Here is a 288358-nt window from a genome sequence, read left to right on the forward strand (position 1 = left end):
GATCATCGCATTCTTCCTATTTGTATTAAAGGGCAGAACGTCAAGGACACTTATCAATTTGTCTATTCTTGATAGCGTTCCTTCTGTTGACGACAGCACCAAACTCGATGTGACCCAATGTATTAAGGACGCTAGATCCTCCTTTGCGATTTTGTGTAAAATCTGGAAGAGCAAACATTTTATCTTCAAATTTAGATTGCTTTGGTCCAGTGTTGTATCTGCCCTGTTATGTGGGAGTAGAACATGGAACGTGGCTGCCACTGTTACTTGAAGGCTCCAGGTCTTTGCTAACAACTGTCTATAACGTTCATCAGGTTACTCAGGCCAAACGTAATCTCCATCGAAAACTTCTTGGTTCGAGATTGTAGCTGGCCCATAGCCAGCCTGGATATGAAGCAACGGCAAATGCTCTTCACAACCACCTAAGCAAAGTTATCATTGATACGGTCACAAACATACTTGACCCCAGGCGCAAAAAATTGGAAGGGCTGGTTCGACGATGAATATAAGCTAACAACAGAACGGAAGAATGCTATATATCGGGCAAAGCTGCACTCTCAACGCAAGCGTGGGCAGATAATACCACGAACTTTGTCGAGCGGAGAAACGACAGACATAGACAGAAAAAGGAAGCCCGCCAGAACCGATACCAAGCCCGGAAGTTTTACAAGTCAGCAGAATGGAACCTTATAAACCTTGATGCTCACCCTATCGAAACAAAGAGGGAGATCTGATTTTCAACCATTTGAACTTATTGACGAGATGGATTGAGTATTTTGATGAACAGCTCAACAAGCAAAATATCGGCGAGTCGGAGGTCCTGCCGACTGAAGATTACGGATGAATGTTGCCACCAAAAAGCATGGAAGAAACAGTCCGAGCAATCCATCGCCTAGAAAATTATAAGTCGCCAGGAAGCGATGGAATTCTTTAAATATGGAGGCGACTAATTACACCATGCGATTTATCAATTTATGCTCAATGATGTGGGACAGCGAATCAATACTTGACGACCCGCAAAGAGGCATTATCTGTCCCCTACATAATAAGGGAAAGGTATCACGCTGCTCAACACTATATGTAAGATATTCTCCGTTATCTTGCTCAGTCGAAAAGCCCCATACACTCAAAACATCATCGACCCTTACCAAAGAGGCTTTACCCCAGGCAAATCAGCAACCGATCAGATGTTTTCTCTGAGTGATGTTGGAATATGGGCATCGATTGCGCCATCTTTTCATCGAATTCAAGGCCGCCTATGATAGCGTAACCGGGGTAAAACTGTATACAGCCGTCAGAGGATTCGGTATCCTGACCATATTGATAAGACTGACCAAGCTGACCGGCTGGTCGGTTTAAGACAAAAAGATGTCCTATAGTGAATCCTTTTTAAGCACCGGCGGCGATCAAAGGGTAGTATAGGTCCCAGGGCGAAACGTGTACTGGTACCCACGATGGAGCATAAAACCTGGGAAACGCCTGCTGAACCAACACCAACAACTGTACTACCAAACCCTATCTACACCTCAACGTGGTGATCGCTGGGAATTCTTTCTTTATGAAAAACTGCAGACGGCAAAGGATGAACGCGAGTCTCCTGCGCCTAAAAACGGGTCAAAATGTACCAACTATTCCTGTCCCAATATAAGACTTATGTAACAGCGTTGCAAGAGATGCGATGAACAGCAACCGATTTCCTGGAGAAGAGCCGGTACACCATATATTATAGCAGCTATCCAGTAAACCATGTGCTGGGAGAAGGTTTCTTAGTTAGCCAAAAAATGAAACCTGTTGTTATCGGCTTTGAAAATATAAGTGAAAGGCTATGCACTCTGCGTTTGCGAGGCAAGTTTAGAAATATAAGAGAAGGATACCTTCTACGAGGCAGTTTTTGAGCGGACTCTCGAAGCCTGTCCCAAGTATGATATTAAAATCATACTTGGAGATTTAAACCGTCATCATGGTCTCCTGGTTGTTGGAAGTACTTGGTTTGCGCGGAGAGCGGTCCACAAACATACATGGGCCTCTCCAAACGCGACCACTTTAAACCAAATTGACCACTTGCTGATTGAACGCCGCCACCTATCAGCCTTGATAAATGTCACAACACATAAAAGGGCCAAAATAGACTCGGATCACTATCTTGTTGGAGGGTGATCCGAGCTCGAATAACACCACCTAGAATCCCCTTTGACAAACAAGTGAGAGTGAATACTCAAGCCATCCACAACACAGCCCCCCACAACACCAATAACAGGGAAATGGATGCCGCCATAACCGCAGTTAATAGAGATCCTGGAGATGAAGCATCAACAAATGATCTTCACAACCACCTGAAGAAAACGTTATCATTGATAAGGCCACAAAGATACTCGTACTTGGCCCCAGCCGCAAGAAAAGTTGGAACGGCTGGTTTGACGATGAATGTAAGTTAGCTACGGAACGGAAGAATTCTGTATACCGAGTAATGTTGCATGCTCAAAGAACGCGAGCACGCACGGAGACTTATAACGAACTCCATCGAACGGAGAAACGACTTCACAGACGGAAAAAGGAAGCCTGGGAGAACCAACAGGCCTGTGAACCCGAAAAGTACAGGGAGCAACCGCACCAGGCGCGCAAGTCTTACCAACAAGTCAGCAAGATGAAACCTTATACACGTCTATGCTCATCCTGCCGAGAATCTGATTTCCGACTGAATGAGCATATTGGAGCGATGGGTTGAGTATTTTGATGAGCTACTGCACAACCAGAACATCGGCGAGTTTGAGGTCTCGCCAACTGGAGACGACGGAGAAATACTGCCACTACCAAATATAGGAGAAACAGTTCGTACAATTCATCGGCTTAAAAATCATAAGTCGCCAGGAGCCGATGGAATTACAGCCGAATTGGTTAAATATGGAAGCGACCAATTACACCAAGTGGTTCATCAACTTGTGCTCAAGGTATGAGACAACGAATCAATGCCTGACGACTGGCAGCATACATAAAAAGGGAGATACGTCACAGTGCAGCAAAGCAGCAGGTTCACTCTCGAGACCATTTAACATCAACAACGGTCTACGACAAGGGGATTCCCTATTATGCGTCCTCTTTAACCTGGGCCTCGAGAAAGTGATCCGTGATGCTGCTCTTTAAGTCCACCAAACTACTGGCCTATGCTGACGATATCGACATCATGGGAAGAACGACTCGAGACGTACAGACTGCCTTCATTCAGATCGAGCAGGCGGCAATTTGTGCGAGATATTGGGCTGGACATCAATGAAGGCAAGACAAAATATATGGTGGCAACGTTAGCGAGGAAAATCAACCAGTCAACATCATCAAACCGCACTAATCAAACGGAAAGAATAAAGATAGGAGAATACAACTTTGAGACCCTTGATAACTTCTCCTATCTAGGGTCGAAAAGCACAACCGAAAACAGCTATGAAGATGAAATCCGCGCACGGTTGTTGGCAGCCAACAGAGCCTATTTCAGCTTACAAAAACTGTTCCGCTCGAAATGTCTCACCATAGAGTCAAAGTTCGTACTGCACAAGACAATGATCTTGTCAGTCCTCATGAATTCCTCGGAGACTTGGGTTCTTAGCAAGAAGAATTGCGAACTCTTGGCCGCGTTCGAGAGAAGAATCCTCCGAAGAATTTTTGGCCCCCTATATGAGGATGGATGATTCCTTAGCCTACACAACGACGAAATCTATGAGCGATACCATGACCATCAGGTTGTGGATAAAATCCGGCTAAATAGGTTACGGTGCGCGGGTCTCTTAAACCGTATGGATGAGGATTTTTTTTTTTTTTTGGAGTAGGGTAGGTGAATGCGTTTACGCACAGAGTGTTGGACTCCCGCAAAAGCACGCTGGCGGACCCGTTTGACACATTACTTCGGGCTAGCCCTCCCGCTCTCCCGGCTTTGGGAGCCTTCAAGTCAGGGAATTCCTTTCACCAACGGGAGGGGAGGGGAGGAAGGGAGTTGTTAGTTCAGGGAACCCCTTACCGTCCGATCCCTCTGCCGGTCGAGTTCAATCTTCTTCGTAGTAAGAAGAGCCCGAACATAATGCGCAATACGATTCCAGCTGCCAGCGCTCTTCAGCATCTCTCTGACAATGTTGTCTGGAGAGAGCTCCCCTCTGTCTGCATAAAGCTGCTGGCGGAGGCCATCCCACCTCTCGCAAGAGAAAAAGGTGTGCTCAGCGTCATCCGGCACTCTATTGCAGAACACACAATCAGGAGATCGCGCCTTCCCAACCCTGTGCAGGTAAGACTGAAAACCTCCATGCCCACTTAGAAGTTGGGTAAGGAAGTAATCAATCTCACCGTGCTTTCTGTTCAACCATGGGTCTACTTTGTCGATGAGCCGCGCAGTCCACTTGCCCCTTGGCTCATTTTGCCAAGAAACTTGCCACTCGTTAAGGGTGCGTTGACGTTCTTCACAGGCAACCACTTCTCTTAAGTTTTCGCCCTTACGGCGATAGATAGCTTTGCGCTCCTTGGCAAGGAGGGCAACGGGGATCACTCCCGCAATCACCATCACAGCCGGTTCGGAGACAGTGCGATAAGCAGACGCCACTCGCAAAGCTCCCCGCCTCTGCACTTGAGCTAGGCGTTTACGATGCACCTCCTTGTCAAGGGCATCAGCCCATACCTCCGCACCATAGAGAAGGACGGACTGCGTTGCTCCCATGAGGAGACGTCTCCTAGTTGATATAGGGCCGCCCACATTCGCCATTAGCCGACTCAAGGCCGCGACTCCTGTTGCAGCCCTGTCCGCGGCTGCTTTGATTTGCTCGAAGAAGCTCATCTTCGAGTCGAGCATTAAACCAAGGTATTTAACCGCTGGTTTTGACTCTATAGTCAACTCGCCGATCGATATGGGACGCAAGGTCGGGATTCTCTTTCTGGTCAGAATGACTACTTCGGTTTTCTCCAGCGCAAGGTTGAAACCGTGAGCAGTCATCCATCCGCTTACCCGTCGCATCAATATGCCAAGTCTGCTTTGCGCCTGTTCAACAGTGCGTCCGGCAACAAGTGCCGCAACGTCGTCTGCATAACCGACCAGGCGCGACTCTTCAGGCATATCGAGTCTCAGCAGACTATCGTAGGAAGCGTTCCAGAGGTCCGGCCCTAGGATGGATCCCTGCGCTACTCCCGACGTGATTTCCATCCTCCTCTGGCCCTCTAGCGTCTCATAGAACAGGGAGCGGTCTTTCAGATAATCCTTCAATATCCGCAAGAGATAGCTTGGCACGTGAAAGGAGTTCTCTAGTGTGCCCAGCATATCTGTCCATCTTACGGAATTGAAGGCATTTCTGACGTCAAGCGTTATGAGGAGCACTATCCGTCGAGATCGGCGGCTGTGCGCCCCGGCTCGATTAAACGCATCTACGACCTCCATAACAGCATCCACTGTAGATTTCCCTGTTCTAAATCCGAACTGCCTTGCGGATAAGTCCCCGGCAGCACGGATCGCTTCAGCGAGTCTACCCCTGATGAGCTTCTCGAGCACTTTTCCGGCCGTGTCAAGCATACACAGCGGTCGGTATGCAGACGGGAGCTCCGGATCTCCTTTACCCTTACGGATTAACGCGAGTCTGGCCACTTTCCAGCGAGAAGGAAAAATGCCCTCCTTCAAGCACGCGTTGAACGCTTCGAGCAGCAATTCTGGCCGTTGGCGGAACACCAGTTTGTAAACTTCCGCCGGGATGCCATCAGGGCCTGGCGCCTTCCTGTTTTTCATAGTGAGAACCGCTTCTTCGAGTTCTCCCATTGTGAAAAGGGGGCAATCCACGAGGCTTTCCGCGCTGTTTACATCAACCCGTACAGGGTGTCTGGGGAACAATGCCCGCACAATGCGGTCCATCTGGTCGGTGCTCAGTATGCAGGGCTTCCGCAGAGCCCCGATTTTCCGAGTGACAAGCTTATAGCCAAGTCCCCACGGGTCATCATTCACCTCATTAACAAGATTTTGCCAGCCGCGAGCTTTGCTTTTATTTATGGCGCTGCGGAGTCTCCTTTTTGCTGATCTATATTGTGCCTTTATGGCACATGCCTCCTCGTTGGCGTACAAACGTTGTGCCAAACGGCGGAGCTTATGATACTCCTTCCGTAGGTCGGCAATTTCCGCCGTCCACCAGTACATAGAAGGCTTGTCGCGCCTGGGGCCCCTCCGGGGCATGGAAGCCTCACACGTCGCCGTTATCAGATTCATCACTGAATTTACGACGGTGTCAGCTGCGACACCACCACCCCCCGGAGTGCCCCCCAGTGCGGCCCTACCTGTTCCAAGAGCTTCGACGAACCTTCCGATGTTCACCTTCGCGACATTCCACACGCAGGGGGAACGTCGTGTTGGTGCTCGCCGGCAAGTAGCGTCAAACACTTCGAACGCAATGTACTGATCACTTGCCGAGAAGTCTTCTAGGACTCGCCACCCGTCCACCGATGATGCCAGAGATTCCGACGCAAAAGTTATGTCGGGAATGCTTCCTTCACAACCTGAGCGCCGAAACGTTGGCGTGGATCCGGTGTTTAAAATTACGAGCCCGGTTCTCGCGGCCATTTCCAGAATCCGTTTCCCTCTGGAGTCTGATTGAGGCATGCCCCATTCAAGAGCCCTGGCATTAAAATCACCGCCAACCAGGATTCGTCCCTCCGTGCTTGAAACGGCGTCCTCCAGAGCATCAAGCCGGCGTTGAAAGTCCGGAATCGACTCATTCGGCGTCAGGTAAACGCTAAAAAACGTTATCCCTAAACACCGGATCCAGGCAAATCCGTCTCCCCGGCCTTCGGCAAGAACTCGAAGTCGAACGTCGTCCCGAACCCAGATGGCAGCGGTGCCCGATAAGTCCAGATACCATGAGGACGGGTCCTTGTTTCGGTATTGCTCGCTAATCAGCACTAGATCAGCATTTACTTCCGCAGCGAACTGTGCTAGCAGCTGGTGAGCGGTTGCACTCCGGTGCATGTTAATTTGCAAAATGCGGATCATGGCGTTCGCACCCTAGCCCTCTCCAATTCCGCCCTGAAGATCGGACACCGTCCCGAGCCCGCAGTGTGTGCGACGCTTTCGTCAGACGCACCACGATCCCTGCAGAGAACACAACTCTCGCTTTCCTTGCAAGTCTTCGCTTGATGACCCGCTTGGCCGCATCTCCGGCATGCTGTCCTCCTATCCGGACCCTTGCAAGCTGCTGACGTGTGTCCATAGTCCAGACACCTGTAGCACTTGGTGGGGACTATCCGCATTCGTACCCTGCATACTACCCATCCGATTTTGATTCTCCCGCTGTTAAGGAGTTTCCTCGCATATTGCTCGGGGACATCCACCACGGCAAGTTTTTGGCCTCGAGCATTTACAGAGATAATAGCTACCCGGGCATTGGTTACCTCTGGACATTCACGCTTTAGCGCCTCCTCTACTTCGACCTTTTCTGTGAGGCAGTCAAGATCCCGTATTTCCAGAGAGCACATGGGTTCTAGGCTGGAAACAAGGGCCTTCTCCCCCAATAGCCCCTTGACCGCTTCGCAGAACGTGCTCTTGTTGGTCGTCTTTGGGCCCAGTTCGACGAGAACTCCACCACTCCTCGTTTTCCGTATCGAAGACACCTCTGCTCCGTTCTCCTCGGGTTTCATCCTGTAGCGGATTTCACTAAGGACGTCCGCAAATGTCTTGCCTTCCGTCGGCTTAATGAGCAGAGCCGACGGTCTAGTCCTTCTTCGTTTCGTCGTTTTTTCCGCTACTGGCTTTGGGTTGGCAGCCTCCTTGTTTTTGGACAGACGTGTCTCTGGCGCTGGAGTCCGTTGTTTCTTTTTATCCTTTTTCGCCTTTTTTTTTTGGGCCTTGGAGACTACTTCGATAAAGTCTCCTTCAGGCACGTCGTCCTCTTTCCGCTTTTTCCCCTGTTCACTTTGCAGCGGGCTATCTGCGGTCCGTTTGACGCAAGCAGCATTCTCAGCGGGGAGTGCGACTGTTTCTGCTCTACAATCGTCTTCCGCTGCTCTCCACGTGCGTCTATAAAAGGAAACGCGGTCCAGTAGTTCCTCCAGTTCCATCAGCCCGTTTTTGACGCCTTTGCTGACGTTTCTCTGAAGGAACGTTGCCGACCGCATACGCTTCACCACTGCTGCGCACTTTCGGATGAGCCTTTCCTCTTCGGCTCTAGCGAGGACAGTCGAATGCATTTCCACTCGATTTGTGCCCAAATCCATCTGCTCAGGACTAGCGTTTCTCACTGAGCTTACTTCCAGGACAGGGGCACTGCAAGGTAGTGGAGTTGCCATCCCCGCACGGTCAGTCGCACCACTTGATGAGGCTTCCTCTTTATTTGGGCGCCCCAGTGTCTCATCGGGTATATCAGCCCTCGTTGCCTCTTTCACTGGTCGCTGCGGTGAGCGACGCATCTTTGTGCTCCGCCCAAACGCACCCAGCTCTTCCTCCTTGTCTGTTGTTTCGTCTTTTTTTTTTATAATTGTCAGAACATTCTCCATGAAAAAGTTACCAGCGCATCGTGTGCAAGGGAGCGGGCCGCAATAGTCAAGAACGGGTATACCCTCGGGGACACAGCCCCTACCCCAGTTCCCTGAGGCCTGACCTACGCTTAGCTGATCCCGGAATTCACGGACGGATCAGCGCTCGCTCGGGGCAACGCGGTCTACTAACACCGGTTCAATGCACACTTCCCGACCAGGGTCCCGAAGGGGCTGGCTCCTGATACACGTCGCAACTACCACCTTGGCAGAGCTACGCTCACATCACCCCGTCGACGCCGACAGAGAGTTGTCGACGGCTCCGGAGACTCCCAGTGTGTCCCGACGTGTACCGGTCATTCGCGAACTCTTGGCCGCGTTCGAGAGAAGAATCCTCCGAAGAATTTTTGGCCCCCTATATGAGGATGGACGATTCCTTAGCCTACACAACGACGAAATCTATGAGCGATACCATGACCATCAGGTTGTGGATAAAATCCGGCTAAATAGGTTACGGTGCGCGGGTCTCTTAAACCGTATGGATGAGGATGATCCAGCCCGGAAAGTCTATAAGGGCAATATCTATAGTAGAAAAAGAAGAGACAGACCCTGCCTGAGATGGAGCAATGGCGTAGGTGAGGACGCCAGACAGCTTTTAGGGATATCGAATTGGTGGACCTTGGCGCAAAACCGGGATGTCTGGAGTTCCTTATTAAGGCAGTCCTAGACCCGGTTGTTACGCCGTTGATGATGATGCTTTGTAATTCTTTATCGCCAATCATGTGTACGGTGAAGCTTCCGCAATACATTTGCAAGTCGGGGCATTTGGAAATTGCAGTATTTAGACCAAAACAATTTAATGAGAATTATCCGAGAGGTCAACGTTCGAAATAAACATTAGCATCAACGACATGAGATTCCGAAAATACATAAATAGAGCACAGGAAACCCCCTGACTTCTATTAATTTCTACAATCGTGTGGGGCGGGAGCTCCGCTGCTCACTAAACGAAATCGCAAATCCGTCCATTGCCCCTCTTTCTTAGCACAAGGAGGACAAGATACAAAACATTCCTCTCTAGAACCGAACTGTCTCCCATTCATGTTCCGAATCCTTGCCTCCACGACGTAGTAATTTCAACGTTATCCATTTTCTTTCCTCTTTGAAACCAATAAAAGATCAGATTACGATTATACACTTTCAATTGCCCATTATTTCAGTTGGGCCGTTCAAATGCAATGCTCCCGCTCTTATCAGTAATGCTAAATAATCCGAATAGCCATAGAAAGGTGTGATAACGCCATGCGTGCTCCATGATTCACCGCTTTCTAAAGTAAACACTCAGCGCGCCATAAAGATTCATTATTGAAATGGCAGTTTTGTGACCCTGATTAGCAACTAATTTACCACACTCACCGATGATGTTTTTCTGGGGGGCAGGAGGGATGATTCGGCCGCATCTCAGGTATTTGCTCACCAGGATGTCGTGCAGTCCTAAGAAGTCACTGAAGCGGCGAGTGGTCGTGAACTGCCTTTTCGAATACTTGGAGTTGTTGGTATTTGTCGTTACCCTAGCGAATGACATAAATATTTGATGAATGCCAGCACATTAGCAATGAATCACAACCAACTCACTTGTACGCGACGTAGGACCCAATTCCTTCGCCGATTTTTTGTGGATCGGAAACGTTGATTTCCATGTATTGTCCGTTGGTGGTTTCGTCTGTTGCGATATCTTCCATGACCGGTTGCAAGGGCTCCTGTGGTTTGTTGGGCGGAAATGAATGAAATTGAATAAATGTCCAGGAGATGTACGTTCACTTCGGAATGCAGGGAAAAAGTCGACCAGATTTCCATCCTAAACGTTTTCAACTGGCACCCGCTCCATTGTTATTTAATTAACGAAACAATCGTTCATAATCACATTGAAAATGGTCGTCAATTAGACGAGAACCTATGCTGGCTCTTATCAGGAAAGTGGCGGCGAAAACGCCCATTTTCAGATTTTGTTGGGAACCGCCGGAAACTTAGGGTAGGAAACTGATCAATGCGTGGTTTTCCATTACCGCTATGTGAGCAGTGATTGTAACGTTACTTTTTGTGCTAGCAATTCCCCGAAATTGCCAACACTCCGGTTTCTGTCTGATAAATATTTACCTGCACGGCTGATTCAAAAATGTCATTCTCCTCCTCGACGGCCGTTATATCGACATTATCAAACAATGGAGGTTGTTCTTGTTGTTCCGTTTGCTCCATTGTAGTCGTTATTTACGAGGAAATTGTATGCAACTATTTACAAAGAAATTGCAATCACAAGTCACTACGAAAGTGGCGAGTTGTCACCGCTTTGGGATCTAGACTTTTGACAGTTTTTCGATTCTTCTTTCTCTTCTGGAATCTATTGCTGATTCTTCTTTTGTGTGTCATTCTTATTTAAGGTATCTTGTTCTTTCCTTACTGTAATAAGTGTAATTTTTTCTCTGTAGTTCATAAAAGATAGGTAGCTGAATTTGAAGATTAAAGTATTTAATAACGAGTAATTATCAGCTTAAACAATTTATAGACGATCTTAAATGGAATTTCACCTAAGACGTGCGGGTATGTCTAGTTAACCGTATCGAGGATCTCCATTGGACTCTACAATTAACTGTAACTGTAATGATAATAGTGAATATTCTAAGGAATGGAAAGCAAAAATAATGAAAGTCACGGGAATTTCGACCGAAACTCCTGAAACAGAAGACAAAATTTAGAACGAAATGGTCAACCACTACAACTACAGTTTTAGAGGTCTAGTACCGATTTCTAAAACAAAAAATGACATAATTGATTTTTTTCTCGTTTATTTTTTTATTGCAGAACCTTTTGCAACTTTTTTATTATAATAATTGACTCTTCAAAATTAAAATTTTTTTTTGCATTTTTTTATTCTTTACATAATTCTGTAGATGGCATTTAAGTGCAGCCGTCGTAAATTACATCGCCACATGGCGCAGAGATATTCTCAGAGTTGGCAATTCTAAAACAGAAAATCCAATCCATGGGCGAGGCCTACAGAGTGGTAATGAAAAGGCTGCGGAGATCACTCCAGGTGATCTGTCCGCGCCTCCTAAAAGATTATTACCACTGAGTGTGGTGAGGAAACAGTCACCACGAAAATAGGGAAAGGCAAATGGTTGTCCAGCTTAATGAGGGCATAATACCTCCAGTAACTGTGGAGGAGCTGCGGGAAATATGTGGTAGGGTCGGTGACAACAAGGCCCCCAGTTGGGTTGGTATCCCCAATCGAGCTTTAAAACTGACAGCGAAGACCAGGCCCGACCCCCAATTTGGTTTCCGACCTGCCCGCTCTACGGTGGACGCAATTAACATGGTAGTTAACCAAGCAAAAGGTGCACTGATTTCTGGCTGTGCGTGTTGGCGCTGGTTGTCAAAAACGCATTCAACTCGGCCAACCGGAAAGAATTAAAGAGTATTGGCTGACATAGGTGTCCCCGGATACTTAGCGAATTTGGTGGAAAATTACCTCTCAGAGAGGACTCTCTGGTACGGGACGGATGAGCGCCCCAAAGAGTGCATTGTCACAGCCGGAGTACCACAGGGATCGGTACTTGGTCCCCTGGTGTGGAATATGATGTATAATGGGGTGCTTGCTTTTCTCGTCTCAAAGGAGACTACAATTGTCGGGTTTGGTGATGACCTAGCTGTGGTTGTTGCAGTAAAACAACGAGAAGATGTGGAGGTCTATGCGAAGGAAACAGTGAGAGCGGTAAAGTCCTGGCTAGAAAGGGCCGGATTGACCTTGGTGGACGCAAAAACGGAAGCGGTCTTAATAACGAACCGCAGGAAAAATAACACTGTGAAAGTGGAGGTCGGTGGATATACACTCGCATTAAAGCCGGCTATCAAATACCTGGGGGTAATAATTGACACCAGACAGACCCTAGCAGAAACCTCAATCACTGGTAGGATATTAGAATAGCCAACCTTTCATTAACTTGCCACCTACTTAGACGAGCAACCTAAGTAGGTCCAATCAGGAAGATAAAAGCAACCTTGTAGCCTTGAAACCTTGAAAGCTTCAAACTAACTACTTAACGAAGCAAGAGTGAATGTTTTCAAGAACTTTGTTCAAAACTAGGTACTAATCGTGGTTTATGGAACTACTCAGAGGCCGTAGATTATGTAACTTAATTACCTGCAGAAATTTACTGAAATGTTGGCTAACTCTAGATATCTCTACTGTGATTTTAATCCCCATAGCAACCTAAGAAAGTCTATTTTGGGGGTAAAGGTTCTGATAAGGCACTAGCGACGACTCTGAGGGTGTCTCCCAAAGATTTGTACAGAACCAAACATGTCACCTAATTCGGGGGAAGCCACGGTAATTAATTATACTGATGGCAAAACACTGGTTGTGGTAGAAATCACCCCTGGTATGTTCAATTACACTGATACAAAGCAATTAGCGTAGACAACAGTGGATAAAATAGTTATCGTTCCGATGCTTGTAGTTCTTCTAAATAAAAATAAAACTAGGTAGCTTTCTCCTACTACAATATATTCTAATAGTTAGTAAACACGTATTTCGAGAGCTATTTACTCTCTTCCTCATTAGCTGCCTCTACCTTAGCTTAAGTATTGAGGAAGAGAGGATGCGGAGGATGCTTGTTGCGAGGAGGGTTGGGATGCAATCAACTCCATTATGTCATCTATCCAAGAGAAACAGATAAGCTGAGGAAACCAGCGTGGGTTACGAGCGGCGTTAACGAAAAGATGGAGACGTAGCTAGAGTAAGCCCTCTACCTAATTATAATTTCACGTGGTGATACGTGGGGATACATTTTCGACCTCGCCTAAATTCGCTAAATTGCATGCACGAAAGGAGTGTGCCATGAAATGAAACCAGTAGTTGTCGGATGACGCAAGATCCGGGTTGTATGCATGCTCTGTGTAGAAGAAGATTCGTCTGGTTATATGCGGTTTTCCGTTGTCCTGGTACAAAATTTGGTATTTCCGATTGATCAAAGGGGAATATTTTCCACTAACTGCTGCATAGATTCGGTCACAATTCGGCGAATAAAGCCATCGTCACGTCTTTTGCCATGCATTTATCAATGCGATTTTTTTCTTGAGGCATTCTTTGCAGCATTTTCTGACCTATTCAAAAGCATGAAAATACCGGATAATTGATGATTTAGGAATATTGTGGTCATTGAAAATTTTGCAACCGCAGATTAATCATTTGGCTTCAATCATGATGCGCAAGGCTCTTGCATTTATGACATTTAGTCGACCCGAATATGGCCAATTTTCAACACCACCTTCTTCGTTCTTAAATATTCGGCAGCGATATTGCTTCCACATATTCTTTGGGCCACATCGGTTGCTTGGAAATCTTTATTTTAGCGAATGCCCAGGAGTGTTGGAATTTTAATTGTTCGCAGTTACTTTTGGGAGGAAATAATCAAATAATGAATACCCAAATTCAGGGAAGCTAAATAAATCACGGAGGAGCGGTAAACATGCTACAAAATACTTTGAAGGAACGTTCGAAGTTGAAGCAGAAAAATAAAAAATAAAACTTTTCATTCACCCCAATATGTGTCGCCCTCATGGAGGCTTTACGGCCTCTTTCGGACCTAAGCATTAAAAATGCACTGCATCTAAATGTCTCGATCCTTCGATATATTAAATACCATCAACCTTTCCTTGTATATCCCACTGGTCATTGTCTTTGGGATTTTCCGTCAAATATTTGATTGGATTTATAAAATACCGTTGACATCTACAAGGAGCTTCCGTAAGAGGAGCGCTAATGGTAGATTGAGTAAAAGTGGCGCCAGTTCATCACCCTGTTTAAGTCCATTCTCTGTTTCGCACCCGCTCATCAAGTTTTTGTTTATCTTGACTTGATATAATTATTCTATATGTCCCGGCTATACTGTGGTATGCTTACTTAAAATCTATCATTATTTGTTGGATGTCAATATTGAAATTCCCAGCCCTTCTCCAGATCTCGTTTGACCGTAAAATGATGGTCGATGGTTGATTGTAGCCGGAATCCTCCACAATCGCAATATTAATAATAGTGGTTGGCGCAGCAATCCAACATAACATGGACCTCGAAATGTGTAGAATGGTCACCATTGTACTCATTCACAGCTGAGGCGACTGGTATCTGACATCCGGTCACAATGCAAACCTCTCCGATACCAGTAGTGAGATTTAAGTCATAACTTTCCACTGCGACAACCTAGCGCTCTAGCCATTAACCCATTCAGACAATATAATTCTCCAACAGTGGGAAAATGGATATCGACGTCTTGTATATATTTTTCAGTCAATGTTACAAGTTATGAAATCCTCATTTTGTTGATTCTCCTAGTAGTTCCTGACCCAGCAGTGATCAGTGTGCTTGTTCTAATAGAATTGGACAACGTAGTCATTGGAATCCCAGTAAGGCTGGCATCAAGACCGTGATTTCAATGGGGTTTCATTACACAATTTTTACTCGATGACAAATTTTAATAGCATCGAGGCAACGTTTTACTTTGCTCATTAAATCTACCTTAAAAAATATTTTACTGTAAGAGGTGAAATTACTTTGATACAGCCACTGTACAGTTACACCGCCATGCAATTAATCTAAAATCCATACATTACCATAACGTTCCAATGCGGACTAATACGTTTCGTTACGTTGCATCCCGTTCATCTCGATTCTTAGAAAAACGGGCAAACAAAGAAATTGCGTTGGAGTACGCTCTTCGTCTCCATCTGCTTCCCCTGCGATTCTGATAAGAAAGAAGTTCACGCTCCAGCGAAGAAAAGATACAAAGCCAACACGCGCAAAAGCGGTAAAAGATCGTCATTCCATCAGCGGCTCAGACAATGGAATCACTGAGCCAAAGACGGAACGAAAGGCAAAGCGAGAGACGCGATAACAAGGAGAGACGACCAGGTGTCCGTGATTAATGCGGCGTAGTGTACGCTATCAGCACAGGTAAATCTCCTCGCGCAGGTAGCGAGTTCACGGGCTCAAGATGCGAGGAGCGGCGAAGAAAAAGAACAAAACGCGACGGAGCGGGGCGAGACGAAGGCAGCGAGATCATAGATAAGAAAACGACGACGACTGACAAGACAAGAGGTGGAAAGAAGCGAAGCATCGCTCCTGGAGCGACGGGGGAGGGCCGCGGCGGGTGCGAGAAAAAACAAAGAAGTTGGGCAAGCTTGGCGTTCCTCAACGTCTCGTCTGAATCCATTCCATTTGCTCGAATGACTCACCAGAAAATCTCAGCCGTAAAACGACAACGGCATACAATTATACAGGCACAGGCGTACCCAGTAATTTCCCAACACTTTCCAGCGAAATGATAAGCGGAATCGATTGGAATTTGATATTTGTGATGTGGATGTGATTGCATAAATTTATCAGTCGCGATTTAGAAATTTCTAAATGACGTAAACCGGGGGCTGTTCTTCGAAATACTATGAAGCCATTGATGCCTTCTTGAGAAGTGGCTGAGCAAATACAACGTTGGATATGTGAAGTACTTCAGAGATTAGATTTTCACTCCGGTTTCTTAGCATTTCATCAAATTGCATGTATGACCCGCGAATTCAGAATTTTTTCGTGCCATGGGCTGTCAAGTGATTGATGGGGTACACATGGGCACACACATATGCCTCAATTTAAAGTTAGAGCTAAGAAGATGCTTCCGAGGTAGAACTTTAAACTCTGACGAATCATCGAATAACGTCATCAGCAAGGGTAGCAAAAAATCCTAGAAGAAGAGATACTTTTGTATACGGAACATATATCCTTGGAATTCTCGGTTAGAAGTCAGAATTGCAATGGTCACACATTAAGCAGGAGGCACATTTCCATCGCTGATTGCGACTTGGAGTGAAGTCACTATTCCAAGATACCGATGGGTTATTTGGACATGGTTCTACACGGCCCGGAAGGGATGTAGACTTCTGGGGAAATCCTAAGTGGAACTGAAGCACATTGTCCCATATCGGCAAGGATGAGGCTTAAGAGTGGTTGATAGCAACCATATAATACGTTGAAGGTGGGAAGCATTGAATGTAGCAACTGAAAAAAGTTTGGGGTAATTGTATCTCCATAATAGATTCCCCACGTTAGTTTCACCTGTCCAATTACAATATCCAATATATAAGGCTGATGTAACAGCGTTGCAAGAGAAGCGATGGACACGGACCGGTTTCCTGGAGAAGAGCCGCAACACCATATATTATAGTGATCAGCCAGTAAACCATGTGCTCGGAGTAGGTTTCTTAGTCAGCCAAAAAATGAAACCTGCTGTTATCGGCTTTGAAAACATAAGCGAACGGCTATGCACTCTGCGCTTGCGAGACAAGTTTAGAAATATAAGCCTCATAAACGTTCACGCCCCTACAGAGGAGACTGCCGAGTCGGAGAAGGATACATTCTACGAGGCAGTTGAGCGGGGCCTCGAACCCTGTCCTAATTATGATTTCAAAATCAAACTTGGAGATTTCAACAATCAAGTAGGGACAGAGCCCGTACTCAGGCGATACGTCGGCTCCCATAGCTTACATAGGGATACAATGATAACGGACTGCGGATTATTGAGTTAGGAAGTACCTGGTTTACGCGGAAAGCGGTTCACAAACATACGTGGGCTTCTCCAGACGGGACTACTTTCAACCAAATTGACTACGTGCTGATTGAACGCCGCTACCTCTCAGCCTTGATGAATGTCAGAACATATAGGGAGGCCAATATAGACTCGGACCACTATCTCGTTGGCATGATGCTCTGAGCTCGAATTACCACACCACCTACAATCCTCTCTGACAATCAGGTGCGGGTGAATACTGAAGCCATCCACAACACAGGCCTCCACGACATCTATAAGAAGGAAATGGATGCCGCAATAACCGCAGTCAACAGAGGTCCTGGATATGAAGCATCAACAAATGATATATCCACCTGAAGAACGTTGTCATTGATATGGCCACAAAGATACTTGGCTTCGGCCGCAAGAAAAGTCGGAACGGCTGGTTTGACGATGAATGTAAGCTAGCAACGGAACGGAAGAATGCCGCATACCGAGTAGAAGTAAATTCTTAAAGAACGCGAGATGGACTCCGTCGAGCGAAGAAGCGACTTCACAGACGGAAAAAGGAGGCCTGGGAGAACCAACAGGTCTGTGAACTCGAAAAGTACAGGGAGCAACCGCACCAGGCGTGCAAGTTTTACCAACAAGTCAGCAGGATGAAGCCTTATACACTACGATGCTCATCCCGCCGATACAGAGAGGGAAATCTGATTTCCGACAGAATAGGCATATTGGAGAGATGGGTTGAGTACTTTGATGAACTACTGAACAACCAGAACATCGGCGAGTTGGAGGTCCCGCGAACTGAAGACGTCGGACAAATACTGCCACCACCAAGTATAGGAGAAACAGTCCGTGCAATTTATCGGCTTAAAAATCATAAGTCGCCAGGACCCGATGGAATTACAGCCGAATTGGTTAAATATGGAGGCGACCAGTTACACGAAGTGGTTCATCAACTTGTGCTCAAGGTATGGGACAGCGAATCAATGCCTAACGATTGGCAACGAGGCATTATCTGTCTCATACATAAAAAAGGGAGATATCACACAGTGCAGCAATTATAGAGGTATCACGTTACTGAGTACCATTTATAAGATATTCTCCGCTATCTTGGTAGGCCGGATAGACCCATACGCCCAAAACATCATTGGCCCATACCAAAGAGGCTTCACTCCAGGCAAATCAGCAACAGATCAGATTTTCTCTGTGCAGCAAGCGATGGAAAACGATTGGAATATGGAAACCAGTTACACCATTTACTCATCAACTTTAAAGCCGCCTACGATAGCATAGCCAGGTAAAACTGTATACGGCCATGAGAGAATTCGGTATCCCAACGAAATTGATAAGACTGACCCTGACCAATGTGCAAGGCCAGATAAAAGCTGCAGGGTCACTCTCAAGACCATTCGACATCAACAATGGTTTACGACCAGGGATGCCCTATCATGTGTCCTCTTTAACCTGGCCCTCGAGAAAGTGATCCGTGATGCTGAGGTAAATGCAAGAGGTACGATTACAACTACTACAACTTTGAGATCTAGGTTCGAAAATCACAACCGATAACAGCTACGACGATGAAATCCGCACACAGTTATTGGCGGCCAACAGAGCCTATTTCAGCTTACAAAAACTGCTCCGCTCGAAATGCCTCATCATAGGATCAAAGCTCTTACTGTACAAGGCAATGATCTTGCCAGTCCTCATGTATTCCGCGGAGACTTAGCAAAAACAATTGCGAACTCTTGGTACTTAAAGTAGAGAAGTTAAAAAGACCAAGCAGTTCTGCGTCGTAATTTCAGCAAAGCCTAGGAATCGAAGGGCACGTTGAAAATGTCTGCGCTACGTGCGTTATAAGTCGCCGGACGGCAGGTGATGTCGTCAGTGGCGGAGCAGTCCATCAGACCCGAGCAAAGTTTAAAAAATGTGCATAGATCCAGATAGGAGAAAGAAGAAAGAAGTGGGTGAGGATTTTAGGGAGTAGCAAATAGAGTGACATTTTCTGACGTTTAGCGCTAAACCATTAGTCGAGCAGTAACGAACCAGAGTGTCCAGGTTAGATTGAAGGGAAACACAGTCAATAGGCGACGATATATCGGAAAACTGCTTAAGGTCGTCTGCATAGAGCAAACAGGGACAAGTAAGGAGGGGAGGAAGATCGTTAATAAAAAATAAAAATAACAAAGGATCCAGAATAGATCCCTATGGGACGCCAGAGACGCAGCAGGATCGGTTGGAAATGTAAGAGCCAAGCCTTTATGGTGGTATGGGAACGTTTAGAGACGAGAGTTTGGATAGAAGTATCTTGTAATTTACAGTGTCGAAGGCTTTAGCGAAGTCAGTGTAAATGGTATGCACTTCTTGCCGTGAATTTAAACATTTGGCAACAAAGTTGGTATAGTCAAGCAGGTTGGAGGCAGTGGACCTACGTTTAATGAATCCGTGTTGCTCTTTCACTATGTGTTGGCCAAAGTGGGCGGACATCATCATAAGACGGAGCATGAAGGGATTGGGAAAGTTGTGGATAAAATCCGGCTCAATAGGTTACGGTGGGCGGGTCACTTAATACATATGGATGAGGATGATCAGAATGGTCAGGTCAGAATGGATATGTTACGCTTGGGGCTCGAATCTCGCTCCAGCCATCGACAGACTTCCAATATCGCCAGTACTTCCGTTTGGAATACAATGGCGAAACTTGAGAGCCCCAGTAGCACCTGCACACGCGGTTCTTTGAATCCTATTAAGCTTCGTTCTATTGTATTTTTTCTTCAAACCTGCCACCATACAATAGAGTAGGATCGGACGCACTATAGCGATGTACATACAGAGAACCAGCTTCGACCGGAGACCACATTTCTTTGCAAAGGTTCTCTGGCAGGCATAGAAGGCTATACAGGCCTTCTAAACCCTCAGTTTTATGTTCAATCTCCAATTTAACTTTGGATCCAGGAATACACCCAGATACTTTACATTAAAGGAACGAACCAATCTTTGTTCATTCAGCAGGTGAATAGCATCAGTTGCGTTTTGGTTGGGTTTATGCTGAGTCTTGCGGACCACAGACACCACTTTCGCAACCCTCCTTCTATGATGTCGCTCGTAATGGACAGAAACATCCCTGATACTAATATCACCAAGTCATCGGCATGCGCCACCACCTTCACCCCGCTGCTGTCAAATGTACGTAAAATTTCATCCATTACTATTAACCAGAGCACCGGTGAGATGGCGTCACCCTGGGGCGTGCCTCTGTCCACAGCTCTGGTGAAGTGGTTGTCTCCCAGATCGGACTGGGTTATCCTGGTACTTAGCACGGATATAATCCAATGCGTGAGATTCCCCTCCAATCCAATACCGGCCAAGGCTTCCTTGATGGCATTGATACTAACGTTGTTAAAAACTCCCTCTATATCTAAAAAGGCAGCTAGGGTATACTGCTTGTACCGCAGCGACCGCTCAACCGTAACAATTACCTCGTGGAGGACTGTGGTACGTATCCTAAAGAGATGCAGCTCCGGCAAATCTCAACAAGCCACGGCACACCCCTTTCCTGCTGCTTCTCTAGCATGACTGCCATTATGCCATCTGGGCCTGAAGATTTATATGCGGAGAAGCTGTTTATAGCCCAGCCTAATCCTCAGTAATACCGATTTGATAGTCTCGCACAGCTGGGGTGGCCGCAAACCCTCCAAGCAAAGTTCTGACTCACAGTCCTCCTCGGGAAAGTGCGTTTGAACCAGCAGCTTCAAGGTTTCGCTGGAAGATTCTGTCCAGGAGCCTTCTGCCTTTTTAAGAAAGGATGGGCTCTTTTGTTCCTTGAACATCTTACTGAGCGTCGCGAATTCACTGGTGCTTTTGATGTTCTGACAATAGTCCAACAAGGACCGCCTCTTGGCGGTCCTGATAGCCGACTTGTACTTCTTCAAGCAGTCCTTGTATGGCTGCCAATATTTTTGCCTGTAGCAGATGTTGAAGATTTCTCTGGTCAGTTTCCTGAGGCTGGAGAGATCATCATTCCACCATGGTGGCAGTTTCTTTTTGCTGTACTTAGTAGGACACGAAACTTTAAAGGCGGTATCGAATGCCTTTTCCAGAACCCCGACTTTTGACTCCAGTTCGTCTGTCGTGTCAATCTTACCAATTTGCGCACCGGAGAGTTTGTTCTTAATTATTTGACCAAAATTCTCCAGTCAATCCTCCTGGGGTCTCTGAAGGGTTTGAAGACCTCTGCGGCGAGATCTAGACTAAAAAGTGTCCGACTAGAATCAGAGAAGGATCTCTGGTCAGCCACTCTCTAGTCCTCCACTCTAAGAATCCCATTATTAGTTATTAGGGTGATTTAAGGACCTCCTCCCAACCGTTACAATTCTCCGACCAGGGGAAATGGAAGGTTGGTGTACTGCCCCTGATACACACTGATAGGTTTGAAGTAATAATAAAATCAAAGAATGATTCACCTCTTTCGTTGATTTCCGAGCTGCCCCAAAGCGTATGCCTTGCATTGGCGTCGCAGCCTAACAGCAGGTTGGCTTTCTTTGTTGCTATGGTGTTCGTCAGATGTTCTAGTTCTTCTGGCGGAGCTGATCAATCGTGAGCCATATAAGCCGAGGAAATATATACGTTCTCTGCCCCCCGCCTGCTCAAGCTTGACCACGACTAGGTCGCAGGAACTCAGGTCCAAACACAGAAAAGCGTGCAGACTCTTCCTCGCGAGAATACATGCTCTAGGTCTATCGTGATCAGCGTCTCCTGTGTTGTGGAATAAATTAAAATATTTGCTTTAGAGCCCTTTGATGGTTCGGTCGCCTCCGACCCAAGGCTTCTGTATTAATGCGATGTCTTCCTCTAAGAGGAAGACAAGCAGATTAGCCGAGGCGCACTTCAGGTGTTGCAGATTTATCTGCGTTACCCTCAGCATGATCTACTTGCGTGGAGGATTTGTCAGTCCCCGTCGGACCGTCGATCGTCACCTCCTCCAACAGCTCGTTGGCGGCGTCGATTGGATTTAGGTCGTCGTCGGGTTTTGCAGAGCGGAACACTTTTACCTTTGCATTCCTGACTCCGAACCGCACTTTATAGTCGGCCTTTTTCAGTGCCTACAGGCACTTTTCGTTTATACGGAGTAGTAAAGTTTGGCTGTTTCTTCCTCCTTGATAACAACCGAGTCGTCCATGGGAATCCCGGGGTTTTGAAGGCGCAGGAATTGGACGAGCTTCTCCTTATCCATGCGGGTATTCGGCAACCAGATGCGAGGAACCGGTCTCCTAGAAGTTTCGTCATAAGGGATGACCTTGAGCTTTAGGCCTCTCCTGGCTGGAGGCCAGCAGCTCGTCCTCCGATGATGCGCCTGGCATCACCTCCTCTTCTTCTATCGTTGTTTTTTTGTTTTTTAAAAATTGAGTCCATGTCTTGGTCCCACGAGTAGTCCGGGAAGAATGTTCACCCTGGCAGGCCCGGCCACCTGGTAAGGGTCTTATTTGAAACTGAAGATCCCTAAGGTATTCAGAGTTCGCATACTAAAGACCAAGCTCCCCATTGGCCACGCAACCCTCGGCGTATGCTGTTCCACCTTGGCTTGGGGTCATATGAGCGCCTTCTCCGGTCCATCCCCCCGCCAAATCTACTTGCGCCTAACACATGACCAGCAGACAAGCAGATCAGCCGCCCTAGAAATGGTATCTCCCCTTCCTTTTCGATCTCCATGGTGAAATCGATGTTCCCGTGTCCCCGGTTGAGTTTCTCGAGGATTGTTCCTGCCTCTTCGCTTTTGATAATTGCTAATACATCATCCACGTATCTGATCCAGAATCTCGGGTGTGCCCTAGCTCCCTCGAGTTCATCAAGGCAATCTTTCATTCTCAACTCAATGTAACGGAATAAATCTCACCTAATCGTTATTTCCTGTCCTACAAGGCTAGATCCTTTGCGTCGAAAAGACTTCCATGCCATCAGAACCAATTTATCAGGAAAAATGCATAGTATTCACTTTTTATCATAAAACGAAGATTCGAAAATTCTCATTTTGTTGCCGGATGTAACTCGAAATCATCGGATCAAATCTAGTGCGAATCGTCGTCGTGGTCGCCGCCGTCGCCTCTGCCGCTCTGCGATTACACGATACACAGCGATTATATGGATTACGCCAGCGCTTTACTTTTTGGCATCGTTTTGGCGAACTCTGCCGCTCGTCTGGCGTTCCGCTCGCTGCTCGCTCCCATCCATTCCATTCAGCTTCGACCCGAGTTCAAATCCCAATAACAATTCACAGAAATTCGATTCGAATTTATCGCTCGCCGACGCGCCGCAACAGTTTGAGTTTGTTAATTGGGAGGAGTGAGTTTCACGTCCGCCCGCGTGTGAAATAGACGAGCGAATAGCACGCAAGCCCGTAGTCCTTATCAGTTTATCAATTATCTGCTGCTCGGCAGGATATTCGCGATTTAATTGCTCGGATCGCAAGTGTTGTTCTGCGGTGAGGAAGGCGCAGCTGGGAGTGGACGCGAGCGGGTCGCCGAGCGATCCTGTGCAGTGCAAAGTGCCCATCTGTCAACAAATTCGGTCTTTGTGTTGGGACAATTCCTTTTATGCACGCCGAGCTCGCATGCGATAGAACGTGTGATAACGAGGCCGATAAAGGCAGCCGAGCGACTCGAAACGGCGACGGCACCAATACCAATGCGTGCGCGAGAGGGGCGCATAAACAAAGTGCGAACAGGAGACGGAGAAGAATTAGCGCCAGATGTCCTACGGCGGCGGCAACAAAACAAAAACGAGTGCATAGAGCCCCCAGCGATTGCATATTGCATTGCAGCAGCGGCGACGGAGTGGCGAAGGCGCCCGAACTAGTCCGTCATCTGTGCTCCAATTGAATCCAATTAGAATCGGACCGACGGCTGCAGTTGCATTTGTGCATTATTTTCCCACAGTTCGGGTCGTCATCTGATTGCAGTGGAGCTGCGCGGCGGAGAGCGCCCTTCGGGTGGAAAACTATTCATTTCCCAACTGGTGCAATCAACTGAACACGGCCAGCGCGCCTCGCATGAATTTCGTTGATTTTCGCAATAGACGGAAGCGGACATTCCTCCGTGCGGGACTGTGAACTGTCGCAATTAATTCTGTTGCACGATATAAATCACATTAGATCGTGTTTTGCTGCAGTGCTCGACGGCGGAACGTTGTCGGACGCGCGTCGGTGTGCGATCTGAGTCGGTCGCGTAGCTTAACCTCATTTCAGCGTGCACGGCGCGCCTGTGTGAGTGCGTTGTGTCGGCGAATTTGTATACACGGATGCACTGCCAAAGAGGAATCTGAGGAGCGGAGACGGCGTGAGTCCGCCACCACCATACAGTGGAGTCCGGCAGTGTTCGGACACGTCCCTACTGCGACCAAAGAAAAAGGAGCTGAAAGGAAAAGCGGCGAAAGACTGACAAAACGATCGTCGGATAAGGCAGGAGAGCCGTGAGGCGAGAGCGGTCTGGGACTGACTCGAGAGCGTGAACGCGTCGTATCAGCAGGGAGGGGAGCATGTTGATAAGAGATCTTCAGGCAACAAGAGTAGCGAAACAAAGCGCAGGGGAAGCAGCGGCAGTGGCAGTCAGTCGCGATTTACGACGGAACCGAATGGAGTCGCCGCATTGTGCCTGTAGAATGCAATCGAGGGAATTTATCAGTTTCGGCCAATTCCAATCAGAATTCGAGGCGTCCTGAGTGAAGTACGTGTGCGACGGTGAATATGAAGTTTTGTTGAAATTAATCGCTCGCTTGGAAATCAGCCAATTAATCGCAGAGCGGAGAAGGATGTAACATGAAGTATGTGATTGTTTGTGATGGTGTTGGTGGTGTATTTTTTTTGTCTCGTGTTTCCCGTGTGAGCATCGTGCACATGTCGTCGGTGTGTGCGTAAGCATCCCCATTTGATAATAACTGTCATTGTACACATTTTGTGATTCCGTCCTGGTTTCGTGATAATTTTTGGTTGGTGATTTGTGTGCGGGTGGGCGACATTGAGTTGGATTTCGCCCGGACGGAGATGTGGAGTTTGTGTTCATTGATGCGAAGGAAGCGCGACCTGAAGAGTTTCCGATAGATTTTTGTATTGACACGAGATCCTTGGAGGAACACACACACACGTGCGTATTGTAACGTAAACAGTCGTCGCCATACGTAGCGAACATCTGTCGGGCAGCGCAACGCGTCGAGGCGCCGCCGTTATCATATCCTTGTTTTGTGTGGGAGTAATGTGCATTGGATCCTGTCATCGCTTGCGTTGTGTCGTCGTTGTGCACCTTGTCGTCCCCGTGTCCTTTGTTTTTGGCCAAGTGTGACGTCTGTTCCTGTGTCTCCTCATGTCCTTTATTTCTGTTCTGTGTTTTGTCTGTGTATGCGTGTAGAATTGTCAATTTTCATTTGTGGGACGTCACGGTGAACGTCAATGCTGTCACTTATGTCATTCGAGTCCTTTCGTTATCGTTATCACACCAACAGATTGTCCTTTCCGAGCAAGAAACCAAATAGTATTCTTTATGCATACTTTCACAGAGTATTGTGAGTTGTTCTGTTCCGTTCCCGGGTTGTTTATACGATTTTTTGTGTGCAGCTCGTTGTCCTACTTTTGTGTTCCTTCCACAATTTTGCAATTGCAAATCCTCCATCGGAAATATGTGTAATGTACCGGAAAAATTCCATAGAATCTGTCGTCTGTGCCTGAGTGTGGTGAGCGAGCGGGACCTGAGTAAATTGTCGATTTTTGCATCGCCCTCAGATTTCGCGGGAGCGGTCCGGGGCGGCGATGGGCTGGTCAAGGAGCAGCGGCTCCAGCGGGCCCCGCAGCGCAGTGACGAACTACAGAACCGGCCCGTCATCGTGTCATCATCTGGAGCAGCGGCATTGCAAAATGCTGATAGTAAGCGCGGCATGAACGCAGGTTCGAGTGCTAGCGCCAACGTAAACATCGGCCGAGGGAGCAGCGGTAGCGGCTCGAAAAGCGCTAACAGTGACGAATTTAGTTTTGGGAACGCTGCCAGCAACTTGATTAAGCTGCGGAGAAACCCGGCTCCGGCTTATCGTTATTCGCCAGCAGCAGCAGCGACCGGCAGCGATTACGAAAACGCTGAGGAGGATGATGATTCATCGCTGCCGTCGTCGGATAACATATCCGGTCGAATTTATTCATGCCTCTCGATCAAGGTAAGCAACAGAATTTATCATCGATTTGTTCGAGATTTCGTGTATTGGGTGGCAGGTCCCGGGGTGCATTGTGCACAGCCAATCCAGATTCAAAGCGGTGGACATTGCAGATAATCTAATTTCATAGCACTGCGTAGAGGTTGGGTTTTACTGAAATTCTACTTTTGATTCGGGGCTAGAGTGTTGCCGTTGTCGACTACTTACCAGTTTTTGTAGGAAATTTCTCGACCGATTTGGAATGCATTAACATTTTTATTGAATCAGAAATAGGAATTTGGCTGTCGCAAAATCTGCGAGAACTGATTGACTGGAGCTGCCTCTCTGAAACCTTCACATTCGAACTATTTTTCACCAACGATTAATTATTCAGAGTCTGTCCAAAACGTTATCTCATTCATTAGTCTTACTTGCTAATTGGTCTGGGCTACGTATGACCTCATGCAATACAACTCGCTGTAGAATGTTAAGTTCGAGGAGAGCTCAGATTTCTACACTGAGATGAGTTAGGTACAAATATCGTAAGTAAAAACAGACTAATTTTTACATTGTTCGCGAAATTAGATTTTTATTGTTCAGAAATGAATATTTCGCGGACCAGTTGTTCTCTTCCTTAGTCCTGGATCTGAAAACATATTGGAACGTCAAGCAAAGCGGCGGATGATAGCAGCACACAAGACATCGAAACTGACATATGGGATGCTCGATCTGCGCTCATCATATGATTTTGAGGGGTCCCATGTGTCATCCTTCGTTTCTTTTCGAAGCTTTGCTCGTCGCTATGATTGTGTCTTTGCTCGCCGTTCAACTCGTTTCACACATGCACGGTTCCATTCGGCAAACTGCTCATCTCACCCAAATGAAGACCGACAACTTTTAACAACTCATCATTAAAATCCACCCACTGTGAGGTCAAAACCTAAACTGAATCAAACGTGTGAAACCCGAGGAGCATTCGGTTCTATACGGTTTCACATTGTCAGCGGCGAACCAATAAGACAATAGCCGACCCTCGAAATTCCTTTGTCTTCTTTCCGCCCGCTAATGAATCTAGTCTGCCCTGTATCTCTTACTATTCCCTTCCCTTCCTAGGAGAAGGTAACTGTCCTAGTCGAGTACCTCATTGACAAGCTTGACGCCAGTGTCGGACCTGGATATGACAGTCTTCCTAACCTCTTTCTGCTGAAAACTGGTCAGTCCGTCTTCCTTTCCTTCTCCATTATTTTCAACAAAGGTCTCGAAAAGAACCATTTTCCTAGCTTATGCAAAGAGGCTTCCATCATCCCCATTTATCAAAGTGGTGACCACATTCTTGTTGAAAATTAACGACTCATTTCGCTCTCCTCGTCTTGTTCTAAAATTTTCAAAAGGTACCTTCTGTAGAAAAAGTGCCGGGAAAAGGGCAATTTAAAATAATCACTCAAAACGAATCGGTACCATTTTTAAGGTTTTGTGTAAACCAAAACCTCATTAAAATTGATTTACTGTCTGTCTGTCTGTCACATGTACTTTTCTCCAAAACGGCTAAACCGATCCGAACGAAATTTGGTGGACAGATGGGAACTATGAAATCCCACGCATACAACGAGTGACATAAATTAGTTAGGTGGAGTTTAAAGGAGTGCGTGTAGGTTACTAAATGAAAGATCTCGATTTGTATTTTCCGAAACTGACATCAGTTTTGGCGTGAATTGCAAAGTGCGTGAGTAAGGAGTCAAAATGTGCGCGCTTAAAGTGAGACGGGACTCATTTTCGGAAACTACCCAACCCGAAAATCCGAAAAAAATCAGGAAAGTGCGCTTAGATGAAATCAAGGTCTCAAAATATGTTCCATTCCGGTATCTACTTAAATAAACTTACTAATAATATAGAATTAGTATATTATCAATTTTTAGAAATTTACTCAAAAAGCCCCCTTGAATTCGTCCAAGGACTACCAAATTTCGCACCAACATAGAGGACCACATTGCGCATACACGTGTCATTTTATAGAAATCTAGCCATTAACGCCAAAGTTATAGCAGTTCAAACTTAGCAATTCATGCAGAGAGTTGCTAATTTTGCGTAGATTTTCACCTTTTTCCTCTCGTTAAGTTCCACCCATTGTTCCGTTAGCCAATCTTCGAGCTTCCAAATAGCCTCTTTGGTTGTTATGCTCGCTTTCCTCCAGGTCTTTATGTGCAGCAAGTTTCTTGACTAGCCCCATGCTATTCCTTCCTGAATACTTGCTGTGATAATTTCCGAGGATGTTGATTTCTTTCATAAGCCATTTTGCAATTTTATAGTCTAGAGAGTTGGTGTCCGCTATAATTTCTCCTGTCTCATTACCCTGTTTATCGATTTTTGGCTGGATCCTCATTCTCGGTAAACACGGGTTTGGCATCCTCAGGTCTGTAATGTTTCTTAGTGTTTTCCTACTTGAGCGTATTTTCTACCCTTTTTGTGGAGTCCGGAAGACGATTGCTTCTCAACTTGAAAATAAAATCCATTTTTAAAATTTTTTTCTAGGGCACTGTTGTATTCATTCTTATCCATTATTAAAACCGCGTTTTTTTTGTAGAAAACATCCTTTTCTCGTAATTTATTAACTATCGGGTCATATCGGTATGTTTTTTCGCTTGTTGTTCTCTCATCCAGAATGTCCCCCACTTCTTTACGAACCATTTCCTTTGATTCGGACTCTAAATGCCGAATGGCTCCTTCTACGTCGATGACAACGTCTCCAATTCGTGGCTTTGTATCGATTGCGAAATTGAGTCCGTTGTTGAGTAGAAAATTTAAATTTATATGTTTTTTTTAATCAATTCCCGGTACTTTTTGTACAGAAGGTATATCAGCGACAGGTTGTCCACCCAGTCTGCTCATCAACTTTGTCGCCTAATGTCTCAAGTTCACAGTGGGAAGTGCATACTGTCTACAATGACTTTGCAAAAGCCTTCGACAATGTAAATCACAAAATACTTCTGTCCAAACTCTCCTCTGTAAACGATCCCATATCACTTATTTCATGATTCCCTCTTATCTTTCCAACCAATCTTGCCGCGTTTCTTTTGATGGCTACGAATCCCGCTTCTCTCCCCCCTTTGGCGCCTCAACAGGATCTATTCTGGGTCCTTTATTATGTTTATTCTTTATCAACCACCTTCCCCTCTCCTACGTGCCCCTATTAGCTCTATACCTACGACCTTAAGCTATTTTCGGCTATATCGCCACCTATGAACTGTGTCTCCCTTCAATCAAATCTAGACTAGATCTAGACCTTTCTGGATTTATGCAGATTTTTGAAACTTTCTTTGGGTGTGATGGACTGCTCCGCTTCTAATGACATCACCTACGTCCTGCGCAACTTGCGACTCGAAATTTATTTCGATTCCCCAATTACTAGACTTTGTCGAATTTATAATGAACAACAGCTTGGTTGTTTAAAGTTCTCTTCTTTCTTTTCCTTCTTGCCTTTTCCTCTCTCTCTGAGGGCAATAACTAACTTGAGCTTACTCTGCTTATTGTTCGGTAATAATAAACAGTCGAATTGGTGGACTCGGCGCAAAACCGGGATGCCTGGAGTTCCTTACTAAGGCAGACCCAGACCGGATACCGGTTGTTGCTCCGCTGTTGATGAATTATAATAAATAAATATATATATATTCGGCACCAACAGAGAAAAAAGTCTGCTTTTGCTCAGCAAAACCAAGCTGAAGAAAACGACAAACAGAATAGTAGCATAAATATCGTAGTTATAACACCAATTTGAAAATAAAATTATGCAAATAGTGTAATTTGAACCTAATATCAACAGAAATTAGATTGAGAATGCCAAAAAGTCGACTTTCCTCCCACTTTCAAGCAACCTTGTTGGAATGGAACTAAAATAGATACAAAGCTGAAATTAGGCCAGAAGGTACAAAATAGTCGTAACAAGTAAGCGTACGTAGTGGTTATTCGAAATTATCGCCAGGGTTCTTCACACAAAGCTTCAGACACTTGGCCCCTCATCGACCACCTCACGCCAAATTGGAGTGCCGATGACGACAGGCGACTTCTTCAAGCTTATTCTCCAGAGAATAATCCAATGGATTTAAGACTGGGCTTCTGGAAGGCCAGTCAGCCGACGCTATGAAATCTGGCACATTCACCCATGGCCAATTTAGAATTTTCTTGGACTTGTGGGCTGGTGTATAATCCTGCTGAAGACAAAAATCATTACCCTCGAACAAGCTTTTATTCAGAGGCTGAACTACGGTCTCTAACATTTGTTCATACACCGTTGAGTTGATATCGACGCCGGTTTCACAAAAAAGGTCTGTCACGCCATCTCCACCACACCATCACTGAAGGAGGGTGGTGCCTCTTTTGAACGCGTGGTGCTGCCTGTCTCATAACATGGTCCTAGCCTAATAACCTGATCATACACCCAATCATTCTGGCGATTAAATTTTTCTTCGATAGAAAAGATTTTTTCACCCGTAAGAAGGATTTTATGACGCTCATTTTTTGCGAAGCGTTTCATCGGTTTTTTGCATTGCTGAAGACGGATTCCTTTTTTAGCCGTAAGTAAATGACTTTCACAGCGTCTGTAGGCCAGTGACTGGAAATCGTCGCATAAAATACAACTAATGGATCTTTAGGAGTGATTGCTTGTCAAAACTGCAATAACGCAAGGGTGTGGTAGGGAGGATTGGGGGATGTGAGGAGAAATGGTCGACCGTCACCCTCTCAGAGAAACGAGCAAGTACCGCACCGATGTAAACTCTTAACTATTGTTGATCTTTCTTTTGGTACCTCTTAACATGATGGGGACAACTACACGAAAAAATATGCACCGAATTGGTTCCACAGCGCTGATTAGCGAACGAAAGGACACACGAAGACTGTACTATTGGAAATAAGTGAAAATGTTTTTGTTTAATTTTAGTTATTGCCGATAATGAGCAAGGGATATTTTTGAGCACGACTCGAAGGTGAAGGGTCGCCCTGCCTGAGGAAGACAAAGCATGCATAATCTGAAATCGAAACGAAATCATATTCACTGCTTTCTTTGATATGGAAACTATTGCTCACCTATTGCAAATTTTTCAATTGAAAATTACCAAAAGGCTAAAACGGAGGTTTTTTGCGTTGCAGATGCGACATAAGGAATTATGATGATTTCACAAAACTCGCCTCCCCTACAGTCTTAATTTGGTTAATCCGATCTTATAAGGACGTTATGAAAACAAACCTTATCAAAATTGATTCACTGTTTGTCTGTCACATGAATTTTTCTCAGAAACTGTAGTACTTATTAACACAAAATTTGGTTGAAAGCATGTAATCGTGTACCCCTCTCCTCCGGCATCCAGTGAGTGTCATTGTTCTGCATTGAGAAGGTTTTTTACCAAATCCCAATCATGTGGGGTATCAAATTATCGATTAGTACTTTCAAAAGCAGGTTTCAGTTTTGACATGAGTTGTTAAGAGAGAGAGAGGGGGGGGGGATTAGAAAGTAGTCACTTATTTCAAGCGACCATTCTCAGAAACCAAACCAGAACTAGCGACTTTCAATTGAAAACGTGAAGGCTCATGTTACACCGGCTCTAAGAGACATTCGGTGAGAAAGCCATCCAAGAATGCCTTCTTTCTTCTTCTTCTTTTTCTTCAGCTTTTGTTCCGTTCCCAAGGGCGGTCGGCTCGTCGTGATCGGTTTCGCCATTTGGTTCTATCGAGGCTTTTAAATCCGCATCCAGCGTATCAAACCACCGTTGTTTCAGCCTGCCTTTTGGTCGTTTGCCCTCGACTACGATGTTCAGACCAATCTTGGCAAGTGAATTCTCGTTAACACGAATTGCGTGACCATACCATCGAAGACGCCTCTTTCGCAATTTTTCCACGATCGATGCAAATATGGACATATTGCTTCTAGAAGGGTCTAGCTGTAGGAGGGTGCTATTTCGAAGATTTTTGGCTAATTGTAGGAATATGAATAAATTAATGTTTATAGATTTGGTTTCCAAGTTTTATTAACAATATATTGTAATAAAAAAAACAATACAAGAGATTCTAAAAATTTACTCCTTTAGTAGAATTCTTGGAAATTAGAGTGCATGTTTGATGCACGTGTCAATTTCAATACTTCAATATACGCCGGATGCTTTCTCCATCAATATTTTCCGCATAGTTAAATATAGGGTGATTCAGCAATGCTTTATTGAAACAGAAAATACCTTTTTATCCATTTTCTTCAAGCTAACGAAAGTTGCTTTACTCAAAATGACCTATTCCACAAACCGACAGCTGTCAAATTTCTACACGTGTGTTTTCAAAATTAGGGTTAACTAAAAATCAAATGGTTTTAATACTAGTAGCGTTATCTGTATATTAGCCTACGAATGTAACTGTCATGTGCCTCCTCTTTACTCCTGTGTGCAATAGGTCACCCACGTAGACTAAATTGTTTTTTATCACACTTAATGCTGTGCAAGTGACAATCCTGGACCAGGACTAAAACTTAAACAAATATCTGTGACGAACAGGGTTTCGAACCTGGGGCAACTAGTTTGGGAGATGGTACTCAACAAACTTGCAATATAAGGAATTCCTGTGAAAGAGACGATAAACAGCAACTTATTCTGCAGAATTGATAGAACTAACCTTATAAGAGGTTGGGATTTATATACCCTTGATTTGGTTTTTACGAGAAGCAAATAATGGTTTGAGTGAGCTTCTAGCTGTCAACTTACAGCAGAGCATTTCAGTGAAGGTGTCAGCAAGTCCTTTTGGCCATTTAAACTGTAGTGACTATATCCTCCTTGGCAAACACTTTTGACCATTGGAAATAATTGCAAGAATTTCTGGACATTACGGGTCACTTTACCCAGGTAAGGTTTCGTCAGCCAGTTTCATCCCTATTATATCTGATACCTAATACAGTCTACGCAGATCTAGGAAGGGTTACTTTTTTCTAAGTTTTAAAGAGTAGACTTAGAAAAAGGACACATAGAAGAACTGAAGACCGTAAAGTAGAGTGGCTTTTGTAAATCTAGTCATCCAATAAACGTTTAGCTGTTGAACAATGCATAACAGTGCGGTGGTTAGTCAGTACAATGAGTGGGTTCTAATCACGTAGAGACTAGATTAACAAGTCGGAAGGCTATTTCACTGGAAGAATTAAGACTTTCTCATATGTAAGCGATTTTGGCTATCAACTTGAATTGGTGGGTTTTTGGTTATAGACAGGAATTGATCGTTTGGATATGTGCAGACTCTTCGTCAACATATAGCATTCGGATAGCATTCGAAGCTTAATGAGAGGTTCAGATTGCCGATTGAATATTCCTTTGTTTTCTGGTATCTGAGATCATTTTTAAACGGACAGTTCCGATTGCGATTGGAGATTATGGCTCAGTTCCAGGAATATCACAATTATCTGGTGGCACCATTGGATGTTCTCTTTGAAAAGGAATAGCAAACCAATTTTCTACCTGTGGCCCTGCTTCTTGGTGACTTGGCAGAGCTTACAGTTTCCTCATTCACATATATTTAGATAATTTTTGGGGATGTCAAATCACCTTTCAAAATGCAGGTCACATTGCATCCCTGTTTGGCGTATCAAATTGCATTCTTTCACGACATTCAGCTAATCTAACCTTCTTGGAAGAACCAAGTCAAACCGCACGGCAGCACTACCAGCAATTAAGTAATCACCACAGAAAAAAATACAACGCAATCGAAAAACAACAGCATTAGCAATAGAGTGATAAATACGGCTCTGCAATCTGTTTTTCATTTTGAGGCTTCTATTCTCATTGTGTCCATTTCTTTGTGTTTTACCCATTTTCCAACAGCCTGACGCATCTGCTTGATCGCTGCCGCTATCACATAATCGCGGCCCCAAGCGTATTTACGAAGAGCTCGCCTTACAAAAGGCAGCGACACCAGCAACGGCCGCACCAGCACAGTGTCCACGACACCTATGTGGAACGAGTGGACAGGTGATGAACTAGCCACGCTAAAATTATCACACACTCAATTGTGATTCTTCCTATAAATCTCATTAATTCAGAAAAATTTACAAGTCGCCGATATGACTAATAAATTTGAATGCATAATGGAATGAGTGTTTTGTTTGGTGTATTCCTTCCTTCCTGCCTGCCTGCCTGCCGCGAATCGTGAGGCGCGAGATAGCCGTTGTGAGTACTACGGGGGGCTCAGTGACTATGATATGGCCGGTCAGCGTCATCACGGGCAGCCAGGCTTTCGTGAATATGTATGATTAAGTTTTATGATTTTTTTTAAGTTTGATTTTGTCATCATGCTAATCAAGACTGTTAGGAATTTCCATAAAACAGAAAATAAATTGAGCGGGTGGGTTGTTTTGATTAGCAAGAGTTATTGGTGGTCAGTTGGAAACGGACCGTTTTCTTGGTGAATGGACTGGATGAATCTGGATTCGAGTGAATGTATTGTTTGTTATTCTTTTTTGTAGGCTAAATGCATTTTAATGTTTGTGTCTTCTCCCGTGTGCATATAAAGATGTTGTGAACATGCCCAATTGGATGTGAATGGCGCCAAGCTTTGATTATTATTAGAATTGTCATTTATTTTTTCTTAAGGCAGTTGGTTTCATTTGCTGTAGTATTTGTTTACAATTAGTTCCATGGTCGATGACAAAGTTTCTCCTGCGGTTATGAATACAGCTTGCAGGCTATTCCAATGGAGATGGCCTCAGATGATCCAAGCTGAATTGTGGTCACATACTCACTCATTGCAGCCAGAATTGATGCCAGACTATGCAGTTATTGGGAAACATTTCAATTTTGCATATTTCCTTCTCATTGTAATTTCGAAAAGAATAATAATCTGAATATACGCAATAACGCGAAAACCTCCAAGGAAGCGGTATCTACCAATAGAGAAACCAGAACTTCGAGAAAGTCGCTCTATGTATTTAAAAACAGATATCCAAAGGAATACTAGCCAAATCAATGAAATAAGTAGCTAAATGATATTAGCTAATAATGCTGCCCCGTAGCCGGTTCCAAGCCCGGTTGGGGATGGATAGCTTCAGTCTGAATGGTTGTACGCCACTGCATCATCTCAGCGGGTAGGTGAGAAAAGTGCAGGAACTTTGCAGTCTTTCAGATTACTCGCTGAGGAAGCTATCCCCATACTTGGCAATTAGGTATAAAATTCAAATCCATCTATGAGAAGAAGAAGAAATTTAAGGTCCGGGGAGGCGAGAGTCGTCTGACTTGGGTGACTGGGTCTGGTGACTGGTCTAGCTAGTCGTGGGACTTCGACGTCTAGGCGCCACAACCACCAGGAGCATACCTCCGCCTGCTGCAGCTGTTTCGCCACAATCTGTGGCGACCACTTCAGCAGGTTCGTGTAGGCAGCAGGTGAAATGGACTGAAGAAATGAACCTCTTCATCATCCACTCCTACTACGAAATAACGGCAGGGGAGGGTACAACATCTTACCGCCCGTTGTTGCACCATAGATTCGTCGAGCGTTTCTCGCAATTCGCGCGCGTGACTGTGCAGCGAGTCGCAGACCAGTACCGTTTTATTATTACTCGCAGCGACACAATCCCGGCCACCACCAGGGAAGGTGTCCGACTTGAGGTCTTCGGGGAAACTGGTGACCGAGAGTCGATGGAGGCAGAGGCGGTGGCATCAAGAACACCACGCCGCACTGCAGGCAACAGTTTCAGTACTCGCCGAAGCACTCTTCTCCACCGTCCAGCTGAGGTTCGGGACGAATTCCAAAGAGCGTGTATAGAATTCTCGGATATGGATCCTTTGCATAGACCTGGCATTCCCAGGCTCTATGCATCTCCAGCAACTCCGGGAACTCTATCTCAAATCAATGATGAGATTGCATCTCGACTGTGTACTGATATGTCGCTGCTGCAACTACAATCACTCGTGTATTGTGGTGCACTATCAGAAGATTCGCTTTGGTATTATTGGTTTGAGTGACCGAAGAAATCCACCATGGAAAATTCGTCTGGAACGTCGGCGATTAGCACTAGCAATGCCAGCAGACGGATTAGAAATAAAGTGCAGAGGGTTTATCGGAATTATCCATCCCCAGTGAGACACTCGTAGTTGAAATTCTGGATACACAAAAGCAGAAACTTTCTGTCATATGCAGTCGGTTATGACGGTATGGCGAAAGTCATTCCAGATGTGTCCAGAATGCAACATACGCGAGGAACCAGCGGAGCTTTTTCAGATTTTTCAACGAATCGCAACAGAGAGTCCAGACAATACATTTTTCGGTGACGGAAGCGAAAGAGTATTAGGCTGGACTTTGGGGGTTACCCGCCCAGCATGCTGAGTGCGCCTGGCATGAATATTGCGGATGTTACCGAAGAGGAAGTTCGACGAGCCATAAACAGCTGGTAGAACTGGAGGGGCCCAGGTCTGGATCGGGAGCAGAATTTCTGGTATAAGAAATTTACCTGCGTACACAGTCGGTTGGCACACAGTATAAATAAGGTCATGAGTCGGCAGAGGAATTTCCATCCTTCCTCACTGCGGGGATTACCTACCTTATCCCTAAGAAGGACACGGTGCAGGACCACGCAGACACAAGACCGATTACTTGCTTACCAACCCTCTATAAATTCATAACGTCCATTATTAGGGGAAGGGTCAACGCATACCTCGAGACCAACAACATTCTGTCCGAGGAGCAGAAGGGCTGCTGAGTTGGGTCAAGGGGTTGCAAAGAGCAACTCATTATCGACTCGGTAGTTGTAGGACAAGCAACTAGAGGCTAAAGAAACCTTTTTGGTAGCTATATCGATTATGCCAAGGCTTTTGATAGTGTTCTGCATATTTGGCTAATCGATATCCTACATGTATATCGCATTGATCCGAAACTAATAAAGTTTTTGGCGACAGTCATGGAAGAGTGGCATACCACCCTATCAGTGCGTACATCTGAGGGTGCTAATACCTGAGAGCCCATCCATATACGGAGGGGCATCTTCCAGGGGGATTCGTTGAGTCCCCTTTGGTTTTGTATGGCATTGAACTCCCCTTCGTGGCTACTGAATGAAGCTAGAGGGCATGGTTTTGCAAAAAAGTATGGCCTACATGCTAAGTGCGAACTGACACACTTGATGTACTTGGATGACATTAAGCTATATGCTGGTACTGACGACCATCTTAGAGGTCTGTTGCGAATAATAGACATGGTCAGCCGTGATATTCGGATGGGGTTTGGATTAGACAAGTGAATTCAAGCCATCCGCAAAGGTCATCACGAGCCGTATGCCGGACATAGTATTGGTGATCTCCACATCGAAGCTATGATCGAGACAGACTTCTACAAGTATCTAGGAATTCTGCAAGGAATCCATTCTAGAGTTGGTGATCTGAAGGATGCTCTGCTGTCCGAATTCCTGCTGGTGGTGAAATCGCATCTCTCGGGGAAGAATAAAATAAGCGCGTTGAATGCATTCGCTATCCCTCCACTGGCTTATGCATTCGGAATATTGCCGTGGACGATGACCGATCTGGAAAACGTCCAGCGGCGAATACGGACAACTATGTCCAAATTCCGAATGCATCATCCAAAGTCTGAGGTGGAGCGGATGAACCTGCTTCGTGACATCAGGGGTAGGGGCGCGCTTATTTTTATATCAAAGACTGGGCGAGTCACTTGCATGCCGGCTGTCTGTAAGGCAGACTGTGGGCTGACTCCACTTAACTTGAAGAATCGATCTTTCAATCTTCTGAGTGGGGTGAAGTCGGACCAAGAGCAGATCGATGAATGGAAATCGAAGGCAATGCACGATAAACACGTGAATTGTCTTTGGCAGACATTTGTCGATTTGCATTTGTCGAACAGATGGCTGTGTGCTGGGGAGCTCTTTGCTGAGACGGAAGGGTTCATGTGTGCCATTCAGGACTGCGTGGTCGCCACCCGAGCCTATAAAAACTCATCATGAAAGAACGGGTGGGAAACGATCTGTGCAGAATGTATGGGTCGGCGTTAGAGACGTTGGACCATCTCATTTCTGGCTGTACTGTTATGGCCCCGGTGCAATACATCACCAGACATAATGCTGTATGTAAGGTTATCCATCAAAACCTTGCATTCAAGCATGGGCTGATCACGGGAACATGTTCGGTTTACCGATATGAACCGCAAGCAATATTTGATAGTTCTGCTTACAGCATGTATTGGTTCTGGCAAGTTTGGACTGATCGCCATCCTGCACATAACAAGCCTGACGTACTGTTAGTTGACAAGACGGGTCGCTCCACGTATATTATTGATATTGCTATCCCCAATAATAGCAACAATGAATGGAAATACGTGGAGAAAAAGGTGAACTATGAGCCACAATCTCGGGAAACCAAAGAAAGTTGGCATCTTGGGCGGGTGGTTGTAGTTTCTATAATATTGTCAGCTACAGATATTGTATATAAATCCATCACTTCCCTTGATGTCCTGGGACTTTCACACGGTCTGGTTCAAACCATGCAGAAGTACGCCATTCTGCATACGTGCTCGATGTTGCGGGGAGTTCTCGACGGATTCTCCCATTAACCCACCACCACCAGCGCCCCTTTAGTTTTTAAGTAGGTAGGATCGTCCGAGCCTAAATGCTTCGTACTTAGTGCTAGTATTAGGTAAAATCCGGCATATCCCAAGATTGTGACAACTAAACACCCAAATTTAAGTGAGTAGTAGTCCTTAGTTAGTGTTATGTTATATTATGACAGTGAGGCAATGTTCTGAAGCAGCTCAGCTTCAATTGAAGCCACGATCATTGGGGCTAATAAAAGGCAATCTTTGACAACAAAAGATACCCTAAGCGCCTTCTAAAAGGGAAAATTGAATACTGATGATGCCTAGGAAATCCTCTAAAATTGAAAGGTGCAGACACCAAAGCAGACCGCCCTCCATATTTCATGCCAAATTTCTGTAAAAATGTCCTTCATTGATAACAATATTATTATTATCATTTTCCCTGACATCTTTTTTTGTTACGGTTCATAATTAAATACGGTCATCTATTGTTATTTTATGGTGTCGAAGATAGCTATGGAAGATATTTTATTTTTCTAACGCTCATAATAATATTTCAATAAAAAAAATATGTAAAATTGCGATAAAAGCAAAGGAAGAGTTGCTATAATTTTGCCAATAGACGACTTTAGTGACAATAATATAATAAATACACCACACTATCTTCGTTGCTAACATAATTCTTTTTTCATTCGAATTGTAAGTTTTTTTTCAATTAAAGTGCGTCAGTTTCCTCCTACGCTCTACGAATATGATCTTTGGGTTGTTTATTTATTTTTTGTTAAAGTTGAATTCTCTGAATAGTTTGATGCCAATTTTATAACTATAAAAAAGTTTGGCTACAGTTAGTACATATATGTGGGCGTTTAGTAATCTATGTCGACTATTCACGCTATGACGTTAGTAGCCTATCTATATGGCCTAGGATGTGATAACTTTGACTTGCTATATTTTTATTAATAATAGTACGATTTGCTCGAAACTTTCCAGCATTATGGGTTGTAGAATTCTTTACGTGGCTGTACAACTTGTATTCCTGAAAGGAAGGCAATTTTCCGGTCCATTGATGTTTGCTTATTGAGAGCCTGGCTCGTTTAAAGTGTTTAAAAGTTTCAAAGAAGATGGGACCTCACCCGCAGATGATCCCGTACAGGTCACCCAACAGTATCGACTGGCGATGATCATGTTGCCCAAATGAAATGTCTTGTGAATCCGAAATGTCGTCTAATCATTAAGGAAAGCAATGCAACACTTCATTTGGTTCATGGAGAAAAGTTAGAAGAGCTGAACAGCATCCTGAAAGCCGCATTCTGGAGGGGTGCCATTTAGGGGAAAAGTTTTGTGATTTTTAATTACTGAAGATTCATACTTATATGCATGTAAAGAAAGTCCTGGAATTATTTGATAATTATTTCTTTTCCGGAAATTTAATCCATAATATCGTTCATTGGAAAACAATTCTCCTATTTTTTAAGGATTGCGGGGTACTAAGTCCGCATCTATTTGATGTCGAATCGGACCAAATGGGGAGCAACTTACTCCCTCTTTTTTTTTGGTCCACGGAATCCTCGTTAAGGCTTAGCACCCAAACTTCAAAAATATTAGGCGAAGACGGCTTTACGGTTTCTTACCAGGGCAGAGACAAATTGTCAGACGCTGCTTCACCTTTGCCCTGAGAGCAGCGTTACCGAAGTGGCTCGCAGATGTTAAGTGTTCCTTTATATAATTCGCAGAACACGATATGACTGCGAATTTAATTTTCGCCTAATAATTCTCCCATTGATCTTATTGCATCATGAATTTTTCTGTGAATGCCACATTCTTCGCTTTATGCTTGTGAATTAATGGAGGCTTTTGTACATCTTTATCCCACTTGAAATATTCACCTTTGGATAACATTCATTTTCATATTTTTCATCATTTATTATCATATTGAGCCCAGTTTTAAAAAAAATGTGGGAACTACGCGATGAGACCGTTTCAATTTCTCCCCCATTTGAACACAAAGAAACGGCCTAATTTTGATAACAGGATGTTCTTCATTTCATTTTCAGCACTGCTTTTCACAACGTTTTAACACTCCTAATTATTTCATGTAAATTAGCTGCTGAGATCAATTACCGATTCCACTAACAAGCTTTGTCAATATTTCTCTCTCAAATTGTAGCAAGCATTTCGGTAGAAATCACGTTTTATTGAATAATTCTTGTATGCATGAGGACTTCTAGAACGGTTTTCATTTAGTTATATTTATCATTAAAGTGGGGCATCTTGTCGCTATAATTTAAAACCAGAAAGTAAAATAGTCAATGTGTGTTCAGGGTGTTTCTAGCGAAAAGATTACGGAATTAACTATTGATCAGGAAGAAAATAATGAATTCGCAAGTAGTGTCATTATAATGGACTAGTTTTAAGCCCCTAGAAAAGTGATCATCATTGATATTGTTTAGCCGGTGTACTGGGATGGGGGGAACACAAAACTTCATCCAAAAATGGGCATCGTTTAATCCTTAAGAATGTGATACGCTACTTGCTATATTGGTTATGTTGACATTAACTCTTTTGTGCTACATTATACGAAGTCTGCTTACTAAATTCATGAAGTCTGGACCACGATGGACGACTACTAGGTAATTAGTTGGATGGGACTTTGCTAGTCCTTAGTACTCAAAAGATTGGCGAGATAAGTAGACAGTATTTAATATACTTTTTTGTAGCGCTCTTTTTCTCGTCGACGATAGAAAATTCTCAGAAAATTCATGAAATGTCGATATCCGGTTGGTTGGTGAAAACAGACTACAAAAATGATACAAGACCAGGAAGTCGTTTACCTTCTGTGTAATTGGTGCAGTTGTTTGTGCTTTATAATCGGCGAATCACTGTTTAGTTGTTGATGAATTGAATCTAAGGGGGGCGTTCGCCCATAAGATTCTAATATAACGTTTGGGGTTGAGGAAAGCAAGTAAGGGTACAAATTGTTGCCGCAAGGCTAACTCCCATCCAAAAGTTGAAAGGAATGGAACGCTTCCATGACTGTCGAAATTCATTGGAAAGGGTCGTAACTGATGACGAGTACGAAATCAAAATTAAACAACAGCAAGCAAGGGTTCTTGGCATAAGGTGACCATGAATGAAAATGGCAGTAAACTAATCAAAATCAAGTTCAGGCAGATAGTTTTTATAGACATTTAAGGTCCAAGGACCGATAGTGAATACTGTCTTCTACGTCCAGTGCCTACGTCTTGTCTGATGCGGTGCAATGGCTTGTTTTACAATACTAACCGTTGGCACAACAATTCATATTGAATCAGGGCCTTGAAGTGTGTTAGAGCACTTCATTCAAGACCGTAACGGTACACTACAGCGCACTGTAGGAGGCAATGTGGTCAGCATTGCGTTCGTCCGAGATTATTACCCTGATTTGACTCAGGAATTCATTTGCAGCTGAATCGACTGGTATTCGACATCCAGTCACGATAACAAATTGACCTTCCGCTACTATTGCCCAGCGCTCTAATCACTTGAGTCATCCGGAGCAAAGACAATGGCTTGTATTGCTTTAATTTTAACTGGAATTAAATTCTAAATTTAACCTGTATCCCAACTCTAAAACATACTAACATTCTGAATTGGCGTGATTTTGGAGACAGGAGTGGAGTTCTGATGAAGTCTTTACGTAACACCACGTTTCTACCTTTTTTTGGGGTGGACTACTGACAAAACTAATGTGGACACTGAATGTGTTAAACGCTTAAACTTCGCATGCATCATGTGTTAACGATCAAGATAATGGGATGCTGCAGCGCGCTGCTCCTGTGGTTCAAAAATGTCATGAGGAAGCCGGCAAGAGGATGTTTTTTCATCAGTTTGCACGGAAAGGAACTTGCATATCCGGTCAGTATAAATTATGATGCCAAGACATCAAACAATGGGAAGATTCCTCGATAAATACGATCGTTAGATAAAAGTCGGGGATTTCGCCAGATATCGTATCGCCTAATTTATTTTGTGGGACGAAAGGGTTAAAGGACGGATTTCTTGCAAAGTCTAAGACTGATGTAGTATTATTTCTGACGCCTTTTAGAAGATGGGACATCGTTTTTCGGTAATTTTAGGCCCTTTTTATGCGATCACTGAAAAATCTGAAAAAGTATGCTCTTCCAGAAAAATGGTATCTACGCTTCAAAATATCCAACGTTACAATATTTACTCAAATAAAGTTAATTAATATGTTTACTATCACCACATTTTTCAAAAATTGGCCGGAAATTCCCCTTAAGTTTATCCTAGAAGTTTTGCTGTAATATTGAGCAAGTTTGGTGGAAATCGCGCTATTATTAATGAAGTTACAATGAATGAATAAAAGCTTCTGTGCAAATTTGTTGCAAATTTGAATAGGAATGAAGTGCATAAACATTACGAGTTATGTACAAATTACAAATGGAGCAAATACCAAACAAACACCCAAATATTCTTACAAAAAAAAACAGGGTTGATTTAGACTGGTGATTTATATCAGATGATTCTTTTAAAAAATCAAGATTTAAATCAAACTTGACATTTATAGTACTCAAAATCATGATACATAAAATAAAAGTACTTATTGGAAATCAAATATATATATAAATATATAATAATATTAATAATAATTACTTCGCCCATAATGCTTACCACTTATTCCCAATTTTGACCAACTTGTTGATCCCATTCTACTAAGAGTTATACGGTCTTGTGTCGAAGAAGGTGTTGGGCCAGTGTTTGATTGGACGGGGAGCACAAACGATGATGTAAGATCTGGAGAATATGGTATTATAGATGGCAAAAAGCCTTCCATTCGCGCTTTTGGAGTGCACCTTTGACCGTGCGTCACGATGCCTAGGGTTGTCATGTCTTGAGCTGAATTGCTTCATTTACGCGGTGCTGCTGGGTATTTTATAGCTCCTTGCTTCTGACAAAAGTGGGTGACAGACAGATTGGCATTGAACCGATTAAATCGATTAAACCGATTTGTTTTGCAAACAAGATTTTAAAAACACCGAAAAAAATTGGCCAATCCATATAGCAAACTACAAATGAATAAGAAAATCAACCAACAAGAAATATTTACTATAATATTTGAAAAGAAACACTAATTTTGGTGGAATCCCAGGAATAAGTATAACCGTTTTCCTTAGATATTTGTCGGGCGATTATTGGAGAATCCATGTTTTTTTTTTGGGGTGTGAAGCCAGCGTGCCAAATTCGGGACGGGACAAAAAGTTGATATTCAGAATCTTGAATAAAGCCACACTTTTATCGGTAGTCCGCGAGAGTAGTTCCGAAAATGCTCGCTCGCAGATGCCATAGTCCTTATTCATGATTTTATCAATCATTCCGCCTGGCAATTTTTCCATTCCGCTGTAAACGCATTGCAAACAACGTCAAATTAAATATTAGAAATGTAAACAATAGCAGAGGGTTGTCAGTTAAAAAAGTTGAAATCTACCATTCATCTCTAAATGAAGGTAAATATGCTATAAATGTAAGCAAATAAAAGAAATCATAATTTATTTGATTTGAAAAAAAAAATTAGAAAAATCTGTCAGAAACAAAAAAATTATGATTTTTACCAACCCTTTCCAGGGTGCATACAATCTTTCACAGCTGAAGGACAGCATCCGGTTTTGATGTCTTTAAATTTGGGAAGGAAGAATAATTCGGAGTTGCTTGAGGGTGCAATTTTTTACTTGGATTTGGAAGAAAAATATTTGCTTTCACCCGAAATGCAGCCCTTTTTAAGGCTTTGTGTATTTCTAAATTTTATCATTCAAACGCTGGAGTAAGTTTCCACAATATTTGCGGTTGAAAGTGTCAGTTTTGTGGACGTAACAAATAAAAATTGATCATGTCAATTCAATGGAAGTTGAAATTAGTCGGCTAAATAAAATCTTACAATTTCAACGAAAGGACAGGTGATAATCCTACGTGGTTATCATTAGCAGGTTTCCCTTCAAAATAATTCAAATCACACTAGCGAATCTGCATAGTCTGCCAGTTGTCCAGTATGATTTAAAATGCTTGAGATCAATTTATTAACATTATTAATGAGCTAGTGGGAAAATCTCTTGGATTACAGAAAATAGTACGAAATAAATGACGGTTATTCTCTTTGAATTTGCAATCCAAGCTACTTTTCGAATCAGTTCCACGAGATTTTATATTCTGGAGCATAATATGTTTTTAAGGTTTTTGAAGATTCGGATTCCTTTGCCCATTGTAAACTAACTAGAATTTCAAATGTGTTCAGTTCCTTTCTGATGATTAGGGCTTTGTTCCATCAGTAGATGGTCAAATGTTACGATAGGTTTCTCCTTCACAGACAGAAATCAGATGGCAGCGTAGTAGACGGCTTTGATTTCTAGAGAACCTTATATTTTTCTTCGATATTTGGATAACAACGGACTGAGAAATACCGTGTTGAAGCTTTCTTTTCTTGTATATTTGCGGTTAAAAACTTTAACTTTATCAAGTTAGATATTTATAGACGGAGGGTTATTGCGAACTCAATGACTTGTAGATGAAACTAGCACTTCTCTTGACAAATGACTTGGCCATTGCATCACTCAAGGTGTGGAGGAAACTGGTACTGGCTAGAGTAGTCATACCCTACAATTCGTACTGTTGCGAAGAGGAGTGATACTTCCTTTGCAATTGTCCAGCTCTAGATGGGCCAAGGTACGGACATTAGGTAAATTAGTGGCACCACAGCGATAATTCTCGGAACGACCACTGATACCTAGCTACCTACCTACCTAAATTTTCTCTGTGTCGACCTTGGGAGCTTTCTTGATGGCTAGGTTTAATTTATGCTTCAATTCTAGCAGGCTGTGTTTGACATCTTGTAGCAAACCAAGGACGAAGAGAAATTTTACAGCGAAGAAGGGAACAAATTGTTTCCAAAAAACGGTGTGTTTATTAAGTTGAAAAATCTAGCCTAGAACGGAAAAATTTTCAAATAGTTTTCATTTGGAAGACACATGTCTGTATGGTCTATTCCTATTGATTAGTTGTCAATGTTGGTATCATATGTTTGGGGTTTCCATTGACGGTTTCTGTTGAGCACGATTTCGCGGTTACAGGGAGTGAAGTAGGCTAATCAATTGGTTGATTGCAAAATTCATTTATGATTAGATGTATTGACAAACTTATTTGAAATTTTTAATCAGATCGCCTGTTATGACTAATTTAGATTATTAGCTATAATAGTCTCTGACATTGCTTCTTTCTGTTGCGATTCTCAGAACTTTTTGTGAATCCTAGGAAGGAAAATTTTCTAAGCCCAACTCAGCAGAGACTTCATGAAAGTAGGATTAATATTGCATTAAAAAATCGGTTTTATCAAAAAATATTTTTCAAAAATTTGTGACTTTTTATCTTCTGGGGGATGCATTGAATTGTGACAATGGTTGTTGTTTTATTCAGGTCTTGTATTAAGTGAATTTCGTATTAGTCTTGGTCTTCTGCTCTGTATTTGCCAAATAAATCCGGGAACGAAAAGGGGTGGGGCAGGGAGGATTTTGCATACACTGCAGGTACCCCTGAAATAAGCTTGGATTTTTATTTTCCAGATTGTTGGCTATATACAAGAACACTACAAAAAGATGGTCGATTGGAATGTTGTATGCTTATAGAATAAAATCACCCGTACACGTACAAATTTGTCGGTCCCCAGAGTTAATTTTCCTTAGTTTGCACTGCCGATATTTTGTACCAAATCGTCAGTTCCTTGACCATACGAATTACCGCGATTCTACTGTATAAGGTTTCGCTGAGCGCGGGGTAGTGCTAAAGGGTCCATTATTGGTTATTCGATTGCGATCGTAGCTCTCTTTGTGCTGACGTTAAGAAAGAGCAGCGTCTTAGACGTTGGGGAGAGACTAGAAGCTGTCTCGGTTCCGTATATTCCAAATTAGAGATTATAAGAACATACGTGGTAGAAACCTCATCCATGATGAGAGTCTTACTGGCTGACCTACAAACGGAGTTCCGTCTGTAGTTTCAATTTATGACACCTAATTTAGATCCTCGTTGTGAATTCAATGAAAAGACGCTAGAATGTTGAAATGAGATGCATCTTGAGTTGAGAACGTTTTTAAGGTTTTGTGCAAACACAAAACCTTATTAAAATCGGTTTACTGTCTGTCTGTTTGTCCGTCACACGCATTTTTCTTGGAGACGGTTGTAGCGGTTGACACCAAACTTGGTAGAAAGGTGGGAACTATAAATGCTCACGCATATAATGAGTTATCTCCTTTAACGTCGAATTTAAGGGGGGATGCCCATGCATTCAAAAGGGGGGTGTACATTTTTTTTTCATTAAATATAGTCATGTGGGGTATCAAATTAAAGGTCTTGGTTAGTACTTTTCGAGCCGGTCTTAGTTTTGACATTTGTTGAAAAGATGGGGAGTGCGGGGGGTTGAAAGTGGTCATTTTTTTAACGAACCCATTCTCAGAAACTACCCAACCGAAAAATCTGAAAAAAATCAACAGGCTGTCACTATATGGTGCCTAGGCTCCGAAACATCTTCCATACCCATATGCCTTCAAATAAAGTTAATAATAGTACATTTCTATAATTTTAGTAATTTGCAGTAAGTTCATCCTAGAATCATGAAATTTTGCAGCAATAGCAGCATAGATCATGATCCTACCAAATTTGGTGAAAATCGCACTATTACTAACAAAGTTATAATAGGTCAAAGCTATCGCTTCTGTGCAAATTCAAGACTTCCAATGTCAATATCACCTGAAAGTGGATATTTTCACATAATATACGCATATATTACGTGTTACATACTAATGGGACAAATTCACACTGAAATCCTTTTATAAAAGAAATACACAAAACCTTTCATACCTGAAGCGTCTAGCTTCCGGTTTCCCGACTTATTATTATTTGTGGTGGGGAGTAATCTGCCTAACTTGAAGGATCTGCAAGTAGTAGTTACAGTTCATTGGAAAGTAATAATCTTTTCTAAGCAGTTCCCAAAGGGGAGGTAAAGAACTAGTAATGCAGAAACCTAGACAATATCTGGTTTTAGGTCGATCATAGATAAAATTTCAAAGAGATTAAAGTCTAAACTGAACAGCAAGGCTATATACTATCAACAATATTTGTTGTTGGTGTGGTACTATATTTTATCTTAATCTTAATTGAAAGATACAGATGTGGAACAAAGATTGATATAGGAAGCGAAAATGGTTGGGGGTCGGTCATTTATTATAAATGGCTGACGGGTTTTTATTGCTTTGTCTTTGGAAACTAGTCACCTATACTCTATCGGAGTTGGAATTAGAAGAACAATGTATGGATCAGTTTAGGAGGATTGAAAGTTTGTGATAATATCGTGGATAGAAGTAATCTACATAACCAGGAATCGGTAGGTAATGCTGGTGCGCAGTGATAAATTATTCTAGAAACCTTCTAATACCCGAATTTTATCTCACGACCACCATTAACTGTATTTGTTTATATTTGTGTGATGATTTTGTGCTTCTTTTTTTTTAATATGTTTCAGCTATTAATTTTAATTTGTTGTGCCGATCTTATTCTTGTATCTAAATTGGTGATTTCCAGGAAAACACCTTTTTATGAATATACCTCCGGATGTTGTTTTTATGCGTTAGCTTCTCAGCAGTTTGCAGATAGCTGTATCTGAATGCGAAAGTTGATTTCATGATAGAAATTCGCGCTTTTCCATATATGCCCAACCCAATTTCAATGCTAATCCAGTGATTGCAGATCTACCTCCCAACTTTGTTTGTACAAAAAATGCTTTTAATATCTAAATTGGAATCAACCGTTGTTTTCGTTACTTCTCGGTGTTTTCAGGTCGAGGTTGATAATAAAAAAGGTGAACCTCCTGATTTTTGTAACAAATACAAATTAAAACGATATCTATATGAACATGATTGATAATCTGAGATTAAAGAAAGTTAATGAGCCTCAATTGTTGCTTTTTCCTCATATCATTTAGTATTTTTCCGGCTCGTCTCTGGATTTTTGCTGTATTCACCTGTGCACATCTGCGTTCAATAACTGCACACCGGAATGAGTTGTTTAGACAAAATAGACAATTCTTCACGATTAGTCAGTTAATTCATTATCTTAAATTCTGCAGTGGATATTATTTTGTATTGTTTGATTTTTAAATAGCATATTATGATATATTTTGAATTATGATGATTTTTGCATTTGAGAAAGTTTTACATAAATTGTAAGTAACCAGGAAGAAAAAAAAGTTCATTTTGAAACAAATTGAGATTTCACCGTTTTAATTTTGTGAAATCTTCTAGTGTGAGATGTGGTTTAATACGTTTAGTCGAATGAGGAAATACATAATTCGTTTTCGAATCATAAATGCAATGGATCCAACAATGCTGGTATCGATAAAATCAACTGCATTGCTTTTAAATCGCATTAAGTCCCCACCCAAGAGTCTTATGAATGAAGAAATGAATGAATCGTTATGATGATACGGTGCATGCATGATAACGAGGAAGCCGTAACTTGATGAATGGAAGGTATTGCAATTTAAAACAATTTGCATGTGTATTTGGTATGTTGGGTTTGAAGATGTAAAAACGTTCAGAGCTGCATAAAAACTATGAGCTGAACCGGAGTCGTGTTCGTCTTAATTTTGTTTAGTGTGAGAAACTGATTGCATTATCTTCAGATACAAGGCGGGGTAGGTATAAGTTGCGAAATTGACCTAAATAAAGTAGAAATAGAAAGTACAATTCCAGTTTATAGTTTTGAACTCGTGATGATTTTCTGATGGTGCTGGGCGTCGTTTTGGATTGTCGGCAAAAGCCACTAGGTAATCAGAGAGCCATAATTTACTATGATTAACGGACTCAGTATGGATCGCAAAAAAATGAGTGAAAAATGATATTTAATCTAAATTATTCAAATTATTGCCCGTCAACTAATACCGAATATGTATACCGACCTAATAACTTGAATATGTGAAATTTGAAACTCCCATTTAAAAATGGTTGAACACTTGGAGGAGGACTGTGCTTCCCCTTGACAGTTAAAGATTTATAAAAAAAGAAATAAAAACGTTGTTTGAGTAAAATGTTATCTGGAGAGAACTCCCCTATGTCTGCATAAAGCTGCTGATGAAAGCCGTCTGACCTCTTGCAAGAGAGGTCGTCGTCCGCCACTTCATTGCAGAACACACAATCAGGAGATCGCGCCTTCCTTCCTCATAACGCATTTCTGACATCAAGCGTTATGAGGGGCACTATCCGTGGATATCGGCTGTGTGCCTCGGCTCGGTTAACCGCATCTACAACCTTCATAACAGCATCCCCTGTAGATTTCCCTGTTCTGAACCCGAACTGCTTTGCGGATAAGTCCCCGGCAGCATGGATCGCTTCAGCGGGTCTACCCCTGATGAGCTTCTCGAGCACTTTTCCGGCCGTGTCAAGCACAGCGGTCGGTATGCAGACGGGAGCTCCGGGTCTCCTTTACCCTTACTGATCAACGCGAGTCTGGCCACTTTTCAGCGACAAGGAAAAATTCACTACTTCAAGCAAGCGTTGAATACTTCAAGCAGCAATTCTGAGCGTTGGTGGAACACCAGTTTGTAAACTTCCGCCGGGATGCCATTAAGGCCTGGCGCCTTCTTGTTTTTCATAATGAGAACCGCTTCTTCGAGTTCTCTCATTTTGAAAAGGGGGCAATCCTCGACGCTTTCCGCGCTATTTACATCAACCCGTACAGGGTCTCTGGGGAACAATCCCCGCACAATGCGGTCCATCTGGTGCGTGCCCAGTATGCAGGGCTTCCGCAGAGCCCCGATTTTCCGGATAATAAGTTTATAGCCAAGTCGCCACGGGTCCTCATTCACCTTTTTAACAAGGTTCTGCCAGCCACGAGCTTTGCTTTTATTTATAGCGCTGCGGAGTCTCCTTTTTGCTGATTATATTATGCTTTTATGTCATATTCCTGCTCGTTGGCGTGCAAACGTTGTGCCAAAGGGCGGAGCTTATGACAGTCCTTCCGTAGGTCGGAAATTTCTGCCGTCCACCAGTACATAGAAGGCTCGTCGCGCCTGGGGCCCCTCCGGGGCATGGAAGCCTCACACGCCGTCGTTATTAGGTTCATTACTGAATTTACGACGGTGTCAGCTGCGACACTACCACCCCCCGGAGTGCCCCCAGTGCGGCCCTACCTGTTCCAAGAGCTTGAACGAACTTCCCGATGTTCACCCTCGCGACATTCCACAGGCAGCGGGAGCGTCGCGTTGGTGCTCGCCGGCAAGTAGCGTCAACCACTTCAAACGCGATGTACTGATGATCACTTGCCGAGAAGTCTTCTAGGACTCACCACCAGTCCACCGATGAAGCCAGAGATTCCGACGCAAAAGTGTTGTCAGGAATGCTTCCTTCACAGCCTGGGCGCCGAAACGTTGGCGTGGATCCGGTGTTTAAAACTACAAGCCCGGTTCTCGCCGCCATTTCCAGAATCCGTTTCCCTCTGGAGTCTGCCTGAGGTGTGCCCCATTCAAGAGCCCTAGCATTAAAATTACCGCCAACCAGGATTCGACAGACAAACTCGTTCCCCCGGCCTTTGGCAAGAATACGAAGTCGAACGTCGTCCCGAACTCAGATGGCAGCCTTGCCCGGTAAGTCGAGATGCCATGAGGACGGGTCCTTCTTTCGGTATTGCTCGCTAATCAGCAGGTCAGCATGTGCTAGCAACTGGTGAGCGGTTGCACTCCGATGCATGCTAATTTGCATAGTGCGGATCATACCGTTCGCACCCTAACACTCTCCAATTCCGCCCTGAAGATCGGACACTGTCCCGGGCCCGTGTGTGACGCTCTCACTAGACGCGCCATGATCCCTGCAGAAAACGAAACTTTCACTTTCCTTGCAAGTCTTCGCTCGATGACCCACTTGGCCGCAAATCCAATATGCTGTCTTCCTGTCCGGACACTTGCAAGCTGCTGACGTGTGTCCATAGTCCAGACACCTATAGCACTTGGTGTGGTCTATCCGCATTCGCACCCTGCATACTACCCATCCGATTTCGATTCTCCAGTTGCTGAGAAGTTTCCTCGCATATTGGACTTTCACCACGGCGAGCTTTTCGCCTCGAGCATTTACCGAGGTGATATCTACCCGGGTATTGGTTACCTCTGAACATTCACGCTTTAGCGCCTCCTCTACTTCGACCTTTTCTGTGAGGCAGTCAAGATCCCGTATTTCTAGAGAGGCCATGGGCTCTAGGCTGGAAACAAGAGTCTTCTCTCCCAATAGCCCCTTGACCGCTTCGCAGAACGTACTCTTGTTAGTCGTCTTTGGGCCCAGTTCACTCCTCGTTTTTCGTATGGAAGACACCTCTGCTCCGTTGTCTTTGGGTTTCATCCTGTAGCGGATTTCACTAAGGACTTCCACAAATGTCTTGCCTTCCGTCGGCTTAATGAGCAGAGCCGTCGGTCAAGTCCTTCTTCGCTTCCTCGTCATTTCTGCTCTTGGCTTTTGGTTGCCAGCCTTCTTGTTTCTTTTTTCGCCTTCTTTTTTTGGGCCCTGGAAACTACTTCGATAAAGTCTCCTTCGGGCACGTCGTCCTCTTTCTGCTTTTTCCCCAGTCCGCTTTGCAGGGGGCTATCTGCGGTCCGTTTGACGCAAGCAGCATTCTCAGCGGGGAGTGCGGCTGTTTCTGCTCTCCAATCGCTACTCCATGTTCGCCTATAGAAGGAGATGTGGTCCAGTAGTTTTCCTCCAGTTCCATCATCCCGTTTTTGACACTTTTGCTGACGTTCCTCTGGAGGAACGTTACCGACCACATACGTTTCACCTTTCCTCTTCGGTTCTAGCCAGGACGGTCGACTGAACTTCGACTCGGTTTGTGTCCGAATCCATCTGCTCAGGACTAGTGATTATCGAGAATACAAGATAAATGAACAACCTTGTACGAATTTGAATTTTCGAAAAAAAAACTAGACTTGTGCAGCATCAGCAAAGTGAAATGGAGAAACTGACCTATCGGAATGAGCAGTTGGTTGAATATGATCCTTGCACCGGATCAACATTGTCTGATTGTTCGAGTCTATTTTCTAATTTCACTCTGCTTACTCCATAATTTTTCTCTTAGTATTATACGTCTTACCCAGATTCAGTGTTTTCCATATGCAGGTGTTCTATTTCATTCTTAACTTTCATTTTCAAAAAAGAAAAGCCGCTTATGATCGAATATTAAGTTGAATTTTGGTTAGCTATTCATGGTTGAATTAAAACATATAACTGTGCACTTTCATTTCTCTTTATCTAGAATTATTGTCTCTTGAAATCAATAATATCACGGAAGTTTATTTTCCTAACTTTGCAGCAACAGCTATCTTTTTTATTCTCGGGGAGAGAGTTTGATTCAACCAGGTGTTGCTCATGTTTCACCCTCTAGCCAAAGAATGAGAAAGCCAAAAGCAAAGAAAATTTGATGTTTTGATTAGAGTTATTATAAACTAAAGGATTTTTTTATAAGAATTTATTGCTATTTTTGAATATTTTGATAAATGCTATAAAATTATATGTAAATTTATTAGAAAACTCTGGATTAATATTAATTTGAGGCGTGTTCGATTATCTGTTTGTTTTATCCGACGGCAAAGTAGACTAATTTCGTACGTAAGAAGAGAAATTAAAAGTAAATCCTCTTCCTAGTTTGTGGAAAGTTTTCTTTCTATTTTCGACTTTTTTTACTCACTAAGTGGTTTTGTTTTGGTGTTCCCAATGCGGGTCTTTGTAAGATCTTACATTGAGAGATGCTCAAATTTTCAGTGTAGAATCATACACTGAGAAGGAATCAAACGGTTCCCAAAATACGGTATTGTGCTTGTGGCCTAAAACGGAAAAATCTTTTCCATTTTCAATTCAATTTTTAAATGTATCTCACATTTTGTATTCTCATGTGAGGTCCTGCGAGGTTTTGATTAGGCACAAACATTCCTTAAGGAAATAATAATCTTAAGTAAGTGAATAGGGAAATCACAAGGAAGAAGTGGCATTATCGATTAAAAAACACTCAGCATTTTCTTTTTCAAAATGCTGTTCGAATGCGTCCTTTTGCGTACGGTAACCAACTCGAATTTCCAACTCGTGTTCTGACGGCTGAATGACAAAAAAAGTAAACAAGCTATTGGGGTGCGGTTTTTTTTGTTATGTTCGTACATCTTTCTTTTTGAAATTTATGAATTAAACAATTTTTTTTTTAAATTGTGATCTTGAAGTGGCCTTAACTGCGCCGAGGTAAAAAAATGACACCCGATTTTTTGGCAGGTTCCTTGAGGTTGAGATGGACGAAACTGAAAAAAAGGATATTTCTATAATTGTTATATCCTTCGCTATGCGGGGACATGAGCTTTTTCAAAAAATTGAAAATTCTCAAAAATTTGGAGGTTAGAACCAAAAAGTTGTTTTTGCCACTTTTTTCAAGCAAAAAAGGGCTATTAAAACGGAAAAAAAAAAGTTTTCAAAAAAGCTCGTCCTCGCACACAGTGACACCTCTGCTGAACAATTAAAAATTTACAGGCATCCAATATTCAAAAAACTTTAGCCAGGCCGTTGCCAAATTTTTTGGAAAACACAGCTTTTGGGAAAACGCGTTTAAAGATAAACAATGAAATTAAACACGATTAGCAAAACTTACAATTCAATCAGCTAGCCCAGGTCTATAGAGCTCTCCTTCCTCTTCAACAAGTTCTCTGTTGGCTACTTGCTCCTCTCTCTGCTGGATTTTCGCGTTTTTAATTGCGTCACTGACCCTGCTCCTGCTCTGAGCGCTGTATACGCGCCTCGCCTGCTCGAGTTCCTCCGCTTGTAACCCCACCAAAACCTCCATAGTCTTCAGAATTAGTGAGTATCCCCCGTTGAAAATGATGACGGCAAAACAAATCGCAGTTTCGATCAAATAACGTCTGCTTACTCTGGGTTTTGCATCATATTGGGATAGAGAGCAGTGAAATAGCGAGGTGCGGGAACTATACTAGGCGAGCTTACCAGGAATGGAAGTCTAGAATATATTTATTGTATATGGGACCCATATGAACCAAAGCACTTATACGGCCATATGAATCTTACTAAGAAAAGTCCTAAGATCTTAGTATGAACACTCACAAGACACTGCAGGCTAACCTGTCACCTAGAGAAGCCGAGAATATTGTCTGCAAATTCTGCGCGGAAAACAGTGAAATTTTTTTACATACTCTGGGATAATATTTGGCAATTGCGCAAAGCAAGATCACACATCTGCCAGAATATAACTAGCTAAGCCAGCACCTATTTCTTGTTCTAGTGTAAATCCGCTCGATAATTTTTCTTATTGCCTAGATCAGGGTTGATTGATTTAAATCGATGATTTATATCAGACGATTTTTTTTTATAAAAATCATGATTTAAATCAATCTGGTTTTTCTCATATGTAAAATCATAATAAAAAATGTCAAATGCAAAATTTTTATTATTATTATTTTATTCATCTAAACAATTTTTTCAAGAGTTTTATTTGAAGAAAAGACAATAATTATAGCAACAAAATAATTAATAATATATTCGCCCTCAATAACCAGAAGTTTTTCGACTAATTTGTTGATCCCGTTCCGCCAAAAATGATGATGAAGAAATTTTTGGGCTAGGATTTAATTTGACAGGGGACAGAAAAGATTACGCGAGATCTGGAAAATTTGACGGACGGCAAAGAACCTTAATCCGGGGTCTTGGATTGCGTCTTGGACTCCTTTTGCAACATGAGGGCTAGAGTTGTTGTGAAGCAGTATGGTTTAACCATGTCGCTCTGTTCTTTTCAGTTGAATTGCTTTATTTACATGGTGAACCTGGGTAATTTATATCTCCTTGCTGACCACACTGTTTCTTTTGATCATCTCCCAATGCAGTATTCTCTTCTGGTACCATAAAATCTTTCTTCTTTGGGTGGAGGTCCTGCTTGACTCTCGGCGTTGGTGTTTCTCCTGAAGTCATTCATTCTTTTCGTTGTTCCTATCACGATTCGGTTTGTGTGTTTCCGGATGACGCAAGTGGTTAGAGCGCTGAGCTGTCGTAGCGGAAGGTAGCGCTTCACATCTCACCTGTGGCAGTGAGACTCGTTATCGTGACTGGATGTCGGATACCAATCGATTCAGCTGTGAGTAAGTACGAACAAGATGTTAAGAGGCAATTTGAAAGCATCTTTCTTCCTTTTTTCGTTGAGCTCGTGAAGCATCCATGTCTCAAATGTTTGTCAAATTTCATCGAATGAAGACGGTTCAGCACTGTACATGACTTCTGCTAATTTTTTCGTTAAATTCACCACTTGTTTGGTGACAGTCTTCCTGGTTTAACACAATCTTCGTCGAAATTCGAAGAGGAACACCAATTTTGCCGCCTTTTGTTATCCACCCTGTTCTGAACATTAAATTGGACCAGATCAAATGTAGAAAACTCTTCTGCTCCGCTGCGTCGGCTTGAGTATTACTAGTGGAATCAATACTAGTTGTATTAGAGAGTTGGCAGTTGATGAAGGTGGTGGATTTTAGCCATTTATCTTCTAATCAAGATAAATTTGCCATAAATATAAAAAAAATCATGATTTATTTGATTTTTTCTTTTTTAATCAAAAAATTTGTCAGAAACAAAAAAATCATGATTTTTTTCAACCCTGGCCTAGATGTTTTCTGCAGATGGGTTTTAAAGGAAAATTTTCAGGAAAAATGAATCAGTTTTCACTCTGATTGAATTGCAAATTTCAATTAGAATTATATTTCCTGATCCATCTGTTCCTGTTTTTCACCATATCAACAAGATTTTCTTGATCGGGGCAGCATTGTACATAGTATAGCCATAAGTTCTGTCAGTCGATGCGTATAGCGAGAAATGTTAGGCCGCCGAAACTGGTAACAATACGCACGAAGAGTATCTAACCACATCCCATTCCCGTGAAATTTCCAGGTTCCGAAGGTCAGTAGCGCGTGAACGACAACACGATGAAGCTCGGTAACTATGAAAAAAGAATCGCAATTATTGCGTTGCATCAACGTGAGAATACGCCGAAAAAGATTCATGGTCTGTTAAAAAAGCTGCCGGTAAACAAACGTTTTGGAGACATTAGCTCGATACTGCGAAACAGCTGATGTGGTTGACAGGCTGCGGGAGGGGTGCCCGCGCTCCGTACGTTGCCCGAATGTCGTACGTGCTGTGCGTGAGCATGTTCGTGGGCGTTTCAACTCGAAGTATCAGTCGTATTTTACGAGAAGATCTCGGTCTCAGTGCATACTGGCGGTGCGTTAGCCATATGTTAACGCCAAAACTGAAGGAAATACGGTGAACTCCGAATGCTGCTCTTCTGCAACGATTTCCCGGTAAATATCGCAAAATTGTATTTTCTGATGAAAAAATGTTTACCATCGCGGAAAAATTCAACCGACAAAATGAGCGAGTCCAACGTCGTCAACACCCGACTTCTATCATGGTATGGTGGGGCGTCTCATCACAGAGTAACTGATATTCATTTCTGTGAAGCCGGTGTCAAAACCAATGTGAGCGTGTACGAAAAGATGTTAGAGAATGTAGTCGAACCACTGAGTGAATCTCTATTCGTTGGAAAGCCGTGGTGCTTCCAGCAGGACTCGGCCCCCGCTCACAAAGTCAAGATAATTCAGTGGTGATTAGCGGCGCATGTTCCTGACTTCATAATCGTAGATGAATGGGCCTCAGGCACCCCTGATTCGAATCCTCTGAACTACTTACACCGAACTTACACAGATTTGGAGAGTTTGAAACCCAGCATCGTGCGTGCAGCTCGAGAAACGCCGCTTCATACCGTGCGTGAAGTGATCGATGCATGGTATCACAGACTTCGGGCCTGTATAGCTGCTAGCGGCTGCCATTTTGAATATTTTTTCTTTCGTTTGAAAGCTCTATATTTCCCTTTTCTAATTTCGATTGATTTCATTTATTACTTCTTGAAAAATAAAGACTTGTTTGGCTGACAGAACTTATGGCTATACTATGTATAACTAGCCAGTGATTTGTCTAGGCACCTTACTTACTTTAGCTCCTGAGTCTTGGGCCCTACAATTTTTGTTAATCTTCCAGGTGAAAGGTATATATAGCTTCTGTTCTAAACTTGAAAACAACAAAATAACATTCTCTACTCGCGTGAAATGAGTTAAAATTTTATTCGATATTAAAATTAACATTTGAGGCACGTGTATACCAACATTTATGATAATGGGACTATCAAAAAGCATTCTTATGAGTCGCTTATTTAATTAGCACTGTGACTTCACATATTTATCTTCATAGTTTATGTCAAATAAATTTATATTATGCCTGTTAGGAAGGCATAATTGACAGTAGCACTCCAGCGACATTTGAAAAAGGTGGAATTCATCGTTGGAAGACCTCCCAAGTCGCATATTTTCTTTCTTGATATGTTCATTTCCAAGAAAGCGTTTTCCAATCCTATAAATACATTTCATATCCCAAGAAAAGTATTGACACAAATAATTTATGAAAAAATATATTAAGGCGGCTATCAAGAAATTTTCCATGGAAAAGAAATTAAATGCTCGTGATAGAATCCATTTCGAAATAATTTTATGACGGGACCTAGAAGAGCGGTGTTAATTTTAAACGATTTTCTAACGTTTCTAGGTACATTGCACAATGTGAGAGTCAAGTGTGTTGGTTTTCCAGATAAGAAAATGGTCACCATCTGAAGTCGGGCTGTTAAGTGTTAATGAACTACATCTGATAAGTAAAACTGTAAACAGAAAGCATATATAATATTTTAAAATATGACTAAATCGATTGCGGATTTATCAGGGGGATTCCACTCGTTTAGCGCTGATAACAAGACATTTCTATGAAATTCAAATGAATGTCACCTATAACCAGTGCTAATTATGCTAATGAGCGATTGCTGCTATTGATTATTCACTCCACTGTACTAGGAACCCGAATGTATTACATGAAAGTCTAAAAATGCTGATCAGAGCAAAAATATTTTTAACGTGGCAAGTAACGAGAAAAAATAACATAGATGACCTGGAAAAAAATGTTTACAAGGTGTTTCGTTCACGTTAGCACATTCTAAACTGAAATTGCAATTGGTTAATCTTATAATGCAATTGTAACGTTGTTGGGGCTGTCGTTGTTATACATGCGAGAACTAATCGATAAAGTTCGCATTCTTTTCCCTGAGTAGGTCAATAAAAGTTATTTATTGGATGTCATATCATTCACGCATGCATAAGTGATAAAATATGAGCGAATCGTTGTGCAAAATTTGCAATTGCAACGCAATGCTTGGTGCAGGTATTTTTATCTATGTAGGTGACGAAGAGAATTTATTTAGTTTATATGTAGATTTTTAATATTTCGCTGAAAACCATTTAAAGTATCACTAAAAGTGAGTTTTCGACATAGCTGTTTTGAAAAGCAGCAATCCTACGTTGGGCGCTTTGTGTAAAGTCAACATAGGAATATGTAACTCCAAAATCGTTATTTAAGGGGGTCATCTCCTGTGTCGGGTCCACGGAAACGAATTTTTTTTTGGCATCAATTGTGTTGATCGAACGCCGCCACCTCTCAGCCTTGATGAATGTCAGAACATATAGGGGGGCCAATATAGACTCGGATCACTATCTCGTTGACATGGTGCTCCGAGCTCGAATAACAATACCACCTAGAATCCCCTCTGACAATCAGGTGAGAGTGAACACTGAAGCAATCCACAACACAACCCTCCGCGACACCTATAAGAGGGAAATGGATGCCGCAATAACCGCAGTCAACAGAGGACCTGGAGATGAAGCATCAACTAATGATCTTCACAACCACCTGAAGAACGTTATCATGGATACGGCTACAAATATACTTGGCCCCAGCCGCAAAAGGAGTCGGAACGGCTGGTTTGACGATGAATGTAAACTAGCAACGGAACGGAAGAATGCCGCATACCGAGTAATGTTGCATTCTCAAAGAACGCGGGCACGCGCAGAGACTTATCACGAACTCCGTCGAGCGGAGAAGCGACTTCACAGACGGAAAAAGGAAACCTGGGAGAACCAACAAGTCTGTGAACTAGAAAAGTACAGGGAGCAACCGCACCAGGCGCGGAAGTTTTACCAACAAGTCAGCAGGATGAAGCCTTATACACCTCGATGCTCATCCTGCCGAGACAAAGAGGGAAATCTGATTTCCGACAGAATGGGCATATTAGAGCGATGGGTTGAGTACTTTAATGAGCTACTGAACAACCAGAACATCGGCGAGTTGGAGGTCCCGCCAACTGAAGACGACGGACAAATACTGCCACCACCAAGTTTAGGAGAAACACTCCGTACAATTCATCGGCTAAAAAATCATAAGTCGCCAGGAGCCGATGGAATTACAGCCGAATTGGTTAAATATGGAGGCGACCAGTTACACCAAGTGGTTCATCAACTTGTGCTCAAGGTATGGGACAGCGAATCAATGCCTGACGATTGGCAACGAGGCATAATCTGTCTCATACATAAAAAGGGAGATATCACACAGTGCAGCAATTATAGAGATATCACGTTGCTGAGTACCATCTATAAGATATTCTCCACTATCTTGCTAGGCCGGATAGCCCCATACGCCCAGAACATCATTGGCCCATACCAAAGAGGCTTCACTCCAGGCAAATCAGCAACAGATCAGATTTTCTCTCTGCGGCAGGCGATGGAAAAACTGTTGGAATATGGACAACAGTTGCACCATCTGTTCATCGACTTTAAAGCCGCCTATGATAGCATAGCCAGGGTAAAACTGTACACGGCCATGAGAGAATTCGGTATCCCGACGAAATTAATAAGACTGACTAGGCTGACCCTGACCAATGTGCGAGGCCAGATAAAAGCAGCAGGATCACTCTCAAGACCATTCGACATCAACAACGGTCTACGACAAGGGGATGCGCTATCATGCGTCCTCTTTAACCTGGCCCTAGAGAAAGTGATCCGTGATGCTGAGGTGAATGCAAGAGGTACGATCCTCTTCAAGTCCACCCAACTACTGGCCTATGCTGACGATATCGACATCATGGGAAGAACCACCCGAGACGTGCAAACTGCCTTCATCCAGATCGAGCAGGCGGCGCGAGATCTTGGGCTGTACATCAATGAAGGCAAGACAAAATATATGGTGGCAACGTCAGCACCGAAGACGAATCAACCAAGAACATCAAACCGCACTGGTCAAACACAAACGAAGAAGAATAAGGATAGGAGAATACAACTTTGAGACCGTTGACAATTTCTCCTATCTAGGGTCGAAAGTCACAACCGATAACAACTACGATGATGAAATCCGCGCACGGTTGTTGTCAGCCAACAGAGCCTATTTCAGCTTACAAAGACTGTTCCGCTCGAAACGTCTCACCATAGGGTCAAAGCTCTTACTGTACAAGACTATGATCTTGCCAGTCCTCATGTATTCCTCGGAAACTTGGGTTCTTAGCAGGAAAAATTGCGAACTCTTGGCCGCGTTCGAGAGAGGAATCCTCCGAAGAATTTTTGGCCCTCTACATGAGGATGGACGATTCCGTAGCCTACACAATGACGAAATTTATGAGCGATACCATGACCGTCCGGTTGTGGATAAAATCCGGCTCAATAGGTTACGGTGGGCGGGTCACTTAATCCGTATGGATGAAGATGATCCCACCCGGAAAGTCTATAAGGGCAATATCTATGGTAGGAAAAGAAGACGAGGCAGACCCTGCCTAAGATGGAGCGATGGCGTGGGTCAGGACGCCAGACAGCTTTTAGGGATATCGAATTGGTGGACCTCGGCGCAAAACCGGGATGTCTGGAGTTCCTTATTAAGGCAGGCCTAGACCGGATACCGGTTGTTGCGCCGTTGATGATGATGATGATGATCAATTGTATTTATATATAGTGTAGAATATATGGGTAAAGCGATTTTTAAGGTCTTGTGTGAAACAAAACCTTATTAGAATCGAGTCGGTGTCTGTCCCTCTTTTTTTTTTTAAATAGGTGGAAATCTTCAAAAGAGTCTGGCCTGGGCACGCCAGAGTGTGGGATTTCGGTTGCCAGGATGTCAATCGGCATCATTCCCGAGATGACGAACGCTGCGTCGTCTGAGACGGTCCTGAAAGCAGAACACACCCTTAAGGCTGTTCTTCTATAAACCGTACACAGATTATGTGCATTGTCTAAAACCTGCGGCGCTTTTCTCCAAACTGGGACTGCATACATCATGACAGAACTCACCACCCTGACTATGAGCAGCCTACAAGTATGCCGCGGTCATCCTACGTTCGGCATCATCCTTGCGAGAGCCATACTCGTGGCGGATGCTTTTTTACAAGTATGCTCTATGTGCTGTTTAAAATTGAGTTTTCGGTCTATCATCACTCCCAAGTATTTGATGGTTGGCTTGGAAGTGATGATACGATTCCCGATTCTTATGCAGGCGTAATTTCTTTTGCGGCGCTTTGTGATGAGGACCGCTTCCGTATTTTCCTCCATGAGTGCCAGTCCAGCACTCTCTAACCAAGCCTTAACAACACTGATTGCTTCGCTTGAGTAAAATTTACCATCCTCGAGATGTTTTGCGACCACAACCAGTGCTATATCATCGGCGTAACCCACCACCGTGGCCTCCTCCGGAACCGGAAGGTTAAGTACATCATTATACATGATGTTCCACAGTAGTGGGCCCAGTACAGAGCCCTGTGGGACATCCGCGGAGACAACGTACTCCTTGGGCCCATCATCGGTATTGTACCAGAGCGTCCGCTCTTGTAGTAGCTATCGATAATAGCAGCAAGGTAGGTGGGAACACCATTCGTCGCCAGAGACTTTCGTATAAGGTTTCAATTGACCGAGTTAAATGCATTCCTCACATCCAGGGTCACCACTACACAATATTTGCTGGTAAAATCCCTTCCAGGAATTGCATTTTCGGCTAAGCCAGTAACCATTTTGATGGCATCAATGGCTGATCTGGCTTTACGGAACCCATACTGCCTATCTGAAAGGCCCCCTTGGCTCTCGACGACTGGGAGTAATCTATTATAAATAACCCGCTCCAACATTTTCTCCATAGTGTCTAGAAGACATATGGGTCTATAGAAGGACGGTTCCCTCGGAGGTTTGCCAGCCTTAGGCCGCTGCACCAGCTTCTGCCGCTTCCATGGTGTAGGGAAGATACCCTCGGACATGCACGTTTCGAACAGCTCCGCGAACATATCCGATCTATATTTGACGGCAAGTTTGAGGGCCTTATTCGGTATGCCGTCCTGACCCGGGGCTTTGCTCACATTCGGGGGACGCTGAAAGGTGACAGTACCTCCCTCTTGCTGGGGAAATAATCACTGGATTATTTTCAATAATAGTATAGGGCACGTGATCTGCGGAGCTGATCGGCCTCTGAATCGTCCTGTCACGATTTTATAGGCGCTACTCTACGGATCTGTCTGTCACACCCGGTATATTAGGAAACGGGTGGATCGATTGTCACGAAAATTTGTAAGAGTGTGTGATCTGCTGTTCCCTTTACATACAACGAATGGAAGGTGCAAAATTTTTTTTCATAAAATGTGGCCATGTGGGGTATCAAATGAAAGGTTTCAATTAGTACTTTTCAAAACTGGCTGATATTGGGTGAAACATAGGGGAGAGAGGGCTCAAAATATGACTCCCAAAAAGTGTAACAGGTCTCGTTCTCAGAACCTATTCAACCGAAAAATCTGGAAAAAATCACAGTGGTGCACCTCTACGAAATCTAGGCCTCAAAATATATCCGGTTCCGATATCTGCACAAATAGAGTTAATAATAGTATATTTCCACATTTGAGAAATTTACCCGGCACCCCCCTTATGTTTATCCCAGAAGTACAAAATTTGGCATACGTGTAATGAAGAACATAATGCACAGTTTGGTGAAGTTTGAAGAAAATTCAACTATTACTAACTTCGTTAGTGAGTTAGGGGGTGAAATTTAGCCATTGTTTGTGAATTTCGTGCATTCTACAACCTGTATGACGCCATCATCACATTTCAATTCATCAATACCATAACGAAATGAATTGTTATGAATCATCATCATCAACGGCGCAACAACCGGTATCCGGTCTAGGCCTGTCTTAATAAGGAACTCCAGACATCCCGGTTTTACGCCGAGGTCCACCAATTCGATATCCCTAAAAGCTGTCTCGCGTCCTGGCCTACGCCATCCTAGGCAGGGTCTGTCTCGTCTTCTTTTTCTACCATAGATATTGCCCTTATCGATTTTCCGGGTGGGATCATCCTCATCCATACGGATTAAGTGACCAGCCCACCGTAATCTATTGAGCCGGATTTTATCCATAACCGGACGGTCATGGTATCGCTCATAGATTTCGTCATTGTGTATTCTACGGAATCGTCCATCCTCATGAAGGGGGCCAAACATTCTTCAGAGGATTCTTCTCTCGAACGCGGCCAAGAGTTCGCAATTTTTCTTCCTAAGAATCCAAATTTCCGAGGAATACATGAGGGCTGCCAAGATCATTGTCTTGTACAGTAAGAGCTTTGACCCTATGGTGAGACGTTTCGAGCGGAACAGTTTTTGTAAGCTGAAATAGGCTCTGTTGGCTGACAACAACCGTGGGCAGATTTCATCATCGTAGCTGTTATCGGTTGTGATTTTCGACCCTAGGTAGGAGAAATTTTCAACGGTCTCAAAGTTGTATTCTCCTATCCTTATTCTTCCTGTTTGACCAGTGTGATTTGATGTTGTTGATTGGTTTGTCTTCGGTTCTGACGTTACCACCATATATTTTGTCTTGCCTTCATTAATGTGCAGCCCAAGATCTCGCGCCGTCTGCTCGATCTGGATGAAGGCAGTTTGTACATCTGGGGTCGTTCTTCCCATGATGTCGATATCGTCAGCATAGGCCAGTATTTGGGGGGACTTAAAGAGGATCGTACCTCTTGCATTTACATCAGCATCACGAATCACTTTATCCAGGGCCAGGTTGAAGAGGACGCATGATAGTGCATCACCTTGTCGTAGACAGTTCTTAATGTCGAATGGTCTTGAGAGTGATCCTGCTGCTTTTATCTGGCCTCTTATGAATGGAGTCGCAAAGAATTATTTTGTTTTAGTTTTTTAGTCACTTGTATATAAATATCATTTACTCCAAACAGACATGTGTAGGTATATAGTATTATATTAGGTTGAGGAAAAAGTAATGTCGTATTTTGTGAATAGATGGCGACACTTAAACATATCTTGTGTTGTATTTATCGCATCGGGTCATACTATACGGCGATTTGAAGACGACAATCTACAAGTGTCTCTTTGACAGTTTTGTGATCGTATGTTTCAGTCTCAAGTTATAGCGCGGCAAAGATGGAGTCCACCAAGCAAGAAATTCGTCATATTTTACGTTTCTACTATCTGAGAGGTAAAAATACAACGAAGGCGGCCGAAAAAAATTGTGAAGTTTATGGGCCCGAAAGTGTAAGGATTCGCACAGTACAGCGTTGGTTCGATCGATTTCGTTCTGGTGTACATCCCGTACAGTTAGGCCAATCGTCGTAGAAACCAATAAAATCGTCGAAATCATCCAAGTAAACTGGCATGTGAGCATTCGCTCGATTGGCCAGGAACTGGGTGAGGACCATAAAACTGTTTGGAACCATTTGCAGAAGATTAGATTCCAAAAAAGCTGGAAGTTTGGGTGTCACACGAATTGACGCAAAAAAATCTCTTGGTTCGAATCAACGCCTGCGATGCACTACTGAAACGGAACGAATTCGATCCATTTTTGAAGCGGATAGTGACTGGTGATGAAAAGTGCATCACGTACGACAACCTCAAGCGAAAAAGATCGTGGTCGAAGCGCGGCGAGCCGGCCCAAACCATCGCCAAGCCCGAATTGACGGGCAGGAAGGTTTTGCTGTGTGTTTGGTGGAATTGAAAGGGAATCATGCACTATGAGCTGCTCAACTATGGCCAGACCCTCAACTCGGTTCTCTACCTTTTAAAGCAGGCGATTGACCAGAAGCGCCAGAATTGGTCAGTAGGAATAGTGTTGTATTCCACTAGGACAACGCTCGTCCTCACACATTTTTGATGACCCGCCAGAAGCTACGGGAGCTCGCATGGGATCGCCTATCGCATCCACCGAATAGTCCGCACCTGGCACCAAGTGATTACCATCTCTTCCGGTCCATGCAAAACGCTCTTGGTGCTACTGAGTTGGCCTCAAAAGAGGCTTGTGAAAACTGGCTGAGTTTTTTGGAAATAAGGAGGTTAGATTTTCTAAGGGGGGATAATGAAGTCGTCTTCTAAATGGCAACAAGTTTGCGGACAAAACGGCGCATATTTAACTTAAATTGGATAATTCTAAGTATGTTAAATAAAGCGTCAAATTTCGATCACAAATACGACAGTTCTTTTTCCCCAACCCTATATGTACATATGTATGCTTTTGTAGACGAAGTAAATCGGAAATATGGGTACGAGTTTATATACGTGCATATATATGTACAGTATTCGGAAATAGGAAGTTTGTTTGTTTAGGATAAGCATAATATCTATGGCTGTAATATGTTCGTACGTCTTCTAGTTTGGAAAAATGTGAAGAAATATGTAGCTATATAAGGATAGAAAGATTTGCGTTGAAGTTTCTTGCATAAGATGAACACAAAACCTTTATGCCCGAAGCGCGAACTTCCGGTATTACGACTTGTTTTATATTCGGATTCGTTCAGAAATTATAGTGTTAAATACGTGATAAGTCACATGCCAGATTTATGTCGATCGCCGTAATAAAGCTGGTATTTATCGGTCCGAATGACGTTCAAATGACTTCGCTAAAAGGACAAGAATTGAAGCGAAGGCAGTACATGTGTTTCTTGAAGAAACCTAAGGTTTATGGATTAGGTATATCAGATTAACTGTCAGTTTAGGTTTTATGGCTAAAAATAGCATTTTTCGCGAAACTGCTTGTTGAAAATCGGCTGCCACTATAGCCCAAAAAACACCAAAATTCACAAAAAAAATTGAACACGGCACCAAAAATTTAGCTTTTAATATTTTTGCGGACTGTAGTTGAGTCTGCACATTAAAATGCCGTTCACTTTTTTCTTTAAGATGATCACAGCGCCCTCTAGCGTGACAGCAGAAATAAGGATCTATGCCATCGAGCTGAAAAAAATATTACGCACGCTCAAGATATTAATAAATCTATAGCGAAAAATTCGTATTTGTATCTTTATCCAGTTCTTCACAAAAAAATTTAGAAAAAAAGCGAAAAAAAGGCCTTCTCACGGGATGACCCCTTTAACAGAACATCCCCTTCCAATATTTAGGATCCTCCTATTATTCGATTTCATTGTCATTTTAATCGGGTTTACCCATCATGTCTGTCTTTATACTGGTTTTACCATTTTGAAATTACCATAAATACTGATTTTACGTTTTATCAAGCCTACTCTCAGGTTATCTCGATTGAAAACCTTACCCTTAACAGAATACTTGCTTGATTTACGAGAAAGATACATACATGCAAATTTACAGACCTGTTTCAAGCTAGATAAAGAAACATACACAACTCTTTTAATTTGTTCTGATTGCGTCAATCCCCCCATTACGATCACGGTCTGGAACAAAGAAATCCCCAAAAATGATAGCATTAAATCATCTTGTATTCATGCACGCTTTTGTATATGTATGCTGAGTTACAATACCACTGATAACTTGGTGAGATAAGTGAGCACTTTGGAGTTTCTATTTTCTTTGTTCGATTACGGATGATAATATGTTGGAATTTCTATTGCGTGATGGATTTGATAATAAAATCACCTACAACACGAATAAAAATTTCTAAATTTATAGCCTATTTATCAGAGTGAACCATAATATATTTGATTAATTGCTGTCTTTGTTGCTATACTGAATAGGCTCCTCATCTCAATCAAAAATCTCTCGACACCACAAAGAAATAAATCATATTCATTAATCTTGCTAAGTCTGTGTATTTATATTTACCTTAGCTTACCTTACCTTACCTTACCTTACCTTAACTTAGAACAGACCTGTGTGCTTCGATCTTATTTTTTCTTTCCCTTTCTTTCCATATCTCTTTCTTAACATTTCCATTTTCAATTTTTTTTTCTTCATACATATACATTTGTTATTTCGTTTTCATTTTGCTGATAGCATAACTAACTATAGAAGAACTAATACAAAGCTGTGATTAGAGCTCGTCGAAATTCCAGTACTCGTTTTGGTATCAAAAGTAAAAAGACCCCGTTCAGCCGAGCGAGTAACCCGAGCAACGCGTACAAAAGATTTAAACACACACCAGCAGACCCAACAGTAGATTGTTGATGAAATCTAGAGTGTGCTGTGTGTTTGTGAACGGCTTAAAAAATCTAAATCCAAAAAAGCATATCGCTTTGAATTTCTAGATAAAAAAGAAACGGCCAAGCATTGATACCCATACTACGGTCATACTTGAGTTGGATTTGTATCATAGCTTTTCGTTTGAATAATTACGTAGAGGAGCACGTTGTCCGTTGGATTGGGAACACATTTTTGGTGTAATGCAGGTTAGTTATTATTTACTTGATAACGAGACTTATCAGGGCATTCCTCCTGTGCTGATAACAACGAAGAAAAAATCAAAAAATATTTCCTTATCTTTATTACTGCCCCACAATCCAAATGCAAGGAAATTATTTACCAAGTATTCCCGTCCTTGAACTTGAATTCAGTAGATTAGATAATTTTTGAACTGACAACAATAAACCAGTGATAACACTATCTTTATGGATTTCTTGTTATATTTGAACCATATTCTGTAGCTCCTGGGATTCCCCTTGGAAAGCGAAGATGTTTGTCAGAACACTTGGATTTCTAGTCAATTTTCCCAGGTATGGAGCAAACCTAAACAGTTTCCATAACATGAAATGAAAGGATTCTTTACCTCAGTTTTGACAATAATCACTTTAGGACGATACGAGGGCGGTCCGATAAGTACTTAGCCTCTCCGCCCGATGGCGCTACTATCGCAAGAAGTATTTACTGTCGTGTAGAACATTCTCTTAGACGGCTACTGTCAAAATTTTAGTCGAATAGGACTTGTAGTTTTGTTTTTAGCGCGTGTAGAAGCGGGCGTGCGAGCGAATTTTAGAAAAATGGAAAAAGAACAATATCGGTCGGTGATTCGATTCTTGTTTTTGGAAGGGAAATCGCGCAGCGAAATCAAAGAACGCTTGGATGCTGTGTACGGTGACGCTTCTCCTTCGATGGCGACCGTCAAAAATTGGTTTAATGAATTTCAACGTGGTCGCACGTCAATTTTTGATGAGCACGCCCCGGTGCCCCGAAAACGGCTACTGCGGAGAAGAACGTTACAAAAATCCATGACCTTGTATTGGCAGACCGCCGATTGAAGGTACGCGAGATAGCCGAGACAGTAGGCATCTCAAAAGACCGCGTGGGTCATATCCTGCACGAAATTTTGGGCATGAGAAAGCTGTCGGCGAGATGGCTGCCGCGTTTGCTCACTCTGGACAACAAGCGCAATCGTGAAACCACTTCAGAGCAGTGTTTGACGCTGTTTAAGCGCAATTCGAAGGAGTTTCTTCGTCGTTTCGTGACCGTCGACGAAACATGGATCCACTGGTACACTCCAGAGACCAAGGAACAGTCGAAACAGTGGACTTTACCCGGCGAACGTGCTCCCAAGAAGGCAAAGACTGTGCAATCGGCAGGAAAGGTGATGGCCGCCGTTTTCTGGGATTCACAAGGTGTGATCTAAATCGACTACCTGGAGAAGGACAAAACGATCACAGGGCTGTACTATGCCGAATTATTGAGCCGATTTGACGCCGAATTGCGGAAAAAACGGCCGCATTTGGTAAAGAAAAAAGTGCTCTTCCACCACGATAACGCACCGGCTCACACTTCCGCCGTCGCCACGGCCAAATTGGTCGAATTGGGCTACGAACTGCTGATTTGGCCCCGTGCGACTATTATTTATTTCCTAACTTGAAAAAGTCACTCGCCGGGCAGAAATTTGAGTCGAATGAGGAGGTTATAGCCGCCACGGAAGCCCACTTTGCAGACCTCGAGAAAACGTATTTTTCAGACGGGTTAAAGAAGTTGGAGCATCGCTGGAAGAAGTGTATCGAGTTAAAAGGAGACTATGTCGAGAAATAAATCGCCACTTTTCAAAAATTTTCGTTTTTTTTTGGTAGGCTAAGTACTTATCGGACCGCCCTCGTATGTTGTTGATGATAGCTTTCGTCGTGCCGTTTGTTTATATAAATTTAATTTTCGGTATAGACGACTGAACGTATCGTACCAATCTTCGTCACCACTAGTGATTCAATGTCCGCGCATATGAGGTCTAGATTGGCCCTGCACTAGATTCTGGTATTCATCATGAGGCCTGTTGAAGGCACTAATAGTACAAAACTTTGGTAGACAAGACAATCTTGTTAAGTCATAGAACAAACTGACGTAACAAATATCCAGGTTAAACGGGGAATGCTGGAAAAGAGAAAACATTTTTAAAGTATTTACACATCACAATGAACTGTGTAAAACTGTGTAAAGAAACAGATGCATAGTATGATAAGGTGTGATTAGTGGGGATGAAGCTCATTAGTTTCAGTTGCGTCCGCTTTGAGTTCTGCACGGTCAAGCATCCTTTACAATATGGAAAGCTTTGTCGGTCCTGTTTCCTCCAGCTCAATATTGACCATTAAGCCATTGAAGATAGATTTTCCTTCTGGATAACTTATAATTGCTGAATGTTCAGTGCTTTCCATTAATATCGTTCCTGTCTTCGTAATTTTATTCTAACCGGGTGGGGACAATTTGCTCATCGGTAAGTAGTATCATTGTCAACTTTCAACTAGTATCAACGACCAAGCAACCTTTTGAGATATTCCTAAGAACTCCTGAATTTTCACTTCTTTGCAGCTTTCCCTTCCGGTTGTTTCAATCTGGCTCTCTCCTAGATCCGTACACATTAGATCATAGCTTGTTCCACGACTTTATGAGGGTTTTCTAGTCACGTATTTCCAAGATTCGGAAACCATGTGTCAATCATAGCTTCGTTCACACCATGTTCTTTGTCTACAATTAGTTGGCTTGACTTGTATTGCCTGTAGATACGTTAGATGCTCTCAAACACACCTTGGTCCATTATATGCAGCTCAGTTGCATTGAGCCGTAAGTATTGACTGTAATGTTTCCCTTAATCAGTTATTCAGCTGCCAGATCGGTAAGCACATTGATAATAAGCAAACTAGCGTTGTTTGGCAAGCTATGCCTCTTTGAATATTTTGTCAAGTTAAGGGCAAAACATTGATAGAATCGTTTCTTAAAAATAACGCTGTCAATCTCGCTACTGCTTTGGGATTTATAGATAACTGGTAATCAACTACAAGTTTCATTCTTTAGTGTTTAATTTTTTTAAAAACATTTTTCTATAAAAAGGATAATAATTTCATGATTGCCTGGCGCATTATTACAAGTCATTACGGTAAGACAATTCAAGCTTTTTGAACTCTTTTATCGACTCACTTGTTTCCAAACCAGGGTTTTACCTGACAAGCACCGGTAGAATACACTTTTTTTTGGAAACGTCAGCTGCGTTAATATCGTAAAACAAGCTTCTACTAACAGCAAGTTGATGAATACCTTGCCCGTTTTCCAATCAAGACTGATTGCTTAACTAGCAGCGAAATTTGGATCGCGATCTGGCAAGTAGCAGACAAAGAAGAAGTGGTAGACTCTGGCTCAGATGGAGCGATGGCGTAGGTCAGGACGTAAGAAAGCGTTGTTGAAAGTATGTCTAGAGTTCCTTATTGAGGCAAGACTAGACCGGATACCAATTGTTGCACCATTGATGATGATAATTTAGCAAAAGCTGTAAAATGGGGCCTGAGTTTGGTCTCTCTCTTCCTTTTTGCGCGAAACCAAACAAACAATGTTTCATTCGGCGTTTCATTTTTAGCTTTCTTTGCCTTGTATTAATCCAAATTGTCTTTGCGATTCCTTTTGAAACAAAATGTTTTATTTTATTCCTTTTTTTTCTCAATTTGGCATTGAAGTTTTGACATGTAGTCAAAGCTCAAAGCAGCAGTAATGAATTTGACGTACAGTCTCGTCAAATAAAGTCGGTTACAAGCTCTGTGGAGCTAATGAATTTTGTTTTTATTTTTTAAACTGGCCTGAATTCAAAAGAGCTGACTCAAAGTGTCCAAATATCATAATTAAGTCTGACTTATTTATTAGTCGCCTTCAGAACTGCCGTGCCTTAATCCTATTATTGGTTCAGCTATATCCTGCCCGGGTTGCGTTAATCAACAAATCAATCAATCAAATCAATCAAATTTCTCCTTTAAATTTAAATTGAATTCCTCTTTTTTAAGGTTTTGTTTGCAAAACATGTAAACATTTTTATCACCACATATAAGCATGTGGGGTATCAAATGAAAGGTCTTAATTAGTACTTACCGTCTTAGTTTTGAGATTTGTTAAAAAGGCGGGGAGTGGGAGAGGTCGAAAGTGATGATTTCTTTAACGGACCCATTTTCAGGAACTTTCCAATCGAAAAATCTGAATAAAATCATGAAGCTGCCTCTCTAACAGTAAACCGATTTTAATAAGGTTTTGTTTTACACAAAATCTTAAAAATTGGAATGAAACGTTCATGAGCGAATTTAATCGAGTTTGGCGGTCCATAAAGGTTGTTGCTATTATCCATGATGTATAAAGCACCTTTTTGTTTTTGTCTACGACGAATCCTGCCTTCTTTGGTCTGTTTTTCAGCTTCCGCCTGCGGTCGGCTTATCGCGTCCATTCATGGGCGTTTGCTTGGTTCAATTCATAAGCCGCAATCTTAACGATGACAGAGGTTCAAGTCAAGTGCTTCGATGAGATTTTCCAAATAAGTTGGTTTGAATTTGCATTGCTGTTCTGCGTAAAACCTCCTACACATCACTTCAGCAGGGCATCTTTGCTGAGATCTTCATCTTCACATGCAAAACATACTTGGAAGGAGCACTATACGCGTGCTTGAACGAATCTAATGCATTAGCAGCTGCAGCTTTTCGCCATTCGAATCACTAGTCTGCGCAGAATCATGTGTAAGACGTGGTTGCTTAAACTGTTCTATTTTCCTTAATTTTGCTCCGATTCATTCAAATTGTTAAATAATATTTTTGAATGGTTCTCCATTTGGAAAATCAAATAAAATAAAATGCAAATGTTGGTTTCAAAGCAAAGCTTTGTTGGAGAGTTTCCTTACTTGTTCTGATCCTGTTTTTGATTAAACAGTTTTTGTGGGTGTACAACGTTCCTGAAGGTCATGATTTTGAGTATGTAGTGTGTTTTGATCAAATATCTTCAGTAGGTAGTTTTATTCGAGAATCTTCGAACTCGTAGATTCCTACGTCTGTATCTAGATATGGATTTGATATGAATGATAAGCGAATAGCGAACTTGAAAGGGTTTTCTCCTATGTCTGTAGTGTGTGCATTTTCTAATAATCAGCTTGATAATTGAGAAATCGCCTGTTTATTTACAAAGGAATACTTTTGTTTGTTTTCTTAATGCGATGTTGTAACGTTTTCCTGTTAGCAAAGATGTGATCCCTGTTTTTTCAAAGACATAGTTTACATTCCCATATGAGTTTCCTTATATGTCTGCACAATTTCAGGCCAGAGAGGTTTCATTCATTTTTTTTTTGAGAAATTCCTAGAGAAACTACAGATATGTCCCTTACCGTCGGTAGAAGCAACAGTGCAAAGGGAGATTCTGATATTATCATATATCGGCATTATATTTCTCCTGGGAAGAACCACCCGAGACGTACAAACTGCCTTCATCCAGATCGAGCAGGCGGCGGGAGAGCTTGGGCTGCACATCAATGAAGGCAAGACAAAATATATGGTGGCAACGTCAGCACCGATAACCAATCAACCAACAACATCAAACTGCACTGGTCAAACGGGAAGAATAAAGATAGGAGAATACAACTTTGAGATCGTTGACAATTTCTCCTATCTAGGGTCGAAAATCACAACCGATAACAGCTACGATGATGAAATCCGCGCACGGTTGTTGTTAATTAACAGAGCCTATTTCAACTTACAAAAAGTGTTCCGCTCGAAATGTCTCTTACTGTACAAGACTATGATCTTGCCATTCCTCCGAGGCAGACCCTGCCTAAGATGGAGCGATGGCGTAGGCCAGGACGCCAGACAGCTTTTGGGGATATCGAATTGATGAACCTTGGCGCAAAACTGGGATGTCTGGAGTTCCTTATTAAGGCAGGCCTAGACCGGATACCGGTTATTGCGCCGTTGTTGATGATGATGATTATATTTCTTACAAGCCCCACGCCTTTCTTTTTGAATTCAGTATGTCTTGATAGTCCAAATGGAGGATAGGGTGCTGAATAGGAAACCTCATCATCAAATGAAAATACTGTCGGCTTTTAAAAGTCTCCTTTTTGCATTAAAATATTACACTATTTGACACTCGTAAAAAATGTAAGAAGTTCGACATATGATGCCGTATCGAATCTGAACGGGTTTCATTTTTTTTTTTAAATATTATTTTATTATCTTCTTTGTTTATAAAAATATATTACTTTTTCACTTTATATTTCACCTAAGAAATACATATCTATCAGTGGAACGGGGGCTTTTTAATTCTTTCCTCATAAAAACCCCTATTAGGGAGCTTAATAAACTCCTTGCTCGCATTTTTCGTAAAGTTGGGATGACCACGGCTTCTAGAGGACGAATGCCCGCTTGTTCTGTCTTCTCATATAGGTCAAAAAGATGAAGCTCGCAAGGTAACGATAAGCTGGGTTTGTAGAAGGATGTTCCCGTACTACGCTTATCTCTTGGACTTTGTCATTTCTTCCTGTTTCTTCTTTCGAAATAACTACTTGCGGAATCTGTGTAAAGGTTCACAATATTGTGAACATAATCGTGGGTCGATCATAGAGACACAAAATGTTTTTCGCCTTCAAAAAATAAACTGTGGCCATAACGTTTCTTTTCTTCGCTTTTTCCCTACTCCATATCTGCTGGTTTTGACTTGAGCTAAGGAGAAGGAAAAGAGGAAGGAACTTCTAGGTTTTGTGAATCCCATCCGAATTCGATTTAAGAACGATTTAGCCTCTTGCTGAAATTGATTGTGGAGTCACTGGGAATCCTAAAATCGGTATTGCTTCAGATATTCTAATAACACGAAGTTTACTGTCATGGACTGTGTGGTAGTCCTACAATCGATTTCTAGGAAATATTAATTTATATTTCTTCCGGAAATGGACCACTTCGATGTTGGCTTTGGTTGGTCTTAGTTTTTGAAATGTTCATGTTCTGGAGAAAACTTTTTGTGTGATGCAGATATGGGTTCCTGTCAAGGACAGTTTACAGAAACTTTTGTTATTATCAACTATAGTAAATAAATAAATAATGATAATAATATAATATATATAATAATAGTAAATAAATAATAATGAGGATTGGGTGGTAAAAACTGCAGAAATTTATAAATTGTTTGATTTTAACTACCAAATCACCTTCCAATTTCCAATGTCAACCGACTTTGTCTTTAAGATTTCACATAACTACTGAATGTTGAAAGTTCTATTAAGGCGTACTGAGGAAACTGCCTATAGTAATTCTTTAAACGTACTTGTCAGCAATGTTTTTGATATGACAGGGATTTTGGGAAGGCTTTTCCATTCAGTAAAGTTAGTATGCGAAATCGTTTATTGCGATTTAAATTGCTTATCCCCTAAAATTAAACCTTAGCCTTCGACTTGTACAGTTCTTGATTGACCTTGTTTAACATAGTGAAAATTTTAAACGTCAAAACTCAGTATGGATTTTGAGATAATGATTTTGGACGAACAGCCATGGGTCGACTTGGTCCTGTTTCAAACACAATTCAACCGTGCAATACGGGCATATTCAAATTCCTTAGTGGTAGCTCTATTAATTGATATCATAAGAAAACCGGTCACATGGGTTGGTAGGACATCTCTCTCTACGCTTAAGTAGGTTTTAGAATCAAAAAAACTTTTGACTGTTCAATATTGATAATGCCAAAACCTCTAAAAATTGTATAGTCTTCTTAAGAGGGGCCGTAAAAAATGGTTCTTACAACAGATAATACTCTTATGACATTTTCGAATTCAGCGAGTATAAGTGCGCCTTTTGTTTTTCCAATTTGTATATTCGTTTACTGTCAAGGTGTTCGGAATGTGCCAAAAGTCCATCGACCACATGTGATGTATGTGTGATGTGATGTGATGTGCTTTTAAAGTAAAACATTAATTAAACCGATTTCTTGTTCTATTAATAATAATAACAAATCAGAATGATAAAAAGAGACTTAGCGGATACCCTATACTCCACATAGGACTGAGTAAGAGGCTCAGTCCATAATAAAATGGAAATTCGATTCTATTTACAGTGTTCATCTGAAAACGTGGCTAAAAGTAAGGATTTAAATTTTATGATTACTCAAGACTTCCCACCTTTGTTTAATCCCATGTACACATCCGTTCCATATTATAAATTACGCTAATGTGATAAGACGCTAAACTGGTTTTGTAATCATTAATTTCGAGTGTGTTACTAAACGTTAAATAATTATAATGCCGCAGCTGGATACAACCATCTCACCTACACCTTACACCTATGATTTTTAATGATATCAGAGTGTGGGCATTCATGATATGAACTCAATGTACATACGGATAAACATACATATCCAGAGTAGTAGAGTATAAAAGTTAGAGACACAGAAAACTAGAAGAATTATCAGAGAAATCGATCAGAGTTCCAGAGACGAAGTCGGAGCATGGCCAAGTCGTCGTCTACATGAAATCCATGTAACCAATTTTCTTACCTTTTTTTCTTACTTTTATATTTTTTTTGTTTGCCGTTTCTTTGTTCATTGGCTGAACTCAGCCAAAAGGAGGTATTTACGCGTTTTCTTATTTGACCATAAATGACTCTTAAAAAATATACATAGAGTATGTTGGAGTTGTTGGTTGTTTGGCGGTTAAATTAAATGGGAGCGATTATATCAGGTCGGTGTGATGATGATAATGACGAAGAGGATAGTGGTGTGGTAATGGTGGTGGTAGAAGTCGTGATTATACTGATAAAAGAATGGCTAACATGATAGTTGCTTGGTCGATGTTTCCTTTCTGAGCTAATAGACTTATTTGAAAATCAAATGGTATAATTACGATTTCGATGAACTCATTGATATTTATCATATTGTCAGAGGTACATTAGACGGATTTTGTGTCTACTTAATTATAGGCCTAAAGTCAGTTTCGAATTCATCCAAAATGAGTAGGATATCTTATACCTTGAATCTTCATATGGAGTCGTCAGGACTAAGATTTATTCAAGGCAGATAATGCGTAAAAGGTTTTAAAGTCAGCACAGATGATAAGATGACGTTAGTCTCAAGTTAGATTTTCAATTACCAACCAAACCCATGACTGCTACGGATATTAAAATCGTGTTTCAACCTCCACATCAACGGAAGCTGAAGTCGACGAACTTAATTATTTGAATTCATGCTTCATTGATTCGATCTCTTTTGCATTGGCATCAGTCTGAAAGGAAGTTTAAAAAATTTCGACTGAAATTTGGTTCAAACATTCTTTTGTTGGTTTATATTTTTTAAATTTCGTTTTATCTTCAGATTCCAAGACTATATTTCTAGTCTATGACGTTTGCCCTTATTATCGTTGAAACCAAAGTTGGCATATCCGTTGGGGATTTTGTAGTCTAGGTCGTTTTGAAATATGTTTTCGCATTGTCAGTGAAAGGTTGAATTTCCAGGTATGAGTGTTAGTTTTTTAGATCAAATTTGTAGTTCTGAATTGTAAAAGTGATCCTTAATTTCTTTAATTTTCGTGTTTGACATTTCTTGCTGAGGATATTTTGCTGCTTGTACAAAACTGAATTCCGATATTGAAGTGAACAACGAAAATGGAAGAAACGTCTTTTATTGAACCTACCTCGAAACTTACAGTCTTATATTCATTCAAATAGATAATATTGCGATTGAACCTGACTGATTCCGTAGAAAAAATCTTATTTGCTAAAATATTTCACTTTTCCATTTTTAACTTTCTAGCCACACGCAATATTTCTTTGCTTTTCCCTTAAAGGGACGGAAATTTATTACCACGGCTGATATCCCTGGCATCTTGAAAAGAAATCAAGAAATTTCACAGCACCAGGAAAACAATCATTTTAGTAGGTTCTCGTTAACGCAATGGTTTCATATTTTTATATTTGAAAGGATTTCTCCAAAAGTTATCTCGAAAGGTACTCCAATTTAAATTCGAGGTCTTTTCGAAAAATACACGGATGAACACTATAAAATGAAATATACTTTAGTTAGAAGTGACATGTCTTCAAAATTCTCTTTTCGCGAACACACTGATCCCAAAGGAATGCCTTTCAATTCTTTTGTCACATTTGCCTTAATTCCAGAAATTTTATCAAATTTTCCTTTGAGGAGCCTTTTCAGTTTTGACAAGAATAAGAAAATGTCAATCTTGGGTTCCACTGGAACCATTGGACTTTTGTTTTAATGTTATAACCGTAAACCTATGATATATTAAAAGAGGCACGACGGCGGCTACGGTTTCGTACCAGAGCATAGGCAACTCCTCAGACGCTGCCTCATTTCTGCCCTGAGAGCAGTGTGACCGAAGCGGCTCCCAGGTGTTATACGCTCCCTTTCATAATTTGCAAAACAAACAAGGGTGTGAATTATATCCAACGCTCACAATTCGGGCCAAAGCTTTGCCGGAGCTAGACAATTTTTGTTTAAGGATTGAGAAATTCTAAGTCCGCATCCATTTGATGTCGGACTAGACCAAATGGAGAGCAACTTACTCCTCTCACTCTTTATGGTCCACGAACTCCTCTTTTTGAGTTTAACACTCACAGTTCGAAAATTCAGGGAGGGACGAAGACGGTTACGGTTTCATACAAAAAAAACTATGATATATCATCTGTTAGGATTCTTGATAACAAGTTTTCATCCTCTTCTGATTAATCAAGCCTTTGACGGCCAGGCGTGAGACAAATTTCACAACATGGGGTGCATTTTTGGCTAAAATCATCAAGCTCCCTAAAAGCCAGACGTCGATTTGCCTCCATCAGATTGTTGATTTTATTAACGTATGCGTGATCGTCAGTTGACATGGAAGAACGTTCAGCACGCTCACCGTCTTCAACCGATTGCTTACCAGTTCCGCCACGACTGGAAACATTCTGTACATTTCATAGCAGCATTACTGCTAATTTCTTCATCGACTTTAAAGCCGCCTATGATAGCATAGCCAGGGTAAAACTGTACACAAACCATAAGAGAGTTCAATATTCCGGCGAAATTGATAAGACTGACTAGGCTGACCTTCAACAATGTGCGAGGCCAGGTAAAAGCAGCAGGTTCACTCTCCAGTCCATTCAACATCAACAGCGGCCTTAGACAAGGAGATGCCCTACCATGCATGCTCCTTAACCTGCCCCTGGAAAAAGTGATCTGTGATGTTGATGTTTATGCGAGAGCCATCAAGTCCATCTAACTACTAACTTATGCTAACGATATTGACATTATGGGAAAAGCAACCTGAGACGTACAGTCTATCTTCATCCAGATCGTCCAGCCGGCTTGAGATGTTGAACTGCACATTAATGAAGGAAAGACGAAGTACGTGATAGCAACGCCAACACCAAAAACCAAAGAATCAACAACATCAAATGGCACTGGTCGAGTGAGCACAAGAAAGGGTCTACAATTTTAAGACCGTTGATAATTTCTCCTATCTAGAGTCGAAAATCATAACCGATAACAGCTACGATGATGCAATCCGCGCAACCAACAGAGCCAATTTTAGTCTACAAAAACTGTTCCGCTCGAAACGTCTCACCATAAGGTCAAAGCTCTTACTGTACAAGACTATCCTCATATATTCCTCGGAGATCTGGGTTCTTAGCAAGAAAAATTGCGAACTCTTACGATCAAGAGAATAATCTTCCTCTAATGTTGTCGTGATGGGAAACCACTCGGCAATCCTTGACATTTTTGACTTCTGTCACGGATGGCATCCTTCAGACGTTTTGAAACTTCAATATAATAAGTCTGGTTCATTGTGGTTCCTTGGGAAGTTATCACATCAGATAGAACTCGGCGAGTTTTTTGGGTATCGGTGGCGTTTCACCTACCTAAGTGACAATTGGACTTTTGTTTTAATGTTATATCCGTAAACTTATTATTTATTATCTGTTTAATTCTTGAGAATAAGTTTTCATTCTCTTCTGAATAATCAAGCGGTTGATAACCCTGGATGTGATTGGTTTTTTGGTCGTACGTGGCGAAACAGGCACAATATTCCACACCAAGACGTTGCCCATCATTATTCAAGTTCTCAGAAAGTTAAATTTTGTATAGGGGTGGAAGGATTCCTATGACTGGATTAATTGGAAAGAAACTGCTTTTGTTCAACGCATCCCTCTATTTTGGGTTAGCAATTAATTTTTCAAAAGATAAACTACTTGCAGTTTCGTCTAGTTTAGAGTACGAAAGAATTGCCAAGGACGTAACAAGCATCCATTATTTGAACACATGATAATAAAATATTTTAATTCTTTCCAAGCTAGTTTGACCGAGGTTTATAATAAGACCTGATAGTAAAAAAATAATTAGGAACTGATGATAAGATTTGGCATGAAGTTGTACTGATGAAGGGAGTAAGTTGCTCTCGAAATGTATATATACATAATAAAATAAAATTGTAGTTTGGAGTAAGCTACTGGTCTATCAATGAAGTTGACATTCTTTTATTCTGGCGTCATGAAGCAAAAATATAGGAAAGAAGATCCTCGACACGTATGGACAGCATAGCCCTACAGTGATTTCGATGCTGCCAGGGTTAACGCTGTTTTTTCATTCACTATTATTATAGTATTACCTTTTGTGATAAAAATATATGTAAATATTAAGAAACCTACTTAGTTTTGCTTGTTTTCTATTTCGAGACTTTCTTGTGATGCTCCAGCATTAGTCCAACATCATGTGTTCCTTCTATCCACCACCTTTCATAGTTTTCCAACCCTGAGAGAATCATTATTCTTGGTTTTCGCCATAAGATACAATATTTAGATGGAATCTGCCCAAGCGGCTATGGAGGTAAGGATCCTCATAATCATGTTGTATTCCAGAATTTGAGATTTTTTCAACATGTCCAGATTTATCTTGCTAATTTGGAAACTGTGGATAGGTTAAAGGACCATCGATATTCTTGTAAAAAAAATCTCGCTTTCTATAGTAAAAAATGGGAAATATTCCTTTTTCGAATTACGATAAAATGTGACATTTGTACCTGAGGAAAATAAATATAGGATTTTCCTGCAGCTCTTAAAGCCACCAAGGACATTCAGCTGTCAAAATATTCAGTACGCTTTGTCATTTCATCATGAATCGTTTCACGTTTGCCCAACGTGTGGAATTTATTAGAAAAAAATCATCGAAATTCTGTCTTAGTTGCGGTTTAGTGTACAGGAAAGTTTGAAGGTGAGTACTCCCTTTTGGACCTTAAGCCACGAATCAGACAGGGGCGGTGCGAAATGAAAGAAAACACAGCCGTCGTAGCGGCCAGTATACAATTAGGTATCGCCTTATAAAATTATGCGAAGGCAAGAATTGAAGCCAGACAATCATAAACAATATCGTGAGTTTACTAATTGGGTACTGGAAATATTACTCTGAGATTCGAGTTTTGGCTATACAAATTATCTTCTCGGACTAGGCCCAATTTTGGCAGCAGCTATTTATTGGAGCGATCACAATCAGCAAAGACTGACAGTTTGGTGTGGCTTATGGCATTGCGACATCGGAGTTTATTTCTTTTGAAATAAGGAAGCAGACACCATTACCTCAATGGTTCTGACGTTCTGTGACAAGGGTGCAACAACATCGATATATCTGAGCTGTGGTTGCAATAAAATGGGGTTATATGCCACACAAGTGACGCTACTCGAATTAGTGAAGGAAAAATTTGGCACTGGGTCATCTTGCTGTGAGCGTTCATCAATTAGCTGCTGCGATGATTTGATATACCAGCCCTTCGTGGTTTTCTTTAGGGTCGTGTTAAGTCCGTAGTCAACGCTAACAAGACAACCATTTTGGATGAGCTCGACGCCACCATTCGAGACGCTCATATTTAACCGAGTTATCAAAAAATTGGATTGGATTGGCCATTTGCATCAGGGTTTATATAAATTATGATTTTTTTCGTTTTTGACAGATTTTTATGATTTAAAAAAATGACTATTAATTGCTAACTAGAAAATTACTACAATATTTAAAAAAGTAACTATCTTACACTAGAACGCTCAGGTCGACGTTCTATCCAATACGAAATTTTGAATAAAACCATAATTAAGAGTATATCATTTCCGACATCAACGAATACTTTCGGAACTATTCTCGGGGATCTCCAATAATTTTTCTATTTCGTGAATGTGTTGCGTGAAACATCTGTCGGATATGGCAAAAAAAAATCCTGCGATTTCTTCAAAGTTGTCGTTAATAATCTTCCCAGTACCAACTCAGTAGAAAATCTTTTAACAAATTTACCACCTCCTTTTCAATTAACAGTTAGATAGGCAAATTACGAAAGTTGTATTTGCTATAAACAGCAGCTTTACTGTGACTGGGTATCACCCCACCCTTGATAAAGCTTAAAATGAAGGCATTTGGGATCTTAAACTGAAGGGAAGTAAAAGATTCTTTTAAGTCAGTTTATCATTAGATGTGTTGTCAAATGTTCACATAGACTCCATCGTTCTCAACTATGCTACTACTGAATTTGGCGAAGTGTCTTTATGGATTGATTATCTAATAGGAAATGCAAGAATTAGTAGAAATGTAGATTTATATGTTTAGTTACGTACATCGCATCATCCATGACAAGAATGTGATTGAATTTAAAAACTGACAGTAAGAACGAGGAAAGTATATTGTCAAGGATTTGGTCATTAAAGAATTTTTTCTTTCGTTTCATTTGAAATCGAGGGAGCCCTGAGTCTGTCATTCAGTTGAGGGCACCAATTGGAGAGTGATTTTCTACACCTTTTCTGGTCCAGGGACTATTTTTTTTGCAACTGACTATGGTTTCATCCAGAACTAGGCAGCGTCTGTTGAGTTGTTTCTGCGCTGGATGAAACCATAGCCGTCTGGACCACAGTTACGCAGTTGCAGTGGAAAGAAATTAAAAAATCTTTTTGTGACCGCTGTGACTCACTCAAATTTTGCAAAAGTCAATTAAGGGTATGTTAACTTTTATTGGTTTTCAGGAAGCGGGACACTGCACCGGAAAATTGAGAGGCAATTTGCTCCTGCTTGATCCTGCCTTCCAGTAAATACAAACCTACTGCTCCTTATTCCATGGTGAAACAAAAATCTGAGCATTTATTTACATTTTTATAGAGTCGCTATTTGGTCGATGCATTTTTGTAATCGTAGTAACAATTTTGGAGTGTTCATGTTATATCAGCTCCCAACATTATTTACCTCGTCGTCAGAGCTAAAACGCCCTTGTAGTCAAATGTTCTTTCATTTTAGGAAAGAAGTAGTAGACATTGGGTGCGAAGCCCGAAAAATAGGGTGAATGCCTGATGTTCTTTTCAAACTTCTGCAGGAGAGCGATGTTTTGACGAGCGATTTGTCGGGGAGGAAACACTTACAACCTAGCAGAGCATTTGTCTTTTTCGGTTTTGAATTGCTTATTGGGTTTTTCAGTGTTACAAAACCTCTCTTCGATCTTAAATTCCAGTGATCATGATTTTACCGACATGATGCGAGTCCTTTTTCTTCGATCTTAGTTTTTCCCTTGATATTTTTTCCTTTTTTGATGATTTTCCGTTGCCTTTTTAATCTTACTGTTTTTGCATTCATTGCCATTCTAATATATTGGCGGCCAACCAGGAATAGCTTTTATTTTTTCATTAACCATCAATTAAATGCAATATTGCAAATAATATGCCAAGCTTATTGACGCTTGCCTCTTGTTGTTCTTTGTTTGAAGTGAATGGGATGTAATGCACTATTTATACCTTTTAATTCGCTTTTTACGTCGATAAAGTTTACTACCGAATTTGGTTGGTTTCAACGGCAGTGATCTGCCCAGAATTGAGCGATTTAAATACCTCGGGTCAACGCTATCAGCCAATGGAGAACTGCATTATGAAATCGCTTCGCGCATTAGCGGAACCTGGATGAAGTGGCGTTCCACAACTGGTGTTCTTTGTGATCGACGTATCAACGAACATCTCAAATCTAAAATTTACCGCAATGTCGTCCGTCCTGTGGCTCTCTATGGTTCTGAGTGTTGGCCGATTATAAAAGATAATGAAGGGCATCTTGCGGTAATGGAGACGAAGATGTTACGTTGGACTAGTGGCGTGACACGTTTTGATCACATTCGAAATGAGGATATCCGCGATCGTTATGGTGTTGCACGATCGTGGAAAAATTGCGAGAGGCGCGTCTTCGATGGTATGGTTACGCAACTCGTGCTAACGAGAATTCACTTGCTGAGATTGGTCTGAAGATCGAAGTCGATGGTAAACGACCAAAGCCAGGTCGAAATGGCTTGATATGCTGGATGGGGATTTAAAAGCCTCGAGATTGCACCCAGATTAGGCATGTGATAGAACTAAATGGCGAAATCGATCACGATGAGCCGACCCCGCTTGTGAACGGAACAAAGGCTCAAGAAAAAGAAGAAGATTGAGAGGGAGATTCCAAAGAATGCGAACTGGCCTCTTTTCCTATATAAGAAGTCAGCTCATCACTTTATAACCAATTATAAATGAACTTTTTAGAATCATGTCATATCGCGTCTAATCGAATCATGTACCAAATTTTCTTCTGAAATTTTCTCGAATCTGCTGACAATCTTAACGTCTCTACGCCGCTTAGAACTGTAGAAAATGACACATTATGTTCGTGATTTCCTGACAGCCTACTCTCTGCAAAAAAAGAACAAAATAAAATGGAACAAATAGAACAGAGTCATGCTTTCATGTCATTTTCACTACAACCTCAACGAAAGAAACATTGTAAACATCCACAACGAACACCCAAATCTTTCAAACTCTTCATAAATCTTACAAAAGTAATACAGCACTAATTTTTGCAGGCCAATACTCCTACACACTCTTGACTAATGTGAAAATTCCATGTTAATTAAAATCACGACGACGCCATTGAATTATGTGTATTCAATATTAATATGTGTCTATTCCATGTAACCTAAAATGAAAAAGTGCCACAATCATCTGCCAAACAAAAAACCTAGACGAAGACCGTGAAAAAATGAATGAGAATAAATGCTATTTACACAGATTGAAATTTTGTTTTGTTGTCATAATTAGGAATTGATTTGAAAGGTTTTGAGTTTAGACTTTGCAGAGAAGAGAAAGCTGACTGCTTTTTTATCTAATAGTATTTTTTTCTTTCTAGTGGATTATTGCAAAAAGTCAGATACAGTATGGGATTGAAGAGATTTTTTGGGAGGTGAAACATGTTTGAAGGACGTCGAAATTGTTTCAGAGTTTGTATGGAAAAATTACCCCTGAGTTGGCTATTTATGGACTTTTTGGAAACGCATTTTTAGATTAAATGGAAAATGAAAATTTTCAAAAAGTACCTAGTGAAATGTCAAATAATATTATTAATTACTTGAATCTTATCTGCTTAAAGGAACATTCACATATTAACGATGCGTTCAATCCTTTTACAAAGGATTAATGGGTCCTCGTACAAATATTTTCATCATCATAACCGACGCAACAAACGCTGTCCGGTGTCCTACATCAGTAGGAAAATCTGAATATTCCGGTTTTGTGCCGAGGTCCACCCATTTGATACCTCTAGCAGTTGTCTGGCGCCCTGGTTTACGTCTGTCACGTCTTCCTTTTCTAGAAATATTTTTGGAACTATGTATTAATTTTATTTGTTCAGTTGGATTTTTGATCTGACTCATCTAGGATCTAGGATGTATGTAAGGATCAAACCAATATGTATCTAAAACTAAAAAACCAATATGTATCTAAAAATAAAATCCGACCTTTCTAGGACTTTGATGCAGAAACCCCAAAATTTGATTTCTTTAAGAGGTTATGTCTTCTATTTGTATTTAAGTCTTAAATTGATAGATCAGTAGCCTACTCCAAATTACAATTTTATTTTATAGTGTATATATATATATATTTCGGGAGCAACTTACCCCCTTCAGGGTAGCTTCGTACTGTTGAAGGGGGTAAGTTGCTCCCGAAATATATATATATACACTATAAAATAAAATTGTAGTTTGGACTAAGCCACTGGTCTATCAATTTTTGATTTCTTTGGTCGGGGGTTTGTAGGTGACGTCTTAGAGTGAGGACTTCTTGATGCACTAGTGAAACGATAATAGCCCGACCAATTTGGGTTTTAGAAATAGCTCCGCCCCTCCTGCATCATTTGCTTTTTAGTGCTTTTTTTCCTTTTTAGTCTATTTCGATTTTATTCATTTACTTTTATTTACTTTTACTTAAAGATATAGAAATCCCGAAAATTGACTTTATTCATACTATTCCAGAGAACTTACATATAACATAACTGACTTAACGGAGACTTAAATGTTCGGAGAAGTTTAAAGATTCTGCAGAAGAATTTTAATGTATTCTTCCCCCTATAGCGGCAAGCATTAACCTTGTGCTTATTCTTCTCCACATCTTTTCTCTTTTTCTTCTAGTAGAAGTAAAGTCGGGGATATTGATGTAAACTAGGATCTTTTCATCGTTCACTTTCATCTGAAGCCAGACGTATCGGCTGAGACAAAATCATGATATCGACGCTGGGCATATTATGCCCCGTAGATCAAAATGAGCATTTAAAAATTGCAGAATCGCTATCTAAATCAATTATTATATCGAAGTCTCCTTATGAAGTTATACTCAATCGGGGTAATCATTGGCAATGTTTGCGCTGTAAATCAGAATAGCTAGGTTAATCTGCATTCATTTCGGTAAAGGTTGAATGTTCAACCCCATTCCCGGAGGGGGTGGAAACTTCATGCAGGGGAGGTCCCCCTCTTCAAGCCCGATGAAAATTCAAGGCGATCACCCTCCCCTCCTCCCTCTTTCAAATAAATGTGAAGTATCATCATGATAAAGCTTGGTTTGTCAACGGAAGAGAAGGGTGTAAAAAGGGCATGTAAGAGGGGAAAGAAGGTGCCGTCTTTCTAGTTTGCTAAAAACTCATAACTCACTCCTTAAAAAGTTACTGTATCCTGAAAAGGGGCTATTTTCTAAACATTAAAAAACTTATTGGTAACGCAATCATCTTTAATACTGTGCCTTTCTTACGACTCGCTGTGGAAAGGTTTCATCGCTTCCTTATTTTGGTTTAGGCACATTTTTTTCTTTTGAATGTAATTTATGGGGTAAGCCTCCCTTAGGCAGCTGTAATTCACATCACCGTCGCGTATTGTACCCCGTTACCTGTTTCATCTGCTTTGCGCCTACGTTGCTAACAGTGTAATTGCGAGTCATGTGAAGAATTATTGGAGTTTGGTCTGTATTTCCTATTTTTGACAAAAGGAATTCGAATTTTCTTCATAAATTTTAGTTCAAATATAAATGGAAATGGATGAATGGCCCTCAGGCAGCCCAAATTTGAATCCTTTGGGCTAAGTTAGAGGAGACTGCCTGCCATCGAATTTACACCGATTTGGAGAGTTTGGAGACCAGCATCGTGCGTGTAGCTCGAGATATGCCGCTTCATACCGTGCGTGAAGCGATCGATGCATGGTCTCACAGACTTCGGGCGTGTATAGCTGCAAGCGGCGGCCATTTTTTCATTTGAAAGCTCTATGTTTCCCTTTTCTAATGGTGTACTTTTCGATTGATTTGGTTTATTATTTCGTGAGAAATAAAGATTTGTTTGACTGATAGAACTTAAGGATTTGTTTGACTGACAGAAGGCTATATTATGTGCATATTTCAATCTTTACTTTTATATAAGAAATGCAAAAAGAAATCCCCTGTTTCCCCAATAATACCTTTAGTTTCGTTCTGAATTACTTCAGTGACCATTTTGGGATTGTGTGATTTAGTTTCGTTTGAGCGCGCGTCAAAGATGGACCACCAAAAAGAAAATATGTCATAACTTAGTGTGAAACAAAACCTTATTAAAATCGGTTCAATATATGTTTGTCAGATGCATTTTTCGCAGAAACATTTGCATCGATAGGTACGAAGTTTTGGTGGAAAGATGGGAGATGCACTGAGTTTGTGTGTGTGTATGGGGGAAGGGCGTTCCATACATGCAAAAGGGTGGTGGACATTTTTTTTCACCGAATATAGTCGATAAAATAAAAGGCTTCGATTTGTACTTGCCGATCCCGGAAACATTTGTTGTAAAGGGGTGTGTGCGGGGGCTGTAAGGTGATCATTTCTTTCACGGACTCATTCTCAGAAACTACCTAGCCTCTATACGGTGCCCAGGCTTGCAGGCTGATATCTGAGTTGAAGTTTGGTATTACTAACAAAGTTATAATAGGTCAAAGCTGTCGCTTCTGTCCAAATTCAAGACTTTGAATGTCAATATCACTTGAAAGTGGATATTTTCATATAATATATGGGTATATTACGTGCTACATACTAATGGGACAATGCACATTCAAATCTCTTTATCAAAGAAATATACGAAACCTTGTTTTATTTTCGTAGGACCGCCTTTCGCCCTAATCACGTCTGCAACTCGTGCGGGCATCGATCGGTATAAATTTTCAATAAATTGGTCCGGAAATTCAGCCATGCCATGTTCCCTATCGATTTTTATTGCAGTCGCTACTTCGTGAACGTCCATAAGTTCTCTATGGGGTTCAAATCTGGACTGCTTCCTTGCCATGGCAGCGACTGTATGCCTAGCCCCTCTTTCCAAGTTGTCAACTGTGTATAAGAACCGTATTGAGGATAAAACAAATAAAAAATTCTACATGGGAAAAAATTTGTTTACTTACAGTACGAGCTCTATGTCATGGAGCCGAATCGTTCTGAAACATTACTTCGTCAAAGTGCTCATGCAGTGCTTCTACTGTATGAACAACGCAATCTTCGATAACTTTTTTGCACTTTTTAGCGTTGACAGCACCGCTTAGAAAGAAAAAATTACCAATTCCTTTGGATGTTATGCATCCCCACATCATTACTAAGGGAGAATGGCGTGCAGTTCGTACAATACATTGGGGGTCAAATCCCTCTCCTTTTCTTCTTTGCACTGACGAAATGTCGGATCCCAGTAAATTGAATTTAGACCCATCAGAGAACACAATTCGCCTCCAATTGTCCACAGTCCAGTCACGTCGTTCCAACGCCCAATTCAGACTTTTTTCGAGCATAGCCTTCGTTAAAATCGGCTTTTTTGCTGATCTTCTGAGTCCTAATTAATTCAACCGTTGTTGCACTAACTGACACATTTTCCCCTTCCAGCAATTCAGTACAGAATTGAGGAGCGGTTGCAAATCTATCTCGTAAGGGTTCTCGCTCTAAGGACCGCCTGGCTCGGGGAGTAATTACCTGCTTCCTCTAGCTCCCTTGTTTTCGTCTCATAATGCCATCTCTGGCATACTTTTTAAAAAACAATTTCAAATACTTGCTTCAGAACAATTGATTTTTCTCCCTATTTCCCTGTTACTATCACCCCGTTCCCGCAAAACTAAAATACGGGCCTTTTCCTCAACACTTAACCTTTTCCTTCCTGACATTTTTTTCTCACGAAATTAGGGTTTCACTCTCTCTCCTTCCAAATCTCCAAGTATACTGATACTGAACTAAATCTGAATATGATAATCCTTTTATAACACCAATATTTAACTTTAAATCGCAAAACAGATATCATTAGGCGAAACTAAATGTTGTCTAGACGTTATTAAAAAGGTGGAATCACGGGCACTCTTACTGTACAAGACAATGATCTTGCCAGTCCTCATGTATTTCTCGGGGACTTGGGTTCTTAGCAAGAAGAATTGCGAACTCTTGGCCGCGTTCGAGAGAAGAATCCTCCGAAGAATTTTTGGCTCCCTACATGAGGATGCACGATTCCGTAGCCTACATAACGACGAAATCTATGAGCGATACCATGACCCTCAGGTTGTGGATAAAATCCGGCTCAATAGGTTACGGTGGGCGGGTCACTTAATCCGTATGGATGAGTATGATCCAGCCGGGAAAGTCTATAAGGGCAATATCTATGGTAAAAAAAGAAGACGAGGCAGACCCTGCCTAGGATGGAGCGATGGCGTAGGCCAGGACGCCAGACAGCTTTTAGGGATATCGAATTGGTGGACCTCGGCGCAAAACCGGGATTTCTGGAGTTCCTTATTAAGGCAGGCCTAGACCGGATACCGGTTGTTGCGTCGTTGATGATGATGAGGAATCACGGGCACCGTATATTACGAACTACCTATGCAGAAAAACCGTACCGCACTCAAGTATTCTCATGCAAGACAAATACAAATACCTTTCATATCTTTGCTTCTGATACTGTATCAGTCAATTAGGTGCAATTTTGTTTTCATTAATTCCAGTTCGGTAACCTGGATGTGAAAAATGCACCACTGGGTGCCGAATGGGTTAACATCAAAAGACCTCTAGGCCTGAATTTCCATTGTCGAGTCGCAACAAAGTCAATCCACTTCTAATGAAATGAGTGTAATTGATCGTGGTCGAGTTGAGGAGGACCGGGAACCAGAACCAGGATAGACGGCTATTAATGTTTTGCTGTCTGTTTGGTAAAACTGGCACGGAATCATCTACTATGAACCTCTTCATTGTGGCGAAATTCTTAATTGGCACATGTATTGAAAATAATAAGATCGTTTGACGGAAATGATCGCCCAGAAGTGACTAACTTTTGCCAAGAGGAGGAGAATTGTGCTCGATTAGGACAAGGGCCGGGCTACATACATCAATAGTAACTTACTAGGAGCTCCAGGGTCTTGGTTTGGAGGTTCCTGTGCAGCCACCTTTTAGTCCGGAGTGGTCGCCACCACCTGTCCATGACAAAAGGCATAATCAAATTACCTTCAAGTGGTAACAAGTTGTCGAGTGAAAATATTTAACATAAATCGGATCATTCAATGTACCCCAAATGAAGGATTTTAGGACTTTCGACAGTATTGTGTTCCTTACAGAGTAGCATAGAGCTAAATCGATATGCACTATATGAAGATGTTTTCCACTTTCCGATGGGTGCTATTGAAGGGAATTTTAACTCATTTTTGAATGGAGAATTCTCAGCCATGGTGAGGACAAGATCGCCAATAATTTCCAGTTAATTCATAGCAAACTAAGTAAGGGATACGATTTTGTAAAGTACTTCAAATTAATTGATAAAGAAATTGCAATACTGTGATATGTATCTTGAAGGATACAGCTTCGATCTAATATACAAGGGGCTTCCATCAATTACATAGGCCCAAAAAGGCTAACATAAGGGTGACCTTTGTAAACTGGAATGCAGTTTGCATAAGGCATTTCAAAATCGTATTTTTTGGGGGCTGCTACTTCAACATGTGGTCTATACCTTTTCCTGAGATTTCTAATGAGTGGTCGTGAGGCAGCACCCCAAGAGTAGCTGCATTATTCGACTAACCGTCGTCTTATGCTCGAGAAATCTGAAACATGCTTTTAGTGCACACTGTATGCTATATACAAAACAAAACAATTAAATTGACACATATTTTTAGACTTAATGTGATACCATATAGTCTGAATATGTAATGTAAAAATGTCTTTCTCCCTCACTAAATATTTTAATAATTCATTCGCACAATAGGCGAAATATCGAACAACAGCAAAAAAATTGTATATCTATCATTACCAATTTCATTCTTGGAATATCTAATGTTTGAATAGTTACTGTCGGGATTTGAACTCCGAGCCTGGTCTAACTCCTCGAGCGATGAATAATTTACTGGAGTTGCGAGCTCAAAAGACATTTGAAAAGAGGCTTGGGTTGATTTGATTGTTGTTAGTGTCGCGTCTATTGTTATTACCGTGTTGTATTGTATTGCACTCGTACCATAATATAATCAAAACCCACAAGTTCCAAGCCTGGACTCAAACTCGATATGAATTTATCTGAACAAGTTAAAAGTCCCTCCATATGTATGTGTGCCACGTAATTAGATTCAATATATATTTCTGCTGCTTGCCTCCAAATACAATTAAGTATGGCAATAAGAGGAAAGGTATGGGATAAAAAAACAACATTAATTCTGTTTTGTATTTATATATGTAGTGTGGATAGATGGATAGGTAGACGGACGGACGGATGGATAGATAGGTAGATGAATGCTAGATTGTCGGTCTCCTAATTTACAATGAAATGAGAAATCCAAGTTGGGGGATTGAAACCGGGGGAGCTTAAAAACAGATTAGTCACCGCACAAAGACTTCTAATCTTACTCAGACACCACTTCACTCTCTCTTTATTCTGATAAAAATTCGCGTTAATTTACAAACGTTCTTTTGCTAGCTTTCAAGTTTGCTTTGAAATATTTTGCTTGATTAAGATGGGGGCAATGATTCCTCCACATAGGTATGTAGATGGTTAGATGGACAGTAGTAAATCGGATAAGATTTATAGGGTGACATGTAAATTGCTCGGGTGATGTGGCAGTAAATATCAGAAGGTATGTTGTATCTGATATGAATGATTAGTTTGCTTGTGGATGTAGCTTATTCTCGGAATATGCTATTTGTTGTGTTATTGTTAGATGAACTTCAACATCAACTTTCAAGGGAAATCAAGACTATTGGGAAAGGGGATTGTATTTGCGAATATGTAGAAAAATTGTTGACATTGTACTTATCGAGAGAAAATCTTGTACTCGAAGGTGATCAACAAAAAAAATATCAGCTCGACTCTTACAGATAGTATTTTCCTTTGAAAATCCCACCAATGTTCCAGGTTGTTCAATAAGTTTTGCGGTTCGATAAGAAAAACACAGTTTTATGGTTTGAAATATACTTTATTATACAGGATAGTCTCCGTGAATATCAATACACTTGTTCTAATGAGATTCCAATTTATGAATTCCATCCCTGAAGTTATCAAGGGTTGAAAAATACGCTTCCACAGCTTTTATGACTTCATCATTTGATGAAAAACGCTTTCCACGCATGAATTTTTGGGTCTGGAAACAGAGACATGCCTCAGTCAGACTCCAGAGGGAAACGGATTCTGGAAATGGCGGCGAGAACCGGGCTCGTAGTTTTAAACACCGGATCCACGAAAACGTTTCGGTTTCCAGGTTGTGAAGGAAGCATTCCTGACATCACTTTTGCGTCGGAATCTCTGGCATCATCGGTGGACGGGTGGCGAGTCCTAAAAGACTTCTCGGCAAGTGATCACCAGTACATCGCGTTCGAGGTGGTTGACGCTACTTGCCGGCGAGCACCAACGCGACGCTCTCCTTGCCTGTCGAATGTCGCGAGGGTGAACATCGGGAAGTTCGCCGAGGCTCTTGGAAGAGGCGCTGGAGGGCACTCCGGGGGGTGGTAGTGTCGCAGCTGACACCGTCGTAAATTCAGTGATGAACCTGATAAGGACAGCGTATGAGGCTTCCATGCCCCGGAGGAGCCCCAGGCGCGACAAGCCCTCTATGTACTGGTGGATGACAGAAATTGCCGACCTACGGAGGGAGTGTCATAAGCTCCGCCGTTTGGCACAACGTCTGCACACCAATGAAGAGGCATGTGCCATAAAGGCACAGTATAGATCACTAAAAAGGAGACTCCGCAGCGCTATAAATAAAAGCAAAGCTCGTGGCTGGCAGAACCTTGTTAAAAAGGTGAATGAGGACCCGTGGGGACTTGGCTATAATCTATAAGCTCTGCGGAAGCCCTGCGTACTAAGTACCGACCAGATGGACCGCATTGTACGGGCATTGTTCCCCAGACACCCTGTACGGGTTGATGTAAATAGCCCGGAAAGCGTCGAGCATTGCCCCCTTTTCACAATGAGAGAGCTCGAAGAAGCGGTTCTCTCTATGAAAAACAAGAAGGCAACAGGCCCTGATGGCATCCCGGCGGAAGTTTTCAAACTGGTGTTCCGACAACGGCCAGAATTGCTGCTTGAAGTGTTCAACGCTTGCTTGAAGGAGGGCAAGGTCCGGTCCTGCATTAAGTTGATGCGGACTTAGGACCCCCCTTCATTCTCAAAACGAATATTTCAGCCCTGGCCAGCTTTGGTCAGCAAGGCGGATTTGCGCTCAATATAATTCGTAGGCATGTCGTGTTTTACGAATTATATAAAGGAGCATTCAACATCTGCGAGCCGCTACGGTCACGCTGCTCCCAGGGCAGAGGTGAGGCAGCGTCTGACGATTTGCCTCTGCCCTGGTAAGAAACCGTAAAGCCGCCGTCGCTTGACTTTTTTTTCTGAAATGACTATTTTGAAATTTGTAATAATAAAAGTTCCTAATAGGTGAATTCATCGGAGGAGCAAGAATCTGTTTTGGTTTATTGTGGATATTAATGATCGATGGCCCAATAATCCAATTAGGAGCTAACCTTTGAAGCATGTTAGAGCACTACATCCCCAGGTCGTAGCGGTTCGCTAAGAAAGAAGGTTGTCAGAATCGCGCATTGCCGGGATCATTACCTTTGACTCAAGCACTCATTCACAGTGGGATCGACTGATGTCGGGCATGCAGTCTACCTATTTTGACGACAGAGTTGGTCAAAGTTCATTATTTTTGGCAATATCGATTATATTTTAATGAACAACCCCGCGATGGAAAGATGACATTTGCAAGATTATTTGAACAAAACGGGCATTATTCCCTGCAAACTAGTTGAAGTTTTTTGAGCAACGAAATGGATATGCAAGCGGATCAATAATTTCTTGGAATGGGGACTAAGAAAAATGGATTTTTCTTTTTTAATCCTAATACATTTTGTACATTTTCAATAAGGTTATTTATTCCTTTGTGAAAAATAATTTCTAAAGCTCGATTCACTTCATCGTTGCTTGAAAATTCCTTTCCTTGAAGTTCCCAGCGATCAACAAACTCGCTGAACTATGTGGAGAGTGATACAATATTTCAAAGTTTAATTTTTGAATGGCGGACATCGTAACGCACACTATGCGTTATCGTACGAACGCCACACATCTTTGGCCAATTTTCCCTTTCACAGCATTTTTTCAGGTTTTGTGTAAAACAAAAGTAGTCTGCATTGATGATATTCAAGTGCACAATCTTTGTTCTTTCGTAGTGCTCCAAAATGATGCCCTATCTTCATTTTTAGTGTTACTATCGACTTTCGTGCTACTTCTTGATTTTCTCCTTTCCAAACTCTATATAAGCATTTATCCTCCCATCGCAAATATTGCTATTGTGACTAGTAACTTCTCTATATCTGAGTTCCTTCCGTCATGCGCCTTGTCGTTTGTCTTTGCATTTGTTCCTTTAGGTTAAGCATATCTACGAGCTTTTGCCATTTCTTTGCTCTTACCGCACTTGCTCCAGTTTGAACTTATTGAATAGATTCTTCTCTATCCGTTAATTATTTATTCTTCTTGCCTCTTCTATATTAAAATTGTAACATTTATTTGCGAAAATGAGAGCTCGTACTAAATCCATAAACTCAACAGTCTGTCGGATCTTCTTGTCCGCATCAATATGACCGCAGTTTAACATTCTTGAACAATCTCACGGTCCTTGTGAATTTGCATCCATGGTTAACGTATTCCTTGCACGTTGGGAACTGGAAATACTGGAGCGTTGGGAGAGCCAGCTCACGCTCCTTCAAACCGACTTCCACTAGTTTGTCAACTGTTCAGCTTGACATTTGTCTAAGAATTTTCTCGTAGTTGTGTGGCTCCAATGATCTGGATCTCTTCTGAGCTCTTTGGCAATCTCGAGCGAAATATCCCACCATCTCGCAGTTAAACCATTTGAAAACCTTGTGATGCTGGTAATCGGGGAGTCTCTATCATACGGCGAACTGTCTTTTCAAATTCGTCATCCTCGCATTTCAATTTCCGATTGCTTTTTTATTTCAATTTCGCATCCCAACACGTAGGTTTCGTTATTTGTTACGATATTTCTCACTAAAATGTCATCACGTTTATTGGTCGAAAGATGTTATTTCCATCTTCGGGTGTCGACAAACGAGAATAAACTTTACTACGAATCTATGCATGTTCTGTTTTTCCGCAATGAACCAATCGAAATTTCAACTTTCTTTGGAGGTTTCCTGAACATCAAAAGAACGATAGTTTGTGTGGATTCCGTCATTGGATGTGTTAAGTCTTCCTCGTTCAGGATCATCTTCAACTAACATATTTCTCATCAAGTTTAAGAGTTTCATCTTCATAATTCCCCTTTAAAAAGTTTTGAGAAAGAATAATATCTGCCCATTTGCAAGAAATTTTCTCAGTGTATTTCAAATAATGGACGAGTCTGGTTGAAAATGGCGATGACGAAAGATGAAAGCTGCATTAGCCAGTATAATTCGGAGTCTCATCTGCAAAGTAAGCAATGTGCTGAGGTTGGAGGAGAGTGATCTGAAGATACAAGAATGTCCCAGCTGTAGATGCTCATTTACTATTTCGAGGAAACACAACTGTTTGCATTCCTAGGCTCGATCCAGAAGGAGAAGATTGTTTGACAGAGTCTAACATAAAGCGACTTTCAGTTGTGGTCAGTGGTGGTGTGGGGTGGAATGAGTTCATTTCACTTCACCAGATCACTGAAAAAAAAATATTGAATGCCTGACTCTGTTCAATATTTTATAATAAATTGGTCTTAAAAGTCAAAGGTCCTCCGATCATTACTACATCGCCTAGATTTTGCTTGTTGTTTGTTTGTTATTATTGAATATGAGCATTGAGTTTTGTCAAATTCCCCTGACAGCCCACCATATCACCATCCAAACTTGGCTTGAAAGGGCATGAAAATTAAAAAAAAAAAAAACAGTTCGAATTGATTATGTTGGAAATATCTGGAAATACGTCTCAGACCTACCTTTGAGGGGTACTCCAAAGCAAGGGCCGGCTTTTTATATTTAAATGCTGGTAGATCTGAACACAGTTTCTCGCCATCTACTGACTATTTACGAAGTCACTTCGGCCCATGTTTTGTTTTAGTAGACATTTGTCAGCTTTCATCACCCCGACCTCGTCATCGTTGTGAAGTGCGCCGTATTTTTGATTTTTGCCTACAAATTGATCTTCAGTTGCTGAAATTAATCGTGATGTATGCCTAGTGCGTGAACCTGCAATAATGAGTGAAGGAAAGATTCGGAAATGGTGTCGTGCTGTTAAAACTCAGAACAGATCAGCAGGTGTTCGTAGACCCAAAAAAGTGGCTCTTCACTTGGCCTAATGTGGATGCGGACTTCCTCCCTCAATCCTTAAACTACAATTTTTTGCTCTGGTCAAGTTTTAGTCTGAAGTATGGCCGGATTGACGTTCAATATAATTCGCACTCATGCTGTTTTTTGCGAATTATATAAAGGGGCAAACTCAAACTGCCTCGGTCACGTTCTTCCCAGGTGGGGCAGCGTCTGACGAATTGCCTCTCTCCGTGTAGGGAATCGTAGGCCGCCTTTAAAATAGATATCAAACTTATTTTTTTATGACCAAAAGGCCATTACTTTCGGCATACCTCTCGTAAATATTCCTCATTCGAGATGGATACGAAAAGGGAGTGAACATTTTCTTTAATTTTTGGAATATAAGAAAAAGGAAGGGTTTCAATGGAACTGCCTGAAAATTATGTGAGTATAATCGTCGAACACATCAACATGATGACTCAGATTATTTCAGATGCAAGAGAAGAATTTTTGTACTATTAGCAACGAAATTCGTAGGTTCCACTTCTTAAAAACTCTGAGACAAAAAGGGCATCAATCAGGCACAAGATTACATCAAGAATTTTTTAATTTTGTTGAGAATAAATAAAATGATAAAAATGTGAATGGAGGAGTAAATACTGCGGAAAATAAGAGGAGCAAATTATCCAATGCAAATTGTATTACACTTTGCCAGTGTCCATAGTAATCAAATTACAGAAGCTACTACTTAAGTTTGATCACATTGAAGAAACTGTGGCCAACCGAGGACGAAGGGCTGATTGAGCATTGAAAGCATTCACATAGTAGGAACATATTAAGATTTGGAGATTCATAGGTTTAAGTAGTAATAGAAGCAACAGAAGATCAGGGCTGAATAGGGCGCTTCTGATATAATAATTATCTTGCGAGATGATCGGAAGTCGAAAGGAGTGGTGGATAGGTCACATATTAAGGTGGGGTGACAGTTTCAGTGCTGGCTACGCCAGGTGGAGGTAACTAATTTGTGTGATTTTTTTTCTGCTCCTTTATTAAATATGAACATGCAGCATTTTCTTATCAATCTAAGTCGGCTTTAAAGTATAAGTATAAGGTCCCTCATGTGATAATTCACCACCGTTTATGAAAAATTCATAAAAAAAAAACTTGCGGGACTTTAAAAACAAGTCGGGAAACCGGAAGCTGGACGCTTCAGACATTTGACTGAGCATCTGTTCGATTTGTACCTAGCGCGTAATATATGCATGCACTGATATTCAAAATGTTGAATTTGCAAAGCAGCGAGAATTTAAACCTATTACATCTTTATTAGTAATAGTGCGATTTCTACCAAACTTGGTAGGATCATGCTTTATATTATACCTACGCTGCTACAATTTCGTGGTGCTAGGATGTTTAAATACAGGGTTTTGCAGCCAATTACTGAACATTATAATAATATACCATTATTAAATTTATTTGAACAGATATTAGTATGAAGGGTATTTCGGAGCCTAGGCACCATATAGTGGCAGCCTCTGGATTTCTTTTTCAGATTGAGTAGTTTCTGAGAATGGGTCCGTTCAAGAAATGATCAAATTCGACTCTCCGCACTCTTCATCTTTCCAACAAAGGTCAAAACTAAGACTGGTTGTGGCAAGTACTAACCGAGACCTTTCATTTGATACCCAACATGACTACATTTGGTGAAAAGCAAATTTTCACCCCTTTTTACATGTAAAAGGTTAAAAAAAAAAACCGACCACTTTTTCAGCCGTTATTCCAATTTTTTTTGGGATTTATTTTTAGTGAAATGCACTAAGATTTACTAAAATTTGTTGAGTAGATCCCGAGATTAACTGTCAGTTGAAAAAGCGCCATTTCGAGAAAAACGCATATAAAACTTTTTAGGCCATTTAATTTGTTAAATATCTTCGAATCGAGTTTTATCAATCATAATTGATTAATCTACCAACCATGGTTCATATACAATGGAAGGGAGCCTTCTTCTATGTAAACCAATGAATTAAAAATTTGAGAAAAAGGGGATACACAATCAAGGCCTTGAGGCTGCAAGAATAGTTGCGAAAAGACGGAAATGCACCGCACTACTTTAACGTTTTTTTTAAGGTTTTGTGTAAAACAAAACTTATTAAAATCGATGCCAGTCACACGCACTTTTCTTCAAAACAGCCAAACCGATCCCAACGAAATTTGGTGAAAAAAAGGAAACTATGAAATCCCACGCATGCAGCAAGTGGTATAAATTTAGGTGGAGTTTAAAGAGGAGCTCCCCATACATGCAAAGGCGGGATTCAAAAATTTTTTTCACCGGATATAGTTTTGTAAGGTATTAAATGAAAGGTCTCGATTAGTACTTTTCGCAATTGATATTAGCTTTGTCGTGAATTGCAAATTGCGCGAGTGAGAAGTCACAATGTAGGCACTTAAAGCGAGACAGGACTCATTTTCGGAAACTATCCAACCTAAAAATCCGAAAAAAAAAACGGTGGTGTGCTTAGATGAAATCTAGGCCTCAAAATATGCCCCATTCCGATATCTGCTCAAATAAACTTACTAATAGTATATTACTAACTTTTAGAAATTTACTGAAAAACCCCCCTTAAACTCATCCTAGGACTTCCGAATTTTTTACCAGCATAGAAGACAATTTCGTATATACGTGCTAAATTTCATGGAAATCTGGCCATTAACGCCAAAGCTCAAACTTAGCAATTTCGCGCGAATTAACTGCTTCCAAAGCCATGCAAATAAGATGCTGACGTCATAATTAACGAAAATAATTGACATTCGAATGAAATATTAAAATTCCATTCAAGAAGAATCTAATTTTACCTAGTCTGTTTTTATATTTGATGTAGGTTACATTCTTGGCAGCTAATAATATTAAACTCAGGGTGTGAAGCGTATGAGGTTGACTATCATCAATTTAGGGGTTTCTAACAAATGATTTGTTTAAAGCGCTTTCTAAAAAATACAGGGCAACGGAATTTTTAACTATGTGACATGGAGCTGTCGTGCACTTGTCGCTCCTCACATCCTTTTCTTTTTCTTTAGCCTTTGTTCCGTTCACAAGCGGGGTCGGCTCGTCGTGATCGGTTTCGTCATTTTATTTTATCAAATGCCTGATCAGGATGTAATCGCGAGGCTTTTAAACCCCCATCCAAGGTATCAAGCCACCATTGTTTCGGCCGGCTTTTTGGTTGCTTACCATTGACTTCGATGTTCAAACCAATATTGGTAAGTGAATTCTCGTTAGCGTAAATTACGTGACCACACCACTGAAAATGCCTCTCTCGCAGTTTTTCCACGATCGATGCAAACCCATATTGATCGCGGATATTCTCATTTCAGACGTGATCAAAACGTGTCAAACGTCACCAGTGCAATGCAACATCTTCGCCTCCATTACCGTAAGACGCCGTTCATTGTCTTTTATAGTCGGTTAACACTCAGAACTATAGGGTGCGGCAGACGGTCGACATTGCAGTAAATTTTAGATTTGGGACGTGCGCTGATACGTCGATCACAAAGAACACCAGTTGTGGAATGCCACTTCATCCAGGTAGCGTTAATGCGTGAAGCAATTTCATTACGCAGTTCTCCATTGGTTGATAGCACTGACTCGAGATATTTAAATCGCTGAGTTCTGGCAATGGCAGTAACCTACCCAGAACTGAGGGATTTAAATATCTCGGGTCAATGCTATCAGCCAATGGAAAACTGCGTTATGCTCCTCACATAGGGAACCACAAAACCTTTTATACCTGAAGCATCAAGCTTCCGGTTTCCCGACTTGTTTTTTTAAATATCTAAGATATCATTTTTAAAGCTGTAAAAAGAAAAAATCGTTTTTTTTTTAAATTTGCGATGTAGACTAGCATTTTTATATGATGTCTTTATGAACTTCTGAAACAAATGAGAAAAAAAACTTTATTCTCCAACACCTTAGCTGCAGTTACTATTTTTTCTCAAATTTCTCCACCATACCGGTTCGAAATATATTACTTTTTTAAACTATTTGGTTTACGAATGAATCTCGAAACTCCTGATAATTCCAGCTCTATAATAGCCTAAAGAACTTTTTTGCCATAATTTATCCTAGTGAGTAACGAATTCAAATTTTTAATAGTTTTTTTTTCTTCTTTTTCAGGTGAGTCAGTTTGCCGTTCCGGAGTGGAAGCCATGAATTGTATCTAGTTTTAGTGTACAGCTCATAAAATTTAGCGAGATATTTTTGGAGCAATTGTACCAGACCCAGGAAGGCATGAACTATTGCTCGGCGAGGAAAAAATGATAAGTTTACGAGAGATATTCTGTCAGCTGCACGTTTCCTATACGTCCATTCAATTTCTGCTTAAGAGGCATAATCGCAATATTTTCTCCCTCGAATGCGCATTACGGACAATAATACAGAACCTCCATATATTGATATGTCACCTAAAAACCGCAAAATGTTGACGCTGACACTATCATTCTATATTGCGTGTGATATCTGCTATTATTATGGCTGGTGTTGTTGACTAGCTAAGGCTAGCTGAAGCTAAGCTCGCAGCCCGGGTCTGAGTAAGTTTCGTGATCTATTCTGCGAACGACTAGATATATCAGCGAGATGATAGCAGCAACATGCATACATACAGCACCGTGTGATTCGATCCGCGGTGACTATTCGCGCATATCATACCTCGTAGATATCCACAATCCCCACAGAGTTTGGAGTGCGTAGGCAGAAAGAATGATCTCATAGCAAAACAAGGCAGTCGTTGTCGGGCGCAAGGCAAAATCAAAGTAAAAGTAAGCAAAAAGCAGCTGTTGCGCTGAAATCAAAGATACAAGATACACATACATGACTCGTTTGGCTTAAATGCAGACTTGAGGCTGTCGTAAAGAAACGCTAAGAAATGCCATAAGACACTAAGTTAAGAACTAGTGAAGATAAAAAAAATAAGACAGGATATATATAAATATATGTGTATCTATTGATTACAAGAGCACGAGTTCGATCTGAACAGTGAGTGAATTGATTTAGGGGCCCTAAATCGATTCAGATACGATTGTGTCATTTCGCTAAAGTCTAAATATAAGTCAGATGAATCATTTTACCGTTTTACTACTCAGCTTTGAAATAATATACACATATAAACGGAGCAAAGCCATCAGACATGCTGTTGCAATCACGCCGTTCAGATGGTGATTGCGAATGAACACTGAGATAAATACAGTGGTGTTCTAAAGTTTTTGATTATTAATCTGAATCAGCAGAAACCTTATCAGAAGAAGGAGTCCATGCGATGATAAGATCATACTTCAATATTAGTTTGAACTATTGATGGATGATAAATCATTCCGCGGTATTTATTTACTTAGAAATGGGGCAACGGTAAGCAGAAACGTTTATCTTTAACTTTTGATAACAGTTCGATACATGAGAAAAGTCACGTTGTGATCTAAATCGATCTGTGAACCAAGCAGAAAAGAGGATGACCATCACATTTAAGTTAGAATCAACTGAAAACGACGCGTTTGCCCATGATTTTAGTGGTGTAAACTGCCGCATGGCCATCACGCCTAATGGAAAAAGACAGGTCCTGAAATTATACCATTACAGAATCATCATCATCATCAACGGGGCAACAACCGGTATCCTTTCTAGGCCTGCCTTAATAAGGAACTCCAGACATCCCGGTTTTGCGCCGAGGTACACCAATTCGATATCCCTAGAAACTGTCTGGCGTCCTGATCGACGCCATCGCTGCATCTTAGGCAAGGTCTTCCTCGTTTTCTTTTTCTACCATAGATACTGCCCTTACAGACTTTCCGGGCTGGATCATCCTCACGAGCCGGATTTTATCCACAACCGGACGGTCATGGTATCGCTCATAGATTTCGTCGTTATGTAGGCTACGGAATCGCCCATCCTCATGTAGGGGGCCAAAAATTCTTCGGAGGATTTTTCCCTCGAATGTGGCCAAGAGTTCGCAATTTTTTTTGCTAAGAACCCAAGTCTCCGAAGAATACATGAGGACTGGCAAGATCATTGTCTTGTGCAGTAAGAGCTTTGATCCTGTGGTGAGACGTTTCGAGCGGAATAGTTTTTGTAAGGTAAAATAGGCTCTGTTGGCAGGCAACAACCGTGTGCGGATTTCATCATCGTACTGTTATCGGTTGTGATTTTCGACCCTAGATAGGAGAAATTATCAACAGTCTCAAAGTTGTATTCTCCTATCTTTATTCTTCCCGTTTGACCAGTGCGGTTTGATGTTGCTTGTTGGTTGGTTTTCGGTGCTGACGTTGCCACCATATACTTTGTCTTGCCTTCATTGATGTGTAGCCCAGGATCTCGCGTCGCTTGCTCGATCTGGATAAAGGCAGTTTGTACGTCCCATGATGTCGATATCGTCAGCATAGGCCAGTAGTTGGGTGGACTTAAAGAGGATCGTACCTCTTGCATTTACCTCAGCATCGCGGATCACTTTCTCGAGGCATTCCCTTATCGCAGGCCGTTGTTGATGTCGAATGGTCTTGAGAGTGATCCTGCTGCTTTTATCTGGCCTCGCACATTGGTCAGTCTTATCAATTTCGTCGGGATACCGAATTCTCTCATGACCGTGTACAGTTTTATCCTGGCTATGCTATCATAGGCGGCTTTAAACTCGATGAATAGATGGTGCAATTGGTGTCCATATTCCAACAGTTTTTCCAGCACTTGCCGCAGAGAGAAAATCTGATCTGTTGCTGATTTACCTGGAATGAAGCCTCTTTGGTATGGGCCAATGATGTTCTGGGCAGCGGAGAATATCTTATAGGTTGTACTCAGCAACGTGATACCTCTATAATTGCTGCATTGTGTGATATCTCCCTTTTTATGTAAAGGGGGAGGGAGTTTTTATGTATGAGACAGATGATGCCTCCTTGCCAATCATCAGGTATTGATTCGCTGTCCCATATCTTGAGCACAAGTTGGTGAACCACTTGGTGTAACTGGTCGCCTCCATATTTAACCAATTCGCCTGTAATATCATCGGCTCCTAACGACTTGTGATTTTTTAGCCGATGAATTGCACGGATTGTTTCTCCTATCCTTGGGGCTGGCAGTATTTGTCCGTCGTCTTCAGTTGGCGGGACCTCCAACTCGCCGATGTTCTGGTTGTTCAGTAGCTCATCAAAGTACTCAACCCATCGCCCCAATATGCCCATTCTGTCGGAAATCAGATTTCCCTCTTTGTCTCGGCAGGATGAGCATCGAGGTGTGTTAGGCTCCATTCTGCTGACTTGTTGGTAAAACTTGCGCGCCTGGTGCGGTTGCTCCATGTACTTTTCGAGTTCACAGACTTGTTGGTTCTCCCAGACTTCCTTTTTCCGTCTGTGAAGTCGCTTCTCCGTTCGACGGAGTTCGTGATAAGTCTCTGCGCGTGCCCGTGTTCTTTGATACTCGGTATGCGGTATTTTCCCGTTCCGTAGCTAGCTTACATTCATCGTCCAACCAGCCGTTCAGACCCCTTTTGCGGCTGGGGCCAAGTATGTTTGTGGCTGTATCATGACAGCGTTCTTCAGGTGGTTGTGAAGATCATTTGTTGATACTTCATCTCCAGGTCCTCTGTTGACTGCGGTTATTGCGGCATTCATTTCCCTCTTACAGGTTTCGCGGAGGGCTGCGTTGTGGATAGCTTCAGTGTTAACTCTCACCTGATTGTTAGAGGGGATTCTGGATGGTGTTGTTATTGGAGCTCGGAGCACCATGCCAACGAGAGCGGCGTTCGAACAGCACATGGTCAATTTGGTTGAAAGTGTTCCCATCTGGAGAGGCCCATGTATGTTTGTGGACCGCTTTCCGTGCAAACCAGGTACTTCCAACAACCATTTCGTGTGACACTGCTAATTGAATAATCCGCAGTCCGTTATCATTTGTATTTTGGTGTAAGCTATAGGAGCTTATATTTCTAAATTTGTCTCGCAAGCGCAGAGTGCATAGCCGTTCGCTTATGTTTTCAAAGTGGATAATAGCGGGTTTCATTTTTTGGCTGACTAAGAAACCTACTCCTTACACTTGGTTTACTGGATGGCTACTATAATATATGGTGTAGCGGCTCTTCTCCAGGAAACCGCTCCCTGTCCAACGCATCTCCTGCAACGCTGTTATATCAGCCCTATATTGGGACAGGGTATCGGCTAGCTGCTCAGCAGCTTCATCTCTGTACAGGGAGCGCACGTTCCATGGAAAAATGCGCAAATCATTATCCTTTCTCGCTGCCGCGTTTGTCGGTGTGTTATCCGTCCAGTCCGAGGATCCTGTTGTGGCTTCGTAACAAGTTGTTTTCCGTGTAGGGTTGTCAGCCCTACCCAACCCCCAACCTGGAGGACCAGTTGGTACAATATTTCTTATAAATATAAAACAGCTGTAATGAAGTATACTGTACAGAATATCTGCACATTTACTATCTCCGAAGTTTGCAAAAGGATGCTCAGATTAGGTAACATCGAAACGTTATCAGTCGTCTTAGTGATGAAAAAGTTATAAAAATTGCAAAAGAACATTTGAAATGTTTTGCACTTGCTTTTTTTCCTGGAGTGTTCTATAATAAGCAACTCGTGAGAATTGAAGGAGAAAGAATAAGTAGACAACAAAAATCATTTATCAACCAGCTCTACCTTTTTCGTTTCTTTTCAGTCAGTGCTTCTTCAATTTATTTGTTAGCCAGTGACACTTGTTGCCTCTTGAAATTTAATCGTGCCATTCTTTTGATATTTTTTTTATCACGAGCTTTTCGATTAATTTCAACAAAATTAGAGTCACGAATTTGGCTGGTATGCTCTTTTTATGTGGCCTTTGACCGCTTCTGTATGAAGCAAAGGAAAACTACTGCCTCCTTTTGATTTTTTTATCATATTGTTAACAAGACTATGATTTATTTTGCTTTATGGATTTTGACCCAGCCTACAATACCACTTCCCATGCGGGAAGGGACTTCTGATGCTGATTGCTGATAATTATTCTTCTGTATTTAGTTTTGAATCCACATTGAATCTGATTTTGAGTGCTTGAGATAAAGAAAGTATTTAGGTTTTTTATGTAATAAAGTACAATTTATACATTTTGACGAAGTTTCGAATGGAATAGTATTTTAGTTTTCGTACGTTCGACGCCAAATTTCCATAGAAAATACTTCAAATTTTTGTTAACTATAGTAGCATTCCCAGTAAACTTTCCATTTTGTTGTTTATATTTTGGTACGGAGTTTCTTGGGGTTCTTTGCATATACTCAAAGCAAGGGGTTTCATTAGAATAGTTTGTGCAAACAGATTATACTTTCAACTGTGTTTGTTTCTGCACTTCTCCATGCCCCATTCACTACCATAAGAAAAATCCATTTTAGAAAATACCTGAAAAGATAGTATGCATGTGCCTTCCATGTGTGTTGAGAACTGTTCCAGCATAGATTTACTACAGCGTAGGTTTTCATAGTACCCATACTACAATCAAACTTCATTAAAATCACTTTTTACGAAGTTTTAACAATGGCATATGCACTATTTTTTCCAAAAAAAAGTGGTATATGTACTAATTTTATCTAAAAATCCCCGGAATTTATACAGAGAAAATTTAGAATATGTAAAAGAATATTCGTCAAAATCGATATTATCCCCTTCAAAGTTACTTCTGTCGATTACAGCGCACATATGTATGCTATCGATTATTTAATCCTCGAAATATGATATATTCTATACTTAGTGTTCGATGTGTCTATCATAGTCATTTTTGGTTTTTCGATTCCGATTGGACAAACAAATATTGCAGGGAATCAAATTAAAGCGGTCTTCTACCATTAGGCCTAAATTTTAGGCCTGTTTTTGAGAATTAGTTGCAAAGCAACCATTCATGATAATCTAATGAATTTTTTTTATTTAATTTGTATATGTTTTGACTCTTCAAAAATATTTTTGAAAAATACCCATCGTTTCTCGTGAGACGTCCTTACCATAGTCCTTGTCGAAATCTTATGAGCGGCTTGTTGGCACCTGAACGGTCATTTTATCTATCCTTAATCAAAAAAATTATATTTTTTTGCTAATAAGTGATCTGTTGGCTATGTTTTTCCGAGAGGGATTTTGATTTTGAAATTTTGGCAAAAATATGCCTCATTTTATAAAAAAATAAAAGTGTAATTTGCACTTTTTTAACCATTTAGAGGATGCAGAAACTAAACAAATCCAAATTTTCAAAAACTAGCTCGAGAAGTGATAGCGAGATTTTCATTGAACAACTGGAAAGTGATGCCCCAATGTTTAAAAAGTCACCTTTCGGGAAAACGCGTTCAAAGATAGAGAATGGTATAAAACTTGATTGCTGAAACTTGCGATTCAATCTGCAATGCCAGGGTAGGACTCTACGCCCATCTTTCTCATTAATATTCACGGTTGACCGCATTTTCCTCCCTCTGTAGAATTCAGGCCCTTTTTGCAGCGTCACTGACACTAGATTCGGAGCGGTCGATGCGTTTCTCGTGTCCCAAAGTGATCCCCAACACGTCCATGAAATATCATGAACTTTTCGATTAATTTCAACAAAATTAGAATCACGAATCACGGTGGATGCGTTTTTCGTCTCCTAAAGTGATCCCCAACACGTCCATGGATAAAAGTTCTTCGCTGAAGATCATAACCGCTAAGTGGGTAGCAATTTCTAATCACTTGTTTGCCCGAGTGCAAATGTTTTGAGCCAAGATCCAAATATAGCTTTTGAGGGATTTCACAAAATCCTTTTTATGGCGTATTCTTAACATCATCGACTTTCAAAATATGCAAAAAAATAGATTTGTTGAAACCACGACGATAGAAGACCCCCTGAAATGAATTCTGTGGTTACTGAATAATAATCGTTGTCTTTGACGGTGCATCACTATAGTGCAAAGTTCACAATTTATTATCCCGCAAATTTTTTCTTCACGCAAACGTATGATAAAGACAGCAACCCACGTTTAGTTTGGCCTGTCAGTTTCGTCTGAACAAGCGGCAGTTGCCCGACGTCCGAAACATGGGTGGAATGCAGCTGGCCTGTCAGTTGCGACTCTTTAGGGGGCCGGTGATCGTAGGAAAAATGATTCGGGCAAGTGGCCAAACTGTCTGTTCAGGTTGTAAGCGAGAATTTTATGAGTATCTTTATCGCTGGTAAGCATTTTTTATAAATGCTCACACAAAAATATCTCAAATTTTCGTCACAAGGCATTCTACGTCCAGAATTGAACTAACTACGCCGCTTGGCTTGCCGGTCCGTGGATGGTGCGGTGCTTTCAGCTCAACTGGCTGCCGAGTGCATTGCGGGCCCTTCCAGCGCAACTGACATACCGAACTGAACGTGGCGGCCTTAACTTAAATAGTTTCCTTATTCACTGTTCGACCGTTTTCATAATGCAAACACTGAAATGGTTTTTTTCTGCCTTGGCTCATTTGTCGCCTGCTATTCACTCACCTAAATAAACTTAGGTTCCGTTTTTAGCAACGATTCGTTGTTGGATGGGGTTCTAATTTAAAAAATATTAAAATTTACCTTTATAGATATCATGAAGGAGATATATATACCATGAAGGAGGGAATTTTGAGGTCTATATGACATATGCATGGATCATGGTTGGTTGCTTTTTTTCTCAATTGATCTTTCCTGACTCCCGCATTCCTTAGTTAGTCTCCGCTCCTTCCAATTGTAGTTCTAAGCTATTAAAACTTTAAATTTGGTGCATACATTTTGCATATAACGTACCTCCCCTCAATTATGAATTTTATTTTTTTTTATTTTGGGGGGTTTTACTTACAAAATAGCGGAATGTTTCGTGAAAAATAGCACCTTTTACATTAAATTGCCGCCAAAATATTTAAAAGGAAGAAAGAAATCTGAGAACGTTGGAGGGAGGATTCTTTCATACTTTGACTAAATTCAAATGTTTTTTCTCTCAAATAATTTTCAGCTGAGAAGCAGTGAAGACAACAAATTGTCTTTTTCCAGAGGCGCTCAGAGAAAAGCTCTGTCACCGGCTTTTTTGTCAATATTTTTGTATCAAAATCTTACAAAATATTCTTTAAAGCGTACTTAATGATTTGTAAAAGATTTGAACAAATTTACTCAAACCATTTTTCTAAAAAAAATCGTATAGGGCCTACAAATAAGTTCTGTCGGTTTTTTCTTTAATTTGAAGCTTTATTGTGAAAAATTGGTTATACATTCATTGTTCAAAGTATTGCCCATCGCTAGCCATAACTTTCTTCCATTTTTCAGACAATTCATAGATACCATCGCGCCAAAAATTGGCCTGCTTGGCCGGTATCCATTGATCGAGCCATTTTTTGAGTTCCTCGTAATTGGAGAAGTGCTGGTCAGCCAAGCCATGCTGCATCGACCGGAACAAATGGTAATCAGAAGCAGCAATGTCTGGAGAGTACAGCGGGTGGGGTAAAACTTCCCATTTCAGCATTTCTAGATATGTTTTAACGGGCCGTGCAACATGTGGACGAGCATTGTCATGTTGCAAAATAACTTTATCATGCCTTTGCTGGTATTGCGGCCGTTTTTTCTTGAGTTCGCGGCTCAAACGCATCATTTGACGTCGGTAGAGTTTGCCCGTGACCGTTTCGTTCGGTTTTAGCAGCTCATAGTATACCACACCCAGCTGGTCCCACCATATACACGGCATGATCTTCTCACCATGAATATTCGCTTTGGCCGTCGATGATGAGGCATGGCCGGGGTATCCCCACGTTGCCTGACGCTTGGGATTATCGTAATGGATCCACTTTTCATCGCAAGTAACTATTCGATGCAGAAAACCCTTTCTTTCTTGTCTTTGGAGCAGATGTTCGCACGTGAAAAAACGGCGTTCGACGTCTCTTGGCTTCAGTTCATACGGAACCCAACTTCCGACCTTTCGGATCATTCCCGTTGCTTTTAAACGGTTGGAAATGGCTTGCTGAGTGACTCCAAGTGTTTTTCCAAGTTCTTCTTCCATTTGCGATGAATCTTGGTCGAGCAATGTCTCTAATTCTTCATCTTCAAAAATTGTTGGCCGTCCGGCGCGCTCTTCGTCTTCCAAACCACCTCTGACACGTTCGTTCAGAAAGAGCATGGTCACCATAAACTTCCACCAAAATGCGATGACTTTCGGTTGCTTTTTTCTTCATATTGAAATAATGAAGTAGAACTCCTCGCAAAAACACATTATTTGGTACAAAATTGGCCATTTTCGTTGATGAAAAAAGTATTGCTTTTTACACTTCAATTAAATAATTTATACTGACGTTTGTGCCTATTGACAGTAGCTTTCCGATGAATGTTTGGAAATGTGGATCAATGGAATAAAAAACAAGCTGCGCCATCTATTGTGAAAACCGACAGAACTTATTTGTAGGCCTAATAAGAAAGTACATTTTTTCATTCCGATGCGTTGGTTCGCACCGGAGCTTGAAAAATACCACAAACAAAGGAATGCGCCTGAACCTGCCAAACCTGAGAAATAAAAAAAAAACTTTGTTTTCAATTTTTTTTTTGTTTTTCAATTCCTATCTTTCGATAGGAACATGCGAGGTCCCGTGTTGGTTGAATTTTCAGGATCCGGTGCGGACACACCCTTCGGTTAAAAGGACACGTGAATTTTTATACAACGACATGTGAAGGATCGAAGTCCATCTTTCATCTTCATCTTCCACCTACACCATTACTGTACAGCCATCGAAATTGCTTTTCTCTTGAAGAAAAAAAACCTTTTGCCGTGCCTTTCGCTTCGTGCTTCTTCAATGTACGATTATAGTGATCCCCAGTTATTGTTTCATTTGGTTTTAGGAGCTCATAGTAAATTGGATCCCTTTGACCCCATCAAATATAGAGAAGGAGCTTAGGTTGGGTTGACATAACCCATAACTTTCTACGATTGGGATTGTCGTACTGGATAGATTTTTCATTAGCAGTGACAATCTGACGTCCTTTCCTTTCTTCCTTCTGAAGAAGCAGTTTACAGGCCGAAAAGAGCATTTCTCGATATTACGCTTTCAATTCATATAGGACTCAGTGACCTTTCCTACCATTGATAAATCAACCTCCAACGATCTAAGTAATTATTCGAGCATTTGACATGATTCTTCATTCAGCAACTCCTCCAAATCTTTATATTCAAACTTCTCTCAAACTTCCATTAAAGTATGATAACTGTTAGCAAGAAGCAATTATTTTATTCATATTAAAATAGACTATAATTGAACAGTTTAATTTAAATATTAATGGAAAAACCGCCACTATACTACCACTTGTTGCTCAACTGATGAAAACCTTCTTGACAATTTTTAAATGGGAAATCCTACCCCATCCATCACATTCACCACACCTCCCTCCTTTCGATTATCATTCATTCTAGTCGATGGCACATGACTTGGATAACCAGCCCTTTCACTCTTATTAAGATATCAGAAAGTTGGTAAACACTTGCATAGTCTCCAAAAAGTGTAATTTTATTGCTGCTTGAAAAATGGGGAAAAGTAGTGGCCAACTTTGGGCAATATTTCTGGGACCTGTTTCTTATGACTTTTTTTTTAAAAAGTGCAACATTTATTTTCACGAAAAAACATGGTTTCGGTCGCAGGGCAGAGGGAGTCTCATCAGACTCTGTGTCATGCGGTTACCCTGACCGAAAGAGGCTCGAACTTCGAACTTATTCAAGGTTTTAATAGTTTGAAGGTTGTTTCCGCAGCATCTTATAAATTTGTGAGGCGCTATAAAGAGATTTATTGTAAAAATTTTCCAAATTTTATAGAAATTCAGCCTTAGAACTTTCGACTCGAATGCAAGATTCCTTAATTACTTGTTTCGCATAAGAATTAAAAGTATGCGAACCGTCTACATTTGACTTTATTTCTTGCTCTTTTCAAGTTGTATATTTGCGGAATTTACTTTGGCAATCATCCCTATCCGATATATTGATGAACACAGTTTTTAGTTGGCATTTACCGAAACCTACAGATTTCATGAGCTGGCTGACTATGAACTCAAAAGTCGGTAGATAAAGCATGTGGTCCTACTGACATACGACTTTGTTGTCTATTCTTGATATGTTCCACATTTCTAATGGACTAGACTAGACTAGCAACATCAATTGAAGATCTGGACTTTAATTCCAGTGAGCTGCAGCAAAAATTTTCAGCAAGAAGTTCAACCTTTTTTCAAATCACTGATCATTAGTTTTCCTTCAACTCTCAGAGATGGGATTGATTTTTTTCTGGTTTTTTTTAATGGTCTTGCAAATTTTCCAAAATTTGTTCGATCCTTTCTCGGAATTAGATAACAAAGCGTTCCATCTTGAATTTCGCAATAAGAATGTTTTACGCTGGATCAGTGAAATAATGTGGTTCAGTTTCAGACGAAAGCAAGACCAACGACAACGTTGCCATTTTCGTCTTATTGAATTTCTTCGCCGAATCATTTCTGGCGTTTCATTATAAAGGGTTAGGAATGAATATGTAATAATGTTTTAGAAATTAGTGGAGTACTGAATTTTATTGCATTCCAAATGCTACTAATAAGCCTTAATAATATAGTATTGATTACGTGAGGTTCACTGAAGCTATTCAAATTTAAGCAATTGAGTTCAGTAATTTCGTTTAGGTATTTCTTGAATGCACTCCAGTTTGTATTTTTAAACCAAAAAGCTTCAGAGATAATGGGAGTAATGGGATTGGTTGCATTTGCACAGGTAGATGAGGACAATTAAGCGCTCATAAGACTGAAATGTCTCCCACATTGGTTTTGACGCCGCTGAGTGAAAGGTCAATCGTGGAACTACGAGGGCGGTCCGATAAGTACTTAGCCTACCAAAAAAAAAACGAAAATTTTTGAAAAGTGGCGATTTATTTCTCGACATAGTCTCCTTTTAACTCGATACACTTCTTCCAGCGATGCTCCAACTTCTTTAATCCGTCTGAAAAATACGTTTTCTCGAGGTCTGCAAAGTGGGCTTCCGTGGCGGCTATAACCTCCTCATTCGACTCAAATTTCTGCCCGGCGAGTGACTTTTTCAAGTTAGGAAATAAATAATAGTCGCACGGGGCCAAATCAGCAATTCGTAGCCCAATTCGACCAATTTGGCCGTGGCGACGGCGGAAGTGTGAGCCGGTGCGTTATCGTGGTGGAAGAGCACTTTTTTCTTCACCAAATGCGGCCGTTTTTTCCGCAATTCGGCGCCAAATCGGCTCAATAATTCGGCATAGTACAGCCCTGTGATCGTTTTGTCCTTCTCCAGGTAGTCGATGTAGATCACACCTTGTGAATCCCAGAAAACGGCGGCCATCACCTTTCCTGCCGATTGCACAGTCTTTGCCTTCTTGGGAGCACGTTTGCCGGGTAAAGTCCACTGTTTCGACTGTTCCTTGGTCTCTGGAGTGTACCAGTGGATCCATGTTTCGTCGACGGTCACGAAACGACGAAGAAACTCCTTCGAATTGCGCTTAAACAGCGTCAAACACTGCTCTGAAGTGGTTTCACGATTGCGCTTGTTGTCCGGAGTGAGCAAATGCGGCAGCCATTTCGCCGACAGCTTTCTCATGCCCAAAATTTCGTGCAGGATATGACCCACGCGGTCTTTTGAGATGCCTACTGTCTCGGCTATCTCGCGTACCTTCAATCGGCGGTCTGCCAATACAAGGTCATGGATTTTTGTAACGTTCTTCTCCGCAGTAGCCGTTTTCGGGGCACCGGGGCGTGCTCATCAAAAACTGACGTGCGACCACGTTGAAATTCATTAAACCAATTTTTGACGGTCGCCATCGAAGGAGAAGCGTCACCGTACACAGCATCCAAGCGTTCTTTGATTTCGCTGCGCGATTTCCCTTCCAAAAACAAGAATCGAATCACCGACCGATATTGTTCTTTTTCCATTTTTCTAAAATTCGCCCGCACGCCCGCTTCTACACGCGCTAAAAACAAAACTACAAGTCCTATTCGACTAAAATTTTGACAGTAGCCGTCTAAGAGAATGTTCTACACGACAGTAAATACTTCTTGCGATAGTAGCGCCATCGGACGGAGAGGCTAAGTACTTATCGGACCGCCCTCGTATAGACGCTACCTGCGCAGAAAGTAGGTTCGGGAGGTGCGTCTATCAATACGTCGCATTGCGAGACTATATCGTAAAGAATTTTGCCAATCTTATTTGCTCTTGTTCGTTTCCATAACCTATATCAAGCGTTTAAATCTTGCCAGACTAAAAAAGCCCGGGAAGTCTACAGGGGCAATATCTATATTAGAAAAAGGACGACTTTCCAAACTCTCCTTCAGATGGAACGATGACGTAGGTCAATACGGTAGACAGCTGTTAATATATTCAATCGGAGGTATTGGTTGACCTAACCGCAAAACCGGAGTTTCCTAATAAGGCAGGCCTGGGTACCGCTGATAATGATTCTGATCTGTCAAGTCCCTGCTGCACTGATAATCCCTCGAACATTTATCATACTCCATTGATAGGCCTTCGAACATTTTCCCCCTGCTTTGATTTGTTATTCTACTTCTTCAAGCCAGTTCTCAGGATATAGTAATAAAGGGTATTGCCTGACAATTTTTATTTTTCGAAATTAATGATGTCATTCTTAAGGCAACAAAAACAGCTCAAGAGTGCGTTTTTGAATTCTAACAGTAGTTGTTAACTTGATGGCGAAATTGGTGTGATTATTGATTTCTTGTCGTTAACAAACATTTTTTCGATACTACGCCTCCTTTTTTATTAAAAAAAATATCATTTTTTTCATAATTTAAATTAAATTTTCATCCATTTTCATTCATAAGAAATCAATGGACAGCTCCATAGATCGCTGGCATGTTTTTATTATTAAATTTTTGTCAAATTGAAATAAGAGCAAATACAATGACTTCTGTCATCATCTTTGGTTCATTTTCACATTAGATATTTCTTTTGTTCACCTAGTTTCAATGTGTTGTTTAGCAATTAATCAAAGAATGTGGCGATTTATTGTATTCTCGATAAGAGAGTGCTTCCCCTGAATTCTCTGCTCCGAATATTCCGTAAATCTTGGAATGAAAAATTTCTTTTCTCGCTGTTACTTCCTCACTTCTTAGCGGTGTCTAAACAAATAAAAAATTAAAATCAAAAACATAGATTGCAATACGGATCGGGAATTGCAACAGTGACATTTTGCAGCTTTCAACTTTTATTACTCCCGTTGCAAGTTCATACAGCGATAATTCAACTTGAAGCCATGTGGCGAAACAAGTCCATTGGGAAATTGATCGGAATGTCGTCGGAGGAACTTGCAGGATTGCACTCTATTGAAATCCTTTCCTTTAGAATTGAAGAAATTGCTTCATAAAATTGCAACCAGCATCCATTGCGTCTGAGAATTACTTGGTTAATTTTGGATTTACTGCGAACATAAGAATTAAACTTTTCATATGGAGTGCGGTGAGGCATCGTTTAATTGCGAAGAAAATTGCGACTATTACTCAAAGTGTTCGATAAAAATTCTCAAAAATTAGTTTCTAGAAATTGTGTCGTGCCATTGGTTGGTCAGAAATTTCTAGAATTTCATGTTTCCCACTGGATATTTAAACAAACCGCAAATGAAGCCAAATACGCCACCGTAGGAATTCTGCCCCCAGTATATGTTCTAAGATGCACAGTTCGTATCCAAGTCTGATCCGTTTCGTTGATTGTCTTATCAACACCATCTTTCGCCGCGGTTTATTTCAAATTTTCATTTTGTGATTAGCCCCAGCTTGCTCACAGCACGATTTCGAAAATAAATTTACCCATTTGGTGGATACAATCTGGCACACTAGTGTCTTGTTGCACGCTTGGCGTACGCGGTGTAGCGGACATACGGCACTTATTTTTACTTATTATAAGCTTATTTATAGCGTATGAGTATCAGACTTCATATAATACACTTTAATAAACTTTATCATGATTTCGCCAATGACGGTGACGGCTATGACTATGGCCCCGACTCTGCGGAGCATTGGAGCAAAGCTAAGCTGTCTTAGAAAAAAAAGCAAGCAGGGAGCAAAGAAAAATAGAGTACACATGGTGGGATGTAAGCATGTAAGTAGCGACAGCGGTGAACTTTAAGAAATTTCTATGAATTAAATTTTTATTGGATAGCTTTGTGTTGTCGGCGATTGAAAAAAAATGATCAACGTAAAACTCATTATCGAGAGGAAACGGGCATTAGACACCAGAGCGTAAAGTCATCGACAAGAGAGGTAATAGCGTCAGCTAATCACTTAAGCCTAGGCAAGCCATGGATACACGCATGCATGCATAGAAAATTGAAGAATTGAGTGGGATAATAATGGAAAAATCGACGTTTTCGTGTTAGTAAATAATGCAATTACTCAACTATTTGACTATATTTGAAGAAAATCTGTGTTTCATTCGTAATTTTCAATGCAGGATGTGGTTTCCAGTCACGAAATAATACAAAAGATAACAAATTTTCTTCAGTTGGGAATCATCAACAGCAGTACATGTGTAAAGAATTGACAGGATACCCAGAGAACCGCAGCTTTCACTCACAGAGCTGTGAATATTCTTCAAAAGTTGGATCTTGAGTATTTGCAAATGTTGAAAAAAATAAAATTTAATCTGTCAGCATTCTTGCTGCATGAAACTGTGGAAAAGGTTTGTGTGTGTGTGTGGTGGGGGACAAGTTACAGCTTCTGAGCACTCAGGCCGTGTTGGCCCATTGTACTCGCCACCCCCGTCTAACAGAATATTCCGGATTCGTTAACGTATAGCAGGATTTCCGCTAGTGGATGTGATGCTACCCATCGCAATTGGAGAACATCGGCACCAAAGATCTGATGCCTGATGCGTCCATAGGCGGGGCATTCACATAGGAAATGCTCCGTGGATTCCGCTAGATTCCTATTCTGAACATATGCCCAGCTAGTGAATTGTGGCCTGTCAGAATGCCCACAATACACCTGCAAGTTCTCCTGCTTTTCGACAGGATAAACTTTGCGGTACGCATTTTAGGTTCTGGCAGGAAAAATTTGGTGTGTCGAGCAGCATTAAGCCTCTGCCACCTGTCATTGTGGGAAGCTTGTTCCCAGTTTTTGAAAACAGACTTAGCCAATGCTACTGATACTCCAATTGTTGACTGCAGTCCCGGCATAGGGAAGATTGACCTCTCTTTCGCTGAAGCATTCGAGATTTCATTTCCCTCTACGCCACAGTGACCAGGTACCCAGAGAAGTTCCACCGCATTGAATCTAGAAATAGAGTTCAAACGATTTTCGAGGTGATCAAAGGACTACTCAATGCCCTCAATGCAGCTTGGCTATCACTGCAGATTGCGATGCGCTTGCCCTTCAACCGCTCGTCAATCACGCAGTTTGCCGCGCTTAGAATCGCATAAACTTCGGCTTGAAAAATCGTTACATATTGTCCCAAAGGAAAAACCCGCTTCTCGTTTTCATTCGAGAGGCACACTCCGGCTCCAGAACCCTAGAAGACTTCCGTATATCCCGCCAAGCATTCCTCTGGGTCTTCCCAGTCCTCTCTACGTTTCAGGGTAACTTCACATCTACTACCAAACAGATGTATGGGGACACGAGAATCGGAAGGCATTGTAAGAACTGGATTCAGTCCTCCCAGTAGCTCTTCCAATGCTCTCCCCCACATCCGTTGTTTCTCCATAGATCTAGAATTAGTCTATGAGCTGCTCTCATTGCAGTGCTTTGAATAAATATATCCAGGGGCTGCAAACTGAGTATTGCATGCAGAGCTGCGCCGGATGTAGTGCTCATGGCACCAGTGATACCTAGACACACAGTTCTTTGCAGTGTGGTTAGTTTACGGTGAAAACCTTTTTGGAAAAGGTTTAGTTTATTGTGAGAAAATTTGATAGTGATTTGAGAATTCTGCTTCAAAATATTCTACGCTCCTTTTGAAACCGGACACTTATAGCTACCAAAGGTTTTGACTTTCTTTCTCAGACTTTAATTGAGTTGGCCATCAAATAGAAAGCTCAGGTCTTCTCTTATGGGTTTGTATTTAAACTTTGGTACTGGAACGGTTCACAATCACATCGGCCTTTGAGGATACGTTTAATTAATAAAAAAAAAAAATATGATAAAACACGCATCGTTTAAATTTTTGAAATTTTTATCTTTCAATCTTATGGAGAATTTATCAAAACTTTTCAAATATTTGTCTATCACAACAGTGGATGGATCGATTTGGTATACCTGCTCTTATGATGTTACTGAAGTTCATTCAAATTTCTACCATTAAAAGCGGAAAATATATTTGTTATTTCACAAACCAAAGAATGGTAAAAATAGTCTGATATTTTCCAATTACTCTATAGGCATTATCCCCCCTAAAATCTATGTTTTCCTTGACACAGTCATTTAGAAAATAATAAAATCTACCTGTTAAGTCCGTGAAAATAATATGAAACTTTATACATCTTTTGAATTTCACCAATTTTTACAAAATAATTGGGTTTGTGATGCGAATCCAATCCTTCTATTCACTGGAAAGTCCAAATCCAACTCTTATAAAGAGGTACAGAAGTAAACTGTTTGGTTGGAGATTCAATTTCAATCCAGTCGAATTTTTCCTGAGATTCAAAGATGACTTAGGGGAAATTTGGATTTATCTTATATTCATATTGATGATACCCAGATGATGTGGATATTCTGGGGGTAGTAATTTCTAAATCAGGAGGAGTATTTTTCTATTCAAAAGGTTTTCTCTTTCCTGTTTATCTCATCGGATTTTATGTCGCTTCATAGCCTTTGGCATCCTCAAGCTCAAGCATAACTTTAATACACAATTCTTGAACTTAGATAATCCGAAGGTTTCTCGAGCCCGGTTATGATTTTTAAGGCTCGTTTCGTAAATATACGGTTCCCTTCGGTTTAGCTTATTTTAGGTTCAGTTTTGATCGCTGCCCACAAGCGTGAAACGGTTTTACGGTGTCTATTCGACACCTAATTGAAACCGTATAAAACCGAATGCTCCCACGCCCCTGACAGGTTTTATTAGGTTTCAATACGGTTGGAATTTGTGCACAGGAACAAAAAGCTATCAAGGCTTTTACACAGGTTCGATTCAGTTTAGGTTTTGACCTCGTAGTGAGTGGATTTTAATGATGAGCTGTTAAAAGTTGTCGGATTTTGTTTGAGCCAAATGAGCAGTTTATCGAATAGGAGCCGTTTATGTGTGAAAGGGTTTTATCAAGCTCAGATTTTTTTTGGTTGCGACAGAAAAAAAATTGATCTGAATGAAATGGTATGTGTGAAACGTGCCTTAGAAGGAAGTCGATATTCGCCCAAATTGGGATAATGTAACTAATATACAGGGTGAGCCATCTACATGTAGTCGATCTGTTTTGAAAATAAAAATTACAGGAAAAAACGATTAATTAATTTATCTGCGTAGACATTTATTTTGGTACCAGAAAATACCAGAAAATAAATACATTTTCCAACATGACTTGACCCAAATGCTCGCCTTTTGCCCTGATGAGATAATCGGTCCGTTTTTCGGCATTTTGCAGCTGCTATTTCACGTTCATTGTTGGTCTTCAGTTGAGCCAGAGTCTGTGGTTTGTGGATGTAAACTTTAGATGTCAAATATCCCTACAAATGGCAGTCTGAGGGCGTTAAATTCAGTGAATGCGGTGGCCAGTCAAAATCGCCACTTTTTGATGTCAAGTGACCAGGGGAGAATATTCTCAATGAATTGATCGTGGCATCCAAAATATGGCATCGCGCGCCATCCTGTTGAAACCAAAAATTCCGCACACACAATTGGAATAAAAAAATCAGTTATCATGGCTTAATAACGCTCACCATTGACAGCAATTGGCTTCGATCGCTGGTCCTCGAAGAAGGATGGGCCAATCAGACACTTGGCAGAAATACCACACCAGACGGTCACTCTTTGGTCATAGAGAGGCTCTTCGTGGATTAATTGTGGGTTTTCATTGGTGTAGTAACGGCAACTTTGTTTGTTCACTACTGCATTCAGTGAGAGATGTGCCTCGTCGATCATGATGATTTAACGCAACTTCGACACAAAATTTGAAACTTGAAATTGTACTGGATATACAACTGAACAATTTCAATATGTTTGGGCAGCATATAGTTATCCATGGTTGGTGGTCCATCAAACAAACTATATGTTAAAGTTCTACGGGTCACCTATAGATGACCCACACTGTATATGATAAAAATTATGGTCAAGAGACTAAAGATTTGGTATGAAATATTGGAATTACCAATTATCGGTAGCGGAAAATAAAGAAAATTAATTCTGGGGCCTGGCAAATTTGCACGAATTAGCCAGAAATACGATGTACAAATTATCGGGATTTTACTGTACGAATGTTGTCCCAGAAGTACCGGGCCTCATAAAGAAAACAAAGATTTTGGGAAAAAATCTATTTTTCAACATAATCTTCTTTCAGTGCTATACACGGTTTCCCGTGATGTTCAATAAGTTCGATGCTCCTTTTATAATAAGAATTGGCTTCCTCTTCAAAATAGTCATTAACGGCCGACATTGCTTCTTCAACGTTGGAAACTCTTTGCTCACTGAACAACTTTTCCAAGTTTGAAAACGGAAAATAATCCGGGAAGCTAAATCTGGCGAATATAGTGCGTGAGGTAGCAGTTGAAACTTCAATTCATTAAGCATTGTCTTGATGACAACAACACTTTCTTCTTGGTCAAATGGCGGCGGTTTTGCTTGATTTCTTCGCTCAAACGTTGCAATAACTTGGGTAAACACTCAATTGAAATATCTTGACGACACCCTTTTTGCTCGAATGTGAGCAAACGCGCAACCATCTCGCACACAACGTTCACATGTTGAAATTTTCAGTTAATATGCAATTTATCGCACTTTTTGAAATGCCCACTATGTCTGCTAATTCGGGCACTTTCAATTGACGATCATCCAGAGTCGTCACCTCATTTGGTTGAACACAGTGAGGCTTGGCTTGGTAGCTCGTACGGTCTCGTTTAAGGAGTTATATACAGTTGTGATGGCCGCGGAAATCGAAAAAAAAACTTGCTACTTGTTCTTTAGGTACACTATCTCAAGAATATTCTCACCAAATTTCATAAGGATCGGTTCGAAGTTATAGCTATTAATAAATATTGGATATTTTGGAAAATAACCACCACATTTGCTGCTTTGCTCTGCGAACGGAGGCGAGAAAGTGTCTCCATCGTTGCTTTGTGTGATGTTTTGGCTAAAATTTCCTAGAGAGTGTTTCTTGGTTATTTAATTGACTCAGATACTGTATTTGGTATATTTTGAATCACATTCATTTCTCGTCAGCTTTTGAAATTTCACTCATGGTGGTCTTAATCTATGCCATGATACTCGTCGCCCTAATAAGACTTTACGGAGTTTTTGCAGTACTATTTTCGAATGTCCTTCGAACAAATTTGAAAGAAAGCATCATACTAGGTCGTCTTATACATTTTTGACAATCTTTGACTTATCTATATTCCTTTGTTTTCTGGCGGTAATCCGATTTTTCACAAGTTGTGTTTTTCACAACGATGTCAGTTTCCCATTAATAAGTCGCTGACTTCCCTTTTAATCTACTTCATTTATTTTAGATTGCAACAAATTGGAAGAAATCCTCAATGAACAGAAATTAATTTCTAAATCTTTTAGATTTGCCAAGAATTGAATGCAACTTACCACTTTGAATAAGCAATGGTCCATTATATGACTTTTTTGACGAAATAGGCTTTTTAATTGTCTTTCCTTTGCGTAACTGCTTTTTCTATAAAATCACCCCAGTGGAATAGTTAGTTGGCTTTGTGTAAAACAAAATTTGATGTTTTTTTTTTTGTAAAATTTTGGGCGTCTTGACATTAAAAAAGTGGCAAAATTCAATTTAAGTCAGAAGTGTTGATTTATCTGCAGAGTTTTTTTTATCTAGTGACTTGATGCAACAGTTTCCCAGTTCATTTTGCCCGTTTTTCGGCATTCCACGATAAACTTTCCCATTCAAAACGCCCTGCCTTTGTCATAATCTAGGTATAAATATCGGCGGAAAGGAAATTCCATTTATACACAACCTAATAAATAAAACTATAATTTTAATTTTGACCGTGATACAAATCACAAAAAATTATAAAATATACGGGTCACTCTTTCGTCGTACGTATCAAATTGAGTTTGGCAACATATTAACATTGAACGGCGACGATAGTCAGATGTTGATTGATTGTAAGTCTGGAGTTTTTTGGTTTCCAATTCTGCAGTTCTCTTTTTGCAATTCGTTTCCATAATTCTTTGTTCAGGAATAAAATTTGACGACTTTTCAGATGGATATTCTTTTTCATACTTGTTGTTTTCGTCAATATAATTAGCATTTTATTTGTAGATCTTGGAATCTGTGTGGTAGATGTAGCTAAATTCATACTACCCTCGAAAATCTCTCGAAAAGAAGTGTATCCTACCTTTTAACTACTGGTTGATTCATTATACATTCGATGGACTTCAACCATATCAAGATCCTCAGGTAAATATATTTTACTCGTACTATGCAAATAATGAGATAATGAGATTTCCTTCCCTATATTCGTATATTTATCGGAAGGCCGGTTAAAAGTGGCTTTGGCTTCAGAGTTTAGATTATGTCTTCGAACAATATAGAAGTACGATAAGACCTAGTAAATATTTATTTCTAGCATTATAATTTTCCATCTAATTAAAATGCGAAATTATTCGATCTCTCTGATTTGGGCACTAGTTTATGTTAAAAACAGTCTAGTAAGCTCACTCTACCTGGCTGATCACTTCTTTGAAATTAATCATCATCATCATCATCATCAACGGCGCAACAACCGCTATCCGGTCTAGGCCTGCCTTAATAAGGAACTCCAGACATCCCGGTTTTGCGCCGAGGTCCACCAATTCGATATCCCTAAAAGCTGTCTGGCGTCCTGGCCCACGCCATCGCTCCATCTTAGGCAGGGTCTGCCTCGTCTTCTTTTCCTACCATAGATATTGCCCTTATAGACTTTCCGGGTGGGATCATCTTCATCCATACGGATTAAGTGACCCGCCCACCGTAACCTATTGAGCCGGATTTTATCCACAACCGGACGGTCATGGTATCGCTCATAGATTTCGTCATTGTGTAGGCTACGGAATCGTCCATCCTCATGTAGGGGGCCAAAAATTCTTCGGAGGATTCTTCTCTCGAACGCGGCCAAGAGTTCGCAATTTTTCTTGCTAAGAACTCAAGTTTCCGAGGAATACATGAGGACTGGCAAGATCATAGTCTTGTACAGTAAGAGCTTTGACCCTATGGTGAGACGTTTCGAGCGGAACAGTCTTTGTAAGCTGAAGTAGGCTCTGTTGGCTGACAACAACCGTGCGCGGATTTCATCATCGTAGTTGTTATCGGTTGTGATTTTCGACCCTAGATAGGAGAAATTGTCAACGGTCTCAAAGTTGTATTCCCCTATCCTTATTCTTGTTCGTGCTTGTGTTTGACCAGTGCGGTTTGATGTTGTTGGTTGATTCGTCTTCGGTGCTGACGTTGCCACCATGTATGACCATGTATGAAATTAATCAGCATCCCTGAAATCCGTCCGCATTACTGACGGAATCAATAGAAAAGCAAACGAACTGAAACACATAATCTCAAAATATTTGTGAACATTGGTCAAACCCTCATTGCTGGCACTCGAACTCTTTGCCGACAAACAATATCTTTTCCCCTTTTCTTTGCGAACGGTGACCTTTCTTTTACAGACCGAACCATGCTTAGATTCGTTAAGTAAAAATTTTAAAGCTGGCAACAGCATCTTAATTTTTATCAAAAATGGGCTCTGTTCTCTGTTTCTTTATATTTATATATTAATCTATATTCTCACCCATTTTGCGATTCTAAGTGAGATTATTATAAATCTTTCTGGATTCTATTTAAGGTCAGTTTTTGGCTAGAAGGTCATTTGGAAGTTCATGCGAAATGGCCCTCTTCTTTTGTATGGTGAATTTTGCCCCAAGGAAGTCCAAGGCGCCTATTTTGCCTGTTTCGATTAGTTAACTACAGCAAACTAAAGTGTTCAGGTTCACTGTGCAAATGGGCAGAAATAGGAATAGGCGCAAATAGATTGATTAGAATCATCGTATTGAGGTGTTAAACCATACCAGGTACATTAGAACTACATATATACCACACGTCACATCATAGCAGGTGCATGTGGAATTTTTATTTATTTAGAACCATTTTCAATTTGTTCAATAGTATCCTTAGAAGACCGTAATTAGAATATCATTTCATAGGTTAGGTTTGCGTTCAGATTCTGATGTTTCGAGTTCTATGAACGTTTATTTTCGTTATGTTGATAAAGTTATCATATGACTATTAAATTTAGCAGAAATACTGTGAGTAATTTTTTCATATTTTTCCACGCACTAAAACATTGGTCCACGATTGCGTGACGGTTCGATGCAAACAAGTGTTAATTGGGAGGAGTCAAGTGAGGAGAGTAAACGGCATGAGGTAGAACTTCCTAGTTGAGCTCTTTCGACGTAGTACGAACCACTTTTGCCATATGTAATGGATCATTGTCATGAAGGAAAATGACCTTGTATTGCCTCCTTTACTATTTTGATTGTTTTTCAAACAGCGAGGGGTTCAAATCATTCAATTGTTGTTGGTATCAGAAATTGCACCGTGCTTTAACAGGTCATAATAAACCATTCCTTCCGGCCCCAGCAAACACAGAGCATCGTCTTCTTGTCAAAGCAATTCGGTCTCACAAATGATGTGGATGATGCGCCTGGATCTATCTATGATTTTTTCTACTTGGGATACTCTAAAAAACTCTGCATTTCTTCCTCAGTAAGGATCCAATGCAAAAACTACTTTCTTTTGTATCGTGCGAACAGAATTTCACAGGTGCATTTGCGTCACCCTTCCGTTTGTGGTATCCATCTTTCGATGTTCCAAATCTTCCTCCTCTATCGTAGGTGTTCAGAAACAGCTTGTTTATTTATGCTTAATTATTCTACATGTTATTTTTGTATTTACGAATAATCTTCGTCCAATAATGCCTGCAATTTCACGTCTATGGACCTTTTTGGGCGATTTTTTTGCATTCCTTGCCTGCAACATCGAAACGTCGAAACCATCCCTCGCTCTTATCTTGCGAATGGACATACTTACCATAAGTCTTTCGGAGCAATCGATACCAGTGCCTCTATCATATTGTTGTCCGGAATAGTATGTGAACAAATCCCATACAGTCTATTCCTCGTCGTTCATAAGAATTTGGTCTTCCTGCAACATCATCTTGGCTATGCTCGCTGTCAATAACGAGCAATATCGGACGATGGTAACAAACTTTTTGTGGGCTAGACGGAATGGTATCGATCTCACAAACATGTGGATTCAACAATATGGGGGCATTTCTGATATTGAAGAGGATAAATTGGACGTTTTGAATAAGAAGCTCAAGGGCTTCGTCGTCTTACGTGACTGGAACAACTGCTGCGTAGCGAGATCGTCTTACTTAACGCCGCTTGCCTAATTTCTGTGGGACTTCTCGCAAAGTCTTCGTCACCGCCAAACTCATGCTACTTTCACGGCTGCCTGAATTCGAGGGAAGAAAAAGAAGTTTGCTGAGGCGACGTGAAATTTATAAAGGGATGGGGCAGCGTTGGCATGTCGTGTTTGGCCAGGAACTCGCAGACTAGTAGTGCGCTGTGGCAAGCGGCGTTATCACAATGGTAACAAAGATGTCTTTTCTCGCCCTGATGTTCCTTTTTCGGAATCTTTGCTCAAGGAACAAACTCCTTGTGGACTACGCCTTTACTGCCGAAAAAAACAACGAGCTTTGCTTTCACTTTTGATTTGCTCATTCTTGCCTTCTTCAGCTTGAGGGGCTGGTCGGTCACTCAGAGCTTTGTCGTTTTGTTTCTGGGTCGTATTGAAAAGCCCCGGTTTCATCACCAGTGATGACCTTGTCCAAAAAATCAGGTTCAATTTCACTACGTTACAAAAGTTCACATGAAATTTACACTTGTTTGGTCGTTTGGTCATCTAATAACACCTTGGGCACTTGGCGGACACTTTCGTCGTCGCTAAATCTTCAGTAACAATGCGAAACACAATAGTAGATGACAAGTTCAGTTTATTGACAATCATCTTGATACTCCATCGACGGTCAGAGTCCAACAATTATTCAACAAGGACAACATTGTTTTCGGTTTTGCTGGTTGACGGCCACCCAGAACGTTGTTCGTCGTGAACTTCTTCCCGGTCCTCTTTATAGGCCTTAAACCACTCCGAAATTTGCCAGAGAGACCGAGCATAACCCATAAGTCATAAGCCTCACGAATCATTTTATTAGTCTTCTCACAAAACTCTCACATAACATTTATCGTCGATTCCATTTTTTTCGTAATACGGTCAGCGCGCAGTGGTTAACAATAACTGGCGTCCTGTCGCCTCCAAAGCTTGAAGAGCACTGACATCGGTTTCATGGCAAAGGTTAGAATCCCTTCATTTATTTCAAGTGGTTTGATCTAACTCCGACCATTAGGGGTGGTGCGAGAAATTTACTTCCATTACTTTTGGAATGGACCCTGTTATCATCCAATAGTGGTCCATTGGGAAGTGCGACAAACAGTGGAGCCATGGCGGCGACTTTTATAACATACAATCTAGTTTGCTTCCGTTTTCTACCTCCTAGACGAAGACATCGTCAGTCTTACTGTCAATTTTTTTTTAAATTTGTTTTGTAGTGCAGAGTTTGGTCAAGTCATATATTCTGTTAAATTAGAAGAAGACGCTGTCAGCAAAAGGTTTGATATCGAACTTACCCTTGTTCTCCCTGATCTTCATCGTCTGGCTTGTATCAGAAACTGCTCCCCGCAAAGCGTTCATTGAAATCTCTTATAAATTACCCTCGGGCCTGGTGCATTTGCCAGAATCAGTGGCGTTTTCCACAATAATTAACATCCTGTTTTCGATTAATATTCTAACATATTCCGCATTGTGGATATATGATGCGATACACTACTGGGCCTCCTAGTATTACATTGTTGTTGGATAAAGAGTTTTATTTGAAACAATGAATGTCTAACTATAATTTTCATAGTATGTATTTGGAAATTCATCCATATGTAGTAGCCAATACATCCTACTAAATTTTGTTCCTAATTTTTCATTTTGGCAAGTTCATTCCTGATTTGTTTGACCTCAACTGTCTTAGTTAAGTGTTCCATCTTATTAGCATCCGGACTTCATATTAATTAATATTCATTCCGTTCAAATTATTATTTTAATGTCTTGTATCTTTAGCAACTTTTTGTAGCATTACTGCAGCTTCATTGGCATAAATTCACGTTTCTAATTCAACTATATCGTCAGAAAAAGTCACTATCTTGGCTTCCGTGAAATTCTGATTTCTTTAGTTTAGCAGAAAAAAAAATCGGATTCATCGATTTAGCAGAGTATTCTCTTCCAGTTTGAATCGAGAAGCTGGTTGGTGGTTTGTTATTTTAAAATGTGACATATCTTTTGAGTGGTATTCATAAAATTGGTTCAGCAACCTCTTTATAGGCATATCCTGTTGAATACTTCCCCGAGTCATTTGTTTTATCACTATTTCTATTCGACGTATTTGTTCTGTGTCCGAGTGCACGCTCCGAATTAAGGGGTTCACATTCGACTCTTCTATTATCCTGATTATTGAAACATATGGTAATATAGTTCGTAACAAGTCTACAACTTAGTTCCCTGTTCCATATTCAATTAAAATTATTTTCGGAGTTCACGCGTACATACATTTCTAGCTAGAATAATCTTTGGTTATATCACATTAAAAAATAATAATCATCGATGATACAACAACTCAAAAATTAAAAAAATACTATTTAATATTAAAAAATAATCTTTATAACCGGATAAAATTCAATAAAAGCTTCGTACTTTATTTGCCTAAGGCTGAAAACGATTCATTCATAAGTTTGTGATGATTTAATAAGTTTTTTATTGGAATGAACTTGTGGAAATGGGTTTTAGTACTTGTTCCTGAAAAAAATTTATGTTGGCCTTTTTCCTTCGCCGAAAATTTATTAAGAGCGAATATCCTAATCTTCGTATTAATTATCCGTGAAACTTTTGCTAGAGATACAAAATCGAAATTTCTATTAAGAATGCAGTGAATCTAAGTAAATTGTTGGAAGAACAGTTTAAAATGTTTGATATCTTTTGTATTATGCTAAATTAACAAATGGACAAACAGGTTTTTGTGCTCTTTTGCTTGGGATAATATATTTAAATATATGTGTATGTGCTGTTCACAATAAATTAGGTAGCTTAATAGGTGTCATATATGCGATTGAAATGAGTTTTTTGGTGGTACTAACATCAGTTAGTTAGTGAAATATGACTGTTTATTTTTTGTCTGTTTGGTCATTTTCTGGAGAGAACTATGCAGTTTGATTGATTTTTTTTTGTATCGCTCCAGATGAAAACATGTGTTATACATGTTAAAACGATGATATATAGTCAATTAATTCTGAACACTTAATTTAAGTTTAATTTGGAAGAATAAATTATATTTTACACTATATCCGCGGGCTATTTGTTTATATAAATAGATTCTTATGAGACACTAGAAAATATTTATATTCTGCCAGTTTCAATTTGTTTTAGACTTGTAACTTATACGGCATAATCTTCTTCTTTTTCTTCAGTCTTTGTCCCGTTCACAAGCGGGGTCGGGTCGTCGTGATCGGTTTCGCCATTTGGCTCTATCGAATGCCTGATCTGGATGTAATCTCGAGACTTTTAAATCCTCATCCAGCATATCAAGCCACCGTTGTTCCGGCATGCCTTTTGATCGTTTACCATCGACTTCTATGTTCAAACCAATCTTGGCAAGTAAATTCTGGTTAGCGCGAATTACGTGACCATAGCATCGAAGACACCTCTCTCGAAATTTTTCCACGATCGGTGCAACTCCATAACGATCGCAAGACGCCGTTCATTGTTTTTTATAGTCGGCCAACACTCAAGACCACAGACGGCGAACTTGTACGGCATAATCCTAGATGTAATTAAACTGAAGCATTACCCATCAAAGTTTGGGATACTCCAACATTTCTTTTTCACTCAAAACATAGATTAAAGTGGATCTCCTACACATCACACGAGATACAATCGCTGCGAACTTGACTTTTTGCTAGTCAATTGATGAACTTTACCTTACAAATAACGTTTTAATATATTTGCCTTGAAGAAGGTTGTTTTGTGTGAAAAGGACAAACAATTTTTTCTTTATACAAAATGCAAGTATACCAGTACTCATAATCTCAGCTTTCTTCATTTCTTAAGTTTTACATTTAGACCGCATTTTTATGGGAATATATTCTGAGCGTCCTTTTGTATTTACTATACAATTCACCAATTGATTACCACATTTTCGAGGAAGCTTGGATAATTTGTTGTTTTTTTTTTAATTTATGAAAGCTAGTTGATCTTACGAATAAGTCTATCTTATTGAATGGAATTAGAGTTGTGATTTTCAAAATACTACTGTGTTTAATCCTTAACTTAAACCAATTGGTCCTAGTTGCTTCCGCCACACGCAACTTTGCTCTAATAATTATATTTATTATCTAATCTGAGAATCTCATTAATTCCGTGCTGCGATAGTTACCGAACGTGGGGTGGTTGGGATCCAAATGACCCTCGGTACCAGTTAACAGATGTATTTTTTTCTTAATTTAAATTTATAAATATTATGTTGTTTCTTTTCTTAATTTGAAACAAAAATATCACGAAATCTAAATGTCCACGACTTCGAGAGACTTGGATAGCTTTAACACTACAATTAGCACTGGGAAAAAGGAAAATAACACGTGTAGTCGGTTTAGGATGTTTTTGAAGCAAGAATCGATGCAAATGGTTACTTTTGTAAAAAGCTTTTATTTTAAAAAGCCTTTGAAATGCAATCAATATATTAATATTAATATATATAGATTTGCTGACACCATTTGTTCGCGACAAACGAGCCGACCCCGCTTGTGAGCGGGACAAAGGCTGAAGAAAAAGAAGAAGAGTTGTTCACGACAAAAAGATGGAATCCTCCGTAATTTTATACTGATAGACAATAGAACTTTTTGTACCACACGGAAAAAGAACCAAAAACAATCTCAACAATGTTTAATATGTTGCAAATATATTTGTAAATATAAGTACAAGTAAGAATATTCTAAGGAGCTCGCTTTATTTTCGCTGATATTGCGACGTTACGTTTAATTTGTCATCATCATCATGTTTCATTGATTCCAGAAAATGATTCTGTTTCGTTTAAATTCAGATCCAATTAAACCTAAACAGGTGTTTGCTTTTGTTTTTTTCTAAATTTTTTCATATTTTTCAACTATCTGAAGTTCACACTTAAAAAAATACTCAAAATCAAAAACTATAAACAAGAAGTAAATATGTAATGAAAGGCCTATAATAAAGTTAACTAAAATTTGGTTCTATTTATTATTTTTTGGAGGTTTTGTGTGAAACTAAACAAAAAGTAGCAGAAATTTTAAAATTTCATTACCTTTTAAGGTTTTGTGTAAAACAAAACCTTGTTCAAATGGTTTACTGTCTGTCTGTGTGCCACGCGCATTTTTCTCGGAGACGATTATAGTGATTCACACCAAATTTAGTGGAAAGGTGGGAATTGTGAACGCTTACGCATACAGTGAGTTACAAAATCTACATCGAATTTAAGAGGGTCCCCATACATGCAAAAGGAGAGTGTACATTTTTTTTTCATCAAATATAGTCATGTGGAGTATCAAATGAAAGCTCTCGGATAATACTTTCCGAACCCGCTCTTAATTTTGACATTTGTTGGAAAGGTGGGGAGTGCGAAGGGTCAAAAGTGGACCCATTCTCAGAAACTACCCAACCGAAAAATCTGAAAAATCAAGAGGCTGCCATTATATAGGGCCTAGACTCCGAAATACCCTTTATACCGATATCTATTCAAATAAAGTTAATAATATTATATTACCATAATTTTTAGTTATTGGCTGCAAAATCCTCCTTAAGTTTATTCTACCGCCACGAAATTGTAACAATATAGGGCAGAACATAGGACATGATCCTACCAAGTTTGGTGGAAATCGCACTATCAATAACAAAGTTATAATAAGTCAAAATTGTCGCTTCTTTGCAAATTCAAGACTGAATGTGGATATTCTCATATAATATACGCATATATTTTTATATGAAAAAATACACAAAACCTTACCTGAAGTGTCCAGCTTCCGGTTTCCCGACTTGTTGAATTTTTATTGAATATGCGTGCACCAAACATGTGCCCGATGTGTGTTGACATTTGCAGTTATTCCTAATTTTATTGTATTTTTAATAATCGGAGAGATTATACCTTCTTCTGTTGCACAGTAATATCCTGGATAGAGCGGTAACAGTGTACGCCAAGCTCGTGTAAGTTGGAGTCCAATTTTGCGCAAAGATACATACAAGTTATGGTCGATTGTAGCTAGAGTCTAAAGAAAACAATAAATCAAAACAAATGTTTTTTGGAAAAAAAAGTTTGGTAATAGAAATTGTAAATGTTATAAAAAGAAGGGAAACGTAAACCCAAGTTATTTTGGTGTAGGAAGTTCTATAAATGTTAAAAATGTCCCTTGACGAACCATTTTTTCCCCTCGCGTAAAATTTCCTTTCACAGACCAATGCATTTTCTATTCACGTTAGCTAGTAGAAACGTCTGTTGGCGTCGTTTTATTTTTAAAATTTACAATCCCTTTTCAATTGGACTGGACCTTTTTCAGGAAATTGTGTGTTTACACAAAACTTTCTTAACATCGGTTCAATGTCTGTCTGTCCCTCTGTCATGGTCATGTGGAGTATCAAATGAAAGGGCTCAATTAGTACTTTTCCAAATTGATGTTCTTTCTGATATTGGATGAAACATAGATGGGGAGGTGGGGCACAAATTGTGTGCCCCAAATAATGAAACAAGTCTCGTTCTCAGAACCTACCCAAGCAAAAAACCTGAAAAAAATCACAGTGATACAACCATATGAAATCTAAGCCTCAAAATACATCCCATGCCGATATCTGCACAAATAAAGTTAATAATAATAGATTACTATGTTTTGGAAATTTATGCCCGAAGCGCTCGGCTTCCGGTATCCCGGTTTGTTGTTTGCAACCGATTTTTTAACGCAGCTAGGTCTGATGAACCAATGTGTCTTACTCACGCTTTTTAGTCAATTATTAATTGTTGAATGTGATCACCGTCCTTAAAATTCGATTCAATTTATCCAAAGATTGTCCAATAATTAAATTTAGTCACATGGGGCTGTAATTAGAATAGTTAGAGAATGACATTTTGCATTGTCAATTATGAACATCATTTTAAATTGGATTTGTTATTATCAATAACGGTCGACATCAACTACAAAATAATGCCGAAACCAATCTTCAAAAACAAAAGCTGTTATCCAAATATTTGACTTTGAAATCACAGACAATTCAGTTTTAGGTTTATTTTGAAGGTTTATGGATGTTCTCTGAACGATAAGCTACAATCACTAGCTGTATTCACACCAACCATTATTGATAATTTTTGACGGCCTTAAAATCTGGAAAAGTTTTGTTTTCACAGGCGATAAAAGTTCTTTTGGGCACTTTCTTCCAGAAAAGACCCGTTCCATTTACGTTAAATATAGTTGACTAGAACAGTCACCTCCTAAGATTGGCTTGAGTTTTTCACTTTCTGTGATGCTATGCTCATTACAGGGGCTTTTCACACTCAGATCGCAGTTAGTTTTGTTTAGAATACATATTTCATCCAATTTTTTATTTTTAATTATTAATATCGTTAAAATGAGAGAAGTTTTGAAAAACGTGGTTTCGTGATGAACCCGTTTGAAGTTTTAGAAGATTTTTGCGTCCATTCGGAATGGTTTTACATTGCCAAGTTTAAGTGGAGTCCAGTGAATGGAGATTATATACTAACGAAATAGTGAACAAAAAAATGCAAAAAAAAAATCTGTTGTATTAAAACTCCACTTAAACATTTCAAACTGGTTACCTTTCCAGCTTCTTCAATTTCTCAAAAAGAAACTTAGCTTATGCAGTGTTTTTCAATCAAAACTTGTTTTTACTTTTATAATTTTTTTAAAATGGGTGGGCACGTTTTCCAATTCAGAGTCAAAGTAATGTGTCAGATTTTGCTCTCATTCGCGCGAATTCATTAGCCATTGTTCAAATTTTTCTAAAAAAAATTCCAGGGCTTTGGGGCATTCTCAGGGGTTTTCTGAGAGTCAAGGATCGCGTGCCTTCCGCGAACGTAGAGATAATCAGATTATAGTCAGATGTGGTGGAAGATCGGACCATACATATATCAGATACAATAATGACCCTAGCACGCCTCTTTGGTTGCACCTGCTTCGATAGGATGATTTTTGGATATGAAGCATTTGTATCTTAATCGGAACGACCGATCTTTTATGTCGGACTTGAAGACATGCATTTGTGCCACACTTTGTCGAAAGCCTGGACAATATCCAGAAAGAAGGCATTTTTCTTTGGCTGAAACCGTGTTTTATTGCCAAAACGATCGAGTGGACCAGTTCTGTTGTGCCATGCTTCTCTCGGAACTGATGGGCGGGGATTATAACCGGACTTGTTAGGAACGATAGTGTCTTTGATTCCAGCAGTTTTCGAAATACTTTTGATAAGGTAGGACGCAGACTTGGCTTATCGGACAGTATGATGCTACTTGTGTCAAATTTTTTTCCGGTTTTGCGATCATAATTATAACAGAAGTTCTCCATAGGTTTGGGAAGTGATTAATAGGTGTCATCGCCTTGAAGATCTTAATCAGATGCTTGATACCATGGAGAGAGAGCTTTTCGTAAGCCTTTTGTTGCCTCTGACAGTTCGGCTCTTAACTTTGGAGAACGATGTGTTTGCCATGCACGTCTCAGGTTTCGTGGTTTTGTGGTTCATCTCTAGAATACGCGCTGAGGGCTTGTATCGGTTGGCTACCCTTCGGTTTGACTTTGTGTATAGTTTTACAGCCAGGTACAGTAGGCAGTAAATTGATGATATATGATATATATTTCGTTATTACTCGAATAAATGTACTTGCAGGTAATTGATACAATAGTTTTCAAGAATATAATGCCTTTTTTGGTACATTAAACTCTTTGTGAACAAGAAAGTACACAAATTGAGTTATACAAAGAAAAGTTTTAATTTTCCCCGATATGACGGTGATATGGCAGCCTTGAAAAATCTCTTTTTAAGGTTTTGTGTAAAACAAAAGCTTATTAAAGTCGGCTTACTGTCTGTCTGTCACACGCATTGTTCTCGGAAACGGTTATTGCGATTACATCATTCTACGTCCAATTTAAGGGTATGTCGCCATACATGTAAGGGGGGGGGGGGGTGTACATTTTTTTTCTCTCCCATGTGGGATATCAAATGAAACGCATCGGCTAGTACTTTTCAATGCCGCTCTTACTTTTGATTTTTTTGGAAAGGTGGGGAGTGCGAGGATCGAAAGTGATCATTTCTTTATTTCTTTCGCGGATCCATTCTTAGAAACTACACAGCCAAAAAATCTGGAAAAAATCACTATATAGTGCTTAGGTTCCGAAATACCCTCCATACTGATATATGTTCAAATAAAGTTAATGATAGTATTTTACTATAATTTTTATTAATTGTTTTTATAATTTACTTTTCATAACCCCTCTTAAGCCTGTCCTAAAATCACGAAGCAATGTAGACTATAACATAGAGCATGATCCTATCAAATTTGGTGGAAATCGCACTATTATTAACAAAGTTATAACACGACGAAGTTGTCACTTCTTTTCAAATTCAAGACTTTTTTTAGATATTCTCATATAATATATGCATATATTACGTGCCTAGGTACTAATGGGACAAATGTCCATTCAAATATTTTTATGCATACACACAACCTTTAATACCTGAACAGTTCAGCTTCCGGGTTCCCAAATTGTTTAGATTATATCATTAAAAAAGAGGCAAAAATATAAAAATGAAAAAAATGTTTTCAAAAATTCTATTTTTTGCAATAAAAATTATCACACTCTCCGCTTAATCTATTAATCTCTAGATTATGACCATATCAATTGGATACATATACATATACTTAGTATACTAAACTAAACGTCGACTTCTCTTACAATTCTGAATCAAAATTCAATTGTATTATAGTTGCTCAAATGTCCATCCTATTGCTTGTTGATCTACCTTTAGGACTGCTCAAATTCCCCGAAGCTACATATATTCCCGGAATGAATTCAAAAATGCACAGTTACATATATTGCAGATATTAAAACAAGCTTTTAATATTTTCTAAATTTTTTAGAAGTATCTCTTCTGTTTTGCACTGATAACATTTTCACGTGGGTGATTATTGAGTTCACATTCGTTAGTGCGGACTCAGATATTCAGCCTTGTGTGGTTTGGTTGAAAAACTGCTACTTCTTTTCATCAACACAATATCGTTAATTTAATGAAACAAGTTCGGAATGTGTAGAAAAGTGAATTGGATCTTTTTTGTGCATTTTGTGATGTTTTACATTTTAAATTGTTTGATCTGAGCAATTGGCTATTCCAGGATAATAATCGCGTTACGAGCAATGAGTTGTTGTGTTGAGAATGAAATAACGACTTTAGGTCTGAAAATTGTATTGTAGTGATGTAGTCGGTATTTAATTAGGAAGAAATGAAAAATTAACGGTGTGGTTAGTAATTACAGTCCATCTTCACCTCAAGGCCGAAGTGGAAAATTCCAGAACTGCTTGTGAAGCGAGATTCAAACCGTAGATACAAAGATGCTAAAAATCATTCATTTTATTATTCCATTATAAGTACACATTTTTGCATACCAAATTTGACAACTAATACCCTACGGCTATGTTATTTCATAATCTTTCCTTTTCTCTATAAATGTAATGTCAATATTGGAATGCTATGATTCGATATGCTTCAAGAGCTTATTCAATACTGAACAGTTTGAAGCCTTGTCTGTCTTATATTCTAAATGTCAGTCAAGTCCAATTTTTTTTTTCAAAGCTTCTACGTTTCTTAGCAGGAACAACCCTTGGATAGTATTCCACTTGTGATCCTATCTGCTTTCTCATGAAAAGTACATAGACGACGGCCAATTATATCGCCTACTCCGAGAAATGTGCAAAGCCATTAACTCAGAATTCGCATTCATTGACGTTTCAAGTCGTGAACTATTACGCACACAACTTGACGGAAAATTTTCCATAAAAAATAAAAATCATATACTTCAAGCACATCATTCCTACACTGATAATTGATTTACCGCCAATTAAAATTAACTAGTTTTAATAATGATGATGGAAAGCTTGCCAGTGTCTATTTAGTTACACATATACACCCGCGAATTAACCTTAAGAGAAAAGCATACAGAAAAAATAGTATAGCATATGAAAAAAATAGTATATGTAAAAACTAAATTGACCGTTGATCGTTTTAATGGCAGATATAGAGTCTTAACAACTAACTAGTAACACTAGTGAGAGTGTATCTGTTATTTTGTTATCTTTTAACTCCTAATGTACTTTACAATCGCGTGGGGCTTTTATCTGACTTGATGAAATTGTAAATATGTACGGACGGTTGTATGACGGTTACAGGAGGAAATAATGTGAAAAGTTAAATGATCTCAGATCTCACTGGTTTTTATGCACGTACCACACGGTTTTTTGCATAAATCTCAAATACAAATACATTCATATCGGGCAAGATAAATGAGAAGCGGTGTATGATTCAAGATTTGAAAATCGTGCTTTGTATAATTTTTTGATTTTCGATTTTTGTTTCGTCATTCTTGGGGGCACTTTCAGCAGCAACAGAATGATATGATTCATTCGATAATGGATTTTTATTGATTTACACTATGAGATGCTAAAAATGCTCATGGGAATATTGCCAATAGAAAAATAGATGAAGATGGGTTTTCCAAAATTCAACATAGCTTTTTGCTTGGGTTTTATAAAGATAGTATCGTGTTTTATTGAGAACAAACCCATTCTGAATCGAAAAATTTTGTTCATTTATTATAAACATTTAATACGAAACTAGTTCTATTCATTGTCAGGAAATTTGTTTTTAGTATAGGATATGCGTATATCAAACCTCCCATATGTAGTTAATAAATAAATTTGGATTTTTGGGAAAGAGCGCTGCTCAAATATATGCCGTACAAGGTTTTTTTTATATATAATCTTGTGGAGTATCAAATGGAAATTCACATTCTATAATACAATGTGAACCTTTCTGGTCGAAAATCTGGGAAAACCACGACGATGTTTTATCTTTCATGTTATTTTTATTTCGACAAACCAGTTAACTTCCTGTTCAAGTTGAGATAGTATTCTCATATTTTAAAGATCATTTATTTTTTAATTGACTGGAAATATAGGAACAACTAGTAAAAAAGTGTGCTGTACTAGCACAAGCATATTTTAACGTAAATGACCGAAGAAGAAGGAATAAATATTTGCAGGAGATAAAACTATGAACGGGAATGATACAAAAAGGGAGTTGATTTGCATTTCGCTGATAAGTATTATAATAAATAGCCTAATTGCTTGAAAAATAACGCTTTCTTGCCCAAAATTAGCATTTTGAGGGAGTTAATGTTAGTTTTATAAAGCAGGAACACAAATAGGGTGATTTTAGTAGTATCATTACAATTATTCATGGAATTTCCAAGGTTTTTTTACTATTGTCTTGTCGATGCCGTTCCAAGCGTTGATGAACGCCGTTTTAAGCTCCTCAGCGGAACGATACTGCTTTTTATCAGCATACGACGACGGACCAGGATGCCCCAAATGCTCTCTACCGGGTTGAGGTCTGGCCTCGACACAGGTCAGTGTAGCATCTCAATATTATGCACGTTAAACAAATTGCGCAATCTCTGACTTACATGGACCAACGCGCTGTCCTTTTGGAATGTAAGTTTAATACGTCGAAAGCGTTGAAAAATGCAGCAGCCGATTCGATTTTGATAAACGACCGAGTCGATTCTTGACGATGGAACACTAACTTGATCTGGTTGATCTGCCCAAAATCCTGACGAATAAAAAAAATGGCTATTACTTTTACCATGTCCCAAACTCGTTCCATGTTGCTTTTCACAATGCGGAGCTGAGAAGAAATTATTTGACGGACGCCCAATGTTTGGATGTTTGAATCTTCAGCGATGAAGAGGCTTGTACGCGCCGAATTGGAAGGCAAAGGACAGATTTCACGGTATGCCAGGGGTGAAAAACTGATTTTCATTTGGCGTTTCTTTTTTGCATTGAAAGTGTTGGGGCCTTCACATAACTAAAAAGTATGACAACGCCAACCTATTTTAACAAAATAGTTAAGAAAAACACGTTGAGCTTAAACCACCCTTAAAGTGACAATTCTAGGCAAAGACTTGCTATATACATATAAAGGCAGTAAAGCATTTTCTAAATACTGTTCTGATGTTCTGATAAGCTTTAAAATTTTATTGAATTTTCGTCGATTAGCTTTTGAAAAATGGCCAAAAATATGGGTGGAGCTAGAAGCATTTGCAGCAGTGCAGTTACTTAATATTAATTTCATCATCATCATCTTAAAGAAAAAATGGTAAACGGCAGTTTAACGTGGTGACTTAACTACAGTCCCCAAACTAGGATTATTAAAAAATATTAAAAGCTAAATTTTTGGCGCCGTGTTAAACTTTTTTTTTGTGAATTTTGGCTTTTTTTAAGGCTTCTTAATGAATAAAAAAAACTACCAAATGAATCCCAATTATCCTAGTTTGCGGACCGTAGAAATATGTTCTGAATAAATCGTGAAAATTTCAAAGAATTTGATTTGATGGGGGCAGTAGATTTTCAACATGCAGCTTCGAGAAAAACGCTTTTTAAATGCGTTTGTGATTTTTAGCCATAAAATCTTAACAGATCATTAATCTGCTGTACCTAGTCCATAAACCTTAGGTTTCTCCAAGAAACACATGTACACCATTGGCTTCAATTCTTGTCCTTGCTATGGCTCGCATCAATGAATATTACTATAATTTACAATCCCTTTTCTGACGGGCAAAACTTGCCTGTGTGGCTTGGACTTCTTTCTCGACAGAGGACTAAATTGTATTTTTTTTCCAACATCATGCTTAAATTTAATCAAATTAAACCATTTATGATCACGGCGATTTTTTGGTTTATTTTCGAGATTCAAAGTAAGAAATACACATGTGTTTACTGTAAGAAATTTTTTTCTGTTGTGTGAATATTTGTACCTTGTTTCACAAATATAAAAAAAATGTTTTCTTTTTGAAGCGAGCCATCGCAGAGGACTAGATAGGGGTTGTAGATAAAAATATCTAATACATGGGGTAAAAAACAGGAATCTACCTCTAACACTTCGAAAACCAATATTCATCAAAAAAAGTTTATGTTTGTTTGGGAAGAAAGCATAGAAATCCTTTTTTAAGGTTTTGTGTAAAACAAAACCTCATTAAAATCGGTTTACTGTCTGTCTGTCTGTCCGTCGTGCATTTTTCTCGGAAACGGTTTTAGCGATTCACACCAAATTTGGCGAAAAGGTAGGAACTGTGAACCCTCACGTATACAGTGAGTTATATAACTTTACATCGATTTTAAATTTTAAATTTAAATTTTTTTTTCATCAAATATAACCTTGTGGGGTATCGAATGAAAGTTCTCGTAGTAGTACTTTCTGAATCAGGTCTTAGTTTTGTGATTTGTTGGAGAGTGCGGGGGTCGAAAGAGATCATTTCTTTAATGGATCCATTCTCAAAAAAATCTGAAAAAAATCGAGAGGCTGCCACTATATGGATACCGATATTTGTCCAACTAAAGTTAATAATAATATGTTACTATAATTTTTAGTAATTGACTGCATAGCCCCCCTTAAGTTAATTCTAGCACCACGAAATTGCAACAATGTGGTTTTTTGCCGGAGATCACAAGATTATATGTTCATACAATTTGTGATTTTTTGCAAAAAAAAATTATCCAAACTTGCTACTTCCAGAAAGATAACGATGGATATTAGACCAAAATTTATTTTCACTAAAAAATGACGTTACTTTCCGTGCAACCCAATCATTTTCGTAGATTCCATTCTATTAGTTTAACTAAATTTTCGACGTGATTGACTTAAAACGTGTGGAGAGTCACTCTTTATGTAGCATCTGACTTCATATTTGGCTATTGTAGTTTTTTGAAATCATAAACTCGTTTTAACTTTCGTTTCACTTGGGGGGGTCCCCTTTCTGATAGGAATGTAAAAATACATCGCCTTCAATTATTGAAAAATAAAAAGTTTTGAGAAGGGAGGATATAATTTCCGATTCTTTACAATAATTAGTTCTTCAGTCTTAATCCTTCACTTCTTGCTCTTTTTAAGTTTTTGTGTTGAACAAATCCTTATTAAAATCGGTTTACTGTCTGTCACACACTTTTCTCTAAAACGATTCAAACGAATTTTGGTGGAGATATGGGAGTTATGAAATCGCACACATACAGTGAGTGACATAAATTTGTGTCGAGTTTAAAGGGAGGCTCTTCATACATGCAAAGGGGGATGTACATTTTTTTATCTAGTGTACCCGTGTGGGGTATCAAATAAAAGTTCTCAATTAGTACTTTCACAAGCAGATTTTAGTTTCGATTTAAATTGCAGAATGCGTGAGTGAGAGGTCAAAATATGCAAACTTAAAGTTAGACAGCATTCATTTTTGAAAACTACCTCAATCAAAAATCTGAAATTTTAGGACGATGTGCTTACATGAAACCGAATTCTCGAAATATGGTCCATCCTGATATCTGCTCAAATAAACTAATTAATGGTATATATTAATAATAATTATCGTTGGCGCAACAATCCATATTGGATCAGGGCCTTGAAGTGTGTTAAAGTACTTCATTCAAGATCGTAACGGTACATTACAGTACACTGTATGAGGCAATGTGGTCAGCACCCTTTTGAAATCGATCGGAAAATCCTCCTTAAGTCCATCCTAGGAGTACCAAATGCAGTAGCTTAGAGGATAGTATCGCGCATAAGACTGCAAAGTTTCGTGGAAATCTGCCTATTAGTATCAAAGTTATAGCAAAATAAACTCCCCTTCTATGTGAAGGAACTATTTTTCTCCAGTCCTTTTTTGTTTTCGTTTCTTCACATAACTTTTAACTACTTGTGTGGAGTATCAAATTCCTTGTGCATGATAAATGGCTTTTGAAAAATAGCGCACAATTAAATTTTTAACTGCGTACAACCGGAACTGTCATGCACTCAAGGTTCCTCAAATAAGGAAACACAAAACCTTCTATATCTGATGTGTTTCTCGATTTGATTAGCTAGTAGATGAGGAGATCCGCAAACATTATATCCTTGTGTGTTTTGTAGTCCATTTTCTCTGAAAAAGTTCTATTAGAGTAAGTAATATCACATTTTTTTTCAATTTAGAACCAGCACAAATTTCTCGGAAAGTCTTGTGGCAGCTATTTTTCTTTTCATCTGGATGATGAATGATGATTTATCATTTTTTCGCAGAAATTAGCATTCTGTGTACCTTATGTTATATTGTACCTTCAATTTTGGAATCTTGGAAAATTTTCCAGATGACAGTAAATATCTTTGAAAATTTATTTCAAATAATGCCTTTTCATCGTTGACTGTAATCCCATAGCTGAGTACAATGGATCACAAGCATTTGTGGACGCGATCGCGATCATTTTTCGCGAACAGAATTAAAAAGGGAGGCCAGAAGGCCTGTAACCTCTTAGACATGATATTTACATGAAGCAGGCTAGCTCACAACGAGATACATGCTTATGGTTATCGCTCGTCTCTCTGCGTCAGTCAGCACAAAGCTGAAAACCGTGTATACTAGAGTAGGTTTTCGGCTTGTACACTATTTGTTTAAACAAAATGCGTCGAGTGATATAATTCTTGATATACTTGTAGTATTAGTGGTTGTTATTGCTGCTACGGCTGCTCGTATGGTAAATTGTGAATACTCCTTATGTTACGAACCTATGACTTCTTTTTTTGCGCAATCTAACAAGACTGACTATAAAAGGTTTTCTTTCGTACGTCGGCTTATCCGAAAAGATGCAAGCGTACAGTGTATTTGTGACCGAGGCTATTTGGTTTAACTAGTTTTCTAACATTCGTTTTATCTTTAATCACAGGAAGATATATAATTTTAAATGTGAATTTAATGTTTTTTCCCCATTCTTGTTGGTTTTGTAAACCAGTAGTGGTTTTGACCATATATTTTATAATACTTGTTATTGCCACGGTGCATGAAGTTTTTCCATTTACAAGTTTTCTCGCGCTCATTTAACAATTGTAGCATTTTTCGCAGATATGGTTTTATTATGCCCATTAAATGCATTCTGCTTCATATATCGCTGGATGATACGGTTTTGGTTTTCTGATAAAAACAGGTATGCCTTGAAGTGTGTTGGCAATTTATTTTTCGTTAATTTGGTAGTCTTGCAATGAATGCAGGTCAGAGTTCTTTGCAATTTTTTAAAATTTACTATGCTATGCTTGAGTGCAGGGGCCTATTTTTTTACTAGAGAATGTTTTGGCAATAGATAAAATTTTTTAGATTTCCTATTTTGTATACGCCATACTAATCCGTGGTTCCAAGCCTGGCTTGTCGATTTCGTCTAGAGCAGCGAAATTAACTGACTAGATTTTGTCTCGCATCTTTGTGCATGACCTACAATCTAACAGCTAATTTTTATATTTTCATATATGATGGATAATATTGGAGGAAAACCAACCAACCAACCCAATAGGCTAGATTTACAGTGCTAGACAATTTTTTAATTTGGTTTATTCATTCCTGTTTTCATTTGTTATTTTGAACTGGTCTGACTAAAGGCTTATTATTTACGTGGAACTTGTAATAACATTGATTTTTATCTGTAATGAGTGAGAAAATGATGATCATTAACAATCTCGATTAGTTTCCGACGATATAACTATTTGTGGATGAAATATGGGTACAAAGGCAAAGGAACAATCGAACCAGTAGGTGTTTAAAGTCGAAGACAATAAAATCGATCAATTAAGTGATAAACACCCCACCATCCCAAAACACACAAAAAATGCTGATGTTGATACCGAGGATATAAAATCTGTCTATCTATAAGTGGAGAAAAGATTTTTTACCTGCCAATCGATATTTGATCTTCATTTATTCAATTTTCGAACAATATTACTTTTTTTTTCAAATGTCCCTAAAATTAATAAGACCATTGTTGTACTTTGACCATGCACCCCGCACGTGCGAATGGGAGGAATTTGCCGCAGATTCTATCTTTCTATATTCGAACAAAAGTAGTTGACATCTTAAATTTAAAATATGAAAGATATTCTGGCAGTAGACGATTTAGAAAATGGCCCGTGGCACTCTTTTTTTCAATAGGCGCCAAAAATGAATTTATTTTATATTGATTTGGCTTCATAGACTAGACAGAGAGATTGACTCAACAACCTAACAAGTAAAAGAAGTGAGAATTCGAGAATATCAAGATATTGGAAATATTGATCGAATTTTAAGATAAATCCTAAGAAATGAAAACATCAGGATCATGCAGGACGTAGTTGTTCCTACACTCTTCAAAGAAAGATTATCAGCCAATACATTACATATCGGAAACCGTTTTGTCTCTAATGTTCATGAAAAATATATCTGATTTTGTGTGTATGACTATAAATCATACACAATATAATTGTATAAAAAAAAGGTATAAATAGTCTTTGCACTGCTACTGATTTTTTTTATATATAATTTTCTGTTAATTTATGTTGTTTTTTAATAAACAAGTTATTCAGTTATATATTTACTTAACTTTGTTAATCGAGGATTATTTTCATGAGTTAAAAAATTAAACTTACTCTAATAATAATTATAATGATCTAACATCTTTAAAATAAAATGTTTGCTAGTGAATATAGAAAGAGAAAAGAATGAGAGGGGGAGGAGGGCTCTCAGATATTTTTTTTATTCTTTTACTTTTCCGATACAATCAATATTTTCTCTTGAGACAGTTTGGAAGATACTTCATTGGTTGATTGGCGAGGTTTACCTTTTCGGTGTTGTCAAAAGAAATTTATTATCTTTTATTATTTTGGCTTTAGCAATCTGTATATCGCGTTGTACGTCCAAACAATTTACATTTGATTGCATTGAAAAAATGACTTTTCGTACTAAAACAGCTCTTGACAGTTTTATGATTGGTTGATTCCATTTTTTTTTTTTGAGCGCCCCTCAAAAACGGACCACATCAAAGAGAAAATACGTTGCATTTTAAAATATTTCTTCGATAGAGGTGAAAAAGGAGCCAGGTTGCTAAAAATGTGAGTAGTGTTTATGGTCGTGATATTCTTACAGCCAATTATCTGATTTAAAAGGTGCATGAGGTTCCGGGAGGCGAATTATCAAAAATGTCGGCAAAGTTGTAGAAATTGTCAAATCCAATCATCATTTCAGTACTGTGTCCATTGCTCAGGAGCCGAGCGTTTCTCAATAAACTGTTTGCAGCCATTCAAATAAGACTGAATTCAAAAAGAAGAATTTTCATCCATGATGTCAATGAAACTGACCTATTCAGAAAAAGGGGTGGTGGCTGGTGATGAAAAGGGAATCACATAACAGTACGTCAAGCGACAATGGTGTGGTAGAATCGTGGTAAGTCGCGAAAACGTTGTTCTATGCAAGGGGCCGTTGAAATGGCAACAAGTTATCAAGCAAAACGCCTCAAATTTAACCTAAATCGGGTCAATCTAAGTATGCTAAATAAAGCCTCCAATTTCATGCAAAAGTAATGGATTTCTTTTTAGTATACCAATATTTTATTTTTATGTATATATTGTATTTCGATGATCATTTGATCCATTTGAGGGTGTTGCACTGGAGAAGCGTTTAAATGACTTCTGAAATTCGCTATATGCATCCAAATAAAGTACGTTTGCCTACAGCGAATTTATTTTCTGTATTTTACGAGTGTTCCTGAGGATATTGTTTCTTTACATTTGGACGGATCATATCTTTGTTCTTTGTTTAACACTGTTATTTTGATTGAATGTATTTCGATATTTCACTTTGATATCATACCTTGCTATTTTCTTTCACCTCCGTGTTGCTTTTGATCATGACGAAACTGTGTCATATTATAATCATCTATTTTGGATTTTGTAGAAAAAGCTCCAGCTGAACCGGCACGAGACAGTCAGAGAATATTCTATGGGTTGGGAGGATCTTTTCATGCAGGGAAGTGATGACGATCGCCTTCATCCCTTCCCAATTTATTGAAAATTTGATTCGAGTGAGGTTGTGCTAGCTCCATGGTCTAAGCCCCTATCGATAGTGTTTTGGACTGTACATGCACACACTTTTTCCAGGTACCGAGCTGCAATTAGTACTCTGGATACAATCGGGCTACCGTAAGAATTTTCTTTTCTTGAGGTTCTTCACAATTGATTCAGAAATTTTTTGAGCGAATTGGATAATATTTCGGAGAAACATCTCTTAAAGTGGATTCTATAGAGGAGGCTAGAATTTAGAAAAAAAAATTATACGATCCTTACTTTCAGAAAACTTTACAAGACTGTTTTTTGCAATAAAATATCTTATAAGAAACCGATTTTAATTAGGTTTCGCACTACACTCAAACAGAAAAAATGAAAAATGCATGTAAGTCAGAGAATGATAAAAAAAAAGTTCATCATTACTCTTAAAGTAAATCTTCTATTTAGTAGAAGTAAATCCTCTATTTAGCTGGTGAACAAAGATGAAGGCATTGAGGAAATATTCAAAGCATGGATTGTGAAACAATTTACGGGTCCTCTTGTTTGGACACTTATAAGGTATGCAAGGCTACAGGGTGAACCTCCATCTGTAGTTCAGTTTGTTCTGAAAAAGACAACAAGTAGTAGAGGGCGTTTATCACAGTATATTCATCTATAAGAACTTACATATTTTCTGGAAATCATATCTCGTGATGTCAACGAAATCACCGTAGAGATACAGTTCGTGAAATAATTACGAGGGTTGTTTCAAAAATTATTTCAAGCACAAGGATTTTTTTATTTGAAAAAAAAAAAAAAAATCAATACACCATTGGAAACGTTGATTTTTTCTGACGAATAATTCATTTTGCATTCCCGCCTCAAAGAAGTCCGCCGCCAACTCGTTGAGAAACCTGGGAACTTCGTCTCACAACTCGTCGTCCGTCTCGAATCATTGGCCGCCTAGCTGCTCCTTCAACTTCGGAAACAGATGGAAATTGCTGGGTGCAATGTTAGAACTGTATCGGGGATGGACAATGACTTCCCAGACAAATTCCTCGATTAAGTCCTTCGTTTGTTGCGAAACATGCGGACGCGCACTGTCGTGGTGCAATCTTACGCTTTTGGTGAGTTTCCCCCAACGTCGATTTTTAATTGCCCGTCCTTTTCTGAGGTCTTGCAATAACTTGTCGAGTTTATTGTATTCCCTCTAGGCATAAACTCGATAAGCAATACACCACGCTGACAGCTTTTGCTTAAGCTTCTTTGGTTTGGGCGACTCGGTGTGTTTCCATTGGCTAGGTTGTTAGAAGTCTTCGGTATTCTCGTCGCATTCACTCAAAAATTATCAACCATAGTTGACGTGCTGCTGTTTGTAGATTTCTGAAAGCATGTGTGGCACCCACCGTGCATACAGCTTGTGATAGCCTAGCTTTTCTTTCAAAATCCTGTCAATTGAAGCTTCAGAAGCCCCGGGAATTTCAGCAGCCAATTTCTGGATCGTTCTTCGCCGATTTTCACGCGCGAATTTCGCACCTGTTGGTGACGGTAATGACGTGCTCCACCGCGGATGGCTGTCAGGCCGGTACTGATCTTCGCAGACGGGCGATTGTCAGTGGGATCGGGGGTGGGGGGACCAGCGAACAGAGGGGTGTTACCAGATTTCGCCTAGTCTCACGTGTAGTGACGGCATCGAGAACCTTATTTTTGAAACAACCCTCGTATATCGGACAGTCAAAATTTTTATTTATCACAAAATCATTTAATTCATTTTCTTTTTTTTTACTGTTTAATATAATAAGCCAAACGAAATAATTATACCGGACAAGTATAAAAATTTTGAAATAGATGGGTTTAATATAAAAGTTTTTTTTTAACAGTTTGTTATTCTGCTTTTTGTTATGATACTTTCCATTTCACTTTTCTCCACTTTTCTTCAATGGCAAATTCTTCCAATAGAATCTCATTCTTCACTCATAGATTTCTTATCGCGTTTAGATCAGTAATTATAGTATAATATTATAACATTTTTCAACGCCAAAAAAATTATAGTTTGGTTGGAAACGTGGATCCCTGCGTTGTCCTGTTAAAATGTCCTGTTTAAAGCCGATAAACCATCACTAAAACTTAAAAGCGCGTTATCTAACGACCCGCCATCATAGTTAGAGCCTAATTTGTGCCTTACGAAGCGAATTAGGAACCTTTCACGATATTCGAAACCAGCCCATACAATGGTTTCATTAATGATTATCCTTCTTTAAAGTTTCGCGCGTGTTTCGCGCTCTCGGGGAACCTCCACCGAAAATTTTTTTAAAACATCAGAACCATCCAAATTGAATTTGTTTTAATCATTAAAAATAACGGATAGCCACACGGTGTCCCGAAATTCGTAGTTTTGGGCGACGTTAAATCTGGATAATTTTTGACAGAGTAAAGGGTCAGGTTCTGGCGACCTTTTTTGATATTAAATTTGTTAAAAATGTCTTATTATTACAGATAAAGCTAAACATTAATTAAAGACATTAGTTTTGGATTAGCTTTTTTATTGTTCTCACTAAGGCTTTTTATTTGTTTTTTTGCCCTTTCATCGATTTTCTGTAGACAACCAGAACGGTTCCCTTTCTCATTATCTTTCGGATTTTCCGTTTAGAAGACACTTATTTCGTTTAATTTGTATTTCAATTTGGCGAAGAGAATATCCCTTCAATCTTGAATAATAAAAGTTTTGCCAATTCATTTACACTTAACAATGCATCCCGCAGCATTGGAAGTTTTTTCTTCCTGGAATGTATTTTATTGCGAAAATCGGTTCGTTAATAATAGGAAATCGATTTTTTTTTAATTTTTCTTCGTCACCAACTGTTTATATTAGGTTGTTGCAAATGAAATGTCGGATATTTGAGTAAAATTTCAAAAAACTATAACTTTTATGAAAATTAATTTTATTAGTCAAAATAAGAACCAGCAGCTTCAATGCACTTCTCCATTTATTCCAGTTTCGTAAGAGTCTGGGTTTCTAGAGCTAAGAAATTCTTCAAAGGCACTTTTGACAGCTACTTCATTGCTGAATTGTTTCCCCGCCAAAAAGTGATCCAAGTGCTTAAAAAAGTGGTAGTCGGTTGGCGAGAGGTCGGGTGAATATGGTGGATGAGGAAGAGTCTCATATCGTAATTCATTTAATTTTTGGACCGTCATTCTGGAAACATGAGGTCGGGCGTTATCATGGAGCAGTATCACTCCATCTCTGTTGACCAATCTAGGCCGCTGAACACGTAATTTCTCGTGCATTTCATCAAGTTGGGCACAATATTTCTCTGCATTAATTGTTTCACCACGCTCCAAAAACGAATAATGAATAATTCCAGATGCAGACCACCAAACAGTTACCATTACCTTCTTCGGGTGAAGGCTCGGTTTTGGCATGTGTTGTGGAGGCTGATCGGCATCTAGCCATTGCGCTGATCTGCGACGGTTGTCGTACAATATCCACTTTTCATCGCATGTCACTATTCTGCGCAAAAAGGGATTGTTCCTGTTGCGGTTGAGTAGAGAACTGGATATTTCCATTCGCAGCGCCATGTTTTGCTCGTTGAGTTCATGCGGAACCCACTTATCAAGCTTCTTCACCTTTCCAAGCTGTTGTAAGTGCCGAGATACTGTCGAATAGTGTACGCCTATTTTCTCTGCAATGTCACGAATCGATGATCGGGGATCAGATTCCACTATCAAACGCAACTCGTCGTTGTCGATCGATGGTCCTGGGTGTCTACGAGGTTCACTTTGGAGGGTCATGTCGCCTGATCGGAATTTTTCGAGCCACCGCTGTGTCGTTCGTTCGTTTGCTGCGTCAGCTCCAAATGCTCTGCAAATGTTTCTGGTTGCCTCCGCTGCGTTGTGACCAAGTTTAAATTCATATAGAAAAAGTAGACGTTTTTGACTCCCTTCCATGCTTTTTTCTTTGAGTTTTACTTGGAACTTCAATGACGATTGAAACTGAAATGACTCCTTGATCGAACGAACAACTATTTATACTCAATTATCCCATACCACCAGAGTCACCTTGCGGCAGTTTTAAACATTAAAATCATAAATAACTTCACTTCATTGAAAAATCCGACATTTCATTTGCAACAACCTAATACAAAAAAGCTGAAAATATTATTTTATCGAACTTTACCCGGTTAATTATTTCGCATTTCGAAAACTCCGTATATATCAATTCCAAACTCAACAGGGATATTAATTATATTGGCGAAAACCGCCAGGTCTTCAACCTTGGTCGGTTTGAACCATATACTATTCTGTTTGCAAATAGAATGGTCCTGGCCCTGCCATCCACTTAATGGTGGGCCGCACTAATTTTAAAGAGCAACCCGCTTCCTTGTAGTGCAGGGACCACTTTTTTCTGGACGAATTGGGAATTTATGTTAGCTGACGGTTTCGATCTCCATTAAATAGATGGTTCAGGATCACTCTATCACTAACACTAATTTTGATGTTTTGTTCAAAACTATATTCAATAAAAATTCAAACGTCTTCCTTTACTTTAGTGGGGCAGAGCTAGGAAATCAGCGGTCCTGTTCCGGGGAAATTATTGCCAAGTTTTTTAACTGTTCAGCGGCGGGCATAAGTAGAGGCGCAAAGGGACACAGGAAACCAGGAATTGTGTCTGTGCATAGCCGGAGCAAAAATTGAGTCGTCGTTCTATCGCCACTGTGTTGACAATATGCAGGATGACTGCTTATTCCATTATGGAATTCAGAATCTTATTCCAATGATATCGAAGAAGTAACTCCTAGAAAAATTTCGAAAAGCATTTACTTATCCTTTATTTTTTAGAACGAATTTTCTAATAAAAAATATAAAATCTTTTGTGGCGTCAAATAATCAATAAGTGCTAATTTTCACTGTTTGTACCATTTGTTTGTTTTCGAAAATATACGAGTATATCTTTTATTTAACTTACGGTTCAGTCGATTATTTGAGTATTTGGGATTCATTACCTAATTTTTTTCTTTCCATTCCAAAACCAGGCGGTCAAGAAAGTAAACAAAGAAGCAGAAAAGGAAAAAGTCTAACTAGACAATTCTTATTTATAATTTTTAAATCGGAACAGGTTGTAATTCCTTGTTGCTCCGCGTTGTCCCAAGCAGAGTACTGAGGAGCTATATTTGAAAATCTATCTGACTTGTTTGGTTTCTCGTGATATAACAAATGATTACCATATTTGAATGTTACCTCCTTTTAGTTGAATATAAATTTTGAATTAACATATTCCATTTCGAATTCACTTTTGTACTAATTCAACCATTTTGTCTTCATTTCAGGTCCTGCCCAATGATGGATTACCCTCAGTTGTGTGTCAAAATTGTAGGCGGCAATTGGATACCTGCCACAGGTTTCACACGAAAGCGAAAGAAGCTCAAAAGACTCTCGAAGGTTTTTTACAGTATGCCTCAAAAGTGAGTGGGAGTGATGAGGTAATTATATCATTGATGAATGTTGTATTGAAAATTCTGTTTTGGTGGATATTCGTTCCGCACATATAACTAACGAAAAATTGAAACAAAGAAACATAGGGATCGTCCAAATTTTTCACCATAGATAATCCATTAAGCCAGTTCATAACACCAGATTCGTTATGTTATCCTCTGAATATTTTACTAAGCACTCTAAGATTATCTTAATGTCGACTCTTTGCAGCATATTTCAATATTACTCTTGTAGTCTCCCCATTAAATTAAAATTATTATTGTTGATGCAAGCAACAGCATAAACTAGATTAGGTAAATAATGAGTCAACGAACGGACTGAATATTGCTAACAATTAGCTATAAATAGTCTTCCTAAAAGACCATCCATTTACCGAACATTAAATAAAATTCACATATGTTGAAAATCTGTGTACCACCGTAATGAAATTTCACGAAAAGCTTGAAAGATGCCTCAGCCTTATCATCATCATCATATGTACACCTCCTCCTCCTACACAGAACCAAGTCGTGATAGAAGACAACAATTTATCTTTTGAGGTGGTGATTAAGACAGGCGGAGGCTTTGTTGGGAGGGTTACCATCTTGTTTGTGCATCTTAGATTTCATAATTTCAATAGTGTGAAAATACTCATATTTTGGATTCTTATCAACTATTTACTCTCCATTTTCCCAATATCCACCACAAATAGCGAAGTTCGCAAAAAATGATAGAAAGGCATAAATTAAGTTTTGTTTTTCAATTTATACTCTTTATAAACAGAAGTGTCGTTTTCGTAATCAAGCAATAATCAACATTTTTTGTAAGAAAAATTATTCTTGGAGATCAAGGGGATTCTGAGTGAAGTCATTAGCTATGATGACAGCTTGGGAAGAAGGAAAATTAACTAGCTTGTTAAGAGACATGATTGGCAAAAATATACTATCGGTTCTTTCATTTTGTAACACAGGCAACTCATCAGGTGCTATCTTTTCATGTTACTGTTAGCAACACGACCACAGGAGTCAGTTGATGGATGACTTTTTACATTGGGTAATCACGGAAACAAGAAGTGCTCGTGAATTTTATAAGCGAAAAATTGCATTTAATTTTTTTGCCAATTACACTTCTGTAAAATTATTGTTTGATAAAACCCCAGGAAAATGATATTTAATAAGTTGCTTGTTCTATTGAAAGAAACCGCTTGTATAAATAAAATTAATTTCATTATATTTCATTCATAAATATATAGACCCTAAATTCATTCTTTAAGGTGAGGCATTTATCAGATTCGGCTATGCCTTAGATCGAAAAAGGACCTTAGGTTTGGAAATCAGAAGGTTTAATTGATACTTTAATAGATGCGAGAGCTAAGATTTGGATTTTTAAGGGCGAAAAAAGGGTTACTCTGTACACATAGTTGTGTTGAAGATATGTTTGCAGTTATTGAAATAAACACAATTTTTTTTGGTATGGTTCAAAACAGATACATATCCGAATAAAATGTTCCTTTTAAAGTTGTTCACTTTCCGTTCACTTCAAAACTTATCCACTTCCCAATTCGTGAATGGGGCACATTTCGAAAAAGTAGTTCTTTAGCCTTTTTGAGAAACGTACAGAGAAAGCCTATGAGCTTTAAGTTGATTTTTATACATTTCTCAGCAAATTAATGAATTTTAAGAGGCGTTAGCAAAATCAGTTGCTTAAAGTAGCTTTCCGATTGAAGGCGTTTTCTTCAACAGTACTGCATGGAGTGAAAAGTGGTGGGCACGATGGTGAACCTATCGAAAATTTATATTTCATTAAGAGGAGATGCGGGAGCATCACTTTGATTTGACTCAGCTACTTATTCACTGCTGAATAGACTAGTATCCGACATTCAGTCATGATACAAAACCAGTGAGATTTGAACCGCAACCTTCCGTTGCTATAGTTTCCACCTTAATCTAACTAATCAATTGAAGGTGCAATGACCGAGTTAGTTGAACGTCTGCTTCTCGATTTCATGCTCTAGGTTCGAATTCCGGTTGGGTTATGTATATTTCTGTTCGACTTTGTGCTTTTTCTCATAGCAGAAGGCTTATCACTTGCAAATCATTAAGTGTGGTGATAGTGAATGAATAATTGAAGGCTAGTATCGAAAAGAAATTGACAAAAAAAAAATAATATGAAGAAAAAGAGACTCCACCACAAAGTAGTGAACAATAGATATAAAGAACATCTTTATTAGATTGTGAGGTCTACAAAGTAATGAGCAGGGGATATAAAAAAACCTTAACTAGGCTCGTAAAAATATTATGATTTTTTATCGGTTAGTTCATGAGCTGCTATCACAGTTACCAGGTTCAACTATTCAAAACAGAATGGATTTAAAAAATTTTTCTTTTTGGATAAACATTGCTTTCAAATCAGAAAACGTTCTACTCAAGTTAAAAAACTATTTTATATGTGAATGGCACATCTGCAAATAATAATAATATAATAATTGTTGGCGCAACAATCCATGTTGGATCAGGGCCTTGAAGTGTGTTAGAGCACTTCATTCAAGACCGTAACGCAATGTGGTCAGCATCGCGCTCGCCCGAGATTATTACCATGATTTGACTTAGGTACTCATTCACAGCTGAGTCGACCTTCCGTACGACAGCCTTGCGCTCTAACCACTCAGCTATCCGGACACATCTGCAAATAGATAACCTGAAGGGTAGTTGAAAGTAAATGATAGTCGGCTGAAGCGTCTAAACAAAACTGAATTTTTGACGACCGATCCCCATGAAATAGGCATAATCACTGTCAGCGGCAGTGATCTGCCCAGAACTGAGCGATTTAAACACCTCGGGTCAACGCTATTATCCAATGGAGAACTGTGATATGAAATTCCTTCACGCATTAACGCAACCTGGATGAAGTGGCGTTCCACAACTGATAACTCTTCGCAATCTTCTCAGTCAATTGGTGATCAAAGTTGTGGAATTGACTGATATCAAACTACCCGTTTAAGGTATTGAACAAAATGCGCTGAGTTTTACCCCTTCCTGAATTTCTTTTGTTGTCCTCCTGCTAACAAAGTACCAATACGAATTCATAAAAAAATTTGAAAGTAAATTCAATAATTCCTAATTGGTAAAGGGTCGTACCAATATCCATCTCTAGAGGAGAAAGAAGAGGGGAGATAGAATAGAGGACGGAGGATGGAGAAGGGAAGAGACAGTTTGCGGTCACCTTTGTACGTATCACATGGAAAGTTTTCCCTGCTCCTAAAGGCGCTAGAGGGTCAAAGGTACTCTTCCTATGATAGTTCGCTTATACTCGCGGTATCAGAAGAGTCGCACCTCGTAGATTATGCAAATGATGTCGCGGTGCTTGTTGCTGGACACACTATCGAACAGTCGCAAAGCAGACTTGGCATATTGATACGACCGGTAAGCAGACGGATGACTGCGGATGCTGATGCTGACCTTGCACTGCAAAAAACAGAAGTAGTCATTCTGATGAAAAAGAGAATTCCGACCTTGTATCCCATATCGATCGGCGAGTCGATAATTGAGTCAAAACGTAAAACTGACTTTTGGCTCAAAGATGAGCGTTTTCGAGCAAATCAAAGCAACAGTGGACAAATTGTAGCTGTAGTTTCGGCCTTAAGTTGGCAAACGGCAAATAATGATCAGTTCAAAGTAGTCTGTTTTGCTCTGGGCAGAGGTATGGGCTAATGCTCTTGGTAAGGAGGTCTATCGTAAGCGTTTTGCACAAGTACAGAGATGGAGAGCTTTTGCAGGTGCTCACTACCGCACTGTCTCTGAGTGATCCCCGTTGCCTTTCTTGCTAAGGAGCGTAAAGTCATATACAAGCGCAAGAGAGAAGAGTCATGTGAGGTGGTTGCTCGTGAAAAGCGTAGAACGTACATTAGATGAGTGGCAAAATGAGATTAGAGACAGATGGACTGCGCGGCTCGGAGCGTGGCTCTCACACTTTTTTTTCTTGTGAAAGGTGGAATGGGCTTCGTCAGCAGCTCTATTTAAACACAGGAAATCTCTCTCCAGACAACATTGTCGAGGAGCGCTGACAGGTGAAGTCGTGCATTACGTTCGGGTCTTCTCGTTGCAAAGAAGATAGAGCTCGACCGGTGGAGGGTCCGGATGGTAAGTTGTTCCTTGAAATTACAATTCCGTTCCTCCTCTCTCCCCCAGTTGGTGAGAGGAATTCCTTGATTTGAAGGTTCCGCAAGGCGGGAGAGTGCGGCGTACCGTTGCGGAAGTCCAACACTGCGTAAATGCGTTCACCTACCCTACAAATTAGAAACTATGGAAAGTTTGCATGCCGAGAAAGGTTTTTGGTGGATGCTTGTATATCTGATAACATAGTTAACCTATAAGAGTCACAGAGAGTGAACTGTTGCATGAAAGTCAAATGGAGACTAAAAGAAAGGATATCGAATATCATGATCTCCATAAAAATTGTCCCAATTTGCCTAGATGTCTTCGCGCGATGGATGGAGCTTTAAAATTGTCATTCTTGTCGACTGAATCATTAGTAAATAAATGGCTCTCATATATCAGTTAATATTTTGAGTGGTAAGAGTGAGTATAGTGTAGAAAGTGTGAACTAGAATTACAATAACTACAGGAACTCAATTAGTGGTAAATATCTGTCTACTCCTTTATGGAGTATAAAGCATTTACAAAGTCTCTTTTCCGTATTGTTATTTTTCTCCTATTGGATTATCAATGAGACTGCTTCAGTTTTATTATCATAATACACTTACGTATCACACTTAATACTGTGGAAGTGATAAGCCTACAGAAGCGGAACAGCAAAAATAAGTATTCTAATCAGGAGCAACGAGTTTTAAGGCTGACGTTCAGCTAACTGAACCCCCGCACTGTGCTTTTTACGACTTGTCCCATCTCTCAACCAATTCGGTCAACCAGTTTAGACGTAGTTTTAGACATTTTTTAAGGTCTTCTCATTTAGTTCAACAAGTAGCACAAAAACTGCAAACGCAGCATCCGGACACCATGGTGGAGGTTGAACAACATTACATTTGAGCACTTTATAACTTTATAACGGGCTTGAGGTCGTCGTGAAACAGTATAATTTGAATTTTTTGTTGGCCATTTTAGTTGTATAGTCTTATTCACATAATCGAGTTGGACTATGTATAAGTATTTTTTTCAAGGATTTTCTTAATGCGGGAGGGTCTACAGTCCTATCCAACAGATCTCCTTCTAGTGAACCGCCTTGTCGCTTCGATGTATCCCCTAAGACAACTCATCCTGGCCTCCTTCACGCTAACATGGAGATGCCATTTCTCTGCCCTTGTGAAAATAATGTTATGCTTTTGTGTTGTTTGTTATCTAACGAGATTTCAAGCAGTGACTTCAAGGAGATTTTCTTTTGACTTCGTTAAGATTGCGAGTCATTCAAGCTTCCACTTTCGACAAATCCTATCAATTAAAGATCACCGCAGTAAGTGTCTAATTCACGATCTTTGATGATTATCTTCATTAAAAAGCATTTCGAAGCGTGATGGATGATGTTTTGATAGTGTCCTTCTCTGAGTCTGATCATTTAGAACACCTTGAATGCATTTTACAACGTCTTTTTGAGGCCGGTCTGCTATTCAACGATAAGAAGTGCAAATTCGACCACCTGATAACCCCCAAAAGCATCCAACCTGGCCCAGTCAAAAGGCAGCGGATTTCGAGCTACCTGCTTGGAAAATAGTTAAGGATCTGAGAAGTTTCTTGGGCCTGCTAAATTTCTTCAGTCGTTTCTTGCCTCAAGTCGTTCATCATCAATCGATTCTTATAGATTACCATTGATTCCAGTCTGATCGCGAAGTTCAGACCACAACTTTTGTGATTCTCTCAGCAAGATTTGCCGTAGGTGCTGCCCTTCGCCAAAAGGTAAATCAAATCTTTCAGCTGTTCAGCTTCATTTTCAAACAATTGAATATTGCTCTAAGGGACTATAGCGCCTTCTGTCTTGAGTTAGAAGTCACTTATCTACCAACAAAATGTTTCCAGTATTCCCTTGGAGGCAACAAGATATCCGCTCGTGAATTTTGACGGATGGGAGGTTCGGATCTTCGACTCAAGTATATACTGCGAGACCTCAGACAAGGGATCAGGACCACATATACCGGGCGATTTCCGTAAAGAAATGGTTCCCGCCGTTTGCTATCTAGCGCACTCAGTCATCCGGACAACGAATCGGCTAGACACCACAACGTACATATTTATGGCCGTCCATGAAGAAGCACTTTAACTACCAGAAGTGCGAAACTATAAACAAGTAAGGAAAGAGGTAGGGTGTATTTCACTTGCCCATCGAACGCTTCCACACAATCCATCTCGACTTATTGAGTCTTTTCGAGACCCGCACGGGTTTAGGTATTGAGCCACAATCATCGATAGGATGGTCTGAGACGATATGTGTAGAAAATATTTTTGCGCAAACTTGGGCCGAGGTACTTTGTCGAGGGTGTATTCAACTGTTCGGTGTGTCGGCAGTTATAATTGCCGATTTCTCTCTATTCGAGGAGTTAGGTAAACTCATTAGCTTCAAATACTATCAGCACTGCAATGTGATGTTTGAAGATGGCACACGACGCTGAAGGCCGTTATAATGGACCAAGACGATCCTCCTTTGTTGCAAGTTCTGCCACTCATTCCACTTGTCCTCAGGATAGCCAATTAAGAGGAATTTGCTGCAGGTTCTGTGGAGCTGGTATACAGGAAGAACCTGAAACTCCCCAGCGACCATGCATTTGACATTATGTCGGGTGTTAACACCATCAGATTGCGATATCTGTTCAAGGCCGCAGTGCGAAAGCTAAAGCCACCACTCGATTCCGGCCCCTTCGAGGTCCTCGAGTGAGGCCCACTCTATTCCAGCCTCCGACGTTGAGAAACACTCAAGAGGATCTCTGTGGTCTTTCTTCTCGTAAGAAAGCGTAGCCAGGAAAAAAGGCGTGCCATGCGTTCGTTTCGACTTCCGACAGGGAAGCTAAGGGTGTCACGCGTCCTTGTTGTTCGCTGAAACCCCTTTAGTTTCAGCGGGAGTGAGGTGCTGTGGTGGAGCGGGCAATATACGATTTTATCGCTATAGAAGAAGCAAAAATTGTTTTAGGTTGGGTGGAAATTGCTCTCATGTTTTGACGATAATCGACGAAAGTCAGTTATTCCTGATAATACTGATTTCCTTTTAGGGTGGTGGGAAAAGTAACATTTCCATCAAGCAATCGTTACAAATAATGCGAACAAAATCGTGCTACATATTTTCAATTTTTACTGCGTAAAAGGTAAAATATCGTCATAGCCTCGCAAACGATATTGTGAGATTTATAGACAAAGATGCTCTATCTTGCTCTTGTGAAATTACACTTTCTACTATTAAACCAATTAGAGAAAAAATGGATGAGACTCTGTAGATAATAAAAAAATCTACCGAATTTATATATGCAACCAATTGCTGAAGCGGCTCGAAAATAGGTAACCCCTGTATGGAAAAAATTTAGGCCCGGGTTGAAAACTATGCAGAAAAACATGGCCCGGTGTGAAAATTACACGGATCTGTGGTGAAAATTATGCAGGTCCTCTCCTATGTTATCCTTTTTTTCATTGAAATTTCTATTCCGGGCCCGGAGGAGTCTTCCTCCCTTTCCCCTCACCTCTTGTCAGACCTGTTCCCTGAAGAGGAGACAACGTCGAGCGAAAGCGTTGCTGGAGAAAATGCAATGCTCTTTTGACGAACAAGAGGGTGATGCTTTACTGTTGGTGGAGTTAGAAGGGAGTCACCAGCTACGAGCTTCTGTAACCTCGTCAATTTATTGATTCTGGTCTCTGCTAACAGCATTTAATGAACTTGAATGAAACGAATAAACGGATGCATCCAGAATTATTGGAATCTCGAATGCCATTGTCCACTGAGCATCGCGAAACGACATATATTTTTGGTGACGTGGTAAAAACTGGAAGAACTTGAGTTAGAAGTTTTCTTTCACTCACTATACAATCTCAACTTTGCCCTGCAGGATTTCCAGAAGCACTTGTCGGAGTTTTCTGTAAGAACGGAATCATGGTTCTGCCCACACAATGGTGACAGGGCAACGATCAGAATGGACAATATTTGATTAGTTAATAAATAAAAAGTTGGAATTAAAAAAGTATGAAAAGATTTTGTCCCCAACTAAATATAGTAGGTTGCGTGAAATTTTGTTTAAAAGATTATCTTCCATATTTATTCTGATTTTATGATGTGCTAGGGGGGCTTAAAAACTCGATCAAAGTTCAATGGTTGGTCTTTGTTTTCAGTGATTTTAGAATTTCTACGGTTTGTGCGCAATTCTGTTCTCCGATACGTAAGTCTCGACTAAGCAGTTTGTTGCATATTTTATTGTTTAGCGCTAGATACATTTAGCTCGAACTCATTTATTTTACCTTCCCCACTCAAGATCTGGCTGATTGTACACGACCAAGTACTTTGTGAACACTTTTCGGCACACAAGAGCTTCAAATTCACTCAGGTATGATTATGGTCTGACTCTGATGCAAAGGAATTTGTTTGAAAAAGTTGCAAATTTGCTATTCGACATCAATGTTAGCCCCACAATTACTTATTCTTTGTTAGCGAGTATATAGTTAATATATTCTGAGTGGTAACCCCATTTGGGAGACAACTGGCATTGTGCAATCGGGAGAAAATTATATTGATGGTACCGATTATATCTGCTACATGAATCATTCCTCGTTTAATTGATAAATTAAATGCCTTTTCTCAGATAGTCATTCTTTGAAAATTACATGAAACGTTCAATATGGATATGACAGAATTTGATTTGCTGAGGCAATTCGAATTAACAGAGGAAATTAATGAATATATGCAACGATTACAATTAGATGATGAAGGTTCAGATTTGTCACCATCCATATCATCATTGTCATCACTTCGAACGTCAGCGTCACCACAATTAATATCATATCGTCGCAATTTACCACACTCAACATAAAAAAAACGTTTTCATATTTGAACATGGCGATATCAAGATGAGTACTAAGCGTCATAAGATTCATAAGCTAAAAGTTAAGCTAAAGTCGTTTGTCAAGACTTAAAATGCTCTTAGTCACAATGAGTTAAATTCGTGGTCTTACGCCATTGACTTATGATATCTTCTGTTGATTTAAAGCGTGGGTGTTTGTTATTGAAAATGTAGTCTTAATAACATTTTATGTTAAAGGTTAAACTCTACGTGGTTTAACCGATACACATTGCGAGCAAGCAAGTCGAGTTTGAATTGAAAAACCCCAATCTTTTGATATCTTGCGCGTTTTATGAATATAGCAGTCATAAAACTCGGGAATTGATTCTAGTGAGAAGCGCTGTTATCGTGATATGACTAGAGGCCATGGGAGCTCGGATGAAGTTTGCTGATTTAACGATTGCCAGTTGCTATGAACACAGGAAATGTGAGCGTAGATTGAATTCTTTTTTCAATACATAGGTTACTATGTTTGGGTTTGGTTTTTCCACGCAATAATACAAAGGTCACTATCCTAGGTTTATAGAAAAAGCTTGAATAACTTTTCAGAACGTAAATAGAAAGAGCGATGTTACGACTGAACTTTGCCGACGAAGAGACAAACGAGTGGCTCCTCCCTTAATGATGTGTGGGAGGGTGCGCGACTAACCTTGAAAAGGGTCTCTGAACTACCATCGATCAAAAAGTGTTTTTTCTGGCTTTCAGAAGAGGAGCGAAATGGTGTTGGGGTTCTGGAACAACTTGGTGTACAGAAAAACCTCAACACTTCCACCTGGTTGCTGCTAGGCAGCAAAACAGGAGAGAGAGCCGATAGGCCGGGAATTTTTCTTACTATCGGCGTTCTCGAACCTGATGTTAAGAAGGTTCGGGAAAAATCGGAGTGCCGGCTCTACTATGGGCTGAGGACCGTCACGTTACAAGTGTCGACTCCTAAAACAATTGAAGGGGACATCTCGGCATCTTCATCTGAAACGTAGATGAGGTGCCACATTTCCCAAATAAATTTGCAGCATTGTAAAGTGGCGACTGCATTTATCAGTCGTCGGATCAATAGCTGCAAGACATTTATATACCTCATACAAGAACCATGGGTTGTTGGTGGGGTAGTCAGGGGCATAAACTTCCAACATGCTGACCTATTGTATGCCGATGGAAACGATCGACCCCGCACCTGCATGGTTGTCTCCAAAGACTTCCAGGCTAATTTGGTTAACGACCTATGTGATGACGACACCACATCGGCTAACCTAACCATAAAAAGTCAACAGGGAGATAAAGAGATACTATGGTGCTCTGCATATTTCCCCTACGACGCAGAAGACGTTCCCAGTGGAACATTCATCAGAGCTATCCAATATGCCAAAAGTAGAGGCATGGCGGTAATAGCAGGATGTGATGTCAACGCTCACCACATATGCTGGGGAAGTTCGAACATCAATGCAAGAGGATCGAGACTACTGGAGTATCTAGTAGCAACCGATTTGTAGATCCTAAATGTGGGTAATGAACCCACTTTCTTCAACGTGGTCAGGCGAGAGGTCATCGACATCACGGTGGCATCTCCTGACATCGCGTCTCTGATCGGAGAGTGGAGAGTATCAAACGATATCAAACTCTCGGATCACAGACCCATTGATTTCGTTATGGGCATGGATCCACCTCCACCCACTCCATTTCGGAATCCGAGGAAGACAGATTGGGTGAGTATCAAATAGAATTGAGCGCCCGAGTCACGATCCCTGGGAAGCGCATCAAATCCATTGCTGGAATTGAGAAGACAACCCAGATGATCATAACTAGCATGAGAGAAGCTTTCGAAGAAAGCTGTCCACTCAAGATGCCAAAGAAGCCTAAAACAACATGGTGGAACTCGGATTTGGCAAAACAGAGGAGAACGACAAGGATGCTCCTCAATCGTACTCTGAAGGGTGAATCAGGCACTAGCTGGAATCGCTATAAAGAGGCACAGAAGGCTCTAAAGAAGAGCATAAGATCGGCTAAACGATCATCTTGGAGACGCTTTTGCGAAGAGATTAACTCTCTTGAGGGAACCTCAAAGCTGAAGCGGATTCTGGCCAAAGAACGTAGCCAGAAACTGGGTTATTTACGTTTTCAGAATGGGAACACATAGAAAGCGATGAAGAAACGGCAAATCATTTGCTTGAAGTACACTTCCCAAGCAGCATCCAAAATGTAATCTCGGGGCCAACAAGTGCATACAGCCCTCAACCGAGAGACTGGAATCTGGCATGCAAAGTAGTATCACTGGAGTGAGTGAAATGGGCATTTAACTCGTTCCATAGATACAAGTCTGCAGGTCCGGATGGCATCATCCTCGCGCTAGTAATAGAGGGAATGGATGCCCTGGGTCTACACATTCGGAATATATATCGTGCATGCCTAGCACATGCTTATATTCCAATTAAATGGCGGGATGTGAAGGTGTTGTTCATTCCCAAATCAGGGAAACCCACCCATACAGACGCAAAAAGCTTTCGACCGATCAGCCTAACGTCCTTTCTGCTAAAAGGACTAGAAAGACTGGTAGATCGGTTCATAAGGAATACACAGATTCATAAGTGGCCACTTCATCATAGGCAACACGCCTACCAGAAAGGCAAATCCACGAAGACAGCATTCCATGAACTTACGGCAAAAATTGAAAAGGCGATGTCCGAAAAAGAATACGCCTTAGGCGCATTCATGGACATCGAAGGTGCCTTCAATTATGCCTCATTCGCGGCAATTTGTGATGCGGCAAGACAGCATGGAATCGAACCGCTGCTAATCAGTTGGACCCTTCACATGCTAGAGTGGAGAAAAATCAATATATCGGTCGGCCAAAAGTCTATTGAAGCAGGATGTCTCAGGGGCTGCCCACAGGGAGGGGTTCTCTCTCTCCACTGTTATGGCTCTTGGTAATAGATACCCTGCTTTGGCTCCTGGAGGACAAAAAAGTCTCCGCGCAAGAATTTGCGGACGACCTAACCGTAATAATTACCGACAAGTTTGCGGACACAGTATATCAGAAATCCTGCAGATTGCTCTGGTGCTGTAGGAATGCGATAGGTAAGACCTGAGGACTTTCACACAAACGGATATACTAGGTGTATACATCCATAATAAAACCTATTTTGATGTATGAATGCATCGTCTGGTGACCAAGAATGAACTTTGCTAACGGCAGGAAGCTGCTAACGCAGATTCAGAGACTTGGTTGCCTAAGTATTACTGGAGCAATGAGTACTACGCCGACTGCGGCACTTGAAGCTATCCTAAATTTACCTCCCATTCACTTGGAGGTGAAACGGAAAGCAGCCAACGACGCATATAGGCTCGATACCATTGGGGCGTGGAAAGGCGGCCAATCAAACGGTCATGCGTCTATCTGGAAATTCCTTGAATCACCGAAAGAGAAGAATGGTCGACAAATGGCCATGACTCTTTTCAGATTACAGACCTAATAATCTTCACGGACAGGTCAGTCATGGAGGATGGATCGGGCGCAGGGGTGTTCTCGGAGAATCCGATTATAGAACTGCCCCGACCCCTCGGAAAAATGACGACGATATTCCAGGCGGAGATATATGCCATTTCATTGGCAGCAGAAGAATACCTGCGACAAAAATGGAGAGTCGCACCTTTCGAATCTGTTCCGACAGTCGGGTGGCATTATCAGCACTAAATGGCAAGACATATCAAGTCAGTTGGTGTGGAGTTGTCATCAGGTGCTGCTGAAACTTGGCCGACTGAACGAAACATTCCTGATGTGGGTGCCGGGGCACTCTAATATCGCCGATAATGAGGAGGCTGACAGACCATCTACTGTCAAGTCTACTCTGAAGGGTGAAATTGCTAGGATTCACGCAACCGAGTGGAGGAATTTGGACTCTCGCCGGCAAGCGAAAATCCTTGTGAAAGAGCCTAAGGCCACTAGAGCGGCATTTTTGTTGTCCCTTAAGAAGTGGGACATGAAAACCCTAGTAGGGCTTTTGACGGCACACTGCTCCTTAAACTACCATATGGAAAAGATTGGGGTAGTGGTTTCGGCTATGTGCAGCCAATGTGAGGAGGAGGAGGAGACGGCCCTGCACTTTTATGCAGCTGCCGGCATTCTCAGATCTCAGACGAAGACACCTTGGCAAGGTTTTCTTCAATGAAGAATCTGCACACTCTGCCTCTGGAGAATATTCTCAGATTCGCTAAAGCCTGCGAACACCGTAGGCGGGAAGCCATTGAATAGGCAACTTACGGGGATAGTACAATGGGCCTAACAATGGTCTGAGGGCTCCCCCCTGTTAGCTAAACTAAAAATAGAAAGAGCATATCACTTCACTAGGATAGAGGAATGTTTTCCAAAGTTTTGTTCGTGAAGTTGCTTTCTGAGAACACAGGGCTTCCCGAAGTACTTTAATTAAATCTGCCTCTAGCACTTTTAAGACGGACACTAATCATTTTGTTTTTATTCTAGGAAATCCTGGAGAAAACCGCAAGCACCTTAGATGACATACTATCACCTGCATCATCACATCGAAGATCTGAACGTATGGCAGCCGCAGCTCTAACCGAACTTAGCAATACCACAAATACACATAATTTTAATAACAATAATAATAGTGCATATAATCGATGCCCCCATGAGATTAAAAATTTATATTGTACCACACAATCATCGTCGCCGACACCGCCGCCACCGCCCACATCAATAGTTACCTCAATATTAAATAAATCATACATAGAAAATTTGGAAACAAATTCTGTATCTGTGATCCCAATTGTTGACAACAAGAGCAATAGCGTCAATTTAGTGACGACTAATAATAAAAATGTCGAAATTGTTGCTGATAGTAGTAATATTGTACAACAGAAAACCTATAATCCTGAACAGATGTTATCAACAACAACAGTAGAGTTACCTGCCACAACCTGTTCAATGGAAGCAAGCACCCTAGCCGCATTGGCATCCTCGAAACATTTGACCCAATTACAACAACGCCTCGAAACCGCTGCCGTCTTAATGGATATTAGTAAGAAAGTGATTATCTCGCCGCCCAATTCGAATCCACAGTCGCCAAGTGTCACAGCAGTAGCTACCAGTGGTAGCGCAAGCGGTGGAGGCACTGTGATTACCGCTGATTCATCAAGTATTAAAAATTCTGTGATAACCTCTATTAAACGCTCAACAAGTAATGAAGAAATTGATTTGTCGATGAAACGTTATCGAAAGGAATTGATAAAAAGCCCTAATGACAGTGTCACCCCGGATATAAACCGTAATTGTGAACAGCTGACAATATCGTCGACTCCTATAAAGAAGGAGGTCATTGATCATGATCACGATGAAAGGGATGATGAGAATATAAATGAAGACGATCGAATTAGCCAGAACAGTCATTCAAACGATGATAGCAGTGATTCAGGAAGGTTGCAAATGGACATAACATCACATGAACAGGAAGAGTATGCGACAAACACACCTGCCTCCAAAGTGGATGAATTAGGACGAGAAACACCTGATAGTATGCAGTCCGATGATCATGGAACCGATCCGGCCACAACACAACTTTGGCAAGCTTTAGCACATACAACAGGTTAGTATTTGTGTAAATTTGGCAGACAATGTTTCTTCAATTGTTGAATTTATCGTTTTTAGTGAATGGAACAGCTTCGAATGAAGCCACACAACTTCTGCGACGAATGTTCAATTGCCGGATTGGCTTTTCTCTAACGCCACCATTTGACCCACAAGGAAGGAATATTTTGGAACAACCAATTGCTTTGTTAAAAGTGAGTATTTTGTGTTTTTTTATTGATTTGTTGTAATCCATCCAGGTTTAATTGTTTATGCCGATTAGCTTATATACGTTGACCATCAGATCTAAATTAGATGATCCCCTCGATAATTAACATGGTCTGTCTGACTTTTTTTTTGTTCGGCGTTGGAAGGTAGAAAGGTTTAAAATCTACTGCTGGTTCCTGCCACGCAGTTATGTGAGATTTCTACTCACTAAAACCACCCCCTTCTCATTTCACTCTCCCCACGGAACTCCTATAAAGTATTGCGTCGCGGGGCTGAATCAGCTTTTAACTGCGGTTCATTCTTCCTTCCTTGTTTTCGTCGTAGTTCTTCCTGTCTAAGCTGTTGGTGAATAGCTTGCAGTTCCTTTACAACCTGGTTCCAGGTATCCGTTGACTCCAGCATGAATTCCACAATGTTTTTGGGTGTTAAACGCCTGTCTGCGACCGCTTCCATTTTTGTTCGGTGCGCCGTGAACCTGGGGCAATCAAATATGACATACTCCGCATTCTCAGTCCCGTTACCCCATCTTGGGCAGCATGGTGACTCGTCGTGATCAAATCGATGTAAATAAGCACGATAACCTCCATGTCCACTTAAGAATTGTGTTAACTCGTAGCTTAATTTCCCATGGCTTCATTCAAACCGTCTTCGAATATCCGGAATGACGCCGTATGTCCAACGACCAGTTTGTAGCTAGTCCCATCGCTTTTGCCACCCTTCGATAGATTCCCACGGTTGCCAGCTGCCGTCGAAATGCGCTAGACTCTCCAACTGCATACGTTTTGTCGTAGAGTCGCCGGCCTTCATTCGTCAAGATGTCTATGGGGAGCATCCCTGCTAGTACATATGCCGCTTCTCCGGATGCTATCCGATACGCACTGAATACCCGGAGTGCATTTAGCCGACACGCCATTCCCAATTTTCGGCAGTTCACTTTGTTATTCAGAACACTTGCCCAAACTGGAGCTGCGTAGAGTACGGAGTACGGAGGTGACTGCCCTCGAAAGCAGAAGACGTCGACTTTGTCTTGGCCCACCAATGTTGGGTAGTATCCTCGAGATCGTTGCAGCGATGGAAGAAGTTTAAGTTGCGGCGTACTCAATGTGTCTTTTGAAGTTGAGTCTTCTGTCAATAATTACTCCCAAGTATTTGAGCGATGGTTGGGAATAAATTGTTTTTTCGCCAACTTTGATTTTCACAGTTGCGTTCTTTTTTCTCTTGCTAATGAGAACTACCTCTGTTTTTTGTTCAGTAAGTGAAAGGCCAGAATTTCTCAACCAGGAATTGATCTCCCATATCGCTTCATTTGCATAGATCTCGATCTCGTCTTGGTGCTTTGGAACCACTGTTATTACCATATCATTGGCGAAGCCAATAATTATCACGTTGTCCGGTAGGCGTAGCGTCAATACTCCATTATACATAACTAGCCACAGCAAAGGACCCAGGACAGAACCCTGTGGTACCCCCCATGTTGTCGGGAATATTTTTAGCCCATCGTCCGAGTCGCAGTAAAGTCTTCTCCCAAGGAGAAATTCACCCACAATGCGTACAACGTACTTCGGGGCCTCTAGCTTGTCGAGTGCCTCGATAATTTTTTTCCATTTTGCACTATTGAATGCATTTTAAAAAATGCATTCAATAGTGCAAAATGGAAAATAGACAGTAAACGTCGAGAGTTATTACTGTCTGTCTGTCTGGTTGTCCGACACACGCATTTTTCTCGGAGACGGTTATAGCGATTAACGCTAAATGTGGTAGAAATGTGGGAACTGTGAACGCTCACGCATACATCCTTTTACGGCGAATTTGAGGGGGGTCCCCATACATGCAAAAGGGGGGTGTACATTTTTTTTTCAACAAATATAGTCATGTGGGGTATCAAATTAAAGGTCTCGGTTAGTACTTTCCAAAGTCAGTCTTAGTTTTGACATTTGTTGGAAAGTTGGGGAGTGCGGGAGGTTGAAAGTGATCATTTCTTTAAGGGGGCCATTCTCAGAAACTACCCAACCGAAAAATTTGAAAAAAATAAGGAGGCTGCCACTATGTGGTGCCTGGGCTTAGAAATTTATAATTTTTGGTAATTGGCTGCAAGTTCATCCTGGCACCACGAAATTTTGCAGTGATGTAGGCTATAATATAGAGCATGATCTTACCAAGTTTAGTGGAAATCACACTATTACTAACAAAGTTATAATACGTCGAAGTTGTTACTTCTTTGCAAATTCAAGACTATTAATATTAATATCATCCGAAAGTGGATACTCTCACAAAATATATGCATATATTACGTGCTACGTACTAAGAAAAAGCGTCCAGCTTCCGGTTTCCCGACTTGAATTGGAAGGTAGTTCGTTAGCCGAAGTCTTAAAATGAAAGATTACCTTAGAAGATATTTTTCCTTTTTATTGGCTAAAGGTATTTGGTAATATATACAAATACGGATTTCGGGGCCCAACTGTGCCCTTCTTCAGTGTTTCGGTGTGTCAAGAAGATAAAACACTGAAGAAGGGGACTTTTAGCCAATAAAAAGGAAAAATATCTTCTAAGGTAATCTTTCATTTTAAAATGGTTACTTCTATTCTATTCTACCCCTAAATGTCAACGAAAATCACTTCTTTTCTACTCGTTTTCGTAGTAGTCACGCTTACTTCGAAATTCCTTACAGCCATAACTCCAGCGACAAGTTTGTGTAAATCGATATTATCAGGCAGGCATCGATAATGTCTGGCTTTCCCTTTGACATTCCTTCTCAACGAAATTTTATTTTTATTTATGCTCAAGGCTAACTACTTCGGACTTTATTTCTCTGAGTTTTTCCCCTTCTTATAATTCCTCCTATTTTATTCGGTGCAAATCAAGTTCTCCCACTCCCTTTTCTTTAGAATAAATCTTCGTGAATGAATGAATTTCAACTAATTTCTTTAGAATATTTTTGTTGGTCGAATTTTAAAAATAAAAGTCCGTGATTTGTTCTTAAATTTATGCCTTTCACTTGTTAGCTTTTTAGAAATACACACATATTTTTCTTAAATCTATCTTTGGAGTTAGTTCGCTGTTAAAATGAGCTTACTAATGAATGCTATATTTATCTCCAAATCTGCAACTTCATGAAAATTCATGTTCGGTTGTTCCAGTGTTCTATAATTCACAATCAATCCTATCTCACATCATATTCTTAATACAAATCACATACATCATAGCGTAAAGTATTGAATATTAATTGATACCGAGCAAAAAAATATATCCGGCGATCAGCTGGGTTAGTAATACAAATTCTGGGAAAATCATTTTTAGAAACAGTTCCCAGAATTGCTCACAACAAATGATGTGTAGGGACCGTGGTACTATTCGTTACCAGATTTGACTCGATTATAGTTTCTTAGGATGATACTCGTATGATTGACTAACCATAGATAATCACTTGATTATTACTGTTAAATCGTTTTGCTTTTCACTGGAAATTTAGGTTACAGTAATGTTTTTTCGTTCCAAGTTTTGTTTAATTATTCTGGTATACGTGAATGGATGAAAGTGATTGTCCAAGACTGCTTTGAATAGTTTAATGTAATTAGTGGAGAACAAATTATACATATATGCATTTGCATGGCTTGGATATTTTCCAAATTTTACATAACAGGAAAGAAGTTATTTAATATTAATATGTATTTCCAAGTAAAAGATGCCCATTGAAGATAAATTGGTTTGCGGACCTTCGGCGGTAATCCCTCCCTGAAAAAGCCGTGGGGCTATTTTCAGGGCACGTTCTTCCTCCTACATACCCTCCTTATCTCCTCTCTCTTCGAGGGTGGCACTAATAAATCAAACTTTATCATGAAGTATCATAACTTTTTAGGAGAGGGTGACTATCGCGATTTTTACCAGGTTTGAGAGGGAAGGTCTAGTAGCCCCACTTCGGGACTATAACTTTTAAGAGGAGATGGTTGCCGCAATTTTTTCGCCGGGTTAGCGAGTAAGAACCTTCGGCTCCCTTTTGCATATTCTCTGTATTTAACGGGGTAGAGTTGAAAATTCAAGATTTACCATGACCCTCAAAGTAATGGTTCCAGAACTTTCTAAGGGGGAGTGGGGGTGACCGCCACGAATTTTCATTGGGATTGAAGATGGGGTCCTCTCCATTCACTTGCCATAAACTCCCCACTTAATTCAGTTGAAAGTTCAACCGTTACGCGTCGCTGTTCAAAGCAACAATAGAGCCGAGATTTAATATTTGTCTTCTTAGTCCTTTAATTTACACCAGAATTTTTATTGTTCTTTTGTTTGCTGCAGAAGTTAGCAAATGGAATCTTAACAAATACCGCTTCTACAGTTTGTCCTATTCCTGTGATAAATTATTATCTGGTCCAGCATTCTTCATTATATTCCGAGAAATCTGTTCAGAAAAAGGGGAGAAATCATTCTAGGAGTTTATTAAATCAAGTAAGAGATAAGATCTTTTCAAATCAAGAGATCTGCACTCCATGCAGTTGTTGTAAAAGTGCAGGCGATTTGGGAAGCCAAGACAAACACTCACTATCACTGAGTTTTGCACCTTGTGATGTTTAGTGAAAAGAATGCGTATTAACACTGCTGTGTTGGGCGACATACGATGTTAGACAATTAAGACTGATTCCATGAAAACCGTATATTTAAAAATTATTCTACAACTCTGCCATCCCCTTCAAAGTAGTCCCCCCTGGGTAGCTATACAGCGTTTTCCACTCTTCGTAGCATTTCTGGTACGCTTTGACTGGGATGTCTGCGAGTACCCTCGTCACGGCCGCTAGGATGTCCGTAATTGACTCAAAATAGGTTCCTTTGACCGCCGATTTTGTTCTAGGGAACAAAAAAAAGTCACAGGGTGACATATCGGGCGAATAAGGCGGCTGTTCCAACACGGCGATCTCATTAGAGGCTAAATACTGGGACACGTTGAGGGCGGTGAGGCACGGTGCGTTTCGTGATAAAGGATCCAGTTACGAGAGATGCCTGGGCACACCCTGTTGACTCGTTTTCGCAATCTTTCGAGTACTTGGCAATAGTAGACTTGATTTACGGTTTGCCCCGGCGGAACAAATTCTTTGTGAACGATTCCACGGCTATCAAAAAGGGTAATAATCATCGTTTTCACGTTCGCCTTGCTCATGCGAGCTTTTTTTCGGGCGGGGCTTGTGGAGACAACCATTGTGAGCTTTGGTGTTTACGGGTCGTATTGGAAAAACCAGCTCTCGTTGCCTATATTAACTCGATCAAGCAGCGTGGGATCGTTTTCCATTTGTTCCAAACAGTCTTCTGCGATGGTCATTCGATGCTGCTTTTGCTTCTCAGAAAGGTTCTTTGGAACCATCTTCGAGCACAACTTTTTCATCCCGAAATCGCCTGTTAAAATTTGTCCGACCGTTTCACGGTTCATACCGTGTTCCGAGGCCAACATTCGAACTGTAAATGCCGATCTTCACGGATTAGGGCACGTACACGCTGCGCATTCGCGTCAGTCCGCACCTCGACTGGTCTCCCACCCCGCGCCTCGTCGTCCACGCTCCTTCACGCCCCTCCTTAAACTCTTTATGCCATCGAAATACCTGGGCACGACTAAGAGCTATCACCATGCACTTTTACAATTTTAACGTACGTTTCCGAGGCTGTTTCGCCCAATCTGGCGTAAAATGTCATCGCGACGCGTTCTTCTAGATTTCTTTTCTCCATTTTCGTGACGAGCACCACCTTGGGTAGTACTTTAACTTATCGAAGAAAGTTACATTGTTCACGTGTAGACAGTGATGAGCCAGCGCCGTTTCATGCCTGTTTTTGTTCTTCAAATTTGAGTTGTATCCAGCGATCCTATCCCCTAAAAATTATTTAATTGTTTCCATATCTAGGTATCGCACTCCTCTTTGCGCTTTCTTCCGCGCGATGTCTTGTATATCACATTGGCTCTGTTTTTTTTTTTTAATTTGGAGAAGAGTTTTTCTAATAATGCGGAGTTTCGTAACATACTAGTTTTTGGTCTTCGGAGTTCTGCAGGATTGCATTCCTCCCAATCTTTCCGAAATTCATGACATTGGTTGGAATTTGCATGAATTGGTTGGAAGATTGCAGTTGTGAGCTGTGTCTCGTGTGGTCTCTTCGAACGCGTTGGTTCATGCTATCGATATCTGATACCACCCCTTCCAAACGCAACACTCGGCTAAGTAGTCGCTCCCATCCCTATACTCTAAGGGTCAGTGCTAGTCGCACCGTGAAATACCACGAATCCTTATCTCGAACTAAAAGAATGTGGAACAGAATACCATCTTCTGTCTTCCCGTCTGACTACAACATGCAGACGTTTAGTGCGTCGCCACTTCCTTCCTCAGTACCTTCTCCATTCGAACCCCTAACTTCCTTCCTCCTACCCAAAGCTATGCTATAGCTTTTTTGCATCAAATGGCATCCCCTGAGTTTTGGCATCATCATAAAAAAAATGAAGTTAAGGAATAAACTGAATGCAGAGAAGTTAATTTCTTCTGACATCTGGATCCGATTTCTACAATTTAATTTGATTAGGGGCTCTATAGGTGCAGATGCGATAGTCTAGTCTCGTATTACATCAAGAAACATTTCATAAATAAACGTGTACATATTTTAGATCAGTCTTGAATTATATTGCTCAATTTTCGATTTCCGAGCTATTTGATTTAATTCGGTGTCCCTTGTTAACGTTAAAATTAGCATTTTTTAGTCAGTAGGGCATGTTTAGAATAAACGTCTTCCACCTAACGCTGCCTTTCTGCATACCAGGTGTACTCCTAATTAATTTCCGGTTTTTTTTTAATAAAACACATAATTCCAAGGAATCGTAACATTTTTTTCACCTTACTGGTAATTTGTGAAAACCACACCAGTAGAATTGACTGTTTTTGGAGGTGAACCACTCATTGAGCTATTTCCGCAAATGTTCGTACGAGTCGAAGGCTTCTCAGAAAGTGCGTGGCCCAACGAGGTAAAAAGGCGGTAATCCGATGGGGCTAGGTCTGGTGAGTAAGCCACATGGTTAAACACCTCCCACTTGAGTTTTTCCAGCGAAGTGTTAATGCACGATGGCCATAAATTTCCACAACTGTACAGTGGCTCTCGGACACTTTTTTCCTTGATTGAACATGAAAAGCAATGCATGGCGCATATACTCGAAATTCGGTACGTACGCCGACATTTTTGACGCGCAATAAAAACTCGCTGGAGGAACTTTTGGGGGAAACGTCAATACGTTTTAGACATTTAACAACAACTAAACAAAATGACAGGTATGTGTGACCAACAGCGACACAAAACATAGAACGCCATCTATTGAAAAAAAAACGGAAATTAATTAGGAGTACACCACTACATTTTTCCTCTAATTGATCAAGAAAATTGAGGTTTTCCCGCGATATCGATCAAATTTGTTAGATAGGTTCAATACCCTCTTCCTGGACCGGAAGTGTGGTGTGGTGATAGCTCAACGACTAAAACTTTGGAATCATAATTTGTTTTGCCTGTTCTCTCCCTACCTTCTGGTTTGTTTGATGATTGTATAACGGCGTTCAACATTTTTTTCCAATCAACCTTCTTGTTAGCCACAGATTCTAATGTTTTTCGCGTTGATCATTTGTTCATTCTGATCAAATTTTTTGTTGGTTGAATTGATGTCCCTTATCACATTTTTCATTGGCATCTTTTCGGAGAAACAATAAACATTCAAATCATTTCAACTCCTCACTTCAACAAAAAAAATGCTTCTGAATTGAATGACAAATGAATCACTTTGTCGTTTAGTCTTCTTTGTAACAATCAAGTGCATTGATTTTCATTTGTTGTATGTTTAGCGTCATTTTTTATTTTCTTTGGCACATTTTATGATTAAAATTATGTTGAAAAAAAATTGAATTTAAACAAAATCAGACGAAAGCGTCCAGGTTTCATAAAACGGAATTTAATTGTATTATTTGACTTATTCCTTAACAGAAGTATTATTTATCTTACAGAATGAAATAAATTCATCAGAACGTCAACCCAACAAACCAGTAGGCAGACGAAAACAATCTTGTCCAAGTAAAAATGACTTTATGGATAAAAAGGAACAACAACAAGCAGTAGATCAAAGTGGTGGTAACATAGGGGATACGCGTGCTGTGTCCAATGCATGGCCAAATTCATTTCCAGAAGATAAATCTAAGGTAATAAATAAATAATATACAAGCAATGCATGTACACTTTACTTACAACGCTGAATATTCATTAGCAGGGCAAACAATCGAGTTCAAATACGTCACAGAAAGATATGTCCTGTACAAATTGCGGAACACTAACAACAACAATTTGGCGACGAAATGTACGAGGTGAAATGGTATGCAATGCCTGCGGTTTATATTTCAAGTTACATGGTGTTAATCGACCCCATTCAATGCGACGGGATACAATACATACACGAAGAAGACGACCAAAAGGTGGCGATAAATCTGGTCGTAAAAGTAAGTCATATTATTGATTTATATTGAATTTTGTATTTTCACTACACATAATGGAAATGAAAGCTGCCATATGTGAATATTGAATTTATCTGTGGTATTTATTTAAATTTTGTTAATATTTAATTTTCAGGACAAAAATTGGATGATCAAAATGCTGAAGTAGATAGCAGCGAACAGAGTGAACGAACTAAATCCGATTTACAAGCCCTTCAGAATCACAACTTCTTAATTGCCTTAGGCGGAGTTAGAGGATCTTCACCATTTCAAATGCCTGTAAGTTGAAAATTTTTAAAGCTATTAAGACCTGTTCATTAGTCAGTTAACTTGCGATTAAAACACTCATCATTGCCTATACAATTACACACGATGGTAGAACGCCTACAAATAGAATTCCACGTAAATACGATTTTTTTTACATATTCTATGGGATTGGAGAAAACGTTCTATTGATTTCTTGATGGACGTATATAAGGTTGTCCACTTTAATTGATAACTGAAAAAAAGCATCATTTTCTTATACGAGAATATACTTTTTTTCCTTTTGCATGATTTTCTCCTCACATCTGGATATTTTCCCTAGGTTTAAGTCGCAATCATTTTGACCACACGGACAACAAATATCAGCGGAAAGCGGTTGCTTTCTGGTGGCTGTTTTAAACTATAAATTTTTCGTTCAGCCTTTGCATGCAGTTGGAGAAAGTGCCTTATTATAACCGAAGCAAATCCTTTGTTTTTTCGGGCCGAACCGTTTCCAGTACTACTTACTTTTCTACAATTTTTCCTGAAATTTGTCTTGTAGTAATTTGCCTCTTTTGAGGCGAAATTAGTAGCACCAAGAGCGTTTTGCATGGACCGGAAGAGATGGTAATCAGTTGGTGCCAGGTCCAGACTATACGGTGGGTGCGATAGGACATCCCATTCGAGCCCCGGTAGCTTCTGGCGGGTCATCAAAGATGTGTGAGGCCGAGCGTTGTCCTGGTGGAACAGAACACCATTCCTATTGACCAATCCTGGCCGCTACTGGTCACTCGCCTGCTTCTAACGGTCGAGTTGCTCACAGTAGAGGACCGAATTGAGGGTCTGGCCATAGTTGAGCAGCTCATAGTGGATGACTCCCTTCCAATCCCACCAAACACACAACAAAACCTTCCGGGCTTGGCGATGGTTTGGGCCGGCTCACCGCGCTTCGACCACGATCTTTTTCCCTTGAGATTTTCGTACGTGATCCATTTTTCATCACCAGTCACCATCCGCTTCAAAAATAGGTTGAATTCGTTCCGTTTCAGCAGAGCATCGCAGGCGTTGATTTGGTCCAAGAGATTTTTTTTGTGTCAATTCGTGTGGCACCCAAACATCCACCTTTTTTTGAAATCTAATCTCCAAACGGTTTTATCCTCACCCAGTTCCTGGCCAATCGAGCGAATGCTCACATGCCGGTCTACTTGGATGATTTCGACGATTTTATCGGTTTTTACGACGATTGGCCTACCAGTGTGGGTGTATCTTCGACATCCACTACACCAGAACGAAATCGATCGAACCAACGCTGTGCTGTACGAATCGTTACAGTATCCGAATTTCTGCCTTTGGTGGACACCATCTTTGACGCGCTATAACTTGAGGTTGAAACGTACGGTCATAAAACTGTCAAAGAGACACCTGTAGCCCAGATTGTCGTCTTCAAATCGCCGTATACTATGACCCGATGCGATAAGTACATCACAAGATGTGTTTAAGTGTCCCCATCTATCTGTCTATCCATCCATTCCTTTTTCGCCAACCAAATACAACGTCAAATTAACCTCTCACAGTAAATCCAAAGATTGTAAAAAACATTTTTTGGTAAACGCTTTCAGTGGTGTGTAATCAAACCGAATGACATACTACAAGCAAACGGTTAACAATTCAATTGAATAATTTTGTAGATTTCAATTAGCTTACGACTGCCCTAGTCAATGTGAAATCAGACTCGCTGTCTCTCTCCTTAAATGGATGCCTCGGGTATAGGGTTGCAAAATACAGTATAAATGTCTTTCATCACAAACACCAGAATTTTAAAGAAACGTTTCGATTTTTTCGATGTCATTGATACTAAACAACCATTCTTTGTGTTTGACGAATTGTTCTTCTTGTAGAGTTGGATCTTACGTGCTGGGATTAAACATACCATAAACCGGGCCATTTAGCTGGTAATACTCCAACCAGATATCACAACAATGGTGTTTCTGAGACTATATGTAGGGTGATCCAGTATACCAAATCGTAGTTTGTGAATGGTACCCATCGCATCCGTGGCATTTGCACAGGAAAAGGCAGAGCACGCCTGTGGTCTACTTTGGCCGCCCATTCCCCGTCACAGCATCTTTTAATTTTTATAGGCCAGCATAGTAGTCCGCTTCTATGGTGATACCTTTTTTCAAAACCGGTCCGTCTTTTTCCTCAGCCTTTGTCCCGTTCGCAAGCGGGGTCGGCTCGTCGTGATCGGCTTCGCCATTTGGCTCTATCGAATGCCTGATCTGGGTGCAATCTCGAGGCTTTCAAATCCCCATCTAGCGTATCAAGCCACCGTTGTTTAGGTCTGCCTTTTGGTCGTTTATCATCGACTTCGAAGTTCAGACCAATCTTGGCAAGTGAATTCTCGTTTGCACGAATTGCGTGACCATACCATAACGATCGCGGATATTCTCATTTCGGATGTGATCTGAACGTGTGACGCCACTGGTCCAACGTAGCATCTTCGTCTCCAAAGACGCCGTTCATTGTCTTTTATAGTCGGCCAACACTCAGAACCATATAGAGCGACTGGACGGACGACATTGCGGTAAATTTTAGATTTGAGACGTTCGTTGATACGTCGATCACAAAGAACACCAGTTGTGGAACGCCACTTCAGCCAGGTTGCGTTAATGCGTAAAGCAATTTCATAACGCAGTTCTCCATTGGCTGTTAGCGTACTTTTTTCAAAACCGGTAATACCTTGTAAATCCCAAAAAACTTTAGTCATGAGTTTTCTCGCTGTTTGGAATACTTTGAACTTTTTTGGCAGTGGTGTTCTCTTTTTGTGTCATTGCACCGCATCTCAAATTCATAATGATGAATCCAAGTTCCATCTTCAGTAACAATAAAGATTACTTGGGCCTCTATTATTCTTTTTTTCCATTGAAATTTCTATTCTGGGCCCCCCAGAAACTCCGAGCCCGGAGGAAACCTTACCCTTTCCATCCCCCTCTTGTCAGGCTTGCCCACCTGTTGGGTTTTGTAGACTTTCTGCACCTAACGAGCACCACATGGTGATGAGGATAGAATTTAGAGGCATGCTTCACAACTATTAAGCTGGTATATACCGCACTACGATACTTCCAACCTTCAACTGATTGTACAAAACAAATCTGCTCTACTAGAAGCAAATGCATTGGAAAACAGAATGTGGTTATAATATTCTCACAAATGGTCATCAAATTAAAATATTACTATGAGTTGAGCTGTTTTTGCACAGTTGATGTAAAATAACTGTTGAAGAGTCAAACCGGCAATTCACAGGTGTGTATGATTTCCTAATTCAAATAGGGTTGCTCTTCCTTACTCTAGTCTGTAAAAGCATAGTGAATATTGCTTCAATGCATGATATGACATGTGTGTTGGAAATTCTTCTAGAAACAAATGCTGACCAGACAAAATTTCTTGTACAGTTGGATTATATGTATTTCGTTTTATAGCTTCCTCCGATTCTTCAAGTTTATGGCGATTATTGGAATCATTGGGAAAATGCTAGGAAAAAAGTACTATTATTTCGGGGAAGCTCGTCTCGATAGAACTCCATCGCTTATTAAATGGTTGAATGTTTCAGTTAGATCTGCATGTAACTGGATTAGTTGTATTTGTTGCGCACGTAGACAAAACTTCTCATCTTCGATTCGATAAAAATGACACTGAGCTCACCAGATTACATAGAATTATTTCACGCAGCTCCTCGTTCTGGATTGTCGACGAAATCTGGTAAATTTATGTGTGTTGAATTGGAGGATAGGTAAATATAAGTGACCGCTCTGAGAAGCCTAACTAGCGCTGTGGTCCCCATTTTGATCACTATTGAGACAAGGGGAGTATAATCTTGCTGGTTCAACCCTCCTAAGTTAGCATGTAGCGTTCACAAACAATACCTGCTCCTAACTGACTGAGCGGAGATTATGATCCTTCGTCATCTGAAGTCAGCAGCGAGTGGGTTTCATTCCTCACAGTCCTCAGTGCGCCCATCGAACAACTGTTGAGAGCAGAGCTCTGTGTTGCCAGTCCGGCGGTCTGCTCATTACCCTCATTGTTACCTAGACCGGAAACCCAGAGGAGAGTGATTTTGAGCGGGCCACCCAGAGTGTTCATCGCATCCTTGCATTGCTCTACGACGGATGACGGATGTCGCCGCCGAGTTCAAGGCCTTAATGGAGGCTTGGTTGTCGGTGAGAATAACTATGTTGCGCCTGGAGCTTAGAATAAAAACCTGCAGCTATCGCTATACTTCCAGGATCGTCAATATTTTTGCTTGCAACACACGACTCAGCTATGCTGAGCGCATCTGAAAATATTCCCGCTCTTACCACGCAGACTATTTTTGTTCCATTAGTAAAGAATATCGTGTCGTAACTTCGCGACACATCGCCGGCCTTTGATTCTGGGAAGAATTCAATGGCTATGGGTTGGTGTTCGTTGCGTTTGGTAGTTTCAGACCTTCTGGCCAACATACATAAGGCTAAATTAATCCATGAAAACCATAAGTAGCGCCTCCTTTTTTTGTCTGAAAAGTGTTTTTTTCGGTTTTGGAAACCTTTGTAATCTCGGCATTCATTCGCCTGATGTCTGGATTGCGTATTGTACTTATAAATCCATCTCCCTTCTCCAGTAACGGCTTTTTGATGAATGTTGTATTTAATTCAGCCTTGGAAATTGTCTCTTGCTGTCCCTTTTTGCATTAAATTCAACGGGTCTATAAGCAATGTACATGTTCCAGCCATCTCTCTGATATTTAATTTGTAGTTATTGATGGTTTCATCGGCTTTCTTTGTCAATACTCTGCCACTGTATTTATCATTGCCGAAAAAGTCACTACTGCTTCTGATCGCCTTTTTGTCCTTTTCAGGACTTGTTAGCACTGATGTAGGGAATAAATGGTTCCCGAAATACCGGAATTTGTAAGACCAATAAAAAATAAATAGAAAAAGCAAATTTTAATTATTTCAATAATTTAATCGCTAGAAATACCACGTAATTACCCTCAGTTATAAAGGGCGTTTCTTAATTAAATTATAATTATTCATTTTCATTTTCGTATTTTTTATGGTGTTTTGACAAACAAAAACTTAAATTTTAAGAATACTTTCATTCAAAAAATAATTGCCATGGTCAAATAACAATGGCTTCATAATTTCGGAAGTGCTGCTCCGCCAGTCCGTGGTATTTGGAAAGTATGGCGGGTGGTGTAGGACCTCACATTTGAAATCTTCTATCGATTCTTTGGTCGGTTCTGTGATGTGTGCGGCCTTGCGTTGTTATGGAGAAGAATCAATTTGTCGTGTCAGCTTGTCCACATCGGTCCCTTTACTCCAAGTTGATTGGGCAACTGCACTAGTTGCTGAAGGTTGAAGAGGCTTGCAGTACCGTAGTACCGTATATTGCGCTGGTCCCACCACATACAGAGTAAAGCCTTCTTTCAGTGGATATTGGGATTGAGATCGCTTCTTGCGTTTTGGATTGTCGTAGTGCCAGTCGTTACCAGTGATGATACGATGGAGAAATATTTTCCTTTGGAACCTATCCAAGCAGTTTTTTTCACCGGTTTTTCTTTGCTTTTTGTTGCGGTTTGACAATATTCCGTCTTCCGCGTAGTTTGCAATCGAAAAGAAGCGGATTTCTGAGTGATGTTTAATAATGTTTCGAGTTGTTCTTGAGTTTCAACCGAGTCTTCATACAAAAGAGTCAGAAGGTTTCCTTTTCACTTTTCTTGTTATTCTGGTCGGCTGTTGTCGTTGACATCGAAATTATCAAATTTGTAACGCTGGAACTATTCTTTACAAGTTGTTATTGAAGGGGCATTATCACCGTTCGAACATTTGATGAGCCTCGGTGGTAATACAGAAGCTGGTAATACAGAGAAAATAATAATAATAATAATCGTTGGCGCAACAATCCATATAGGATCAGGGCCTTGAAGTGTGTTAGAGCACTTCATTCGTAGATCGTAACGGTACACTACAGTAGACTGTAGGAGGCAATGCGGTCAGCATTGCGCTCGCCCGAGATTATTACCCTGATTTGACTCAGGTACTCATTCACAGCTGAGTCGACTGGTATCCGACGTCAAATCACTATACAAATTCCACTGTCACCAGTGAGATTTGAACCGTGACCTTCCGTACGACAGCCTACGAGAAAATAACGGGACAAAATTCATTAAATAGGAAAGTCTTTCATTTCGACAAAATAAAGTGGTGAAAATCGTGGAAATTAACTTCTACAGCTAATAATACGGTGTTTTGGAATGGTAAATTTTTCTGCCAATCCAGTGCAAGTCGTCTACCATTCATGAGTCATTGATGATAGTTTTATTCGCAACGCTTTACATAGTCTTCATTAAACTAAATAATATTGACAATAATTTTATTAAATTCAGCCCTATACACATTTTCTACGTGCCTCACAAAATTTTGTTGAAAATAATCAACAAACGGATACTAATTTGGAAAATAATCAAAAAAGCATCATGACAACATCAACAATAGCACCAATTGATGACGACGATAATCCGAATAGTAGTAATAATGATGAAAATGAAGAATTAGCAACGTCCAGTGTACCTTTGAATCTTGTCTCGAATCAAATAAGTGCTAGTGAAACAACATTATCGCCTTAACCCTACAAACTTTCTTCAAGAAAGATAATTTTACGAACTATTCGGTAGTCATTCAACGAATTTCAATTAAATTTTGAAAAGGATAAGACATTTGACAGTGGATTTAGAATATAGAAATGAAAAATCTTACTTCTTTATCAGTTGTTTTTATACTATACATACCCATCAGAAGGGCACTATAGCAAGAGTAAGGAGTGAAAATTTAAAAGAGATAATAAATTCAACCGGAAAATTTAAAGCAATTAACTATAATAATAGCGCCACCTACTTAGTATTGAAACGATTTGATAGATTTTAATGCAAACAAAAAGATCAAAATTCAGTTGACATGTTAATACTTTTAGTACTTATGTAGAATCCACTAAAAAAATTCGTAATAATTGGAGATGTTTTCTATAAAATTTTTCAAAGCAATCTGAAACTTAAAGGGGGGGTCTATTTGGATTGAATCAGAATGTGTATTATTTCGTTTAACTTATTACTTGAAAAGTTGAACTGTTTTATCTCTAATCTGAATAATACACTTTCGACTTGATCGTGTATTCAGTACAAGAAATAAACGTAGTTTTTGCAAAGATTTATTAAATATTCTGTTTCAAAACAAATGGATTCCCTGCGGGCGAAAATATGTCTTTGAGATAGTTGAAACAAAATAAAATTCTTGCCTAATTGCAAAAGTGTGATAATAGTTACTTGTTTGAATAATGCCTAATTGCTAAAAACTATCTAAAGAAATTGTCTATAGACCATGCCTAAGTGAAGCCGACTAGAAGTAAAGTAGTGACATAGAATTCATCCAATTGATCCAAATGAATGAGGAATCTAGCACCGCATAGTTTTACTAGAGGGGTTGTGAGATGGAAATCTGAATTGGTACATGTAAAGATGCTAAATGACAACATATTACTGCATCGAAGATGAAATGAGGGAAGTACTGGAAAAATAAACCAGAACACAGATTACAAAACCATGCAAAACAAAATAGATTTGCACACTAGTTATTTTTTTAATCTGATGACAAATATGCGGTAACCACAATGACAATTTTAAACAAGCAACATTTTAGAATCTCTTTAATCTTATTTAGTTACGGATCCGTCAAGAAATACTCAAGATATTGTTCTATATTTTAGTAAGAAAGCAAAGTGAAAAGGTAAAGCTAATAAAAATTTTAAAGGAACAAAAAAAATTCAATCAAATATAAAATATATTTTTTCAAAAGAAAAGAAATATAAATTAATAATATTTTGAATAGTTTTAAGTGTGAGCGAACAAATCGATTAAGACATTATTGTAAACTAAGTGTAGTGATTGCTAAAGAACAAAGTGATTGTAGATATTATTGCAAATTTTTCTGCTCGTTGATATTTTTCTCTAAAAGAACTACACTACACATTGCCTTGGGCAGCTCAGTTATATAGAACAAAAAATAAAAGTAAAACGTAACGAAACGTTGAAAGAAAAGCAAAAATAAAAATAGAATGATGGGAGTGCTTGTGGAATAATCCAGAAGTGAATTGAGTGATCGAAATTTCTATATTGATATTTTTCGAAAGTATTATTTTTCTAAAAAATTTGACTAACTGAATAAATTACAATTCTTTTGCGATAATCATAATAAAGAAATAAGCGGATGAGATGCAGTCAACTGAGCAGTTTTTCAGTTGATTAAGAAATTTTACTGCTAGCTCTCTAAGAACAAGAACAAAAAAGTAAGAGATATTGCAAGAAACATTTTTGAATTGTAACACATACTATGTGGATCTAACAAATTCGTAAAACACACAGAAAGAAAGATGTGTACTTAATATATATTATAATCTATCTCGAACTTATATATATATTTAATATAATGTATTTAATTTATGCAGCTTTTACCGAAACTTCATTTCTATCAATAGAAACACGTAACTCATTAGATGTAATATAAAATGAAGGAAAACAAATACTCAAGTCCAAATTGTAATAATTACAAAACAACATTAAAAAGTAAACAAAACTATTCTCAATGTGTTGCACACAGAATTATATAGTGAATTGGTGTCGATTTAAGATTCTCATTTACATTAATATGCTTAGGAAATTTCTTCTCTCTGTATTAGTTGCACTCGAAAAGTATTAATTATTCTATGATATAAACTACTTGAATTCTTCTCTCTCTGTGGTAATTTTTTTTTGTATATTCATAAACTATTTAATTTCATTCACTTTATATTTTATGCTTCTCTTCTAAAAAGCAAGTTTTTTCTACTCTTAGTATTTTTCATGACAATAATATTTTTCTTTCAGTATTTTTTCATATAGTTATTAATTGTATGTTCGTTCTCGTATACATATTTATTTAAATTGATTACTAACCAAAGACAGATTTTCGAAATATGATGGCGGTAGACAGAGGGAAGTTACGATATGTATTGAAATAGGAACGCTATTGGTAAGTAAATGAACATTTACTCGATATCTGATAGATTTATCCATTTAAGCCTACTTATTTGCAAGTAATATTGAAGGAAAAAAGCTGAGGCTTTAAAGATCAAAGATTCATCTATTCTATGTGATGTTCCCTCATTTGAAGGTGAAGTGATTTCAATATCCATAATGTAGGTCAGAGATTGTTTTATCTCAGCAAACTCGTCACCCTCCAATCCTTAATTTCAACAAACATGTTCCCAAAACGTGTTTTTTTTTTTTTCAAATTCTGAAGCCAATTTTGAAGGCTAATCGCACCCTGAAGGATAGCCGTATGGGAAAACTTTTTATACCATTCGATGTGGCTTGAAATGGACTATCCAATACCATGCTTAAATCAACCCCTCAATTGTTCTTAAATTCTCCACTCAAATCAACTAGCATCGACTTAATGGTATTCCTATCTATTTCAATTGTGGTCCATGCGTGGCTCAACATTTTGGTAAAAATGTACATTTTCGATTCCTTAAATCTATTCAATTTAAATAATTCAGCTAAGATCAAACGAATATCCTTTTCCATCTAATTATCTTGAATAGTCATCTATTTTGGCTTCTCAGTCTTCGACTTGTCAACTGGAAAAGTTATAATTTGAGAAAATGACCATATAGTTATCCTCATCCGAAATTCATTAAATTGAAACTTCTTTTTAGCACTGTTAATGGCCTACTTCTAGTACTGGGGATTTGGCGTCTGATACGCAGTGTGAAAATAAACAATTTGGTTTTGTAAGCAAATTTTCTGGTGAAAATGGTCATGGCATTATTTTAACGTTCGCACGTCCTCATAGAAGCTCCGCTAAACGTTCGCCACAATCTGTGAAAATATTATTCATGACGTCATCAGTCCCTACGGCATTTAGCTCACGACGCCCCATGTCTGTTTGTGGGCCGTTGCGTCAATGAACAAATGTGTTGAGTGAAAATTTTACATGGTATTGAGAAAGACGAAATCATAGAAATGATCGCATTCACAGGGAATCTCGACTCGTAATTTTCGGCTGCAATTAAATAAGTTGGCTAGCGACAACAATTAAGGTCAATGCCATTAAACTCATTGCGCTCGAACTGCTAATCAAAACGTTTGGAAGTAAATGGAACCCATGCAACCGTGGTTGTAACCGACAAGGGGAACACACTTTATATGGAAGATATTCTTGATGTCTTCCTACTCCTCTTCGGCGCTAGCTGAAACCGCGCAATACAAACAGTCCGCATATCTTTGGACAGACCCGGTATAACGTCATGAAGGGCAGTGAACGAAAAAAGAAAGAACTTCTCTGGCTACAATTTTATTATTTAAACAAACGCAGTATTTCGGCAAGTAGTTATTTCCTTCCCTTACTCAGTGTTTGTTTACTTACAGAAGGCTATTGGCTGCCAAATTTACTCCAAAAATGGCCAATTTGATAAAAAAATAACATGATACAAAAAAAAACTTAATATGGTACTGCAGTCCAATGTTGATCCTTGGCCTTCCAAAGTCCTTGTATGAACTATTCTCGGTCAAGCCACGGTATGGTTCTCCGAATTGTATCTGGGTTTTCCAGGTGATCTTTTATCTTCCACCTTCCTTTTCAGTAGGCGTTTGAAAATTCCGTTTTCGTCCATGGCCTCGAATCTAAATATGAATGGTGGATTTTAGTTCGTCGTATGACAGGTACAACTGGCTGTTTTATCTCCGTTCTCACAGACTCTGGACTTTTTGCTCTTCGGCCTGTTTCATTCTCTTAACTGCCTTTTATCTAATAGTCGCGGACAGGCTATCATCAAGGAGTTTCAACGAGTAACTTTTTCATGTACACAAGAACGTGAACGGTCTAATTGTGTACCTTTATTATACTATATACAATAGAAGTTGGCATTAGTCGAGTTTGTGCTGGATGCAGCCGAACATAAAAGTACATCAAAGGAACAGCGTACGAACTTACTCTAAAGTGACCCATAGACTTCCAACGTAGCTACAAATCAATGCATTTAAAATCTTCTGATCTGTTTAAACTCTCCGAAAATTTTTGCCTTCCTTGTTTCAAAACTCTTTATCCAAAATGTTTTCTTTGTCTTCCAATTGAAGGAATCAATAACCACTTTTCCCTTCTTAAATTACAATCTCAACAGATTTTTTTCTCCTAAATCAAGATATTAATAAAACATCTCAGAAATATTTTCTACCTCTCTCAGCGCTCTTCTTTCTAAACTGATACCTACGCATAATTTTCCTCCGCAATCCCAGTATATTACATTAGGCAAATTTGCAGCTATCGAAGTCGCGTGTCTGTAATAGAAGTCGGCAAGCTATAATCGCATCAGTATTTCACAACATTCATATAAGTGGATGAAGTCTGTCTGACCCTCTTTAATAATCTAGACTCAACATTCACCCAAACCCAGTCTGAGATGCTTTGATTCAGTGAAGTAGTTCTTCCATATATTCCATGGTTTGGAGCCTGGTCGCCCAACTTAACGACAAAGATATGACCTAATCCAAGAATCTGCGCATAAAGACTGTGAACAAGAAATGGTAATCGTTAAAAAAAAGGTTTAGGTCAATTAAGGAACTTGCTTTCTCCAGTTCATTTTTTGTCCACGATTCCTGGTGGATGATCAAACTGGATTTGGAGCAGAAAATCAAATCAAATCAAATTTTAGTCCAAATAACTTCGCAATGTTCCCTTTTCTTTGTAAGGGAATCAAATATACACTGTACGTCCTACAAGTTTCGACCATAAGGTCTAAAAAGCCCTAAAAAATTGGAAAAAAAATCGTAACACATATTTTTGTTCAAAATTGTGTCCATTACATATTTTAATTTTTCCATTACCTTAGAAAATGCATAATGGTTCCGGTTAAGTTCTAATTTCAATTCTGAAAATGCGGACTGCATTGTCCGGAGGTCGCATATGTGAAGAATAGTGGAGCAACTAAGAGTTGTGACCTGTTTTTGCGCTAAGTTTGCTGAAAAATTGGTATACTGTGGGGCGGATTAGTATCGTTCAAAAGGAAGAAGCTTCGATCGTTTCTAGAATTCAGTGTGACATGTGAATTGCGTTGTGCGGTAGTTTTAGGTATCCTCGTTTCCTCTTCTTCTCTTAGTCGACGGTCATCCTTCAAAACTAATGCTATCCGAACGATGTTGACTTCTAGTTTCGTTGTCATTGATCCCTCGCTTTTCCTTTGTAGAATCCTTAAAACAAATGACCAAAAGAACCAAACGACAGAGTAGAATCAGTATATGTAGTCTCGATCATTTCAAACTTCTTCATCACAGTCAATCGTTTTTAACACAAAATTTTATAGTGGCTCTTTGTTTTTGCGTCTGTGTACTTTTCTCGATCTCATTATGGGGAGGACCGCATAAAATACTTTATGAGCAGTAGTTATCCGCCTTTGGATTTCGTGTTTTTTTCTTTCCCTCCTTCGAGAGACGGACTCCTAGGTAGACGAATTGCTCCACCTTTTCGAAATTATGCTCTCATCCATTGCAATTTCTGCATACTTTCGAGGTTGCGTCGTGTATTTCGTTTTGGATCTATTAAAGCTGAGCCCCGCTTCACTCGCTGCTGACTCGAACTACTCGAACACTTCCTTCGCCCGAAGGTCCACGTCGTTTGCGTGCGCGACCAGTTGTGCGGAATCTATCAGTAACTTACCTCTGGTTTCAACTGAGGTTACCTTTCTGACGATCTATTCGAGTTCTAAGTTAAAGAGAATTGGGGGGTTATTTGTCTCGACACTATAGGAAAACTTTGTATCCGTTCATTTTGGATTTTTACCTGCTCCTCGTTGTTAATCATTGTGGCTTTCACTAGCTGGACTAACTTCGGTGGGACTTTTAGCTTCATCATTATTCTGCACAGAGCATTGCGGTTTACACTATCGTATACTTGGCATAAGTCAGTGAATAGTTGTTGCACATCGATGTCATATTCCCACCTCTTTTCAAGCATCTGTTTAACTGTGCATATCTGGTCCGTTGTTGATCTGAAGCTACCTTGGTATTCCCCGATGATGTTATCTGTATATTCTGTCAGTCCTCGTTCCATTATATTCACCAGCATCTCGTGCTGCTGCAATGTGATCCTCTTTGTAATTTCTGCAATGCAGACGAACATCCTTTTTGTACATTGGACAAATTACACTTTTCCTTCAGTCGCCAGGTATTTGTTCGATTATCCAGATTCAGCTGATTAGTTTGTAGATTCTACTGGTGAGCTCTGTTCCCTTTCTTTTATGAGCTCGGTTGAAATGCCATCGATTTCGAGAACTTTATGTGATTTTAATTTAAACAAGGCTGGTTCTATTTCGTACAAAGTCGGGGCTGTGGGCACGTTTTCTCCGTTTGGGTCATTCGGAATAACAAAGGGGTGGAAATGTGTTATCATTGGGTTCAAGAAGGCTTGAAAATACTAAACCAATTTTGCTCTTATTTGGGTCGTGTCGCTGATGATATTGGCATTCTGATCTTTACAGAGAGTGGTTCGCGATTTAAAACCTGTCCTCATCTGTTTCACTGTATTAAATGCTACTTCGTTCTTCTTCAAGCTGTCGTCAAGTGTGACTGTTTTTGGCTATTCGACAGCGGTACTTCCCTCTAATCAGGAAATGGTCCGAGTCACTGTTAGCACATCGTAGCGTCCTCGTGACCAATTTGTTTGAGCCAGCTCTTTTTTCGACGAGGACGTATAGGAGCAGCATTCCATTCCACTTTTCGTTGAAATTTCCCTTTCAGGACACGACAGAATCCTCCCTCCTTTTAAGAACCTGATCCTAGCTGATTATCATAGAAATCAATCAAATAATAAAAAAATATGAGTCACCTTTGCTTTCGTCAGCTTTGAAAAGGGAAGAACATTTAATTTTTTCTTGACTTTGTAGGTCTCCCATTAGCTGGATTTTTATCAGACATGAACTGTTTATGCTAAAAGATAACTTGCGTAGTCAATGTTCGCTATATGTTTGACTCCGTACCACTCTCACCTGATGGTTAGTAATAGTCATAGTGTCTTTGCTCATATTTAGATACTCAAGTTTATTATATAAGAGGCTACCCCATTCAAGAATAACCTACGTTGCTTATAAATTCAGTAATTAAGAAATTGCAAAGAACTAGGCTCAGTTTAATTTTATCTTATCTGTTTAATTTGTATCTTATCTGTCACCATATTCGAGTATATGCGAAGATTTTGATCTGTTTTGTGAAAAATTCGTCCTCGTGATTCTGATAAGTATTACACGCAATTGTATTAAAGTTTCTCTAATTTTTCACTGCAATGTTGGAAATGGATTAAGTACGTATTTTTTATGCTTTTTTATTATATTTTTTACGTAGCTTACTCATGCCCGTTAACTATTCTTATGTAGCGCAGGGGATATCCACGTAATCTCGGTTTTATTGTTGAATTGAGACTATGGTTTAGTTTCATCTCCATAATTTGTATTGTTAGGCAAGGGATAAGCCAGTACAGTAACTTACGTAAATTAGAATATCGCATATTTCTTCTACTCTCTTAAAATTGGCAAAAAGTCGAAATATCAAAGTGACATTTTTAAAATACTCATGTAACAAACTCATCATTGGAAACTCTTCCGATTATCTCTTCGTTTATATAATTCTGTGTAGCATACGAAAATTCAGAAAGCTTTAGAGATCAAAATAAATAAACAACAAATGACAATGAAGAAGCAAAGCAAAATGAAAAGAACCTTAAAATAAAATTATATATTTATAAAAGAAATTCAAGTATAGCAATTAGGGAAAGTGCCGAGATTGATTGAATCAATCAAACAATTGTAATCAAGTATACCAATTTCGTTTACCAGTTTTTTTTAAATAAACAAGATTTTAGTAGCTTTAGAGTGTAATGATCTTAATATTAATAACAAATAATAAAATCTTAAGAATAACTTAAAAATGATTAATAAATAAAGTTGATATAAGTTTCAAATATACATATATATATATTTTACTCTTCTAATATTATTTACATGCATAACACGTGAGCATTATTAACGAATTTCTTAATTATTAATAAATTGATATTAACATTTGGTTTTGTCTAAATGTAGATTTTTAGTTAAGTAAAAAGATTGATATAATATCCTTCCATGTGTGTTTGAAACACCAACAATCTCTTCTATATATGTATATGGTATAATTATTAAAAAAAAATGATTCTCATTTCGGAATTTTTCTCATAGATTTACGATAGTTTTATTATTATTACATATATACATAACACACCAAGAAATTAAATGCAAAATGCTTGTTATAAAAAGAAACAATAAGTATAAAAAAAATATACTAAAAAGGTGAAGAAGAACGCGAAAATAAGGAAAAGAACAATTCTAATCTTAGAAAGTTGAAAAAAAAAGTTAAAATATATTTTTTTATTAAGAGAAAAATACCTAGATTTAAAACAAAATATAAAAAAAATAGAAACGTGAAAGATGAAAAAATTAAACAGTATTTTATTTTTTTAAACTAATTGAAATTGTCCAAACATCCGTTTTTTTCTTATTTATATTAAATATTTATGTAAGTAGTAATTAATATCGTAATAATTTCAAACTTGTATTTATTGTGTATTTCATTTGCCTTTAGATTGTTTGAAAATTTTGTGAAAACGTGTTTAATTGATATGTATATGCTAAATTTCTGAAAGAGATAAGAAATATTGAGATTTAAGTTGAAACACTTGAACCAAGCGTACACGTTGATACACAGAGATTTTTTTTTGTCAATTTAACTTTAGTGCAATTCTTTTTTTTCATTGTCAGACAATTGAATGCGTATTTTTTTAAGCCAAATCAGAATCCCTTAGATTATTTTTTAACTGAGCATAATCAAAAGAATTGCACATATTTTAATTTGCAGCTAAACGCCTGATCTTGAATCTCAAAGTCATTATTTATCGTGAATTAGTCAACAAGTGTAATAAATTTACAAATTCCCACAAAGCCACTTAACTTTCTTTGGTCTTGTATCGAGGTAATAGCCCAAGATGTTGTATTTGACAAGAACCTTTAACAATAATTCAAAACGAAATTGGACTTTAAAGAATGTCTCGTTTAAAACTGCAAAACTTGTTCCCTGATTGACGATGAATGTCTCATTGGCTGTAACGTAATTCTGTCCACAGTTTAAAAATAGATCATTAAACGGCAGCTTGTTCTTAAATTTCATGCACACCGACACACACACATACACGCACTTTTACTTAACATAAAAAAGTAGCAATATACATAATTGAATCTTTTCTACCTTAATACGCTAATAATAGTAATAAAGAATAACAATAAACTAAAAAAAGAACAACGCAAAATGATATCATAAAGAAATATAATTTATTCTAATTTTATTAATACGAACCTCTAATAAGTTCTACTTTTTTCCATATCTACACATAAACACATACACACACATATACTAATTTATGGCATTATTTAATTGAATTTTATTTTAATGCAGGGATTCGTACTTACACACAAGTTTTATTAATTTTTTTCTTTAGTAATAATACTGGCCTAGCAAAAGATATAAAATACAAATGGAAAGATCAAATAAACATTAGTTAGTGTTTAGCCAGTGAATGCTATGCGTCCAATTGTATAAAAATAATACATGAAAAAAAAAGCAAAACAACACAATTACTTGCATAGTATATACACGTTTTAATTTTACGTATGATTGGATATGAACAAAAAAAAGCTCACCAGACCAGATACCAGTATATAATGACAGGGTTTTAAATGAAAAGAAAAAATGTTATTATTAACTAACTTTTTATTATTTATGTAGAGTATTATGTAAATTTTTTTGCTATTTACTAAAATAATATTTCTTTTGGAAAAGAACATGATTGTTTTATTTTGGGTAAATTTTGTGAAAAGATGCATTGTTCTGTTTCTAGGCTGCTCTAGGATATAATATCATCGTCATCAACGGCGCAACAATCGGTATCCAGTCTAAGCCTACATTAATAAGAAACTCCAGACGTCCCGGTTTTGTGCCGAGGTCCACCAATTCAATATCCCTAAAAGCTGTCTGGCGTCCTGAACTATGGCATCGTCTCGCCGTGGCAGGGTCTGCCACGTTTTATTTTCTACCATAGATATTGCCCTTATAGACTTTCCGGGCGGAATCATCATTACCCATACGGATTAGGTGACCTGCCCACCGCAGTCTGCTGAACCAGATTTTATCCATAACGAAACGGTCGTGGTATCGCTCATAGATTTCATCGTTATAGAGGCTGCGGAATCATCCATCTCATTTAGGGGACCGAAAATGCTTCGGAATATTCTTCTCTGGAACGCGGCCAAGCATTCTTTCTAAGAACCCAGGTCTTTGAGGAATACATAAGGACTGGCAAGATCATTGTCTTGTAATGTAAGAGCTTTGACCCTACGGTGGAAGGTTTTGGAGCGAAAGAGTTTTTGTAAGCGGAAATAGGCTCTGTTGGCGGCAAACAACCGTGTGCAGATTTCATCGTCATAGCTTTGATTTTCGACTCTAGATAGGACAAATTATCAACGGTCTCAAAATTTTGTCTCCTTCCTGTTTGACCAGTGCGATTCGATGTCGTTCGTTCTTTGGTTTTTGGCGCAGACATTGCCACCATGTACTTCGTCTTGCCTTCATTAATGTGCAGGTCAAGATCTCGTGATGATAGCCGCCTGCCCGATCTGGATGAAGGCAGTTTGTATGTTCTTCCAATGATGACGAAATTGTCCTCTTGCATTTACATCTGCATCGCGGATCACTTTTTCCAGCTCCAGGTTAAAGAGGATGCATGATAGGTCATCGCCTTGTCTTAGACCGTTATTGATGTTGAATGGTTTGGAGAGTGATCATGCTACTTTTATCTGGGCTGGCACATTGGTCAGCCTAATCAGTCTTATCAATTTCGTTGGGACATCTAATTCTCTCATGGCCGTGTACAGTTTTACCGTGGGTATGCTATTATAACCTTAAAGTCGATGAAAAGGTGATGCAACTGATGGTCATATTCCACAGTTTTCCCATCGCTTGCCGCAGAGAGGAAATCTGATCTGTTGCTGATTTGCCTGTAGTGAAACGTCTTTGGTTTGGTTCGATGATGTTCTGGGCGCATGGGACTATCCGGCTTAGCAAGATTGCGGAGAATAACTTATAGACAGTACTCAGCAACGTGATGTCTCTATAATTGCTGCACTGTGTGATGTCTCCCTTTTTATGTATGAGACAAATAATGCCTCGTTGCCAGTCGTCAGGCATTGATTCGCTGTCCCACACCTTGAGCATCATTTGATGAACCGTTTGGTGTAGTTGGTCACCTCTGTATTTAAGTCGATTGCACGGACTGTTCTTCCATCCTTGGCGTGGCAGCATTTACGCGTCGTCTTCAGTTGGCGGGACCTCCAACTTGCCGATATTCTGGTTGTTTAGTAGCTCATGAAAGTACTCAACCCATCGCTCCAATGTGCCCATTCTGTCGGAAATCAGATTTCCCTCTTTGTCTCGGCAGGATGAGTATCGAGGTGTATAAGACTCCATCCTGCTGTCTTGTTCGTAAAACTTGCGCACTTGGTGCGGTTTCCGCCTGTACCTCTCGAGTTCACTGACATGTTGGTTCTCCTAGGCTTTCTTTTCTGTCTGTAAAGTCGCTTCTCCACTCGACGAAGTTCTTGGTAGGCCTCTGCGCGTGCCCGCGTTCTTTGAGAGTGTAGCATTGCCTGATATGCAGCAATCTTCCGTTCCGTTGCTAGCTTACATTAATCGTCGAACCAGCCGTTCCGACTTTTCTTGTGGCAGGGGCCAAGTATGTTTGTGGTCGTATCAATGATAACGTTCTTCAGGTGGTTGTGCAGATCATTTGTTGATGCTTCATCTCTAGGATATCTGTAAGTTTCGGTTATTGCGTCATTCATTTCCCCTTATATGTGCTACAGAGGGTTCCGTTGTGGATGGCTTTAGTATTCACTCTCACCTGATTGTTAGATGGAACTGTAGGCGGAGTTGTAACTCGGGCCCGGAGCACTATGCCAATGAGATAGTGATCCGAGACAATAATGGCCCTCCTATATGTTCTGACATTCATCAAGACTGAGAGGTGGCGGCGTTCAATCAACACGTGGTCAATTTGATTGAAAGTGGTCCCGCCTAGAGAGGCCCACTTTTTTTTGTGGACCACTTTCCGCGCAAACCAGGTACTTCCAACAATCATTTTGTGCGATACTGCTAATCGAATAATCTGCAGTCCGTTATCATTGGTATCTCTATGTAAGGTATGGGAGCCAACGTATCGCCTGAATATGGGTTCCTTCCCTACTTGACTGAAAATCTCAAAATATGATTTTGATATCATACTTGGGACAGGCTTCGAGTGTCCGCCCAACTGCCTCGTAGAAGGTATCCTTCTCCGACTCTGCAGTCTCCTCTTAATGAGACTTATATTTCTAAATTTGCCTCGCAAACATAGAGTGCATAGCCTTTCGCTTGTTTTCACAGTCCATAACAGCAGGTTCCACTTTTTGGCTGAACGAGCATCGCCCGAGCGACTCACGCGCGTCCCGGAACTACGAAATTCGCCGATTCGGTCAGTTCGCCGGTGGTTAATGGTAGTAGGAAAATTCATTTTGCTCGCCGATATTCCTGTACGGATTGAACCCCAGGACGCTGGGCATAGTTATTGAAAACATGGATAAAACCATTAAATACGAGATTAATAATCTGCCGACCGATACGCTTAAAGTCCGACTCAATTGTACCAACACTCACAAGAGACTCTTTCCAATAATCAACGCCTCCAAATTGGGAGCTCATTCGATCACCAGAAGAGGGAGCCAACCCCCATTCTCAAAGGAATCTTCCCTCACGAAGACACTTCTGACGACGTGGCAACGGAAATCAAGAAATTGGCACTGGTTACGCCGATTCGCGTTTTAACACTTTCCACCCCGTGGTCACGGGTCAACGATACTAACTTAAGCCTCTTCACGTGATTCTCAACACCGAGGCAGATTCATAGTCTCTAAACTAAAAACCTTTTACTTCTACTCAACTGGGAGAAACCCAGAAAAGGGAATGTCACTCAGTGCTTTAACTGCCAACAATTTAGCCATGTTTCTTCAAATTGCGGCTACAACTCCAGATGTGTCAAATGCGCGGGTCACACTCCTTTGGGAATTGTCCCCGTTCGACCATGACAACGCCGATAAGAAAACTCTCAGCACTTCACCCACTTGGGGAAACCCTCAACGTTAAAATACACGTTCCCGGATACATCCCATTTCGCAAGGACACGGGTAGAGACATAGTCAACCTAGTCAGATCAGGGCTATGAGCGAACACCATTCTATCGGATGCATTTACTTCAAACTACCTGTTAGCAGTGGTCAGACAGGGGCGGCGGTTTCCTCCGAGTCCTAATCGGCTTTCTCTAGTTTCCAGGTGGTACGACCCACCATCCCACTTCCATTTTATCCGAACTATGGGAAATCGCTGCTAGATTTGTCGTTTTCCTCTTCAGCGGTAACCTCTGCGTCACGCATCTTACTTGGGACGACTCAGTTAGCAACGAAAACGGCATAGTTCTCTTCAATTGGTTATAATTAAGCCCATTCCTTAGCGCGGACATCACCTAACGTGGGAGTACCAACCTTTCCACGAGGGTCTTCCTTTCTAGATGGCTTTATAATCTCTCCAATCTATCAGCATATGTCACTAGCTGCTTCTCACTGGCAATTCACTGCGACCACCATGCCCTCAGTCTCTTTATGCATTTACAGCAAATTCTCGACTGGCTGGAAAGAAAAAATCCTTTCTCAACGTCAACTACTCCCCGATAAAAATAGGAAACCTCCAATTCCACTCCCCTGAAAAAAAAAAATATCTGCCTGCGTAGATTACTTTAGCCACTTATTCAGAACCAAATCGTCCGCGGACTCCATCTGAAACTCGATAGTCACGACTACTGTCAACGATAAAATGTTGAACTTGGAAGAGTCTTACCTCAAGAAGAAGTTTAACTTGCAATCATCCGGCTCAGCAATAAAAAATCATCGGGTCCTGACATATTGTGGTGTGACCCAATGTTACGGTCGTCCGCTTGTGTTGCTTAGAGTCTTGACGTTGAAATAGCTTCAGGGGCAGATAACTCGAAAGCTGTTGTCCGCTCCTGCAGAGGAGCTCCAGAGCTGTACCTCTGGCCTGCGTAGAATCGTAGGAACGAACAGCTCGTTAGCCTTTTTCCGTATGCGCAGTGGAGCTCCGAAGCTGTACCTCTGCCCTACGCTTAAATTCAAAGTGTTTGCTTTTAAAGCCTAAGTTTATCTGGCTGTTATTCTAATTCCTTAGCCTAACATATGCAAATTATTTGCTTACCTAATCTGGTTTCTTATCACTATTTTCACATGAGGGGTTTTTCCTCACACAAATTTTTGTTCAAATTCCACATTTACGAGAAGGGACCCATAAGTTCCGGGAATTACGCTATGGTGGGGAGGGAGAGTGGGGGAACCTATTGTTTGACCACATATCCGTTAGTATTACACCACCTGCGTCAGTGTGCGAAGTTGTGTGGCTGAGAGTGCATCGGTTCACCTGTGGGATTTTTTTTAGTAAAACAACTTTTTTCATTTCGGCGAAAAAGTAATGGCAGATTTTCGAGAACAACGCGCGGCTGTGAAATGTTGTTTCCTGTTGGGGAAATCGGCCGGGGAAACTATTGTAATGCTTAAGACTGCTTATGGGGATGCTGCCTAAAGTAAAACCAGAGTTTACGATTGGTTTTCACGTTTTAAAAGTGGAGAAATGTTTATTGAAGATCAACTTCGTTCAGGGCGCCCCTCAACGTGAAGAGCTGACGAAAACGTCGACAAAATCAATGCCCTTCTTTTTGCTCCCCTCCCTCAAAAGGAATATGAAAGGAAACCGTTTTGCCACTGTCGAGGTGAAACAAAAATCACTGGAAGGCTTAAAGGACATCCCGATGAGTAAATTTAAAAAATGTTTTGAACAATGGAAGAATCGTTTGGGGAAGTGCGTTGTAGTCAAAGGCGAATACTTTAAAAGTGATCAAAATTTAGTGTAAAAATATTGAGAAATAAAGAAGTTATGACGAAATTCCCATTTTTTGGGTCCCCCTCGTAGTCTTTTTTTCACACTCACTTTTTCCCCAAGGTAGATTCCCATTTCAACGACCTTTCTGTGGTGTTATTTTTCACCACAGATTGTAATATTCTGTACTTGCAATATCTGTAAGTTATTCGCACCAGTGAAATTTGATATGCAATCTGTCTGCAGGTAATTTATAAGTTTTTATTTGTGCGCTAAGCGACTCAAGTTTATAAGCATTTTTTGATGTATGTTTATTATAATTTTGATAACAAGTAATTTGTTGTTTGATCTGGGAATCACTTTATCTACGGGTTTGTGAAGTGTGCTTTAAGGTTTTGTGTAGGATTATCTCCAACTTCATATTACGGAAGTGTGCGCTCACCATCAGTGAACGTCTCGCCATCCTATTCAACAACTGCCTGAATAATGGGCACTTCCCTCTATCCCTGAAAGAGGACTTGCTTTTCAAGTTAATCCAGAATCCCTCCCATTATTTACAATACTTGTAGACATAATCTCCAACACAATTTGTCACGTGCGCTTCGACGGACTTCGCTCCATCAAATTTCTTGTAGACTTAGGAGTCCCTCAGGGCTCCACCCCTCCTAAACTTTTTAACATCTTCCTCCACAATATGACGGTATAAATTACTTTCCACCGCCATTAAACTCATCTGCTCATTAGAATTCTATGAAAATTGAAACGACATATCTCAATTTCCTTCCTCTGCTTTCATATCCATTTTAAAAATGGTTACGAAAAAAACGTTGGCGGGTTCTCGCCCGCACTAATTCGAACTTTATCTGCAAAAAAGTTCCTTGGTATAATTGCCTGCGGTAGGATCGGTTGCTGTCTTTGGTGACTGCGTCCGTTCAATGTTAGTAAATGGTTGCATTTTTTACATTTGAAAGCTTCAAATTTAGGTACGGAAGCATGGCGGCCATGGCTCATATCAGCTGTCCACTTGACAGTTAATGCATTGTTTACGCGGCTGTAAGATTTTCTATACAAAGTGGAATTACTGCGTTTTTTCAACATTAAAAGTTGCTTCTAGATTAAAACCGTTTGATAATAATGTTAAGTGCTGGGAGGTCGATCTCGCTTTAAAGTCTTCCCTGTTTGTAGTGATCCACCCGCGAGCATATGCACCTTGAACTTGGCAGGGACTTATGTTTGGTTTCTCAGTAGCGTTTATCATCCTCTAACGTAATATTGCGAATTGATAAGGTAAGTAGTATAATTAATATGAAGTTCATTCATAATCGAAAGTGACTTGCTAAAAGCAGGTAGCGGCAAATCGACATTTCGTGTTAGGCAGGACTCTGGCGTCGACATTGCGGGGTCCTCTTAGTTTGTATGGAACCGAGTGGACTTGCAAGTCGCAGTGTTAGGGCGAACTTTAAGGCAATTGTAGGAACCAACAAAGGTAGTGTTATAAGTAATTAAAACATTGCATCATGGTGTTTACAATGCGTCTCTCCGTTATGTGAGAACTTTGGCGGCATTTCATTAAATAACGAAATTTCGACGTCATAACATAAAAAATTAGCGGGAGTTGTTGCCGCGCGATCAGCGAAGCTGAGCCTCCTTTTTTCGTTCATTATTTAATTTTACTGGGATTTGTTTAAATAATGATGATTTTTGTGAAATGGTTGTTTGGCAAGATTTTTGGTACATTCGAGAGCATATGTTGGTAACACCGTTATAATGTACCTCATTTAGGGGTACCGTTAGTAAAGGCTCATGTAATATTATGCACGAAATCCCCAAAAGTGTTTGGTTTCTCACAAGAATTATGCCAAGTCACAATGTTACAGGCTCCAAAGCAAACATTTGTCAACAGTCGGCCGAAATATCAACACGGGTAGCGCGTTTTGGACTGGAAGATATGAATATTTCCCGCCAATAAAATCTGTTTAGCCTAGCGATCATCATTGTCAGCTATTCTAAATGTCGCTAAATAGACTATTAACGAGTACGTGGTTTGTCACAAAGACAGAATGATAGACATTTTCATTCATGACGTTATCCTTGAAGTTCCCGGCAGACTGATTGTCGATCAAACTGAATATTACTATCAAGGAGCTAGCTACCTCTTTCATTTGTATAATACGTTATTATCCTTCTTCTTCGATGCCACTACAATCCAAATTGGGCCTTGGCTTCCCGGGGGCATCGCCTCCAATTACCTCGATCCAAAGACCTCCAGTTAGAAAATCGTTTCAGAATCCTCCCCTTATGCATTCGTTTGATGTGGGCAGTCCATTGCAACTTCCGGATTTTTACTCGTGTCGATGCTATTGATTGACGACCCACATACAAAATGATGATACAAAATCTTTCATTTTCCTCGAAGACGTCGATCTGCTTTTGCGACGGTTGCTTCAAGGTCCACGGCTCGCATCCATACAGCAGCATGGGACGAATTAATAGCTTGTAGATGCGTAGTTTATTGCATCTGTGTACTTTTCTCGATTTCATTATGGAGAGGACTGCATAAAATGCTTTATGAGCAGTAGTAATCTCCCTTTGGATTTCGTGTTTTTCGTTTCCGTCCTTCAAGAGTAGGGCTCTTAGGTAGACGAATTAGTTCATCTGTGCGAAATTATGCTCACCCATTGCGATGTGTTGCATACTTGCAACCGCCTTTCGAGTTTTGGTCATGTATTTTATTCTGGCTTCATTGCTCACTTTACTCGCTGCTGACTCGAACTGCACGAAGCATCTACCCGGCAAGAATATCCACGTTGTCTGCGTATGCCGCTAGTTGCGTGGATTTTACCAGTAACGTACCTCTGGTATCAACTGAGGCCACTTTCCTGACGACATATTCGAGCATCAAGTTAAAAGGGTGGGCGAGACCATTCCCTTGCTTAAGTCCTAACACTATATAGGAAAGCCTTGTGTCAGTTCATTTTGGATTTTTACCTGGCCCTCGTTAATCACTGTAGCTTTCACTCGCCGGATTAGCTTTGGTGGCATTTTTAGATCGGTCATTATTTTATGCAAAATATTTAAATCGTATGCCTGGCAGTTTAAATGTCTCGTGAACTTTGAATTATTTCTGACAAATACTCGCTACCGATGCACGAAATTAGTTTGGTTTCAAGGATTTTCAGATCTGCATGAGTTTGCCTCTAATGAATGACAAATGAAATTTCTTTCCAAATTTTCGAATTATATTTCTGTTTTCTCAAAATGATAAAGTTGGTTATAATTCAACTGTAAAAAATGACACTTAAATGAAATGTAGCCAGTTTGGTGAAACGCTAGCAACTTAATTTTTTTAAAATCATATTCAATTATTTTTTTCTTAATCTAAATTGGTTGGCCAGGCCTACTACGCCACGGAGAACACCGGTGGTGGCATCTGTCAGTCGAATTAATATTCGAAATAAATTTCGAATGTTGCTAACCCTGCAGCGCCACATCACTCCGCCGCCAGATGAAACCTAGGGGTTTCAGCGACTGAACCCGGAACTGCGTCCCCTCTCGAGAGGGGGCTTCGGCACTTCAGGCCACCGCGTAAACCTGTCGATGATTGTGAGGCAATACTTGAAACCGTGCGAGTCTCGCAAAGGGCCTACGATGTCGAGTTGTATAGTGTGGAATCGCTTGGTAGTGCGGGGAAATGAGCCCACTGCTTTCCTTACATGCCTGGTGATCTTACTGGCCCAGGAGTTGACATCCTTATTCATGGAGGGCCAGAAGTATTTTTCGGTGACTACCCGATTTGTCGTCCTGGTGCCTGGGTGCGCTAAGTCATGAACTGTGTGGAACACTTCCTTGTGTAAGGTGGCTGGAATGAATGGCCGGGTTCCCTTTTCTGAGTCTTCGCAGAAGAGAGAGAGGTTCGACCCGAAAATGGGCAACTCCCGAAATTTGTATTTGGGGTTGTATTTGAAGCTCTGAAGTACTGCATCATCCTCCTGCGCCTTGGCAATAGCCGAGAAGTCGAGTGAGGCGGGGATGTTAACCTCGGAGACACGAGACAAAGCGTCAGCAACTATGTGGTCCTTGCCAGACACGAGCTGTATGTCGGACGTGAACTGGCTTATAAAGCTCAGGTGTCGAAGCTGACGAGAGGACGTTTTGTCGGGCTTCTGTTCCAAAGCATACGTGAGAGGCTTATGGTCCGTGAACACTGTGAACGGCCTGCCTTCTAGGGAGAAGCGGAACTATTTAATGATCAAGTACGCGGCTAGCAGTTCTCGATCGTAGGTGCTGTAATTCCGTTAAGCGGGGTTCAACTGTTTAGAGAAGAAGTTCAAAGGCTGTCAGACTTGATTCACCTTTTGGTGAAGAGCAGCACCTACTGCGATGTCAGAGGCATCAACAAAAACGGCTAGGGCTGCATATTGTCGAGAAAATGCTAATAGTGTAGCATCAGCCAGTTGTTGTCGGCATTTGTCAAACGCGCGGACAACCTCTTCAGATCACACAATCTCTCGTGTGTCTTTTTCTTTTGGGGCCAGACAAGTATGCGTTCAAAACGGACAGGTGTTGGGCAGCCTTGGGCAGGAAACGACGATAGAAATTTAGCATGCCCAAGAACCTCCGCAACTCCTTCACCGTTTTTGGACGCGGGAAACTTGAGATCGCTTGCACCTTGTCCGAGTCGGGCTGTATTCCGTCAGGGGAAATTAAGTGGCCGAGGAATCTCACCTGTGTCTGGAGAAACTTGCATTTATCAACGTTTAGGACTAAACCGGCCTCTAGGAGTCGTTAAAAAATGCACTCGAGATGGGCTAAGTGCTCAGACTTTGAGGAAGAAGCGACCAAAACATTATTCAAATACACGAAGCAGAAGTCGAGGTTTCGCAGAACCGAGTGAATGAACCTTTGAAAGGTTTGCGCCGCATTGCATAACCCGAAACTCATCCGCGTGAACTCGAAAAGTCCAAAGGGTGTGCTTATTGCTGTCTTTGGAATGTTTTCTGGAGCTACAGGGATTCGGTGATACGCCTTGGTTAAATCCAAGGTCGAAAAGATGCGCAGTTTACGAGATGATGGGCAAAGTCGTGGATGAATGGAATGGGATATCGGTCAGGAACCGTCTGTGCGTTTAGCCTTCTATAATCCTCACAGGGGCGCCATTCGTCCTTTGGTTTAGGGAACATATGGAGTGGGGAAGACCAACAGCTGTCTGAAGGTCTGCAGATACCCTGTTGCATAAGTTGTTTGAATTCTTTCCGTGCAACAGCCAGCTTCTGGGATGGTAGGGGACGCACCTTTGAGAAGATAGGAGAACCAGTGGTGCTAATGTGGTGCTGCACATTGTGGTTCGCTGGTTTTGAGAGACTACATTCGGTAGTAATATGGCTGAACTTTTGGAGGAGTGCCCGATCACGAGAGTCAGTAGTGTCCTCCAAAAGTACGGAAAGATTGTTGTTGGGGTGAGAAGAGATTCGGCCTGACGAATTAAGATTGGTTGTGGAGTCTATAAGGCACCTGTTCTGCAAGTAAACTAGCAGCCCATACTGACACAAGATGTCTGCGCCTAAAATGGGGAAGCTGACATCCGCCAGGATGAATCGCCATGGGAACTTCCTATGCAAGCCAAGACTCACGTCCACTTGCCTGTAACCGTAGGTGTGGGTGTGCGCGAGGAATTTGCCGCCGTAAGTTTTAAAGGTTGTGGGAATAGCCGGTCCGTAGGTTGTCCTGACGACCTGCTACTCGATCGCCTTTTTCCAGCAGTGGACCGCGAGCGAGCTAGCCATCTGCCGCGCGAACGCTGAACGTCCAGCGTTGCCTTCATCTCCGCCATGCTGACCACAAGAGCGGCCATCTCGCGCTTCAGCTCGCCTACTTCATCTGAAGGCTGCTGAACGGCCGCTATCGTGGGACGCGCGTGCACCTCATGCACCTTATAAGCCGCAGCTGCCAGCGCCTCCAAAGGACCGGACACGCACGCGTCGATCTTGCTCCCACCCAATTCCCTCATTTCGCGAAGCAATTGGCTGGAAGTTCGATCGGCTAAAGTCAAACCTGCCAGCAAGTGATCCAGCTTAGCTGGCTCAATTACCGGCAGGCGCTTGATCAGCTACGTTTTTAATAGGCTGTAGGAGGCCGACTTGTCAATGTCGGTCACCAGGAGGATGGACTCCCCATCCAATTTTGTCGCATTTGCTGTGATTCCGGACATCTGGAATTGCGCCTCCAGATGGACGAACCAGAGCTCCGGGTTCCTTCGCCAAAAAGGAGGGACGCGTACAGCGAGGGCGGTCACCTGAAGGTCCGATGGGCCTGCCGCGTCTTTGTTGTCTAGCGATATGACAAAAGCTAAATTTAATGATCTGAGTTGAGTCGAGGACGCGGCTGTACCGAATTTTAGTAGATCTTATTTTACGACGGCAGACCGCACCCCCAAATGCCCGTACGAACGGGAAAAGAGAAACCACCGACGCATCTCGGAGCGGACGCTTGAAGCGCGGACCAAAATAAATAAAAGCACGCCAAGAGAGCGGAACTGCAACGATGAATTTTTAAAAAAGGATATCCTCGCCGGCTCTTGCGGCGGTTATATAATAATTATTAATGTTAACAAAAAAAATTACAAAAAGAATAATGTCTTAACCTATTTATAATATAAGTTGTTGCTGATGAGGCTCTTGTTGGTTATGTTGCTACTGGTGGTGTTGTTGGATGATAACTCGTTGTGGCCTTATTTGAGTCTTCTCTGCGGCGGCTTGCATTGACAGCGTTTTTTAAAGGTTGGGGCTCCTGAGCTTGCGATTGATTTTTGACGGCGGCTCCGGGTCTTTGCGGCGATTTCGTCGAAGTTAGATTCCGCTTCTTAGAGGCTGGTGGCTCAACGGTCTGGTTAATGTGTGGTAGAAAGCAAGCATTTTTCTCTATAATATCGGAAATTTCTGTTAGTGCGTATTATTGCGATACTCCTTAATCTGGGCCGGAATCTTGCAGTCAAGAAGTTGGTAGAAACTGGCTTCGTAGAGAGCGCGTCGTGCGGTGGCTATCAGCAATAGTTCGGGATCAAATTCGTGTCTACTACTACTTGACTTTCCAAAGAACAAAAGCCACGTTCCGCCAGGAGGTATTTTAGATAACTAGAGAATTCAGAGCCGTAAGGTGAGCCCCTCTTTGAGGCTTTGCTGACATTCCTAGCCCACTAATTTCTATCCCTCTTAGTCGCCTTTTAAGACAAGCAAGGAATACTTTGTGTGTATCCTTAAAACTCAAATTACTGGGCGTACAAACTTTAATTATTTCAGGATTATGAATTATATCAAGAGCACTAGGACTGTTGCAGACAATTTTTGGCTCCGATGGATATTTGACGACATTGGAATAAAATTTCCCTTTAAATCTTGGAAATATTCGTCTCCCTCCTTTATTTTGTAGTAGTTTTGCATCTTATTAGAAGTTTGAAAACTTTAAATCCTTAACAAAATAATAGATCCGTTGTTAATGCTTCTTGCTAGCCTTTCTGTTTCCGAGAAAGCCAAACCAATTAAGAATATTTTCGTGGATTGTTAGACCATCAGAAATTATTGTTGTAAAAAAAGTGGAGGCGAATTCTCACAGATATGAAAAATATAGTGGAATATTGGAAGAATCCTTCGAAAGGGCCCCGAAAGGATTTGAATTATTCACTAGCTTTCGTTAGGATTGGTGAGAATTTAATGATACTTCCTTGACCCGTAAATGCTTGCCGTGGAGAGTGTTCAATTTAGAAGATTTTTTGCTGTAAGGATTGTCGATTTTGCTATCATTATCTGTAGATTATAGTTTGCCGTTCTTCTCTCCCCTTTCTACATCAACGAACAGTTCTTTTCTAGATAGACAGTTCCTAAAACGCACCAATCACAATGGAAACGGATGATGTTAAGGCGTCAAGCAGCAGTGCAATGTCAACCTTGGGCACATTGTTTTCATTTACGAGTCCCGCGGTTAAAAAACTACTCGGATGGAAACAAGGTGACGAAGAAGAAAAGTGGGCGGAGAAAGCAGTAGACAGTCTTGTGAAGAAGCTAAAGAAACGGAAAGGAGCTATTGAAGATCTAGAGAGAGCTCTATCATGTCCAGGCCAACCATCAAAATGTGTGACAATTCCCCGTTCATTGGATGGAAGATTACAAGTAAGTGTCGAAAATGATAAATAAACAAGTTGAAGAAATCAACGGGCGTTAAAGTATTTCCTATTTTTGATGTATTGTTGCTTTGATTTGAATTTGAATACAATTTATGTGCAAACCATTAATACGCATCCCGAATTTTCACGCTTCTTCCAGGTATCACATCGCAAAGGATTGCCACATGTCATTTATTGCCGTGTATGGCGTTGGCCTGACCTGCAGTCACATCATGAGTTGAAACCCATCGAAAGTTGTCAATATCCATTCAGTGCGAAGCAAAAGGACGTATGTATAAATCCTTATCACTACAAACGTGTCGAAAGCCCAGTACTTCCACCGGTACTTGTGCCCCGGCATTCGGAATTCGCCCCTGGCCATTCACTTCTGCAATTTCAAACACAAATGTGCGAGCCCAATATGCCGCATAATGTTAGCTATTCATCGTCCGGATTTAACTCGCAAATTAGTCCAACTAGTCCGGCTATGACATCTGTCGGAAGCCCCAGTTCGGTTAATTCCAATCCAACAAGTCCTTATGGAAGTTTAGCTGAAACACCGCCTCCGGCCTACAGTCCGCCCGAAGACTCAAATTCAAATAATCAAACAGAAGGAGCAACTCCCATGGACGCTCCAATGGAAGTGGCTCCCGTTAGCTATTCGGAACCATTGTTTTGGGCAAGCATTGCATATTATGAACTGAATTGTCGTGTCGGAGAGGTTTTCCATGCAAATTCGAATTCCTTGATTGTTGACGGTTTCACGAATCCATCGAACAACTCGGATCGTTTTTGTCTAGGCCAGTTGAGCAATGTCAACCGCAACAGTACGATTGAGAATACGCGGCGTCACATCGGTAAAGGTGTTCACCTGTACTATGTAGCGGGCGAAGTATATGCTGAGTGCTTGTCCGATTCAGCTATTTTTGTACAATCGCGCAACTGCAACTATCATCATGGTTTTCATCCCTCGACCGTCTGCAAAATCCCTCCCGGCTGTTCCTTGAAAATTTTCAATAATCAAGAATTTGCTCAACTACTTTCGCAATCAGTAAATCATGGATTCGAGGCAGTTTTCGAGTTGACAAGGATGTGCACGATACGGATGAGCTTTGTGAAAGGATGGGGAGCTGAATATCATCGACAGGATGTCACCTCCACACCGTGCTGGATTGAAATTCATCTGCACGGTCCGCTTCAGTGGCTTGATAAAGTGCTCACCCAAATGGGGTCACCACATAACGCCATAAGTTCAGTATCTTAAGGAGTTCTATTTTTGTTTATTAGCTTCTGTCTATTCATTACGCACGCTTTCACAAGCTATTAGCCAATTTAAAAATATTCAAGGTGAGAATATGTTTGAGATAAGACAAACGTGATTTTGGTTTTTACATCCATAAGTTCACCGTATTTTGTAACATTGTAACGATTTGATAATTTCGCACTCTAGACAAAACTCGCGGCATTTAGAACCTACTTTAACTAAGTCTGAACGTGCCTCATTATGATAAATTTCAAAGAGAGTTGGTAGACACAGACCTACTGCAGTGTTTTTAGTATTGTATTTTCGTTAAAAATATTCATATTTAGTAGACAAGCTTAAACGGAAAATTTTACCTTCTAAGATATGCATTAAGAGAGAAATACTTCATTTTTAATATTTTGTGCTAGTATTTATGCTGTCACGTTTCGAATAAACGAATGTTTGGCCAATAAGTGAGGCGGATGGACCGCAGTTAGGTTCATTCGTGAAGTGTTATTTTTCAAAATTGAATATTTACTTAGTCGAATTGATGTAGTGTAATTGAATTTCAAAATTGATGCTTAGTAGAGACATTACAAGCGTTAAAGACGACATAGTTGAGATATTTGTATATAATTATTGATGCTGTCAGATGATCTACAGACAGTCTTTAAAGTTTGTATCTAGCATATGTTTGTGACGAATTGTTTATTATAAATAAAAATCATAGTGCCTATATTTACACATAAAACTGCCTTTTTTATTGAAAATTGAACTTTACTACAAATTTTCAGAGTAGACCCTTAGATTATGATCATGCTTGAACAGCCGGCATTTTTAGGAGACTGGCATTACCAGCGACTGTGATTTTTGCTCTCTAAAATCATTCACCAGTTAAAGGTCTTTTCCTCATGGAAATGTCGCAAAATATTGCATGTCGTACGCAGTGCAGCGCACGAGTCATTACGTTTAACTTTCGTAGGCGGCCTGGTCTGTTATGCTTTAAGTTAAAGTTGCATAATTCCGGCAAGCCGAACTCCTTGCGGTGGCTGCTGGAGATCGTCTACGGATGGGTCAAGAGTGGGTAGGGCCTGACTGGTATCTGTTTGCCTGCTGGTCATGTGTTACGGGCAAGTAGAGCTGGCGGGCCGATGAGCCGAAACAACATCCCAGGGATCGTCCTCCCTGAACTGGAGAAGGTGCTAATATGACCCCAAGCCAAGATGAAGCACCATACGTCGAGGGCTGGGTGGCTAATGGGGAGCTTGGTCTTTAGTAAGCGAACTCTGAATACTTTGGGCCCCTTAAGTTTCAAATAAGACCTTTACCCTGGCGGCCAAGCTAACCAGGGTGGACATCCTTCCCAGACTACTCGTGGGACAAGACATGGATTCAATAAACAAAAATAAAAATGATAAACCGACAAGAGAAGAAGAGGTGGTGATGCCAGGCGTATCATCGGAGGACGAGCTGCTGGCATCGAGCCAGGAGACAGTAGCCGTTGACAGCAGTACAATCTTAGGAGACCGGTCGCTCGCATCTGGTTGCTGAAGATCCGTATGGATACGGATAAGCTCCTCTAATCTCGGCGCTTTCAAAACCCCATGATTCCTATGGCCGACTGGGTAGTTATCAAGGAGGAGGAACTCTAGACGAACAGTCAACCGTTCCTGCTCTGTATAAACGGAGAATGCCTGGAGGTACTGGAAAATTTGGAGTATAAAGTGCGGTTTGGGGTCAGGAACGCGAAGGTGAAAGTGTTCCGCTCTGAAAAACGGACGATAACCTGGACCCATTCGACGTCGCCAATGAGCTGTTGTCCAAGGGGACAGACGAACTCCCCACGCAAGCAGATCATGCTAAGGATAACGCAGATCAATGTGCAGTGCTCTTCCTGTTTGCTTTCCTCCTAGAGGAAGACATTGACATCACACTAGTATATTACTCTTGGATAGGAGGCGGCCGAACTATCGAATCAGAAATCACTCTGAAAAACCGGTCGGCGACCTGGAACCAATGGACCTCGCCGCCGAGCTGTTGGTGGAGATAAGGATCGGCGGTCCGATGAGACTGATGAACTCCCCACGCAAGCAAATCATGCTGAGGGTAAAGTGCAACGCTCCGAGTGCGCCTCGACTAATTTGCTTGTCTTCCTCCTAGGGGAAGACATCGATATTACACTAGCACAGGAACCTTGGATCAGAGTCGACCGAACTATCAAGGGGCTCCAAAGCAAATATTATAATCTATTCAGCACAGGAGACGCTGATCAGGATAGACATAGAGTATGTTGAGGAAGAGTCTGCACTCTTTTCTGTGTCTGAACCTAAGTTCAAGCGACCTAGTCGTGGTCAAACTGGAGCAGGCGAAGCAGGGAACGTGTATACTATATTTCCTCGATTTACACGGCTCACGACCGCTCAGCTTCGCCAGAAGAACTACAATATTTGACGACCACCATAGCAACAAAGAAGGCCGACCAGCTGATACGCTGCGACCCCAATGCAAGGCATATGCTTTGAAGCAGCTCTGAAATCAACGAAAGAGGTGAGTTATTCTTTGATTTTATTATTAATACAAATCAAACAGTGTGTAACAGAGGCAACACACTAACATTTCATTTTTCCCACTCGGAGAACTGTGACGATTGGGACACGATATCACCACCCCACCACACAGATATCACACAGAGGTCTCCAAATCTTTCAGAGGGAGGATCGACTGAAGGAACTTTGGTCAAGTTATCAAGTTATCTCTGGTGCCCAAATTGGCAAGAGTGGCACGACAGACGAATTGGAGTCAAATGTAGGGGCTCTGGAAAAGGCATTCGATACCGCCTTTAAAGTCTCGTGCACTGCTAAATAGAGCAGATTTACCGGAGCTGTATCCCTTTGGAATACGTACCACAGCCTTGGAGACGCGCACGAGTGGTTTTCATATCGAAAGTGGGCAGGCGTGGCCATGAGTGTGCGAAGGACTTTCGACTAATCAGCCTCACCTCTTTCGCGCGTCCTGGACATCCACTCAAGTACGATTATGGAGAAAACGCCTTTCTCTAAGTTCCAGCATGCACAGCACAACATCCACAGAAGCCGCTCTCCACGAGGTAATTGGCGTAGTTGCTGCAGCGGTCACTGCAGTACAGGCAGTATATCCTAGCTGCCTTCTTGGATACAGAGGTAGTATGCAACAATGTTAGTACCAAGGCCATCAAGGGAGCCTTAACCAGTATTGTATTGGAGGGGCATCTTACGGCAACCACTTGACTAGACTTGTGAACAGAGGCACACCTCAGGGTTGCATCATCTCCCCGGCGCTTTGGTTAATAGTGATGGCCGAAATTTTGAGCACTGTTACGTGGGCTCTGCAGTCCTTTCCGATAAAAGCGCTCAATGTACTTCTACATCTCCTACCCTCTAGGCATGAACCGAGCCCCAGGCATAACATAGCCATTCTGACCAATAGCCAATAGGGGACCATGCATCCAGACTCGGCATACCCTATAATTCGCATTGCCGAAGTTGCGGAAAAGAGGGTGAACCTCAGGCACTTCCTTCGCGATTATCCAGCTCTAGTTAGAGTCAGGCTGCGGACCTAGGTATACCATTCTTTAAGGACCTAAGCGAGATTTCTAGTTACAGGGTGGCGGAGCTACTTTCCTTCGTGAAAGCTACGGTGTGGACTCTGAAGATCTGAGCCGGCTGGATTTTGCCTTCTTGCTCCTAGGAATTTTAGGAGTTTGTGGCATCAAAACGGTGCACCACATCGCAAACTGAGTTCCTCAGAGCGCCTACTGATACCCACCTATCTACTTTAACATTTGTAAGGTAAACTCCGGAGGTCTGAACTCAGCCCTGGCGACAATCAACTGGACTCGCCTTCTCACTACAGTAACCAGTGACAAAGCATTTAGCACGTTCTACACCATTTTATCAGATCTTCTTTCCTCTTACAACCCGTCCCCCTCCTAAGTCCCTGCGCTCTTACATTGCCTGGTTCACCACTGAAGTCCATAAAAGACTTCGACAAAAACTCACTGCTTGACAGAAGTTCCTGTTTTCTAGAATCTGTGCTGCTTTTTTTCAAAACTCTACGTTCCTTGGCCTAGCTGCTTTCTGGACTTAGATCAGTGTTGAAGACTCACTTGGATGCGGAAAAATATTCTGGTCCCACATTCGCAACTCTCGCAGTTTCGCCCGGCTATCTCCTTCTTTCAGTAAATTCTCTGGCTCCTCTGCTAGCTCTTCCCAACAATCTTACTCCATTATTTTTCCTCAGTCTATGTTCCTTCTCCTCCCTCCTCCTTTCTCCCGCTAGTGGACGTAGTCTGCCCCGCATCTTCTATCATTCACCTCCTTACCACTCTACTTGCCGAGTATTTCGTTAGCAAGTTTGACACCAATGTCGGTTACGACGGTCTTCCAAATATATCTTTGCTCAAAACTGGTTAGTCCATCTACCTTTCCCTTTCCATTATTTTGAATAACAGACTTGAAGAGAACCATTTTTTTCGCCTGTGGAACGAAGCTCTCATTATCTACATTCACAAATGTGTCAATCGCACTTTTGATCTGATGAGCATAGCCGTCCAATTTCGTCCCTCCTCTTCTGTTCCAAAGTCTTGGCCACCTCATAGTGAAAGAGCACTTTGTTAGCCGTATGTTCACTGCCTCCAACCTGCTCGACTTCACCAAATTTATTTCCAAATGTCTAAATCCATGGCAGGAAGTGCATACTATCTACACTGACTTCGACACTGTAAATCACAAGAGATGTACTTGTGTCGAAACTCTCCTCTCTCACCGCTTCCATATCACTTATAAGTCTTATAAAAATAGTTCCTTAGTTTACTGTAGTTCTGTTTAAAAGAAAACTATTAAAAGGAAAGGTTTCCGATTAAACTGTAGAATTTTATTTATGTTGAGGTGTTTCGGACACAATATGCGTCCTTCTTCAGTGCTTATTTTGTATTGTATTTGTATTTTAAATTTCTTTCTATATCACTTGTTTCATGGCTTGTTTATTACCTTTCCAATCGATGTTGCCGCGTCCCACGTTTCTCTATTCTGGGTCCTTATTGTTTTTATTGTTTATCAACAACTTTCCCTACACCCTAGTTGCCCTTGTTTGCTCTATGCCGATGACGGCTGTTCTCCGCAATATCGTCGCCTATGAATTGTTTCCCTTCAATTAAATCTAAACACTCTAGTTCGCTGGTGCGCTGCTAATAATTTAGCGCTAAACGTCCAATCCTTACCGCTTTCCTTTTCCCACTCTCTTGCCGGATATTCCTTGTCATATCTACACTACACTCATGACTTCGAAGTCACTTTTGATAATAAGCTCCAAATGCACTCCCTTCAAATCAACAATTGAGCTGCAAAATGATCGGGCTTTATACTTCGCTCCTCTTGATTTTGACTCCCTCTAACTCTCTTCAACTCTCCCGTGAAAAGTACCTTCGAGTACCGCTTCGAGATCTGGTCATCCTCCCGCAACTGTGATTATTCTGCACTTAAAAAGGTGTAAATTCACCCGTTGCCTCTTCTTTAAGAAATATTACTCGTGTCGGCTACCCCTCCCGTCTACAGTTTCTGAACCTTCCCGTTCTGCAATAGCGTAGAACCTATCGGGATTTATGCATATTTTTCAAACTTTCGTCGGGTTTGATGGACTACTCCGCCTCTAACGATATCACCGGCCGTCCTGCGTCTTATAATACACGTAACGTATTTTCAACGATCCCTCCGCGGAGCTCAAAATCTGTTTCCATTCCCTGAATTAAAGACTGTCGAAGTTATACCCCATAACAGCTTGAGCTTTTCAACTTCACTTTTTTTCAATAGTTTTAAGCATAGGTTAAGGTTCTTGCTCTCTTCTCCTTTTGAGAGCAATAAGTGACTGGAGTTTACTCTGTTTATTGTTCATTAATAAATAAATAAATAAATTCGGACTCGTGTAGTTTGATAGCACTGGATGCTACAGCGTATTTAATGTGGTGGTTTAGAGGGAGGAGATGCAAAAGAACATTGACAGCATTTACTTTGTAGAACTGCAGACCCCCGGTAGCACCTGCAAACGCGGTTCTTTGAATTCTATTAAGATTCGTTCTTCTGCCTTTTTGCTCAGCACCATCACACAATGGAACCGTAGGTTAGAATAGGACGAATCATAGTTGTGTATATCCAGAGCAGCATCCTCGGCCGAAGACCTCATTTCCTTACAAAGATCCCCTTGCAGGCGCAGAAGGCTATACCCTTGGCTTGGTGGTGAATAGCATCAGTTCGAAAGTAGACGCGGGACAAAAAATGAACTAGCACTTTCCCATGTCAAGCATATACAGCGGCCGGTATGCAGACGGCAGCTCAGGGTCTCTTTTTCTTTGCTGATCAGTGCGAGCCTCGCCACCTTCCAGCGACAAGGAAAAATGCACTCTTTCAGGCAAGCGTTGAACTCGCCGAGCAATAAGTCGTTGGCGGAACACCAGTTTGTATACTTCTGCCGGGATACCATCATGACCTGGCTTCTTCTTATTTTTCATGGTTAGAATTGCCTCTTCGAGCTCCTTTATGGTGAAAGGGATATCTGGGGAATAATGCCTGTACAATGCGGTTTATCTGGCCGATATTTAATATGCAGGGTTGCCGCAGAGTTCTGATTTTCTGGGTGACAAGTTTGTTACCGAGTCTCCACGGATCCCCATTTACTTCATTGACTAGGTTCTGCCATCCATGAGCGTTTGGTTTTCTTTATCGTTATGTGGAGCCTCCTTTTAGCTGATCTGTACTCTGCTGCGCGGGTGTGTAAACATCGAGCCAAATGGCGGAGCTTATGACATACCTTCTGTGGGTCGGCAATGTCCACCAGTATATAGAAAGCTTGACACCACCACTCGAATCCAGACAAAGCCATTCTTGTTCCGTATTGCTCGCTGGTTAGCACTAGATGCGCTATATTTGAGCTAGCAACTCGGGGTGGTTTCACTCCGGTGCGTGTTCATCAGAACTGGAAAGGACTAGGACGCGGTATGCATAATCCACGTCCTAATCCTTTCCAGTTTCGCCCTGAAGACCAGACACCAACCCGAACTTGCAGTGCGTTGAACGCTTTCACCAGACGCGCCACGATCCTTACCGAAAATGCAATTCTCTTTTTCCTTGAAAATTTTCACTTGGCGACTTATTTGACCGCATCTGTGGCATGCTGACTTCCTGTCAGGTCCCGGGTAGTTTGTAGACGTGTGCCCATAGTCCAGGTGCTTATAACACTTGCATATTACCCGTCCAATCTTGACCAACGGAACGGAAGAATATCTCATACCAAGTAATGTTGCATTGTCAAATAACGCGGGCACGCGCAGAGACTTATCACGAACTCCGTCGAGCGGAGAAGCGACTTCACAGACGGAAAAAGGAAGCATGGGAGAATCAACAAGTCTGTGAACTCGAAAGGTACAGGGAGCAACCGCACCAGGCGTGGAAGTTTTACCAACAAGTCAGCAGGATGAAGCTTTATACACCTCGATGCTCATCCTGCCGAGACAAAGAGGGAAATCTGATTTCCGACAGAATGGGCATAATGGAGCGATGGGTTGAGTACTTTGATGAACTACTGAATAACCAGAACATCGGCGAGTTGGAGGTCCCGTCAACTAAAGACGACGGACAAATACTGCCACCACCAAGTATAGGAGAAACAGTCCGTGTAATTCATCGGCTTAAAAATCATAAGTAGCCAGGAGCCGATGGAATTACAGCCAAATTGGTTAAATATGAAGGCGACCAGTTACACCAAGTGTTTCATCAGGTTGTGCTCAAGTTATGGGAATCAATGCCTGACGATTGGCAATGAGGCATTATCTGTCTCATACATAAAAAGGGAGATATCACACAGTGTAGCAATTATAGAGGTATCACGTTGCTGAGTACCATTTATAAGATATTCTCTTCTAACTTGCTAGGCCGGATAGCCTCATACGCCAAAACTTCATTGGCCCATACCAAAGAGGCTTCACTCAAGTCAACCAGGCAAATCAGCAACAGATCAGATTTTCTTTGTGCAGCAAGCGATGGAAAAACTGTTGGAATATGGACATCAGTTGCATTATTTCTTCATCTACTTTAAAACCGCCTATGATAGCATAGCCAGGGTAAAACTGTACACGGCCATGAGAGAATTCGGTATCCCGACAAAATTTATAAGACTGACTAGGCTGGCCTGACCAATGTGCGAGGCCAGATAAAAGCAGCAGGTCCACTCTCTAGAACATTCGACATCAACAACGGTCTACGACAAGGGGGTGCCCTATCATGCGTCCTCGAGAAAGTGATCCGTGATGCTGAGGTAAATGCAAGAGGTACGATCCTCTTTAAGTTCACCCAACTACTGACCTATGCTGACGATATCGACATCATGGGAAGAACCACCCAAGACGTACAAACTGCCTTCGTCCAGATCGAGATCTTGGGCTGTACATCAATGAAGGCAGGACAAAGTACATGGTGTCAACGTCAGCACCAAAAACCGACCAACCAATAGCATCAAACCGCAATGGTCGAACGGGAAAAATCAAGATAGGAGAATACAACTTTGAAAGCGTTGATAATTTCTCCTATCTAGGATCGAAAATCACAACCGATAACAGGTACGACGATGAAATCCGCGCACGGTTGTTGTCAGCCAACAGAGCCTATTTCAGCTTACAAAAACTGTTCCGCTCGAAACGTCTCATCATAGGGTCAAAGCTCTTACTGTACAAGACAATGACCTTGCCAGTCCTCATGTATTCCTCGGAGATTTGGTTTCTTAACAAGAAAAATTGCGAACTGTTGGTCGCTTTCAAGGAGAAGGACCCTCCGAAGAATTTTTGGCCCCCTACATGAGGATGGATGATTCCGTAGCCTACATAACAACGAAATCTATGAGCGATACCATGACCATCAGATTGTGGACAAAATCCGGCTCAATAGGTTACGGTGGGGGGTCACTTAATCCGTATGGATGAGGATGATCCCACCCGGAAAGTCTATAAGGGCAATATCTATGGTAGAAAAAGAAGACGATTCAGACCCTGCCTAAGATGGAGCGATGGCGTAGGTCAGGACGCCAGACAACTTTTAGGGATATCGAATTGGTGAAACTCGGCGCAAAAACCGGGATATCTGGAGTTCCTTATTAAGACAGGCCTAGACCGGATACTGGTTGTTGCGCCGTTGATGATGATGATGATGATATTACCCATCCAATCGTGATTTTCTCGCTACTAAGGAGTTTGTGTTCGTATTGTTCGGCGACTTCAACTACAGCGAGTTTTTGTCATCGAGCTTTTACAGCACTTCCGGGAATCGGTTATTTCTTGACATTCACGTTTTATCGCCATCTCCATTTCGACTTTTTCGCTGAGGAAGTCGAGATCTCGAATTGCTAGAGCGCACATAGGCTCTAGACTAGAGGAGTCTTTCCCCCTACTAACTCCTTGAGCGCTTTGCAGAACATACTGTTTTCAGACCAACGAGAATTCCGCAAACCCTTCGAAATAAGACACTTCGGCTTCAGTGTTTTCGGGCTTCATATTTTAGCGGATTTCACTGAGAACTTCCGCATTTAATAGTGGAAAATTTCAAGTATACCTCGAGATAAATGTCGACATTCGATAAATAAATTAATTTTTATAATTTCAGACCAAAGTGGCAAACTGGAGCCTATGACTGTAGCAGCTACGCAAACATCCTTCAAAAAAGTCGGCTTAATCAATCCGCACACTGATCTTCTCAAACGCCCATCGTTCATAAATTATGCGTATTCAAGCCGTGTGCATAAAAAGGCTTGAAACTCTAATATCCTTTTGCGGCTGGTAGAGGCTCAATCCACTCATTACTTCACACCACTTCGTTGATACATCTTAAGCTCTGCTAACTGCGATGGAATGATTTTCGCATTAAGGCCGAATTGAGTTCAAACTACCTCAGATAATCGCCAGGAAGTAATTTTCCACAGAAAAGTTTCGCAGCAAGGACTTCAATAAGGTTTTAGTGTGATATTATTTCCATATAATTACATGGGCCACACTACCATAAAGTACATACACTCACTATACAGGTTAATGGTTATTACATTCACAAAAGTATCCTCCAAGGATTAAACGGGGAATGATGCTGAAAGCACATTTGTGCCATCCTTTTCTCTGCATACAAATTCCTTTGATGGCAAACGAAGTGCTTTTGAATAATAAATTTAAGCCTCGCTTCAAGACGATTCTGACCGAGATAATCTGCTTCCATTGCGAGGCACTAATTGTAAGTAAATTTCTATTCCTGTGGTGTGTGCGTTACTTACTATGATGGGCATTATGTGATGTGTACAAGGATTGCACTGGGTTGGCACATCCCTCATATCTGCCTCCTGTAGACTGGGTCTATATACGCCGGCCTATAATCGTTTGCTCATTAGGCAAAGGGAACGACCTCAATATATGTGTGCTCCCGTTATGGATGTAAGTTTGCTATAATAATAATTAACGAAGTCGCCTTGTGGAGGACCTGGGGGACCTTCACTTTCTCCGTACTATCGTCTTACCTGTGGAGAATTCTAATTAAATTTCCTGTTGAAAACATTTACATGCTATTAGCGTATATGGACCAGGTCCTCGATAGAATTTGTTGTGGGAAATGTGCTCACTGTATTTTGTGGGGTGAAGTGTTGCCAATATTTTGATTCGGGTTCCATGATCTTTGCAATTTTTTAATCTTTATGAATGTAGTGGGGGCTCATATATCCTTTGGTAACGCTACTACCAAGATGCAATATCCCGGGAAAAAGTTGGAATAGAAAGGAATTACTCTCAAGCAAGTCAAGATCGAAAAAACGAAATTGCTTGCGAAAAAATGGGGGAACTTATTTGTGCAACCTCATTCAACAGATTAAATGGAAAAGTAATTGATTATCACTGAAAAAAGAGAGGCGGATAATATTAAAAAAATTGTAATAGTTCTTTCTCAAAAATTTGAAATTCGTCCTAGAAATGGTTAACTTTAGTTAGTGCCCGAGTTCACTTTTAGTTGGAGATTTCTATTGTTTATAGCCAACACCCTTGAAAAAAGGATATTCAGAACCGGAATGTTCAAGGAAACGTCGTTAGCAGCGTTTTTTCCGTTGAAAAATTCTAATACGCCGAGCAGTGTTTACGACGAGCACCCCCTTTACGGGGATACCTGTACAGGGACTAAATTATCCAGTTCACGTTATTATGCAATAAATCGAACTGCCCAATATCTGGTACTGAGCGTCGAGTTGAGTGTGAACGATTGTAAGAGGCTGAGAGAAAACATCGCAAGTGTACTGTCCATTGATTGTAGCATTCTTCCCCTTCTTGTTTAAGATTTTGTGTAAAACAAAATCTTATTAAAATCGGTTTATTACGTGTCTGTCTGCCCGTATGTTTTTTTTTTCAAGGAGACGAGAAATCTTCAAAAGACACTGTTCTGGACACGTCAGCGTGTGGGATTTTTACCCACTAAAACTCCCCGTGACTCCCTTCATGTTCTGCGGGACCATCATAAGAGGTATTACATCATGGGGCGGAGTCAGCTTACTCTCGGTTTGTCACCTTTCTTCTCTACGAGGCTCGTCTCCTGTGTCTTTCGCAGTTTGCGGTGGATAGCTGCGATTATGGAGTTCACCGCATCGAAATCCTCCTCACGTGCTAGCATTCTCTGCACCAGATTTTCTGGTACCAGCACCTCTCCTAGAGTCTCCTATAGGTTCTTTCATTCATCCCAGATTTGTGGAAGAATACATGCTCAGCGTCCTCTGGGACTCCATGGCAGTCTGGACAATCAATGGTTCAAACCTAGGTACTGGCGATGCCCTGTGAGAAACTGGTTAAAATTATAATTAATCTTACCGTGCCATCTCCACAACCACTCCTTGATGACAGGGATGAGCCCGTGTGTCCACCGACTCTTTCCAGAGCGTCCTTAACGCTCTTGCCATCTATTTAAAGACCTCTTCCTTTCGGTGTTTTTCGTCTTCGACAAAAGACAGATAGGCTTTCTGTTCGTAATCTCATATGCCAAGTTGTCAATGGGCATCATTCTCGATTACGGCGCACGCAGCATCATTTGAGACAGTGTACTCCTTAGGGTAGTCCTCCTGTAGACTGCACTCACTGTATGAACGTTAGCTGCGATCTGCAATGCCTTTCCCCAAATTCAGGCTGCATAGAGCCAGATCGAGCTCACTATCCTAGCTATAAGCAACCTAGAAGTATGCCTTAATCCTCTCACGCATCATTATTGCCAAGGCCATACTGGTAGCGGATGCTTTGCCGCAACTATACTGCATGGGTTGTTTATAGCTGAGCTTTCCAAGTATTTGATGTCCGGCTTGGAAATGATGTAATCCCCAATTTGAATACGGGCATAATTTCTTTTAGGGCGTTTGGTAATGAGGACCGCTTCCGTTTTTTTCCCCGCAACTTTCTAGCTAAACCTTAAAGCACTGATTGCATCGTATGAGTATAACTCGGTATTTTCAAGATGTTTTGCGACCACAACCTGTGCTGTTTCGTCAGCATAAACCACCACGAAAACTTATGTAGAACAGTTTTTCTGTCCTTTGCTGGCCTTTCCCCCCACACCTTCTGCATTGATCGGATCGACCAATGCTGCTGGTGCATGCTTCGCGTGATATCCAAACATGAGGCATTTGAAACACTTTTCAGGTCAGATCTGTTCTCTCAAACGGCAAACAACCCATCCAATCCGAACTTTTCCGGGCGACAACAACTTCTGCGTTGCCTCCATTGGTAATCATATTGTGGTCGTAGTCTCTTCTCAAACTGACAATAGACTCCCCCGCAAGTTCTTCTAACTTGAATTATTCCTTGAAGGCAGTGCAGATTTCCCCTTTCGATGTTACTTCATCGAGATCCTTACACTGTATGTAAATCTCATGTTTTTGGGAACGTACTGAAGATTCCTTCCCATCATCATCATCAACGGCACAACAACCGGTATCCGGTCTAGGCCTGCCTTAATAAGGAACTCCTGACATCCCGGTTTTGCGCCGAGGTCCACCAATTCGATATCCCTAAGAGCTGTCTGGCGTCCTGACCTACGCCATCGCTCCATCTTAGGCAGGGTCTGCCTCGTCTTCTTTTTCCACCATAGATATTGCCCTTATAGACTTTGCGGGTGGTATCATCCTCATCTATACGGATTAAGTGACCCCCCCACCGTAACCTATTGAGCCGGATCATATCCACAACCGGACGGTCATGGTATCGCTCATAGATTTCGACATTGTGTAGGCTACGGAATCGTCCATCCTCAAGTATGGGGCCAAAAATTCTTCGGATAATTCTTCTCTCGAACGCGGCCAGGAGTTTGCAATTTTTCTTGCTAAGAACCCAAGTTTCCACGGAATATATGAGGACTAGCAAGATCATTGTCTTATACAGTAAGAACTTTGACCCTATGGTGAGACGTTTCGAGTGGAATAGTTTTTGTAAGCTGAAATAGGCTCTGTTGGCTGCTAACAACCGTGCGCAGATTACATCGTTGTAACTGTTATAGGTTTTGATTTTCGCCCCTAAATAGGAGAAATTATCAACGGTCTCAAAGTTGTAGTCTCCTATCTTTATTCTTCCCGTTTGACCAGTGTGGTTTGATGTTGTTGGTTGATTGGTTTTTAGTGCTGGCGTCGTGACCATATACTTTATCTTGCCTTCATTAATGTGCAGCTCCAGATCTCGCGCCGCCTGCTGGATCTGGATGAAGGCAGTTTGTACGTCTCGGGTCGTTCTTCCCATGGTGCCGATATCGTCAACATAGGCCAGTAGTTGGGTGGACTTAAAGAGGATCGTACCTCTTGCATTTACCTCAGCATCACGGATCACTTTCTCGAGGGCACCTCCTTGTCGTAGACCGTTGTTGATGTTGAATGGTGTTGAGAGTGATCCTGCTGCTTTTATCTGGCCTCGCACATTGGTCAGGGTCAGCCTAGTCAGTCTTATCAATTTCGTCGGGATACCGAATTCTCTCACGGCCTTGTACAGTTTTACCCTGGCTATGCTATCATAGACGGCTTTAAAGTCGATGAATAGATGGTGCAACTGATGTCCATATTCCATCGCTTACCGCAGAGAGAAAATCTGATCAGTTGCTGATTTGTCTGGAATGAAGCCTCTTTGGTATGGGCCAATGATGTTCTGGGCGCATGGGGTAATCCGGCCTAGCAAGATAGAGAAGAATATCTTATTGATGGTACTCAGCAACGTGATACCTCTACAATTGCTGCACTGTGTGATATCTCCCTTTTTATGTATGAGACAGACCGTTGGCTATGTCGAATGGTCATGCGAGTGATTCTGCTGCTTTTATCTGGCCTCACACATTGGTCAGGGTCATCCTAGTCGGTCTTATCAATTTCGTCGGAATACCGAATTCTCTCACGGCCTTGTACAGTTTTACCCTGGCTATGCTATCAAAGGCGACTTTAAAGTTGATGAATAGATGATGCAACTGGTGTTCATATTCTAACAGTTTTTCCATCGCTTGCTGATCTGTTGCTGATTTGCCTGGAGTTTAGCCTCTTTGGTATCGGCCAATGATGTTCTGGGCGTATGGGGCTATCCGGCCTGGCAAGATAGCGGAGAATATCTTATAGATGATACTCAGCAACGACATACCTCCATAATTGCTGCACTGTGTGATATCTCCCTTTTTACGTATGAGACAGATAATGCCTCTTTGCCAGTGGTCAGGCATTGATTCGCTGCCCCACACCTTGAGCATAAGTTGATGAGCCATCTGGTGTAATTGGTTGCCTTCATATTTAACCAGTTCGGCTGTAATCCCATCGGCTATTATTATTCTCCGCTCGCCGGATTTCGTGATAAGTCTCTGCGCGTGCCCGCGTTCTTTGAGAAAGCAGCATTACTCGGTATGCGGCATTCTTCCGGTCCTTTGATAGCTTACATTCATCGTCAAACCAGCCGCTCCGACTCTTTTTGCGGCTGGGGCCAAGTATTTTTGTAGCCGTATTTATGATAATGTTCTTTAGGTGATTGTGAAGATCATTTGTTGATGCCTCATTTCCAGGATCTCCGTTGACTGCGGTTATTGCGGCATCCATTTCTCTCTTATAGGTGTTGCGGAGAGCTGTGTTATGGATGGCTTCAGTGTTCACTCTCACCTAATTGTCAGAGGGGATTCTGGGTGGTGTTTTTATTCGAGCTCGGAGCACTATGCCAACGAGATAGTGATCCCAGTCTATATTGACCCCCCTATATGTTCTGACATTCATCAAGGCTGAGAGGTGGCGGCGTTCGATCAACACGTGGTCAAGTAACTTTTACCGGAAAGATATTTAATATGTAAATATCTATAAGATGTTTGCTGTATTTATTTCAGAAGTATTCAATACAAATTTCGAGGCTGGAATTTAGGTGAGCGTTTGTGCCCGATACTTGGTACTGATTGTCGAGTTGAGTGTGAACGTTTGCAGGAGACTGAGAGAAAACATCGTAAGTATACTGTCCATTGTGGTACCCTTATTTTTAGGGTTTTCTGTAAAACAAAACCTTATTAAAATCGATTCACTGTCTGTCTGTCCGTCTGTCTGTCTGTCACACGCACTTTCTTCCAAAACGACTAACCTGATCCGAACAAATTTTGGTGGACAGATGGGAACTATGAAATCCCACACATAAAGTGACAGTGACATAAATTTAGCTGGAGTTTAAAGGGGGCCTCCCCACACATGCAAAAGGGGCATTTAAAATTTTTTTTTCACCGGATATAGTCGTGTGGAGTATCAAATGTAAGGTCTTGATTATGATGATTATGATAGTAGTTTTAACGTGAATTGTAAAGTGCGTGAGTAAGGAGCCAAAATATACAGGAGTCCAAAATGTAGAATGTACTTAAAGGAAGACAGGACTCATTTTCGGAAATTACCCAATAGTACGGTGCCTCTCGCACTTACGTCAGGATCGCTCACTTTCTATGAAAAAGTACGCAATCCTCTGTCCATTTTGTTGGCTAGCTCTATCGTTGTAAGATCCATCCAGTCCGAGGCTCCTTCTGTTGCTTCGCAGCAATTGTTTTCCGTGTAGGGTTGTCAGTTATACCTTACCCCCAATCTGGCGGACCAGTTGGTACAATTTGTTCCATTTTTAGGCGCGGGAGACTCGCCTCAATTCTTCTCCGCTTATAGTTATACATTAAGAAAGAATTGTAAAGATTACTAAGTGGAGGTGGAGATAACGCTGTTAATGTTGGTTCGGCAAGAATTTCCAACCTTCTATACTTCATCGTGGGTACGAAGCCCTGGGATCCATGATACGCTTTGACCGTCTCTTCGTATATATATACATGGTTGCCACTCACCACTTGGTGCGGTATAATGCATCAACCACATCTACGTGCCATTGTTCACGGTTACTTGAAATGCCTTTCAGTTCCCCTAACGACTTCCCGATACGCTCACACTTCTCCTCTGCTGTTTTGCGTCAAGTGCTTTTGGAGCGACCCACTCGTTATTCGCCTTGGGAGAGTGAATTCGATGGCATATCCAGCAATGCAATTCGCATCTCCTCAATGCTGGCCCTGCCACTCCCGTCTCTCGATCACAGCGCGTATCAGTGGCAGGTCTTTGCGCCGACTAAGTTCTTCGTTTGAGATAGTTTCAGGCCAGCATACCCCGATATTACGACGCAGGCAGACGTTGACGCGGACTAAGAGCTTTTGTGTAATAGTGGAGTTCACGTTCCACACCCGTATAGCAACACAGAAAGAACACTAGTACAGAACAGTCTCAACTTGATCTTAGTGTTGAGATAACTGCATTTCCAGATTTAAGATAGAACAGCGAAAGCGGATTTAACGCTGTTAATGCCTTGGCAACATCTAATTCGGTGCCACTGTCGATAGAAACTACGCTTCCTATAATAGATATACAAATTGGTCGATGCCTTCAATGTTCTGCTCATTAATGTAGATAGGGAAAGTGCGATGACCCGTCAGACTGAGAATTTTGTTTTTGTTGGTGTTTATCTTCAGCCCAACTACTTGCCTCTCTTTCCAAATCCAGAGACATTTGGCCAAAGTCCGTGTCCCCGTAAGAGAGCAAACAGATGTCATCATGGTAGTCGAGGTGTTTGAAGAAAGATGTCATCGTCCATTGAATTTCTCCACGTCCTCCGGACGAGGCCGATAATAAGAAGAAATAATATCGATGACTGGGTGCAACCTTGGCGGACTTCGCTTTTGACCTCAAAATGCTCTAAGATTTTACCTCGGTGCAGCACGTGACATTCTGCAGCCTTATATGTCGCTTTAATGGCTGCTAGTTTCTCTGGAATACACTGTCGTGTGTGCCCTGTTCACACTATCGAAAGATTTCCCGAAATCGATGAAAGCAGGTGCAGCGAAGATCTAAACTCCGAGCATTGTACCAAAATGATCCATAGGGTGTTGATGTGGTCAATGCAGGAGGACGGGGGAGGGAAGCCAGCCTGCTCTCTGTCAATCAATCTTTCGAGATGTTCTTTGATGCATTCTAGGATTATTTTAGACATTGTCTTTGCCACAGCAGGGGGCATGCAGATGCTCCTATGATTAAAACACTCAATACGGTGCTCTTCTTTGGAATCTTGATGATTATCCAGTCTTTAGGAGAGGTCTCTGATTCCCAACAGCCCAGCTGCTTTCACTTGTTTGAGTGCATTAATAGCCGAAATTATTTCTCTTTTGCTTGGAGGAGCAGTCTGTATCCGCATGCTTCGATTTCGCCAGCCATTTCATCCAGGAAAGGAGGAATTTCATCGGATGTGATACTGTTAAGAACCGTAGTGAAGTGTTATTTTCATATACCTCTTCAGTGGATCGATGTTTGAGAAAGGTGTTGTCAGAGCCCATCTTGGCATTCAAATCGCCCATCACGATAACAATGTTACCTTTAGGAAGCCTCCTCTGAATTGCGTTTAATTGCTCGTAGAAAGCATCCTTCTGCACTACATCGGAAGTCTTCGTTGGTGCGTAGCATTGTAAAATTGTGATGCTCCCTAACTTTTACCGGAATCTTGCAGTTAGAAGAATGTCAGAAACTGGCTTCCAGATCAAAAAGCGCGCTTTGCGGTAGCCATCAGAAGAAACCCGACACCGACTATGATGTCTAAAAGAACATTTTTTTTGTATTTTTATTTTTAGTATTTGTATTTCGAGTCCTAGAACGAAAATTAAAAATATCTCTTTCTATTAATAACGATAGATAGCTTGAAAGTCGGGCAAGAGACGTCTATTCTCATGCCAGAACTTTTCCGGGGTTTAATGTCCTGTTTCGTATTCGGTGCATGCATATGCCCCTTGTTTACTCTTTTCCATTCACAAGGCAATTTTTCCTGATTTGGTTTGATTTTTTTTTATCTTATTCCATTGATAATAAGACCACGCTTCAGTTTCATTACCATCGCAATGAATACCGTCCTGGTGAACAGCCTACAACACCAGAATAAGCATGAAGACAACAAACCACATACATCCGTGACTGAAATCAGGATTTGAACCTGAGATATGAGGACGATGAGCTGACGCACAATGACCTCGGGCATCGAACCATCCTGTGTTGATGTACAATTTGAAAACTGTGCTTTTGAGTTTCGAAAATTGTCTCCTTATCGTCTGTACACTGCGGATGTATCCAAGCGAGAAATTTCCTCTCCATGGATTAGTCTGACGTCTGTCGTTAAATTTGCTGCTTGCTCAAGTAATTAGATATCCTGCTTAATGCATCAGTTGCACTGGCGAGGACATAGCTGCTTGCCTCCTTCAGCAAAACATTAGCTTTGGCTTCCTGTGGGTTGTTCACCGGGGTTGATTTCGAGAATAGTTAGGTCAATGGATTTTCAGACCCAATCTTTATCTCATTTGCCACCTCAATCCAGTGATCTGGGTTGACATGGAGCCTTGGTGAGGAATTTTCGCTAGGAATTGGTGACCTTGGTTAACCAGTTAAGTGTCTATAGGCTATTTCTGCAGTAGCATGTCCTTATGTCCTTCTTTAAGCATGATTGTCGGCAATTGAATGGAAGGTGCAATTGAGGACTAAGTAAATGGGCAATGATCATTCAAAGCCATCAAAATCCAGATTATAGAAATATCTTATCTTGTGAAATCTTATTTTAGATAAAAAGTAGTTGAATTTCGAAAGAATCCAATATCAATCACAATAAATAAGTGAAAATATATGAAATGGATTCTAACTGGGGACAACTTCTCATCTTAGTTACCAACGAAAATTCTCAGTAGACGGATCTGTTTTCGTTCCTGGTCACTAAACTCTCTCAAATCCTTGAAGCGCATTCCTCAAGTTTCTTCAACTTTCTGTTTGGCAACACGTTCCCGACCGAAGAATCACTTCTCAAACATTACTTAAAGTATTCCAGCCATGAGCATGCATGAGTAGAAAATCCGGTTTAAAGATTTAGATGTCAATGGCATTACGTGCACGAGGGGACATCGTTTACATACTACACATCAAGATGAAAAGGACATGTCATACTCGTAGTACAGGCTGGTATGCTATGCTTTTTGTGTACTGAATAAATAACGTATGTCCTGGTTGGAGACTTCATACCCGCTACCAACAATAGCCCCGGGACCGAGATATTAAATTCTGTCTACTGACCCTTCGTTAAAGAGTGTGTGAATTGACATAAACTGTAGATTCTCAGATTCCAGGATTCTTTCCGTGTTCGCCCGGCCAGAACATTTAATTTGAAATACTATTCTCTGAAAATCTTTTACGTGACTTTCACTTGATTAGCTGTCGTTTGTTAGTGTCGTGGGTGGCAGCGGGTCGAAGGGTCGGAGGGTGGCTGCTTGCCTAGTGTATGCACATAAAACCCTATCCCTACCTCGAGCCGTGATGTTCTTCTTTCGGTTGGACACCGTTTCGTCCTTATTCATGTATTCTGCACCGTGTCCCGGCGAATGGAATATTATCCTTGGGTAATGCTATAGAATAACAATGGGGCAATAATTGTGGTGGCGAGTGGATAGAGTGGGAGAACATAGGAAACAGTATGGACTTGCGTTTGTGTTTGCGAATAACAAATCGGGCACAAATTTTTGTGATCCGTTCTAATGGGCATACGGGAGCAGAGGCTCAGGGACACTTAGTGTTCATCCCTCTTGTAAATTTGGAAGGTTGGCAATTTTAATTGTGGGAAAACGATGTATGCGTTAAATGCATTTTTAGTTTTAGTTTCTTGCATTTGAGGGAGAATCCCATCTGTGATGGTGGCAGTAATGGAAAACTATATTTTTTTTATTCGCTGGAGTCATCTTAAATTGGCTGGTTATGGAAGTTATATCTGCTGGCTGCAGATGACCTAGACATTGCACAGTTCGGAGGTGGGTTTTAAAATGTTGTTGGTGGCTCTTCCTCATATTTATCATTGCTTGGTAATAGAAAGATTTGAACTCCACCATGCTATTAACATAGGATGCTGGTCCCAATCCCAGGTAAAGGAGCAGGGTTTGAGGTAACGTACTTTGTGTAAAACAAAAATGAAATGCTGACATCAGGAAAAGAGATAGATAATATATAGTCGGAGTTATTCCGCTTCGCTAAATCCGACCTGATCTCTCTTGGTGACAGGCCCACCAAGGAAATGCATCCAATGTCATCAAAAACAAAATGATCGGACTGAGTAACAATGAGCCTCGGAAAAATGCTAGGGCGTTCACCTTAGTCGACGCGGCAGGACGGACCCTGGCCCTGTCGAGAAATGGGCAAGGGCTCTTGACGCATGGACGGCGTCAAGACATGTCTGCGCGCTAAATATTGGCACCTTAACCGGAAAGAGTGAGAAACTTGCAAAAGTCCTTCGGAAAAGGCGCATTGATATCTGCCATCTGCAAGAAACCCAACGGTCTGGTGCAAAAGCTGCGATATTGAATGGAAAGGCCTGCAACGTGCCTGCCGATGACTATATCAGATGCGTGTTGAACGCACTGGCCCGCCGTGCATTAAATGGTGACGATTTCATGAGAAGAAATTATTTCATTTACGCGTTTACCAACCATTGCGCTTGTGGGAGAATCGTGCAACCAAATTAAAGACACGATCCACAAAGCGGCAGCTGTAGGTAAGCGATACACCCACCGACATACTTAGCTTTGCAATGACGATGTTGAAATGAAGGTCCGTGAAAAGAAACGCTTCTATCACAAGTTTCTCGACGATAAAACACTCGCCAATAGGCAAATTTATAAGAATGCCAATCGGGAAGCAAAGGAAGCTATCGCTATTAGCCGAGCGGACCATTACAAAAATCTCTACGATAAACTGGACAATTGAGATGGCAAGAGAGGACTGCATCGAGTTCCCAAAAGCCGACACGAACGCATCATCCTCCACTTCTACAATCATTGCCGAGATTTGGAGCAGTTCCGCCTGTTAGCGCAACTGGTACGCAGAGCGGTAGTTAGTTGGTGAAAGGTTCCGTTGCGGTTCTCCGCCTCGGGCTGATTCAAGTTAACCCGTTGGGGAGTTCCGTCCCCACGTACTCGAGGAGGGCGATCAGACCCGAGTCTGCAAGGGACTCATCTGAAGTGGCTCTGCCACGAAGCCTCACCGGAGGTTATCTGGTATCAGGGGAACCGGGATGGCCCTCTGAGAGCATATGCTTCAGGAGAATTCCTGGAGGATGTGTTCTCGGCCCGGTTATTTGCGGTTGGTCCCCTAGTGGGAGTTTCATGGTGGTTGTGGTTATGCCTACATCGCGGGCAGAGCTCCTCGGAGCTCGAGCGTGGAGTTGCGCTGTACAACTCGGGTGCCGTACTCCTTAGTTGCGGCAGAGGTGTTAGATAGGCTTCGCATCCACTGGTATGAATGCTGAGCTTGCACTCAGTATAAACCAGGACCGCTGTGCTTGCATGACGGGGCTCTGATTGTGGTCCTAAAATCAATCCGTGTCCGAAGAGGACCGTGGGATTATGCCTTCACGGCAGGTATTCACGTTAAACCCCCGAGGACATTGATGTCAGCGCAACTGGTGCTCAGAGGTGGCGGTGAGGAAGACGGGGCAGCAACCCTGTCGGCCAAATCAAAACCAAGTGGCCGAGGAGAACCTCCATAGTGGTGGCACCGGGAGACGCTGTACTCACTTTGGCTTGCCAGCCGTGATGCAGTAGGCGAATGCTCCAAAGGCCTAATCAGGGCGATCAGACCCGAGTCTGCACGGGAACTCATCTGAAATGGCAATTTGGTCACGAAACCTTATCAGGGGTATACTGGTACCATGGGCATCAGGATAGCCTCTGGACTCTCATACTTCGGGTAATGGAGACGAAGATGTTACGTTGAACTAGTGGCGTGACACGTTTTGATCACATCCGAAATGAGGATATCCGCGATCGATATGGGGTTGTACCGATCGTGGAAAAATTGCTAGAGAGGGAACTTCGATGGTATCGTCACGCAATTCGCGCTAACGAGAATTGACTTACCAAGATTAGTCTGAACATCCAAGTCGATGGTAAAAGATCAAAAGGCAGGCCGAAACAAAGGTTGCTTGATATGCTGGATGGGGATTTAAAGACCTTTCTACTGCATCCAGATCAGGCATTTCGTAGAACCCGCTTGTGAATGGGAAAAAGGCTGACGAAAAAGAAGAAGGAAAAAGTAAAATTTCATCCTTATTCGGTCCATTGTTTCCGGGATGAACTGGCAAAATCCGCCTAGACTGCATTCATCGCATTCAGTATTGTGTGAGTGTTTGTATTAGTTGCCAATTTCAGGTCACATTGTCTTCGGTATCTTCGCCCAGCAATGCAAATAAGTGCTTCCCTGTCAAAAAGTGCTCAGGAGTCAACGAGGTAAGATCGTCTGGATAATTGCTCAATGGTGTTAGATAGATGCTGCCTGTGTGGAGTTCCCAAATCTCCCATCCCACGCTCCTTTGTGGGGGGAGTGTTTGGGGTGTGCACATATGTACATATCAGGGGATGGGTGCGGATATATGGAGGCAAATACATCAATTTCATTAATGTGCAGTCAAAGATCTAGCCTCGTCTCGAGAGTGATTCTGCTGCTTTTGTCTAGCCCCGTACATTGGCCAGGGTCATCCTAACCAGTCTTATCAATTTCACCGGGGTACCGAATTCTCTCAACGCCGTGTACAGTTTTGCCCTGCATGTGTTATCATCAGCGACCTTAAAGTTGATGAAAAGATGGTGTAACTGATGTCCATATTCCAACAGTGTTACTAACGCTTGCAGCAGAGAGAAAATGAAGCATCTTTGGTATGGGCTAATGATTTTCTGGGCGTATGACATCTTGAGCATCAGTTGATGTTCACTGCAATCACTTGTGTGATTGGTGGCCTCTATATTCGGCTGTAATCCTATCGGCTCTTGGCGACTTATGATTTTTAAGCCGATGAATTGCAGCGACTGTTTCTTCTATACTTGGTGGTAGCAGTATTTGTCCGTCGTCTTCAGTTGGCGGGACCTCCAACTCGCCGATGTTCTGGTTGTCGAGCAGTCCATCAAACTATTCAACCCATCTCTCCAAAATGTCCATTCTATCAGAAATCAGATTGCCTTCTGTGTGCAGGATGAGCATCGAGGTGTATAAGGTTTCATTCTGTTGACTTGTTGGTGAAACTTGCTCGCCTGGTGCGGTTATTCCCGATACTTTTCGAGTTCACAGATCTGTTGGCCAGGCTTCCTTTTTCCATCTGTGAAGTCAGTTCTTCACTCGACGGAGTTCGTAATAAATATCTGCGCGTGCCCGCGTCCTTTGAGAATGCAACATTACTCGGTATGCAGCATTCTTTTGTTCCGTTGTTAGCTTACATCGATCGACGAGCCAGTCGCTTAAACTTTTTTTGCGAGTGGGGCCAAGTATGTTTGTGGACTTATCAATGATAACGTTACCTTTTCACCGAGGAACCCCACCGCGGGACTCTCAAAGGAATACGGATAGTCTTAGGATCGACATTAATCCTGTTGTTGCAGAAGAGGAACGAAGGGGGCTGCAAACAGCTTTTCTTTCACTGGAAGAACGTATAAACGAGCTCTGAGAGTCCATCAAGGAGAAGCGGAATATCTACAAAAATAGCGGGGCTCTTATAGGAGCCATTAAGCTGTCCTATATGTTGGGGAGAAAAACGCGAAAGCAACATGAAGCAAAGTCATGCGAGAAACAAAGGTAACCATTGCCCAACATATTGTAGGTGAGAGCGTGGGGAAATTGAATAAGGATGGTATTGGCGAACCCTTTAGTGCTTGGCAAGCGGCCAAGAAGGAAAAAGTCTCTTCATCGAATAAGGCTGAGCGACGAAAATTCCGCGGAAAGTTGGTAGTTCCTCGATTATGGGCTCAAAAACTGGCAGTCCCTTTCAAGAAGTGGTGGAGCAATGGACAATCCTGGGAAGCAAAAAGCGGCAAAGTGCCAAAAAAATCCACCCGGAAATTATCATTATTTCCGGGGATATTTCCGCCGATCTTATTCGGAAGGTGAAAGCGGATCCGGAATTGACAGACTTCCGTGGTAATGTGAGTCGTATCAGGGGAGCGTAGAATAGGGACTTGATGTTAGAGCTAAATAAATCTTGTGAGAAGCAGCGGATATTTTCCACGCGAGCTGGAAAAGGTGCTAGGCAAGCAGAAGTGAAAGCTCGAAAGCAAGATGATCGAGGGCAAGGACCTAGACGAAGTTAAATCACGGGAGAATATTTTTGTTTCACTAAGGAAACAATTTAACCTTAGCGGAATAGAAGAGAATGCGTTAAAGAGGAGGAAGAAGGCATATGGGAGTACACAGACCGCTATAATTAACTGGACGGGCGGTACATTGTGGGAGGCGGTATGTGTCCGCCATATAGAAGGAAACTGAATCGTCGGGCTGGATGAGATTGATATAAATTATCCCCAACAATTGCTAGATACCTCAAGACTTGTTCTCGCAAACCATTCAAAGCCCTTGTGAACCAGATCGAAATTACGATAATGTGGGCGAAAAACATACCTGGAAGCTTGGCGATATGGGCGATATGCAGAAAGCAGAACCATACAAGAAATGATTGCATGTCCGGGAGTCAGGTTTGTAAGGGCAAAAGTCAACCGCCCAGTCGTGTATGATTATATTACCAAAAAAATTGGGAAAGTACGCAAAAGCTAGTGTAAACAGAAAAGTAAAAAAGAAAAACGGAGGAGTTAGGTTAGATATAGAAGATGAGGGGTGGAGGAAAAGTATGAGCAGGAGAGGGAAGAGCGAAGCTAGAGTCTGATTCCAGCCTCTTTTATAAAATGGGCCAAGTCTATCTAATGCAATCTATCATCCGCTTTGAGGAGATCAAGTAGCGATTTGCAACGCTTAATCCAACCAAGGTTGCTCCTATACCGAGAGAACTTTTTGCATTGAAAAATAATGTGATCATTCGTCTCGTCTACTCCGCAGCTATCATAGACTAGGGACGAGGAAACCACGCTGATGTTTAGGGTCTTGACGTCACTCGCGCTGAGTGGTCCTGAAAGCAGGGCTTGATGGGAATATTAGGGAAGACACGAGAAAACAAGTTACCTTTATTTAAGGAAGTGAGTTTGTTGTTTCTTGGTTGCATCATCGTCCACCATTTCGTTGCAAGAGATTCCGCTATGCTCCCGAACCCACAGTGCGAGCACTTTTTTCAGATGGGCTTTCCTCGTGGTTCCGAGCAGGCAGATAATTGACTGGGGTTCTGTTAATGAGGGCTTTAATGGCTTGAAGGGAGTCCATGATAATTGGAATATTCTTCAGTTTAGCCGTACCTGATAGTTTGATTGTTTGGACAATGGCTAGTAGCGTAGCTGAAAGAACAGAAGTTTTGGTTGTCCCGAGCATAGAGCGGAGTTTAGGTATCTTTGAGAAAACCGCATATTCGGCGTTTACGGCGTTGACCGAAGCATCAGTAGCCAGAATTGTAAAGTCAAGAGCTTCCCATTTTTGAGCTTCGATTTCACCACATATGGTAAGATCCGCTCTGGAGGGGGAGACGTCATCCACATAGGGATGATATGGATAATATGGAGAAATGCTTGAACAGGACAGGGTTACGTCTCTATGTGAAATTTCTAGGATAGAAATAGAGTAGAATTAGAGTAGAGTAAAATTTGTTGAAAATAGCCGTTAGTATATTTAAGGTGATGTAATTGTCCCTGATGAGGGCATAAAAGGAGGGGTTGAACATTTTGGCATTGAGAATCTCTTTGACAGCTAGTAAAGATTTTCTGTAAGAGGGAGGAGCTTCGCCCGCTAGCGCAAAAATGACATGCGTTGGAGAAGGTCTCATGGGGCCAAGACAACGACTGTGGGAAGCCGCCGTAAGCGATTTTATTTAATCTTCAAGGTATTTGGGAGCGAATACTGAAGAGGAGGCATAGTGAAGGATTGGTTTAAAAATCCCTCTAAATATTACCCGTACAGGGCTCCATCCTTTTATCATTGGTTGGGTCCCAGCCGAGACTTCGCTGGACTCTGAGGTATTTTAACTTGAGAACTTCTTTAGGGTAAAGTTCACACTGGCGCCGGTGGCAAAATTTATAACTCTGGTCGCCTTCATGGAGTTATCCGAGATATATTTAATTTGCTCTTTCACTGTGAGAGAGGCAGAAATGATTCTTCCCTGAAAGGTAATTGACTTTATATGCTTAAGCTAGACATTGTTGATGTTGAGCCTGAAAGCATCGAGCCGAGAATGACTAAAAGCAATCGTGCATGACTTCTTCAAGTTGACGGGAAGTTTTAGGAAGTTACACTGATTTATAGGTTGATTACTGAGCGACGAATATTTAATTTCATAGTAAACTTAATTGGTAACTAACTTACAATGCTAAGCAGTGGCCTCATAATGTATTAAGTTATTCAAAAGACAGATCTCTAAATTCGGAATTTAGAAAATTTATTTCTAAACATAGAATACAGCCAATTACTCCTGCAAGCCATAATCGAGTTTATCCTGTGTGAATTCACGTTCAATTAAAGTAGTGAAGGCAAGGCTGATGCTTACCTCTCTCTAAGAAGAAATTTGTTCTGCTGAATTTACCCTCCCACACTTTAGCTATGAATAATCAAGGATGCAATGAAGTGAACAGGCGGAAACATGGGTCTGGTGAACGTGGTAGACTTGAATGGAACAACCGAAAAACTTGATGTGGTGAAAGACGAATTAAATCAACGCCTCGATTTGCAAAATCCACAGATCCAATAAATTCAGCGGATTATGCAATCATTAAGCATAAAATTCATTACATTGTGATAGAGCTTGTGGAATTGTCTGGGGAGCTCAATCACAAGGTTAGAAATCCCGGATAAATTGGAGATGTTCAAATTTGAACAGAGGGAACTCGATTTAAATCTGGTTGTATTATGCATTAATGAATCACGGACCTAAGCAATCAATGAGGTATTATTGCAGATTAGGTAGTGATTAATATCTCGCCTAATATGGGGACTATGCTGGACTCATTAATAATGTAGAAATATCCTGTTTCGGGAGAGCACATACTATTATACTCACAACTTAATAAATTTCATTCATTTGTGGTTATTTATGGCTTTAGATTGCGTGTGTGGATTATTAATAATTTGAGTGATAATAATAGCCTGAGTAATAATAATAGGTCTTGTGTAAAACAGAACCTTACTAAAATAAGTTCAATGTCTGTCTGCCTGCCTGTCTATCTTTTTTTCATCGTCGGAAGGTGGAATGGTTCGAAACCTACTACTGGCTCCTGCCTTGCAGTTATATGAGACTCTCACTCACTAAAATCACCTCCTTCTCCTTCCACTGTCCAACGGGATTACTCTTAAGCATTGTCTTGCGGAAATAATCAGTTCTTAATTGCTGCCCGTTGTAGTTCTCTTCCCTTCTTCTGTTTTTCGGAATTGTTCCTGTCTAACCTGCTCGTGAATAGTTCCTAACACTTTTTCGACTTGTTTCCAAGTTCCCGTTGGCTCCATTATGAACTCTACACATTTTGAGGTGATAAGCCTTTATCTGTGAAAGCCTCCCATCTTGTTCGGAACACAGTAATCCTGGAGCAATCAAACACAACATACTCTAGATTTTCAGCCATCTTAATACATCTTGGGCATTATGGTGAACCGTCGTGCCCAAATTCTAAAATCCTTAGTCCAAAGAGTAGTTTGTGGCTCGTCCCATCTCTTTTGCCATTCTGCGATTCCACCGTGCTAGCTACCGTTGTAATAGGCTAGCTTCCCCGATTGCATATGTTTTGTCGTTCATGAGACGCAACCCTTCATTCGCTAAGATTTCTATGTGGGGCATCGCTGCTACATGGTACATCTGCTGCTTCTTCTCTCGCCTTACGAGATCCAAATTGCTTGTCGGAAAGGCCTCCTTTCATTTCGGTAATTGGGAGCAACCTAATGTGTATTACTCTTTCAAATAGTTTGTCAATGGTGTTGACCAGATATACAGGTCTATATGACGGAGGCGCATTCAATGGTTTACCTTACTTTGGAATGAGCATCATTTTTCGTAGCTTCCATAGCTCGGGGTATTCTACGTCTCTAAGGCATGCCGTATAAACTTGGGCAAACATGCTTGGTGCTGTTCTTTGCTGCCTCTGGAACTTCCCCATCTACCATAACAGGGACTTCGTCGCGGTTTATATGCACTGCCAGAAACCTCGAATTGCAGTAACTTAGGACAAGTAATCGGTGGCGAGCGCTTGCCTTTTATAGATGACATCACCGATCTATATGCGCCACCCTTTGGATTTGAGTCAGCTTCAGTATACATCTGATGTGTATCTTCTAATGTTTGGTATTGCTCTTCACGATAGCTACTAGCAATTTTTTTCTATTGCATGTTTAGCTCCTCGAACTCAGGCCGGTTTCTTCTGCGCGGGGAACGTCTCCTAGTTCTGAGACCGTTTTTCTGACATTCATCGATTTCTGAATTCCGCCCAAAATTGGGAATTCGTCTTCGATCTTCGCCTAGACATAGATTATGGCATGACCACTGCAATTTCCAATTTCCACCACCTGTGAAATCTTTTCTTGTGCCTTTCTCGATAATAAAGTGTTTTGCAGAGATACCTCCTTGAACATTTCCACATAAAATTTGGTCAGACGGTGATGTGCAGCATCGACTGCAACTCTCCTCTCAGAAAAATGCTGACTACTCTAGAGTTCAGAAGTACCACATACAAGTCTCCTCTCGCATTAGCTTCTCTGCCACCTCATTCTTCTGTCTATGCCTTGAAGTCGCTGGCTATTACTTTGGGATTGTAGTGGTTTGCATCGAAGGATAGTTCTGTGGCGCGGCAGGATTCGCAGCATTCGAAATTTATTTCGAATGTTGCGAGCGAATAGATGGCGCGGATCTATCCACTTTGCGTAGCACGCCAAGGGAGTGGAAGATCGCAGTAATTATGTTTTTCAGAAATGTCACTGATTTTTAATATTATTAAGTTTCGGATTAATAAAAAAAGACGGAAGTCCTTTTTGACTTGAAAAATAGAATTGGAGTTGAGTTCGCAAAAATAGAATTGAAGTTGATTTCGCTAATTAGAATTAGGACGAATAATATGTAAAACCGTTAATATCAAATGTTCGCTTAAATATTTTAATAAAAATAGAAGTAATGTTAATTACTTAATTGGTGACCCCGGAACTCGCACCAACACCATCAACAAATCGCAGTCTGCGCAAGCACAATCGCCCAGCAGTCAGCCGCAACAACCGATTGGAGATAAGTAAGAGTTCCGCAGCCGCAGCCGCCATCGCTGCCGCAGCCACTTTCGCCGCCGCACTCAACTCCACCATCGCCGCAGAGGTCGAAGCCGCCGCCGTCACCGCCGTAGCCGCTACCGTCGCAGCCGACACCAATATCACCGCTGCAACCATCGCTATCGCAGCAGGAGTCGAAGGCTCCGCCACCATCGCCGCCTCCTCAGCAGGTGCCGCCGTTTTAGTTGTTATAAGTTAATTGTATTTCACTCTAAGTCAATATTAAAAGTGAATAATTGTCCACCATCGCCGACATTGGTGAAGTTCTATTAACGACAAAAATTCGTCCGAGCAACACGGCAGAAATAGAACTTCCAAAGACTGAGAAATCCATCCAAAACATCAGTAGACCGTACCGCAAGCGATTTTCACGCGTTCGCATCTACAGTTGAGTGTGGAGTGCCATTGTAAACATCACGAAAACGTGTCACATCTCCACATCCCGAGTCGGAGCAGAGGCAAGAAAGAAAAACGCGAGAAAACCTTCTCTACACAGTGTACTGCGCGACACACGTCGGACCCTCACCAGAAGTGGATTTTCACGCGACTTCCCGTACGCACGCCCTCCTGCACAACACCTTTCACGCACCGGACTAGTCATCATTGCCACAACGATCAACAACGGCAACAAACGGACGTCCCCAGCACCGCCAACGCCGCAGCTACAGCCGACAAACAACGAGGAGTTATACTTAAGAGAAATTATTATTCATTTATATATAATATTTATTTATTTATTCAGTTAAAAAAAAATAGTAATAAAAAAATTGAAATCGCTGCAAGAGACGGCGTGCAGGTGTTTAGCATCGCGAGTCCTCCATTCTCATTGGTGGTGTTTTTGGTCTGCGCTGGATAGCGTCCGCTTCGTTTTTTCTCGTTTCTTGCGTGCATTTGTGGGTGCGACCTGCCGTGTCGGTGTAAAGTTCACCGCGTTTCAGTATAAACTCACCGCGTTTACATCTCAATCTCGTACTTCTCTGTAAGAAAAATGTCTTTTGACAATAAAGACACGGCAGGCCCATCGGACCCGCAAGTGACCGCCCTCGCCGTACGCGTTCCTCCGTTTTGGCGGCGGAACCCCGAGCTGTGGTTCGTGCATTTGGAAGCACAATTCCAAATGTCCGGCATCACATCGGACGCGACCCGTTTCAACTACGCGGTGGTCGGCCTGGACGAAGAGTCCATACTTCTGGTGTCCGACGTGGTGAAGTCGACATCGTACGTGCAGCTCAAGAGCGAGTTGATCAGGCGCCTGTCGGCAAGCGAGTCGGCAAAATTAGACCACTTGCTGGCAGGTTTAACATTGGGTGATCGAACTCCCAGCCAATTGCTTCGTGAAATGAGGCAATTGGGTGGGAGCAAGATTGGCGACGACCTCATCAAGTCGCTCTGGCTGCGTCGGCTCCCGGAGGGCACCCAGGCGATCCTCGCTTGCGTCTCCGGTTCCTTGGAGGAACTGGCAGCGACGGCCGACCAGGCTCAGGAGGTGTACGTACGCCCAACCTTGGCGGCCGTTCAACCACCGTCGGATGAGGTGGGTGAATTGAGGCGCGAGATTGCTGCATTAACAGCCAGGATGGCCGAGATGCGGGCGACGTTGGACGCTCAGCGTTCGGGCGCCAGATCGCGAGCACGCTCGCGGTCTGCCATCCGAAAAGGGCGATCAGGTAGCAGGTCGTCAAGACAGTCCACGGACCCAGGGATTTGCTGGTACCACCGCAGATTCGGGGATAAAGCGACAAGATGTACGCTACCGTGTAGATTCTCTCCTACCGCAAAAAACTAGGTCCGCGGGGGGTCTTGGCGGCGGCCACCCAGAACGCAGCGCCACGTCGCCTAACTATTTTCGACCCCCTCAGCAGGCGCAACTACCTCGTCGACACGGGTGCGGAGGTTTCGGTTCTTCCCGTACCCCAGCATCATCAACTTTTCCCTCAACCGCTCAAACTTGCGGCAGCAAATTCCTCCCGCATAAACACGTACGGGTATAGGCAAGTGGACGTGAGTCTTGGCTTGCGTAGGACGTTTTCGTGGCGTTTCATCCTGGCGGATGTCAGCTTCCCCATACTAGGCGCAGACTTCCTGTGTCACTATGGATTGCTGGTGGACTTGCAAAACAAGTCTCTTATAGATTCCACGACCAACCTTAATTCGTCGGGACATATGGTATCTCACCCAGGCAATAATCTTTCCGTTCTTTTAGAAGACATTACCGACTCTCGTGTTCGGGCACTTCTCCAAAAGTTCAGCCAGATTACTACCAACTGTAGTCTCTCCAAACCAGTGAAGCACAATGTGCAGCACCACATTATCACTACTGGTTCCCCGATCTTCTCGAAGGTGCGTCCTCTACCATCTCAGAAACTGGCAATTGCACGGAAAGAGTTTGAACAACTCGTTCAACAGGGTATCTGCAGGCCCTCAAACAGCTGTTGGTCTTCCCCACTGCATATGGTCCCTAAGCCAAACGGCGAATGGCGCCCATGTGGGGATTACAGAAGGCTAAATGCACAGACTGTTCCTGACCGATATCCAATTCCACTCATCCACGACTTTGCGCATCACCTCGCGAATTGCCGCATCTTTTCGACCTTGGACTTAACCAAGGCTTATCACCAAATTCCAGTAGCTCCTGAAGACATTCCAAAGACGGCAATTTGCACACCCTTTGGACTCTTCGAGTTCACCCGGATGACTTTCGGATTGTGCAACGCGGCGCAAACCTTTCAAAGGTTCATTCACTCAGTCCTGCGAAACCTCGATTTCTGTTTCGTATATTTGGATGATGTTTTGGTCGCTTCTTCCACTGAGTCTGAGCACTTAGCCCATCTCGAGTGCATTTTTCAACGTCTCCTTGAGGCCGGTTTAGTCCTAAACGTTGAGAAATGCAAATTCCTTCAACAACAGGTGAGATTCCTCGGCCATTTCATTTCCCCTGAAGGAATACAGCCCGACCCAGACAAGGTGCAAGCGATAACAAGCTTCCCGCGTCCAAAGACAGTGAGGGAGTTGAGGAGGTTCTTGGGCATGCTAAACTTCTACCGTCGTTTCCTGCCCAAGGCCGCCCATCTCCAGTCCATTTTGAACGCGTACTTGTCTGGCCCCAAAACTAAGGACACACGAGAGATCGTGTGGTCTGAAGAGGCTATCTGCGCGTTTGACAAATCTCGTCAACAACTGGCTGACGCTACACTCTTGGCATTCCCTCTTCAAGATGCACCCCTAGCCGTTTTTGTTGATGCCTCTGACATCGCAGTAGGTGCTGCCCTTCACCAAAAGGTGGACCAAGTTTGGCAGCCGTTGAGCTTCTTCTCGAAGCAGTTGAATCCCGCTCAACGGAACTACAGCACCTACGATCGTGAACTGCTCGCCGCATACCTGTCCATCAAATACTTCCGTTTCTCCCTAGAAGGCAGGCCGTTCACAGTGTTCACGGACCATAAGCCTCTCACGTTCGCTTTGAAACAGAAGCCCGACAAAGCGTCCCCTCGTCAGCTTCGACACCTGAGCTTCATAAGCCAGTTTACGTCGGACATCCAGCACGTGTCCGGGAAGGACAACATTGTTGCTGACGCTTTGTCTCGTGTCTCCGAAGTTAACATCCCCGCCTCACTCGATTTCTCGGCTATTGCCAAGGCGCAAGTGGATGACGCAGCACTTCAGAGCCTCAAGTCCAACCCCAAATACAAATTTCGGGAGTTGCCCATCTTCGGCTCAAACCTCTCGCTCTGCTGCGAAGACTCGGAAAAGGGACCTCGGCCATACATTCCGGCCACATTTCGCAAGGAAGTGTTCCACGCAGTTCATGACTTGGCGCACCCCGGCATCAGGACAACAAACCGGTTAGTCACCGGAAAATACTTCTGGCCCTCCATGAACAAGGATATTAATTCCTGGGCCAGAGAGTGCATCGCATGCCAAAAATGTAAAGTCTCCAGGCATGTTAGGAAAGAAGTGGGCTCATTCCCCCGCACTACCAAGCGTTTCCACACCATACACCTCGACATTATAGGGCCTTTGCGAGACTCGCATGGTTATAAGTATTGCCTCACAATCATCGACAGGTTCACGCGGTGGCCTGAGGCAATACCTCTGAAAGACATTACGGCGCAATCATGTGCTGAAGCCCTCTGTCGAGAGTGGATACCTCGCTTTGGCGTCCCTGCAGTGGTCATCACTGACCAGGGAATGCAATTTGAGTCCACCCTTTTCTCCGAGTTAGGCAAACTCCTTGGTTTTAAACGCCAGCGGACTACGGCATACCACCCACAATCCAATGGGATGTTGGAACGTTGGCACCGGACGCTGAAAGCCGCCATTATGGCACGCGACGACCCGTCCTGGACGCAAGTCTTGCCTCTCGTCCTACTCGGCCTTCGTACAACCCGCCGAGAGGAATTTGCTGCCAGCCCCGCGGAGCTGGTTTACGGGGAGAACCCAAGACTCCCAAGCGATCCGGTCTTCGACAAGAGATCGGGTCTCACGGAGTCGGGGTTGGTGCGTCTGCTGAGGGACAATCTCCGGCGCATCAAGGCGCCACCACCCACTCGACACTCGTCCATACCTGCTTGTTCGCCCAAGGAACTGGACACATGCACGCATGTGCTGATCAGAACGGATGCCGTCCGGAAGCCGCTGCAGCCTCCATATGAGGGCCCGTACCGCGTTCTCGAGCGGGGAGAACATTTCTTCCAGCTCGAGATCGGTGGTCACAAAAAGGCGGTCTCTTTGTCCAGGCTGAAACCCGCGTGCGCCCCGAAGCAACGTCGTGTCCGCTTTGTGGATTAACGGCGAACGAAGTTCGGGGATCAGTCGCTGAAACCCCCTAGGTTTCATCTGGGGGCGGAGTGATGTGGCGCGGCAGGATTCGCAGCATTCGAAATTTATTTCGAATGTTGCGAGCGAATAGATGGCGCGGATCTATCCACTTTGCGTAGCACGCCAAGGGAGTGGAAGATCGCAGTAATTATGTTTTTCAGAAATGTCACTGATTTTTAATATTATTAAGTTTCGGATTAATAAAAAAAGACGGAAGTCCTTTTTGACTTGAAAAATAGAATTGGAGTTGAGTTCGCAAAAATAGAATTGAAGTTGATTTCGCTAATTAGAATTAGGACGAATAATATGTAAAACCGTTAATATCAAATGTTCGCTTAAATATTTTAATAAAAATAGAAGTAATGTTAATTACTTAAGTTCCTTCAGCAATAAGATGAATTCTTCTAATGTGGGGCTTGGTGCTGGGTAATAGCTATTGATGTATATATCTCCCATCTTGGCTCTTGGGAGTCTGTCCTCCAGGTGTTTCTCCATGTCTTCTGTGACTCGACTTCTAGCAATGCATATGGCTGCCTTGCTGGCTTTGTCCGCTATCCATACTTCATTATGCGAATTTTCGTATTGCTCGTACGCAATATTTACATGGACATTACTTTTGAACAAACTCTGGGAGAGTAGCTCTTGGCCTGCTTCACAGAGATTCAGATTTAGTTGCATAAACTTCATTTGGACTTAATGATGAACGCCTCTCTGAACACTGGGCATTCACTGTTTCCTGTAATGTGGGCGCTGTCGCTACTTTTGGTTTCCATACTGAACACGGATTTTCGTTTTCTGTTACAGTCCTTGGCAGCTAATGCAAACCTTCGCTATATGACCAAACTGCCAGCATCTAAAGCAATTTTGTACTGGACTCTGTTTACATAGTCGACAGACCAACCGACACGTATGTTGCCTGCTCAACCGCCTTTTTTGCTGCATCGATAGGAAGTTTTATTGACGCTCTCTGTACGTCACCGTAAGCCCTCCAGAGTCGTGACATATAAGCTTCGCTCACTGATTGTAGTCCTAATCGAGACTGGAAAGCTGCGCAGATCTCAAGCTGTATGGTGACCTCATCTAAATCCTTGCACTCGATCGCCACCGAATTCTTGCACGATGTTAGTTTCTCCTTTTTTTGTTTCGCCGTTTGTCGGGAAGATTGCGTTCCTTTATTAGGATCCCTTTATCGCTTATTGCTCATTTCTGTGACATCTTTATCACTTTTAAAGACTTTTTTGCCAAAGAGCTTCCTAGGAAGAGATGTCTTTGGCATCGCTTCTGTTGCTACTACAACCATCACTTTTCGGTGGTTGATCGGCACTGTTCAGTCCTCAAGTGGGTCGCGTCCTCTTCGGTTTTAAAGTACGTTGCTCTAGAACGCACCTGATTGCATGGTGCACTGATTAACGTATTCCGTTAGATTTTGGATGACTGATCTGAGCTGTGTGAACGCGTCAGCCTCAGCTTCGGTAGTAATTCTATTGTTGCTAGTTTTTTGGCCCCGTTTTTCAGCCGAATTCGCTCGCGGTGATTACTTTAGTGCTCCATCTGAAGGGATCATCCACACTAAGAAATACCAATGGTCACTCCTTGCTAGTGGGAAGTCCACCACTCGCCCTGTGGGTTGGGGCTTGAGAATACACTGAAAGTCATCCGTGCTTGTCGTAAAAGGCGAATACACGGGATAGAAATTTGTGGGGTGACAATTTGCAAATGCCTAACCTCATGGCTACGACTTTTGGCTATCGAAAACGGACTTTGATTTTATGTGTGTGTGTTTGTGGTTGGGGAGAAGCATAGCCTCTCTGCACTCAGATCGTGATGGCCCATTGTTCTCGACTCCCTCGTCGACTATTTTGGATTCGTTTATGTATCCCAGGATTTTCGTTAGTGGATGTGATGCTATTCGTTGCAACTGGGACACATCAGCACAAAAGATGCATTTAGATAGAAAATGCTCCGTGGATTCTGGTTTCTCATTACAGGAGGGACATGTATCATCTTGTATAATTTCTATTCTGAACATATAACCAACTAGTGAATTATGGCCAGTCAGAACCCATGATATGTCTGGAAGTCTTCCTATTTTACGACAGGATAAACTTTGCAGCATGTTAGTTAGGTTCTGGCAGAAAAAGTTTGGTGTGTTTAACAGCACTAAGGCTCTGTCACCTATGATTGTGCGAATTTTGTTCTCAGTTTATGAAGGCAGCCTTAGCCAACGCTATTTATACTCCAATTGCTGGTCCCGGTCCCGGTATGGGAAAAATTGAACCCTCTTTTGCTAAGGCATCCGAGATTTGATTTCCCTCTACACCAAAGTGAGCAGGTACCCAGAGTAGTTGCACCATGTTGAATCTAGGAAAAGAGTTTAATCGATTTCTACATTCCTGAACTATTTTCGAGGTGATCAGATGACTATTCAACGCCCTCAGTGCAGCCTGACATCGGTAATACCCAGATTCACCGTTCTTTCCAGAGCGGCTAGTTTACAGTGAAAACTTTTTTATTTCGCCTTAACCCACCACACTACGGGTGTATAAATGAACATGGGCTTAATGATAGCAACTTATATTCACTTTACCACATGAGGCCTGAATCTCCATTCCGAGGCAAACGCCCGACTGCACAGCCCATAAACTGTGAGACCTCGTTTCATCTTTACCTGTACATGTTTGGTACAAAGAAGCTTCTTATTTAGAATGAATCTCAGATATTCCACTTCTTCGGAGAGTTGAAGGGTTGCACTCCTCATCTCTGGCAGTCTGGGATTTTTTTTTATTTTTTTGAAGAGAATTTTTTCAGCAAGAATGAGGTCCAGCTCTCCTGAGATTCTTCCTCAGGCTTTGATGAAGATTGCTTTAACCTTTTGTCAAGAGGTGGACATTGAGTACCAACCAAGACACGTCAGAACAATATTTCTTACCAGTTGCTCTAAGTGCTCTATATCCTCCTTTAGCATTGCTGGATAGATGCTATCCATGACAGGTGCTTTGTTTCAAAGGATAGTATGACGGCTCTCACTTTTTCATTGGTAACAATCGCTCTTGCAGTGTTCCAATGCGCCTTGTAACACTTACGTGCTGAAAGGGTTGCATGAACCGTAAACTCTCCCCCTTCCATTTCGCTAACCAGTCTCGGATTTTGTACTTTTAAGAGGATCTGTACTGTATTCAGTCTGGACTTCGTGAAAGTATGATCCGGTTTTCAAAAAGAGTCCAATTTAGCCGACTTATCCTTTTTGAGGACTCTGCACAGTGAGTTCGGAAGTTTAACCAGTTTTCTTATTACTTTTAAAAGCATGATCCAGAAACCGTCTGGTTGATTACCCAAGTTTTTGCAGATCATGGTTCCACCATTTTACCGCATTTGCCTCGGGAAATATGGCAAGCCTCTTCTAGTATTCTTAAAGAATGCGATTCAGAGTTTTCACTTCATCTTTTAATGCGAAAGGAGTCCTTTGACCCCTAGAGAGCTGCACTTTATTGCCAAGAAGTTCACTGAAATTTGTTCAATCCGTTTTCCTAGGAAACCGTTTTTGTACATATTTCAGACTTTTCGCTTGCAACAAATTGAATTTGAGATATCGGTGATCTGATAGTGAGACTTTATCTAGTATTCGCCAGTATGTAATTAACTCCAACATTTTTGAAGTGCAGATTATTAGGTCAATTACTTCAATTTTTCTCGGCTCCACGAACGTAGGAGCGCACCTTACGTTTGCAGTCATGATACCAGCTGAAGTGATGAAATCAAATAGCTTTGTTCCTTTTTGATTGCATTTGCTACTGCCCTGACAAATATAATACGTTAAGCGTTCGCATCGCAACCTATTAAGAATTCGAGTCCACTTGGTTCTGCATATGTCACCGGTGGAGGACACAAGGAATCATAGAGTAGATAAGCGTACTTCTGCTTATGATGTGTTTCCACTCGCCATTACTCTGGTATTGTAAGATGATCGTAACTAGGTCAGCACTATCTCAGTAAGGTTGCTTCCAACCGTATTGACACTAAGACACAAGCTCTTGGTCTTATGGATCTTTCATTGTAAAGATCGTAGCCCCTTTAACTGATCCAATCCCGCAGATTTTATCAAACCGAACCCATGGCTTTTGGATCAGGAAAATGTAGTGACAGTTCTGTGACTTTGTCAGCTTCGCTGGCAGCAGATAGAAGGAGACTACGGCATGCGGCAGGTTAATTTGACCAACTTTCCTGTTTTTCAAATAAGCGTGTAATAGAAAATACTTAGAAGCGTATTCTACGGTCTGTGTGTGATCAGTTTTCCCTCACATCGTACCGAAAGAGAATCGATCCCTTCATGTTTAAGTTCTTGGAGAAAACGGGTATTAAGCCAGTTCCGTTTACGGCAGCTTCGTTGAAATTTCTCTAGCTGATTTGATCACCTCCTGGCACATCGGTACTAATCACTGCGGAACGGGCGGATGTAGGCCCTGGTTTGGGCCGCTTGACGCTATTTTCAGATACCGGCGTTAAACCAGTGGCATCCATGTCACCAGCGGGCTTTTCTTCTGCACTTCCTGATAAGGGTGAATGTTGTGACAGGCTGAAGCTTCCTTCTGCCGAGCCGCTTCCGCTTACGGGTAGATTTGGACTTTGGACGGCGGTCTAGTCGCTTTGCCACTTTCAGTGAGATTTGCCGTACTTTCCCTTGAGTTAGAAAGCGTGCCTTCTCCAGATTTCTCCGTAGGGGGACTTGAATTTGGTAAGGCCTACAATATTCGCGCCTTGACCTCATGCTCGCTGCTCATGATCGCTAGTGTATTCGAAGTCTGTGACTTCTTACCATTTGGATAGTTCAAATCCATAGCTTCCAATATCATGTTTTTGGAAAACCTTAGTGTAGTCGTAAAGTAGTACAGACTCCTTTACCATGACAACGTGGTGTCCGAAGGGGAGAGGGAGGGGAGTAAAGAGAGGTCAGTGAGAGGAGAGCAGAGCAGTTTATGAAAATAAGGTCAGAAGCGTAGGATCCATTATGGAAGTCTTGAGTTTTGAGGTACTCATCAGCTGAGCCTATCGAAAATTGTTCACTTTTTTTTGCAGTCAAGGTGTTTGCAATTTGAAGTACTTACCGTACCTCTGAGACCGACTTTTCGGAATTCTTTTATAGTTTTATATTGTTCGCTTTGCCTGTACTCCTGCCAACTGCGCGGTTGTGTACTTTTTTTTTATTAACCGTTTAAATCCTTTATTGCCAATAGTCCTGGTTCCACTCCTTTCACTTCTTTCGTTCATAAGATTCATTACATATAATTTCCCAGTATCTTAATAAAGAAGTTCTGCTTTCACCTTACTTTGCCATAGTCCGTACTTCAATTAGGCCATAATAAAGGTGTCTAGCGTAATAAATACCTTCGGCATACAATTATCATCCCTAATTCAGTTTGCACTTTGAAAAGAAAAGAAAAACAACCCCAAATAAATCCTCTCCTTACGGAAAAAGCATAACTTCAAATCAGGCGTTTACAAGTTTTCCTGTCTTGAGCATAATTTTTAATTAACCCCAGCCAACCTTTCATTATGGCGGTCATTAATGATTCTGCCTTAGTGAAAAGTATGTTATGCTTTCGCTTTTACCTCACTTTTAAAACTCTTTTTAACACTTATCTGCTCATAATCTTTCTTCATTTTACCATCTTGGAAAAGACTACGTAAAACTTGTGATTATGGCGCAATTTAATGAGCGTCATCCTTGGCTGTGTGTGCCCCAAAGTTATTATTATATTGTAAGGTTCAAGTTCTTAAAGTATTTAAAGTTGTTAAGTGATGTGTATATTAACAGATGGGATTGAAGTTGATAGAGGACAAATGCAGGTGATTAAAACAACTCCTTGTGAGAAATTGATCAAAAGTTGGGAAAGGAAAAGTTTTTTCGACGTTTCCGGTTAGGAAGGACGCTTTAGAATAGAGATTAGGGACTATGCGGTTTTAAAAAGTTGTGGTAAACTTGTTAAGCTGGAATTATATTTATTCTACTTAAGTAGGGAAAAATTCGCAAAGTTAGGTTGTAAGTGGAACGATGAAGTACTTCTCCAGGCAACGCAACTTGAATGTTTTTTACGGGCTTGAGAAGGATATAAAATGGTGTAGAATAGTTTCATTGGACGACAATTGCCCTGAGTTTACAAGGCTGAAACGAGTGTTGCAGTATAAAACTGAAGGGAAAATATAGGACTTTTTAAAACATGTTCTATCTCTGCTTATAGCAATCTTAAATTGATGTGTTTTTTCGTGCACTGCATAGCCTTGCACTTTCCTTCCATTTGTGCTACGTTGGAATCCTTTTTGTTGTTGTTGGTTCGAGTATCAAACAAATAGCGATGCTTCTGGAATATAGAAGTGTGAAAACAATTCAAGGTTTGTTTTTGAAGCGAAAGTTGGTCGGGTTTATAAATTTCAAAGGAGAATAGCGATTCAATCTGTTTCCTATTTTTCTTGTCTGCTCTTCTTTCTTTATCTCAGCCAATTTGAAGACGAAGTAGGCATGAGGATAATACTGCTCAGTTTTTATTCCAAGAAGAATCGCTCGCTGTTGATGGTACTTGTACTGATGGAATCCCAGCTACAATGGCAACGAGAAGTTTTGTGGGAAATACAATTTTGAATAAGGTGTGGGATTTGCAGAGTTAAGTTGTTTGTTTTCTGTTGCAGATTTGTGGCATATGTCGTTTCTGGGGTTGTGGAGCTACCTATAGTGAGGCTGCAATAAATATTACTTTAAATCTATTCATTCGTCTCGGACTATGATTGGCTTCTGGAATGTGTGCACGCTCCTCGACAACGGTAACGAGGGTCTTCAGAATGCTCGCTTTATCCAGCTTGAGCGGGAATTCCAGCGATATAAGTTGGACCTTTTGGGACTAAGCGAAGAAGATGATGGGACTCTGGAGAGCACTCCTCTCCCTCTTGCAACACGTATGCCAATGTACGTCTGTCCTTTAGAAAGTCAAGTGGTAGCAAACGCGAATCTGATGCCGGGTTGCTTCAGACGGCTCCTCTTCACCTGGAAGCCGATTTCTGACAGCATTCTAACTGCAAGATTTCGCTCTAGGTTAAGGAACATCACAATTATACAATTCTACGCACTATCAGAGACTTCCGATATAGTCGAGAAGGATGTTCTTTACGAGCAATTACACACAGTTCAGAGGAGGCTTCTTAAAGGTGACATTGTGATTGCGATGGTGATTCAAATGCGAAGATGAGATCTGACAACACCTTGCTTGAGCATGTGATGAGGAAGCACAGTCTTGGCAATCGTAACGGTAATGGTAGGAGCTTCGTGGATTTCTTCAACTTCCACCACCTCGTTATTGGTGGCACATTGTTCGAGTACGAAGCCTGCCATAAGGTCAGTTGGGCTTCAACTGATCATACACGCAGTACGAGCAATCAGATCGACCACTTCGCGTTCGCAACTTATCGAAGAGCTGGGGAGCTACGACCCCTAACTTCACCTTCACGTATGATCTAGCTTTCACTCGACAATGGGAGCGTTGTATTGGTGACCGGATGGCAGATATACTTAGTAGCCCGCCGTCTTGTAGAGGGAAATGAAATCTCGGATGCCTTAGCTAAAGAGATTTCAACTTCTCCCATGCTTGAATCAGAACCAGCAATTTGAGTGTCAGTAGAATTGGCTGATGCTTCAATCAAAAACCGGGGACAAGCTTCCCTTAATGACAGGTGGCGAAGCCTTAATGCTGCTAGACAGATCAAACTTTTCCTGTTACAACCAAACAAACATACTGCAAAGTTATCCTGTCGAAAAGCAGGAAGACTTGCAGAAGTATTGTGAGAATTCTGACAGGCCATAATTCACTAGCTGGTCATATGTTCAGAATAGAGATTATCCAAGATGATACGTGTCCATCCTGTAATGAGGAAGCGGAATCCAAGGAACATTTTCTACATGAGTGCCCCGCTTATGGACGCATCAGACATCAGATTTTTGGTGCTGATGTGCTCCAACTCCAGGGGGTAGTAGCACATCCGCTCGAACTCCGATACTGAGTGAAATCCCGAGAAGTGCAGCATAGTATACGTCGTGACAAGATAGAATTTTCTATTGCCCTGGTCAGAGAAGCGGAAGTTGTCGCATAACGCAATAATTTTAGAAGCGTATAACGAAAGAACTTGCATGTGGTCGCAAATCTTTCGTGGTCCTTCAATGACGATCAACTGAAGAGGTTAAAAGAACATTTCACCAAGTTCTTAACCGTATCGCATCCGGTGAAATGGCTAGTCATCATCCACATGGAATACGGACTGTTCTTCCAAGTAGAAGAAGAATAATTTCGGAGTAATTTCTCACTGTACTCGCAGCTACTGCAGATTTGTACGGAAATCTGAGACTTTTCCCAGACAGTCGAAGAAGGGGATGACCATCAACATTTCAAAGAGGACCATCCACTCAGCACGTAGATACCCGGCGATCTTTTGGACACTACAGCCCTTCTCATGTCATTGACAAGTCGATGCGTGGGACTGTCGTACTACAGTTCAGAATTCAATTGCAGAAAAAACCGCTGTTCGTGTGAACCTTTCCTGCCAGAGCTCAAAAAGGGGTACTTTCGTTTTATTTTTTTAAATTTCTATTTTTTAAAATGGTGAAAACAACAAAAAATTGTCTATTCGTACTAAATTCGGTGGCAAGGTGGGTACTGTAAACACCTACACGTATGGTGCACTACATTCCTGTACGTTGGACTTGCGGGATGAGATCCGTAAAAAGGAGGGCGATTTTTTTTTCATCGAATATAGTTATCTGGGGTATCAAATTAAACGTTTCGAATAGTATTATTTTTGACATTTTTGCCATATCAAAGGTCTCGATTAGAATTTTCTGAAAAAATATTAATTTTGACTTGGTTACAAAGGGCAGGAGTTCGGGGTTTCGAAAAGGTCAATTATTTCAAGGACCCTTTCTCGGAAGCTACTCAACCGAAAAATTAGAATTGAAATCATCTGGGCATTAAAATTCTCCCCGTTACAATATCTGCTCAAACAAAGTTAATAATAGTATCTTTTATATTTTGAAAATTTACTGTGAACCCGTTAAGTTCATCCTACTCCCTCGACAATTACCTACCTTGTCGTGGTGAGGGAGCTCAGTAAGGAGCATCCTCTACGGAACTAGAGATAACGCCTGAAGCTAAGCAGTAATTAAAACCTCAAACCGGTGTGACTATTGATTGACTAAATGGTCACAGGGGTTAAGATGTGGCCGTGAATGGTGAACTCTGTACCTGGCGAAATCCAGTTTCAACTAACTTTGTCTCGGCAAAAGGGGGCTCTGCCGAGATCAACTTACTTTCTTCGGTAAAACAAAGGCCATGGCAGTCAATTATGAAAAAATTAAAAAACCGAAAAACAAAACAAAACGACAACTTAAAATAAATTTCGGTCAGACCATCTGAGTGGAGGGCAAATCTGAACTCATCGATGGAGAACCTGAGCCTACACTCACCAATTGGGACCCAATATTTAACAGACGAACTGAAACAGTCTTCTTTCTCTTCTGTCAGCGCTCCTTCAGTCGGTGTCACCTGTTGAGGCTAAAATCCGGGTTTCGATACCGAACAGAGCGAATAACTTAAGAGGAGACTCCTCCAAGTTGTAAGGACTGCATCCCCGCAAGGGACTAAGTTTCGCTTTAAGTTCATAGGTGTATACCGTAAAATGTTATGTGTAAGCTTTGCCGACGAGAGAACGGACGGAAGGCTGAGACATTACTGATCCTTTTAAAACGATGTGTGGTAGGGTACCATCGTTTAAAAAGTGTTTTCTCTAGCTTCCAGAAGAGGAGTGCAATGGTGCTGAGGCTCTGGAACACCTTGGAGTCCAGAATAATAATCTCAAAACCTCCACTTGGATGTTATTAGGCAGCAAAGCAGGATGAAGGAGGTTCGGGAACAAACGGGCTCTCTGCTCTACTACGGGCTTGGGACGTCACATTACAAGTGTCGGCTCATAAAACTATTGGAGGCGACCTGTATCTTTATCTGAATCATAGATGAAGTGCCATATGTCTGAAGTAAATTTGCAGCAGTGCAAGTGCACTTATCAGTTATCGGATCAAGACATGTATATACATCATACATATGCTAACTAATGGAAGTCAAAGACCCCACCCTTGGATGCTGGACCGCAAAGTAATCTTGATTAACGACCTCCGCAACAGTTAAACTGACCATAAAAATTCAACAGGGAGATAAGGAGATTCTATGGTGTTCTGCTAATTTCCCTTATGATTAGACGAAGTTTCCAGTGGAATATCCATGAGAGCTAACCAATATGCCAAAAACAAAGGTATGGGGATATATATATATATGGTGGAACTCGGACTTAGCGAAAGAGAGGAGCTTTAAAGTCTAATTTAGCCGCTGGCTGGGATCGGTACAAAGAAGTTTAAGAAGGTTGACTAAATGATCATCATGGAGGCGCTTTGGGGAAAAGACAAATTCACTTGAGGCCAGCGTCGCCAGCAGCTAGGCTATCTACGTTAACAGAGTGGAAGGTACGCAGAATGCGATGAAGAAACGGTAAACCATTTGTCTTTGTCTAGGGGCCGACAGGTGCATGCAGCCCTAAACTGAAAGATTAGATTTTGGCGTACAAAGTAGTATCATATTGAGCAAATGAAATGGCTAACAGCCATAGATCGCTGCATAGATTGCAGTCGACGGGTCCGGGTTGCATTATTCCTGCTCTAGTAATATGGGGAATAGATGCCCTGGTACTACATATTCAGAATTTATATCGTACTTGCCTAGCACACCCTTATATTCCAATTAACTAGCGTCATGTGAAGGTGATACTTATTTCCAAACCAGGGGAACTCTCCTACACGGACGCAAATTGTTTTCGACCGATCAGTCTAACTTTCTTTCTGCTGCTTTAACGAAAAATTGCTGGGACTGGAAAGACGAATAGATCGGTTCATGAGCGGTACATAGGTACATCCAATTTACTATAGGCAACATGCCTACCAGAAAGGTAAATTCATGGAGACGACACTCCATGAACTAACGGGAAAAATTGGGAAATTAATGTCCGATAAAGAATAGGCCTTAAGCGTATTCATGGACATCGAAGGCGTCTTCAATTATTTCTGATTCGCGGCGATTTGTAACGCGACAAGACAGTATGGAATCGATCCGCTGTTAATCAGTTAGATCCTTCACAGGCTAGAATAAAGAAAGATCCACATATTGATCGAACGGAAGACCATTAAGGCAAGGAGGGGTTCTCTCTCCTCTATTGTAGTTCCTGGTTATAGATACCTTACTGTGGCTACTGGAGACACGAAGGTCTTCGCACAAGCATTTGGGAATTCTTGGTAAACATCAAATGGCTCTGATTACAGCCGATCATATAGTTTCCAGATTTGCCTTGGAAAAGACATTACCTATCCTAAACAGAAAAACAGGGGAATGGTCTATAAATAACCATGAGTTTTTCTGGATTAAAAACTTAAGGGGGTCATCCCGTGCGAAGGGCCTTTTTTCTGGCTTTTTTTTAGGAATTTTTTGTGAAGAACTCGATAAAGATACAAATACGAATTTTTCACCATAGATTTATTAATATCTTGAGCGTGTATAATTTTTCTAGCACGATCGCATAGTTCGTTATTGAAATATAGAGCAATTTATAGGCCCATCTCCAAAAAAATGGCACGCTAGATAGCGCTCCGATCATCTTAAGAAAAAAAGGAAATGGAATTTTAACGTGCAGATTTAACTACAGTCTGCAAACCAGGACTATTAAAAAATATTAAAAATTAAATTTTCGGTGCTGTGTTAAACTTTTTTTTTGTAAATTTTGGTGTTTTTTCACGGCTTCTTCAATGAATAAAAAAAAAACCTACCGATTGAATCGGAATTATCCTAGTTTGCGGACCGTAGAAATATGTTCTGAATAAATCGTGAAAATTTCAAAGAATTTCGTTAGATAGATTTTGCCATGATGGCAGCCGATTTTCAACATACAGTTTCGAGAAAAACGCATTTAAAAAATAGAATGCGATTTTTAGCCATAAAATCGTAACTGACCATTAATCTACTATACCTAGTCGATAAACCTTAAGTTTCTTGAAAAAGCACATGTACAGCCTTGGCTTCAATTCTTGTCCTTTTAGCGAAGTCATTCGAACGTCATTCGGACCGATAAATACGAGCTTTATTACGGTGATCGACATAAAACTGGCATGCGACTTATCACGTGTTTCACACTATAATTTCCGAAGGACTCCGAATATCAGAAAGCACCCATCATCATATATTCTACACTATATCTAGTTGCAATTGATGCCAAAAAAAAATTCGATTCCACGGATCTGACACACGGGATGACCCCCTTAATAATCTTCACTAGCGTGTCAGTCATGGGGGATGGATCGGGTGCGAAGGGGAAAACGGATTATGGAACTGGCTCGAACTATTGGAAAAATTACGACTATATTCCAGGCGGAGATATGTGCCATTTCATTCGCAGTAGAAGAATGTTTGCGTCAAAAGTGGAGAGGCGGTATCATTAGAATTTGTTCCAATATTCTGGTAACATTATCAGCAGTAAATAGCAACACGTATCAAGTCAGTTGGTGTGGAACTGATAGGTGCTGCTGAGACGAAACATTCCTAATGTCGGTGCCGGGGCACTCAAACATTACTGGTAACGAGGAAGCTAAAAGGGTGGCTCGCCATGTTTCTGGATCCATAATAATGGGGTGAGAACCAGTTTTTGGTATCCGGTCATCAACTGTCAAGTCCACCTTGAAGGTCGAAATTGCAAGGATTTACGCAGCTGAATGGAAAATTTGAATTCCTGCAGGCAGACGAAAATCTTTGTGAAGGAACCCGGGGCATTTTTGTTGTCCATTAAGAAGTGGGACATGAAAACCTTAGTCTGGATTTTAACGGGATACTGCTGTTTAACCCACCACGTGGGAAAAATTGGAGTGGTAGTTTCCGCTATATGCAGCGAATGCAAGGAGGGGAAAGAGATGGCCCTGCACTTCGTATGCAGCTGCCTGGCGACCTTAGATCTCAGACGAAGATATATGGTATTTTTTTCTTCAACGAAGAAAACATGCACATTCTCTGGGGAATGTTCTCAGATTCGCGGTAGCCTATTGCCGGAGGCGAGAGGCCGTTGAATTGGCGATTTTTGGGAATAGTACAATGGGGCTAACAAAGGTCTGAGTGCTTGGAGCTGCGGCTCCACCAGTAAAATAAACTAAGTTCATCCCAAGTCTGTAAAATTGCAGTAAGATAGGCTTTAATAGGAAGCATCACACTGGAAAGTTTGGTGGAAACCTTACTATTATTAACAAAGTTATGGTGGATCAAAGTTGCCACTTTCGCGTCAAATTACTACTCCCCACGAGATAAAATGTTTGAGTATCACATCGAATTGAATATCGGGTATATTCAACGTATATATACTACGAGCTATATGTGAGTGGAACCATTGCGTACTCAAATATTTTTGCAGAAAAGGTCAACAAAATCTTCCAAATCTGAAGCGCCGAGCTTCTGGCTTCCGACTAATTTTCTTCCATTCTTTCGCCGCTGCTTGAATTCTTAGATAATGGTGACGTAAAGATGAATTAGGTTTTTTTTTGATTTGAGGACTCCCCCCTTCCCTTCTCGTCTCTAGCCGGTAAAGATCACAGCATTCAAAGTCGCATCATCCATTTTATTTGCCTGAGGATGCGAAGGCAGGGTGGGAACTTCAGAAACCGCGTCTCTTGAACAACTGAGGCAGAAGAAGTTTTCGATTGATGTAATCCGCCGTGGATCTCCCTTTTCGATCGCGGAGTTTGGGTCAGTAGTTTCACGCCTCCATCCGCGCGGTCGGGCCGTTATTTTTTAAGACATTGAACCGATTTTAATAAGGTTTTGTTTGCAAAATAAAACCTTATTAAAATCGGTTCAATGTCTATTTGCCCGTTTGTCTGTCTGTCTGTCACACGCACTTTTCTCAGAAACGGCTACACCGATTGACACGAAATTTGATGAAAAGGTGGGAACTGTGAACATCTAGACATCCAGTGAGTGATATCCATCTACGTTGAGATTTAGGAGGGGCCCCCATACATGCAAAAGAGGGGTGTAAATTTTTTTTTCGCCGAATATAATCATGTTGGGTATCAAATGGCAGTCTCAATTAGTACTTTTTGAAGTCGGTTCTAGTTTTCACATTTGTTTGAAAGGCAGGGAGTGGGAGAAGAAATTACCCAACCGAAAAATCAGAAAAAAATCATGAAGCCTCTATATGGTGTCTAGGCCTCGAAATAGTCTCCATATCGATATCTGTTCAAATTATGTTAATAATAGTATATTACCATATTCCTAGGAAAATTAAGTAAAAACCCCCTTAAGTTTATCCCAAAGTTATTTGTAGTTATTTGTAGTATAGAATATAATAGGAAGCATGTTATCCCCAAGTTTGATCAAAATCATACTATTACTAACAAAGTTACAGTAGCGCAAAGTTAACTTTACCGTGTAAATTTACTGCAACTATCATAAATACCAATGTTACACTGGAGTGAGTAGTCTGACATGCTAAATTCATATATATAATTTGGTACGTACAAATGGAACAGTTCTGGACTCAAATATACTCACAGAAGAAACAAACAAAACTTTTTATATCTGAAGCCGAGCTTTACGAATCCGTGGGGTACAGCTTACCAAGTTGTAATGAAGAAGATCCGCGGGTGAAAATCACCTCAGGTGACATGCCCACGGCTCTTGTTGCAAATAATTACAACTCTTTTCCCGTAGCAGGAGCAGGACGAAAGAGAACCCCAACTGGCAGCTCAGCAGGACGTCTTCTCGATCCCTGATGTTACCGAAGAGGAACTTTGGGAAATCTGCAGACGTATTGGGGACAGCAAGGCCCCGGGATTGGACGGAATTCCGAGCGGGCTTTGAAGGTGGCGGTCATGGTCAGACCAAGGTGGTTCGCAAGCACATTCGAATCGTGCATGGCGGAAGGAGTGTTTCCCGCCCAGTGGAAGAGGCAGAAGCTGGTGTTGCTACCGAAGCCCCGAAAACCACCCGGCGTGCCCTCTTCATATCGCCCTATTTGTTTCTTAGACACCATGGGAAAAATGTTGGAGAGGGTGATATACAACAGGCTGCTCCCGTTCATTGAGCTTGCGGGTGGTCTTTCGGAGCGGCAATATGGGTTTCGGCGAGCCCGTACTACGGTCGATGCAGTAGCAAAAGTCGTGGAATTGGCTCGAAATGCAATGGCCATGGGTAAATGCTGTGCTCTGGTGACGCTGGACGTCAAAAATGCTTTTAACTCAGCCAACTGGGGCTGGATTAAGGGCGCTTTGGCCAAACTGCGTGTTCTTAGCTACTTGGCTCGGCTCATCGAGAGTTACTTTTCGGACAGACTTCTCTGGTACAAGACGGACGACGGGCCGAAGGAGTACATTGTGACAGCAGGTGTGCCTCAAGGTTCTGTATTGGAGACAACGCTGATTGGTTTTGCAGACGACTTGGCGGTAGTTCCAATTGCAAAGCATCCCGAGGACGTGGAGCTTTATGCAAATGAAGCCATTCATACCATCAAGTCATGGTTACGAATGGTCAAGCTGGACCTGGCGGACGAAAAGACGGAGGCGGTCCTCATTACCAACCGTAGGAAGAACAACACGGTTACCATCCGGGTTGGTAATCGTGAGGTCGTCTCAAAATCGGTTGTCAAATACCTGGGGGTGATGATCAAATCGAATGCGGACATCGAGCCCTCGAACCTGGTGGAAGAGATGTTGAAGTCGGAGGAAAACTGGATGGCGGTAAATGAGGCAGTAGCCGTGGTGCAGACAAAACTCCTGGAGTTGGATCGAGCTCGGAAGGCGGCACGACAGAGATGTGACATGGACGAGCTGGTATAGCGAACCAGAGCCTCCCCCGCGAAGTAATACTTCACGGTGGTCCCGCGGGGAGCAGCGGAAGAGTGGGGGTGGTTTTAGTGGGTGTGAATCCCACACACTGCTGCAACCTGGCGCAGCAGCGTCTTTCTAAGATTTCCACCTCCATCCATAAAAAAAAAAACCGCCGAGCTTCCACTTTCCCGACTTGTTTGTATCTGTTGTAGGTTAAATTCGGCGCATTTGCTAGTAATATTTAACGCAGAGTGTGAAGCGTATGAGGTTGACTATTAGCAATACAGGGCTTCAAATGATTTGTATGTAATGATGAGTATTTAAATCGCTTTCTGAAAACTAGAGAGCATATCTTCTTCTTTTTCTTCGGTTTTTGCTCCGTTTACAAGCGGGGGCAGCTCGTCGTAATCGGTTTCGCCATTTTATTTTATCGCGAGGCGTAAATCTCCATCCAGCGTATCAAGCCACAGTTGTTTCGGTCGGCCTTTTGGTCGCTTACGCCTCACCCGCAGTTTTTCCACGATCGGTGCAACCCCATATCGATTGCGGATATCCTCATTTCGAATGTCATCAAAACGCGCCACGCCACCAGTTCAATGCAACATTTTCGTCTCCATTACCGCAAGAGGCCATTGTCTTTTACAGTCGGCTAAAACTCGGAACTACAGAGAGCGGCAGACGGACGAAATTGCGGTAAATATTAGATTTGAGATCGCTGATACGTTGATCACAAAGAACACCAGTTGTGGAATGCCACTTCATCCAGGTCGGATTAATGCGTGAAGCAATTTTATCACGTAATTCTCCATTGGTTGATAGCGTTGACCCCAGATATTTAATTTGCTCAGTTCTGAGCAGATTACTGAAGCTGATAGCACTGGGTAATTTAAATATCTCGAGTAAATGCTGTCAGTCAATGGAGAACTGCGTTATGCTCCTCAGATAGGGAAACACAAAACCTTTTATACCTGAAGCGTGAAGCTTCCGGTTTCCCGACTTGTTTTTTTTTTGTTTTAATTTCCAAGATCAGTTCGCAAGTTATATTCAGATAGATACGTGCAATGTCCCATTTTTATTTGTTTTTCATGTCCGGTGTGGACCCATGAATCATGTGGCGGACTGAAATGTTCAAAGGACTCACTTTCCCCCGCCGCAATTTCTCAAGCCAGGCTAGCAAAGAGGCAAGTAAGTGCGTGTCGAGGGAACACTTCAGCGGAGCTTTAATATTTTCGGCGGACCTTCACGGTCAATTGTTCTTTTTTTGGAATAGCTCTTCCTTCTTGGTTACCTTCGACCAATCAGGATCGTCATTTGACCATCACCCAATCACATTTTATCATCGCAACTTTGATCCTATTCTTGAACCTCAACTCACAGTTGATGCAGTTAAAATTCATAAGCTTTTCACCATCAAGTCACGATTTTTATCATATTGCCCCCGGACTGCATTCATTTTCCCATAGAAGCCTCGTTCTCTCCTGGATCAAAAGTTTCCGTTGGTAGTGCTATTGTTACACCCAATTAGAGTTAAATCCTCCAAATGAAAGTCAGTTCTAAATCTAATTGCTGAATCTAATTTGTAAATAGTTTAAAGGTGAGAGGTTTAGAATATGAATAGTAGATGCTGAGAGGAGTATTTCTGATATCTGATACTCAAGGGCGGCTTACCTCACAATGAATGGTGGTCGTGTCTTTAATTTTGATATCTTGTCTACTTCAATCCAATCTAGAATATTACAATCTTATTTTCTATTTAATGTCAGCTAAGAAATAAATTATTCAATTATTAATTGACACAATAAATGAAGTTAAACCAATCCATCTCAAATCACTTAATCTGACCTCATAAATTATTTAATACGACCTGAATCTAAAAGGCAATCTCTTTCCATTTCCTTTAAAATAATAACAGTTATTTCGATAACATTTCGTAAGGTTTTTAGATTTTATCCCACTTACACTTTGTCTCAAATGCAACATTCAAAGGCAATCCAATGTATCTTTCTGTCGTTCAATTCAAGAATCTGAAAACAAGGCAAAGGAAGGAAAACTCAAGAGTTCAAATTAAATTGTTACGAAACACTTCTGAGCCTTGTCCCCTGCACTTATATTGGAGTCAACGAGACGAGATCCACTGGAAGTTGTGTTTAGACAGGTATTGCTAAGGAAATATTCTTAAGGGAGGAACGTACAGGTATTTAACTTTTAATGTGAAACGTGAAATCCCTTATCAAGTACTTAACTCTTGGCACTATGCTGCCTGTGTGCTGAGTCTAGATATTGCTATAGCCTGAGGATAATCTCGAACAAGGAGTGGGAGGAATTCAACACGAACGGTGAATAGCAGGAGGATCGGGAAGTGCAGAGCCGGGGTGGAATGGCCGGAACATTTGCAAGGATATATAGATACAATATAGTGGAGATTTTATCAAAAGTTTATATTTAGTTGTTGTACAACTCTGAGTTGAAGGTCATTGGTTTTATTAACCCTTTCGGAAAATTGGCTGCTGGCTATTATTATGAGCTACCCCTATAAGTAACAGTGCAATCTAGACTCTTTGGAAGCGTTTCAACACTATATTCGATCGGTTCCATGTGTACATATTTTTCGAGAAAGTAATTTTGTTATAGAAATCTGGAGAGGATGCTTTTCACAATCAAAAATCCTTCTACGTTTATGTGTTGTAAATATTTGTTTAAAAGATGAATCGTCGATAATGCTACTGGAAGCTCCCATGGAAAACATTTCTGTTGAACGTACAAAATGTATGCATCCCTGTTTCCCATTTTCCTACGACTAAAAGTGCTGCAAGGGTGGATTCAGTATTTTGTGTTGGAGCCAACTTTATCCTTGTATTGGGAAAATCATGATTTTTAGAATATGAACACAAATTTCTGAAATTCAATGAAACTCTAGCGATAAATGTATGGCTCCTTTGTGTTGTCTATTGATTTAGATAGATTAAATCGCGCCACTCAATTAATAAACACAACAAAGGGAAACATAGTCGGGAGATATTTAAGGGAAAAAATCCAATAGCCCAATTGTAATTGATTTCGTTTTTATATATAACTTCCAGTAGATTAAACTTTGTAATAAATCTACATCGATAACGGGCAGTAAATTTTGTAGCGGTCATTTCATATCCATTTCGGTTCATAGAGCTATTCTTCTCACTCGCGATAAAAGATTTCCATTCTATCGGAATGCGGCTCATATCCATTGATGATGGCATGTGTTATATACGGTTCTTGTAATGCTCATTTGATCGGAAACAAGTGGCTCAAAGCTGTAGAAACAATGCTATCAGATTCCAATTCATTTGGTATAGTCTATGTGAGTGTCTATCGTTGATTTATAAACGCAGCTTTGTCGATGTGCTTCCTACTCTTGACGAACGTATCCTTTGTTTGATAGACGCATTGAAAAATGTTTGGCCATTATTTTTCATCCTCAGGTCATCATCTCAGACGTCAAAGATATCAAACTGAATGTTTTCTATATGATTATTATTACGGTATGAATGTCAGGAAACTTTTGCTAAAGTTAGATAAAGTGGAGCATATTGAGTGATTTGAAGTGAATGTTTCTTTTGAAGTTAGCCCATGTGGAAGGATGTGTAAACGCCATGAACAGACAATATCAGCATCTATAATTTTGTAGTTTGGAAGCATGTATGAATTGGTTCTGAAAAAAAGCCACACCTATTTTCAGACTGTTGGAACATAGTGTCGTAATCATTGGTTTTATCTTGGCTGTCGGTCCTTGGGTACATGTTGTTTCTCTCAGGATTTTTTGAAAGTTACGCATTCCTTATCATGTAGCTGTATTTTTAGGTTGATTGGGTGTTGGTGGCATAGTAGGATTATGATATAACGCCATGAGAGAATTCGTTATCCCCACGAAATTGTTAAGACTGACTAGCCTGACCCTGACCAAAATGCGAGGCCAGATAAAAGCAGCAGTAACACACTCAAGACCATTCGACACCAACAACGATCTACGGTAAGGGGATCCTATCATGCGTTGTCTTTAACCTGGCCCTGGAAAAAGCGATCCGTGCTGCTGAGGTAAATGTAAGAGGTACGATCCTCTTTAAGTCCACCCAACTACAGCCTATGCTGACAATATTGACATCATGGGAAGAACGACCCGAGACGTACAAACTGCCTTCATCCAGATCGAGCAGGGGGCGCGAATCTTGGGCTGCGCATCTATGAAGGCAAAACAAAGTATATGGTGGCTACGTCAGCACCAAAAACCATCCAACCAACAACATCAAACCGCGCTGGTCAAATGGGAAGAATAAAGATAGGAGACTACAACTTTGAGACCATTGATAATTTCTCCTATCTAGGTTCGAAAATCACAAGCGATAACAGCTACGATGATGAAATCCGCACACGGTTGTTGGCAGTCAACAGAGCCAATTTCAGCTTATAAAAACTGTTCCGCTCGAAGCGTCTCATCATAGGGTCAAAGCTCTTACTGAACAAGACAATGATCATACCAGTAGTCATGTATTCCTAGGAGACTTGGGTTCTTAGCAAGAAAAATTGCGAACCCTTGGCCGCGTTCGAGAGAAGAATTCTCTGAAGAATTTTTGGTCCCCCACATGAGGATGGACGATTCCGTAGCCTACATAACGACAATATTTATGAGCGATATCATCACCGTCTGGTTGTGGATCGAATCCGGCTCAGTAGGTTACGACGTGCATGTCACTTAATCCGTTTGGATGAGGATGATCCAATCCGGAAAGTCTATAAGGGCAATATCTATGGTAGAAAAAAAAGATGAGGCAGACCCTGCTGAGATGGAGCGATGGCGTAGGTCTGGACGCCATACAGCTTTTAGGGATGTCGAATTGGTGGACCCTAGCGCAAAACCGGGATGCCTGGAGTTCCTTATTAAGGCAGGCCTAGAACGGATACCGGTTGTTATTCCGTTGATGATGATGATGAATTTTGCAACCTCCTTTTGTCCCTTCTGTCCGTTGTTGGGGTGCTGGGCGGAATGCTGTTGCCTTTCCTCGTGGAGTAGAACCCTGAGGAGGGAGTTCTGAGAAGCATATTGCCCTGTCCTCATTATTCTCGGTAAATGTCTCCCATTTTCATTCTTCAGACAGACAGAAGATATTGTCATGTTTTAGGCTATGACTTTGTATAGCCTGGATGTTTTTGTAGTTTGTTGTATCGTTTTACAGAATTCCTTGAAGCTGCTTCGTTTTGGTTCCCCGATCACGTCCTTAGTGCTCTTTTGTACCTCTGCCAGTACCTGGTACATTTCGCCCGGTTGAAGAGTTTTCGCGCCACTTTTCTCATTATGGCTAGCCTTCGGTTACACCAGGGTACGTCTCTTGATGACTAAACTGTCTTCACCGGACAGCTAGTCTCATTTACCTCTCACACCATTCCTTATTTTTATAGTCACTAATCCCGTTTCTTCTCTCCCTCTTCTGGTGTTCCCCAAGGTTATATTTTTGACCCCATCCTATTTCTGGTTTTTCTCAATGACCTCCCCTCCATCCTCACCTGTCCATATTTACTGTACGTTAGCGATTTTAAATTATTTGGCTCTGCTTCGTCTCCGTTGTATTGTGCTGCCTTGCAGTCGAATCTTGACTCTTTGGTTCGTTGGTGCTCGGTAGTCTTCGATGATAAACTATGTTTCAGTCCCCATTTCATTGATATCATCAGTCCAGTTCCAAAATGTCTGGTTTTACCCTATGTTCCTCCTCCGACTTTACCTCAATTCAGTCCTTCTCAACACTGTTCAACTACTTTATCCCCAACCGTGATTGTTGCGCTCTTGAATCTGTACAACGTATATTCACCCGGATACTCTTTTCAAAAAGAACCTTCCCCGGGTGAACTACCCGTCACAGTGAAGTACCCTTCGCGGAGCTCGACATGTATTTTCACTCTCCGATCCTGACGCTATGCTCGACCTACATTCCCTACAGCTTGGGTTCATTCGCTCAGTTTTCTTCTGATGGTAATATTTACCTAGGAATTTAATTTTCTGTATATTGTCTTGAATAAATAAATAGATATATATGTGCGTCAATGCCGACTCCATTGAGGCCTTTCACCACTATTTCTACTTCTATTTCGCTCCTAATGTCACCTATAGATGAGTCATGTGGTCATTCAGGTGTCTTGTGTAGGAGTCCCAGTTTTCCCTTATTCTATTTACCTCCGAATTGATCTCAATGTCGAATCTAAGTATTCCGACATCGAAGGTTCATCTGACACCCTCCAATTCTTGACCAAACCGCTCATCTTGTGCTTAGTGGTGGTCATGAATGTTGGCGTGTACCCTACGTTATGTATTTCTAAGTTGTTACTGAAGTGCTCTAACACATTTCAAGGCCCTGGTCCAATATGGATTGTTGCGCCAACGATATTATTATATTATTATTATTAAGTTGCTACTGAGGATGAATTCCAGAAGGTACTCACCTCTTCGATTAATATGGCTGCTTCCCCAAACTTCATGGTGCAGTTGGAGCACATCAGCACCAAAAATCTGATGTCTGATGCTTCCATAGGCGGGTACTTACAAAGAAAATGTTCCGTGGATTTCGCTTTCTCATTACAGGATGGACACGTAACATCTTGGATAATTCCTATTCTGAACATATGCCCAGCTAGTGAATTATGCCTAGTCAGAATGCCACAATACTTCTGCAAATCTTCCTGCTTTTCGACAGGATAAACTTTGCAGTATGTTTGTTTGATTCTGACAGGAAGAGTTTGGTCTGTCTAGCAGCATTAAGGCTTCACCACCTGTCATTATGGGAAGCTTGTTCCCAGTTTTTGATAGCAGCATCAGCCAATGCTGCCGACACCCCATTTGCTGGTTCCGGTCCGGGCATGGGGAAAGTTGAAGCCTCTTTTTCCAAGGCATCCGAGATTTTATTTCTCTCTACACAACAATGACCTGGTACCTAGGGTAAATCCACCGAATTCAATCGATTTTTGAAGTGGTTAAAGTACTGCTCAACGCCCTTAATACAGCTTGAATATCGCTACAGATTGCGATGCGCCTGCCTTTCAACCGCTCGTTAATCATCCAGGTTGCAGCCCTTAGGTTCGCATACACTTCAGTCTGAAAGACCGCTGTGTTTTGTCCGAAAGGGAAGCCCACTTCTCGTTTTTATTCGAGAGGTAGACTCTCGCTCCAGAACATTTTCTGTTTTTGAGCCATCGGTATAGAAGACGTCAGTACATCCTGATACGAATTCTCCTTGTTCGTTCCAGTTTCGTCTTCATTTCAAGATAACATTATATCTTCTACCAAACAGATGTATGGGGATCCTAGAATCAGAAGTCATTGCGGAAAACTAGATTCAGTTCACTCAATAACTCTTCCAATGCTCTGTGCCCCCCACGTCTATTGTTTTCCCATAGATCTAATCGAATTAGTCTATGATCTGCTCTCATTGCAGTCCTCTGAATAAACATTCTACATTCTTACTAACGGTTATCTGACAGTGAGACTTCATCTAGCACTTGCCAGTTTCAAATCAACTCTAGCAACTTTGAAGTGCAGATTTGACGTCAATTACTTCGCTTCTTCTTGGCCCCACGAACGTAGGTGCGCACCTTGCGTTCGCGGTCATCAGACCAGCTGAAGTGATAAAATCAAACAGCTTCTCTCCTCTAGGATTGTATTTGCTACTGCCCCAACAAATATGCTGAACGCTCGCATGACAACCTATTAAAAGTTCAAGACCACTTGATTCTGCATACACTATCAGATTCCTTAGTTCTTGCGTCGGCGGAGGGCACAAAGAATCAATCATAAGGTAAGTAAGCAGAGGCAACTATGACATTTCTCCTCTTACCATTAACCTGGTATTGTAAGTTGACCGCAACAAGGTCCTGGGAACAGAATTGTCTCAGCATGGTTGCCTCTAACAATTTTGAAATCAGAACGCAGGCCCTCGGTCTCGAGGATCTTTCATCGAAAAAGATCCTAGTCCCCTTAACTGATCCAATACCACAGATTCTGGTAAAACAAACCCATGGCTCTTGAACCAGAAATATATAAGAACAGGAAGAAACTTTGGCATGCTGCAGGTTGATTTGACTAACTCTTATGTTTGTAGCTATATGTAGGAAGATAGACCGTCACCATGTGGGCCCCTGGCATATCATTCTCCGCACATATTATTAGTTCGATTCTCTTCCATCCTGGCAGTTTAGAGACTGCAGTCCTAAGTCGTTCCGTCGTGTCTTCCGATGCGCAGTCTACCAGACTAAGACCTGGTTGAAAGTTTATGCGGGTGAACACGAGCTCCTTATTCCATCCCTCACACATGTCCATAACAATGAGTTCCTCAATTATTTCATGTCTCTCACGAGGGAGTATTTGCTCCGGAAATACTTTCGGCGGTATAGCCAGTCGAATTCTCTTCACCGCATTTGCATAGCTAACGGTGGGTCTCCTGGCTCCTGTCTTTACTCCTGACTGCCAGGAGTTTTCCTCTTGGGGTCGGGTTTGGGTTTATTGAGAGCGTTCCCCCTTTGGGGGCTAATTTCCGCTGCTCTCCACTTTGTTGATTCTGTTTCTGAAGATGTACCTCTTAGGGGTCTCTGCTGGTTTCAGACTCTGCTTCAGATAGCGCAGATCCACTTGCGACACTGAGGCTTGTCTCCTCCTGACGTCTGATATGATGACCTAAGATGTACCTTTGCTCATCCTTACTTTTTAAGCGGGCACCTTTGTTGGCTGCGGTCTTCGCGGTAGGCCAATACACTCTTTGGCTTGACCTTTCAACTGCTTCCTTTTTGGACATGGTAACCTGGTTCTCAGTGTGACGGGGAAGTGTCTCCGGCGGATAGGCCAGTTTGTGTCTGGGTTTGTTTTATTAAATTACTCAAATAATTCCCACCCCTCTAGTACGGTAAGGTCAGATTTCCTTACTGAGGCGATTAGGCATCTGTGAGGCTCTGTTCGAATACAGTCAGTTACCCCCGACTACAACCATCCAATGGACACGGTTCGCGACACTCTGGATTGGAGGAAGTGTTTTTCGACTCCTCGGTTTAGATCCGTAGCGTTTTGTTGATTGTAGGGTCACCTCGTACAGAGTGTGGCTGCCATCTACTAACAATTATGGTTGACGAGAAGCTTGGCTCTTGGAGAGTCAACCATCAACCCCAGAGAGAGATAGGTTGGTTCCCACGCTGCTGTATTCCGCATCAGTCTATCCTGCAGTCCACTGCTCTCTAAGAGATAAAATGTCAGTACCACATGGAACCCAAATTTTCGTATCTAAAAAATTAACAAAACCTTCCATACCTGAAGCGCCGAACTTCCTGTTGCGACTTGTTTTCCAATGACTCCTCTATTGATATGTAAATTTGCATCTCCCACTGGCATATGAACGCGCGAATTCGCCAATAAATTTGCGATTCACTGAACGGTTTCACTCAAATTGAACGACTTGATGTCCAATTAAGAGCTATTAAATCTACCAATATTGTATCTCGGTAGTTTTCCAATCATAGTCCTGTTCACTACTTCCAGGACATTTGTTTGATATCCTCGGGAAATTGTCATCAATAACGGCATTTAACTTCCTGTGATAAACATCCGTCAAACAACGATAAGAACTTTCACCAGGCTTATGTGCGTTTAGATTTCCTCGAAGACGTTTCATTTTCCCTTGATACCGCATGGGTACTTAAACAAAAAAAACTCATGAACGATAAAGTCATTTCTACCCAAACAAAAGTATCGACTTTCTATTTGTATTTGGTCGTACTGTTCAAATACCAGAGGTGGAGTTGTAACGAGTCACCTCGTTGCCAAAGGAGAGACAGTAAGGATCATACAGGACGGCCCAGCGCCATATGGTATTATACGTAAAGATACAATCCATACATCATGGACCGGAGGGACGGGCGGAAAAGCTAAAGAAATTTTCTTACTTTTCGACTCCTAAAGACATTTTGTGGATTACAAAAGTTTTTCATGGGTAGCAACAAAACTTATTTGAATGTCTGAGCAAAAGGGAAATCTGATCTGTGAAAATTGTTTGCTATGAGTTGGGTGTGAATGTAACTTTTCGCTGTAAAAGTGAATGGCGTTGGTTCTGGAACTTATCTTCTATTCGTCTGGAAAAAAGACATTACATAAATAGACGCGTACACATGTACTCGTATATGATGGCAAGTGATGAGTGGCATAAAAAGTTCAATATATCAATGGCAATGGTACAAAGTTTTGCCAGTTTCCTTTCACGTCCTTGATGGCATTAGACAGTTTTCGTATTTTTCGGTTACATGTTTCAATGGAGGTATTGTCAGATACAGTCATAATAATTTATGTAAATTATTAGTTTGTGGAAGTTGTAGGAATGATGTATTGGACTTTCAAAGTGAATTCAGCAGAAAAAGGTTTTGTAAGGATGAGTTTGATGGTGATTTGGGCATTGCTTTCCATCATTTATTTGCATGAGTTTCTCATAAGGGAGCGGGAAGCACCTCGTAGAGTATAACAAACTTTTTTGAGCTAGTCCAGTGAACAAATTATTGCTGGAAACAACGAACTTAATTTTGAATGCACAATTTCTTGACACTTTGGCCATCAAAGTGAAGCAGTAGAAATTCTCAAAAAGGAAGCTGCAAGAACGTTGTCTGGTCTATCTATACATACACTGCAAACTTTTCAGCATTCTTCTGCAGAGAGGATGGTATACATATATATGTATATCGTCTTGGCTGCGACAAAGTTCTAAGACGATATTTTATTCAGCTGGGGTAAATTGCTGTCCAAAATATAATACGGACGTACATATTTGAGGTTCAACGTGGCACGCGTACATGGCGAATATAAGCAGAATATATACATAATAAGATGTTATTATGGATGGGCATCACGTTTATATAATCCCAGTTGCGTTATAGTCTCACAACGAGTTCTATTGTATCAGAACAGAATCGGGACACTTGAAGATTCTGTTTTCTGCTTCCCGGTTGAATAGCTAACTTGTGAAATAGTTTTCTGGGAAAGTTTTATAGAAATAAGAACTTTTGCCTGTGTTTATATGCAAAGTATTTTGAGCAGAGTCCTGCAGGAGCAGTTTCATAGAATAATAGAATCCAAGCCTTTCTGTACATGATGGAAGCCTCCTCCGCGAATTCCACTATTCTTATGTTTTACCATACTACATAACATACGAAGAGCAACGCATCTTCATTTGGAATAATCTATACGTTGACGGTATAGATAGTAGATGATGTATGCATTACTAAACAAGTCAGGAAACCGGAAGTTGGACGCTTCAGGTATGAACGGTTTTGTGTATATCTTTTATAAAAACATTTGAGTGGACATTTTCCCGATTAGAAACTACCATGTAAAATATGCATATATTATGTGAGAATATCTACTTTCGGGTGATATCGACATTCAAAGTCTTGAATTTGCACAGAAACGGCAACTTTGACTTATTTTAACTTTGTTAGTAATAGTGCGATTTCCACTAACCAAAATCATGCTCTATATTATAGCCTACATTGCTGAGATTTGGTGATTCAATGATGAACTTAAGGAGGGTTTCGCGGCCAATTACTAAAAATTATAGTAATATACTGTTATCAATTTTATTTGAACAGATATGGAAGGTATTTCGGAGCCTAGGCACCATACAGTGGCAACTTCTTGATTTTTCTTTTTTGATTTTTCGGTTGGTCCGTTTCTGAGAATAGATCCGATCGATCCATTTCCTACAAATGGCAAAACTAAGACTGGATTCGGAAAGTACTAACCGATACCTTTCATTTGATACCCCATATGACTATATTTGGTGAAAAAAAAATTGGACCCTCCCCCCTTTCGAATGTGTGAGACCCCCTCATAAATTCGGCGGAGAATGCTGTGACCCATTGTATGTCTGAGCGCTTGCAGTTCCCATCTGTCCACCAAATTTGTTGTCAATCGCTGTAACCATTTCTGAGAAAAATGCGTGTGACAGACATACAGACAATAAACCGATTTTAATAAGGTTTTGTTTTACACAAAACTTTAAAAAGATATATCACTTCGTAGTGTAATACGAGGTCTGATCAAAAAGTTCCCGGACTTTTTAAATTGCACGCCTTAACATTCACGTTGACAGCTGGTTCGGGGCTGTTTTTTAGCGGGAACTTTCCTAAGTAACCTAAATTTAACTTTCCCCAAACCGATTGTTCAGCTTATTTTTTTTATTTAAGTCTGTTTTTCGTCTTCCGCGTTTTTAAGGTTTCGTGTAAATTATAAAAATTGGTTTACTGTCTGTCTGTTTGTCCGTCTGTCCGTCTTTTTTTTGACTGGGGGAATCCATCATGGATGCGCATCTGGAATCTAGGACACGCATGTCGGAGTCTTACCGACTAAAACCTCCCATATTTTCTCCACATTCTCGCCACGGGACCGCCGTTCCGGTATTGCTTCGCGGGGCTGTTCAGTTCTTAGCTGTTCACTCTAAACGAGCTGTTACCGCTTTATTTGGCTTAATTGCAGTAGCTTCCCTTCTATGTCTCCGCTGTACTTCTGCTGCTTTTAGCTGCTGGTGGATCCGTTTCACCATTGCAACTATGTACCTTATCAGATTTTCCACCGTTAAACGGGTATTTAGTTCTCTTTCAAGCTTGCTCCTTGATCTTTTAAATCTTGGGCAGGCGAAGAAAACGTGTTCTGCATTTTCGGCTTCACCTTCACACATAGGGCTAATGGCATCCACCGTGTTCGGTTAAGAACTGAGTCAGATCGTAACTCGTCTCACCGTCTGGGATAAGCCTGTGTGTCGACCGGCTATTCTCCGCCTGGTCGCAGACGGTTTACCATGCAGGCAATAACCGCGTACACTCACTTTACTTGTCTAGGCTCGCTTCTTGATTTTCGTAGAGACGACTTGCCTCATTGGTTAGAATATCTATCGGGATCATCCCCGCAATCAACGCCCACACTGGTGCAGGATATAAAAGTACAGAGATCGCGACTCGTGATAAGAGTAATCGTCGACTGTGCTTCGAGCAGCCTACATTTGGAAGCATCCTTGTCAGTGTTGAGCTGATAGTCATCACTTTCTGCCCAGTAAGCTTTAAGTGGGGTTTAAAGCTCAGCTTGGAGTCGGACGTTAGTCCCAGGTATTTCAGCGATGGCTGAGAGCTATCAACATGCGCCCCGATGTAAATTTCAGCAGTTTTCGGTTTCCGCCGCTTTGTAAAGAGCACTAACTCCGTCTTGTGTTCAGCAAGCTCCAGCCCGTGGCCTTTAAGCCAAGACTTGATTGTCCGTATAGTCTCGTTCGCATACACCTGTACTTCGTCGGGGTGATTGGATGTTATGACCACTCAACGTCATCTGCATCCTCTGGATCCTTTGCATAGAGCAGGTATTCCCAGGCTCTATGCATCTCCAGCAACTCCGGGAATTCTATCTCAAATCAATGATGAGATTGCGTCTCGACTGTGTGCTGATATGTCGCTGCTGCAACTACAATCACTTGTGTATTGTGGTGCAGTTGCGGCCATCAGATTGCACGGTCAGAAGATTCGCTTTCGCGTTATTGGTTTGAGTGACAAAAGAGATCCACCATGGCAAATTCGTCTGGGACGTCGGCGGGACTCACTAAGGCAGGACATTGCTAGACTGATTCAGATCAGCACTGGCAATGCCAGCCGACGGGTGAGAAATAAAGTGCAGAGGGTTTACCGGAACTATGCCATCCCTTGTGAGACACCCGTAGTTGAAATTCTGGACACACTAAAACAGAAACTTTCTGTCATATGCAGTCGGTTACGACGGTATGTCGAAAGTTATTCCAGACGTGTCCAGAATGCAACATACGCGAGGAACCAGCGGAGCTTTTTCAGATCTCTCAACGAATCCCAACAGAGCGCCCAGACAATACAGTTCTCGGTGACGGAAGCGAAAGAGTATTGGGGTGGACTTTGGGGGTTACCTGCCCAGCATGCTGAGCATGCTGAGTGGATCACCGCCGAAGGCATCCACCATGCCAATACACCTGGCATGAATTTCGCGGATGTTACCGAAGAGGAAGTTCGACGAGCCATAAACATCTCGAAGAACTGGAGGGGCTCAGGTCTGGATCGGGTGCAGAATTTCTGGTATAAGAAATTTACCAGCGTACACAGTCGGTTGGCACGCAGTATAAATGAGGTCATGAGTCGGCCGGAGGAATTTCCACCTTTCCTCACTGCGAGAATTACCTACCTTATCCTTAAGAAGGACACGGTGCAGGACCCCGCAGACACAAGACCGATCACTTGCTTACCAACCTTCTACAAATTCATCACGTCCATTATTAGTGGAAGGATCAATGCACACCTCGAGACCAACAACATTCTGTCCGAGGAGCAGAAGGGCTGCCGAGTTGGGTCAAGGGGTTGCAAAGAGCAACTCATTATCGACTCGGTAGTTGTAGGACAAGCAACTAGAGGCCAAAGAAACCTCTTCAGTTGCTATATCGATTATGCCAAGGCTTTTAATAGCGTTCCACATACCTGGATAATCGACATCCTACATCTGTATCGCATTGATCCGAAACTAATAAAGTTTTTGGCGACAGTTATGGAAGGGTGGCATACCACCTTGTCAGTCCGTACATCTGAGGGTGCTAATACCTCAGAGCCCATCCGTATTCGGAGGGGCATCTGCCAGGGGGATTCATTGAGTCCTCTTTGGTTTTGTATGGCACTGAACCCCCTTTCATGGCTACTGAATGATGCTAGAGGGCATGGTTTTGCAATAAAATATGGCCTACGTGCTAAGTGCGAACTGACACACTTGATGTACCTAGATGACATCAAGGTGTATGCTGGTACTGACAACCATCTTAGAAGTCTGTTGCGAATAATAGACATGTTCAGCCGTGATATTCGGATGGAGTTTGGATTAGACAAGTGTCGAATCCAAGCCATCCGTAAAGGTCATCACGAGCCGCATGCCGGACATAGCATTGGTGACCTCCACATCGAAGCTATGAACGAGACAGACTTCTACAAGTACCTAGGAATTCTGCAAGGAACCCATGCTCGAGTTGGTGATCTGAAGGAGGCTCTGCTGTCCGAATTCCTGCGACGTGTAAAGCTGGTGCTGAAATCGCATCTCTCGGGGAAGAATAAAATAAGTGCGTTGAATGTATTCGCTATCCCTTCACTGGCTTATGCATTCGGAATATTGCCGTGGACGAAGACCGACCTGGAAAACGTCCAGCGGCGGATACGGACAACTATGTCCAAATTCCGAATGCATCACCCAAAGTCTGCCGTGGAGCGGATGAACCTGCCTCGTGACATCGGAGGTAGGGGCGTGGTTGACGTGGCGGCACAACATCATCGCCAAGTCGACTCGCTGCGCGCTTATTTTTACAGTAAAGAGCAGGCGAGCCCCTTGCATGCGGCTGTCTGTAAGGCAGACTGTGGACTGACTCCGCTTAACTTGAAGGATCGATCTTTCAATCCTCTGAGTGGGGTGAAGTCGGACCAGGAGCGGATCGAGGAATGGAAGTCGAAGGCAATGCACGGTAAACACGTGAATTGTCTTTGGCAGCCATTTGTCGATTTGCATCTGCTGAGACGGAGGGGTTCATGTGTGCCATTCAGGATGGCGTGGTCGCCACCCGAGCTTATAAAAAGCTCATCATGAAAGAACGGGTGGAGAACGACCAGTGCAGAATGTGTGATTCAGTGTTAGAGACGTTGGAACATCTCATTTCTGGCTGTACTGTTATGGCACCGGTGCAATACATCACCAGGCATAATGCTGTATGTAAGGTTATCCATCAAAACCTTGCATATAAGCATGGGCTGATCACGGAAACATGTCCGGTTTACCGATATCAGCCGGAAGCAGTACTTGATAGTTCTGCTTACAGCATGTATTGGGACCGGCAAGTTCTGACTGATCGCCATACCGCACACAACAAGCCTGACGTACTGCTAGTTGACAAGACGGGTCGCTCCGCGTATATTATTGATGTTGCTATCCCCCCACAATAGGAACATTGAACGGAAATACGTGGAGAAGAAGGTGAACTATAAGCCATTGGCTCGGGAAATCAAAAAAATTTGGCGTCTCGAGCGGGTGGTTGTAGTTCCCATAATATTATCAGCTACAGGTATTGTACCTAAATCCCTTACGGCTTCCCTTGATATCCTGGGACTTTCGCACAGTCTGGTTCAAACCATGCAGAAGTACACCATTCTGCATACGTGCTCGATGTTGCGGGGGGTACTCGACGGATTCTCCCACTGACCTACCACCGGCCACCACCACCAGTGCCCCTTTAGTTCTTATGTAGGTAGGATCGTCCGAGCCTAAATGCTTGGCACTTAGTGCTAGTATTAGGTCAAATCCGGCATCTGCCGAGATTGTGATAACTCGGAAATAATTCATACCTGAAGCATCCAGCTTGTTTGCCATAGACGTGAAGGAGGAGTAATGTGTTTGCGTAAACTGGGCATATCGTCCACGGAAACTTTGCTGCAACAAGCCTTTGGTGACGAGAGGTTTAAATGGTTCGAGAACATCAAAGGAAGATGACCCTCGTTCAGGAAGGCCTTCAACCTCAATTGACGACTTTCATGTGGCCAAAGTGAATGTCCTTGTGCGGCAATGAAACCGGAATAGCGATTTGCGCATTTTCTCATGGAACGTTCATTCCCTGTACAGAGATGGAGCTGCCAAGCAGCTAGCCATACCCTGTCCCAATATGAGGCTGATTTAATAGCAGCATAGAAATATAAGCCTCATTAACGTTCACGCCTTTACATAGGAGACTGCAGAGTCGGAGAAGGATATCTTCTACGAGACAGTAGAACGAACCTTCGAAGCCTGCCCCAGGTATGATATCAAAAACAGCCAAGTAGGGACGGAGCCCCTATTTAGGCGATACGTTGGCTCCTATAGCTTATATAAAAATACAAATGATAACGGACTGCGGACTGCTTAACTAGCAGTGTAACACGAAATGGTTGGCTGTTCTCGTTATTTCTAGGGACTAGGTAATACAAATCAACTTCAACCACTGCGAATCGAAGTGTTCACAATCAGCGAATCTTAACGCAACAATAAAAGTGGTGGCGAGGCAACAATATATGGGTGTGTGAAAATCAAGCCATCCAAGGAGTGATGGAGTTTCCAGAAGTCTATTTGTCAGGGGGAAAGTAGCTGGCATCTTCATATAGTTGTTATGCTCCACCAAGCGTGAGAAGAGCAGAATTCGGGGTATGCTGGTCCCGGACGCAAATAGTCGACCCTCCAAAATCATAGCGATTAATTTCAAAGCGTGGGCTGTGGATTGGAGCAGTCGAACTACGGAAGCTAGGGGCCGTGTTGTGCTCGAGGCTTTCGCGGAGCTAGACTTTGTGTTTGCAAATACCAGAAATGTATGCACTTTTTGTGGGATAGACTTAGGGCATGGGGCGATGTGCATTTCCGCGGAGCTGCGAATCAGGGCTGGCTCATGAAAAAGTTTGAAGACGATGCAGTCATTTAAATGCTACTGAGAGGCCACAATCTCGATGGTGCGGCTTCAGAAACGGTGACGCAAATGATGAGACGTATAATGAGACGCCCATGACGAGGTGGCGAATCCTTGCTAACGACCGGGAGGAAGGTTGAAATTCGTTGAGAAACGACAAGTACATGTATGCGAACCTTCGAAGTCGGCTTAAGCAGGCTACACGGGCCAGCAAGCGAGAATGCTTCAAACAACTTTGCGCGAGGGCAGACCAAAAACCTTGGGGAACAGTGTACGGGGTGGCTATGAAAGGACGAACACCGTAAGTGAGCTGCTCACATCTTCTGCCCGATATAGTGGCGGCGCTTTTCCCCTGGGATAAAGGGGAGCGCAAAAAATATAAAAAAGCATTTCACGTCTACACCATATCTGCGGTAACTGTGGAGTAATTTGCAAAGATTTGCCGGACAATCGATAATAAAAAGTTGTTCCCAATAGACACGATAAATTCACTGTTAAGATCAGATCTGACTGGTTTATCAGCGTATTTGAAATAAAAGGAGTTTTCTCTGCTCGGTGGAAGAGGCAAAAATTAATTTTGTTCTCGTAGCCCAACAAATAATCGGCAATTTCATCATCATACCACCCGACTTCCTTATCGACACGGTAGGAAAGATGCTGAAAAGGGTCATCTACAATAGGGATGGCCTATCGGAATGACAATTTGCACGTGGCTTTGAAGCTGGCTCGAGACGCAATGCCATCTAATAAATGCTGTGCTGCGATGACGTTGAAAGTCAAAAATGTATTCAATTCAGCCGGCTGGGATTGGATAAAGAGCTCATTGGTTAAAACAGTGTTCCTAGTTACTTGACGAAACTCCCCCGAAGTCACCTCTTGGAAAGCACACTTTGATATGATACGGATGTGGGACTCAAGCAATATACAATCACAGCAGGAGTACCACAGGGTTCAGTGTTAGATCCTCTCCTATGGAACGTGATACACAACGGGGTTCTTGTTATTCCTATGCCAAATACGGCTTCGATAATCAGTTTTGCAGATGATCTAGCCCTGGTTGTCGTCGCGAAACAACTTTAAGACGTTGGAGTGTACGCTGACGAAACCATAAGTGGCAACAACATTGGGGTGACTCGTGGAGGGGTGGCTGGGACCCATACTAATACTACTACCAATACTTTGATTCCCCGTATTAAGGATTGAATTCAGGGGCGACACGACAAGATAAACTACCAGTTGATCCAACTTCTGTCAGGGCATGGGGGTTAGAGGAAGTATCTGCACCAGTTCAGGTTGGAGATTTTCCTTTTTGCCCTGAATGTAGTTATGTACCTGAGGATCCGGAGCATGTCATGCTCTGCTGTCCACAATTTGGCTCAGAGAAGAGGAGTCTGGAAGGCTCTCTAAAGATTAGCATAAGTCCGCAGAACATCGTCGGGAAAATGGTGTACGGTGAACTCCGAAATCAAAAGGATTCAGGCAGAACTTGCAAAAACGGAGAGTGCGAGGAGGGCACGAAGAACGAAAGGCTTGGTAGCTTAAAGCGAGGTGCTTCGGCGTAGTAATATTTTGTGGCAGTTCTAAGGGGAAGGAAGAAGGAGAAAGTGGGTGTGGTTTCTAAGGTTTCCACCGCCATTCATAAGAAAAGACAGACAGACAGACGGATACGGACGGACAGAGAGACAGTAAAGGTGTTGCTTTATTCAAAACCTTACAAACGAAAATAACCGTTTCTGGCATACGCAGCTCATTTAAATTAAAAATTCCCGGTCCTTTTTTATCATAGGGTATAATGCGAATCTCCATTATCTACTTTCTTGCAAAGCGGATTACATAGAAATTGTTGAAATTTTTGATCCTTTGCGACAATTCGAAGACATTGAAAAAATCTGGTCGAATAGGGAATCTTTCGCGAATCTTAATGCAATAACTACAGTAAACAAGATAGAACTTAGTAGATCTCCAGTGAACAAAGATTTCCGCTTATACCAGGTTGATGTCTGGTGCCGCATAGCGTTGTCCCGAGCGTAAACTCCTAATGGGAGAAAACGCCGGAAGTAATTAACAAGAATCCTCTAATGGGATTTCATAGCTAAAATATGAAAAATGTTTCATAATCATATAAACGATTTTATGATTACTTTTGCTGGATCTACAAATGTTGCACGGTTCTTTGAAAAAATCTTGATGGAACGGCAGACATTTATTCAAAGTACAGAAAGTGGGTCACCAGAGCGTCTTTCATACGCACAGATTCCATTACCAGCTTTTATCAGCGCAAATTAAATGGAATTTATTATGCTCGATTACAATTTTAAAAGAACCTCTGCAGCGAGCATGTACTTTCCCGAATATATCCTGTTACAGCGTCATAAGGAATAATTCAATAATAACTGAATCTCCCCAGTAAGGACAACTAATGCCCGCCCATTTGTTATACACTGTCATATACCTTTCCTATAAAAACAGCAACAAGCACAAAAGACACTCGTAAATTTTAATTAAGTGAAGACAATCGTAATTTCTTGTGCCGCGAGCAATCCTGCTTCAGCTAAGGATTGTACTGCGGCACTTCGTCGTCCCTATTGCTTCACGACATGGCTCAACGGTGATTTTGTCCGTAATATCTTTGCTGTTGCTCTCAAAACGCTTTGCAAATTCTTCGTCCTTTCTGACTATTTTAATAAATGATACCTTTTAAGACGGTTGCTTTGTGGAAGGTGCTTTTGGCATGACTCTCCCCCCTATGCCGGGCGCTGGGAAAGCCCATATGGGTGGGATTTGTCGTATGCTAGAGGTTTAAGTAATTTATTACATACTCAGATTGTATTTTACAAGACGTCCTTGTATGTAGGTACCAGTGTCGGGATTTGTACATTGTTGTACTCGTCCGAGGTACGTTCGCACGTATGGCTATAAGATTCCCGCAAAAGGAGTGGGAAAAAAAGCTAATAAAAGTAAATAAGGTGAATTTGTACGCAGCACAAGAGATTTATCGAGATATCAGATCAACTGAAGGTTAATGCGGCTAGAATGCCATTGCGCATATTTAGCAATGTGATGGACCAAAAGGCAAAAAAAGGAATGTTGACGAGGTCATTGAGGGAATGAATTAATTAACTGGCTTTAATCTGGATCATTTTCAATTGAAGGATATTATTCAAACCAGCCATTTCTGTGATGCTAGTTAAGCTTTATTCGTAATAATCTCCTCCGTATATTGCAGCATTTGTCAAAGGAACTCAATTATGCTTCAGAGTGGCAAATTGAAATATTTTTACAATAATAAATTTTTTTTAAAATCTTCTTTATATGACCGAAAATATTTTTTTGTCAGTAAGGTAATATAAAGAGAGGTTTTTTTTGGGAGTAGGGTAGGTGAATGCGTTTACGCACAGAGTGTTGGACTCCCGCAACAGCACGCTGGCGGACTACCAACTAAATACCTCCCTGTCATCAGAGAACTAGCCTCGAAACGTTTGACACATTACTTCGGGCTAGCCCTCCCGCACCCCCGGGTTTGGGAGCCTTCAAGTCAGGGAGTTCCTTTCACCAACGGGAGGGGAGGGGAGGAAGAGAGTCGTGAACCCCTTACCGTCCGATCCCTCCGCCGTTCGAGTTCAATCTTCTTCGTAATAAGAAGAGCCCGAACATAATGCGCAATTCGATTCCAGCTGCCAGCGCTCTTCAGCATCTCTCTGACAATGTTGCCTGGAGAGAGCTCCCCGGCGTTTGCATAAAGCTGCTGGCGGAGGCCGTCCCACCTCTCGCAAGAGAAAAAGGCGTCGTCCGCCACTCCATTGCAGAACACACAATTAGGAGATCGCGCCTTCTCAATCCTGTGCAGGTAAGATTGAAAACTTCCATGCCCACTTAAAAATTGTGTAAGGAAGTAATCAATCTTACCGTGCTTTCTGTTCAACCACGGGTCTAATTTGTCGATGAGCCGCGCAGTCCACTTGCCCCTTGGCTCATTTTGCCAAGAAAGTTGCCACTCGCTAAGGGTGTGTTGACGTTCTTCACAGGCAACCACTTCTTTTAAGTTTTCGTCCTTACGGCGATAGATAGCTTTGCGCTCATTGGCAAGGAGGGCAACGGGGATCACTTCCGCAATCACCATCACAGCCGGTTCGGAGACGGTGCGATAAGCAGACGCCACTCGCAAAGCTTTCCCCCCCTCTGCACTTGAGCGAGGCGTTTACGATGCACCTCCTTGTCAAGGACATCAACCCATACCTCCGCACCATAGAGAAGAACCGACTGCGTTGCTCCCATGAGGAGACGTCTCCTAGTTGATATAGGACCCCCGACATTCGCCATTAGCCGACTCAAGGCCGCGACTACAACTGCAATATAAAGAGAGGTTGGCGAATAAAGTCTCATCCAGAATTATTTTTAATAATTCTTTTTTTGAAAGAAATAAGGAGCCTTCATTATCTTACTTCCTTTCTACGTGCTTTCCTTCAGGTTCAACTCTACTATGCATTGCTTTAGGCGTAACAGGCTATTTATATTCACATGATCTCACTATTGAACTTGTCGTCCATAAAGTTTTCCGAAAAGATTTGGATCCTTCAAAGGAAGGCGTTTTCTTCCTATTTCCCATTTTCACTCACATTAAATATTATCATATGTAAGACGGGGAGTATAACCGCTGAAGAATTAAGGTAGGCTCTAACAACTGACCAGGGTAACTACCAAGGTCCAAGCAACTCAAAACTGATATAGTAATGCTTTAGTAAATTTAATAAGTTTGGCTTGCACAGTACAGCTCTGGATTCTGGGCCATATTGTGTTAAAAGCCAATGAGGCAGCAGGCGAGCTAGCCAGAGAAGGCTAAGGAGTAGCACTTTTGTGGAATCGAGAAGGGGTTCATGGTTGTGACAATAAGGAAGGAAAAGGAAAAGAGAAATGGTTGTGCGAACTACACTGGCCGAACTTGTTAGGAATGAATAGTGCTAATAGGAGGCAGGGGAGGGGGGGTATCCACTCACAGGGTTGTTTGAGCCTCATTAAGAAGATCCTCAAAATCATAGTTGGAGCAGTCACGGGCTGACCTAATACATGGGGGGAAACATTGTGTGCAGATTCCTTGGGGAGAGCGATTAAATCTCTATTCATATTCTGGGGCAGTGTCCAATAAGTTAAGTAGGTTAACAGTTTATTTTCTATGTGCAATTCCTATATAGCATTGCAGAAAGAATACTAGCACAGAACAGTCGCAACTTAATCTTAGTGTTGAGATAACTGCATTGTCAGATTTTAGACAAGGCAACCAAAGCGGATCTAGCGCTGTTATTGCGGAGGGCAACATTCCGTTCGTTGCCACCTTCGGCAGAAACCACGATTCCTACATGAAGAGATTGATCGACACCTTCGATGCTCTGCACATAAATGCGAACGCGATCACTCGTCCGACTGAGAACCTTGATTTTATTGGTGTTTATCCAAATTCCAATTCTACTTGCCTCTCTTTCCAAATCTAGAATCATTTGGCCAAGGTCCTTGACTGGGTGAGGGAGCAAACAGATGTCATTGCCTTAGTCGAGGTGTTTGAAGAAAAATGTCATCGTCCATTGAATTACTCCACGTCCTCTGGACAAGACAGCACGAAAACGTCAAGAAAAAAAATAATGATGACAAGATGCAATCCTGGCGGTCTCTGCTTTCTACCTCAATATCCTCCGCGATTTTACACTGGTGCAGCACGTGACACTTTCCACCATTATATATCGCATCATATGATAATAGCTATTGGTTTCTCCGGAATGCATTGAAAAGCGGGTACAGCGAAGATCTCAACTCGGCGCACCGTTCCAAAATGATCTACAGGGTGTTGATGCGGGGAATGCAAGAGGATGGGGAGCGGAAACCAGTCTGTTTTCTGTCGAACAATCTTTCGAGATATTCTTTGCTACTCCTTCTATGTGTGTGTGTGTGTGTGTGTGGTGGGGGAGAAGCTTCAGCTTCTGAGTACTCAGGCCATGTTGGTCCATTGTACTGTCATCCCCATCTAACGGAATGCTCCGTATTCGTTAACGTATCGCAGGATTCCCGTGAGTGGATGTGATGATACCCATCGCACCAAAGATCTGATGCCTGATGCGTCCATAGGCGGGTCATTCACATAGGCAATGCTCCAGGAACTCCGCTTCCTCATTACCGGAGGGACATGTATCATTTTGAATAATTGCTATTCTGAACATATGCCCAGCTAAAGCATCTGAGATTTAATTCCCGTCAACGCCACAGTGACCAGGTACCCAGAGTAGGTTTCTGCATTCCTGAACGATTTGCCAGATGATCAAAGAATTACGCAACGCCTTCAATGCAGCTGATAGCCAATTCCTGCATATTGCGATGCGCTTGCCCTTTAACCGCTCGTCAATCACCAAGTTTGCCGTCCTTAGGATTCTATAAACTTCGGCTTGAAAAACCGTTGAATATTGTCCTAAAAAAATTTACTTCTCGTTTTTATTTGAGAGGTAGACTTCGGCTCCAGAACCCTGTTCTATTTTTGAGCCATCGATGTAGAAGACTTCCATATATCCCGCCACGCATTCCTCTGGGAAATCCCAGTTCTCTCTGCGCTTCAGGGTAACTTCATATCTTCTACCAAACAGATGTATGGGGACACGAGAGTTGGAAGGCATTGTAAGAACTGGATTCAGTACACCCAGTGACTCTTAAAATGCTCTGTACCCCCCACATCCGTTGTTTCCCCATAGATCTAATTAAATTAGTCTATTAGCTGCTCTGATTGCAGTGCTTGGAATAAATATATCCAGGGGCTGCAAATTGAGTAATGCATTTAAAGCTGCGCCGGCACCAGTGATACCCAGACACACAGTTCTTTGCAGTGCGGCTAGTTCACGGAGAAAACCTTTTTGTCTTATCTTAACCCACCTACGGATGCATAAACGAACTTCAGCATAATGATAGGAACGCATGTCCTAATTACCATATGAAGCCTGAGTCCCCATGTCGAGGCAAAGGTCCGTCTACACAACCCATGTTGGTTTTCATGAAGTGGGTGCGACCTAAGTGCGTTTTCACGAATGTGACGCTCCACCAGTCTCTCCGAACCTTTCAGCAACAATGAAGTCAAGCTGGTCTGCCTGAAGATCTTTGGATTAGAATAGTTATCTTTCTCAGGTTTTGGTATGAAGACTACCTTAACCTTTTGCCAAGAGGAAGACACGTAGCCCAGAGCAAGATATCCTCGAAAAATATTTCTTAGAGGTTGCCCTAATTGCTTCATACCCTAATTTAGCTTTGATTTTGGATAGATGCCATCCATGCCAGGTGTTTTGAAATGTTCAAAGGACAGTATGGCAGTTCTCCCCTTTTCATAGGTAACAACCGCTTTTGCAGTTTTCCAGTTCCTCTTGCATCATTTGCGTGTTGAAGGGGTTGCAATAACCGTCAACTCTCATCATACCACTTCTCTCACCCTTCCTCCCGGGTGGTGTACTTCCAGGAGGGTCTGTTCTGATTCCAGTCTGGAGCTCATGAAAGTAGCACGGTTTAGAAGTCGCCTGGTTGATTTACTGAGTTTTGCAGTTCCCGGTTCTACACCAACTGACCTGCTATGTCGTTGGACACGTTCTACTATTAGCAGAACATGACCGAAAACTGGACTTTCCTGGCATTTTCCTTGAGTTAGTTACGGAGGTACTAATTGTGGATTACCTGTAGAGTTGCATTCAAGCGGTCGCATACTATGACTGCAAACTTGTCGATAATTATAATGACTAGATCGTCTGCAAATGCTTGCGCAAAGACACTTGTGTGTTGGAGTACAAGTATGTGCAAGGCATGCAAGGTATACATTCTGCATATGTAAGGAGGACTTGTATCTAAGGAACGAGGTGTCCACTTTACTCGCTCCAGTGGCAGTGGCTTCGTAAATGAATTTTCATTCTCTCCTTCTGGGCCTCTTTGTACCGATTCCAGCCAACGGCCGAATTAAACTTTAGACCCCGGTTGAGAAGTATCCTTGTCATTCTTCTCTGATTTGCTAAATGCGGGTTGCACCAAGGTGTTTTGCCCTTCTTTGGCGTATTGAGTGGATAGCTCTCTTCGAAAGCTTCTCTTATGCTAATTGTGACCATCTGGGTAGTTTTCTCCAACGATGGATTTGATGCGCTTTCCAGGGATTGTAACTAGGGTGTTCAGTACTATTTTGAACGTGGCCAATTTGTCAAAGCAACAAAGAACCTTCTTATCTCCTTGTTGACTTTTATGGTTAGCTTGGCTCTTGTGGTGTCGCCATCATATAGGTTGTTAAGCAAGATATCCACGATGTCTTTTGAAACCAAGATGCAGAGAAAGAAGCTAGCACATAACAGGTCAACCTATGGTTTTTTGTTAACACCCACCGTCTCTGAGTTGACAGAAGCTTTGCGTTCGGGGAGTAGGATTAAATAAAGGTCTAGATCCGTCTCCTGAAATGAGCGATCAGATAGTAGGTCGTCGGGACGTTCGGCAAGTACCGGGGCATGCTGGTATCATCGTAAGTTCGTCGAAAAGGCGAAGAAATGTACCAGCACCTGCAATTTCTCACCAAACAAATCAGGCTTGCCGGGAGTTCTGGTGACTGTTACCCGAAATGCAGCAGCACGTCGCCTCCCAATCTTGGTTTTGGTTCTTCCCTCATCCCGGCGTCACAATTTAATACCGCAATCGCTGAAACTCACGGCAGCAAATTCTTCCTCGATGCGCACGTATGGGTACAGGCAGGTAGACTTCAGTTTAGGATTTCGACGTCCATTTTCTCGGCGCTTCATTATCGCGGTCATCAGTATACCTATCTTAGGCGCGGATTTCCTGTGCGACTGTGGATTGCTCGTGCAAATACATAATATGTCACCCATTGACTCCACAACTTCCCTTAGGTCATCAAGAAAAATCCTATCCTGCTCACCTATCACTCTTTCTATCGTTTTTGAAGACGTTGTCGACGCATTTATTCGAGCACTTCTTCAGAAATGCCGCAACATCACTACCGAGCGTAGTCTCTCTGAGTCCGTTAGGTATGATATGAATCTTGGCGCGGAGCGAGCAACTTGTGTATCGGACGCATGCGATGACCATGACATTGAAAAACAATTTTTGACAGCAAAAAGATACAGATACTTCCATGGAACGGGCTGGGTGAGGAGATGGTTTTAGTGGGATTCGAAAGCATGTGAGGAATGAGCAGAGAGTGTAGTCCATTCTTTGTTCTAATTTGTGAATATCCTAATATTATCAAAGGGAGCAGATTTGTTTGGTATTTGGGTTTTGAAAATGCTTCTCTAATGATTGTCCTCAAATTGTATGCGGCCAGGATTATTCATAATCGTTTTCAAAGGGACGATAATCGGTATTCTGTTTGGGCCTACCGCAATCGAAAGTTCTAGCTCCATTTGGTTCCACGAAGTCCTGGGGAAGGGGACTTCTCATCGCCTTATCATAGATATTGCTTTTATAGGCTATGCCGGCAGGATCTCACTCATTCTTCCGGACCAAGTGGCCCGCCTGCCGCAGCCTGTTTTGCTTGATTTCTTCCATGGCTATACAGTCACGGTATTTCTTAAAGATTTCGTCATTATGTGGGCTTCATAATCGTCCTTACATACGTTATTAGATTACAATTAATTTGAGGCTATTCAATGCTCATGGCTCCTTTCTGCAAATAAATATATGAATCCTGAAGTTGAAAAAAGTAGGAATGGGAACCGGGCTGCAAATTGAATTCCTTGAAGGCTTGACAATATTGCAGCCTACGCACTGTCTGAGAAACTGTAACAGCGTTCCTAAAACTCTGTTGACTATCTCTGATTTAATTGCAACTGATCTTTCGAAGGAAAATTGGACAAGACAAGGTCCTTGGGAATTTGTACGTGTTCTATGATTTATCAATTGAATTCTTTATATTGTGACGGTTTTGTTAAGATTACGTGATTCATTGTTATCAAGATACTTTCTGGAAATCGTTCAATTCAATTGTCTGGTAACTTACATTACGATAAATTTGAAGAATAAAGTTGACTCAAAGATTTTCCCATAAGGACGAAAGAAATCCTTATAATATTGGATTTGTCTACGTAGGAATTAATGACCCGATTTAGAAGACAGCTATTCTAAGTCGAAGCTGCCTTTGTCTATTTGAAGGTACAGAATCATCCACTTATCAACTTTAGATACTGATTTACGTAGATAATACGGAAGGAAAAAGTTACATATACATACACATGTATACCTGGCCGGTGAGGACGTATCTAGAGTTATATCGTTTTGTACAGACGGCTAATGATTAGAAAACCATTTAATGAAGCTTTATTTTATTAACTACCGTAGATGCGACGACTTGAATAAAATCTCCTCTTTGACGACTACAAGGAGATTATTCTGTGAAGAATCAAAGAGTTGCTACTCTTTCTCAATTCTCAAGGATTTACCAAGATTATGGTTTCAAAGAATTGCTCCATTAGCGCTAATTGGGTTATGCTTTACAAGAATTGGCACATATCTCAATCTGCCAAGGTTACGCATTCGTAAGTAGAGAATCTACGAGTGTCTTCAGTTGCCAGTCATTTTATTTTAAGGACTTCAATATGAATACTCTTTGAAATATGATTGTTCCAGCTTTTTTGTTAGTGGAGCTTCTCACTTTTCATGTCTTCAATGCTTTTTGTCGATCTGCGAAAAAGGAAGCTAAATGCTGATTGTAAGGTGAGTACCATCCCAGAAATTCTAATATAAGATCCTTTCTAGGACCTTTTAATCAAAGAAGCAATATTCACTACTTTCTACATCTTTTATCTTAGACTTATTGGAGATGCCTATTGTCTTCTTCCATTTTTGCCTTCTTTTGCAAGATTCGATCCAGCCAAGAACTTTCCATCTTTTGAATTTCGCAAAATGAAAGAACTGAACAATTGAACATTGGACATTACATTTCAAACGAGCAACAATAAGATATCGTCTTTAATGCTGCATACCTTTACCGTTTCCCTTTTTATCTGCCATATTCTGGCATTTAGCTGACCCAGGTTTAAGAATAGTCCGTATATATGCCTCACCTACCGAATGCCTGGCCTGCTGGTAATATCCAAGCAGCTTGACCATATGCGGACGGATATGTTAAACAAAAACGGAAAGTTTCATTTTTTTCTCCTTTCCATTCTCAGATACGATTCCAATTCCATTTTAGCTGATACGACGACTATATGTGTAGAAGGTAGCATGATATCGCCATAGCATAAAGAAAGGTTAGCGCATCGGATTTTGGGAATACGTAGTCCCAGAAGTTTCGACCAGCAGCTCATGTTAATGTAATTTCAGATAGTTGTTTGTACGTGATAAGCTTCCCTAGCTTCAGTCATGCCCCGTTTTATATTACCATGCTTAACCTGACTTGGTCCCGTCGTCGTCTGTCTGACTTTAATAAAACGTCGAGAATATCAAATCTCACTCTTGACTGGTACACGAAGCAAACGTTTCGATGAATAATACTACTATTCCTAGGCAAGGATAGTACGGGACTGGGCTGGGTTTGGAAGGTTGCGAAGTATCGAAACATTTGAAGTGTTATTGGCAAAGAGAACAATGGATGCTGTTATTGACATGGATAGGTACAGATGTAGGTGCTGCAGAGAAGGGCTCGTTGCTGGGTTGGACTATTCCTTTTGGAAAATATGAGGTTAAAGTTTAGTCCTACGTACATATATAAAACAGGGCAGGCAACTTTATAATTTAGGTACAATGCAAATACTTCTTTGAAGAGTTCATCATGGCTTTTATTGGGAATGGAATGAGTGGTTGTATTCATGAGGTAATAATAGCGCACGTGGAATTCCTTTTTATGGTTTGAAGCACTAATGTATCAATTTGACGATATATGGGCAATATATTATAGTATAACTACAGATCCCCATATATTCTTCCTCTTCTTTCAAAGAACTTCCCAGTGAGGGTAAGGACATATTCTAGAAGGGGTTTAGTATTCGTTTGTTGGTATATTTTTAATCTTCTTTAACATATATGTAATTGGCTGTATGTCCTCCTCAACACATAATCGATTATATATGAGTTTAGGGGGAGGAGGTGGTCAGTTCATTCGGTTGTTGAGAACTGTGAGGAAGAAAGAAGATGTTGCTCACTTCATTGCAATCTGTACTAATGGCGAGTTCAAAAAGTGAAGGAATTCATTCAGTTGTCCGGAGGGCTTAGTGGTTAGAGTGCTGCTAGGCTGTCACACGGAAGGTCGCGGTTCGAATTTCACCGGTGCCAGAGGGATTCGTATCGTGATTGGATGTATTTAGGCTCGGACGATCCTACCTACTTAAAAGACAATCGGGCCCTGGTGGTGGTGGCCGGTGGTAGGTTAATGGGAGAATCCGTCGAGAGCCCCCACAACATCGTGTATGTATGCAATATGGTGTACATCTGCATGGTTTGAACTATACTGTATGAAAGTCCCAGAACATCAAGGGAAGCCGTGTGGCAATATTTTGAATGCATAAGTCAGTGAAGGGATAACGAATACATTCAATGCGCTTATTTTATTCTTTATAAAGAGATGCGGTTTCAGCACTAGTTTTACACGTCACAGGAATTCGGACAGCAGAGCATCCACCAGATCACCAACTCGATCTTGGGTTCCTTGCAGCATTCCTAGGTTTTTATAGAAGTCTATCTCAATTCTATGTCCGGCATGCGGGTTGTGATGACCTATGCGAATGGATTGAATTCGGCACTTGTCCAATCCTAATTCCATTTGAATATCACGGCTAAACATGTTTATATTAGCAATATACCAACCATCTAAGTAGATCAAGTGTGCAAGCTCACATGGTCTACGTACCATACTTTATTGCGTAACTGTGCCCTCTAGCATCATTCAGTAGCCATGAAAGGGGGTTCAGTGTCATGCAAAATCAGAAGGGACTCAACGAAGCCCCCTTGAAGATGCCCCTCCATATACCGATAGGTTCTGAGGTGTTGGTACCCTCAGATTAATTCACTGATAAGGTGGTATGCCAGCCTTCCTTGACTGTCGCATAAAACTTTATTTGTTTGATACCAATGCGATACAGATGTAGTCGATATAACAACTCAAGAGATTTCTTTTCCCTCTGGTTGCCTGTTCGGCAACTACTGCGTCGATAATCGGTTGCTGTTTGCAACCCCTTGACCTAATTTGGCGAAACTTCTGCTCCTTTTACAGAATGTTGATAGTCTCGAGGTGCGTATTTATCCTTCCACTAATAAAGGACGTTATGAATTTATAGAGTGCTAGTATGCAACTAATCAGTCTTATGTCTGAGGGGTCCTGCAACGTGCTCTTTTTATACACAAGGTAGGTAGATGTTTGGACGCTCTGTTGGGATTCCTTGAGTGATCTGAAAAAAAAAATCCGCTGGTTTCTGGCATACGTTGCATTTTGAACACGTCTGGAGTAATTTTCGTATAAAAGTTTCTGTTTTCAATTTTAACTACGGGTGTCTCACTGGGGATCTCTCTAAGAGAGTCTGTTGTTGTAATCGCCCCAGCGTGGCGAAACAGCCGCAGCAAGCGGAGCCATGCTCCTGGGCATCACGGTGCCTACACGTCCAACCGCTCCACGATTAGCAATTTCGACTCGGTGCTCTCCATTACAGGAACCCGGCTCAGTCACCAAGTCAGACGACTCCCGTCGGTTGTATGTACCGGACCTTAAATTGATCCTTCTCCCCATATTTGGGTTTGTATTTATACCTTACTGCCAGGTATGGCGTGTAGCCTTTTTTCGGGGAAGAATAGGTAAATGCATTTAAACACGGAGTGTTGGACTCCCGCAACAGTACGTCGTTGGACTACCAACTAAATACCTCCTTATCGTTAGAGAGCTAGCCTGGAACCGTTTGTCACATTACTTCGGGC

General features: G+C 41.3%; 3 protein-coding genes across 7 annotated transcripts in view; 2 read left to right on the forward strand and 1 right to left on the reverse strand.

The window, feature by feature from the left end:
- Nucleotides 1–10860, reverse strand: part of LOC119646319 (sorting nexin-2) — a 16738-nt gene extending 5878 nt beyond the window's left edge. The window contains exons 1-3 of the mRNA XM_038046740.1: nucleotides 10633–10860; nucleotides 10111–10235; nucleotides 9892–10046 (exon numbers count right to left, since the gene is read on the reverse strand). Coding sequence (XP_037902668.1) covers nucleotides 9892–10046; nucleotides 10111–10235; nucleotides 10633–10731 — 379 coding nt within the window. The 5' untranslated portion in view covers nucleotides 10732–10860. The remainder of the gene's footprint in view (nucleotides 1–9891; nucleotides 10047–10110; nucleotides 10236–10632) is intronic.
- Nucleotides 10861–23200: 12340 nt separating this feature from the next.
- On the forward strand, nucleotides 23201–191791 carry LOC119652450. 4 transcript variants are annotated; one of them, XM_038056620.1, is made up of 9 exons: nucleotides 23201–25222; nucleotides 25855–26279; nucleotides 151095–151247; nucleotides 164751–165870; nucleotides 165933–166066; nucleotides 174083–174274; nucleotides 174340–174568; nucleotides 174699–174841; nucleotides 181230–191791. In XM_038056620.1, the coding sequence occupies exons 2-9, from the start codon at nucleotides 26007–26009 to the stop codon at nucleotides 181467–181469; spliced, it is 2484 nt and encodes an 827-aa protein (XP_037912548.1). In that variant the 5' UTR covers nucleotides 23201–25222; nucleotides 25855–26006; the 3' UTR covers nucleotides 181470–191791. The 4 variants fall into 4 exon arrangements, with proteins under 4 accessions (XP_037912548.1, XP_037912555.1, XP_037912527.1 ...); XM_038056627.1 differs by having other exon boundaries at nucleotides 23201–24902; XM_038056599.1 differs by having other exon boundaries at nucleotides 23201–26279.
- Nucleotides 191792–197971: 6180 nt separating this feature from the next.
- LOC119661238 (protein mothers against dpp-like) lies at nucleotides 197972–207125 on the forward strand. Of its 2 annotated transcripts, none has more exons than XM_038070467.1 (3): nucleotides 197972–198263; nucleotides 204828–205138; nucleotides 205292–207125. In XM_038070467.1, exons 2-3 carry the CDS (start codon nucleotides 204869–204871, stop codon nucleotides 206393–206395), a joined length of 1374 nt encoding a protein of 457 aa, XP_037926395.1. In that variant the 5' UTR covers nucleotides 197972–198263; nucleotides 204828–204868; the 3' UTR covers nucleotides 206396–207125. The 2 variants fall into 2 exon arrangements, with proteins under 2 accessions (XP_037926395.1, XP_037926396.1); XM_038070468.1 differs by having other exon boundaries at nucleotides 204839–205138.
- The last annotated feature ends 81233 nt before the right edge of the window (nucleotides 207126–288358 follow it).

Source organism: Hermetia illucens, chromosome 1 (assembly GCF_905115235.1).
Source record: "Hermetia illucens chromosome 1, iHerIll2.2.curated.20191125, whole genome shotgun sequence".
NCBI classification, from domain to species: domain Eukaryota; kingdom Metazoa; phylum Arthropoda; class Insecta; order Diptera; family Stratiomyidae; genus Hermetia; species Hermetia illucens.

Excerpts from the sequence above, each read along its gene's own strand:
- LOC119652450 (XM_038056599.1), top strand. The coding sequence starts at position 25,752 with ATGTGTAATGTACCGGAAAAATTCCATAGAATCTGTCGTCTGTGCCTG. Across the intron at positions 151,248-164,750 it reads AAGTGAGTGGGAGTGATGAG|GAAATCCTGGAGAAAACCGC; the intron begins GTAATTATATCA and ends TTTTTATTCTAG. Across the intron at positions 174,275-174,339 it reads TTCCAGAAGATAAATCTAAG|CAGGGCAAACAATCGAGTTC; the intron begins GTAATAAATAAA and ends AATATTCATTAG.
- LOC119661238 (XM_038070467.1), top strand. The coding sequence starts at position 204,869 with ATGGAAACGGATGATGTTAAGGCGTCAAGCAGCAGTGCAATGTCAACC. Across the intron at positions 205,139-205,291 it reads CATTGGATGGAAGATTACAA|GTATCACATCGCAAAGGATT; the intron begins GTAAGTGTCGAA and ends CGCTTCTTCCAG.